The sequence below is a fragment of the Ascidiella aspersa genome, chromosome 8, assembly GCF_963924565.1.
Source record: "Ascidiella aspersa chromosome 8, kaAscAspe10.2, whole genome shotgun sequence".
In the NCBI taxonomy this organism is placed as follows: domain Eukaryota; kingdom Metazoa; phylum Chordata; class Ascidiacea; order Phlebobranchia; family Ascidiidae; genus Ascidiella; species Ascidiella aspersa.
This window is the reverse complement of record NC_139454.1, coordinates 500,589-786,706: the sequence shown is the minus strand read 5'-3', so window position 1 is coordinate 786,706 and position 286,118 is coordinate 500,589. Positions and strand designations below refer to the sequence as shown.

The window sequence follows — 286,118 nt, the reverse complement described above, 5'->3', positions numbered from 1 at the left end:
AGTTGGACAACTGACTGATGGTCGCTTTATGATAGAAACAACAGAATCGATATTGTTCCTCGATAATTTTGGTGGAGCCTGGTTTTACTAAGAATCGTGTTTCGCCACTAGGAGTCATCCGTGAGCGTTCGTACATCTGGAAAAATGAGTGAAACTAAAATGTACTTCGGATTCGATTTTGAGAAACACAACGATTTTTACATTAACATTAACCAACGAACGATTTCATAAGTTCCTGCGAAACACATGGTTTTAAATGACGCGATTTGTTTGAAAAACGTTTCCGAACAGTTTTAACCGTCTTTAAGTCCAGAAGGAAACATTTTAAATCACCTACACAGGAATAATAGGTAATAGTAATTGGCAATAACAATTTAGTGCTTCATGTTTTTAATATTTTGTTTACAGGTAAAACTCCCCCAAAAAAATTACACAAATACTTTTCATCGACGCGTAATACCCGAAAATTAATATTTTTTTTTCTTCTGGAAAAAGCTATCAAATTGTCACGTGATGTGAAGCAACGATGCGGGAAAAAGAAGTTTCATCGCAAAGTTGGAATTGTCCAAATTGAAGCAACTTTTTACGCAAAGTGTTTCCTCCAGATTATAATTGCTGGTGTGGAATCGTTCGGGCGTGACCTAATCACCGTCACGCTTGAATGACAACTACAGGGCCTTTGTATTCTGATCCCTGCATTTTTGGTAGAATTAACCTTTTTTCACATAAATGTTATTTAAATTATTTTACAGATTTGCACTTTTAAACGAAAGTATTTTTAAATCTTTATTTCGTTCTAAGCGTCACATTTTGTTTTAGATTTGGTTTTATTTCACAGAATTCTCCAACATTGCTTTAATCGGTTGTTTAATTACAAACTTTGCCTTTTGTTTTTATAATTTGTTCCTTTTGTTTTTTTTATATTTTCTAGTTTTAGTGAATAAATTTATTCTTGTGCGATTCACTGTGACTTTGTGTGGTTGACATTTCCACTGTATTTCTCCAGAAACAAAAACATGATTTAATTTGTAGGTAATATCGGTGCATTGTTCGTGTTTTTTAAGCTTAAACTTCTGTTAAGTGATCGAATCGTAATTATCAAATTTTTATTTCTTGGAGTTTTTCTCATACTGCTGTCAGCTTAAAACATATCTTGTTGTTGTTCTAAGTTTGTTTATTGCCTATATATTTACCCCCACTGTCGAGTTTCTCACAGCTTTGCAAGAGTCTACAGACTTCTTTGCCGAACATCCATAATTAACATTAGTTTGTAGAGACAATTAACAAATTACCAATTAAAAGTTACAAGCACCCGGCCAGTAACGATGGGTTAAGCCACAGCAGTTGGTTATTTCCCTTGATGAAATATCTATTTGCTTCGATCAGTTGTTTAATGCGAGGCTCAAACTTTCCTGTTTTCTTGCTTTTATTTGAATACATTTCTTCGTGTTTGTCTGAATGTTTATGGACGTGTATTTGTCGTAATTAATATTCCATATTGATGAAGAAATTTGCAAATGTTAGTTTTAATTTTTTAATTAGTTTTCCTCTGGCAATTAACACTTGTAGCAGCTATGTAAGACACACCAGCATCGATAAGCAAACAAACCTAATTAAATCTTGACCCGACACTTAACGGCTTGGCTTGGGACGCCCAGGCGAGTAGCAGCTCAGTATATAAACAGACCAGTGAAAGACGCTCGCCTTAATTCTCCTGCAGCGCCGTTTCTATTAAGGAAGGGTTTCCACCAAATTTAAAAGCTTAAAAGTTACACAAATAAACACCAACTATATAAGCCAAGAATACGTTGGTGTTTGTACAAGCAAGTAATTGTAAAATGTTGCCATCAAAAAAACGTATTAATAAGCAGGACGTATTGGCACACTAGTAGAGGCATCACAAACAACTACGTTCATCAGACATCGATCTAATTACGTCACAGCACTTGCTTTGCGTCGCTCAGAGGTTCTTAACCAGGTGGGGATTCACCATTAGGGGGTATTTTTAGTTTCTAGTGGTTTCATGTTTTGAAAGATCGACAATGGTGTAAGTTATCAGCATAAACTATTTTTTTTCCTACTCGGGGATGAAGTTGTAGTACGTCACGTCTGGAAAATTTGGCGCTATGCCAAAATAAAAGTTTTACCGCCAAAGAAAGATTTTTTATCAACGCTGAAAAAAAAACATTTTAGGTGCTTTGTGTTATTTATCTAAAGTTTTCGCAAAACGTTTTTAGTGTTTGACGTTACCGATTATTATTGTTCTAGCAGTTTACGTTACCGATTATGTTTGACGTTACCAACTTTACCGATTATTTGCCGGTCGACTGGACTTAGGTCGTTTGAACAAATGAATTGACATAGACTTTTTTACTTTTCTATTTTTAAATAAACAGAAACAACTTAAAATTATTACGTCTGGCTACATTAGCTGGCCGATATTATTGTTACGCCACAATGCTTTCCATATGCTATCGTTACGTTGCAACAATTTGCTTAATCCTCTATCGCTGCACAACGCAACACTAGGACGTCACAATGGCCAATTCAACTCAAGCGTACAATAACGTGAATGAACAACTAATCAGCTTGTTTGGAAAAGTAAGTTGCCTGAAAATTTTATTGCACAAAAAAACTTCTTCTTTAGTAGCGTCGTGTTGATTTTTTGTTAGTTACTTTGCGGTCCCAGAAAATTGTCTCGCGGACCCAAAAGGACCGCGAACCCACTGCTCTGACACAAATAATGTTTGTTGCTTTAATAATAAAAACGCAGCGGTGGGATTCTAGACCAGCGCTATTAGTTTTAAATAGCAGGAAAAGGTTTCAACGAATATTAAAAAGTTCACAAAACACGTTGATTGGCTTTTTATGCTTTTTCCCATTTAATTACAATGGTAGTAATTTGGCGCTAGACATCAGTTATGCTAAAAATGTTTACACTTACAACGGTTTCGAAAAGAGTATTGATTTCACGTGTTTACTTTCCAGTTATTATACACCTACCTTGGAAGAACAAAGAACATTGAAATAGGAGAGGCGTTTACCTAACTTCGCAATTGCGGCGCTGCTCTAGAATCCCACCAAAACGCTTATTAATTATGAATATTAATATTTTTTTAAATTTTTATAATTTTTTTTAATTTATAATATATAGGCAATTCTTAGTAAAAGGTTAAAAAATGTTTAAACACTTGCGTACTTGCAATAAAATGGCTGCCGGTTGACCAGAGTTTCAAAATAGCAACTTTAACAATAAAACATAACAAAATTTCTGGCGCTCGTCTAGAATCCTACCACAACGAACATTATTTGGGTTAGGGTGCCGGTTAGCGTTTGGGTTTGGGTGAGTCCAGTAATAGTGTTAAACAATATTACTTGACCTACCCACACCCAAACACTAACCGACACCCTAACCCACATATTATGCATTGCTTAATAATCATTTCAACGTTGTGGTAGGATTCTAGACCAGCGCCAAATTTCTCACCGGCAGTTTCGCTCCAAACAGTTCAGCGACGTCGTCAGTTCAAGAATTAAATAATAACTCCCAATCCATGAAAAGCATCATTCAGCAGCGTTAGTTAATTAATTACAGAGCAAAACAAACCTTATTTTTGAATATTAATTTTTTTTCAATATTTTTTGCTAAAAGTGTGATTGCTGGAAAGATGTAACCAATACAAGGACTGTGTAAAAATTTCAACTTTGTAGCGTCATTTTTAATTGCTTTATGCGAACATTAATTACGAAAGGCGTTTTTTCGAATTTGGGCAGTTATGAATTTTCAAAGAAACAGTAAACACCCAGTCCGAATGAATTTAAACATGATTTATGTCTCATTTTGAATGTGGTGACTCCTAGTTTATATCGTTAAAATTTGAACTTGTTGGCTCAACAGTTAAGGGTTAATATCGCTGAATATTAATATTCATATTTTTGAATATTAATTTTTTTTCAATATTTTACGCTAAAAGTGTGATTGCTGGAAAGATGTAAACAATACAAGGACTGTGTAAAAATTTCAACTCTGTATCGTCACAACTTTCGGAGATATTGCCCAAAACCTATTCCAGCGCGCCAAGTTCGCGCAGGTAGTTGTGACTGGGTGTACTGTATGTGTCACCAAACAAGCCGGGAAAATAGCCACTAAGCACCCCTGAGTCTAACAAAGTCATTTAAACAAATTTGGGAATGAATCATAGAATTCAATGGTAAACTGGGGAAATTAAATTTAATCATACCACCACCTGCTAAAGCCCAATGCTAATCTAAATAATGTATACAATCATCAATAGGTGTGCGACTACATTAGTAAAATAGGCAAATGGATATTTTAAAATAGAAATGAATGATTTTACTATAAGTTTATTTTTATTTTTTGAATAACTCTGTAAAATAATTCACCCTAATCAGCAAATGCATCTTGGTAAAATATAAATTTTGTTAATTTGCTATTGTTGCTACTTGCTAGGGCTACTGCAACACTACAAATAACTAACATTAAAAACAATTATTGAGCAACTACACTTTATTGCAGTTTTAAAAAAAAATTGCTTGTCATAACAACTTTAAATTATTGAAATTGAAAGAATCTTGAAGACTAAAGAAGGTAAGCTATTCGAGCATAATGGCTGGAGGTTGTAGTTATATATGTAGCATGAATATCTGAATATCAAAGCCCGAAACAGAAGTAGGTAGCATTTTGAAAAAAAACTTTTCGAATCATTTTCTTGACAAAAAGCATGAGCATTAGAGTGTAACTATATTGTTATGTTGACATTTGTTTAAATGTTGTTTTCAGAATTTACTAGCGGTTCTTCAATGTTCATAGCTCATGCTACATTAAGAAAATACACCTTTTACAAAACAAAATACAATTATAACTTTAATGTTTACTATTACTACATGTCAAGGCATATTGTAATATTATCAGTTATTTAATTGATAAGCTGAATTCGAATCGCACATGCTTACCTACATGGCTTTGAAATTTGAATAGTTTATTTCCAAATATTTAGAGTTCTTCTTAGTATTTTAAAATTTCTTTCAGGCACATTGGTGTACAGCTGTAGAAAGTCTGAGAACGATTCAGTTAGACATTTGTAAATCATTTGTGTGCTTTAATGTTGTTGTTTTGTTGCGTTTTATAATCTGCACTGGTTTCATCCCATAGATGTTGGTCACATCAAACCTCGCTAATAATGTTGAGTGGAGACCTTAACCAACTTACTATTGTCAGATGATTGGAATCGGAAGTGCTGTGCTACAATTATCGAGTTGGTTTAAACTTTGGATAAATCTGCAAAGTTGACCAACACTCAACTTACACCTAAACCAGGTGATTTGGAAATGAATAGTTTTCACAACTTTAAGTTTTTATACACACTTAGCAAACTTACAGTTTATATTTAGAAAACTGGCCAATTGTTAAAAGTTGGTTTGAGAATTTGCACAAAGCAGAGAAATGAAACCACTGCTTTTCATGTGCGAAGTTATAAGCTGCCCAAACCAGCAATGTAAAACTTGTGGAATTTATGAAATTAATACAAAACAGATAATTTTTAACAAATAAGTAAGTTTATAAAAGTATTGTATAACATAGAAGTTTGATGCTTAGAAAGACAAATATACACACAAACACTAATTTGTTTTCAGACCAAGCTGTGATGATCATTTGTGGATCCTGAAATATACCAAAGATTAGAAAAATGTTAGAACTTTTTTAACATTATTGTTTTCAAATGCATCTTGTCCAGTAATTTGTTATGCACTGATTTCTGTGTAGTTAATTTGAACAATTATTCCTTGTTGGGAGCCATTTGTTGAGCTTGTGAATTATGTAGGTCTGTTTATAACGGCAGAGAATATATTCCTACTGTTTTGTATTAACCAGCTTCTTCTTGTTTCTGATTATATTATTTGTAATTACTCCCTGAGACCGGCCTTGTCTCTCGCGGAGGCCAGAACCACTTTCTCTGATCTCCTTGCTCCCCCTCTATTCAACCTTCTGTGATGGAATAAACAATAAAAGCTAACAGCACACCTAGTAGTCGGTAATACATATTATGACACGCCCTACAAGTTTACGCTGGTAATGCACAAGTTGTGTGTGAATGTGAGTAATTAATTAACTGATGTTTATTTGTAATAATCAAAGAACAGTTCTTTTGATAATTGTAATTGGTAATCCTCTGGTAGTTGTAATACTGCTGTGTTTGAGTAAGCAGTTAAGTGATGTTTATTTGAAAAATAAAAACATTTTGTCAATATTGTTAGGCAAAAATGATAGATTTAATTTTTCACATAACGCTAAACAAATATATAAATGCTGGTTTGGGATTTTGCGCGCGCCCGCTAGTGCGAGTGCAATTAGATCCTGGCGAGATTTTATGAATTTACCAAAAAAATCCTGAAGAACGATTTAAAACTCGTCCTTGTTACAGAAAACAAATTAATCTTTATAACTTTTGTCCAGGCCAATGCTGATTGGTAGACACATACCCGACTGGCGAGTATAAATTTCAATTCAAGGACAGCCCTGAAATGTGTAGTAGCTTGGCAGGGTTGTGAGATGATTATTGTGTCATTCAGAACAACTTTCATCCAATTGCTAATCCTGCCTTGTGACTTTGAACACTTGGTGGCGGGGCTGAGCTATAAATGCGCGAAACGAAATGTAATAATACTTGCTTGTACTAACAGATTGAGCAAGCATTGGCGTATGGTTGTTTCTCGACTCTCCTTCTGAGCCTGTGTACCTCAGTTGGTAGAGCGACGGTCCCGGCTTGACCGGAGGTCGTGAGTTTGAACCTCACTGCAGGCTAGTTGTTTGTCTAGCCTGCTCTGCTTGCATCATAGATCAACAGATTCGGTGAAGATTACGTGCTTATTGAAATGCCAGGAGCAACCTACTCGCCCATCAGAACTGAATCCTTCATATATCTACAACGAAACACATGTATTGCATAAATAGTCCAAACAGAGAATATGTTGAGAATAATCATGTTTTCTACATGTTCTAAAATGTCTAATTCATGTTTGCTGCTAGCTACAACTGTCTGATTATACTTAAAACTTGCGTATTTATTATTTTCGTTGTAATCAATAAATTTGTCCCGGTTTCCGTTGCTTATGAGTTTTACGATTTGTTTATTACAAGCAGGGCTTTGTAGCAGACGTAAATGTTAAATTGGTCCGGCTCCAGCTCCGGAGCTCACTTATATCATAGGTTAGCTGCAGCCCCGGAGTTTATTGATACCACTGCTCCGGCGTCATTAAGGTTGAAGGATGAACGCTTAATTTGCAATATCTAGCGTTTTAAAATAATCACAAACAAAACACCACAATGGTTAGTTAGAAAAGGTGGCGCCAAAGAGGCAACAATTCTTCATTTTGTGAGAGTTGCGGTTTTTTTTTATATGAATTCAGCCATTAGTAGTAACATGGCATCTTATGAAATACATTGGAGCTGGATCTTTTTTTAAACAACTGCTCCAGCTCCGTTAAAATGCACGGCTCCGGGGCTCCGGCTACAAAGCCCCGATTACAAGCAGGTTGTCCGATAATATCGGATCGGAGTCTATACCCGATACAAGTCTTAGTATCGTACATCCTTAATTACAAGCAATACAGGATTTATTGTGGAGCTTTTTGTGGTTTTTTATAACAGCGTACTGCACTATGACGTAATAGTGGCAAACTTTTATTGGATTGAAGGCCGGAAGTTGATTTAATTATTATCAGTGCTTACTTGAAGCCACAAACCGTAAGTTGTTACCAAGTCCCTGTTTATTGTCGCGTACAAATTACAGAATATTCTGTAAACACGAACAGCGACATATTAATCGTAGGCAGAAATCAGTTGCCCTAATCAGGATGAAAGGGCGAGCAAGACCAGGCTGGATAAACAACTAGTGATGAAGTTTGAAATCGCGATCTTCAGTCTAGCAAGATTTACAAGGATCCCAGATTAGTCGCTTGCCGGTATAAAATAACTTGTTTAAGTTGCTTTCAGCGTTTCTCAACCGCGTCCCACTGGTGCGCCATGGAAGGCTGCTAGGTGCGCCGCGAGCGAAAGGAAAATACATGTCGAAATAAGTCCAAAGTTAATCGGATTAAGACTTTAATGGACAAAATAACGTTTTTAGTCTCAAAGGGTGGAAGCCCCTTTAAACATATGCAACCATAAAACCTATACAATAAAAAATGCAGGCAATTTAAGAGAAATATCGGTACACCTCAAAAATTTTGCGCTCGCTTCGCTTGTAAGGTGAGCCGCCACGTTTTCATACGTCTCTAGTTGCGCCCCCAAGTAAAAAAGGTTAAGAAACACTGAATTAAATGAACGAAATAATCACACAGTGTAGTTTGACGTCATACATGCGAAATAGTGCACATTCGATGCTGGCCGTATTTTTCTCTGGCACTAAACCCATCACATAACACGCGTCAACAAATTGATTAAAACTTATATGAAGTGTTCACCTTCTTGTTTGTTGACAAACAATTAATACTGTAGCGAACAAACGGCGCGAGAGTCGAGCACAAGATTGTCTGGGTGACTCGCTGCTCTGCTCCACATAATGACCTTGTGTAACCCCGAGGTCACAACATACCTTGGGCTTCTATTGCTTTTAAACGGCGTCTATGAAACCTTTTTCGGGCAACGCGCCGTTTGGCTGAAGCGAGATAGCGGCGCAGTCTTTGTGAAATTATTCAGCAAATAAACTTTGCGCAGTTGTAATACAAACCTTAATTTTACAAACCTACAATAAACACTATGGACGAGTATGTTTCAATTGCCTTTATAATGAATATCTCTACAGATAGCTTTAAAATACAGAGAGAGAAAGCGTATACCATTATTTGAGGGACGGATAAATGTGGGGCACTGGGTTATGAACCACAAAGTGTAATTTTATGACTATTTTTTTGTCTTTTAAGCCCAAAAGCGTCGTTCGTCTCACTACACACTATTGTTACGCCACTCTATTCCAGAACTTTATTTAACGGCCTGCCGAGTGCCAAGCGCTACAACGCGTGTCTTTTAATTGTATTAAAATAAGCGACAGTAAAATATTAAAACACTAAAACAACGAAAAGCGGCCAACGCCTAAAAAGGTGACATAAACGTAAATCCCCAGGGTTTCTATAATGAGCTCAAGCTAGCCCCAAAACACGACTGCCCACATTGGTTTTCGGGAACGCCATTCACAACAACGCGAGGAAAATGTGTGAGTGTCAAACGTGACTAATTATTAGGTGCCAACGGAAAATGTGATAAGATAAGAAATAAAGCGTGAAAGGTGAGGTGCAAAAGTGGTATAATTTACGTGAGTGAGAAAGAAATAGGAAAGCGAAAACACGCGTACAAACGATAAAGCTGAGAATAAAAACGCGCACACAAACGATAAAATCGGTGTAACACTATAAAATGAAAACTTGTGCAACTTAAACGATATAAAGGTGTTTTTTTTTTACCTTTACAAAGAACCTCCTGTCTGTAGTGGAAGGATTGTAAGATGCGATGTAGGCTGCTATGAGAAGGAACTTGGAGTAGAACGGGAGCTCGATGATGCTGCGAGACTTCGAAGCACGATTCGCTTCTTCATCTTCTGGGTTCTCATGCTTCCGCTGCCATTCGTCACTAAAGAAAATAAATTGCATTTCATGTTTTACAAAAAGGGGGTATTTGGTGTCAATCGAAGTTAAAATGTTGGAAATAATGTTGTAGTAGCACATAACGCAGAACTTTTACGCCAAATACGATTGAAATATTAAAAACACCTTTTAAAGTCAAACACTTAAGATGCACTAACTTATCTTGCATTAAGTGTTTGACTTTAAAAGGACGCCAATGTGTAAGTCATTGGTCGGCAAACTTTTTTGTCGCGGCCCAAGGTTCTTTCAAGAGCTATTGAAGGACCACTACGTAAAACCACTAGGACAACAGCAGGGGTGGATCAAGGGTTGTGTTTGGGGGCATGGAAACCTGTAGGATGACGTCACAAAGTTATATCAGAAAGCAATTAATCTTAAGAACACCTGTTGTTATTGAGCAAACTTGTGTGCAAATATGAAGCTAAAACCCAGTCTAATCGCGTGTACCTGTTTAAATTTGGCAAAACATTATTGAAAGGATTCGTGACACATTCACAGCATCTAACATATTAATCGAATATTGCCCAAAATAACGGCATCAATATTCTGCTTTGAGCTAACCTTATATGGTTTATGAGTCACACGGCGCAATATGCTGTAATGTTCAGCGCCCTTTGGTTAAAAATAGTCATTTTGAACGATTGAAAGTTTGCGCGAAGCGAGAATAAAAAGACTTCAAGAAAGGCCTAATCTGTGGGGCAAAAATGAACCGAATGAAAACCTTTGCCACACAAAAGTCCACACAAAAATCCAGTACAATGAATGTACGGCTATCAAGCGACCCACAACTGCATTACAAAACTAGAATACCAATAAATTGCCCAGAACTCTAGACCCATATTTTATCAACCACTAGTGTAAGTGTCAAGGACTCAGTGTGGCGCAAGTTTTGCTATTTTGTTGTTTCTGGGTCGAGTTGTTTGGTAAATTGCGCGAAGTATCAAACTAAATATATGATTCGATATATTGCTCTAATTTTATGTTACACTAATCTTGCGAATCTGATTATTACTTGTCACAAAGTCATGCAATTTGTAAATTATTGCTATTTGTTTATTTAGGCAATTTCACCTTAAAAAAAACTAATTGTCAAGTTATGATATTATTGTTTTGTGGAAAGTGTCAAGCAATTATGATTTTTTCCTCAGGCTAATTTGACAGTCAAGCCCTAAATAATACAAAAGTAACAAGAAAAACTTATTTAGTTGGCCGCATATCAACCTTGATGTCACAACTCTAACGTGTTTTAATGCGATCTGAATAAAACCTATTTCTCGCACTAAAATGTCCGCTAAGTTTAGAAGGCGATATTGCGTTGGAGCATTATTTTGGGAAACGTTCAGCGTTAAACACATTGTTGTTTGTGGAAGTCAAATTACTTGTTTTTACGCCCATCCTCTAACTCGCGACAGCCTTTGCATCGAACGATCGAATAAGTTTTTTAAAATCGGAAAATCTTTACTTAACCGGAAATCTTTACAGCAGATGCCCTTTGACTCTGCAAGATGCGGTTCCACGGAAGCACGTAGCCTTCCCCTCAAACTGTTTTAATTTGGCAATTTAACTGTTTAAATGTAACAATCGCGCATGAAGCTTTTGTATTGGAAGTAACACGTTTTTAACCTGAAACTTATTTAACAAACTCTTCTTAAGATTACTCTTCATGACGTCACGTTTAGATATAACTGTGTGACGTCTCATCATGTGACGTAACATTGTGACATCATGACGTAACTTTGTTATATTTTGTGTGTGCGGGTTCAATGCAAACCTTGTATTTCAACACAAAGAACCAGCTCACGACAGGTCACGTGACACGAGGCCAGGCAGATATAGCTGCTAGTCGATCACGTGATCACACCAAGGTTCACTTTCCTTGAACAAATCATATCAAAACGATGGTTTCGGCCCACACATTATCCTTTTAAACTCGAGTAAAAACTACGTTTTTGTGTTATATTGTTTTGTTATATGAATGAGTTTTTTGGCTCTTTTGTTTCGTAGGGTTTAAACACTTTTGCCAGACAATCTTAAACATTAACTAAAAGTTAGGCGCGAGTTTGAACATACATTGTTACGACGCACACAGCTCAACAACCCTTTTACGATTCCATGGCTGTAAACTAAGGTTGTCGATCTCTGTAAAAAGCCACGGCAGTGTTTGCGAACCTCTTTTGGAATCGAAGGAAGTTTACGACAGCATTCCAATATTAGGCAAAGGGCTTTATCTGCTGGTAAACCTCGCAGCGCTTTAAAGGTTGTATATGCAAGTGCAGCTACAAAGCAACTCACCATATAATCGTTATTTTTGTGGCGTACAGTGTTGCAGCACAAAATATAAGTTTTTAAAAATTTTGTTACTTGCACTGCAATGTCTGCAAAGTTTTAACAACAGTTTACACGGATATGGCGGCTAGTCGATTACGTAAAAAACCTCAAATGTTTTTACCAAAATAAAACCTTTATAGGTCAACATACCTTAGTATGCATAGCGTTTTTATGATGAAAACATTTCTTGAAACGGCAAAAAACATTAGGAAAACGTATTAAATTTCGCATTAAATTTAGATTTAAATAGCACCACCAGTCTAGATCACCCTTGCCTTACAGCAGGGGTCGGGAACCATGGGTCGCGAGCCAAATATGGCTCTTTTTGTGACGTCAAATTGCCCTTTTGATGAACAATCTTGCTTCCAAATAAATCTAAGTTATCAGTTCTGAGCATGATCTGAATAAATCTTCACGTGGCCACGGTCGCTTTCCTAACTTAATATTTCCTTTTTGTTGAGACTGCTATGTTTTATCCAGTTTGGGAAATCTTTTTATCTTAATATCCAAAAGGCATTCTATCAACGGAACTCCGTAATCAAAGTTGCACAAACTTAGCTAATTCATTTTAGGTGCATATTATGTTATGTCCTTTAAATGAGAACAAAATAAACCACTCTGCTCAATTTACTGTTTTTTGCCAACCTACAACTAGATGTTAAAAAGCATCATATGGCTCTCATGGAAAAACAACCAAGAATATTTGGCTTATATGACTTCTTAGATTAGATTTACATAGTAAAAGTAAGCAAAATATATTTTATATCTTTTTGGGAGGTCAAGGCCTGATGAACCACCCTTTAAACCGCCCCTTTCTTATTGCATGTTCCCAGGGAAACCCATCACACGAGAAGAAACAATTTGCAGAATAAGATTAAGATTTAAGGTGGTTCCTGTTTCAGCCTCGCAAAACAAGCATCCAAGTCACGTGGTTCAGCAAAGGCCTGTGATTGATGGATTAGATTACGCCGAATAATCAACTTGTGTTTCAATTGTAGACTTTTGCAAAACGAACATAAAATAATATTTTAAAGTTTTAAATAACATGAATTTAAAACAAACTTAAGCAGTCGAATTCTACTTAAAAAATGTATTGTAACTGAAAATGCCCTTTATACATTGTGGTTTGTGGACGTGACAATTCGGAAAGTTGCGCCACACGAGTTAAACATTGACTCGGCTGCGAAACGAACAAAGAACGCGCGCTTTGCACGAAGCGTTGGTATTTGAGCGAAGTTTAGGACAACAACGAACTGTTGGAAGGTTGGGTTTCGTTAGACAGGATTTGAGCAAAATTTTACGCAACTTTTTGCTTTTAATATTATCTGATAAAATTGAAAAAGTTTAATTTATTATGATAAAAAGTTTGTTTTTGAAATGCAAGCAACTACATGGCTATTTAGTTAACAAAAATTTTTTTTAACGAATCCTTTTTAGCTGTGAATTTTGAACGCGGCTCGCGCATTTTTATCTCCTTTTTTCTTATTGTGATTTTACTTGGCGTCTTGTTGGCTTTGTGTGTCAGTCCCTGACGAAGGCTTGCCGGATAGTAAGTCGAAACGTTGGTTGAAAGTAATATATATTGCCAGAGGAACCTGTTTTAAATATACTTCCCTGGTAGCAACAGCATATTTATTGAATCCTTTTTAGTTTTGTTAAACTAAATATTTAAGCCAAGGTTAGTTTTAAATTTAATGATTTTTATTTTTATTTTATTTTTTTTGATTTTGTTATCTTAAGGTTTGACTAAAAAACATTTTATTAAAAGATATTAGTTAAGTAAGGTCGAAAGCTCATTAAACGCTTAATACATCCATAAATAAGTTTGTTTAATGATTGTAGAATTTATGAACTGATATTTTAGATTGTAATGTTTTTATGAACCTTATTGGCTCATTTTTAGCGTGCTCGTATAGTGACGTCAATATTGAGACTGTTGCTTTCTCAGTAGCGACAGCTAGCGGGTGAGATATGTTAAGCTTTATATAAATATACTAAGTCTTGTTTGAGCAGTGTTACGACTTTACTAGTAATTCTAGAAAATTACCTAGGCCTCCTGTAAAGTCGCCGTGAGTCCTTAATTTTCGGGCAATAAATAACCTACCAAAGAGAACTTATATTAAAGACCACAAAAAGAAAACCCAATGTACAGATGTAATGGTTGCAAGAGTAGAATATTACCACACCACAAACAATAATGACACTTAGACACACACAATTACTTAAAAAGGCGACAGACAGAGCAAAATGAAACTTAAAGTTTTCTTCGCTAATTCCACAAGGCTACACCCAGACGTCTCTCTTCGCTGTAGGCGGTGAGCCGCTCGTAATATGCGCTAAAACAAAACTCCTTTTCGCGGGAACCGACGCGCTCCCGGAAACCCCAGGCCTGCCTTACAGGGCGGCCGTTTCGTGGAAAGATAACATTGGGCGGACCTTTTAGTGAGAAGTTAAACCGCGCCGAAAAACAAGCGATAAATGATTGTGAGATTTGCAGAAATGTTTGGAGACAGGAAAAAACATGTCTAAAGTCCAATTAACGGCGAACACCACAGCGCACAAGAATATTACGTTAATATACAATTATACATGTCTCGAAATGCGAAAACCTAATTCCTAGCCCTACATTTAAAAAACAAAGGCGCAAAATTAATAATGAATGTTAGAATTTACAGTCGGCATAATTAGCAACCGGTGATAATTTTGTAGTGCTAATTAAGCACGTAACAAGCAGCTTTGTGTAAAGTTAAACTTATGAATTCATTTGTCACATACCATAACGAATTACGTCATATATTGTGACGTAGTGATATATGTTAATCTTTACATGAACATACCAAGCCTTGTTTGAGCAGCTTTGTGTAAAGTTAAACTTGTGCGAGTGAAAATGGCCGAAGCAGCCGAAGCCGAAGAGGAGATTGTTGAAAATGTTCAAGATATGAACTTGGTGAGTTTTTGTTCAACTCAGAGTTGAAGGTAGAAATTTCACTTGCAATAACGCATGAAGATTTCCAAACGTGACGTCACAAAGTTACGTCATAACGAGCGTATGAAGAAGTGACCTTAGGAAAGCTGAGATCATCGTTCAGCGTAATGCAAAACTATTCAACCCATTCTTAGTTTTAAAGCTTTCAGGAACAAAAAGAAAAAAGGGGAGGGGCCTGTAACATTATTTTACTGGGACGCCGGTCCAAACCGTTCCTGTTTACTTTCACCACTGGTTAAACTTGGAACAAAATATTTCGTGGCCACTTTGTGGAAACATAGAGTGAGGTCTACAAACCAATAATATCGTGGGTTTAGGACTTATTCCGTTTTGAAACCTTTTTACGTCTATCAGCTATTAATCCTATTTCTGATCTCATTTAAAATTGTTTGTTATTTTAAAATGTGTCTAATTCTGAACTGTGTTTTATTCCAAACTGTTTCTTTTTTTAAACCGTATTTTATTCAAATGTTGATGTTGTTCTAATTTTGATATTATGGCTTTTTCATCTCAACAGAACAACGCAACTGTTTTCGCTGGTGCAGAAGTTCACGTGACAAAAGTGACGCAAAATATCAACGTCACAGATGTGACGCAAAATATAAACGTCATTGCATCAGGTGAGGGTATTTCCTTTGTTAAATATTTTTGGAAGTAACTGGTTAGATAGGTCCACATTTTAGTTTGCTACTGCTGGCTAAGGTTAAAGTGGGTTTAGCGTCAGGGGGGAAAGTGCCAATATGTGTTGAAATAATGTCGGAACTTTTCGCTTCTGCTTTGTTCATTGTTATATAATTACTGGTGCAAACCAGGGCTGCGGAGTCGGTTAAAAATAAACCGAGTCCGACTCTAAATGTTTTATTTCGTCCCCAGTCCGGCTCAGACTCATACAGCCGTTATTTCACCCATTTACCCAGTGTTTCTTAACTTTTATACATAAGGGCGCAAAGAAACTACAGCCTTTATACCAAAATAAGAACAACATTAACTTCGGAATAAAAGACAGTTAGGAATAAGGCGTAAATAGGACTAATACCTAATAGTCGTAATAATGACGAAATCGGAATCAGACCTAAATGGAAAAAATAAGGCCTATACCACCTTTTATTTAACCCCCAAGCCCCACCTATAACTATTACTAACTCCCCGAATATTTTCAACTCTAACCCAATTGCTAACACCACCAACTACCCGCACATACAGGGCAAACAGGGCGAAAAATCCGGGGTTAAAACAGCGGCGCCCAAATGTCGACAGCAAACGGCCAATGCCAAACAGATGTCATACCCTTTCCTACAGTCTTGGGCGTAATTGTACATGTTTAGGTCTTATCTATACTATTTTAGATTTTATTCTGTCGTGGTCATTAATGCGAATTTGGCGTTATCGTCGTTGGTCTTAGTTATATGGTATTATAGAATTATCTGATTTAGATATTGTTGTTTTATAGATCGTATTGTATTTTCTACTTGAAAATACTGTGGAATCAATGAGCTAAACTTAATCGGAAAGTAAAAATACATGTTCTATAATATGTTAAGTTATTTTTTCCTTTTGCTCGCGGCGCACCCTATATTGTAATGTTTTATTTGCAAGGAGAAACATAAAACCACAGCAATATCATTCAAGGGTTTTTCCTTTTGTTGACGTATTTTGATCTCTACTAATATGGCAATTATTCCGGATGAGTTCAGTGACTTCAAAACTTCACTTTCAATACTTAAAAAAGTTAAATAGTGTAGCCGCTCTTTCCCCATTGTGTTTCGCAGATAGTTTTTAATGAACTTCAATTTTGAAAATAATCTCTCTTGAGTACAGTTAGATGTTTTCCGCTTCACATTTTCGCCAAAACTTTTGACTGCAGCATAATTCGGAATAATGACGACTAAAAGCAAAGCGTTTTATAGAAAAACGTTGCGAGGTAAACACGAGTGCTTTTTGTGCGACTGGGAAACCAAGCTGGAACCGAAACTAATAAGTAACACTTCTGGGTATGCACGCTAAAAAGCGTCAAAGTATTTTCAAATTAGCGGATACATTATTGTGTCCGGACAGCAGGCAGTTGCCTCCAGCGGAAATTACTGTTTTTTAAAGTTTACAATAATTAGGACTAGTAATTTAATCTTGCAACTACAATATTCCCTGATGCTACTTCAGTTTGCAAGCCAAAAATTAAGTTGCAACTACTATTTTGCAACAAAAAAACTACGGGACCCGTAGCAGCTGCTACGTCTGCTACTATGGTAATCCGGCCCTGTCTGGCAGCCTCCCATGGCGCACCGGTGTGAATTTTCCATTTGGCGGCCATAGCAGTTTAAAAATGTGGTACTGCGCATGCGCACGTCGGACGCGGGACTCCGGTAGTTTTACGTGGTCCTACTCAAGTCCCGAGTCGTTATTACGACCGTGAGGTAGTTCTATTTTGGTCTTATTCCTAATCCGTTCTTGCTTGCCACTTTGATAAAATCTTTTCAGCCAAAGACGTCGTGCGTTCAACGCATCTTTGAAATTAAATGTTTTTTAACTTAAACGCTATAAAGCAGGAGTGGCCAACCAAACAGATACCAAGAGCCCCATTTGTTACTTGGTTAACCGCAAAGAGCCACACCTTACACATGTGAAAGTAAAAGAATAGCCTATCACTCCATTTCTTACTCACTCCCACAAAGCGATCGCAGAAAACGAAAAACGTGCCTTTGTTTTGTTAAATAGACAAAATGTTATTTAGAAGGAGACGCGACGAATTGATTAAAAAATACACATTTCTCGATATAATGTCGTACATCAATATTATTTTGGCATATTTTTTGCGTTTATCTTGCTTCAAAAGTGTTACTAATACTACAATGGCCTTAAAGCAAACAGTCTGGGTCGAAACCGACAATAATCCATAATTTAACCAAACGAAATCGAAACATTCGAAAAACTCATAAGTGTAACGTGAACGTAAGAGTCTTATATAACTGGGTGAAGAGCCACATGAGGCTTTATGACTTATTCCGATTTAGACGGTATTAATACCATTAGGTATTAGTGTTATTGTGGTCTTATTCCGAACTGTGTTTTATTTCGACGTTGACGTTGTTCTTGTTTCGGTCTCATGGCTGGAGTATTTTCGCTTTGCGAGAATCGGTAATATTTTTATAATGTAGCTTTTGTTTTAAAAGCAACACTTCTCAAAACCTAAACCTTAACAAAGTAAACAAACTGTTAATGTTTTGAAATCCATTTAATATCACACAATCACTGTTGTTTGGTTTTATTTTGTGCTTTTTTTTGCAAACGTGCAGGCTCTAACATCGCCTGGCTTGAACAACTGGTTGAAGAAAAAGGTAAGTTCAGCATCTTAGTTCTTAATAATCTTTTAGAATTAATTAGAAATAAGTTATGTTGTGTTTTACCCTGAGCCCACCAGACCTAACGTAGTGGAAGGCGGGGCAAAACGGACCCCTTAAGGCAGACCTGGGCAACATACGCCCGCCAAGCAATTTAATCCGGCCCGCGGTTAGCCTGTTTTAAATAGTGAAATAGAAATTGTTTTGGGGCTTCGCGCGAATTTCTTCTGTCTTTTTTGTATGTTTCACGCGATTTTTTTGAATTTATAAACAAAAAACGTCCTCTGCACTGCAGCATTCTCTCAAACGAAATTTGAACAAACTTCTTTATATATTTTTGCGCTTTGGTCAAATGTATTCTGTCTTTAAAATATGAACGGAACATCGACCCGTTTGCCAGATACTGATTCAAATTTTGCCAACTACTTTACTTGATGCCATGCTGTGTGTTTCTCCCGATTTATTAATCTGGGTAACTTGGAGCCTCAAAAAGTATGTTTTGTGCGAAAATGTTTACGTATTTTAACCTTAAATGTTTGCTCAATGCGCCCAACAACTTAATAATCACCAATATATAAAGCAATGTACGTTGTTTATCTGTGCTCAATACGTCACGTCCACCCCTAAATATCAATTAAAGTTTGCTTAAAAAGATATATAGATGCAAGTTTTTCGCGGTTCGCGCTACGTCTTGTCACTATTTCTTTAAATTCGACTCACATTGCACATTTGCGCACAACTCCAAACGTAATTACAAGTTCGCTTGCTTACTTGTTTTATAGCGTCAGAGTTTGACGTCATACCCCCTGTATTTAATATCTTATTTTTCCCCGGCCCGCCAGGACATTTTACGTTTCTCATGCGGCCCGCGGTAAAAAATAATTGCCCACCCCTGCCTTAAGGAATAAATGCTATATTTCGAGTTTCACAAAATATTTTTTGATGAGTAGCGTATTAACTGAAAGGTCTTACTGAAAGTTACTCCTATGCTAAAAAAACAACTGAAAGAAGCACCGTACCTTCTGAATAAATTAACTTTTGTTGTCGATTTTTAAACGGGGCAAAACGGACCCCACTTATAAAATTTAATTTAAATGATTTGTTGTGTGGAAATGCCGGATCAATGATTTGTGTTTAAGGGGTGCATAAAACGAGATATTGTCACAAGTTACGTTACAACGTGACGTCATATTTTAAGTAATGGTATACATGGCGTCTTATAGGTTGAAAATATTTTACAAAAGTAGGCCAAAACATACAAGAAAATCACAATAGCACTATAATAAGAAGCATTGTAACTATATAAAAGTTACATGGTATAAATAGGCCGTACGTAAACTGCCTTATATTTCTCTCGATGTATACGAACTTTAAACAGATAGCAATCGAGCTTTTTTACAAGAGATATTGGTAAAATGTCTGATTGTTTGGCCTTGCTACAAAACTGATCTAAACATATAAAGTAATGATATATTATTTATTTTATTCCAGTTCCAAAATGTCTTACTAAAATGCTAATCAAAAAAACAAACAGTGCAATTATAAGTTTCAGTTATACTCTCGTAATAACGGATTAACTTGGGAGGGGTCTGTTTTGCCCCAACACTATCTATCGCATGAAAACCTGATTTCTTAAAAAATTTTCAAATTAAAATGCCGACTGTTTTAGATTAATAAACACACCCTTACCTACAAATTATTTAGCAAAAAAAGTTACTCTGTCTTTACTTGAACTTTACTAATAAACGCATCATTTTACTGCGCTATACTTATATCAATATCCCCCAAACACATTTTCTCCCCTCCCTGGTTTGTGCGAAATCGAATCAGCCTAATTTTTGTCGACAAACGTTTTTTCGGCGATAGTCACTGTACAGCAAACGAATATTGACGCTGGCAATTTTCGTTAACGAGAAAAGTGAGGTTCCGTTTTGCCCCGCTTTCCCCTACATGCGCCCGTGCAGCTGTCGTGGCTAAGTTTGTGGCAGTTACTACAAAAGTAAATATAAATCAATATTATAAATATTTAAACCCTGTCCCCTTAATATAATTTGGCTTACGGAGAGCAGGTTGAATCCGTGTGAACATATTACCGCGCTATTATGACGTCATTTTTTTAATTTAAATTTAGTTTCAATTAATTCTTAGCCGGGTAAATAACAGCAGAAAGTTCCAAATGGCTATTTACCCGATTTTTTGGGTACACACACATCCATTAGTGACTTTATATCGATTTAACTACTTTATTAACTTTTGTTGTCCAGGTAAATAGACTCTTCCAAATTTAAAACTATGATAAATTTTTATGCTAATGAGCTGGATGACGTAGTTTTAAAATAGTAGTTTGTGTCATGACGTCACAAAGTGCAGCTCGCAAAAACTGAAACTTTCTTTTTTAAAAATAAATGATATTTAATGGTCATATTCCTATTATTATTGGCATTACACTGCGATGTTAGTCGGTTAAATTGTAACTTGAAAGAAAGTAATTTAACTGAATCTATTGCTTCAGAAAAAAGAAATATTTTGTGTAATTTGAAGGGCGACCACAAACGTATTTTTTCAGATTAAATCTACCCTATGTGTACAAACTCTTTTAAATTGCTTTAATTGAGATATTTTATGGTTTTTATTATTGCTGTTGAATTGCACACATTTTTTTATAAATTGTTCTATTTTGTTTTAAGTTGTACTGAAATATTTTGCTTTCCTAGTATCATTTACTTCTTGTACTAATATCATATATTTATAATGGTTTTTGCAAATTTCTTCAATTATAATGTCTTCCTTATTCTTGTTATGGCTGGTCACTGAGTAGTTTGGTGGAAAAGGTTGTTGGATGCTGTGTTTAAAAAAAAGGAACAAATACAGATGTATTTAGTTATTTTATGTAGCCATCCTAAAGGCGTATTATATGGGCCGAAAATTTATTTTCGGGACATATCTTGTTTTCCTCGCATTCTTTTTTTTTTGGTAACAATAGTGTGACGTCATCGTTTTAGTTTATAAAAGCTATCTTCTCCTATCTAGCGGCAGAAAAACTTTAACACAGAATGCTTTCATATTACTTCAAGGCGGCTGCTCGCATCCTGCTGCGCTTTATTGTCCTGCGCGTGCAACGTTCATTGTGCGAAGTTGCTTGCCTAGTTAAACTAGGGGCATTGGACTTGCCTTTTAGAAAGAGGCTTCTCTTGGTAAAAAAACTAATTGCTCTTGCAACACAACATATTTTACCACCGCAAATTTAAATGCGAATCCTTGAGGCAGTGTACACATCTCTGTTAGCACCTGTTGTAATTGTTGTACCATTCAAACATATGAACACCAGGCCTAAACAAATATAATTATACAAGGGCCGCAACAACAAAATGCTCTACTTTAATGCATTTTTAGCGACGACGTTACAAAGCTTCGTCATAGCATGGCGTCATTAAAAAATATAAATATTAAAAACACTGTGTTTATTAGATTTAAATTTGCAAAACTTTTAATATAAAAGGTGGCTTATTAGGCACATAAACCTGTTTTGTAAATTGCTCTAAACTGCAGATTTAAAGTCTGTTTTAACAGTGATTGCTCGGACCAAGGCATGGTAAAAATTTACCCAGAAAAAGTGGAAAAAGTATAGCAAACCATAGACGTTACGTCATTTAAAGAGAATAATAATATTAAATGTGGCTTTATTAAAACTCAGTTAGTCACTGAAGATGATACAAGTTCGTATCCAAACGTTTTAATCAAGATGCTGTCGATCTACTCGACCTTTTTGGCTTTGAAATTTATTATCAAGCTACATTACAGATCCTTGCATAGTGTAGGCTACCCAAATAATAATATTTGCCTAAACATGTTAGCTGGCCAAAATATAATAACATGGCCGTACGCATTATGTGCGTAAATTCTATTTATTAAATATATGTTTCGATCATTCCCCAAATACGCCATATTTGAACCCCTTTCGTATTAAAGCCATAAATTAAGTGGAGAAATTTTCGGCCCATATCTGTTTTTGCTTGTAGAAACATGTTAAGGAAAATGAAACAAACAAAATATAAAATATAAAATTTACAATACAAAATAAAAAATATTAAATATTAACAAAAAAATATAATAAAAAAAAATAAATAATTTTTTTATTTAAATACGCTAAGCCCTGAAAATATACCCCCAAAATATACAACAACCGCACCCCCTTCTAGTTAGTATCTGGTTTTATTTTGTTGGGACTGAGCACAAAAAAGCATTTTTTTGTTTTAATTTCAGCAGGAAAGCTAAAAGTCAAATTTATTTAGATTTGAAAATGCACACAATAACTATAAACACAACATTTTTCCTAATATTTGACAAAAATATTGTCGACGTTTTCCTGACAATATTCAAGTAGGTGCCCTTTGCCATTAATGTTTTCATTTTTTAATTATGTTGAACTGAGCCCCAAACTTAATATATTTTCTTGGTAATTTTTTTAGCTAAGTCACCAACAGAACAATATTTTAGCAACATTATCATCTACTTTTTTTAGGAAATTATAGGATAAATATGTACTTAAGCACCTTGAAAATAATTTTACACTTGTGTTTTAAAGATACCCTTTATAGCAGTGACTCTTAACCTCTGTTAATTGCCGAGTCCGACAAATTACCAAATCTTTCGTTGAACCCCAAATTATCGCTCAGTGACCGAAATAAATATCCACCACATTTGAAATATATTTCTGTATCAAATAGACTTCTGTTGTTGATTTGTGATAGAACAATATTTTTTTGGGAGACCAGTTGTTAGAATTGACGCTTTAATGCAGTGGGTCTATAATGTTTGTGGCACACTACAAAATCGCGACACACTTTCTATAAAAACAATTTTATAACTTGACAATTGTCCTTTATAAATGGCAAAGCAATAGGTAAATGTCTTAATGTTATCAGTTTTCTAATATATAGTGTGCCCAGCTACCAACCCCACCATGCCACTGAGCAGCAACAAGTAATATTACCAATGTTATCTTTTTATTTCTTTGTGAACACTGGCTTTAAATGAACATGTATTTTGTTAAATATTCCACAAACACTCAAATTACATGAAATATTTCATTTGGTGTTCTTGTATATTTTGACAGTGGACACCAACTTGTGTATTGTTTTACTGGTTCGTTTAGCGGACATATTAGGTTGCAACAGTTCTGACAGTTATTGTAGTGTTAAAGTGGATCTGAAGCCTACGGGCAATCTAGTCACATGATATCGATGTGTTCATTGCATTGTTGTAGTCGTCCAGAGTGGAGAAGTTATTTTGATGAATTGTTTGTAGGGTTGCATAATAGCCGTTAAATGTGATGTATGACCCTTGGCCCAGTTTTGAAAAGAGGCAGGCCGGATGATTTGCATTTGTCAGTCCACACTTTGCCGATCCCTGCTTTATAGAACTGCAGTCTCTTTTCTGTCATCTCTTAAATCCAGTTTGAAATGTGATATTAACATTGTATGTTGACTCAGATTTAAACTTTTTCTGTGTTTGTTTTATTTAAACTTTTGTTCAGCTCATCAACCCATTAAAAGGCCCAAATTTGTCGGCTAAGGTTCAAGTAGGGTTCGTTCGGATATTAAGAGCTTTTAGTATTTGAATAACGGATATATCTGGATATTTGTACTTTAACTTAACCGGTTAGTCGCATAAAAAAATTTGCAATCTAGAAATAGAAAACATTTGCCCACAGCAAATTTGGCGAAAACGAGCTGAAAGGTGTAAAAGCGAACCAAAAATGTTAATTATGTTATCAGGTTAACCGCTAAAAATGGGATAATCCACTACTGCTGTTTGTTCATGTATTTGGATAATCAAAATTTCTTTAAATGGTTTCCCCGCGGTAGTTTGTTTGTAATTTGCGTATAAGCAAGTGGAAAGGTTTGTGTCTATCGCCGTGGTAAAATTTTCTAACATCCCCAAATGTCAAATGAATTGTTCTTGTTGTTAGTTTTCAATTGTTCTATGTAGAGGTGTCTTTTAAAAGTTGTTGTAACGCAGACTTTCGGGAAAAGATGTGATTAATTAAATTATAAAGCAATGAAAGATACACACATATATGTGTTTAATAACAACTGTGATCTAGCCTCATCGGAAGAAACGATTACGGCTCTAAGCCTGCATAGCTCAGTGGGTAGAGCGACGGTCCCGGTATAACCGAGGTCGTGAGTTCGAGCCTCACTACAGGCTAGTTGTTTTCCGGCTTGCTCTGCTTGCATCATAGATCAACAGATTCGGCGAGTCTGCGATGGCTTTTGGTGTATTAAAATACAAAGCTTTAAAAGAGGTGTATTGCAAAATACCTTATTATTTCATTCATGTACTGTATACTAGACCAGTTGTTTCAAATGCTGCTTAATGTTGTTGGTAATTGTCATCATAGCTGCGTTGCTTTATTTTGTGTTGATCAGTAAAACTGTGACTTCGCAGAACTCTGTTAGTTGTGTGAGGCTTAAAGTTCCATTTGTTTGAAATATTATATGGTTTTTAAGTGCTGAGTTTCCGTTGAAGTTCTCCACTTTAGTCGAGTATTTTCAATTCTCAGATGCAGCTTTGCGAGCGAACCAGAAAAAAGTGGCCAGCATCAAAGTCAAATCTCAAGAAACAATCTTGGTTAAACTCCTGGTCATTAACAGGAAGAATGTCGAAGAAGAAGGTTTTAACGCAATGTTGGTCTATAGAGGCAATGAGAAAAATGTTACTTTTTTTGAGGTGGATGAATTTTGTCAGGCTGCAAAAGAAAATGCAATCAAAGAAGCAGAATCTAAGTTCAGCGACCAGGCAGCGAAAACTAATTTCATTGCAAAATATGGCAACTTTATCATAATTTTTGGAGGAGCTGGCTATGGCAAAACTACCTTAGGGTTACAAATTCTGCAATATGGGTGTGATACTCAACCTGCATCTGGCTACATCTTCTATGTAAACCTGCCATCGTTAGACAACAGCAAAGAAATTAGTGTTTTTGAGTTCCTCATAAAGCTATTCAACTCCAACTGGAAATATGATTTGGAAACAGATAATAAAATTCTGGAAAGAATCTCCAAATCCAATAATGTGTTGATCATCATGGATTCAATGGATGAAACAGGTTTCAATCTTTCAATGAAAGCACCAGTCATTGGTTTGTACGATAGAGCAAAACCAGAAGTCATTCTCCAAAACCTTTTGCGGTCTGACATTCTTGGCAATGCTTTCAAGTATCTTATTACACGACCGGAAGCATATCTCCAGTTGAACCCAGATTGCAAGTCACACTTCCCACTTGAGGTACTTGGTCTCGGCGAAAATTCACAGGATTTGCTTTTCAAGGAAATTTGCAAAAGTCAGGAGAAATACGAAAAAGTGAAAGAGGTTCTCAACCAAAACCCAGCAGCCAATGCATTAAGCTTCATCCCATTATTTGCCAAAGCAATTCCAAAATACATTCTAAAGTATGGATTGGATGGTGGTGCATTTACTACTACCGATGTGTTCACATCTTTTCTGAACAACTACATTCGCTCTGTTAACTTCAAGAATCACCCAAGTGTCCTCCGCAAGCTCTCTGATTTAGCTTTGTATGGAATGCTTAACAAGAAAGTCACCTTTGAAGCACAAGATTTCACCAACGTTGGTCTTGAAACAAATGGTTTGGGGGATTTTCTCAAAGTTCAAGGTCAGTCCAGTGATATCAGCCTTAAAATTCTGGAAGGAGACAGAACAGTTTTGTTCAATCACAAGCTCCTGCAAGAGTTCTTCGCAGCACTCAAGATTATGTTTGACACCCCCATGGAACGGTTTAAAGAGCTACTGGAAAACTTAAAAAGTGTCGATTGGGAAATGGTTCTTCAATTTCTCTTCGGTCTGCTCAATCCGAAACTCCAAAGCAAGCTAAACGCGCTGTTTCCAATCTCTTCAGCTGATGTTTCCACCAAGAGAAGCTTGCTCAAGGATCTGCTTGTTTCCATGACTAAAGATTTCGCCAAAACATCTGTGAATGATTTACCAGTTTCACTCGCTTTTTTTTATGAGTTTGATGTTAAGGATTTTGCAAAATACAGTGAGTTCAAGGCTCGTCCAGACGACAAGAGGTTGTTCACGCTGTGCAGTCTCGCCCACGAGTCTATGCTTGATGACATCACAAGATCAGTGGTGGAAGTTTTCCCGGACATGGTTTTGCTTTCGCGCACGATTCTTCCCAACCACGTGGCAAGTCTCTGTCACGTGCTTCGCGCCACCAACAAACCAATCACCATCAACGTTGGAGCTTACGGGGAACAAGCCAAGTTCATCGGGGATGAATTGAAGATGCTGATCGAGACCGTTGCTGAAACACAACACACGGTTGGTTATTTAATAAATATATAAAGTATAAAATATTGTATTTTGTCGGTCATATGTTAGTTACACTGCTTAAATTTTTGATGTATTTTGCTTTTCAGTGCTAGATAAAGCTACTTAAATATAATCTAATTTTAATTATTATTTAGTTTTATTCAAGTTTATCCTGGCTTGAGGCTTTATTGTAAAGGTTGGGGGTTCGGACCCCCCTTTTTTTTGTAAGTGACATTTTCGTTTTTTGTACGTTTTTGTCACTCATCGTTCTAAGCGGCAATGTTTTTAATGTAATTTGGTCACGCGTCTTAAGCTAATGCGAAATTAAAATCAAACGCAAAACGCCATTTTTCTTTTCTTGTTCGGTCAACCGTAAACGCTAGATAGTTTTTTTCGTTTGCCTTTTGTTATTCGTTCGGGTTGGCTGATTAGCAAGTGTGTGTTCGACAATCAGCAACAATAAATCAAGCTGTCTCCGCCTTTTTCTCGCTAAAAACGTCGAGTTAGCCGGTGCTGATGTTTCCTGCTGTTTGCTGTCCGCGTTAATATCAGATGTCGGTGTAAGACAGGGGTCGGCAACCTACGGCCTGGGGGCCGGATCCGCCCACCACCTCTCAATACTTTTTGGCCACTTAACTAGTAAGTGCCAAAATATTTTCTCGCTTATCGCGAATGATCTTTCTGCGTCCGGTTTGTTTGCCTTTTGACGGTGTCTTTCAAATAGATCAACGCTTCTTTACCGTTGCCATGGAAGGCATAAGACGTCATTACGATCGCTATTTTATGACGTCATATCCGTCGCTATATTATGACGTCACTAACGTCAGAGTTGAAAATTCGTAACCCCCCCATTTTGGATTTCTGGATACGCCCCTGATTTGACGATATTTTATTTCGATTGGAAAAAAAAGTGAAAATCTGTTGACCAGTGTAATAATCAAGTCATTTTGGTGCGAAATCCGGCCTGCAAACGTAAACCTTACAGTTATCCGGCCAGGGATCACAAGCTTTAACAATTATCCGTCCCCTTAACAAATTATCCGGCCCTGAAAAATCGTTTGCTAACCCCTGTCCTATACAGCTACAAAGTGTGCGTGTTTGATTGAATTGGCGAGGTGGCGGCTGTAGGTTAAATGGCGTATAATGGTGGACTATGGTGCGTTGGCAAGACAAATATTAAATCCGCGAATAGTTTGTGTTGCATTACTGAAAGGGGGGAGGGGGGTCATTAATCAGGTCCAGGGGCGTATCCAGAAATCCAAAAAGGGGGTCCCGATTTTTCAACTTAGGTAATTCCCCGTTTTTTGTCTGACGGTAATGACGTCATAAAATAGCGATTGTAATTACATCATAAGTAATATCAGAAACAGCCAATTAACGTCCAGCAAAACCAAACTTTTAGACGCAAAACGCACACGTACGTCGTCGACAAACCTGCCAGATGCCAGCTAAGAAACCGCTTAGTGTTCAGGAGAAAAACGAAAACAAGACCGTGAAATATATGTGATTGATTTTGGTAGATCCATGTACGGGACTACGATAAATTACAAGCACGTCTTTCGCCACCTGCAATACTAAACGGAGATTGTTTCTCCCCCGTGTTATTTGATTCCACTTCAATAGTTAATCTATTTGAAAGTGTTTAACCTTTTTAATTGAGGGCACACCTGGCGAGCGAAGCGACCTCGATTTTTTTGGTGGGGATAACTGCATTTCTTTTCAATTTCTTACAAGTTTTTATTACATTGCCGAAAATAAAAATAATAAAAGCTTTAAAAAATAAATGTCCAATGTTTGAACACGTTTTCCGTTTGTCCGCGACGCACTTGAAAGCCTTCCACGGAGCAACGGTGGTAAAGCGATGATGAAATTCTAAAGACAGCATTAAAACGTAAAAAAACAGACTTAGAAAGAACATTCGCGCGAAGCGCGAACATTTTTCGCACTTACGTAGTTAAAATACTCAAAAAGTATTCAAAATGGACTCGTGTATAGTTTGTCGAAGAGGCAGCGGGACCAATGAATTACAGAGACCGCTTGATTGATTGTTATTAATTGTCGGATACGCCACTGATCAGGTTGTTTAATATCTAGATGAGTTTATTGCACCTAGGAAGTCTAATCTATCAATTGACCATATTTCAGATTCGCAAGTTCCACGTAGCTGAGGCCACCACCAGCATTGCAATTCTAGCACCGATGGTTCCACAGATGCAAGAATTGGCAATCTGGGACAGCAACCTTTCTGTCGACGATATCAAACTTATCTGCGAAAACTTGCCAAGGAAAACACAACCGGTACTAATACATATATCACACATAATAATTGAATTTATAAGCTGTGTGTGTTATGACAGAGCATGAATTATTTGAGAGTAAATAATTTCTTTCTAAAGTAATAAAAAAAAACACAAAAGTAATAACATGGTAAACACCAAGCCATTCACTATTAGATTAGATGCAGGTGTCAATGTTGATATGTGAAACCTGTAATTCCAGTTACGTCACTTGCTTAATATGACGTAACATACAGTCACCCCACACAACCAACTGGTACAATTTCATCTACTTTGTTGCATGTAGATTGAGGTTCTAGATTTGAGCTACAACAATCTGGATGAAGCTGGGGTGAAGCTGCTATCCGGGTGCATCCCCTACATCAAGAGGCTTAAACTCATTGGATGCGGACTCACATCCGACCATCTCCTGGTGTTGGCGAGCAGCATCAAACAACGACAACATCCCGTGAGTTTTAACAAAGTGTAGTAATATTGTGTGATATTATCGACACCCATCTATAGAAGTGAAACCCACAATAAGACTTACTAAGCAACACTATAGAAAGAAGAATTATCTGTAACAGCATTATTTTACGACCAACGGCACAATAATACCAAATACAGTAATATCTGTTACAGAATGAGACCTGAACTTGTTGGAAAAGTCACAAATTATTCGGATTTAGATCTAAAGGCCAAAATAAAATGTCAAACTCTAGGACGAGGGTTGATCACTGTTTAGGCTCCCTCGCGTTTTGGCACCGGACTGTTTGCCTCTGTTTGGGTTTAGATGTTGGCTTAAGGTTGGAATTATTGCTGGAGTTAGTGTAGTACCACTAATACTTTTCGTACTGTGACGTAACATACAGTCTTCCCCACACAACCAACTGGTACAATTCCATCCACTTTTTTGCATGTAGATTGAGTATCTTGATTTGAGCTACAACAATCTGGATGAAGCTGGGGTGAAGCTGCTATCCGGGTGCATCCCCTACATCGAGAGGCTCGCACTGATGGGATGCGGACTCACATCCGACCATCTCCTGGTGTTGGCGAGCAGCATCAAACAACGACAACATCCCGTGAGTTAACAAAGCACCAAGGCTCGAACCTCTTGATTGCCCAACCCGACATTTTCATGCAATGGTCGTCCTCTGTCAGACCAGGGACGAATATACTGGTAAAGGTCCCTGGGGCTGAGGATAGTTAATCACCCTAATACTCAATTTACAGTTTTATATTTTTATTCCAATGTCGTTGAACGATGCGGCATCGTGTTTATTTTACACAAATCCGCATTTTGTTTACAATTCAGTATTTTTTAAATATTTTTTAATATTTGTTCTATTATTTTTTCTTGGTTAAAATGCCCTGGCCCATGTTTTGAAATGTTGCTGTTTTCAACAACACAAACCATTAACAAGGATTTGAGCAACAAATTAAAAAGTGAAAGAATACCAGAAATTAATATTGTTGCTCTTTGTTTATTTCTGTTGTTTAAACCTCCTTGTGTTTATGTAGATAAATTTGTTGCCCCTTGTTTATTTCTGTTGTCTAAACCTCCTTGTGTTTATGCACCTGGATTTGTTGCCCCTTGTTTATTTCTGTTGTCTAAACCTCCTTGTGTTTATGCACCTGGATTTGTTGCCCCTTGTTTATTTATGTTGTCTAAACCTCCTTGTGTTTATGCAGATGGATTTGTTGCCCCTTGTTTATTTATGTTGTCTAAACCTTCTTGTTTTTATGCACATGGATTTGTTGCCCCTTGTTTATTTATGTTGTCTAAACCTTCTTGTGTTTATGCAGATGGATTTGTTGATCCTTGTTTATTTCTGTTGTCTAAACCTCCTTGTGTTTATGCAGATGGATTTGTTGACCCTTGTTTATTTCTGTTGTCTAAACCTCCTTGTGTTTATGCAGTTGGATTTGTTGCCCCTTGTTTATTTCTGTTGTCTAAACCTCCTTGTGTTTATGCAGATGGATTTGTTGCCCCTTGTTTATTTCTGTTGTCTCAACCTCCGTGTGTTTATGCAGATGGATTTGTTGATCCTTGTTTATTTCTGTTGTCTAAACCTCCTTGTGTTTATGCAGATGGATTTGTTGCCCCTTGTTTATTTCTGTTGTCTCAACCTCCGTGTGTTTATGCAGATGGATTTGTTGACCCTTGTTTATTTCTGTTGTCTAAACCTCCTTGTGTTTATGTGGATGGATTTGTTGCCCCTTGTTTATTTCTGTTGTCTAAACCTCCTTGTGTTTATGCAGATGGATTTGTTGGCCCTTGTTTATTTCTGTTGTCTAAACCTCCGTGTGTTTATGCAGATGGATTTGTTGATCCTTGTTTATTTCTGTTGTCTCAACCTCCGTGTGTTTATTCAGATGGATTTCTTGGGCCTGAGTGAAAACAAGATCGGGTCACGTGGTGTTGGTTGCCTGGCAACAATTGCGCACAAAGTGAACCAGCTGTGGTTGGGAGATTGTGAAATCGATGAAGTTGGAGAACTGAGTGAAGCAATCGCACGCAGGGAGCATCCAGTAAGTTGCCTCATCTAAACTCGACCGTGGTTCCTAGGGCGCGTCCACAAGGTGTATATGTATACATATATGTTTTTTTAGATTTAATATTATTCACAGCAAAATACTCTAGCAAAGCTAGCAATTCAGGTCAGACATAATAAACAGATCTTAAAATACAAATATATTTCGCCAACCAAGGCATCGTCAGTATATCTGAATAAAAACAAACACAACATAAGAATAAGTCAGAAACATTCAAAATTAAATAAAACAAAGTAAAATAACTAAAATATAAAAGCTTTCAAATAGTAATGACATCCAATGTGTGCAACCCCTGTACAGAAACAATAAGCACGGGTCGAGAGAAACGCGGCAACGCAAAATAACGGCACAAAAACTGCAAGGCAAAAAGACAAAATGGAGTAGAGGCGTAAGGAAACGATAAGAACTAGACAAATACTACTTACTTTGGGGCAGTACCATTTTTTGAATATTAATTCTAGCTTTAATTTTTTAGCCATCTATCCTTAATTATGTCTAACACAGCGGTTCTTAACCGGGGGGGGGGGGGCGCCAAGCAATTCTTAAGGGGGCGCGAGCTCTACTTCATTATTTAGTTTTTTTTTTCAGTGATTTATTGGTTTTCTTTGGGTTGGGCACCACTCTTACAGCTGTACAAACTCTGTTTTTTTGCCAACTGTAACATTGAAACAGCAAAAAAAATTCGCGCATCGCGCCAATTTTTCGTTTAATACTATTGCTAACTTTTTTAACACAAACCCTTTTTTTGAGTGCCATTGCATGTTTTCATATTACGTATAACGGTCCTATTTAATTTCACTTTTGCTAACTTATAGATAAACGATAAAAGTTATCGCCCTTTCGAACTATCTTTTATCCATGTTTGATAAGGATAACAGACTAGCAACAGGGGGACTCGAACTTTTTTAGGCAAATCTATAATGGATTTGCAACATTGCTGTTGTATTTTTGTCGTCACATCTTTTGAAACACGATAACGCAATGTTTCATTTTTGCGTTTGACAATTTTATTTGCGCTCGACATCACAGTCTTACAACTGTGGAGCATATGTCCTATTTGTTGCAATTTGTTGATCGCGTAATGCGAAAAAGTCTCCTAAATTACAGTTTAGCTAAATCAACCAAATAAAACTCAATTGTCTTCGCGCTTCGCACGACCAATAAAAAACTTCACATATGTTCAACTTGTCTCAGTGATATTTAATTAAAAAATGCATTTTGCATTTTGCAGTGGGGCGCGAAGCATAGGAAAATTACCAAAGGGGGCGCGACTGAAAAAAGGTTAAGAACCACTGGTCTAAAATGTGGAACGGTGGCTGGGCAACAAACGGAACAAAATAACAGCTAGAAATTAACGGTCTACAATCAAGTATATCGGGGTGGGATATGGCGTAGTGATGTTGCATTGCGGTTTTGTCGCGTTCCGTAAAGAACGGTGGGTAGACCAACGGGTTGGTTTACTGTGTCTGAGCTGAATTGCTAGCTTTGCTAGATTATTTTTTTGTTACTGATCAGGAATTAAGGTCGACATTTATCTTGCAAGGGTCAAGGTGATTTCTATTATTCACATATTCAGTGCAACATTGATATTATTCATTATTGTGTGAAAATATGACGCAAAAAATTCCCGCAAAACGTGGCTAATCATCAGGGCTGGATAAAAGTTGATCGCCACCAAACCTAATTTAAACTTTATATTCATTAAATCATTCCCTGAGTAACCATAATGTTGAATCCAAAATTACAAAAATTAAAACAAATTATTAAAAATATTATTTTCACTTTTAAAAATATTATTTTGACTAAGTCCAATAAATGCCTTTTCAACAGCGTCGTTAAAATGTCTGGGCTAAGGTTGTTTAGATTTTAATCGTGGCCTGGGATTACATAAGAGAGGAAATGTATAAAGATAAATGAGTGGAATTGTGAAGAGGCTGTCGTTAGTCTTATCATTGCGATACATATTTCGTTTCTGTTGGTTTGTTTTATATATTCTTCCTCATAGAGTGGTGAACACAATTAGTGGTCAAATACACCGACATACTGTCAATTAATATAACTTAATGTGCAGGAAGTGTAAGCCGTCCTACAATTATTCCCAGTATTAAAGTCTGATAATATTGAATCCTAGCTCATGCTTATAAACCAACTTAAGGGCTAACGCAAATTTTAAACTAGAAAAACCTTTTTCAACAATTCAATTTCATCTATATATTACATCATTTGGTATACACCAGGGGTGGGCAGACTGCGGCTCCCGGCATGTTTTTGTGGCTTTTTTGTCGAATCGTAAAATTCCCAAAAAAATGTGGCTACCAAGAGTACCGTTTATAAACGTTTCTCTCTTTTTCTTTTCTTTATTTAGGTAAGCATTTCGTTTATGACGTAACACTAAACATAGGATCCGAAGAGTTAGTTAACAGAAAGTCAACGTAATTCCATTGCTAAGGTTTTAGAGTTTAGCAAATCAAACAAAAGACTGAAATTGACAAATATTGTGCGTGTTATTTTGTTATTACCGCTATTATGAGTCTATATTGGTTGTCAACATTAAGCGTAAGTTTGTTGTTTACCTCCAGTTGTAATTGTTCGCAGATGGAGGTTCTTGTTGTGAGCAACAATCCCATCGGCGACCGCGGGGCCAGTGCGTTGGCAAGATGCCGGGGAAAGATTCGATTGTTGGTCAGTGAGAACTGCAACTTCACATCAGCTGAAGAACAAGAGTTGGAATCGGCCAAACGACGCCACCAAGTGAGAATTTGTTTCAACTAATCGATGTTTGATTAATTTGCATATTGCTGATATTTGGACAACTGACTGATGGTCGCTTTATGATAGAAACAACAGAATCGAAGTTGTTCCTCGATAATTTTAGTGGAGCCTGGTTTTACTAAGAATCAAGTTTCGCCACTAGGAGTCATCCGTGAGCGTTCGTATATCTGGAAAAATGAGTGAAACTAAAATGTACTTTGGATTCGAATTTGAGAAACACAACGATTTTTACATTAACATTAACCAACGAACGATTTAATAAGTTTCTGCGAAACACATGGATTTAAATGACGCGATTTGTTTCAAAAAACGTTTCCGAACAGTTTTAACCGTCCGTAAGTCCAGAAGTAAACATTTTAAATCACCTATACAGGAATAATAGGTAATAGTATATTGCAATAATAATTTAGTGCTTCATGGCTTTTAATATTTGTTTACAGGTAAAACCCCCCCAAAAAAATTACACAAATACTTTTCATCGACGCGTAATACCCGAAAATTAATATATTTTTTCTCCTAGAAAAATTGACCAATCAAAAACGACCAAATTGTCACGTGATGTAAAGCAACGATGCGTGACCAAGAAGTTTCATCGCAAAGTTGGAATTGTTCAAATTGAAGCAACTTTTTATACAAAGTGTTTCCTCCAGATTATAATTGCTGGTGTGGAATCGTTCGGGCGTGACCTAATCACCGTCACGCTTGAATGACAACTACAGGGCCTTTGTATTCTGATCTCTGCATTTTTGGTAGAATTAACCTTTTTTTTCACATAAATATTGTTTAAATTATTTTACAGATTTGCACTTTTAAGCGCAAGTATTTTTAAATCTTAATTTCGTTCTAAGTTTCACATTTTGCATTTTGCTTTAGATTTGATTTTGTTTGACAGAATTCTCCCAGCTTGCTTTACTCGGTTGTTTAATTGCAAGCTTTGCCTTTTATTTTTATCTTTTCTTGTTTTATGAATGAATTTATTCTTGTGCGATTCACTGTGGCTTTGTGTGATTGACATTTCCACTGTATTTATCCAGAAACAAAAAACATGTTTAATTTGTAATTAATATCGGTGCATTGTTCGTGTTTTTTAAGCTTAAACTCCTGTTAAGTGATCGAATCGTAACTATCAAACATTTTTTTATTTCTTGGAGTTTTTCTCCAACTGCTGTCAGCTTATCATATTTCTTGTTGCTGTTCTAAGTTTGTTTATTGCCTATATATTAACCCAACTGTCGAGTTTCTCACAGCTTTGCAAGAGTCTACAGACTTCTTTCCCGAACATCCATAATTAACATTAGTTTGTAGAGACAATTAACAAATTACCAATTAAAAGTTACAAGCAACCGACCAGTAACGATGGGTTAAACCACAGCAGTTGGTTATTTCCCTTGTTTGATGAAATATCTATTTGCTTCGATCAGTTGTTTAATGCGAGACTCAAACTTTCCTGTTTTCTTGCTTTTATTTGAATAAATTTATTCGTGTTTTATTCTATCTGAATTTTCTGCAAGTGTATTTGTGGTAATTAATATTTCATATTGATGAAGAGATTTGCAAATGTTAGTTTTAATTTTTTAATTAGTTTTTCTCGGGCAATTAACACTTGTAACAGCTATGTAAGACACACCAGCATCGATAAGCAAACAAACCTAATTAAATCTTGACCCGACACTTAACGGCTTGGCTTGGGACGCCCAGGCGAGTAGCAGCTCAGTATATAAACAGACCAGTGAAAGACGCTCGCCTTAATTCTCCTGCAGCGCCGTTTCTATTAAGGAAGGGTTTCCACCAAATTTAAAGCCTAAAAGTTACACAAATAAACACCAACTATGATAAGCCAAGAATACGTTGGTGTTTGTACAAGCAAGTAGTTGTAAAATGTTGCCATCAAAATGACGGATAAGTAATATGCAGGGCGTACTGGCGCACTAGTAGCGGCATCAGACAAACCACTACGAGACACCGATCCAATTACGTCACAGCACTTGCTTTGCGTCGCTCAGAGGTTCTTAACCAGGTGGGGATTCACCATTAGGGGGTATTTTTAGTTTCTAGTGGTTTCATGTTTTGAAAGATCGACAATAGTGTAAGTTATCAGCATAAACTATTTTTGTTCCTACTCGGCGATGAAGTTGTAGTACGTCACGTCTGGAAAGTTTGGCGCTATGTCAAAATAAATAGCTGAATTATTAACATATTACATTGTGCACCTAAACTTCAGAAAATTTATGTTTTGTTTGTCTCAATACTCCATGACCCTTGCTCACGTTTTGGAAATGCGTCATGAAACGTCATAAGGGAGGTCTGTGAAACAATTATGGAACCCACAAATTTGACTTTAATTCTGTTATAATTGAAATATTTTATGTTGGAGGCTTGAATACTACTATGTGGCCCAAAATGGGGCGAGGGTCAAAGTTGACAAACCCCAGGTTACGTTCTCGTATCATTTGCATAGCATATGACTGAAAATTACGTTCCAACCAAAGAGTTTGAATTCAAATTCTACTTTTAAAAAATGTTGACAAAAAGCATGAGCATTGGAGTGTAACTATATTGTTATGTTGACATTTGTTTAAAGGTTGTTTTTAGAATTTACTAGCGGTTCTTCAATGTTCATAGCTCATGCTACACTAAGAAAATACATTTTTTACAAAACAAAATACAATTATAACTTTAATGTTTACTATTACTACATGTCAAGGCACACTGTAATATTATCAGTTATTTAATTGATAAGCTGAATTCGAATCGCACATGCTTACCTACATGGCTTTGAAATTTGAATAGTTTATTTCCAAATATTTAGAGTTCTTCTTAGTATTTTAAAATTTCTTTCAGGCACATTGGTGCACAGCTGTAGAGAGTCTGAGAACCATTCAGTTAGACATTTGTAAATCATTTGTGTGCTTTAATGTTGTTGTTTTGTTGCGTTTTATAACCTGCACTGGTTTCATCCAATAGATGTTGGTCACATCAAACCTCGCTAATAATGTTGAGTGGAGACCTTAACCAACTTACTATTGTCGGATGATCAGAATCTGAAGTGCTGTGCTACTATTAACGAGTTGTTTCAATCTTTGGATAAATCTGCATGAGTTGCCCAACACAACACACACCTAAACCAGGTGATTTGGAAATGAATAGTTTTCACAACTTTAAGTTTTTATACACACTTAGTAAACTTACAGTTTTAGAAAATTTGCCAATTGTTAAAAGTTGGTTTGAGAATTTGCACAAAGCAGAGAAATGAAACCACTGCTTTTCATGTGCGCAGTTGTAAGCTGCCCAAACAAGCAATGTGAAACTTGGAGAGTTTATGAAATTAATACAAAACAGACATTTTTTAACAAACAAGCAAATTTAAAAGTATAGTATAACATAAAAGTTTCATTCTTAAAAAGAAAAATATACACACAAACACTACAATTTGTTTCAGCTTGTGTATTCTGTAGGTTTGTTTATAGCGACAGAGATTACATTCCTGGTGTGTTGCACTACCCGCCTTCTTCTTGTTTCTGATGATATCATTTGTAATTACTCCCTGAGACCGGCCTTGTCTCTCGCTGAGGCCAGAACCACTTTCTCTGATCTTCTTGCTCCCCCTCTATTCAACCTTCTGTGATGGAATCAACTGTACAAGCTAACAGCACACCTAGTAGTCGGTAATACACATTATGACACGCCCTACAAGCTTATGCTGGAAATGGACAAGTTGTGTGTGAATGTGAGTAATTAATTAACTGATGTTTATTTATAATAATCAAAGAACAGTTCTTCTGATAATTGTAATTGGTAATCCTCTGGTAGTTGTAATACTGCTGTGTTTGAGTAAGCAGTTAATTGACGTTTATTTGACAAATTAAAACATTTGGTCAATATTGTTGATAAGCAAAATGAGAGATTTTATTTTTTTCCACATAACGCCAAACAAATATATAAATGCTGGCTTAGGATTTTGCTCCCGCCCGCTAATGCGAGCGCAATTCGCTCCTGGCGAGATTTTAGCAATCTACCTAACGACTCCTAAACAACAATTTAAAGCTCGTCCTTTTATGAGTGTTTATGGTTTGACGGCAGCACGAAACGTTACAGAAAAAAAATAATCTTTGTAACTTTTGTCCAGGCGAAAGCTGATTGGTAGACACATACCCGACTGGCGAGTGTAAATTTCAATTCAAGACCAGCCCTGAAATGTGTAGTAGCTTGGCAGGGTTGTGAGATGACTATTGTGTCATTCAGAACAACTTTCCTCCAATTGCTAATCCTGCCTTGTGACTTTGAACACTCGGTGGCGGGGCTGAGCTATAAATGCGCGAAACGAAATGTAATAATACTTGCTTGTACTAACAGATTGAGCAAGCATTGGCGTATGGTTGTTTCTCGACTTTCCTTCTGAGCCTGCATAGCTCAGTTGGTAGAGCGACGGTCCCGGCTTGACCGGAAGTCGTGAGTTCGAACCTCACTGCAGGCTAGTTGTTTGTCTAGCCTGCTCTGCTTGCATCATAGATCAACAGATTCGGTGAAGATCACGTGCTCATTGAAATATCAGGAGCAAGCTACTCGCCCATCAGAACTGAATCCTTCATATATCTACAACGAAACACAAGTATTGCATAAATAGTCCAAACAGAGAATATGTTGAGAATAATCATGTTTTCTACATGTTCTAAAATGTCTAATTCATGTTTGCTGCTAGCTACAACTGTCTGATTATACTTAAAACTTGCGTATTGATTATTTTCGTTGTAATCAATAAATTTGTCCCGGTTTTTGTTGCTTATGAGTTTTACGATTTGTTTATTACAAGCAGGGCTTTGGAGCAGGCGTAAATGTTAAATTGGTCCGGCTCCAGCTCCGGAGCTCACTTATATCATAGGTTAGCTCGAGCTCCGGAGCTTATTGATATCACTGCTCCGGCGCCATTACGGAAAAAACTAAAGGTTGAAGGAAGAACGCTTAATTTGCAATATCTAGCATTTCAAAATAATCACAAACAAAACACCACAATGGTTAGTTAGAAAAGGTGGCGCCAAAGAGGCAACAATTCTTCATTTTGTGAAGAGTTAAGGTTAAATTATGTGAATTCAGCCATTAGTAGCAGCATAGCATCTTATGAAATACATTGGAGCTGGATCTTTTTTTAAACAACTGCTCCAGCTCCGTTAAAATGCACGCCTCCGGGGCTCTGGCTCGAAAGCCCCGATTACAAGCAGGTTGTCCGATAATATCGGATCGGAGCCGATACCCGATACCAAGTCTTAGTATCGTACATCCTTAATTACAAGCAATACAAGATTTATTGTGGAGCTTTTTGTGTTTTGCTTCAGTTAAACTGAAAATGAAATTTCGATGTTTCCTAATATTTTTATAACAGCGTACTGCACTATGACGTAATAGTGGCAAACCTTTATTGGATTGAAGGCCGGAAGTTGATTTAATTATTATCAGTGCTTACTTGAAGCCACAAACCGTAAGTTGTTACCAAGTCTCTGTTTATTGTCGCGTACAAATTACAGAATATTCTATAAGCACGAACAGTGACATATTAATCGTAGGCAGAAATCAGTTGCCCTAATCAGGATGAAAGTGCGAGCAAGACCAGGCTGGATAAACAACTAGTGATGAGGTTTGAAATCGCGATCTTCAGTCTAGCAAGATTTACAAGGATCCCAGAGTAGTCGCTTGCCGGTATAAAATAACTTGTTTAAGTTGCTTTCAGCGTTTCTCAACCGCGTCGCACTGGTGCGCCATGGAAGGTTGCTAGGTGCGCCGCGAGCGAAAGGAAAAAACGGAAGTACCTTTAAAGATATGCAACTATAAAACTCGTGTAATAAAAAATACAGGCAATTTAAGACAAATATCGGTACACTTCCAAAATTTCGCGCTCGCTTCGCTCGTAAGGTGCGCCGCCACGTTTTCATACGTCTCTAACGTGCGCCCTTAAGTAAATAAGGTTAAGAAACACTGAATTAAATGAACGAAACAAGCACACAGTGTAGTTTGACGTCATACATGCGAAATAGTGCACATTATTTTTTTTTAGCCGTATTTTTCTCTGGCACTAAACACATCACATAACACGCGTCAACAAATTGATTAAAACTTATATGAAGTGTTCACCTTCTTGTTTGTTGACGAACAATTAATACTGTAGCGAACAAAGGGCGCTAGAGTCGAGCACAAGATTGTCTGGGTGACTCGCTGCTCTACTCCAAATAACCACCTTGTGTAACCCCGAGGCCACAACATACCTTGGGCTTCTATTGCTTTGAACGGCGTCTATGAAACCTTTTTCAGGCAACGCGCCGTTTGGTTGAACCCAGGTAGCGGCGCAGACTCTGTAAAAAAATTCATCAAATAAATTTTGCGGTTTTGAAATACAAACCTTAATTTTACAAACCTACAATATTATTGTGGACGAGGTTGACATAAATAACGTTATGTTCAAATGCCTTTACAATTGAGTAACTTCACAGTAGCTTTAAAACACAGAGAGAAACCATTATTCCAGTGACGGATAAATGTGGGGCACTGCATGAACAACAAAGTGTAATTTTTTGACTATTTTTATCTTTTATGCCCAAAAGCGTTCGTCTAACCACACACTATAAAATGAAAACTTGTGCAACTTAAACGATATAAAGGCGTTTTTCACGCTGCACGCGAGTGTTTTCAGTTTTAAAAAATACATCGCTTTCAAAAAGATTTGTGAAAAATATGTCACGATTTGGCGTAACATTGTGGAGGCTTGAAATTATTTCCCAACTCAAACAATATCCTGGATCCGCCAATGCAATGCACAACCAGAGAAACTTTCCATCGTATCCCAGTTAAAGAACGTCGGCTCCAAAGGTTGCTGGCACAATATAACATTCCGTCACTTAATACTTTTACGTTACAGCGGCCTCCCAATTCCTGATCCACAACACAATAGTCCTTTTTAAACAGCTCAAGTGTGAACAAGGCGCGATGAATTTGTCCTGATGCAAACCACACCTTGAGTTATTGTACCTTGAACTAACGTATCTCACAAACAGACCCTGTCCGATGGATTTTGTTTGGACATGACGTCACAAAGTTACGTCACACCGGATGTATACACAAGTAACCTTAGGAATGCTGAGATTATCGTTGAGCGTAACGGCCCGTTTACACTACAGCTGCACTGGGAGAGTATTTTAGTTCAACAGGCCTACAGGCGGTAGAGTCGGAGCCGGACTTAACATAATGTTTTCGGTCGGAGTCTTGCCTTTCTTTTCGTGTTTTGACTATAGTATTGGTTTAACGACTACACAACACTGCTTATCACCACCGGAACGATCAATATTTAGCGGCGCCCTCCCTTACGCTAAAGCACACTTTACCTTGGAAGCCTGGAAAAAATAACTTTTGGAAATTTTATTCATTTGTTTGTTTGGACACAGTCATCAAGTCATTTTGTATCGTATGAGGGCGCGATACTTATTATGCGAAATATCGCGTATCAAAATAAAACATCAGGTATTCCTAAATGGAAGTAACAAAATGTCCAATGGATTTATATTACCTCGCCAGTGAAGCAACTAACTGTAGAACAACACGCATTTCTATGCGACTTACTTGAAACCAGGCGCGGATCTAGGGGGGGGGGGGGAGGAGACAATTTAACGTGACGTCATATATCTAAGTCTATACGTGGCGTTATAATAACTAACCCGTTGCACACAATTTGTTTATTTTGTTAATGTTATAGATTGGAGAGTTGTTACTTTTAATACAAAAACTGTTGCGATGTTATCAATTCGCGCAAAGCGATAAACGCCTTTATATCGCTAGAGCTTTTGGTTTCCCAAAACTTTTCGATGTTGCGATAGGTCGTACGACGCCTTTGGGACAAAACAATTTGTCAAAATAAGCATTGAGCAACATATTAAGAACAATTTCCAATATACCTAGTTGAAATGGCCTATTACTGTAGTGTACACATCCAAATATAAAACACTTCCTGAAACATTTTCCCAGGGTAATTTAATCCACTCAACATAATTAGATTTTCGCGGAGGACTAAATAAAATTAAATATACTTAGTTAAAAAGGCCTAAAAATAAAGTTTGGATGATTCACGTGAAGTTAACTGTTTAACCACCTTTACAATAGCTCGCGTGATTAACAGGCGGAAATGAGTAAAGGCGTTGGGGGCCAAACTAAATGGATGGAGCCTTAACGTCATTTCCTTTAGAACAAGGAAATACCAGTTCGCCTTCAACAAAGAGCTTGCGTTTGGTTGTTGCCTGCAGCTTGGTGCAAGTGCCTTACTGCTGTACTGAGGTGAACGCGAAATGTTGTTTATTATATGAACAGAAATATCAGGTTACTTTACAACGTACAAACCTTAAATCAATAGATCTAATATCGTGCCGTAGCTATGTGACATGTTAAACTTAACATGAACATACCCAGTCTTGTTTGAACGGCTTTGTGTAAAGTTAAAGTTGTGAATTCATTTGTGATATACCATAACGAATTACGTCATATATTGTGACGTAGTGATATGTTAAGCTTTACATGAACATACCAAGTCTTATTTGAGCAGCTTTGTGTAAAGTTAAACTTGTGCGAGTGAAAATGGCCGAAGCAGCCGAAGCCGAAGAGGAGATTGCTGAAAATGTTCAAGATATGAACTTGGTGAGTTTTTGTTCAACTCAGAGTTGAAGGTAGAAATTTCACTTGCAATAACGCATGAAGATTTCCAAACGTGATGTCACAAAGTTACGTCATAACGAGCGTATGAAGAAGTGACCTTAGGAAAGCTGAGATTATCGTTTAGCGTAATGCAAAACTATTCAACCCATTCTTAGTTTTAAAGCTTTCAGGAACAAAAAGAAAAAAGGGGAGGGGCCTGTAACATTATTTTACTGGGACGCCGGTCCAAACCGTTCCTGTTTACTTTCACCACTGGTTAAACTTGGAACAAAATATTTCGTGGCCACTTTGTGGAAACATAGAGTGAGGTCTACAAACCAATAATGTCGTGGGTTTAGGACTTATTCCGTTTTGAAACCTTTTTACGTCTATCAGCTATTAATCCTATTTCTGATCTCATTTAAAATTGTTTGTTATTTTAAAATGTGTCTTATTCTAAACTGTGTTTTATTCCAAATTGTTTCTTTTTTTAAACCGTCTTTTATTCAAATGTTGATGTTGTTCTAATTTTGATATTATGGCTTTTTCATCTCAACAGAACAACGCAACTGTTTTCGCTGGTGCAGAAGTTCACCTGACAGAAGTTACGCAAAATATCAAGGTCATTGCATCATGTGAGGGTATTTCCTTTGTTAAATATTTTTTGAAGTAACTGATTAGATAGGTCCACGTTTTAGTTTATTACGGCGGTTTTAGGTTAAAGTGGGTTTAGCGTCAGGGGGGAAAGTGTCAATATGTGTTGAAATAATGTCGGAACTTTTCGCTTCTGCTTTGTTCATTGTTATATAATTATTGGTGCAAACCAGGGCTGCGGAGTCGGTTAAAAATAAACCGAGTCCGACTCTAAATGTTTTATTTCGTCCCCAGTCCGGCTCAGACTCATACAGCCTTTATTTCACCCATTTACCCAGTGTTTCTTAACTTTTTTTACTTAAGGGCGCAAAGAAACTACAGCCTTTATACCAAAATAAGAACAACATCAACTTCGGAACAAAATACAGTTAGGAATAAGGCGTAAATAGGACTAATACCTAATAGTCGTAATAATGACGAAATCGGAATCAGACCTAAATGGAAAAAATAAGGCCTATACCACCTTTTATCTAACCCCCAAGCCCCACCTATAACTATTACTAACTCCCCGAATATTTTCAACTCTAACCCAATTGCTAACACCACCAACTACCCGCACATACAGGGCAAACAGGGCGAAAAATCCGGGGTTAAAACAGCGGCGCCCAAATGTCGACAGCAAACGGCCAATGCCAAACAGATGTCGTACCCTTTCCTACAGTCTTGGGCGTAATTGTACATGTTTAGATCTTATCTAGACTATTCTTGATGTTATTCTGTCGTGGTCATCAATGCGAATTTGGCGTTATCGTCGTTGGTCTTAGTTATATGGTATTATAGAATTATCTGATTTAGATATTGTTGTTTTATAGATATTATTGTGTTTTCTACTTAAAAATACTGTGGAATCAATGAGCTAAGCTTAATCGGAAAGTAAAAATACATGTTCTATAATATGTTAAGTTATTTTTCCCTTTTGCTCGCGGCGCACCTGGCAGCAGTGCCGGATTAGTTAAGTGCGGGGCCAGTAGCAGATTGATTTTGAAATTATGACTGGGAAGTAATTAAATATTTTATAGATTTGATCTACATTCTACAACAACAAAAGTATATTGTAATGTTTTATTTGCAAGGAGAAACATAAAACCACAGCAATATCATTCAAGGGTTTTTCCTTTTGTTGACGCATTTTGATCTCTACTAATATGGCAATTATTCCGGATGAGTTCAGTGACTTCAAAACTTCACTTCAATACTTAAAAAAGTGAAATAGTGTAGCCGCTCTTTCCCCATTGTGTTTCGCAGATAGTTTTTAATGAACTTCAATTTTGAAAATAATCTCTCTTGAGTACAGTTAGATGTTTTCCGCTTCGCATTTTCGCCAAAACTTTTGACTGCAGCATAATTCGGAATAATGACGACTAAAAGCAAAGCGTTTTATAGAAAAACGTTGCGAGGTAAACACGAGTGCTTTTTGTGCGACTGAGAAACCAAGCTGGAACCGAAACTAATAAGTAACACTTCTGGGTATGCACGCTAAAAAGCGTCAAAGTATTTTCAAATTAGCGGATACATTCTTGTGTCCGGACAGCAGGCAGTTGCCTCCAGCGGAAATTACTGTTTTTTAAAGTTTACAATAATTAGGACTAGTAATTTAATCTTGCAACTACAATATTCCCTGATGCTACTTCAGTTTGCAAGCCAAAAATTAAGTTGCAACTACTATTTTGCAACAAAAAAACTACGGGACCCGTAGCAGCTGCTACGTCTGCTACTATGGTAATCCGGCCCTGTCTGGCAGCCTCCCATGGCGCACCGGTGTGAATTTTCCATTTGGCGGCCATAGCAGTTTAAAAATGTGGTACTGCGCATGCGCACGTCGGACGCGGGACTCCGGTAGTTTTACGTGGTCCTACTCAAGTCCCGAGTCGTTATTACGACCGTAAGGTAATTCTATTTTTTGGTCTTATTCCTAATTCCGTTCTTGCTTGCCGTTTTGATAAAATCTTTTCAGCCAAAGACGTTGTACGTTCAACGCATCTTTGAAATTAAATGTTTTTTAACTTAAACGCTATAAAGCAGGAGTGGCCAACCAAACAGATACCAAGAGCCCCATTTGTTACTTGGTTAACCGCAAAGAGCCACACCTTACACACGTGAAAGTAAAAGAATAGCCTATCACTCCATTTCTTACTCACTCCCACAAGGCGATCGCACGAAGCGAAAACGTGCCTTTGTTTTGTTAAATAGACAAAATGTTATTTAGAAGGAGACGCGACGAATTGATTAAAAAATACACATTTCTCGATACAATGTCGTACATCAATATTATTTTGGCATATTTTTTGCGTTTATCTTGCTTCAAAAGTGTTACTAATAATACAATGGCCTTAAAGCAAACAGTTTGGGTCGAAACCGACAATAATCCATAATTTAACCAAACGAAATCGAAACATTTGAAAAACTCATAAGTGTAACGTGAACGTAAGAATCTTATATAACTGGGTGAAGAGCCACATGAGGCTTTATGACTTATTCCGATTTAGACGGTATTAATACCATTAGGTATTAGTGTTATTGTGGTCTTATTCCGAACTGTGTTTTATTTCGACGTTGACGTTGTTCTTGTTTCGGTCTCATGGCTGGAGTATTTTCGCTTTGCGAGAATCGGTAATATTTTTATAATGTAGCTTTTGTTTAAAAGCAACACTTCTCAAAACCTAAACCTTAACGAAGTAAACAAACTGTTAATGTTTTGAAATCCATTTAATATCACACAATCACTGTTGTTTGGTTTCATTTTGTGCTTTTTTTTGCAAACGTGTAGGTTCTAACATCGCCTGGCTTGAACAACTAGTTGAAGAAAAAGGTAAGTTCAGCATATTAGTTCTTAATAATCTTTTTAATTAGAAATAAGTTATGTTGTGTTTTACCCTGAGCCCACCAGACCTAACGTAGGGGAAGGCGGGGCAAAACGGACCCCTTAAGGCAGACCTGGGCAACATACGCCCGCCAAGCAATTTAATCCGCCCCGCGGTTAGCCTGTTTTAAATATTGAAATAGAAATTGTTTTGGGGCTTCGCGCGAATTTCTTCTGTCTTTTTTGTATGTTTCACGCGATTTTTTTGAATTTATAAACAAAAATCGTCCTCTGCACTGCAGCACTCTCTCAAACGAAATTTGAACAAACTTCTTTATATATTTTTGCGCTTTGGTCAAATGTATTCTGTCTTTAAAATATGAACGGAACATCGACCCGTTTGCCAGATACTGATTCAAATTTTGTCAACTACTTTACTTGATGCCATGCTGTGTGTTTCTCCCGATTTATTAATCTGGGTAACTTAAAGCCTCAAAAAGCATGTTTTTGTGCGAAAATGTTTACGTATTTTAACCTTAAATTTTTGCTCAATGCGCCCAACAACTTAATAATCGCCAATATATATAGCAATGTACGTTGTTTATCTGTGCTCTATGCGTCACGTCCACCCCTAAATATCAATTAAAGTTTGCTTAAAAAGATATATAGATGCAAATTTTTCGCGGTTCGCGCTACGTCTTGTCACTATTTCTTTAAATTCGACTCACTTTACACATTTGCGCACAACCCCAAACGTGTGCACTGGTTTCACGTTACCGATTACTCGGTATGTGCTGCGCAAACAAATGTGCTAAGACGCACAAAATTATTCGCGATATTGGTCCACCTTTGTGTTTACTTTTTACTTGATTACAATAATTTCATGCGGGTGGTCGAACAGTTATTTTGACCATAAAAATGCCTTTGGGATATTATTTATTTGGCCCGCCAGGACATTTTACGTTTCTCATGCGGCCCGCGGTAAAAAATAATTGCCCACCCCTGCCTTAAGGAATAAATGCTATATTTCGAGTTTCACGAAATATTTTTGGATGAGTAGCGTATTAACTGAAAGGTCTTACTGAAAGTTACTCCTATGCTAAAAAACAACTGAAAGAAGCATACCTTCTGAATAAATGAACCTTTGTTGTCGATTTTTAAACGGGGCAAAACGGACCCCTGGCGGGGCAAAACAGACCCCACTTAAAAAATTTAATTTAAATGATTTGTTGTGTGGAAATGCTGGATCAATGATTTGTGTTTAAGGGGTGCATAAAACGAGATATTGTCACAAGTTACGTTACAACGTGACGTCATATTTTAAGTAATGGTATACATGGCGTCTTATAGGTTGAAAATATTTTACAAAAGTTTGCCAAAACATACAAGAAAATCACAATAGCACTATAATAAGAAGCATTGTAACTATATAAAAGTTACATGGTATAAATAGGCCGTACGTAAACTGCCTTATATTTCTCTCGATGTATACGAACTTTAAACAGATAGCAATCGAGCTTTTTTACAAGAGATATTGGTAAAACGTCTGATTGTTTGGCCTTGCTACAAAACTGATCTAAACATATAAAGTAATGATATATTATTTATTTTATTCTAGTTCCAAAATGTTTCACTGAGAGGCTAATCAAAAAACAAACAGTGCAATTATAAGTTTCAGTTATACTCTAGTAATAACGGATTAACTTGGGAGGGGTCTGTTTTGCCCCAACACTATCTATCGCATGAAAACCTGATTTCTTTAAAAATTTTCAAATTAAAATGCCGACTGTTTCGGATTAATAAACACACCCTTACCTACAAATTATTTAACAAAAAAAGTTACTCTGTCTTTACTTGAACTTTAGTTATAAATGCATCATTTTACTGCGCTATACTTATATCAATATCCCCCAAACACATTTTCTCCCCTCCTGGTTTGTGCGAAATCGAATCAGCCTAATTTTTGTCGACAAACGTTTTTTCGGCGATAGTCACTGTTCAGCAAACAAATAATGACGCTGGCTTCGTTAACGAGAAAAGTGAGGTTCCGTTTTGCCCCGCTTTCCCCTACATGCGCCCGTGCAGCTTTCGTGGCTAAGTTTGTGGCAGTTACTACAAAAGTAAATATAAATCAATATTATAAATATTTAAACCCTGTCCCCTTAATATAATTTGGCTTACGGAGAGCAGGTTGAATCCGTGTGAACATATTACCGCGCTATTATGACGTCATTTTTTTTAAATTTAAATTTAGTTGAGTTTTTGGGTACACACACATCCATTGGTGACTTTATATCGATTTAACTACTTTATTAACTTTTGTTGTCCAGGTAAATAGACTCTTCCAAATTTAAAACTATGATAAATTTTTATGCTAATGAGCTGGATGACGTAGTTTTAAAATAGTAGTTTGTGTCATGACGTCACAAAGTGCAGCTCGCAAAAACTAAAACTTTCTTTTTTTAAAATAAATGATATATAATGGTCATATTCCTATTATTATTGGCATTACACTGCGATGTTAGTCGGTTAAATTGTAACTTAAAAGAAAGTAATTTAACTGAATCTATTGCTTCAGAAAAAAGAAATATTTTGTGTAATTTGAAGGGCGACCACAAACGTGTTTTTTCAGATTAAATCTACCCTATGTGTACAAACTCTTTTAAATTGCTTTAATTGAGATATTTTATGGTTTTTATTATTGCTGTTGAATTGCACACATTTTTTTTATAAATTGTTCTATTTTGTTTTAAGTTGTACTGAAATATTTTGCTTTCCTAGTATCATTTACTTCTTGTACTAATATCATATATTTATAATGTTTTTTGCAAATTTCTTCAATTATAATGTCTTCCTTATTCTTGTTATGGCTGGTCACTGAGTAGTTTGGTGGAAAAGGTTGTTGCATGCTGTTTTTTAAAAAAAGGAACAGAATGCAGATGTATTTAGTTATTTTTTGTAGCCATCCTCAAGGCGTATTATATGGGCCGAAAATTTATTTTCGGGACATATCTTGTTTTCCTCGCATTCTTTTTTTTTGGTAACAATAGTGTGACGTCATCGTTTTAGTTTATAAAAGCTATCTTCTCCTATCTAGCGGCAGAAAAACTTTAACACAGAATGCTTTCATATTACTTCAAGGCGGCTGCTGGCATCCTGCTGCGCTTTATTGTCCTGCGCGTGCAACGTTCATTGTACGAAGTTGCTTGTCTCAGTTAAACTAGAGGCATTCAACTTGCCTTTTAGAAAGAGGCTTCTCTTGGTAAAAAAACTAATTGCTCTTACAACACAAAATATTTTACCACCGCAAATTTAAATGCGAATCCTTGAGGCAGTGTACACATCTCTGTTAGCACCTGTTGTAATTGTTGCACCATTCAAACATATCAACACCAGGCCTAAACAAATATAATTATACAAGGGCCGCAACAACAAAATGCTCTACTTTAATGCATTTTTAGCGACGACGTTACAAAGCTACGTCATTGCATGGCGTCATACAAATATAAATATTAAAAACACTGTGTTTATTGGATTTAAATTTGCAAAACTTTTAATATAAAAGGTGGCTTATTAGGCACATAAACCTGTTTTGTAAATTGCTCTAAACTGCACATATAAAGTCTGTTTCAACAGTGATTGCTCGGACCAAGGCATGGTAAAAATTTACCCAGAAAAAGTGGAAAAAGTGTAGCAAACCGTAGACGTTACGTCATTTAAAGAGAATAATAATATTAAATGTGGCTTTATTAAATGTCAGTTAGTCACTGAAGATGGTACAAGTTCGTATCGAAACGTCTTATCAAGATGATTTCGATCTACTCGACCTTTTTGGCTTTGAAATTTATTATCAAGCTACATTACAGATCCTTGCATAGTGTAGGCTACCCAAATAATAATATTTGCCTAAACATGTTAGCTGGCCAAAATATAATAACATGGCCGTACGCATTATGTGCGTAAATTCTATTTATTAAATATATGTTTCGATCATTCCCCAAATACGCCATATTTGAACCCCTTTCGTATTAAAGCCATAAAATAAGTGGAGAAATTTTCGGCCCATATCTGGTTTTGCTTGCAGAAACAAGTTAAGGAAAATAAAACAAACAAAATATAAAATATAAAATTTACAATACAAAATAAAAAATATTAAGTATTAACAAAAAAATATAATGAAAAAAATAAATAATTTTTTTATTTAAATACGCTAAGCCCTGAAAATATACCCCCAAAATATACAACAACCGCAACCCCTTCTAGTTAGTATCTGGTTTTATTTTATTGGGACTGAGCACAAAAAAGCATTTTTTTGTTTTAATTTCAGCAGGAAAGCTAAAAGTCATTTATTTAGATTTGAAAATGCACACAATAACTACAAACACAACACTTTTCGCAATAATTATCAAAAATATTGTTGACGTTTTCCTGACAATATTCAAGTAGGTGCCCTTTGCCATTAATGTTTTCATTTTTTAATTATGTTGAACTGAGCCCCAAACTTAATATATTTTCTTTGTAATTTTTTTAGCAAAGTCACCAATAGAACAATATTTTAGCAACATTATCATCTACTTTTTTTAGGAAATTATAGGATAATATGTACTTAAGCACCTTGAAAATAATTTTACACTTGTGTTTTAAAGATACCCTTTATAGCAGTGACTCTTAACCTTTGTTAACTGCCGAGTCCGACAAATTACCAAATCTTTCGTTGAACCCCAAGTTTTCGCTCAGTCACCGAAATAAATATCCGTCACATTTGAAATATATTTCTGTATCAAATAGACTTCTGTTGTTGATTTATGATAGAACAATATTTTTTTGGGTGACCAGTTGTTAGAATTGAGGCTTTAACACAGTGGGTCTATAATGTTTGTGGCACACTAAAAAAAATCGCGACACACCTTCTATAAAAACAATTTTATAACTTCACAATTGCCATTTATAAATGACAATGCAATCGGTAAACGTCTTAATGTTATCAGTTTTCTAATATATAGTGTGTCCAGCTACCAACCCCACCATGCCACTGAGCACCAACAAGTAATATTTCCAATGTTATCTTTTTATTTCTTTGTGAACATTTGCTTTAAATGAAAATGTATTTTGTTAAATATTCCACAAACACTCAAATTACATAAAATATTTCATTTGGTGTTCTTGTACATTTGGACAGTGGATACCAACTTGTGTATTGTTTCACTGGTTAGTTTAGTGGACATATTAGGTTGCAACAGTTCTGACACAGTTCTAACAGTTACTTTTTGTGTTAAAGTGGTTCTGAAGTCTCCGGGCAATCTAGTCACATGATATCGATGTGTTCATTAGATTGTTGTGGTCGTCCAGAGTGGAGAAGTTATTTTGATGAATTGTTTGTAGGATTGCATAATAGCCGTTAAATGTGATGTATGGCCCTTGGCCCAGTTTTGAAAAGAGGCAGGCCGGATGATTTGCATTTGTCAGTCCACAGTTTGCCGATCCCTGCTTTATAGAACTGCAGTCTCTTTTCTGTCATCTCTTAAATCCAGTTTGAAATGTGATATTAACATTGTATGTTGACTCAGATTTAAACTTTTTCTGTGTTTGTTTTATTTAAACTTTTGTTCAGCTCATCAACCCATTACAAGGCCTCAATTTGTCGGCTAGGGTTCAAGTAGGGTTCGTTCGGATATTAGGAGCTTTTAGTATTTGAATAACGGATATATCTGGATATTTGTACTTTAACCTACCGGTTAATCGCATAAAAAAATCTGCAATCTAAAAATAGAAAACATTTGCCCACAGCAAATTTGGCGAAAACGAGCTGAAAGGTGTAAAAGCGAACCGAAAACGTTAATTATGTTATCAGGTTAACCGGTAAAAATGGGATAATCCGCTACTGCTGTTTATTCATGTATTTGGAGAATCAAAATTTCTTTAAATGGTTTCCCCGCGGTAGTTTGTTTGTAATTTGCATATAAGCAAGTGGAAAGGTTTGTGTCTATCGCCGTGGTAAAATTTTCCAAATGTCAAATGAATTGTTCTTGTTGTTAGTTTTCAATTGTTCTATGTAGAGGTGTCTTTTAAAAGTTGTTGTAACGCAGACTTTCGGGAAAAGAAGTGATTAATTAAAATATAAAGCAATAAAAGACACACACACATATGTGTTTAATCACAACTGTGATCTAGCCTCATCGGAAGCTGCTGACCAACGATTACGGCTCTAAGCCTGTATAGCTCAGTGGGTAGAGCGACGGTCCCGGTATAACCGAGGTCGTGAGTTCGAGCCTCACTACAAGCTAGTTGTTTTCCGGCTTGCTCTGCTTGCATCATAGATCGTCAGATTCGGCGAGTCTGCGATGGCTTTTGGTGTATTAAAATACAAAGCTTTAAAAGAGGTGTATTGCAAAAGACCTTATTATTTCATTCATGTACTGTATACTAGGTTTCAAATGCTGCTTAATGTTGTTGGTAATTGTCATCATAGCTGCGTTTCTTTATTTTGTGTTAATCAGTAAAACTGTGACTTCGCAGAAATCTGTTCGTTGTGCAGGGCTTAAAGTTCAGTTTGTTTGAAATATTATCTGTTTTTTAAGTGTTGAGTTTCAGTTGAAGCTCTCCACTTTAGTCGAGTTTTTTTATTCTCAGATGCAACTTTGCGGGCGAACCAGAAAAAAGAGGCCAACATCAAAATCAAATATCAAGAAACAATCTTGGTTAAACTCCTGGTCATTAACAGGAAGAATGTCGAAGAAGAAGGTTTTAACGCAATGTTGCTCCATAGAGGCAATGAGAAAAATGTTACCTTTTTTGAGGTGGATGAATTCTGTCAGGCTGCAAAAGAAAATGCAATCAAAGAAGCCGAATCTAAGTTCAGCGACCAGGCAGCGAAAATTCATTTCATTGCCAGGTATGGCAACTTTATAGTTATTATTGGTGGAGCTGGTTATGGCAAAACCACCTTAGGGTTACAAATTCTGCTATATGGGTGTGATAATCAACCTGCATCTGGCTACATCTTCTATGTAAACCTGCCATCGTTAGACAACAGAAAAGAAATGAGTGTTTTTGAGTTCCTGATAAAGCTATTCAACTCCAACTGGAAATATGATTTGGAAACAGATAATAAAATTCTGGAAAGAATCTCCAAATCCAATAATGTGTTGATCATCATGGATTCAATGGATGAAACAGGTTTCAATCTTACGATGAAAGCACCAGTCATTGGTTTGTACGAAAGAGCAAAACCAGAAGTCATTCTCCAAAACCTTTTGCGGTCTGACATTCTTGGCAATGCTTTCAAGTATCTTATTACACGACCGGAAGCATATCTCCAGTTGAACCCAGACTGCAAGTCACACTTCCCACTTGAGGTACTTGGTCTCGGCGAAGATTCACAGGATTTGCTTTTCAAGGAAATTTGCAAAAGTCAGGAGAAATATGAAAAAGTGAAAGAGGTTCTCAACCAAAATCCAGCAGCCAATGCATTAAGCTTCATCCCATTATTTGCCAAAGCAATTCCAAAATACATTCTAAAGCATGGATTAGATGGTGGTGCATTTACTACTACTGATGTGTTCACATCGTTTCTGAACGACTACATTCGCTCTGTTAACTTCAAGAATCACCCAAGTGTCCTCCGCAAGCTCTCTGATTTAGCTTTGTATGGAATACTTAAGAAGAAAGTCACCTTTGAAGCACAAGATTTCACCAACGTTGGTCTTGAAACAAATGGTTTAGGGGATTTTCTCAAAGTTCAAGGTCAGTCCAGTGATATCAGCCTTAAAATTCTGGAAGGAGACAGAACAGTTTTGTTCAATCACAAGCTTCTGCAAGAGTTCTTTGCAGCACTCAAGATTATGTTTGACACCCCCATGGAACGGTTTAAAGAGCTACTGGAAAACTTGAAAAGTGTCGATTGGGAAATGGTTCTTCAATTCCTCTTCGGTCTGCTCAATCCAAAACTCCAAAGCAAGCTAAACGCGCTGTTTCCAATCTCTTCAGCTGATGTTTCTGCCAAGAGAGGCTTGCTCAAGGAACTGCTTGTTTCCATGGTTCAAGATTTCGCCCAAACATCTGTGAAGGATTTCCCAGTTTCAATCGCTTCATTTTATGAATTTGGTGTTGAGGCTCTTGTAAAATACAGTGATTTTGAATCACGTCCAGACGACAAGAGGTTGTTCACGCTGTGCAGTCTCGCCTACGAGTCTATGCTTGATGACATCACAAGATCAGTGGTGGAAGTTTTCCCGGACATGGTTTTGCTTTCGCGCACAATTCTTCCCAACCACGTGGCAAGTCTCTGTCATGTGCTTCGCGCCACCGACCATCCAATCACCATCAACGTTGGAGCTTTCGGGGAACGAGCCAAGTTCATCGGGGATGGATTGAAGATGCTGATCAAGACCGTTGCTGAAACACAACACACGGTTGGTTATTTAATAAATATATAAAGTATAAAATATTGTATTTTGTCGGTCATATGTTAGTTACACTGCTTAAATTTTTGATTTATTTTGCTTTTCAGTGCTAGATAAAGCTACTTAAATATAATTTAATTTTAATTATTATTTAGTTTTAAGGTTGGGGGTTCGGACCCCCCCCCCCCTTTTTTTTTGTAAGTGACATTTTCGTTTTTTGTACGTTTTTGTCACTCATCGTTCTAAGCGGCAATGTTTTTAATGTAATTTGGTCACGCGTCTTAAGCTAATGCGAAATTAAAATCAAACGCAAAACGCCGTTTTTCTTTTCTTGTTCGGTCAACCGTAAACGCTAGATAGTTTTTTTCTTTTGCCTATGTTGTTCGTTCGGGTTGGCTGATTAGCAAGTGTGTGTTCGACAATCAGCAACAATAAATCAAGCGTTCTCCGCCTTTTTCTCGCTAAGAACGTCGAGTTAGCCGGTGCTGATGTTTCTTGCTGTTTGCTGTCCGCGTTAATATCAGATGTCGGTGTAAGACAGGGGTCGGCAACCTACGGCCTGAGGGCCGGATCCGCCCACCACCTCTCAATACTTTTTGGCCACTTAACTAGTAAGTGCCAAAATATTTTCTCGCTTAGCGCGAATGATCTTTCTGCGTCCGGTTTGTTTGCCTTTTGACGGTGTCTTTCAAATAGATCAACGCTTCTTTACCGTTGCCATGGAAGGCATAAGACGTCATTACAATCGCTATTTTATGACGTCATATCCGTCGCTATATTATGACGTCACTAACGTCAGAGTTGAAAATTCGTAACCCCCCCATTTTGGATTTCTGGATACGCCCCTGATTTGACGATATTTTATTTCGATTGGAAAAAAAAGTGAAAATCTGTTGACCAGTGTAATAATCAAGTCATTTTGGTGCGAAATCCGGCCTGCAAACGTAAATCTTACAGTTATCCGGACAGGGATCACAAGCTTTAACAATTATCCGTCCCCTTAACAAATTATCCGGCCCTGAAAAATCGTTTGCTAACCCCTGTCCTATACAACTACAAAGTGTGCGTGTTTGATTGAATTGGGGAGGTGGCGGCTGTAGGTTAAATGGCGTATAATGGTGGACTATGGTGCGATGGCAACACAAATATTAAATCCGCGAATAGTTTGTGTTGCATTACTGGAAGGGGGGAGGGGGGTCATTAATCAGGTCCAGGGGCGTATCCAGAAATCCAAAAAGGGGGTCCCGATTTTTCAACTTAGGTAATTCCCCGTTTTTTGTCTGACGGTAATGACGTCATAAAATAGCGATTGTAATTACATCATAAGTAATATCAGAAACAGCCAATTAACGTCCAGCAAAACCAAACTTTTAGACGCAAAACGCACACGTGCGTCGTCGACAATCCTGCCAGATGCCAGCTAAGAAACCGCTTAGTGTTCAGGAGAAAAACGAAAACAAGACCGTGAAATATATGTGATTGATTTTGGTAGATCCATGTACGGGACTACGATAAATTACAAGCACGTCTTTCGCCACCTGCAATACTAAACGGAGATTGTTTCTCCCCCGTGTTATTTGATTCCACTTCAATAGTTAATCTATTTGAAAGTGTTTAACCTTTTTATTGAGGGCACACCTGGCGAGCGAAGCGAGCTCGATTTTTTTGGTGGGGATAACGGCATTTCTTTTCAATTTCTTACAAGTTTTTATTACATTGCCGAAAATAAAAATAATAAAAGCTTTAAAAAATAAATGTCCAATGTTTGAACACGTTTTCCGTTTGTCCGCGACGCACTTGAAAGCCTTCCACGGAGCAACGGTGGTAAAGCGATGATGAAATTCTAAAGACAGCATTAAAACGTAAAAAAACAGACGTAGAAAGAACATTCGCGCGAAGCGCGAACATTTTTCGCACTTACGTAGTTAAAATACTCAAAAAGTATTCAAAATGGACTCGTGTATAGTTTGTCGAAGAGGCAGCGGGACCAATGAATTACAGAGACCGCTTGATTGATTGTTATTAATTGTCGGATACGCCACTGATCAGGTTGTTTAATATCTAGATGAGTTTAGCACACCTAGGAAGTCTAATCTATCAATTGATCATATTTCAGATTCGCAAGTTCCACGTAGCTGAGGCCACCACCAGCATTGCAATTCTAGCACCGATGGTTCCACAGATGCAAGAATTGGCGATCATACGCAGCAAACTTTTTGTCGACGACATCAAACTTATCTGCGAAAACTTGCAAAGGAAAACACAACCGGTACTAATACATATATCACACATAATAATTGAATTTATAAGCTGTGTGTGTTATGACAGAGCATGAATTATTTGAGAGTAAATAATTTCTTTCTAAAGTAATAAAAAAAAACACAAAAGTATTAACATGGTAAACACCAAGTCATTCACTATTAGATTAGATGCAGGTCAATGTTGATATGTGAAACCTGTAATTCCAGTTACGTCACTTGCTTAATATGACGTAACATACAGTCACCCCACACAACCAACTGGTACAATTTCATCTACTTTGTTGCATGTAGATTGAGGTTCTAGATTTGAGCTACAACAATCTGGATGAAGCTGGGGTGAAGCTGCTATCCGGGTGCATCCCCTACATCGAGAGGCTTGGACTCGTGGAATGCGGACTCACATCCGACCATCTTCTGGTGTTGGCGAGCAGCATCGAACAACGACAACATACCGTGAGTTTTAACAAAGTGTAGTAATATTGTGTGATATTATCGACACTCATCCTATACAAGTGAAACCCACAATAAGACTTACTGAGCAACACTATAGAAAGCATAATTATCTGTAACAGCATTATTTTACGACCAACAACTTAATAATACCAAATACAGTAATATCTGTTACAGAATGAGACCTGAACTTGTTGGAAAAGTCACAAATTATTCGGATTTAGATCTAAAGGTCAAAATAAAATGTCAAACTCTAGGACGAGGGTTGATCACTGTTTAGGCACCCTCGCGTTTTGGCACCGGACTGTTTGCCTCTGTTTGGGTTTAGATTTTGGCTTAAGGTTGGAATTATTGCTGAAGTTGGTGTAATACCACTACGTCTTTTCGTACTGTGACGTAACATACAGTAACCCCAGACAACCAACTGGTACAACTTCATCTACTTTGTTGCATGTAGATTGAGGTTCTAGATTTGAGCTACAACAATCTGGATGAAGCTGGGGTGAAGCTGCTATCCGGGTGCATCCCCTACATCGAGAGGCTTGTACTCATGGAATGCGGACTCACATCCGACCATCTCCTGGTGTTGGCGAGCAGCATCGAACAACGACAACATCCCGTGAGTTTTAACAAAGTGTAGTAATATTGTGTGATATTATCGACACTCATCCTATAGAAGTGAAACCCACAATAAGACTTACTGAGCAACACTATAGAAAGCATAATTATCTGTAACAGCATTATTTTACGACCAACGGCATAATAATACCAAATACAGTAATATCTGTTACAGAATGAGACCTGAACTTGTTGGAAAAGTCACAAATTATTCGGATTTAGATCTAAAGGTCAAAATAAAATGTCAAACTCTAGGACGAGGGTTGATCACTGTTTTAGGCACCCTCGCGTTTTGGCACCGGAGTGTTTGCCTCTGTTTGGGTTTAGATTTTGGCTTAAGGTTGGAATTATTGCTGAAGTTAGTGTAATACCACTAATACTTTTGTACTGTGACGTAACATACAGTCACCCCAGACAACCAACTGGTATAACTTCATTTCCTTTGTTGCATGTAGATTGAGTATCTTGATTTGAGCCTCAACAATCTGGATGAAGCTGGGGTTAAGCTGCTATCCGGGTGCATCCCCTACATCGAGAGGCTTGTTCTCATGGAATGCGGACTCACATCCGACCATCTCCTGGTGTTGGCGAGCAGCATCGAACAACGACAACATCCCGTGAGTTAACAAAGCAAGGCTCGAACCTCTTGATTGCCCGACCTGACATTTTCATGCAATGGTCGTCCTCTGTCAGACCACGGACGAATAGAGTGATAAAGTTCCCTGGGGCTGCGGATAGTTAACCACCCAAACCACAATTTACAGTTTCATATTTTTAGTTAAATGTTGTTGAACGACGCAGCATCGTGTTTATTTTATACAAATGCACAATTTGTTTACAATTCAGTATTTTTTAAATATTTTTCAATATTTGTTCTATTATTTTTTTCTTGGTTAAAATGCCCTGGTCCATGTTTTGGAATGTTGCTGTTTTCAACAACACAAACCATTAACAATTTGAAACACAAACCATTAACATTTGAGCAACAAATTAAAAAGTGAAAGAATACCAGAAAGCAATATTGTTGCACCTTGTTTATTTCTGTTGTTTAAACCTCCTTGTGTTTATGCAGATAAATTTGTTGCCCCTTGTTTATTTCTGTTGTCTAAACCTCCTTGTGTTTATGCAAATAAATTTGTTGCCCCTTGTTTATTTCTGTTGTCTAAACCTCCATGTGTTTATGCAGATAAATTTGTTGCCCCTTGTTTATTTCTGTTGTCTAAACCTCCATGTGTTTATGCAGATAAATTTGTTGCCCCTTGTTTATTTCTGTTGTCTAAACCTCCTTGTGTTTATGCAGATAAATTTGTTGCCCCTTGTTTATTTCTGTTGTCTAAACCTCCTTGTGTTTATGCAGATGGATTTGTTGCCCCTTGTTTATTTCTGTTGTCTAAACCTCCTTGTGTTTATGCAGATAAATTTGTTGCCCCTTGTTTATTTCTGTTGTCTAAACCTCCTTGTGTTTATGCAGATAAATTTGTTGCCCCTTGTTTATTTCTGTTGTCTAAACCTCCTTGTGTTTATGCAGATGGATTTGTTGCCCCTTGTTTATTTCTGTTGTCTAAACCTCCTTGTGTTTATTCAGATGGATTTCTTGGACCTGAGTGAAAACAAGATCGGGTCACGTGGTGCTGGTTGCCTGGCAACAATTGCGCACAAAGTGAACAAGCTGTGGTTGAGAGATTGTGGAATCGATGAAGTTGGAGAACTGAGTGAAGCAATCGCACGCAGGGAGCATCCAGTAAGTTGCCTCATCCAATCTCCATCGAGGTTTATAGGGCGCGTCCACAAGCGGTATATGTATATATATATATTTAGTATTAATTTTATTCATTATTGTGTGTAAATATGACGCAAGGAATTCCCGCAAAACGTGGCTAATCATCAGGGCTGGATAAAAGTTGATCGCCACCAAAACTAATTTAAACTTAACTTTATATTCATTTAATCATTCCCTGAGTAACCATAATGTTGAATTCAAAACTACAAAAATTAAATCAAATTATAAAAAAATAATATTTTAGCTTTTATTGAAGTCCAATAAATGCCTTTTCAGCAGCGTTGATAAAATGTCTGGGCTAAGGTTGTTTCTATTTAATCGCGACTTGGGATTACATAAGAAAAGAAAAACAAGAAGTGTATAAAGATAAAATAGTGGAATTATGAAGAGGCTGTCGTTAGTCTTATCATTGCGATAAATATTTCGTTTCTGTTGGTTTGTTTTATATATTCTTCCTCATACAGCGGTGAACACAATTAGTGGCGAAATACACCGACATATTGTCAATTCATATAACTTAATGTGCAGGAAGTGTAAGCCGTCCTATACTATTATTCCCAGTATTAAAGTCTAAAAATTACGAATCCCAGCTCATACGTGGGTGGTATGAGTGCCTTTTTTCATATAAACCAATTTAATATTGTAATTTCAGCCATGATTCGCGGTCATCGCAGTGATTTTACCTCTAGGTTATTAACAACTGACGGTAGCTAAGCTTCTCAGGGCTAAAGCAAATTTTAACCCTGAAAAAATTATATTTTTCCATTTGTTTTGCTTGATTGACCATAGCAATGACGTCATTTGGTATATTCTTATCGGAATAAAATGTAAAGTATCTAGATTTCAAACAAGCTATTATGAGTTTATATTTGTTGTCAACATTCACAAGCGTAAGTTTGTTGTTTACCTCCAGTTGTAATTGTTCACAGATGGAGGTTCTTGATGTGAGAAACAATCCAATCGGCGACCGCGGGGCCAGTGCGTTGGCAAGATGCCGGGGAAAGATTGGATTGTTGTTCAGTGGCAACTGCAACTTCACATCAGCTGGAGAACATGAGTTGGAATCGGCCAAACGACGCCATCAAGTGAGAACTTGTTTCAACTAATCGCTGTTCGATTAATTTGCATATTGCTGATAGTTGGACAACTGACTGATGGTCGCTTTATGATAGAAACAACAGAATCGATGTTGTTCCTCGATAATTTTTGTAATGTCTTGTTTTATTAACAATCGTGTTTTGCCACTAGGAGTCATCAGTGAGCGTTCGTAGATCTGGAAAAATGAGTGAAACTAAAATGTATTTTGGATTCGAATTTGAGAAACACAACGATTTTTACATTAACATTAACCAACGAACGATTTCATAAGTTCCTGCGAAACACATGGTTTTAAATGACGCGATTTGTTTTAAAAATGTTTCCGAACAGTTTTAACCGTCCGTAAGTCCAGAAGGAAACATTTTAAATCACCTACACAGGGATAATAGGTAATAGTAATTGGCAATAATAATTAAATGCTTCATGTTTTTTAATATTTTGTTTACAGGTAAAACCCGAAATAAAAATTTTACACAAATACTTTTCATCGACGCGTAATACCCGAAAATTAATATATTTTTTCTCCTAGAAAAATCGACCAATCAAAAAAATATCACATTGTCACGTGATTTGAAGCAACGATGCGTGACCAAGAAGTTTCATCGCAAAGTTGGAATTGTCCAAATAGAAGCGACTTTTTATACAAAGTGTTTCCTCCAGATTATAATTGCTGGTGTGGAATCGTTCGGGCGTGACCTAATCACTGTCACGCTTGAATGACAACTAAAGGGCCTTTGTATTCTGATCCCTGCATTTTTGTTAGGGGATTCCACGAAAAATCGACCAATCAAAAAACGATTAAATTGTCACGTGATGTGAAGCAATGATGCGTGACCAAGGAAGTTTATTAAAAGTTGGAATTGTCCAAATTGAAGCGACTTTTACAAGTGATCTCTGCATTATTACTGGAAGTAACAATTTTTTTGCTCATAAATATTGTTTAAATTACTTTGCAGATTTGCACTTTTAAGGCGCAAGTATTTTTAAATCTTAATTTCTTTCTAAGTTTCACATTTTGTGTTTTGTTTTAGATTTGATTTTGTTTGACAGAATTCCCCCAGCTTGCTTTAATCGGTTGTTGAATTGCAAACTTTGTCTTTTGTTTTTATATTTTCTTGTTTTTTTGCAATTGAATTTATTCTTGTGCGATTCACTGTGGCTTTGTGTGATTGACATTTCCACTGTATTTATCCAGAAATAAAGAACATGATTTAATTTGTAAGTAATATCGGTGCATTGTTCGTGTTTTTTAAGCTTAAACTCCTGTTAAGTGATCAAATCGTAATTATCAAACATTTTTTTATTTCTTGGAGATCAGTTGTTTAATGCGAGGCTCAAACTTGCCTGCTGTTTTCTTGCTTTTATTTGGATGAATTTCTTCGTGCTTTGTTCTGTCTGGATTTTATGCACGTGTATTTTGTCGTAATTAAAATTCCATATTGATGAAGAGATTTGGAAATGTTAGTTTTAATTTTTTAATTAGTTTTCCTCGGGGAATTAACACTTGTTGCAGCTATGTAGACACACCAGCATCGATAAGCAAACAAACCTAATTAAATCTTGACACTTAACGTTAACGGCTTGGCTTGGGACGCCCAGGCGAGTAGCAGCTCAGTATAGAAACAGACGAGTTAAAGACGCGTTAGGGAAGTTGTCATCAAAAATGACCGGATTAATAAGCAGGGCGTATATCTAACTGCTCAATTTATTTTTTTTAATGATCTCTTTGAATGATGATTAACTTGGTAAAAAATGTCACCACATAGACCGATGTAAAACGAAAAATGCATAATATAAGCGGCTATTCAATGAAATACGCTTGCCCATGTGTGTTAACTACTGCGATCTAGCCCAGGGTGGTCCAAGGTTGACTGCATCGCGGGCCACAATATTTCTTGCCTATTCTTTGCGAGTCACATAAAGTAGGCTAAATGATCCAGGAGCGGATCAACGCGGGGCATGAAATGTTTAAGGATGACGTCACAAAGTAACATTGAAAGACATTAGCTCCAGAAACTTGCTTCTGTCGTTGAACTTGTGCGCAAATCAAATCGAATGTTATGAGACTGGGGAAAATGGTGCGAAAAAATTGCGGTTTTTAACAAAATTTCTAATTTAGAAGACTGCATTTTATAAGCGTAGAATGTTCGCGGAAACTGTGCGCGCATCTTACTAAAATTTTAAGAGAGATGTTGTATACTACACAATCGCTAAATTATAAAGACGTTATTGTTTCGCGCAAAAAGGTTTAATTAACCAGATCTATTTGGCTGAAATTGCAACTTGGAAACGCCCTAACGTCACAGTGAAAACCTCTAAAACAATACTTTCTAGCAGCGCGATATATTTTATCGTTGGCCATATTTACTTTAAAACGCAAATATAACGTACAAGTTCGCAGAACAGCATTTCAGAAAGTTCCATTTATGACGTACTGCGACGACTTTTCTCAAACCAGTCTAACACTTCCATAATTAGGCGTTCTTGCCACCCCCTGGATCCGAATTTGGTGAGCGATAGGAAACTGTTATATTTAAGGTATAACCGGGAAAGTGTGATCATAACCAAACAATTGCAGTGTACTTACTGTTCGTTGGTCACTTAGATTTCTTTGAAAAAACCCTCAAAGGTACGCTATGCAATAATTCAATGGTACTTCGCGGGCCACGAAAAATGATGTCGCGGGTCACATGTGGCTAATAATAAAGGGGGTCGCAAAGGGTTGTCTGGGGGGTCACCGTGTAGTTTTTGATAAAAAAAAATTCATAAGAAATAATCAATATGAACCAAAAGTTTAGCAGTATAGAAGGAGCAAAAGCAACCGCCAGTCTAACATCTGTCTTTGTGTGGCTTTTGCTGCAGTGAACCTGTCGCGTTTATGACATCATCATTACAAAATTCGGTCCAAAAACGATACCTAATTTAACTGCTGTGTCCGGCGGTTTTTTAATTATTAGGACAGTAAGTTTTCTGTTCTAATTTGGCCGAATTTATTTGAAACATTGTGGGATCAAGTAAAACCACGGGCTCACGAGGCTTCCAAAATTGTTTATACCAACTTTAACAACGTAACTAGCCTTTCTGAAACCTCAGCAGAATTCCGGTAATAACATTTTGGTGTTACAGTTTTGGCAAAAGGAAATAGAATTTACAGAAAGCTTTATTATTGGACTACCGTTAATGGCTAACCGTTTTGTAAATTTGTGAGGTATTTTGGCTGTTCACTAAGAAAAGCTACCTCCATTGATTTCCAATAGTCTCGCACTAGGTACATGCTAAATTATTTTTTGACTTAAAATATCTGAATTTCACACCAACAATGTCCTAATCTTTAACCCAGCATCTGACAACCATGGCTCAAACCGTAACTTTAGATTGTTGTGCAATGTGGTTTATCGGACTAACATGAAGTTCATTTTGTGTGGATGGTTCGGGACTTAAAACAAACTGCACAAAAACTGTAGGCTAAGGAGCTCCTTTGAAATGGTCGTTCAGCTAACACAGGCCTGGTTTATAGCATAAGGTTAGATTAAACTTTGTTTTTGCTTCAGAGAATTGTGTATCTCTGACTTGGACAAACGTAGCAAATAATAATTGGTGTTTTTTCAGCTGTAGTTTGCAATCATCCCATATTTTGATGATATGATAGGTCGGACGATCTATTTCATATTTATTTCAATATGGCGTCTATTGAGTAACCGTTTTCAAACAACGATAGGAAATTTGTTTTTTTGCGCTACAAATATATATTTTTTTAAATATGTGCATAAACCAAAAAAAAAAAAAATTGTTTCACCTGTTGTCCGTAAAACATTAAAACAAGTGACTGACCACGCCAAGACACTAACGCGACATTGCAAACAACAATATGGCGTTTATATCAATGTATTAAAATAGGTCAAAATTTCTCCTTTTTTATGTCAAAAAAAATCGCCTTGTTTATTAACCTAGGCAAAAAATCAACAGTTAGCGAAGCAGTTTATTCGAAAAAGACAAAATAAAACGGGGGTTGTAGATCTTCAACCGTTGTGAGCGAACTCTTTTAGATCGGAATGGTTCGGTCCGATGACTGCAGCGCAACTGTACGAAGGTTGGGCGAGATATCTGCAAAGTTATGTTGGCAGCGAGTCAATAACTTGGCGCCTTTAAGGGCTGGATATGAAATACTGGGAAAACTAATCTGAAATTGGGTAAAATATTGCGCAAATTTCATGTTAATCTTTAAAAGCCTTGAAATTTGTGCCAAAATAGTATAGTTGCCCAATATAACGACTAGATGGCAATTGTGAACACGTGTATGTTTAATGTTCATCTTTCATAAAAGAAAGTCTTCATAATATTCATCGAGTTTCCAACATCTGCTTCACGCAACTTTGTGACGAAATAATGACGCAATTGTGCAACCATGTTTGCCGCCAAAAACAAACAAAGGAATATTTAACGCTCTTCCGCTTTGTTTAACAAAAAATTTGTTTCACTTAAGGCGAATCCTTTGTTTACATTGCATACGTAACAATGATACGCCATAAAGAACCCGAAAAATCATTCAACAATCGCATAACAATGGACTAAATGACGTCACAATCTCTTCGAGCGACCTCGAAGTCACTGACCTTGAAGCGACCTCTACGAGTTGCTCTTTAGTGACATCTAGCAGTCGATCGCGGTGTTTCTGTCTAATGACGTCATTCAACCCGGTTGTGAATAGGGGAAGTCCCCTGGAAAAAGGTGAGAGAGGGGAATCGACCTGAAGAAAAAAAATAATAAATAAGTTGAATTATTTGGCTTCGGGTGAATTTTATAAAACATTACAAAGTTGTAAAACCTGCATAAGCTGAAAAAATCAAATTGCTTTTAAATATGTTTGAGTTCAATTTTAAGAGCCTTTTTACAAATTTTTACCGAGGGTTAGTAACTTACAAAGTGCAAACAATTGTGATGAGACAACTAAAAAACAAAGATTAGTTAAACAATGTGAGTAAAAAAAATCTTTATATTGAAATTTGGTTTTTCGAAAGTTGTTAACTTTAAAATGAATTGTAAAATAGCTTGAAATAAATGTCAATGCCAAAAAGGTCGAGTAGATTGAAATCATCTTAAGAAAGGCGTTCGATGCGAAATTTATCATAATAACTGATGGTGATACAAGTTCGTATCTTTATCAAGATTATGTTGTTTTACTCGATCTTTTTGGTTTCTCATTATCAAGCTACATTACATTTCTATACCCAACTATCAATGTGTTGTAAACGATGAAGTTAAACACAACTTCACCAGGGTCAGGTGGAAACAGCAATCCCCTCAACCGAGAGGCGACTTCTCGAAAACTTGGCTGCATTCCAAACAGGTATGTTCGATAATATTAAATAAGAAATATTTTTCTTCATGCAAAATTTTTTCAGCATTTCTAGTCATGATTTGCAATCTAACTTGTATTATAATGACGTTAACCGAAGATGATACAAGTTCGTATCGAAACGTCTTAATCAAGATGATGTCGATCTACTCATTATCAAGCTACATTACAGTCCCGTGCGTATCACCTCATACAAACTTTCGTCGCAAACTCACGGTTTGAAAAACTGCCAGCTTCGCTTCACTGATTTCCCGCGCGTCGAAGTTTCCTCCCCGTGCCCACTCAACCGAATCGTGGAAACGCTCTAGACTCCTGACGTTGTTGGGGTCTCGGTAGGTGAAGAAGCGGAACACCCCGTCGTCACCCTGCTTGGCCCCACCCCCGTACGCGCCCCCCATTTCCCTGGGGTGAGGGGAAAACTGGGGTTAATATTGAGACGTGGAAAAAAACGGGGCTTCAGGTGTTTAAAGAACGGGCTACATTTATATGTTCGTGCTTTTATTTACGGATCATAAGGTTTTGGTTTTAGGAAGACGAAAAGTTAATAAACAAGGTTTGGATAAAGCTGGGGAATTAAAATGGATAAAATTTGGAAACGTTTAAATGCTACTTTATTTTGTATGGGCTTAGATATTCCACCACGTGCATCCTAAAGTTGTAGATAAATGAAAACAGTTCCTTATCTTTTGTGAAGGTGTATACAAACATTAAAAAAATATACAATTTCTCCGATAAATTTTGTCGGTGTAAAGAGCTAGAAAAGATCTGTTTTTTACAGAGGTAAAAAAAATAATAAAAAAGTATAATGTTACTTGAGTTTGGAGATAATTATTTCGCCAAATCAATGCACAACAAAGCACCTTATCTCCCGGTGAAGGTATTTGGCCGACATCAACCTTGCGAGCACTCTCAGTGCAGGGGCGTCCCCGTGCGCGTATGGCGCCCCCGTGCGGATGCCCAGCGATACGAAGTTGACCGCTAGAGGGAGCGAGTGGTGGCATCTGGAAAGAAAAGGGTTTCAATATTGTTCACAAAACTAGGACTTAATGGAGGGTTTAGCGACTGGAAATACACGATGATGTTTACAACAACTTAGTTACTTAATTTCAATGAATAAATACACAAAGTTACCAACTTTAATAGTAACCAACACACAATAAATATAAAACTTAACTTACACCGCAACAAAAGTGGGTTTTTACAGAAACACGGTCACGTCTGGAATGAAGCCACTAGGAGCAATGCTTAATAAAATAAACTACCTACTCTGCGAACCTAGCTTTTCACAAATCCGTCTTATTTATTTCCTCGTATATGTCTGTAGACTCTAAACATATTTGCCTCCCCCACCCCAAAGCTAACGTTTTGGTAAAACACAAAAAAGGTCATAATTACCCGGTTAACAATTGAAAAACTGCTGCATACCACATTGATCATATTATGTTAGCCCACAATGTATTTGTTTTGTTTTTTCAACAAAATTATTTTTGACTTTTTTTTAAATCGATATGTTTTTTCTTGACACAATTTAAAAGCTGTTTCATCGAAATACAAGAAAAAAGAAATTGTTAAACCCCAAAAACAAACTCTGAAAGCAAAAAATGGTCCCAACACATTTATAGGCAAGTAAACACATCCCACTATGACGTCACTACTAACAATAAAATCCCACTCTAAGCTTAAAAAATGGGAATTTTATTTATTTCTAATAAAAATATAAACTGCTTGAAGGTTCAGTTAAAATCGGAAAGTCAAAAATTATCTGTTTATTTGTTCCTGTCTTTTTATAAAAAAACAAACGAAGCAAAAAAAATCAGTCGATAAACGAGCAGTGTTGAGAAACCCTGGCATTTCTGTCCGAATTTTTCACATTTTTCACATTTTTTCGCCAATTCAAACTTTTCTCACTTTAACTTTCCCGCCATCCTTGATTCGAATTCGTTCCACTTGACTAGCGACTGAATGCCGCCACTGGGTGCAGCACAGAGCTCTCCACTCGACATGAAGTTGTCTGGAAACATAGAAACGTTAAAACACCAAGAGTTGGCGGTTGTGGGTTCGAATCTCAGCGCTTCCAGTACGTTATTGCGGTTTTCAACACATAAGAGCGGAATGTAAGATCATTGAAGGCAAGTTGGTAATCAATTGTAAAAATATTCCTTTTCATCAAACAAATGCAATTTAATTAACTTTGCTATAAATTAATCAACTTAAATATCGTTTTTAAATAAATTTTAGTTGTTTAAACCCGCACCCAGCGATTGTCCCACAATAGTTACACAATTAGAATTGTGACGTAATCACATAATAACGTAAAAAAAATGACGCATTCACGTAACAACCTAAAATTACGTCATGGCGTAATAACTTACAAAAGTGACGTCACAACGTCATAACCTAACAAGTGACGTAATTAAGTAAAAATCTAAAAAAAGTTACGTCACGAAGTAGCAACTCACTGCAATAAGTTTCCTGTTTCTTTCCCTTCGGCAGATCTTCGATCAAACCGTTCACTGACGTCACAAATGACGTCATGGCTTCCGGTGTGGCGTGGAGCGCGAAGCGTGGAGTTTCGGTGACGTCATTGCACAGAACGTGACGTGCGATGTGACGTAATTTCTCGGCGACGTCGTTTATTTGATCTGGGGATTCGGCGATAGAGTTGATGAAGTTGACTTGAGTGAGTCCTGGAAGAAAAATAAATTTAATATTTGCTTTAAAATAAAAAACTTAAAACTCTAGTTTCTTGTGAAACTAATTACAGATTCGCTGTTAATCTAATTTGTCGAAGCTTGTGATTTAAACCGAGTTCCGATCTATTTTTGTTAAAAGCAAACTTGTTTTTTGTTGTTTCAGCATCGCACACAAGCCACTTAATTAGGCCTGGAAAAATTTACTAAATATAAAACAACTGGAAGTTCCAGGTTGGGAAACTTTTGTCGAAACGAGAAAAAAATACGAACCTGAAAACATTTCGTTGTATCCGGCAGAGGGCGCCAGGTGCTTGGCTGCACTCCGCATCGCGAACACGTGACCATTAAACGACACGCTATTGGTCAGATCCTGGGCGCTCTGGCCAATCAGAGTCTTCAATCGCTCCAAGTCGTCAAACACAACTCTGGAAAAATATACGACACAAAAGCAGGTAGAATTACGTCACAAAAGCAGGTAGAATTACGACACAAAAGCAGGTAGAATTACGTCACAAAAGCAGGTATGATTACGTCACAAAAGCAGGTAGAATTACGTCACAAAAACCCATAAACAGCGTCACAAAGCGTGGCCAACCTACGCCATAATGGCATTAGAACGAAGTGAACTCACTGGTTGATAATCTCGCGCCACAAATCCAACATTTCCACTCCGTTGCGATCCAAACAATGAGAGTGGAGGTGAATCCCCGTCTCTGACGTCATCGGGTCCTCGAGTCCACACTGTGACGTCACAGTTGCACTTAGGCCGCCGGTGAATCGTTCTTCGCGCTGCGACATTGTGACGTAATCAGTAGATCTTGTTCCCATTCTGGTGAGGTAAACAAAAAAGATGACGTCAGTGACTCACTTGGTGATGATGTCACCGATTACTTGATAATGACGTCAGTGACTTACTTGATGATGACGTCAGCGACTTACTTGGTGATGACGTCAGCGAATATGGGCAAGTAAGGCTTGAGTTCTTCACTGAGTTGGTTGGCGGGAAACATCGCGTCGAAGTAAGCCACCCCATTGGTCGGTTGGCAGCACGTGACCAGCAGTGGGGCGACATCTTGAAACAACAACGTCACAATGTCGATTTATATCGCTTTGTGACGCAACAAGGTCGTGAGTTCGATTCTCACCACAGGCTAGTTCGTAATAAGCGTAGTCGGGTGATAAATGTAAAAGGATTTTCCGTCATTCTAATCTTATGTGATCTTCTATAACCTAAATTTTTTTACAAATAAAAAACATTACACTCCGCATTTTCATTTCGCTTAATGGTCAATCTTAATGGTCAATCTTAGTCGTCAATAGAAATCTCGAACATTTCGCCGCGTATCGCAAACCTGAGTGACGTAGTGTGACGTCATAGTTCTGTTGCTGACGTGGAATATCGGTGACGCAAAGGGTCGGCAGGCAACTGACGTCATCAACTTGTTGTTGCGCAAACGACAGTTCCTCCCCCTGCAAATAATAAGTTCTATCTTTAAAAATGTTACTGCCACGGTTAACACAATAATAAATTTACAATTTGATTACTACAAAACCTTTCTAAACAGAATTTAAGCTGGGCTTAAAACACTTTATTAATCGAAGACAAGTTACAGCTTTTCCTTAAGCTCGATCTCGTCATATTTTTATGGCTTAGATACGAAATGGGTTAGTTTGCATATTTTCAGGGTTAGTATAGGTGGTTTGGAAGTGTTAGTTGGGCGTTGTGAATATTTACCAGCGTTACACTTACCTGGGTTTCTTACGTTTCGATACTAATTACATTTAGTTTTCATTTTCACGCTCAAACCAGCAAAACAGATTAAATACGTCGCATGTTCATTAATAGTTTCCTTAACTTGGTTCTGCAAACAAAAACAGATATAGGCCGAAAATGTCCAGCCTTAATTTATAACTTTAATAAATTCTCTACAACCATTATGTTCTCTCAAAAGGGAAAGCACCTTACAACGAGTACTCCATCTAGTGGTAATTGATGACGTCATACCTGTTTGAAGACTTCTTTTCTCTCGTGTGGGTCAAGGTCACTTGTTCGACCTTCAAGTTTGCGCAGTTCTTGTTCGTCCGACTTTCGCTTGAAATCTTGGTCAGGTGACATGGTGAGCTCGAGACGGTGATTGTTGTTCTGTGACGAAACAACAAAAGAATACGTCATAAGTTCATAAAGGTTTATATAAGTTTTGGACAATAATGGTTGGAGGTTGTAGTTAGACGTAGAATGTATGTCAAAGCCCATACAGAAGTAGGAAGAATTTTGTGATCGTTTTGAAATAAATCTTAAGATAATGACTGGAGGTTGTAATTTCCAATAATCTTCATTTATTTTTAACACCTGATAAAAAATGTTGCTTTTTGCGGTATAGAACACATGTGTCAAACATGAAGCTTGAATCTACACGTAAAAAGTGTTTATGAAAAGCAAATTACGTAGGTCATGTTTATTTTTTCGTTGACGCCGAAAGTAAAATACACAAAGTATGACAAGAAACAAACTGATGCGCGATACAGCCGGAGCAGCGATGGGTCCAATAGACCTTTCCAAATCACATTTATAATAACATAACTTGGTTCCAATTTAAAAAATAAAAAGGTAATTACCGTGAAATATTGCTCGCATTTTCGTTTCAGAAACTCGGGGTCGTCGTCGATCTTTTTGCGGAATTTCGCGACGATTTGATCAACTTTCAGCGACTCTGTTGGGTCGGCGCCATGTTGCCAGGTCGGCATCAGATTCTGCGGGAAATCGAAGCTCGAATCACCGCGGAATTAAAATATTTGGCTTGATATTTAAAGCAGGGCTGCGGAGTCGGTTAAACATAACCAGAGTCTGATCCCGGCGCAAAAATTGAAGCCGAGTTTGACTGCGGCCAAAAAAATGCACCCGAGGCCAAATGTGCGATTTCGTCGAGTCCCGAGTCCGGCCCTGACTCTACAGCCTGTATCCCGCCAATTTACGTAACTAAAATACGGTGGATATTTAGCAATCCACTTATAGAGGTGTCATATAACTCATCCACACACAATATGAGGTTGGAAAATATTCCACAATATGCTATTTCACCTTTACAATATCAGTTTCCAAATTAAATAGTTCGCATGCGCATGTCGGACCCGGGTAGTTTTACGAAGTCTTACTCGAGTCCCGAGTCCACAGCCCTGGTTTAAAATACGGTTTCGACGCAAAAAAATAATTACGCTGAATTAAATTAAAGGTGGTCATCTCCAGTGTTTTCTCTATAAAATTTTCATCCTAAGAAAATATTTCCCAGAACGATTCACAAACTTGGTGAATGATTAGAACGAAATAAAACGATACCAAAATAACAGATTCCACATATCTTGTTGTTGTATTTAATTTTACAAACTTTATATCAAAGTATTTTAATTTTTTTCCGGACTCACGAATCCCATCCCGAGCCCGAAGCGACTGCTCTGGTGTTTCTGCTGCAATTCAACTTGGTGGAGAATCGCGTCGACGCGATCACGTGGAAAACCGTCCCTGTGACGTCATAATAGCATCATAGTTCACAAAAGGTAGAGAGAATATTGGAGCGGTTTAGTTTATACAAGTTTAGCATATAAAAGAAAAACATTTTTTTTTGTCGTTTCTTTTTGTTTTACAAATTAAAATATTTTTTTTATAAATTTTCCAAGTGTTATTTTTTCCTTGTGGTGGTGCTGGTAAGTAGTACGTCTTAATTAATTGTTATTTATCCCCCCAAACCGGAAAAAGAGGGACTGCGTTTGAGTAAGGTTACACAGGAAAACTAATCCTACTCGAATAATTGTAATGTTTTAAAACTAGATTTATTTCTTTCTTTATAAAAGAATTTATTTTCAAAAATGGATTTTTTTTCAATTTTTTTCTTTTGTTTTAAACAGGATTTTTTTAAATGGATTCTTTTTGTCATATATGGCAGCATCTGCAAAAGTCTGATTTTATGATTAGTCACTTTACCGGGATTTTATTTTCACCGTAACTTACTTTGCAGCTTGCCGAGTTGTTTCGTCGATCAAATCCCTCACTTTCCCGACGTCAGAGGGCGCTAGAGCTTGCAAGCCGATGCTGAACACTGCTTCCCTCTGGTGGCCGTGGTAACCTGTACAACGCGAGCAAAATAAGCGGGAAATTAAAGCTGGGTCATGTTTGCAACAAGTGTTAGTATTTTTGTTTCTTATGTAATAATATATTTTTGTGAAGCAAATTGTTAAAACCTACGTTTTTAAAAAAATTTGGGGAAAACATTTAATAAAAGTGTTATGACGAAAAAGTTAATTATTTCAATACAAATATAAAGTTGAAAAAACGAAATCCTAAACTTGGTAAAACGAAAATCAGTTTGTTTAAATGTTATACCACAAATATAATTCACTCTTATCAGAATCATCAGTTTCTTATTTCAAATAAAGTTTTCTGCTTAGTTTGATCTTAATCAATTAATGTGAAAACAGAATCGTTTGTTTTTCACCATTCGCATTCAGACAGATTTAAAAAAAATCTGTATAAATTCAAACAAGCTTGCATATTGTTTTAATTGGTTTACAACAGGGGGAACTAAACTAAGGCCTGTGTGCCAGATCCACTCAAATAGTTAATTAATCGGGCCCATGGTATATTTTCTTAACAAAGGGGAGTACATCTGCAATAATGTGGATGCAATTCAAAGTAAATTTCGATAAACTTTTAAATGGCACGACAATGCAGCTTACTAAGGCTCACCGCAGTTTTTATTGCAATGTTGTTTAAATATCGTTCGTTTAACGATAACCAACTTAATAAAGTTTGACACTAAGTTTACCTCAGGCCCGCGATTCTAAACCCTAACAGTTAACCAATCCTTGTGGAAAACTTGACTGACCTATGGTTTACAGTTAACAAGAGCAGCAATATGTTACTGAGACTAAATATGTAAAAAAACGCAAAAAAAAACGCAAACAAAATTGAAAAAGAAAACGCAAAAAAAAACAAAAAAAAATTAAAAAAAAAAACGCACGAAAAAAAAAAAATTTAGTTGACATAAACCATTTGAAAATAGTAACCCAAAACGCGAATAGTGGGCCGCTATACTGTTCGGCGTTCACGGTGGGTTGTATCCGACCATCGCTGGGTGGATACAATTTGTTTTTTTGTCAAGCTTAATTATACCGCTTAACGAATGCATTATGAATAACTATGTATTAAAAACTGTAACAAGCCGGTTTAGGTGTGCACTGTAGAGTAGAGTTTAAAATTTCATTTAAATTGCACCCGACAACATTTTAACTGTACTTTATCAAGGAAATATTCCGTGGACCGAATTAATTAACCCGGTAGGTCTGGATAAGAGTTAACCCCTGCAGCGATGGGTTACCTGCCTGGGGTGAATAGTTGGAGCCGAGGCCGGATTCGATGAGTGATTTGTAGAAAGGCGATGAAGGTCCGTCCATTAGGAGAGCGCACACGATGCTCGAAGTAAACACCTCTTCTACATCCGACACCCTGGCAAGCACAATGTAGTGATTTCCATTTTAATCACGTTTTTTTAACGCGTTAAGATTTAGTACACCACTAAAATAAATATTGCTTAACAGAGATGCAAAGCGGGCAATTTTGATTAGGTATATAGACATTAAACTGTATTTAACGCAAATATTCGAGCAAAATGAATAAAATGTTTAAAAAAAATGTTTAAAACTTGCTATTTTAAAAATAATTTCAGAAAAAAAAAATAATATTTTAGAGGAAATGTAAGTAAAATTTTTTACTGCTTAAAATGCTATTTTTAGTTTTAATTATAAAATTATATATTTACATGATTATCAGGGCTTTTGTTGACACCACAAAGCTAGTTGTAAGCTACACATTATTTTTTCGGTATTGCCAGAGAGGATATATTAACTGAATTGATATAAATTGGGTAAATTATAGTGAATTATCCTGGTAAAATGCGTGATATTGACTTACAAGTTTTAAAAGACACAAACTTGAAAATCGTGAAAGCGTAAACTTTGACATTCTATTTAGTATATCCGTGACATTTTTATCTGAAAAAAATGAATTTCTTGTCTAGCAATTTATATATGCCTTGGTTATACATGCTTTAGTAACGTACATTGGCCACAGGCAAAACACAGCCCAATATGAAAAGTGGCCACGTCTTAAATGTCCTGTATAAATACCTTAGGCCAGGGGTTCTAAACTTTTTTCACCGCGGACCCCTGAATTTATTTTTGCTTCGCGTGGACCACAGTAGGCAAGGAATTGCCAGATATGACGTCATAAATTGACGTCATAATACAAATAAATTTCAGAAATACCCTAATTTTGGTCCAAAAAATGTGAAATGGAGTCTAAATTCATTCAGTGCAAATCCGTTTTATGTTTAATTAAACACTTTTCTCTGAAAAAGTGATTACTTCATAAATATACACTAACATGTCAATTAGGCCTTAATGGACCCCCTAAAACTACTTCAGGGACCCCCAAGGGGTTCATGGACCCCAGTTTAAGAACCCCTGCCTTAGGCCAACAAGACAAAACTTACTTAGACCAACCACTGTTATTATGGCTTAGAAACTTTTAAACTTTATTGCGCCGTATATGTCACCAGTTTGCAATTCTGAAGTGTGAGTGTGAGTGGATATCCGTCGTTTATATACGATTTAATTTTACAGTTTGATGTTTTTTGTAGAATAGACAGAATTTTGTTTGAGCAGAACGACCAACAACAAAACTCATTTTAACCCAAATTATTTATTTAATAAAGTATAAAATAATAACATAATAGCCTAGAATTACATACAACTTGTAACAGCACACAAACACCTCATTACCGATCACGGTGCTTGGGGTTTTATTCCGGTGCCCGATATTTTGGGAAAATATATCGCTGTGAACCGATACCATATCGAATGACGTCATTACCAAGTAACATACATAAAATTAAAACGCTAGATTTTTTCGGGTTGTCTCAGGTCCGCCCTTGATTGACAGTCGTTACAATATTAAATTCTTAAAACTACACGTTTATTAAAATTTATTGCTTTCCGCAGAGTTATTTCTAAGTTTGTGACAGACCCGCTCTGCCTGTGGGCCAAGGAAACATTTTGAGGTGGGCCACAGAGCAATTTAAAAAAGCTAGATTTATTAAGAATTTAGTTTCATTTGTGTCACTATACCTAACTTTACAGGAATAATAGCTTGAGGGGGATTTGAGAAGGAATGTAAATTTATTGTCCAGCAGCAAGTATCTCACTAATGCACGGTTCAATGAATAATCTGTTTTAATATATGTTCTGCTGTTTTTGTTCTAATCCTATTTTGTAGTTTTTTTCTTTTATCCAAAAATGTATTGAGCCACAGAATTTTTGTGGAACGAAAATGGGCCACGAAGAAAATAAGGTTAGAAAGCGCTGGTTTAACAGTTCAAAACCAAGCCCGCCTTGGTGATTAAGCCATGGTACAGCGATAAATGTTGTAAAACTCACTCTGGAAGCAGAAAGCTGACAGCGAATGATGTTTGTTTATCTGGGTTCGAAGCCAGTTCGTCGGGTGGACATCTCACTTCAACCGAGCGCTGAAACAAAATAAAAGCTGACATAAATAACACCCAAGAACTATGTCGAGTTTCTGTGGTCTTGCTATAATTAGCTCCAGTTGTTAACCTGTTAAATCTTATGGTGGAAATATGTGTGTTGGATTCCAAACCATGAGCGGAACACGCAATTTAATTCGGTATTTATGAGACTTTTTATTAATAGGCAAATCATTCAAAATCAATTAAATAATTTTCAAGGATTTAACAGATGTTGTTGTAAGCTTAAAACCAAACTCACCGGCTTGTTCCACTTTTTCTGCAGCGGAACTTTTGTTTGTGGTTCGATCGCTTCGAACCTCGACATCACTTGGGAGTCGATCTGCTCAAGATGGCCCTCCAGTGGTAGATCACCGTACGTGAAAAAACTAAAACAAAATTGGTGGCGCTTGGATCGTAAAAATAATGTAACGTTCAAAAACAACGTGAAAAATTTGTAAAATTAGTCACAAAAACACGAATTTTTTGCACATTTGTGATAGAAATATGTTCTAATATTTTGGTCAGCCATTTGCCTGTTTATTCCAAAGGGGTTTAAATTACAGAGGAAATATTTTTAAATAATATTAAAAATATTAAAATATTTTTTAAAATTAAGTGCTTATCCAGTAAATAAACGAACAATATAAAAAGTGCAATAGTGCAGTCTACATTGTAATAATAATGTCACAAAACATTATAAACTGATGTTACTGTATTTCATACTTCCGTAAATGTTTAGAGTCCGAAAACGACAAAGGAATTGTGTAAAATAGTTTATATATATAACAGCTAGCTTATAAAGATAAAGTCAATATTAATCGTGAATTTACAATCTTTTTACAAGTGTTTAATACACAACTGCAGCCCTACAGAGTCACACATGTTTTGATGAAATAAATTCTTCCAAAAAAAGACTTAAAATAAAAATGATATTTTTTATAGACTCAAAAATTTAATCACTTAAAGGTGTTTTGAAAATAATTCGAAAACAAAATACTATCAATGCCATCAACAACACAATAACAAATAGTTCTTAATTTATTTCATAACAGCCCTTTCTAAACACATAACTTAAGCTGTACATAAAATAATTCCTAAGACTTTTGGAAAAGACTAGGGTTTTGTAACAACATTTAAAGATCAAAAGACTTTGTGGCAAACTTGTAAATGACGCTTACTTTGCATTGCTAGGGTGGTAGTGTTTGGCGTGGAAGTCACGAAGATCTTCCCAGGTAAGGTCGAGTATCTTGTCGGGTTTTCCCCCACTACAAACCCCATAAGTGTGGTCGGGTAGGATGTGGTTCTGCATCGCCGTCCCGAACAAATAAGACGGATCCGACTAAAAACATTTCAAAACGATTAAAAAAACTTGCTTAAATAAAAGCTTTATACTCAGGTTTGAATCTACCAAAAAATATCTTTATTTGACAGTTACTTGTTACTACCTGGTTTGTTTAATAAAAATATAAAACTTTAAAATCAAAAAAAAAATTTTCAAAGACCATACATTTAAGTAGGTCAGTGCTCTTCAATCGGTATGCACGGTGTACCCCCCCAAGGTGCACCAAAAAATGCATGGGGTGCAACAGTACGAAAAGGTACACAAGGGTGCATCACAAAATTTTAATGAACCATTATATTTGAAATTTTTAATGACAAACCAGTCATTCAATAGTCTCTTTGCTATTTTCTCAAGTTGGTTTGAATGCGGTTTTAGCTTTTAAGTAAATGCATGAGTTCGCTACAACAACTTTAAGGGTTCTAAAAGAGGTTGAAGAGCACTGAAGTAGGTAGCATTATGAACGTTTTCAATAATTCAAGTCCAGTCATCTGTCCAAAGTCAAATCATTTAAAAACAGTGACTTAAGCGCACTTCAGTCAAGTCACTGACTTATTAAGTCAAGTCATTGCAACACAGTGACCGGCCCCTGCTTGAAACTTGTTACGATCTTCTATCTCACCAACATTCCCTTCATTTCGTTGAACACAACGCCTTTGAATACGATCGGTGATTCCACGTCTTTGTTGTTTTCATGTTCCAACCTCCAACCCTCCTTTACACACAAAAGTAATAAAATAAGCTTTAAATAAGCTTTTTGTCTCAATAAATATAACCATATAAAACTAATTTAGTAAATGTTAAAAAACAAACAGTAATTTGAATAGGAAATATAAATTTGCCAATCAAAAGCAACAAGAAAAACTCAATATGATAACGTTGACATCTTTTTTTTAATAAAAAAATAGTTGATTTAACGAGAGCCAGGTAAGGCACACTAGTTTTCAATCAAATTCAAATAATTTCTAACCTGCAAGAAATCCATCTTTCGTATTTGTGGAAAGAAAACCGAATCAAGATAAACGGACATCAAGTTTTTGAAGTCGTTCGGGTTTTGTGTTGAAAATGGATACATTGTGTAATCGGGACCTGAAAAATACAAGTGAACATTTCAACATTAGATTACATCACCAATCATAACTTCAGTTCACCAATTAAACAATAAAGGGAACAAAGTTGAACTATAACATTTAAATCCACAATGGCGCACAAATTTATAAACCGAGAGATTGGCATGACATTGATATATATTTTATACAAAAGATGGTAGAATCTTCAGCACTTAGTGCTAAATAAAATTGTTTTAAACCTCATTAAAAGTGTCACTTTTGTGTCAGACCAGGAAAACAAATTGGTCTCTCAACTAGAGACAAATACTAAAGTGTGATGGGTCTTGTAAACAGTGCCAGCAAAAATACAGCTATTGGATGCAATATTTTATATCTGGCTCAAATCTTTAGCTGCAAGTTGTAAGAGCATTTTATTGAATATAATGATTTAGCATTTTTATTGCTAGACATTGTTTCCTCAAATCTTTTGCACAGTTGCCAAAACAACTTCTAAAGGGATATGTAACAGTCATACTTTAAGAAATGTTGTTCACCTGTCATTGCATTCATGAAGGTCGACATCGATCGATCGAGCATCTTGAAGAAGGGGTCACGCACTGGGTACTTTTCGGAGCCGCACAACACAACGTGTTCAAGCACGTGTGCAACCCCCGTGCTGTTCATGGGGGTCGTCTGGAGGGAAACACTAAAAAATCAAACATTTTAAGATGAAGTAAGAATATTAAAGCCAATACAGAAGTAGTATTTTAAACAAGATATGTGTTTAAACAAGAAACGTTTAAAATGCTACCTACACCTGTATGGGCTTTGATATAGTTTTCTACAACGATCAGCCACTCCTAATCGGCTACAAAGATTATTATTCATGTTTTGGTGACCTATACAAGTTGCCTTCTTCAGTAAATAAAATCGAACGATCATATTAGAGTGTTTGATTTATATTATGCGTGGGAGCAAAGGTTATTATCTAAACAAAGTAAGTTTATGTTTTTGCCTAGAAAAAATGCTAAAAATAAGTTTTATGGGGATATCTGGGAAAAATAAAGTTAAGTCTAACGTGCGAATTACCAAACTCAAAACTGATGAGGCTGCCAACTGTAAATTGTAAACATGGAATATTATTTGTGAAATATTTTGTTATATGAATTAACCCTGGGAGAAATAATAAAAAAAGGAAATATTGCATTTTATATTTTTACTTGTACCTGGAATGAATTAAGATTTAACATTTTAAAAGCAGATCTTAAGTAATCTTTAACTAAACTAAAACCTACAAAAAAACACATGTGAGTAAAAAACTAAATAAGAGGTAAGAAAAACAATTTAAAAGTAAAATAATTTTCATTATATTTTTCCTTTTTACGTAATAATACTATAAAAGTGCTTTTTAATTTGCTACAACCTCAACAACTTACTTAAAAACATTGTTTTTATCATCTCTGATTAAATGAAAGTGTTTCGCTTTGGTTTTCAAATGTTCAAGTTCGATCGCTGTCATCGAAAACTCTGGAACATCTGTGACCTTAAAATAATTATATTTAGAATTGACCAAATATCACATACATATAACAAGTGGTAGATTAACTTGAGACAGTGATCATTTTAATCATAGCTAATGCTTATTGCTTGTCTTTGTCCGTGCTATTCTTGGATGTATTTATTTTGTATTTTTAATATATTTTTTACTATTTATTTGTACAGATAAGCTGACAATGCTATTCATTTATCTGGAAAAATGCATATTTACATTAAAAGTTTAAGACCTTGCCGACTGATTGTTGTTCGGAGCGGTTCGCTTCTCAAGCTCAAGTTTATATTATCATTGATTATTTAAAGTAATATGAGTTCCAAACTCAGTTTTGACAAAACGTCTTTCCAAGTAAAATCGCCACATTTGATCAGTAATCAAGGCTACTTAGTCAAACTAAGTGTTAGATCCAATAAAAACTCAAATATTGGACAAGTGCTTGATATTTTGACTTTATGCGTTAGTTCCGGTCCAATAATATTGAAAATCTCTAGTGGCAAATATATAATTCAAAATGAACACAATGATTTTACATGAAATTGTGTTAATCATCACCTATGCTGTTTAACATTACGAATACATTATTTACAAATGTTTTTAAATCTTTCCGTTTTAATATTTTTTAAATAAACAAACGAAGAATACTTACTCTTTTAATTTGATATCCATGAATTTTGTCTCCATTATTGTAAGTTGAGTAAGAACAAGCTGATCCATTCCGAAAAAATGATGCTTTCGGCACTTTTAGCAGCAATCTTGTTAAAAAGATAGTCACTTGTGATAATTATTGACAAACAATTTAGTATAAGTTTAAAAACTAATAGGAGTACTAGTTTAAATGCATATACAATCACTTCTGGGTCAATGCCAGTCTGCATTTAAAGTATGTGCCCACCCCAGGTTGGAAAGTAAGTCCTGTGCCCAGGCAGTTTCCCGCTCAGTTTTGCATTTCATGTAAAAATCGTATCCCCTGCACAAAACAGAGTTTCGAATCTGGTGCCCACTTAAATAACTTCATTGCTCAGCTAAAGTTTAGAATAATGGTTTAAAAGGGTTAAGTCCCTTGCACACCCGAGGGTTCGATGAAATTATTAGGAAATGCATACTGGGGTCTTCCATATCTAATAATCCAAAAAACTCGAGAAATTAAATTTATATTACCTGTGCTGGTCTATAATCCTACCACTTTTTTACAGTAACGAAACGAGTTTTTAAAATTGAAATTGCAAGAAATAATATAATAAATATTGGAGGATAAATATAATAATAATACTTGACCCACCCGAACCCAAACACTAGCTCGTAGCCTAACCCAAATAATGTTAGCGATACAAAAAGCCCAGACGAAATGGATGGGATTTAGACCAGTGCAATAATACCAAATGTAAATGCTCAATATACCAATTCACCGTGCATACAAATTTATTTGGAAAAATATTGGGTGTGCACCTGCCACAGAATGCAGACTGGGTTGTATGTGAAGTGTATCAATTCGGGTAATACTAATTTACGGAATGATGAATGGTCGGAACGCTCACTAATTAGAGTGTTACCCCGTTTAAACAATTATTAAACCAACGCACAATATTTGAGTTAGATTGGGGGTTAGCGTTTGGGTGAAGGTGGGTCAAGTGTCATCTTCTATTAAACTAAGCACATTAATTATCCTGGTCAATAAACATTGACAATCGTCAGTTAACTGTATGATTTTATCTAACTAACCTTCTTAGCGTCCCAATCTTCATTTTTACGCTTCAAAATCCACTTTGTGCAGAAGTTTTTCCGCTAAATTACAAATTTATGACGTAACCATGTTGACATTTTTATCCATGATATAACGAAAGTTCCCAAGGTGCTTGTCATGCATAACCGCCCATGTCAAATTCGCCAGTTAATTCATTTTAAAGATAGTTTGAACTTTTACTTTTGTTGAAAACTAAATAAGCGACTGCAATATTAAATAAATATAATTACGAGTTTAAAATTATTTTAGTTTACAAAAAAGAGTTTCAATCTAACAACTTTTATTCCTGCCGTAATTTACAAATTTATTTGCCATCACATGTTTTTCTCGGGATTTCCCTAAAATGATAAAAAAATTGTTCGCCATTCAAGATTCTTTCGATTTTGGCCATGTTTTGGACCGTATTTACATAAAATGTAGTGAATATGCCGACTACACTGTATTGAAACGACTAGGGGAGAAAAAACTTGCAAGAGTTTTGCTGATTTTTAGATTTGCTTCAACGATTAAATTATTTTCCATTGCTAAAGCGAGTAATCACCAAATCATGCGACTTCTATGAGAGTATTTTTAATGACTTTTAAAATAAGATTTAATAAGTCAGTGTCAGCAAATACTAAAAATTACTGAAGTTAAATCATTTGGACAAATGACCTTGAATAAGTTTGAAACAAATTTAAATCTGACCTGCTATTATAAGTCCTTTAATTTACCCGGCCTTTATGGACAAATTTTGGTGACCACCGATTCTTTCTTTTTTCGCGACCCAGAAATGCTGTAAAGAGAATCTGCTCGGTTCAGATTGGTGTTAGAAGCACGACACAGCAAGTTAAGTTAATAAACATTCAGCTTTCAATCCGCAATTTTATTTAGTATTTATATTTCTTAGCCAATTGCCAAACCCAGTTGTTTGATAACGAATTTAAATGACAGTTTATACTGTAAAGATCACACGTCGTTAGTTAACGTAAGAAAAATATGTTTTGAAAAAACGACGAAATGGCGTTGAAGTTCCGAAATGCAACTTTGTCTAAAACTTCAGCATTTCCCTAAAAAATCGAAAACACCGCTAAATTTAAAATAAATCCTTTATTTTCGAGGCTGCCACGAGAAAAACGTTGAATCCCATCACTGACTTGATTCCCTCGTTGAGAAAAACATCTGCTGCTTTGTTGGATATTGCTGTTTATTTTTATACAACAAAACAACTGGTCGTTAAAGATGAGAACTTTTACACGAGGAGGTTTACAGAGGGGGCTTTGTTTGGGGGACATGGAAATTTTTTACAGGAAAGACGTCAACAAGTTACATCAAAATTTTTGATAAAAAGACGAAAACACTCGTGCCTTTGTATATTCTAATCGGTTATACTTTTAATTTAGAGCAGGGGTTGTTAAACGTTTTTTTACCGCGGGCCCGTAGTTTTTTTCTTCGCATGGACCAAGGAAAATTTAGAGATGACGTTATAAATTTACGTCACAAACCAAATCGGCTTTATAAATATGCTGATTTCTACACAAACAATTTGAAAGTAAAATGGGGTTTAAATACCGTCAGTGCAAAACCGTTTTATTTTTAATTCAACACTTTTCTTTAAAAAAATAATTACTTTTTATAATATTCACTAATATTTCTATTAGGTCTCTATGGAGCCCCGAAAACCTTCAATGAACCTCCAGGTTCCACGGACCCCAGGTTCCACGGACCCCAGGTTCCACGGACCCCAGTTTAAGAAGCCCTGATTTATAGAGTGCGATGATACGCACCAAGGAATCCGCCATAGCCTCGTGCCCCCCAATCTATACCCCCCTGTTCCTCATCCCCGCATCTTCCTGATCTTCATCTCAGATCTTCTCCTGGAGGATCGAAGATCGCTTGGAGGAGTGATCCAGAAGTTGAAGATCTCTCCAAGAGCAGGATCCGACGAGAACCTTGTGTGCAAGTTGCAGTGATATTGAAATTGATGCATACTAAGGTTTGTTAATATTATGTTATAATCAATGTCAGTCGTTTTATGTGAATATATATAAACTGTTGCTACCAGGCAAAATAATGACAAATCAAAAACAGCTGCCTCTGGTAATTATTAACCAACGTTTTAAGAACCTATTCAAATTCAAATCGCCTTCTTTATGAAGTCGGTTAACAGTTACAATTACCAGATGAGCTGTTTTTGAATGTTTTTGTAAAAAAATAGATTTCGATTAAATCGCATCCTCAGTGGGAATATGCGATACATTTTAGTCCGAAATAACAGACGTTTCGCACAAAACTATCGCAATAGATCAATACCATATGACGTCATTATTAGGCTTAAATAATCAAGAAGAATAAAATTGAAACGTTTTTATGCCAAACTGTGCATCAGCGTTACAATTTAGTTACCTCCAATTGCTTTCCTATTATAATTTTTGATAAATTTACCTTCATAGTATTTTTTGAGGGCATTAAATAGCAAATTTAGGCTGTAATACCTGTTGTTTGGTATCGGATCGGCACCGATAGTATTAGACGATACCGATACTACCACTTGGAATCGGGTATCAGCTACGATTCAACATTCCCGGACATCCCTATTTACAACACTATAAATTACTCAGTTCAATATTATCTAAAAACTTCATATTGTTTTATATCAGGACATTAGCAACTTACCTTCCATTAAGGTTGGAGTTTCCGCAGCGACCGTACCACCAGCCCCCCTTCAACATCTCCCCGCAGTTATGTCGCGTGTCGCCTGTCATGTCGCGTGTCTCGAACCGCGCGCCGCCGCTCAGCGAGTCGCCTGTCGCGTGCGACAAAAACAGTGAAAAGGTTGAGAACAACAGCTTCAAAATGCTGATTGTTTCAAAGTAGCATTTTGGTAAAATCAAATTGGATCAGAACTAGAACATTCAAACAGGCCGCAGATTCGTTTGTAATTAGAATTATAATTTATGATCCACATTTTGTTCTAATAATTTGAACTTCGAATAATTCCGGTGTTAGGCAACCGGAATAAGTTGTTTTTAAAAGTATGCTAGGTGCGGTGTAATGTTGACAATGTACCTGCTGTTCCTCTGTACTCGCCAATTGAAAGTCGGTAATACGTCTCAGCTGAACCAACACTGAAATCCCTGCCACGATAGATCAACTAATGTTTGGTATAAAGCTATTAAAGCATTTTTTTGATTGAAAAAATTATGAATTGATTAACCATTAGCCTTAAAAGCAATATTTTTATAAATGCCGAAAATTATTAGCCGTTGGCCTTGAAAGCTTTTTTTTATAAATTTGTGAATAAGAAGTCGTAAAACAGTGCCTTTCAAAACAAGTTTTTTTATTTATATAAAAGGATTAGCGACTATTGCTGAAAACCTAATGAATCGGTCAATGGTCATTACTTAAAAGTTTAACCTGTAATATATTTAAAGTATTAAAGCTATTGGTCGGAAATTTTCACACATTACTTAAAGTAACATTCCCAGCATTTTTTTTTAATTTTAAGCTTTTGCATGCTCGATTTTTTAGATTATTTTTAAAATGGCTTAAAACGGGTGTATATGCAGAACAGAAATATATGAAAGTTACGTATTTTTTTTAATTTTTTGACGCAAATGTTTGCACTGCACTTTTGCAGCCAGACCTGTAAATTGCGAACTGCTTCTTGGCATTGTACCACTCCAAATCCACCCGCAACTCGTAGCCTCCGTTTTTCGTGATTTCATGCAGCATTTCCAAACCTTAACCAGGAAAAAGTGGTTAATTGTTCCCACGTGGCTAAAAATTCCTGTTCCCAATTTTGTTATGTAGAGATTTCGCGTGAAATCGTGTGGCTGGATACCCCTATTTGATTACCCAGAAAAAAACTTGCTGATAAAAAGACATTTATTCATACTTGATGACAATATCTATGGTATTAAAGTAAACAGATTATTTACCTTTAATGCTACACAGCAAGTGTTTTGCGATTATAATTCCAATTTTACGAGAAATAACGCAATACTCAGTGTTGTAATGACTTAAGTCAATGACTTTTTTTAAATGACTTGACTGAAGTATTTTACACCCAATGATTTAACTTGAGTAATTCGGATGAGTGACTTGGGTTAAAATAAAGCGTTTGAATTAAGCATTTGTTTTAACAAATTGGGCTATTTATTTTAATTTGTGCCCATAGGACAACTTTACTTTTGCGTTTTGTGTTATTTTTTATTGAGTTCATAATCGGACCAGTTTACCAATTCTAATAGTTAAACGTTTATTTTTGATGACAAGGACTTGATTTGTTGTATATTCGAAATGACTTGGTTTGGACTTTCCGATTTTTTTTATTTTTTTTTAAGACTTCATTTTATAAATACTTCTTTACAACACTACTAAAACTATATCATAATTCCAATGTATCGACTGTAACACCCGGCTATATAATTTCATGAATCTTTTTTAGGTAAGATTTTTTTACCCAGCCAATATTCGCCGTCCAAGTTCCCGAAGCCGTTCATATATTCTGTCCAGTTGCGATAGAAATCCGTGGAACCATCAAATCGCTTCTGAAACACCTGACAACGAAGGAATTGGCATGTTCTATACTTGGCATATTTTCCGACGCCGACATTTTGGTTAAAAACGCACACGTTGGATCCAATACAAAACAATGTCATTAACATGGGGAATAAGCAAAATTTATAAAATAATACCGTAAAAGTGGAATGTTATTGTTATCGTCCCAAATTTAGCTAAACTTCGCCGTACATTTTATAGTTAATATATTTTTTTAATAAGTATATTATGCCTTAGCCAAATAGTCTGCATTGAAATGCACACCCGCGTTTTTTTAGATAAATTTGTGTGCCTGAGTTGTTATATTGCTAACTTAAACTTATAAATAAAAGGTAAATTGTGGTAGGATTCCCAAGCTAAGGTGTGCAAAAACATAATTGCACAAGTACACTTCATAACTTGGTTCTGGACACTCCAAATCTCGGCGTGAAGTGCCATGAAATACAGACTGGCCAACTAAGGTTTCATGAAACATCTTATAACCATCATTTACCAGCCAACCACCACCATCAGTTTCCATGTCGCAAAACCCCTTGTATGGGCTCGGTGAAGCGAGACGGTATACGTCAGAGTTCGTATGACCTTTGGCCTTGACGTCATCGCAATCTTTTGTAGCATGTCCAACGTTTTCTGCCAAAAATATTAATGTCGGCCAAGTGCAAACCGATAGGCAGACATTGGTTTATTTTATTTGGAGATTGTAATGTGTTTAACGCCTTGGTAATTTTCCGTTGTAAGTTGGGTAACACGAAAATAAGTTAGAAATTAGAAGGTGAGACGCAAAAGGCATTTTGGAGCACAATGGTTGGAGGTTGAAGGTTGTATAGTAAGGCGTAAAAAAGGCATATTGTTTAATTATTTTTTTTGTCTTTGTAAGCTAAAGTCGGACTCGGGTTTATTTTTTGCCCGGAGTCGGACTCGGGTTAATTGTATCCCGCAGCCCTGATGTGAAGTGCCAGTAAAATTAGAGTCAATTTCTCACCATCAGAGTCCCAGACCAAGACCTCACCACCAGTTGTAACGTGGAGTTGTTCTTCTAATCGTCTCAGTCTGTCTTGTAGCAGTTTGGTGGTCGCAGCAAATTCTTCTGCAATCAAAGAAGAACATATCTGTCATTTCCTGATCTTTGTGTTTGTTAAGGTGTTTTGAAGAACCGAAACGACTTTTCAATTTTTTCTCTTAAAATATTGCCCACTTATGTAACTATTGTAACAAAACAGTCACTTTAAAATGAGAGAAAATCAATTCCAAGTCAAGTCCTTCTTATAAGAATCAAATGTTAAGCTTTGACAATAGGTGAAGTCGTCCTATTTGTAGTAACTTCCATTTTCTATGGATTTTGAAACATTCGACATGTCTAAATAGAATAAAAAAGCATGAAAAGTATTGCCTTTACTGAGGTGGCAGGCTGGATGATTTACATTGGCGATACAGATCCGACCCGCCGGCCGCAAGTTGCCGCACCCTGCTCTACCAAGTACACTACGTAGGCTCAGTGGCGAAGCAAGTCAGGGTACAACTATACTTTTTTCCTGCTTGTAGTCTCTTTATCAACTGAGCTACTTTACTGACTGACTATTGTGTTATTCCATTGTTACGTCACATACCAGTTGTTTGTTGAAGTCGCGATTCAAGTCTCCTGATCTTTTCTTGGTAACCTTTTGGAAATATAAAAAATATATTAGATCTGGGGCAAACTTAAAATAGCCTTTCAAATAAAAGTTGTAAGAAGATAATTATATCAAATACTACACACAAATAGTTATTATTGTTCCAACGTTCCAATGAACAACATGCATTATCACGTCATCATGGTTGAACAATATTTAGAATGTATTTTAAGTGGGCCGCGAGCTATTTTTCAACATTTAAGTTTTGTCATGTAGTTGTGGGTCGCGTGATAGCCGTACATTTATTTTACAGTATATCAAAAGTTGATAATGATAAAGTTTTTTTCTTGGGTCATTAGTGCATCACAGGGCCTCCAGGCCGGTTTGCCACTGTAAAACATAGTAACATTATTTTCGCGATGCGCGCGATAAGACTGGGTTTCCGCTGCACATTTTTGCATAAGTTCGTTTGAGAACAACAGATGTATTTTAGGATTAATTAAAAAGTTTACATTCCCCAAACCCAAACATAATCTTGGATCCTCCCCAGTTTTCTTAGATTTTACGTAGTGGGCCATCATTCCATCTGAAAACAGTATTTTAGGCCGCGACAAAAAAACGTTTTCCGACCAGACAAACCCACAAAACATACATCAAGCCTTTTCAGTTACAAGTTTTGTTCCCAACTTAGAGAGGAACATCAGTGAAAGACACAAATATTTCCTAAAAAGTTTTAAAAAGACGCCTTTCGAGATTATCGTGCCAAACAAATTGTCAACAATATTAAAATGTTTTTTCCGTCCCTGATATGTTAATTCACCCACCATTCGTTATGTTAGCTTGGTCTTTAAGGTTTTTAATCGTTCCTGTCGTTTCCTTGGATATATCTGAAAAACAAACAGTAAATGTTTCACACCGAAAGCAAATGCTTTACCAGCCAAGGTTTTTATTTTTATCATTTTTGTAGGTGTTAAATATTGCGCTGTAGGCCCCCTATGTGTTTTTTCTTCTTTTTTTTTTTTTTAAGACGTAAGTTAAATATTTTAGGTTCAACAAGAGAATACGCCGACGAACCAAAATCGAAAAAAAAAATGCTTGAAGCCGACACCGTATAGCCTACTCGGCACGGATTTGAATTTTTTTGTTGGGTCATGACTTTTCTCAGGACGACATTACCAAGTTACATCAAAGCGTGACTTCTAGGTCGGAAAGGTGTTACTTTCATTTCTAAAGCTACATTCTAAAACGAAATCGATTCGTGCAAAGAAAAAATACGCCATTATATTATTAAGTTATCAAAATTTAATTTTAGGACTGAAATGATTTTTTTTAAATTAAACATATTAAAAAAATACAGATACAAATTTTATCATCTACGTTGGTAAAATAAGAAAAAATACAGTGTTTTGGGGGGGCATAGTCACGTGCCTACCCCCCAAACATTTGCCCCTTCTTTACTCACCAGTAACGTTGAGAAGATCCTCGATTGCTTTCACTTTTAGTCTCAGTCTGGCAACCCTCCTCCACAAATACCCCCTCACCCCTCTTTTATACGTCACAACGGGCCCTTCACACGTCAGAACGACCTGGTTGGCTCGCTGGGGGGAACCAAAGTGCAGGCAACACGTAACAAGAAGAAGCCAGAAGGAAAACATTGGGAAGCTGGGTCTCACAAATTGTCAAGTGTTTTTTAAATTGGAGCCTTTGGAATACAAAACAATTTTTAGGGATGTCTATAGTACTACTATAGACAAAAATGGAATCCAGAGTCAACTTTGGAAAAAATGAAGAACGCAAAAAGCAGATGGCCGGCGGAAATATATTACTCTTACTTACAAATCATTTTGAAGTAAAATCTTGTTGATTTTGAAATTTGTGGACCATTTGAGTGATTTAATTAGAAACATTATCAAGTTACACGTACAGATGTATTTGAGCACTGTATCGTTAAGACCGAGGTCGTGAGTTCGAACCTCCCAACAGGATATACACAGCGAAAGGACCTTACGGTCATCGAATCAGGCTTAGCATTAAGACAACTCAATTTGGTGGCAATGTTGAAAGCAATGATTAGCCTATATGAAACAATCTAAGACACAACTATTATTAGTATTATCGGTATTTAATTATTTGAAGGCCTCATGACTCGCAGTCTGTAGAACACGAATAACTCGTGTCAAAAATTTTGTTTTGCTATATAAGTTGTTGTACTTAATAATCCTGCACACCTGTTACTTAGTTTTTTTATATCCTGCTTTATGACGTTGTCTTTAGGTTTCGTTAGATTTCCATTTCCATTTCTTTCGAGAGGTTTACTTACCCAGACACCCTACTTTTCTAGTGCTATTGTTTGTCAAAGTTTTTTTTTTTTTCAGTTCACGATCTTGCGATAAAGACATTTCTTGCTCTAATTTGATAAACTACTTCTTGTACACAATCACACATGCACGTATTTGTATCCTTCAGTACCGACCAACAATAAATCAGTCATTTTGTCAAGGACTTCATGCCAAAGCAGAGTTCAAATCTTTCAAAAAAGAGTTCAAATCTTAAGCAAGCAGTGTTTTCTAGCCTTTAACAGCTTACACGAAAATCCTTAGTAGGCCGAAGGTAAGACTTTCACTCAACTCCCATTAATAACCTGCTGTTTCCACATTTAATCGACTCAGATAAGTAAACAACACAAAGACGATACTAATGTCTCGTATGAGCAAGACTTATTGCTGTATCACTGAAGAGGTGAAACATTTTCCTGGTGCAATTGCTGCAACGCGACGCGACGAATATGAGCAACACACGTCAAACTTGCAAAACAAATCGTCCCAGGGGAGTTAAAAGGTGTCAATTTACACAGATTTCAAACCTCAAGTTTCACTAAAAGCTGTTTGGAGGCTTTTGGGCACTCTACGCGATTTTTATCGAAGCTTGAGGCGAGATATGAAGCGATAAACCTTCTGTCGTGAAGCGAGGTTCTTATCGGCCGCACAATCGCTTGCATTTACGCACACCTTTGAACCTGGGTCGGATTGCTGCAATGGTAAACAAGTTATATTCAAACCGGCATTTTATTGAGTGCCTTAGTTGACATACCTAGAGGTTAGCATAAAAACAGCAAGATAGTAGAACGCCAGATATTTGACAATAAACAAAATTACTTTTTCCGGTTTGAGTCTCAGGCTATAAAATCTCAGGATAAATGCGTTCCCGCCACTCGAATTGTCTGCAAAGGAGTTTTGCTGCTTCTGACGTTTACTTGTTCTGATGTAAACCAGGACCCTGTGAAGTTTTACATTGGGGGAATTAAAATCTGCCCCAAAGCATGCAATGTGTAATGCAGGTGTTCGCATAAAGCTCTACAAAACAACTATAATTGCACGGCCTCAAAAAGCTACGGTTTGTGATGAAAATACCCATTTTTAGAGAGGGGGCATAAGCACCCCTTACACCACACTACGGATGACCTTGGCAAAGAGCAAAAAACTCAAGGTGATTCTGCGTCAGCGCGGTTTATCAGCGACCTTTGCAGAATGATGTGGTCGAGATAAGACTGAGGCGATATGGAAGACATCATTGCTTACATCAGATCAGAGGTTTCATAAAAGTGATACGCCGCATTTAACTTGGAGCTGTAAAGAACGTGATGAACATCTGTTCATGCTTTTTTGCCTCGTTTTGTAAACCGTGTTCCATTGTGCTTCAATTTTAACTGCGCTTATATCTTTTACGTCCCATAAAACCAATCAAAAGAGATCACTGTTAAGCACTATAAAACTTAGACAACTCAAGTTTTTCGGCCATATAACCAGACCCTAAAAACAAGAATTCATAATTTCGTGTGGCAAAATATGTGGAAATCGTGCACCTGGACGACAAAGAAAAATGCTTATAAATCAACTGAGGGACTTTCTGAACATCAAAGCAGAGAATATTTTTGAATTAGCAAGAAATAGTAACATATGGAGAAAACAGTGTTTCATGGCAGCCGAAGCCTGGTTCAGGCATGGCACTGAATGATGATGATTTTGTTAAATTCAAAGTTCTTTGCCCTGGATAAGATTAGTTGAATTGGTTATTAAAAACGTGGCACGCATACAAAAAATTAATTATTGTCGGAAAAAAACAATTTTAATATTGAACATTGATTTTCAAAAATTAGACTGTACAAATGAAGTTCAAATAGATTTCAGTCACATTAACTGATGATGATACAATGTGCGACACATAACGAAACGTCTTATTTTAGACGATGTCGTTTTAATCGGCGTTTTTTGCTTCGACGTTTATTTTGAAGCTACATTACAGATCCGAGCATAGCGTACCAAAGCGAGCAATACAAATGAACTGCATTAAAACAAATTTAGGCCAATTATTAATTTCAGGTCGAGACTCCCACAACATTGCAGAAGGTTGTTGAAACTCCCATGTCAAAGCAAATGTACCACTTGTCACAAGAGGGATCGTAGACTTCAACCGATGTCTCGTTATGTCTGTTAAAAAAAAACAGTTCGGGTGAAAAGATGATAAAATAAAGATTTTATAGCTTTAACATTGGGAAGAGTATGAAAGGTAAATCAGTCAGCACGCCCCTGATATTAAAGATGCATTTGTCCGCTATTTTGTGCGAACAACTAATAAGTTGTGGCTTAAATTTGTTGAAATGTACTAAGTTAATGTTTAGAGTTTAGACTGTTTTAACAGCTACAATGCTTAATAGGTTACTTGAAATAATAAAAATATCAAATCCCACACAGAAGTAGAAAGCATAAATTAAGGTTTCGATTAACTCTTTGTTCATTTTAATATCATTTTTTCAACAGATGTTAAAAATTAATAAATATTAATTTGAAACGTTCAAAATGCCACCTACTTCTGTATGAGCTTTGATATTCTTAATAGGTCTTACTACAACCTCCAGCCATTATGCTCTCAAGATAAAAACATTACAGTTCTTTTCCCTCTCTATTCTTTTAGTTGGTGTTTGGATGCTTGTCTTTTGCCTTTTAGCGTTGCAGCTGTTTGTTTTAAGGACATTTTTTACTGTACTGTTTTGTCATTTCACTACATGTTGCCTCTTACATAAAAACTGATGATGCCTGTTTTAAACGGTAAAACATATAGTTTGGTGATATTTTCAATTTTTTGACGTAACAGTTTTAATATTTAACTGATTTAAAACCAAATATTTTCTGATTCCCAGTAACACGAAAGTGTTTTTCATGATGTTAGTTAGTGAATTTACTTGCCTTAAACGTATTAAGTTTTAAAATTTCACTAATGGCATAAAAGTTCAAAAAGGTGCTCACCCGCCAACAACATAAATCTTTCCTCGTGATTCGAACGCTCCGTGTGACTTCCGCGCAACATTCATTGAACTAATCTGACTCCATTGGTTAATCTTTGGATCGTAGCGTTCAACAGAAGCAACCCCGCAACCCCATATAAATGCACCGCATACTCCGCCAATAGCGTAGATGTGTCCACGACAAGCAACTGCTGCCAATTCATCCCTTGGCTCAAGCATGGACGCAATCTCCAACCAGTCCTCGCCATCAAACCTCTCGCAAACTTTGAGCCGCGAAGAGCCATCATGACCACCGATGCAGTAAAGGAAACCTGTTGGTTTGGTAACTTTAACGGTAGTTTATGTTGCAGAAGCTGTTTTTTAAACAAGGTTTCCGAGTCTAATGCCTTTAAGAAGTTTGTACACCCCAGAATTATATAAAATAGAAAAATACTGAATTATCTTAATTGTTATTTAGTAATTGCAAGCTTCCCTGGCAGCTTGCAAGTGAAAAAGGGCTTTTACTAGCTTTTTCAATACAGGTTTTTTAAGCCAAAATAAACTTTGGCAAGACTTTTTTTCTGTTTTTACAATATTGAAAACAGAAATAGTATTTGTTACTGGTAGAAGAAATTGAGATCTTAATCATTAATAAAAAAATTAGGTTATTTCTAGAAAGTTTAAATGTATGAAAACAGTATATTATGTAATATTTTTAGTTATCTCTACCAACTGGGCTACATGGGCAAGTCAAGAAACAACCATAACACCATTCCTCAATCCTATTAGTACAAACAACTCCATATAGGTGGTCCACAGTTCCGTAAATAATAGTTTTATTATTTTTCGCAAACCTTCAAGTTCCACCATTGCATGATCCCTCCTTTCGTGCAACATTTCTGGCGCTTCATTCCACGTATCAAGGTCCACATTGTACACATAACAGGATGATAAGCAACTGTTGTATCTAAAATGGACTCCACCGCTTACGTATATGAAACCTGGGGTACAAATACCTTTACTTATATTCAACCAACTTATTACCGTGTATTTTTTGAAGTAAATTAAACTTTTATAAAACTAAAGTCATGCATAATGGGGGTTGAGGGGGGGCACAAAATGCAACATATTCAAATTGTTTAAAGTGCATCATTTAGGTAAATAACCATTTTTTTATTGTAACGAATCTTAAATTGAATTGAAATTTACCATGCCATTTAATAAAACCCGACTTTATATAACTGCCTACAACGGTTAAAGTTCTGCGAAAAATCAGTTACAAATTCTTTCAAAATATTGCTTTTAAAAACTTAAGTGTTATTAAATATAGAAAATCTTTAATGTTGTGTTGCAGAGATACACACGTGTAAGATTTCAGATGTTTTGTAACTAAAAAAAAATCTTACCATAAAAGTTTTAGAAATGAAAATGTTTTTTGAGATTATCGTAGATAAACAAATTGCATTCCATTATAGTCACCATTCATAACAGCAGATGCAGCAAAGTAGCGGTCAGAAGGCAAATCAGCTTTTTGTATCCATTCGGTTCGATTGTCGAGATCAAACATTTCAACACTTTTCAGGTTTTTTCGTAACTCAGAAGTAAAACCTCCCCCGATAGAAAACACCTTATTCCCAAGCATCACTGAAGTGGATTTAGCTCTTCCATCGTGAAGTTCCTGTTTGCAAAAATCTACGTTAGATCGAGTCAAATATTTATAAACACAAGAAAGAAATTAGTCCTAGAAGACACCTCAAAGATTTGTTAGTGAAAATATTGTAGACATTACGCAAAAAAAGAATCAAACTTTTTGCTTAGAGAGTTGAAGTTGGATTTTGTTTTTTTACTTTGTGGTAAAGTCAAATTAACACAACATTAGCTAGACTCTTCCTAGTATTCTCTATTGCCATACCTTTGAAATTTCTTAAATGTAACATATTATTTTTGTAGCTGCATAAAAAAGCTAAGATAAAAAACATTATTAAAATTTAAAAAGAAACAGAAATGAAAATTTGAGGGTTCTACGATGTATACTTTTTTAAGCTTCAGACAAAAATCGATCTAAAACATGCCATAGGAAACCAAAAAAGAATAGCGGCAAAAACAAGATATGTCCCGAAAATAAATTTTCGGCCCATATAATTTGTGTTAGAGCTTCAAGAAACATAGCAGGATGAAAGTTTTGCAAACATGCTTGTTTGTGTGCAGAATTACAATTAACTAATAAGGTTTAAATTACTGGGAGAGTTTCCTCTTCAAAGTTTGTGATGTCATAAAGAATACAGTTACTTGTGGAACGTTCACCTCCAACAATCAGAAATTTGATCGCTGTGAAAATGTTGTTAAAAATGTGAAAAGTGACAAAACCAAGCATTTGCAGGTTTTAACAAATATGGTTTTCTGGTTTGACAATTTAAATAACTTAGATTCATGTTACTTTATATTTTAACTTTTATTGTTTTAAACAACAATGTAAAAAAATACTTTTTCAACAACAAAACATATCAATTGGTAAAAAAATTTAAATGTTAGTTTTTAAGTCAAAATTCTGGTTAAAACTAGCTTAAACATGTTTGATTTTTTATCGATTTATGTAGTATATGGAATTGAACAAGTAACATGTATAATGTGTGCCACTAACACTATGTCATTTATTGATAACACAAACTAATACTACACTGAATAAAAGTAAAAATATACACATCTATTTACCATGGCGCTTTTCAGCAATAGCACTCATCACCAACTTGCAGAATCCATGATTCTGTTGCACAAGATTCTAAAGAACAATGCTCCACTCAAAATTTTAAACACAAGCGTATAAAACAACATCATGATTGTTAATGATATACTGAAATACCAATTATTTTGGAAGAAATAAACAAAAAATATTATTTTGATGGAAATAATTAATATTTTTCAAGGAAATAGCCAAATAAAGATCATTTTAAAAGTGATACACAAATATCAATTATTTTTACAGTGTGTTTGCATTATGACAAAGCTTACAATTTTTTTAAATACAGAAGTGTATGTTTATGTTGGGTAAATGTATGTATGTTAATAAACCTAAGAATAAAAATGGCTCAATTAGAATGTTATCTAAACCAACCTCGGCCGTAACTGTGTCGCATAAAAAGCTTTGGGAAAAATGAGAAACATCAAGTTTGGAGAAGAGGTTTACAAACAGTTGGTTTCGAATTGTAGGTTGAAACTTTACCCACAGAATAATTGCAGTGTAAACAACCTCTTCATTAGCCTGTAATAAAATAGTGTAAAAGAAATACAAACGCCTAAAAAAAATTAAAAATATTAGGTCAATTTGACAACAAAGAATGCATATGTGATGATATAATTCCATTCCAAGTTTTGTGCAATCTTAAGCATTATAAACCAAAATTTCCACCAACATTGCTTTGTAAACAAGTCATTATTGAGACTTTGAAAAGATTCAAGTCCCAGTCATGTTTTCAAGTCCAACAAATACAAGTCAAGTCATTTGCAAAAAAGTCCAGTGCACTATCATAGAAGGCCAATTCTAAGTATAATTTGCACCGAAAATCAATTGCAATCTTTAAATAAAAGTAAGCATTTATTTCCACGTAATACTTTACTGAAAACAAAACAAAACAATAGTCTGTTAATTTCTTGAAATTAACAGTTTGACAGAAAGCTCAATTTAACTAAAATGAAAGCAATTAGTTTTGTGATTTATTTAAGCAACTAAAACCAAACCATTTGTCCAAATGACTCAAGATAGACATTTTGCCCTGAAGGCAACAATTTGAATTTGTTCTTGAATTAATTAACCACTTAAATTAATTAACCGACTTAAGTCAATTAACACTGTTTTTGCAATATAACGAAAATGACATTTTCTGACCTTGCCCCCCCTTCACTCTAGACTCAAACCAGCCTGTGTTGGTTTAACTTTACATCGAGGGATTGTGACATCACAGTGTCGGAATTATGAACAATGTACTTCCCACGTGTAGAGACCACGAAGCAGCGGTGCACGATTAATAATACGACTTTTAAATGTCCTTGGCCCAAGTCAAGTCATTTGATAAAATCATTTAAGTCAAGTCAAAGTCTAATTTGCACTTTCAGAACTTAAGTCACTGACTTAAGTCATCAAAATAAAGCTAGAACCAACTAGAACTTAACCCATATTTAAGAAAAATTATATACAACTCATTTTTTACCTTGATTCTGTTAATGTTGGTCACAACCATTAAATCTTCCACAGTCAGTTGCTTGAATGCATCTTGTTGAATAACAGTTGCCAAATTTTCTTCAATTACTTCATATGTTTTATCAACAACTTCATCAAGATTGTATTGCAAAGCATATTCCCTGGTTTTCAAGCAGTTTTCAGCATCAATATTTTTTTTCATAAATGAGCCACAAATAGCTTTGAGGTCTAAAAAAATGGGTTGCATTGGCTGGGTACTATGCTATAGCAATCTACTTTTAAAAAAATGAAACAAAATTAGTGCAAGTTTTAATCGATTTGGGTAAATAGTTTTGAGGTTGTTTTGAAGTAATTTATAATGACCAGCGTTAACTAACACCACACAAAACCAGTTCAAACTATTTTAACCAACATATGATTATCACCGACCTTGTAATTGCACGTAGTCTGAACCCTCCAATATATCTAAAACATTATCTCTAGTAATCTCCACAACACCAACGTAGCAAAACTCCAGGATATATTCCAGTTTATCATCATCCATGTCCATTGAAACCTCCGCATACTTTTCACACATCTAAGTAACATATATTAGGAAGCACAAACACATAGCAAAACCAGGATATATAAGAAAAATTGCAATAAAGAAACTACTAAAAATGATTTATTATATCTTATTAATGGTGTGATTTAGTATCTGATCAGAAGGCCATCTTTTTTGTTATTTATTAATTATATGGTCACCTCAATAATTAAATGAGTTTAAAGAAACCCCAGTTATTTAATATAATATAAAAATTATTTTTGTGATTACTTTAGGATCTATAAACAGAGATATTTTATTAACTTATAAAATATTTAACATTATCGTCATGCTCTGTTCTTTATATTTTATATCAGTGATCAAGCACACCAAAGGCTAACAAAACATAAAACATTATTATTCCAATGGCGAAGTGAATATAATTACATAGCATTAAATGTGCAATTTCATGATTTCAGCCGCTTTAAGCAGGATGGCCCAACTGATGAAACAATTTGGTAAGACTATGGTCTTCCCCACAGATGTATATATCTCATGCAAAAGGAAGTCAATATTCATCATTCATAGGCAAGCAAATGTCTTGCAGTCTTTTGACAGCATAAAATCATTTAAAGTTATTTGCTAAAAAACATATAACCATTCGGTAAAAAAGAACTGTGAGGGTTAAAGTAATGGCAAACAACAACTTGGAACAAGTCATGCAGGTTGAAAATTTAGTTTAACAATTTTATTTCCTTTAACGTCGCAAGTTAAAAAAAAACATTTCCCTTGTAAGTTGTATGCCTTTCCAAACTTCTCACAACGAAATAATTTCCAAATTGGTACCTTGCTGGCTATTTACCTCAACAGAAAACAGTTTCTTGAAGTACGGCGACCTCATTGCTAGAACAGCTTTATGTGCGACATGCCAACGTTTCTGTGCTTGTATTGTTACATCACAAAACTGCTGCTCAACTTTTCGATCTCTGAAAATCAACAAATTTTATCTCAATTGTATCGATTTTGTTTAAGATATGACACAGCTTACACAGCAGAATACTCAGATAGCAAAGCTAACAATTCAGGTCAGACACTATTAAAATATCTTGAAAGATCTATATATTTCACCAACAAAGTCAGTATATCTTTATTTGAATGAATTCATAATTTGAATGAGATTTAGCCTAAAATATATATATATATTTTAGGATCTTTCAAAAAGACCTAAAATGGATCATCAAATGTTTCCAGAATATATATAATAAAAAACTAATAAACAGTTTTAATGCTCTGGCCAACACAATAACAAATAGTTAAAAAACAGTTTTAACAACAATGTTTTTTAAACACTTAACTTTGGTTTCGCATAAAATGAATATAAACACTATTCAAAGACTTTACTTTTTTTATGTTAGGAGTTTAGCAGAAATGTATAATGGTATTCATATAATATTCAACTTAATTCAGACATATATCCCTTTAAAGTAAGTTTTACTACAAGTAAAAAATAGTTAAATAGAGGGCACATTCTGCACAACATAAAAAGTGTGAAATTTTAATTTCAACAATACTAGGCAGAATCACACAACACGAAAACAAAGATTAAAAAAATGTGTCATTACATCAGACAAGGCTTGTTATTCTGACCTATGGGGTAAATACAAACATTTAGATTAGGGTAAATTTAACATTTAACCTATAAACCAAAAAAAATGTACAATTTATTAGTAGAGAAAAAACTTGATAAAATAAACTTACTGATTTAGAAGGTCGGCGAGCTCTGCTTTGAAGTTTGTAACACTAAACCTTGCCTCATACATAATCCTGATTCAGTAGAACAAATAATTATAGTGAAATGAGAATCTGCATTTTATCTGTGGGTTTTTTAACTAGTTGATGTCATTAAGACAAATAACTTTACTTTGACATGAATGTTTTCATTTAATAATTTGTAGACAGTGTTGTAAACAAGTCATTTTGAAATGACTTAAGTCCCAGTCAAGTCGTTTGTAAAATAAACTTAAGTCCAAGTCAAGTCGTTTGTAAAATAAACTTAAGTCCAAGTCAAGTCGTTTGTAAAATAAACTTAAGTCCAAGTCAAGTCGTTTGTAAAATAAACTTAAGTCCAAGTCAAGTCGTTTGTAAAATAAACTTAAGTCCAAGTCAAGTCGTTTGTATAATAACTTAAGTCTAAGTCAAGTCTTTTGCTAAAATAACAAGCCAGGTCCCAGTCCAAGTCATCAGATACCCAAGTCAACTTCAAGGCATATCATTGACAAAATAATTTAACCGTTAAACTATTAAAATTGAAAAACTCGTTTGTTATGAGCCTCAACTCGACTAAAAATAACAAAAATGCAATATACAACTACAAAAATTGTTTTACGTGCAAAAATTAAGATAAATAAACCAATTTCATTAAATTTTTTTTAGTGAAAACACTTAATACTAACTCAAGTTATTTGTACAACGACTTAAGTCCAAGTCAAGTCATTTGTCCCAAAGACTTGAATCAAGTCAAGTTATTTTGGTCAAAAGACTTAGGTTAAGTCAAGTCATTGACTTAAGTCATTACAACACTGTTTATAAGTAAAATTGGGTTATTTACCTAAATCTTTACATTTTTTAAGATGACTTGGAATGGAATTTCATTTTGGTAACTAATGACTTAGACCTAATTATGTCACAGATAACTTGGGTTCGTCGTAATTATTTTGCACAGACTTTACTTTTACTAAACGTATTTTATAAATAAAGTGGATTAGACTTAAGTTATTTTTGCAAATGATTTTACTGAAATTATTTCACAAATAATGCAAATGACTAAATGTAGGTCATTTCCATATAAATTGTTTACAACACTGATGTCCATTAAAACTTAGGAAGTCTTAAACTTGAACGCTGAAAAAAAAAAACAATGGCGTTTTTATTCAGTGAAGCGTGACTCATAATAACAATGCACTTTAACACTATCATTGAAAAAAGAGATATTATCGTTTACCGAGGAGCGACAAAAGGGAATTCCCCCAACTGAAAATTCTTGTTGAAATAACGAAATTTTAAATTTGCTTCTTGCGCCTACAAATCACATTTTTGACGATTTACTCCACAAATGACAGAGAAAAATAGTTTTTTTGGCTTATGAGTAACGAAAACTCGTTTTAACGTTGTCAGGCTTAGTAACTTGACAATGCTAAACAAAAAAACAGGAAGGAAACATTTGAAAACTACGCTTTGGCGTCATTAGTTCCTCATTTTAAAGCAGTTAAAGGCTCTGTTAATGCTCTTCCACATTTACTTATAAGTTTTGCAGTGTTGTTGTTATCTGCAGATTTTTTAACTTGCCTTTCAAAATGCCGATCGCTGTTGGTGTAATCATGGAGACCTTGAATGTTCTAGCTACAGACGAAAACATTAAAGTGACGGTGACCCAATCTCTAAGAGGGGGAGCAATTGCTGGAACCGGGGCAGTTGTTGGGGGTTTGCTTGGAGGTCCTATTGGGATGGCTGTTGGTAGGTATCCACTGTTGTGTTATACTCTAGCAAGTTTTTTTGGAGGAGGCTAATTAACTGGACACCACAGTAGTCCAAATCAACATTTAATCACTAGTAGGTCAAAGCGTAAGAGTGATCCGGTCAAATATCCTAAACCTCAGGTGTCTTTGTGAAAAGCCTCTTCCAAATTGTATCATGCACACCGATTTTCCCATATGATAAATAAGCCTTAAAGTTGAACCCGATCATCCTTTTTTTGGCTCTGCACCTGCGAGATCTTTCATATTTTCCAGACATTATGTTGTGAAATGTGAATACTAACTATCTGCTTGAATATTTCTTTTTCCTATAGCTGTGCAAAAAGTGTGGGTCATTAAATATATATTTTCAGGCAACTCTTTTGCCTGTTTCTGAGGTGCGTCCATACACGCTTATATATTTATTAGCATTGATTTTTTCTCATCTATTTATGACTTTATGGTCTATTAGTCGCAGAATGCGCCTATTGGATATTTTATCAACTTGTGACAGTATGTAAACACCTTAGTGATTATTCATCAGTTTTTACTACTTTGTAGTCTGGGAAAATAACCCCACGGTCTACATTTTTTATGTTTGGCTTATTTTTTTTTACATTTTTTATGTTTGTCTTTGGGGGAACATTTATTTTAAAATGAAACCAATTTCTATTTTATGCTGAAATTATGAACTTGATATTAAAAGGACTAGCAAAATTAAAGTTCTCTGGTCAAATCTGTGTCATTTTTATTGCTGTTTTGTAATACAACCTACATAAATCATGGGAAAACTAGATCAGATATATATTAAGTTTCACGCTTTTGTCCAAAATATACAGCTCTCAGTACAAATAGGTATGATGAATCTATGACTGCAGATACAGAATCTTTGTCAAGTTTAAAAAGCCTATAATGAGTTATTTAAAAGCCAGTTTGTATTCTGTTCCTGGTGCACACCTTAATTGCTATTTACACACTTAAATTTTGCAAAAAGTTAAATTGTTGTAGGATTTTAAACCTCCAGTGTGCAAAAAACATGATCGCAAACCTCAAGTTTGTCGCTGACAACCCAAGAACTTGGCATAAACTCGTCATGAAATGAAGACTGGTTTCGAGGGATGCACTAAACACAATCTTACAACAATCCAAATAAATATAATTTCAGACAAAAATAAAAAACGCAGAGCACTGTTTACATTACAGGAGGCACTATTGGTTCAGTGCTAGGTGCCGGTACGGCCAAGGAGTTTAAGCCTCTACCTATCGTGCTAAAGGAACTTCCTGCACACAAACAGCAGGAGCTTGCAGACAAGATGCAAAGAATTCTAGGTTCAGTTGAGGCGCAAGATGCTTTCATGTTGATTGCCTTCATTCAAGGAAGCAGTGGTCTGCGTATGCAAGTGCTTGCGGCACTCAAGGATTATGTTACCACTAATCTTGGCATGACTGTTGACTGTTAGGTGGTTCTTTGAAATTATAACAACAAAGTTTCAATTGGTCTTCGTTTTATACATTTGTGTGCTCTCTCGACATTTTATGTCACTCTGTCATGATTTCTGTTTTTATGATAGGTTTTGTTACCAGTTCCTTGTTTCAATCTGTCTTCATTTTTGAATTTGTGTTGTCGTGTACTTTGTGTTAGCATTATATTTCACTCTCTGACCAAACTTTTAAGGAGTTTTTATCACCCAGTGACCCAGCAATAGATTTCAACCTATTTTTTTAGGCCTTTAAATATATTTAATGGTGCTTAATTTTTTCTAATTAATTAAAATATTAACACAACTAGCTTGAAAGTTTTCTAAAGAAAATTTTTTTTTTTTTTAAACAGAAATATGGGGGAAATTACTTTTTGTGCAATTTCGAGATATCTTTTCCCGGCGATCGCATTATAGCATTTGTAATTTCTTCAAAGTGTGTGTTTTGTCAAAATTTTGTAAAATGTACTTCTTAAACACACTATTTACTACTACTACTTACTACACATGCTAACAGGTGAATCAAAAATTGTGCAAACTTGATTTTTGCAAGCTAATTCTGTTATATGATAACTACCTACAACGATATTGAGTGAATTTTCGTATTGTTTGATATATCCTTTTGTAAACATTTATTCATACATCATGTTCATGCTTCTTGTTTTTGATCCTCTCATTTGTGTGCACCAAGTGCAAAATGAGCTTCTTAAAATGTAAAAGCGTTTTTTATTCAATAAATTAATCACTTTTACCACTATTATTGTTTCATCCTGAAATATAATTTCCTTGTTAATAAAATGCCTTTGAAACAAATCTTAAGATAATGGCTGGAGGTTGAAGTTCGACATTAAATGAATATCAAAGCCCATAAGTGAGTTGGATTTTGTGAAGGTTTTAAAAAACTTTTAACATTGCATTCATTTGAAATGTTGAAAATATGCCAGACAACAGACATAATAACAGCCGGGGTCAGATGAATCGATGACTTAACAATCTTTTACTAAATGCTTCTCTAATTTTAACTTCTAATAAATCCTATATTGAGATTTATTCAAAATGCTACTTACTTCTGTATTGGCTTTGAAATTCATTTTACGTCTAACTACAACCTCCAGCCATTATCTTAAAATTTATTCGAAACTTTTACAAAATGCTTTCTACTTCTGTATGGGCTTTTAGTAATATTCATTGTTGTTAAAAGTTTAGATTGTTCTACTAAACCTTAAGACACTAAGACAGTATTATTTATAAGACAACAAAGTTTAATGGAACAAGAACAGGAAGATATGAAACAAAGCAAGCACGATTTTTCATAAACATGCAGCAAAAACAAATATGTAGCATCAATTCTTTTTAGAGTTCACATTGCAAGTAAGGTATTGCATTCACACCACCGAATAATCTACAGATCAAGTGTAGGCAACATATTTAGTAGTCATGTTACACAACAACAATCTTGTACTGTCACTTAAACTTTTATTTTATATCCCTAATTATTCTTGTATATTTAAACCTTTTTAGCAAGTTGCATACTAAAAAAACATATTGCAAACCTTCTCACAATACAGTCATATTGTAATTTGACGAGGTTAACATAAATAATGTCTTAAAATTATGTTTTTTTAATGAATAGTGTACATTAAGCCTGGCATACACGACTGTTTGTGACATAAATAGAATGTCTTGATCACACTTGTGTACCATGCATGGCACACAGTTAACATCATATAGCAAGTTCAACATTACTTATACATAGGAAAGGTCCTATTGAGCTTATAGTAGTTGCATTTAGTTAAATTTTCTATTAAATCCATCGTATGACCGACATTTCCTAAGCACGTCTATCTTTGAACATTACAGAATATTTAAGTTCTAATACAAAGGAACATAAAAATGGCATATAACAGGGACAGGGGTTACTAAACTACAGTCTGCTCGTATTTTCCTTTCTAAATATTTGTTACCACTTAGTCTTTGCTTTTTGTAAAATAGTAACATTGAAATGAAATTGTTGTGCCAGCAAATTTTATGATGTGCCACTTCTACACTGTGTGCATAGGCCAGTAAACCCGTGTCTTAAAGCATGTCATCAGGTAATAAACATAGCGCACAGACAAACACACAAGTATCATGCATGTGGACCAAGGCTGCGGAGTCGGACTCGGGGAGTCGGTTTGTTTTTGCTGGATTCGGACTCGAGTAAGACCTTGTAAAATTACACAAGTCCCGAGTCCGACATGCGCATGCGCAGTACCGAACTTTAAAACTGATATGGCCGCCAAATGAAAATTGCAAAGGTGGAATATTTTCAACCATGTATTTTGAGTGAATGAATTATACGACAACCCTATAAGTGGATTGCTGAATATCCACGTTATTTTAGTTACGGAAATTGGTGAAATACAGACGGGCCGGACTCTGAACTCGACAAAATCGCACATTTGACCGGAGTCGGACTCTGGTTTATTTTTAGCCGACTCCGCAGTCCTGATGTGAACTACTCGGGAACACGCACAATACCTACAAAGTAACAATACCTAAAGCGCAATTATCTATAACACTATTGAATTAAGATCAACGCAATAACAAAGCCAAATACGCAGCACGACAGAATGAGATTTAAAATCGCCTGAATGAGACCTAAACCTCCTGGAATGAGACCTGAACCCGACGGAATTTAGCCTTGATGGCTAAAATAACGCCTGAAACTGTAGGTAGAGGGTATGGGGCTATTGGGGGCCATGGGTCTGGCATCCGCCGTTTTGATGAAGACGTTTGGGCGCTGCTGTTTCTGCACTGTATTATTTCGGTTAGTGTTATACTTATTAAGGGAGTTAGTGATTAGTTAAGAGTGGGGTTTTGGGTAAGGTAAGATTGTTCAGGTCGTATTCCAATAGGTTCAAGTCTTATTACGATTTAGACGGTTTTACGACTATTGGTTAAATTTATTCTTTTTTGGTCTTATTCCGAATCTTATTTCCTGTGTTTTATTTCAACATTGATGTTGTTTTTATTTCGGTCTTATTGCTTGATTCCGTCTATTAACTCACCAAACCTAACCGTCCCCGGCAATCTTGCCCAAATTGACGAAAACAGTTTGCTTAACCCAATCGCCCTCCTTTCGTTCCGGTGTTTCCCCCTTCAGGAGAGCGACGATAGCGGTGTTGCCGAAATGTTCGTGTTTGAAGCTGAACGTAATCCAAACGTCGTCGCCCACTTTAAGGTCGCCATCTGGTGTACAGCTCACGTAGAAACCGATTCTGTTTCCTCGACGATAAGCATAAATGCTGCGCCAATGTAGACAGTGTTAATTTTTACTTTAAAAATTGTATTTTTTTTATTAGAAATAAACAAGTAATAATATTAAAAAAATAATTCTAAAGTAAGGGATCTTCTGTAGACAATAAGATTTAGAAGAAATTTTTTTTTAAGTTTTAATTAAAACAGAAATGTTTGTTAGCCAACTTTAAATAGTTTCTTATCAACGACAAAAAATAAATTTTAAAACAAATTCCTAGTTTGAAATTGTTTTTAAAAACCTAAATTATTTTCGAAAACTTAAATTAATTATTTTGAAAACTTTAATTGTATTTTACCTCGGGTCATCTTCTTTGGCTGTGGCGCCCTCTGGTGGCGAAATAAACTCTGCAGCTTCGTCGTATTTCATGAGAATTAGATTGTCGGTGGGGAGAGACACCTGGTGGTAGAAATACTTGAAATGAAAGTTATCTAAAGACAAAAAAATATGGCTACTAATACGAAACAAGTTTCAAAACAACAAGAATATTGTTAAAGATGAAAGTATGGAAGTGAACATGTAACTATTCCAAATATTATTGTTGGTACATTGGTTGGGTTATTTACAAGCATGTATATACTTGTATAGTATATTAATGGGCCAATCTACAACATAGAAAGATAAAGATTTATTGGCCAAGTTTGCAGAAATTAAAACATATTTATGTAGTTGGATTTGAACAAAATTTGAAATAATGATGATCAATTTATTATAAGGTGCTTTGAGGGAGTAAAACGTTCTTCTGCAGTAGTTTATAAACAAGTTAAGTGTTCTTAAAGTTTCCTGGCTGTTACCAAAGTCTAACTTTATACAAAAATCCGGTGACTTTTCGTTTTATTTTAGTAATCTTAAGCTTGTTAACCTGCCAGTTTTTTGGCAAATTTGTCCAATTCGAAATATCAAAACGAATAAGTTGTCTAAATAGTTTAAATGTTTTTTGTTTTACTAGCTCTTATGTGTTATGAGTGTTTTTAATCTTGCATAATTTTTCACTTTGTGTTAGTACTTCAAGCAGTAAGGAGCTCTATTCATAACATGTAAAATAAGCAAATAGATTAATGTGATGGCAAATAACTTTATAATAAAGAAAATATATTCGTTTTTCACTAAAAACTACTGAGTATATCACAGCGTGTAAATTTTCGCCAAAACTGCTAAAAAATATGGCAATATATTTATTGTTTTTTTTTAAAAGATATACTCAATTCCAAATCTTGCACCTGGGCATTGCTTCGTTTTTTCCCATCTTCTTCGATATGAGGCAAAAGTGTGACTTGCAATTCGTGCTGAGTCGGGTTTATAAAGGTCAGGATGACTCGGCATTCCACGCCAGGTGAAAGTTGATCGACCTTGTTGATGCGGATCTCAGGGACGTGGTTTCTGATGAAAAGTAAAACTCTTTTAGGGAAAAACAAATTTCAAGGAAAAAGTTTATTAGGTAGGCTGTATACTGTAAAAGGTATTTGGCAATATCAGAAAAGGTAAATTTGCTTTTTCACAGGAGTTTTCTTACATCTTTTTGTTGATTAAAACACATTAATTAAATGATTGATTATACCTGTAAATCAGATGTTTTAAGACTTAAAATTTGAACGTTTTACACAAAATGAACGAAATTCAAGCTTTCAAATAGCAAAATACTCACACTGCCACCAAATGTATCTTAAACTTGATGGATGAAGCGTTGTATTCCGGTTTGATAATGTTGTGGTCGCAACCCTGAAATATCATAGGTTAACACTTTACATGTTTTTATAATTAATTTTATATGTGGATATAAAATTATAACATTGCAATTCCATCTCTTCAACTAAGTAGAATCTTATACAATTGGAGAAACAAAATAGCAATTACAACATTATGTGACTAATTATTTAATCAACATAGCTAGAGGAATATCTTACTGAGTTAGTGGATGGAAATGTAAATAATGCTATTAAATGACATATTGCCTTCAGCTCTTCACACAACATGTATTGCGTCTTTTTTGTGTAATTCTACATAAATTTTACACAGAGTGACACAAGTACGACCAATATTACTTCTTTTGTGACTTAGTTATGCAAATAATAAAATTAATGGAACACGATTCCAAAATAAGTTTCACATAACTTCCAACGAAAAACTGCATTAGCAGAAAATAATAATGATTTTTGTATATGGCCAGATTTCATTAATTGTACGTAAAGTAATCAGTTGGCACTGAATAAAGAACTCGCGCTTGTGCTTTAACGTTGTGCGTTTAAATTGCTTTCATTTATACTTCTGACCTGATGAAGCACGGTTGTACGAAAGTTCGTCAGGAATTAATACAATTTGTCTTTATATAGTGCCACCTGATTAACCTATTTATGAAAGATTTTGTTAGAGTAAAAAGTTAAGCATGCCAACTGATTGATTTTGCACATTTCAAACCTTGCAACGTAGTGATTGCTTGGTGAACATCATTGTCTTTTGCGGCCAGAAGTCCATCACATTTGAAGGTTGGTCCTGTGGTTGTCGGTGACGTTGTTGCACAGATGGAGCTAAGACAAAAATAATTTAATAGTTGTGACTTTACTACACTGTATGCTTTTATTTAAACCAGCACCAAGCTTGTAGGGATTGACAATCGTGGGCCGGGTAACTGTATGGGCTGAAAACTGCAATCGGATCGAAAATTCTGTCTTTACCTTTATAAATTTGTTTATCGCAGAAATTATAGAAATATAAATAAACGTTTCATCAAACTCAAGTGAGCCTTATTAAGTTGTTTACTAAATTTAGTTTAGAATGGATCTGACAAAACTGAAATATGTCGTAGACCAGTGGAATTAACTCTGCAGCCCGACATTTGGTGGCCTGAGTTTCAATTAAAAAATCAATCAGAGAGCATGAGTTCACGAGTATTGAGTAGCGCCATAGAAAGTCAATTACCTCTAAAATCATGTACATAAAAAATTTATGCAACAAATTCAATCAAATAATGCTTTTTGGCTCTAATAAAGTTTAACTTTGCTTATTAGTTTCAAGCTAAATTAGGAGAAGCAAAACATAGTAGTTTTACAACAGTAAAACAGCTTTTCACAGATTCAACATTTTTTAACCAAGGTCTTTCAAACAAAACATATACCTTTAGTAAAATCCACAGGCGTTGTGTAGAAGTCCTCTGATAATGGTTCAATATCCTCCAGACTTAGAGTCTTAGCTGGTTCAATTTTAACCTCTTTAATTTGAGGAATGTCTTTCATTCTTAGGGCCGACAAACTCGCAGATATCTGCATTGGAGTTGCTTTCTTTCCCGGCATACCGTATTTAGATGCTACTCCGTATTTCTATAGAAAAATTACAACACATTTAACATCGTTGTCAATATATATTTATTGTACTCTTTTCACCTGCGTACAAACCAATTTTTATAGGGGACATTTTGTTTTGTCATATTTAGCGCAAAATATTCGGGCTGTTAAAAACTAAGTCAGTGTCTGTGTATATGACAAATGATGTGATGCTCTTATCATGTTACAGACACTTGCTCAAAAATAAGAGGCTAAATTCATTCATTGACGCAAAATGTTTTTATCAGGTGGTTGCATGCAATTTTTAATAATCTTTTTGTTTAGTTCTTTGCATTGTATTACAACCTGCGTTACATTTCATTCACCAAAAGAAAGAAACATTGGAACACCAGATAACAAATACAGTTACCAGATGTCTGAGATGAGTTTATTTAGTAAATATACAAGTCAGGATTTTAGCACTTTTCATTAAAGTAAAAAATGAGAGATACCATGGTAAAGCATTATATGTTTCATCAAAAATGTTCAGGTTACATAAAAGAATTAGCTGAGTGAAATTATACAGTTTGATAATAAGACTTGAACCTGTAAAGTGGCGGAGTAGAATCCTCTAGTCTTGGACGATTTCTTGATATCCTCCTCAACTTTTTCAACTTGGGCCAAATACTTGTAATATTCCAGCAAATCTGTCACCTAAATAATAATACAATAAGCCACTTTAAATGATACCAAACAAACTTTTTATATATTATTATCTTACAGGGGTGGGATTTTGAAATCGTCCACTCGCGAAATGTAAATTTGCCCCATGTGAGTGTTAATTAACACTTACTTGCCCAACTGGTGAATAGAAATTTTAACTTAATAATATATCTTATAACATTTTTGTAAAAAAGGCAAAATTTCGTCACTTACCCTTTTTGCATTGGGATTAGGTTTTTCTGTCCAATCTCCATTTACTGAAATAGATAAAAAAATAAATTACGATTATATACTACATAACATTTTGTTTAATATTACATTTCATATAATTTAACCTATGACCAGGATTTTAATAAAAAATTTACCTATTGTAATCAAAAAAAATAACAAAAACATTTTCAATTGCTTCAAAAATCTATTATCTTTAAATTTAAAAATAAAACTATTCAAATAAACCTATATGTAACTTTGATGATTAACTAGATCAGACGTTATGGCAGAAACACACAATATAATAAGCCCAAAATCAGTCAGTTATTAAGTAAAATTGAAGCTGTACAACAGGGGCAGAATTTATAGCAATACAGACCATTTAAAACCAGAGTTTCAGGGGTTAAGTCTACATTGGTTTGTAACATACATTAACATTCATATAAATTTACTTTATATGCATTTTGAAAAAGTCAAGTCTAATAGAAAGCATGAATCACTATCTGTGTTGCCATTACATTTAGTGGACAAAATTGTCAGGTTTAAGGGCCTTAAAATTTTTATTAATTGACAAGACTATTCTGAGAAGCCTTGACAAATACAATCTCATACATGTTTACATGTACCTATATCCTTATCAGGCATTCCAATCCCTCGTGACGACCACCTGCAAAATGTGCACGCCTGGTAATATGCCTTCTTCGTGGCAGGCTTTGTTGGATCCTCTGTCGATTGTATGACGGTGCTCGTTGCCCTTATGGCCAGCGGGTGGCAGCAGGCTGGACACTGCCATGAGTTTGTTGATCTGTAGAGAAACGCATTTTGACAACTGGCGGATGTTGATATTTATAATTTTATTGATGATAACTGTGGAAAGAATCACAAGTTTTTTGAGAAAAAAATAATAAAAACAGTTTAATTTATTTGAAATATGACATAGATTTGAATCGAAGGTACTTTATCTGTTAAATGTTTAAATTCACCAAACATTTAACCTACTCAAAACCCATAAATAGTATTTTAGTTGTAAGTTTTACACTTTACTAACTTATTCTTTTTTAATGGTGCTTCAGCAGTTGAGAGATTATCCAAAGTTTGGGGACAAAAATGTGAATCGATCTGAAACAAATACAAATTATTTTTGAGATAATTTTGCTGTTAAGAATTTTTTTATTTAAATGATTTTAAATTCATAGAATTGAGTTAAAATTCTGCAAAAATTTAAGTTTTGTGGCTATTTGTAAAAAAAAATTTTAAAATGATTAATTAATTTTTTTAAATCATTTAATCATAGATTTAGGAAGTGTGTTATACAAAAAAGTGGTCGCTGGTCTAGAACCCTACCACAACGCACATTATCTGGGTTAGGGTGTGGGGTTAGCGTTTAGGTTAGGGTGAGTCAAGTATTATTATTAAATAATAAATATATTGATACTTGACCCACCCACACCCAAACGCTAACTCGCACCCTAACCCAAATGTTGTGCGTTGATTTAATAATTGTGGTAGGATTCTAAACCAGCGTCAAAAAATTATCTGGTCTACCGCTAAATGTTGCCAATAAATAATTTAAAAATATATATATATATATATATATATATAATTGCACACACAACAAAAAACAAAGTAAGAAATACCTCATGTTGTAAAACTTGGGCCGATCTAAGAGAGAGGCAATACATGCAAAAGTACAAGTTTGCAAGAGAATCAATTTCTTCCGAATTCTCGTCAATTAAATACTTCACTCTTGAAATGCTTAGCAACGACGCCATCGTATCTAGCTAACTCTGCAAGAATATGAAATTTCAGTGTTTTAACGCTTCTAAATTGCATGTAATTTCAAGTTTAAAAAAAGGGTTTTAACAAAATCTAAAATCGTCATTTTTTGTCAAACGCCTCATAATCAACCAAGCATGACAAAATCACTTAAGCGTTTAATTACATTAAACTCGAAACTTTGACGCTTATATTTAACTTATATATAGCATTGATTTTTATTTGTATTGTTTTAAATTCAGTCTTTCATAAACCTAAATTTTTATTTTTATTACAGTAAGAGTTATTAAAATAGCTTATTGCAAGTAATGGATCGATTTATTTAAAGTTTTTAAAACAATTTATTTCTTACTAAGCAAAGTAATCTTATTCAATATTATTTTACAGTTCGGTTAAGGGGTTATAGTAGATTTTTATAAGAGACGCCATACGAGCGTTATTGAGGTCATTGCAACAATTAAACTAAATTGTTCTTATAAAGTATTCTGAACTACAACTTATCCAAACATTTTTTCTCCTTACAGTGTGTATTTTAGAAGGTAATTCTATACTTAAAATGTCTTCCAAAAATTTTTGCACGTTGTTTTCCAAATTCAATCTTCTCCGGATTCAGCCAAATGTGAGAAACAGCATGAAATTTGCAAACCTTGCAACTTCGTCCAGGAGGTATGTAAGATAAGTTTGCTCTGAAAGTTAACAAATACTTTCCTAAACTTTACTACCATTTGTGGTGTGTTTGAACTGTACTTTATTTTAAGCCACAAAACCCAGTCTGCATTTCGTCATACTTTTTTGCTGAACTCTTGGGCGTTGAAAGCGAAACTTTTAGGTGTGCAATCAAGGTTTTATGCACACCTAGAATTCTATCTTTTTGCGCAAATTAAGTGTGCAATTTAAAAATCAGGTTGCACATATTTTTTTTCGGTAGACCTACCACAGCAACCAGACTGATTCTAATCCAGGTTTTTTAAATAAAAAAGGCATTTTGTTTCCAAAAAAATATGCCTAACAATGGTTTGATTATGTGAAATGAATTGTTAATCAGAAATGAAGCCCAAATCATCAGTGGCAAGAAGATAGCAGGAGACATTCACAAAGAGGTTAAAGCGGAAATTGCTGATTGGGTAAACAATGGGAGCAGAGCACCCCACCTGGTGGCCGTCCATGTCGGCGAAGACCCTGCTAGTGCAACGTACATTAAAAATAAAGTGAAAGCCTGCACAAAAGTTGGTGCGTATGTTTTTGGATTTCAATTTTATGGAAACTGTAAAAAATTAGAAGTTTATGTTGGTCCTAATTTCCTTTATAAGCTAAAAATTAAAAGTGTGTTTAAAGTATAAAATTCACTTGATAAAGTAGACTAAAAAAATAGATTTGAAAAAATAAAAATAAGAAATTGGCTGTAAGGATTTTTATTTTTCAAGGGTTTCTTAAACATTTAAATTCATGATAAAGTAAAAATGTAAAAACATTTTCTATTTTAAAACTAAACAATCTTTTTTATTTATATTTTTTAACTTCTTTCTTCTCTTTAAGGAATTACCAGTGAAACGATTCTTAAACCGACGAGCATTACACAGGATGAGCTACTTTCGATAGTTGATCAACTTAATTGCAACGATGATGTCGACGGAATATTGGTTCAACTGCCACTTCCTGCTCAAATAGGTTTTGATACTTTAAATAATCATAAAGTACATACATTATGGTGGTATAGACCAGTTTGAAAACTTTGGATATAGATTGCGGGGGCTAATGTTTAAGCAGTAATAACTAAAATTATGAAATAAATTCAATTCGATATCTAAAACAGAGTCTGACAAACATTAAATATTAAATTTTGCTGCTGTATTAAAGAAAACTTAACAATAGGAATAATATCAGAATCCTGATTCAAATTAAAAAAATGTTTTGTTGACCAATTCTAAAACTACCAGAAATTATTTGACAATTGTAGGTCACCGTCATTTTAGTTTCATTGCAAAATACTTGTTACAAACATGTTTTATCTACATTAACAACTTCAAAACGGGTTAATTAAGTGCTTTTTTTCACTAAAAACATGATTGGTTTAGATGAGCGGACGGCATGCAATGCCATCTCCCCCGAGAAGGATGTTGATGGGTTCCACATCGAAAACATCGGCCGTATGTGCCTCGACCAATCGTGCCTAATGCCTGCCACCCCTGCTGGTGTTTGGGAAATGCTAAAGAGAACTGGTTAAAACATTTTTTAAATAAATGCTCTGTTCAAATTTATAAGATATTTTTTTAAATTTGTCAATTGCCTGTTTAAATTATTATTCAGTTTAAAAAGTAACATTTTTAATTAAAATTAACTTTAAAAAATGTAAACATACAGATTAAAACATTTTTGTTTGAATAACTTGCTTTGTGTGAGCAATCAAATTTTGTAAAAAAGAACTAAAAAGTTTTGTTTGTGATTTAACTGCTTTATTAATTTTTTTGTCAAAAGGAACAAATTGGTGTAGATTGTTTTTTGTTTGTTTTTTTGTTTGACTCAAGTGATTCAACAACTGTTTATTGTCTTGTTTAAACGTTTAATCAGTTTACAGATAACTGGATCAGTGTATTTTTCATTAGCATATTTTCAAAAAATAATTAAATTAAATAGTTGTTTAGGGAAGTTGAGTGGAATTTATTTATTTATTTGTTAATTGTATTTGTGTAAATTTTGAGTTTTTTTTAAGTTTTTCAATTACTAATATTGTAAAATAATCTTTTCTGTGTTTTAAGTGCAATTAATCATCCATGGTGTGTTTCTTTAAAGGTATTGAAACATTTGCGAAGATTGCCCTTGTATGTGGGAGGTCTAAGAACGTTGGAATGCCAGCAGCCATGCTTCTGCACACCGACCATAGGCACAAAAGACCTGGAGGTTTGTGGCATAGTTCTCTCATATTATTTGATTGACACAATACCTAAAGCCAACTGGAATAAAACTGAATGATACCAGGGAAGTATTGGTGGTTTGGTGCCAATCTGAATCTACAATAAAAAGCTATTTTTGGGAATAGTTTGATTTCAATTACGTTTTTTGTCTTTAAAGGTAATTTTATAAAAAAATAATTTTGCATTGAAGCAACTATATATGCAGGTCTTTGTGTTTGTGTTCTTTACAGTTATATATATATTTGTTAAAACACTGGTTTGTGAAACCTATTGGCAACACTATGATCCAAGCGTAAAGCGTTTATAATGCTAAATCACCAAAATGTTTACTGGAAAATGCTGCATTTTCCAGGTGATGCGACTGTTATCCAAACGCATCGCTACACACCGAGAGACCAACTTGCAATGTTGGCAAAACAAGCCGACATCATTATTGCGGCGGCAGGTAAAAATTTTCAAGGCACATTTAAACATAAGATGTTACAAGTACATATTTAAAAGCCTGTATCAAGATGATGTCGGTTTACTAGACTTTTTGGCTTTGGCATTCATTATCAAACTACAAAAAAACTTGAAACAATAAATATAATATAGTTTTCTATTTGCAAGTGAACAATGGTTTTTTACATTCCATTTTTCCATGCATGATTACTTGCTTATGTATGTTTGTTCGTATTACCAATAGTTTTTTGCCAAAATAGCTATGGGCGGCACACTAAAGACTCTTTTGGGGCATCCAGGTTGATAATCAATACGATTAGGAAGTCTACTTCCTGTATTACAGTAAAATGAGCAGAACTTCTGTGAATTTCATGGCAGTTTTCCGGTTTTTCCTGCTGGTAATATTTCAGTCAAATCCTTCTAATTTTCTCTGTCTTTATTATTTTTTGACTAAAATGTGGCGGCACTTGTTATTCTGTGATGGTTTCAATGAAAACTGGAATATTGTCAGTTCAATTTGTTTATGGTTTAAAAGGCAGCCTTTATACCATGTGATATAAAAGGTTTTTAAAATATTAATAATAATATTCAATTCTTGCTTGAATGAAAATCCATCGGTTAATCCTTTAGTCCATTTCACAGAATCAAAAGAGCCTCTTAAAACCGACTTCTGGTAAAAGAGACATAAATGTCAGGCCCATTAAAAAGTAGGTTACATTTACAGAAGTAGGTTATGTTTTGTGAACGTTGGAGTCACTGAAAAGCAATCTTATCACTTCTGCTTGGCTTTGGTAGAATTTGAAAAGCGTGTCACACTTTTAGTTAAGCTTAAGAATTCAGTGGTAAACTTTGTAGCACTGTTGGCCCTGAAGCAATCTGAAATGAAGTAAATTTACTCAGAATAAAATAATCGCTATGACCTAACATAAACTAAAATGAAAAAACACAAGATTATATCAATTTGCCAATGACTTAAAAAAGTTAAGACAATTGAAAGCGTTAAACTCATTTTAGCTATCAAGGTGACATTTGTAGTAGATTACCCTTACAAAAACTTTTAACTGCACCTTTGGGCTAAAATATTCACAGTTTTAAGAAGCAGTGATCTATTGCCACCTACAAATCGTTTTGGGAGTATTAATTCAAATTCTTTGTTCCCACTGAGAGACTAAAAATGTGGTTGGACAAATTGGAATTTCGGTAAAACCCCAATTAGTTTAGAAGTAAAATTAGAGCGCACAAGCAATTCACAAATTACCTTACAATCCGATTTTGCCAAAACTTCTTTAATTCTTCGAATTAGCCAACTGGATTTATTTGGCTTGATAATATGAATTGCAAATCCACAAAGAGTCGATTCAATTGACATCATCTTGATTAAGACGTTTAAACACAAGCTTGTATCATCTTCAGTGTGCTATACCGTAATGGATACCGACATACTTAAGTATACTTTGCACGGAGCCCATACTGAAAATGATACAAGTTTGTATCGAAACGTCTTTATCAAAATGATGTCGATCTACTCGACTTATTTGGCTTTGAAATTCATTTTCAATTTACATTACAAAGCAGTGCATAGTGCACCCTTGTATTAATCTAAGAATGCTCTCAAAACACATTTTACTTCACACAATGAACAAAAACGTTGGGCAAATTTGTCCGGCAAAACCGAAAATTTTCAACCAGAAAACAAAAGTGCAACATTACAGCTGGACATTTGTCCAAATGACCCACTATTACACAGATTTTACACAGATTTAACGCAATTGTACCTTAGGGGTTCCTGGTCTGATCACAGCCGACATGATAAAGGAAGGCGCCTGTGTGATCGATGTTGGGATAAACCGCATCAAAGATGAAGCAACTGGGAAGTTCAAGTTGGTCGGGGATGTCGACTTCGACGGTGAGTTGAAAATAAATGTTTCTATTGTGCTTAAGCCATCAAATCTACACGGGTATGTACTGTAGGCTCGCTGAAGTTGTACAGGCCAACCATTACGGCGAACTCATAACAATAAACATCGTGTATCAAAAAGCTACATTACATTAAAATTTTGTTGATGAAAATTTTACAACTACAAAAATTAAATTGTACAGAAAAAGGATTTAATTTTGGAGCATAATGGTTAGAGGTTGTGGTAAGACGTAATAAGAATATCAAAGCCCATACAGAAGTAGGTATCATTTTGAACGTTTCGAATAACTCTAAATTTTGGTTTTATGATATTTACATTTTAAATTACAATTAAACGACTAAAAATAATTTTGTTTGGAATTTTACCGATTTGTTTAAAAACGTTATACGATGTAAATTTACCCAACTTTATTCCTTAGAAGTGAAGAAGGTGGCGGGGTACATTACCCCTGTTCCGGGGGGTGTTGGACCCATGACGGTAGCCATGCTGTGCAAGAACACACTACAGGCTGCCAAGGACCGAAGGGGGTAAAACTGGTGAAAATCGAGGTTTTGGGGGTGCATGTTAACCCCTCGCACGTTTTAACTCGCAGAACAAAATGTTTTCATTTACTCATTTTTGAACTTTTTTAGATTCTTAAGACGGCTTCTTGAGCTTTTTATTCGATACTTTACCTCATGTAGCCGAATAACATAGGTAAATGTTGAAAGCAAACAATTTGTTTTTTTAACCAAGCATTATTTCTGTATTTTTTTACTCACGTTGCTCTTGCACTGTATTCTTCTGATGTAGCCAATTCAAATCAGGAATTAGATGTACCCATTGAAAAAAGACTATTAGAAAATTGAACCAAGTTCCAACTTTTTTTCTATTATTTCTGTACTTGTAAAATTGCAAAGAGTGTATTTTTGCTGAAGCTTGTGCGCCAGTAGGGTGTCCGATAATATCGGATCGTAGCCGAGAATCGGTTCCAAGAGGCGTCTATTCGAAATTCACACCTAAAATTACGATATTAATTTGGTGCCGGATAAACACCGATCCGATATTATTGGTCCAGCCCAGTTGTAAACAAATTTGTTACTAACATATATTAGTTTGGTATTGCGGAAGCCCCATAATGTTGACCGGAGCTTTCCACTCACCTGCTTCATATTATTCAGAACATTATTTTACTCTCATGTGACCCTTTGTCTAAAACTGTTAATAATTACCCTTAACTGGGTTTACAATAAAATGCTTTACATTTTTAGTTGTTGAAAGGTGCCTGCTTAAATGTTGGTGAAAATGTTGGTTAATAATTGGAATAAAAAAGTGACTTTTATCGATCAAAACCTGTTTTACTTCATGCATGAACAACCACTGTATTCACACCGTTTTATAAGTTTTTACTTTTCTGTGTTATTAGGGAAGGCAAGGATTGTAACATTTAAATAGAATATTGATTGATTTTTCTGTATTATTATAGTGAACTTATTTTTTATATCATTTCGTGTTTAATTTGCGGAAATTATTACTAAAAATGGGGTCGCAAAAATTTGTTGCATAAAACTAATGTATAATTTTCCTAATGGCATTTTCAAAATGCTTTTCTGGCTCAAATATTTCGATTTGATATCTTTTAAAAACCTTGGCAGAAAAATTGTTTGTTATTTTATTTTACGCACACTCTGTACACATTTTAGGAAATCTTTTTTGCCATCATGCATTTATTCTGTATCGTATCATTAATGCGTTGCTATACACACCACAACTGGATCGTTTTGTTGAAATCCACACAATTCGTACTTTCGTGACACAATCGAAAAATGATTTTTTACAAAAAAGTGTTAAACCGGTTCTAAATTTTGATAAAGTTATTAAATTATTGTCACTTTCTTACAATACGCCTACTTCTGTATGGGCTTTGATATTCTTATTACGTCTTACAAAACAATTTGATGTTTTTGTGCAATTTCTTTGAAAACGGTGATAGTAAAATGACAAACAACATGTAAATTATTTTATGTTGGTTACATTGTTTAGAGTTGGACGTTTGAAATAAATCTATTTTTTCTCAACAAATGGTAAAACCAAATGAAGTTTTATAAAAAAAAACTTGCACACAATTACTCTATGGCTCTCTTTTATCTTCGTTTAAATTTATTCACAGTATTTGTTTCTGTTGGAATATTTCTTTTATGAAATGTTTGAAGTGAATTTAAGCATTTGGTTCTAATTTTTGTCACACCCTTCAAAAATGTGTACTAGTGTTTCTGTTTAATTTAACTGTGTAAAACTTTAGGCTATTTTATCTTATGATGTCATAAACGTTAGTGTGACGTCAATAATGTGTTTGTTTTTAAATCTAAACAGTGAAAAATATGGTGTGGTGGTGAAATCAGGAAATAAACTCATCTTTATACTTTTGTGTGAAAAGGAAATTCTGAAAATTACAAATTAACGAATTAGGAGCAGATTTAAACACAAAGTTGTACGAAAATTTTAACTCGACAATTGTTGCATTGCCAAGTATGATAAATCCTATTTTCCGATATTTAAGAAACTTTTGATGGGTAAACAACTAAAATGTCTCCTTGTAGGTGACGCCTGTGCTAAAAGTACAACTGAAAGAAGCAATTTTGGTTCGGCAAAATTGGGATCCGTTTTGCTAGCTTACTCTTACGCTTTTTTAAAAGCGAATGTTTTCACAAAACTTTAGTTTATGAACTAATCACGTGACAACGTGACGTAAAACGACACAAATTGCGATAAAATCTTGAAAAAGATAAAAGTACAACGACAATATAATTACAGAAAAGTAAAACGTGAAAGAAAACTAAATAAAGACGAAAGAAAAAGTTAAAACCTCCTATTCGAAATAAAGCAAAGAAAAGTGTTGTTAAGATACAAAAATAAAAACGCAGTTAAAAGGTTAAAATTGCATTATTTCAAACAAAATAAAAAAGCTACAATAATGGTAAAATAAAAATTAAAGAGTGAAAAGGTTTCCCACAAAGAAAAGGCAAAGTTACATTAAAAGTTGTGTAAGATTGTAAATGGGTAAAATACTGCATTGTTAGAAAACAGAAGTTGATTAACTGATTAAAGTCAAATGTGAGATTGTACAAAAGTTAATTTCAGTCTGTAACTGACTAAAAACGGCATTTTTTGTTTCTGATTATAATAAATGACGACGCTTTTTCCCAATTTAAGTTAATTTGATTTCTATAAAAGACAGAAATAACTCACAGATCGACATTTTCTGGGATCAAATATTCGCAATTAGTGAAAAATACAAACAAGTATATGCGAACCACTGTGTGTACCTCTGATAAAGTCAGCGGATTGTTTCACGACACAAACTATTTAGTCGGTCCGTCTCGCGATGTTCGATACCGACATTCTGGCCAAAACTACAATATTTCAATCTTATACTAATTCTTGCAAGATCAAATGAAAAGGTAAAATTTTGACATTTTTACAAAGCCATAAATTGGTTTACCACATCTAGGCCCCTTTCACTTATAAATGTTTTATGATCAAAACTGTTTTTTTATATTAATTCACAGCTGAGAATTAAATTAAAATGATGTATTGGACGATTTTCGATACAGCTTAAGTATCGGACAAGTACCGATACTACGACCCTTTAAGTATCGGACACCAAGTCCCTTGTAACACTGCAGACAATACTTGGGTTTAAAAACAGGAAGTTTCTCGTCGTAGAAATAAATAACAACAAAGTTCGCTTCACAAACGTTCTGCGGTTCCAGGCAGTTTCACCAAAATAAATAAACGACACTGACTTGAAGCAAAATCAAGTTTTCACCAAAACTTGAAAAAGACGGTCGTCCTTTGGCCGTAAGGTGGCGCCAGTCATCACTGCGCGATAAAATATTATTTTTAGGGAAAATGTTTTCTATTTGGTGTAAAAAAAATGTTTATAACATGTGTTTCCACTACAGAATCTTGCCCTCCAACATGGTTTAGTTAAATTACCAGTTATAAACAGTATTGATGGTATCAATAGCTATTAAAAGGGATTTTACGAGTTCTCAATACACGTCAAAATGTTTTTTTTAACATTTTTAGCTTTTAACAAGTAAATTTTGTTAAGTTTATGGCCTTAACTAAATCGGAAAAAATCTCATTACATCAGTGTATTACCATAAAAAACAACTAGTAGTGTATTTTGATATTAACGAATTTAATTGAGGATTTTTACTCGAGGTGTTACAAATCAAAATATAAAAAAATGTTTATTACATGTTTTTCCACATCGTCCAATAAATTAAGAAAATCGTCCAATAAATTATCGCTTTTACAACATTTTATTCAAAAGTAGGGCACCAAGAGGGTATAAAATCTTCAGGAAATGTGTAACTACAAAAGCAATAAAAAAATAAAATATGCTTTGTATTAAAAAAAATATCTTTAAAAAAAAGAAGTTAAAAAACATATACACGTACATTGAAATTACCTTTCTGGCATATGGGCCGTCTCCTACGCTGACACGGCATCAAGCTCCAGCGCTGTTTCTGGTTGACTTCGACGCAGTAGATGTTGCTGGAACACAAAACAGAAAGGTAGAAACATATCGGCCTGAATTGTAGTAACACCTAGTTTCTTATTTAACGCCCTCAAAATCCCTCAAAATCCCTGGACAATGATTGGCATGATTTGTTTTAAAATGATTTGATTAAAACCGACTTTAGAATTCATTGAATCTGCGAATATAAAATCGAGTCTGAATATGTTCAAGAAAATAAGGGCGCCAATAGGTGTTTCAATCAATCTCTATTCCTTAAAAATTATCCATTTTATGGTTTTAAAAATAACACACATATTCCAAAAAGCTTAAGATTAGAAAACAAGTATCGAACTTTGGAAGCATATACTTTGCCAAACTAAACAAAACACCAACATGCCGAACTGAAAAATCACATAAACACCGTTTTAATCCTGTAAATAAACAGTTTCAACAATTATCCTGTGGAAGTAAATGTAAACTATTAAGAACAAGAGCAAAAATGTGAAAAACTTTAAAATATGGAAATATGTATTAATAAATGAAAATAACCTCTGTATTTCCTATATTTAAATTATTTTGTTACGTTAACTGATTATTTAAAAAAAATGTACTATTGTTAATTTAACATTTTTTTAAATAAAAACAAAAAAATCGAAACAAAAGCTGGCCGTAATTTATGGAAAGCATCTGGTAAATCCCCCTAAAAAACAAAACAAAAAGCTGTACCTTCGTCTCATCCGACCCTGCTGACTTCGAGGAAACCTCTCTAGATCGGATGATTGCATGGTGGAGCCGTCTTGCCACTTGAGGGAGCCATTCCTGTACTTGACCAGCCCGATCCAAAATGGCTGCCGCTGACTGAATGCCCGGACCACGTTGTTCACATATCTGACAAATTAACGGCTTGAATTTAAAGCTTTGCTTCTAAAAACTTGTGGCAAAAACATCATTTAACACTTTTTTGAGTATAGCAAGTGGTTTATGAAATCCAAATTTTAATTTATTTAAAGGTAAACCGCGTGTTAAGAAGTTATTTTTATTCGTTTATTCAAGCAAAAAATATTTTTTGCAATTTTTTCCCTTCTTTTTTTTCCCACCATTTATTTAAAACAAAACAAGCCTTTACTATTCCCGAACAAACCTTAGTTCGCCAGCCTTCTTGAACACGGCCAGGATAGCGCCCGAGTTTGCGCAGAAAGTCTTCGCTTGCAGAAATCCCATCCTTTCTTTGCCCAACTTGTAAAGGTTTCCCGACTGATTCGACATGAACCAGCCGTTGTAGTCGCAACTCTGCTGTCCACGTTCACCTGAAGAAAAAATAAAGAAGTTTACGATATCTGCAGCAAGGTTATAAAGCGGGGAACTCCCTACCTTGTAATGTATTTCATGTTTTTTGCAACAACATTTAGCACCGCATACCACAAAACACAAAAACATGATTTTTTGTAACTTCACGCAATAGTTTACACCGCATACCACAAAAACGACAAATTCTTCGAAACACAAAATACGGGTTTTCGTAGAAATTTTTATAAATATTTAAAATCAAGAACATTCGATAAAAACTCTGGTGGTTTATATTTTTATTCATATCGTCAAAAAGTCCTATTTTTTCTGAATAACTCACCGTTTTTTCTGTGAAGCCATGAGAGTTGTCGGATGAGCTGAACGTTGTGCTCATGTTGTCGTCTCAAGGTCGCCACGTCCTTGGACATGTTGCGGTTGGCCTTAAGGAGGTGTGTTACGTCACGACGCACCGACACCACCTTGCGGTAGCATGACGTCACAGCCTCGCTCTCGTTACATCCGGGAGGTCGCCTGGTTTTCGCTGTAGCGAGATCGCGCCTCATCTGGATGCTGACGTTGCGGAGTACTGTGTTGGGGGAAGCACCCAAAAGCAAGCGTCACCAAAACGAAACACAATCCCATGCGGTAGAGTTGATTGTAATTAAAAAAATACTACTTAGCTTTTTTTTCAAGTTTAAAAATGTTTCTCATTGTGTTGCTCAAAAATATGTTTGTTTTTTTTAATATGGCGTCCTCTTTCTAAAAATACATTAGCCAAATATTTCTCGTTCATTTTTTCGGAACACAGAATGAAATGGCAGCAAATTTCAAACAACTCAAAACACCCACGACAAAAAAACACATCATTCGCACATTTCTAGGAAAAAAAACCAAAACATTTTGGAAAATCGCTTTTGATTTTGTTTCTACGCAAGCCCAAAACACTTATTTGGCTTGTCAGTTGAACAAATATCAACTTAACCTCAATGTTAAGTCAACTATTTGAAAACTACTAAATCTTTTTGGAAGAAGTGAAAACAATAGAATTTTTTTGCCGCAAAATAAAGTATTTTAAAACCATTCATAAGTTCTGCCATTTTTGTCCGAATTTTTGCATCGGCCCCAACGTGAAAAGGTTTCAAGAGCTATTGTACCCCAAGTGTTTGAACTGAGCTTTGGAATTTTATTGCTTTAAATTTGTTTTTCAAAAGTCACTTAAGTTTATGCTGCAATCCAAATTAACTAGAGTCAAGTCTTAAAAAATCGACACAAAGTGAATTCACACAATCTCAGTTCTACATTTTTAGGCAGTCCCAAAAGTAACTCAAAATTTACTCATCGCCCAAAATTCACTTAAAATCCTCCTCACCGTTCACTTGGCTCCTTAGTGAGATTGCAGCATCCTGCTTCTGTTTGGCGCAATCCACTTCCATCCTACTCATCTTTTGTTCCATCAGAAGGATGCTTTCGTTGGTGGAGGTCCTCTGCTCAGAGCAGCGCTTCAGTGATCCCGAGCACTGCAGTAGCTCCAGCTGCTGATCGTCGTTGCGAAGTTGAAGCCGCTTAATGGTCCGCGCCATTTCACTCTCTCGCGGGTTCTGCGTCGCCCTGTGGTGACACGGATAAATTGAAATACACAACAGGTTCAGATTAGTACTAGTTGTTGCTCGCATTACTTTTTTTAAAGCACTAACATTATTTATTTAAAAACCCAAATATCTCTCTTGGGGGGCTCGCAGAGCCCTGTGGTGACACGAATAATTTGAACTCTAAAACCTGTTTAATTTTCTTTAATTTTTTTTGCGAATTAAAATTCTAATTGTACTCGTACAAACCAACTCGAACTCACTGTAGCCAGGCCTTCTTTGCTTTAGCTGCGGTGAGTAGGATCCGTTTCTTGCACAGAGTGAGTTGTTGGTCGAGCGAGTTCTGCTTTCTTTTTGCGATCTCGAACTCGTCCTTCTTCGAGTTGAGTACAACGGTCAGGTTTCCGACCGTCTCGTCGAACTCTTCCCGCAAACTCCGGCACCGCTTCGAGTCTTCACGCAACTCGGCGAGTTCACCCTGACGATCGAGTTCGCGGGCGAGTAGGATTGTGACGTTGGCGCGTAACTCTGTCACCAGATCTGTGAAACGAGTTTGGTGTTTTAAACCATCAGTTAAATATTTAATATAGTTTTCAATTAACATAATATTTCTTAAGAAAAAAAAAATGTTTAATTTAAGTTTATTAAGAAACAAATTACTTTAAATAATTATAACTGATCTTAAAATTGTAATTGTTGGTTATTGTAACAACAAATGCAATACAAAAGAAAAAAATATTCACACACAATCTTATGGTAAAAAATGATATTTTGCAAGCGAGGAAAGAACTTGATTTTAAATCGTATTGTAATTTCCGCTAGATGTCAGCATAGAACCGAATTGCTGGCGCTTTAGATCAAAGCGATTGACTTGAAAAATTTGCTTCAAATAAAAGGAGGCATTTTTTCACCCTTACCCAGAACAAGGTTGTGTTACTGGGGTTTATTCTAAAATACAACTCCTTTGTTATATTATTATCTTAGCCATAATTAACTAAAACTTCAACCGTCATAATGCTATTTGTATGTTTTCAAGCAATATACGATTGACAACCATCACTTAATGACGTAACAATGTCCATTATGACGTTAATGTCCATTAAACACAACGCCGACCAATTAAGATCGTTAACGTGCTCAGAAATGAACTCATTTGACCCGCTCCGCTAATGGTGACCTTTCACCTACTTAATCGCTGCGAATGACCTCGCTATTGTTACGGGACTATGACGTAATAATACCTGGTCGCGGGTTGTCCTGAGGGGGGCACGAGAAGTCGGTCATCGCTTCTTTTTCCGCGTCACTGAAAAAACAGAAAAATTATTAATACGTCGGATTTTGAATCATTGAGTTCTGACTAAAACTGGAAATGAATTTTTTTTATGGTAAGAAACATCAGATGTTGAAAATTAATAAGGAGTTATTCGAAACGTTCACAAAATGATACCTACTTCTGTATGGGCTTTGATATTCATTCTACGTCTAACTACAACCTCCAGTCATTATGCTCCACAATTATTTGAATTGTTTTGATGCTGATAAATGCTTAAGATTTAATCCGACTTCCGAAACATGCAAAATTAGCTCAAAACCCGAGATCAGCAGATTTTGTATCGCTTGAATCTGGACGTGTTGATCGAAGCGATATAATCAGCACGTGTTTGGGAGATTAGAGGCAGACGTAAACAAATCAACGTATTCAAGGAAACCGGGCCTAACCACAAAACCACCAAATCAAAGCAAAATAAACCGAGCAGTTTGTTTAACTCTTTAAAAAGGAATAGATGCAAACCTTGTACGCAAAAGTTTGAAACTTTATATTTTGTTGGCCTAGTTGTACAAAAGTGTAGCACAATTTAAAGGTTTTTTAATTGCTCCAGGAAACCAAAAACAACGTTTGTTATGCAACCTACAGTATACTAGATATTAGAAAAAGCTATGAGAAAATAATCTTTTTTTTGGTGAGTTTTTGTTAACAGTTCACCTATATATTATTCCAAAGCGTTTAAAATTACGCAAACATATTTATTTGTATTAGCACATTTTACGCGGTTTGAAGGTAGATGACCAAGCAATTAGGGCTCTAATATGGTGAATTTTTCAACAAACGCCTCACCCTAACAACACAAGGTTTGCTTGCAAGGCTTCAGGCTGCTACAACATACACCTACAAGAATGCACCTACAACATACAAGCCTAAAGTGTGCAACCGCAAGTTAACGTGGAATGTTGGTTCTTGGAGCTTGGCACGAAAACCGAGGCTGGGCGGAGCACTGATTGTAATACTTGGCGCTTGGGGAAGTAAAATGAATGTTTCGTCGCGGTAAGATACGCACTAAACTCGTCGACAGAAAAATGAGGTACTTTCATTACTTAGGACTTATCAAGTTGCCCGCGATCGATCAATTATTGCTGACTGGTATTTCTTAGATCTTCTCACTTTTTTATTTTAACTACCAAGAGTTCAGGATACTTTCATAACTACTAAGTTTGAATTTAGGTTTCCGATAATTTTTTTCACGTATGAATCAGTCGGCAATCATATTTAATAACAGAACAGTAATGTTTTAATTTCATTCCTATTTCAGGAACTTTGTGTCATTTCACTTAAGTTAGGTTCCCAATCTAAATGTCCGTTTTATAAATCGTGGCGATTATTTTTAGGCAGGTTTTGTGTGTGACTTATATGTTAAGCAACTAAGCAGATCGAAAATCAATTGATTCTGTAAAAAATATTCAAACCTTAAGGGTAAATTAGAATATAAGAAGAAGTAAACGGCCAAAAATTCAACAACCGCAGCTTTATATTTTTTAGCAAACTGCAAAACAATGCCACAGAGCGATTATTTTTTTTTAAAGTTAATAAACAAGTTAAAACAAAACTTTTTTTAAGATTTCATTTTTTTACCGTTCAAATAACTTTGGTTTATAATTCGAAGCTTTTTTTAAAAAACTTGAATTTGTTTTTTGAACTTGTTTTTCAAAATTATTATTTTGTTATTTAAACTTAAAATTTTTCTCACCTGAGTTCGAACACCGACTTACAGCGTCCCCCAGCGGCACTCGTCCAGGCGCAAAAGGGGTCCCTGGCGCCGACGCACAGGTTGCACCCCCGGTAGAGGGAGCATTGCGCAAGCGGCACATTGATGACGCTCCTGTTCGTCATAATAACCATATTGTGACGTTGCAAAACCAGCTTAAGCACTTTGTCGTTGCGATCTTTAGGTTCGTTCTGGAGAAATATGCAAGAAATTTAATAAAATAAAAATAAATTAGTTGTTAATTTAGAATTTTCCTTTTATTATTTTTTTAATGAGCAAAAAGTTTGTTGAACCAAGAAAAAAGAGTTTAAGAAAATCTACAATGGAAAAGTTTTTATCAAACATTCGATACATAACATTTATTTAATCACGCAAATGTTATAAAACTGAAAATAGTCAAATTAATATTTTAACAAGGATTTCAACAAAAGTTTAACAAAAAACAAATAAAACAACTTTTACTTGAAATAGCAGTTAAAAACTACAAGACAGTTCATGGCTGCTTCATCAAACGTTTGATTAAATTACAACAAAATTTATTTGTGTTTTGTGTCTAACAATACCACGCTTATCGAAAAAAGAACATTTTAAAAGTAACAACAGAAGCATTAAACCAGTTGTAAGTTTCAAAATAACACAGGTTAAAAGGGGATTCCCCTCAGTGCAACCGTGATATTACCTCAAGGATGTCGAGATCTGGAAGTTCCCACTTTTCGCTTCGCGCTTGACTCAACACGACTCTTTTAAGCTTGCCCCCGTCTGCGCAAAAATACCTGGTTATTTCAAAAAAAAAAACGGATTCAGCAACAACTTTCCACAAATATCAAAAAATTTGGTTCAAAATTCCCCACAAAAATAGCGTAAATGGCGTTGGGAATTTTAGATTATCTTGTACCCTAGATTTTTATGTAAACGTGTGAGTTTAAAATGATGGGTAAGTTTTTGAAATGCTAATGGGTTGTTGATTTTTTTAACTATAGACAACAAAAAAACACAAAAAACCTAAACGCAGAAACATCATTATTATAGAAACAACCGTTTTAAAATTTTAAATTCTGTGAAATCGAATTATTCTTAAAAAACAATCTTCGTTTTTAAAAAGGATCAGTTATTCAGAGCATTCCTGTCCCACCTGTTGCCATGAACAATACAGTGACGTCATCATCAAGGCCGGACACGGAACCGGGGACGACTTGGGCCACGATGTGGTGGAACCGGGTTCCTGGGGCCTGGAACATGGGGCGGGCTGTGGAGGGGTAAATACCCCCAAACTTTAGGGGGTAGCGCTCACCGAACATCAGTCTGTGTGAAAATAACAGGGGAAACAAATTTAATATTTTGAATAAACTTATATTTAAGGGGAGACACAGACACGATAAAGTTAGACAACTGTGGGGATTAAACTTGAACCAATGACTTTTCTAACAAGTTTTTTTTAATTAAATAATAAGTGAATTGATTGACGGAAAGAAGGTAAAAAAGTGCCTTGTATATTTGATCTAAGCAAGTGCAATTAAAAATAAAACAAGTTGATGACAAATTATAAAGCAAAGAGGTTTTCGCTGCAAATTGTACCTGCCGTAGAATTTACTTCTTCCCTGTCAAAAAAAGAAAAGTTGTGGGTGTGGTTTAAAACGAGTGTTACGACTTAGGTGATGTTTAGCAATACTTCGTTGGTGTTGCGCAATATTTAGGTGGTGTTACGAAAACGAAAGAGTTTTAATTTTAACAGAGCAAAGTCGGTTTATTTTAAGCAGTTTGTACTCAAAGTAACCGTTAGTTAGATATCTAAGAAGAAAAAAGTGACGTTTGCATAAGTAAAAATCTCACTAATCAATCAGTTGTTACAAAAGCAAACATATGAAATCGATTTAATAAAGAGCATCGCCTTTTGTAAAGTAAGTATCGATATTTGAAACGCACGACGTCGCCTTTAAATCAAGGACTTCAAATGAAGCCTTTATTACGTCGGTCTGACGTAACAATGGAACGCGACCCTTTGTATTGACCGCGATATTTGTTGAAGGTTTGTTGAAGTGAAGAGAAAACATGAAGATCGTGCGAAGAGTTAAACTTAAATTGACAACAGAAAAACTAAGAAAAAACTTATTTTTTTACGTCCGTGGAACAATTTTACGGCGTTTTTATTTTTATTTTAATACTCAACTGTATTTCATGCACTCTCGTAATAATAAAACCCCAGACCCCAAAAACCTTCATATTTAAGATTATCTTTTTATATTAATGCGGTAAATCAGTGGTCATTTTTTCCGAGGACCGCGAGTTCGAATCTCACAAGCACCTTTTTATGCAATGTTTCTGCATTTTACACGATTTGTTTTTTCACAGATTTGGCGCCAGTAGTTTAAACACAAATAAAGAGCATTTGAATTTTCTATTAAACAACAAAAAATGACTTGTGTGCAATAAATAGCCATCTTACTGAATTATTTTAATTGTTGCGAGAAAATACCGTATTTTCCACCAACACAAAACGTTCTGTGATGTGACTTTGATGAACTAATAAAACCCAGGTTTGGCAAATTTAAAACTTCGTATTTACTTAAGGTTGTGTCGCTACTATTTGCGATTTGGGCAGGTTTGTTAAATCAGTCGTGGCCCAATGTACGTAAAACGATTCCCTTTATAGCTTTATCAAGGTTATTGAAATACAAGGAACCAATACCACCATTTAACAATATAAAAGAAGTGCCAGCTTAAATATTACGCGATGTGTCGCGATGTTCATTGTGATGCAATCGACGACATTTTAAAGTGGGCGGATGCTTATCAATGTCGGAACATTTCAAGGAAAGTTACACCTATTTCTTAGTAACTGGGCGGATCCAGGACTTTTGATTAAGGGGGCATAAAATTGTTTGTAGACGTGGCAAAGTTACGTAATAACGTGACGTCATATAGGAGAGATTTTATATTAATTAAAAAAGCTACATTACAAAGATGTTATCGATTCGCGCGGAAACGCTTTTATATTGCTTAAGTTGACAAAACTCGAAGAAACATAATTGATATTTCTCGGGAGCACCAATTTTTTTGTATTTACAAAGTAGGAAAAAATACAGTTTGAGGTAACGGCCTGGATTCCCACGGATAATAAAAAATAAAAAATAAACCAGCAGAGATAAAACCTGGCAACTTTGAAAGAAATTTAAAATTTTCACCCAATTAACTGGGGTATTTACTTTCACCCACCTGGTTGGTTTGAGGTCTTTTGTTTCACCCACACAGTGACCCGGGGGCGGCCCCTGTCTGGAGTCGTATCGAACCTTGGTACTTTCCCCTCTCAGGGGGCGGCCCCAGTAAAGTTCACCGTCCAAAGCTTGCAGAAGACTCGAAGTGTCGAAAGTACAAACCGCAGCACCCGCTGTAGCGCCCCTGGTGGTGAAAAGTTGGGTAAATGTTTCGTTTTAAATTTTTTTTTAATTAGTTTTTAATTTTTTCTGAAGCAACTCGCAATTTTTTTAAATTGGCAAAATTTTACAAATTTCTGTTAGCCTTCTATTCGGAATTTATATACTTCTGATATACATTACGAAAGTGTATAGTAGAAAAAAAAATCTTCCTTGCGGGTTGGTTAAAGGTTAACAACGTCTTATCTCAACAAAAGGTGAAATAAAACCACTGGTTTATAAGGTATTATTCACAAAGCACGTTTTATGGTTAGGTGTCAATGGACTCTGAATCAACAGTTAGCAAATAGCGAGAGATTTAGTCACAATTCCCATGTTCGTTTGTTTAAATATAAAACAAATTTGCGAACAGCGCATTAAATCACACAAAAACCCAGGCGGTAAATTCTCTCGTGACCATACTATTTTACGTTACTGTGATGTCACAATTACCACCATTGTGGCGAAATATCAAGCGCGAAAGCGTCGATTTGCGCGTGAATTGCAACCCCGGGGATTTGGAATCGGCGTTAATAAAAATCCGCTCGATTCTCCAAACCACATGCCGGGATTGGAATTTTCATTGTCGCGTCACTATAGCTCGGTCGATATTGTCATTGTTATATTGTTACGTCACAGTGCAAAGTGTGCGAAATACCTTGGTGATGAGAAAAGTGCGTAGATCTTGGGGTTGAAGGGGTCTGACGGGTTGTCGACTGTGTACGTTGAAACTGGGAAAGAAAAACGGGCTAATTGCAAAAAACGTTGGTATTTTAAGAAAAGTAACAACTAAAGTAGTTTTTTGGTTTTAATAGTAAAAATTAAACTGCGCCTTTTCTCTACTCAACATAAACCTTGTTTTTAAATATTTAAACAGTGCTCATAGCGTTATCGTCAATATATGCAAAGAAATATAACGCCCGAAGCACCATTTTACAACTAAAAAGTCTGTCCCTCTACTCACAAACAACTGATTCCAATCTATCCTTACCTACTTAGTGGAACAAGTTTGACGCAATAAACATGCAAAGACCAAATTTCGGTCGATTAAAATTAACTTAGCTGGGATCGCTCCAATACCTCACAAAACTGAGGCTCGGGTTACGGGAAGGGAACACAAAGCGACAACTAAATAATATGTTTGGGCATTCGAGGTCATATTTAACGAAGTGCTTAAGAATCAATGTTTTTCGACACATTTTGCACCTTACAAGCAAACAAAAAACAAATCTGACACAAAACCAAAATATCTAAGTTTTTTTTTTTTTAATTCCTGTCATCTTTGCTTTCTTAAGGACGTTTATGAAACCTGACCAAAAAATAATTTGAACCAAAGTTCATTTTCTTTTTTATGCAAGTCGTTATTATGACGTAACAAACCGAGATTGTCGTATCTGAAGTTGCTTGCCATCGCGTCACCATTGTCACTTGTGCAGGTCAAGGTCATCTTCCTGAAGGTCGCGAACTTTCGGTTCAGCACCCAGGTTGTTCCGCCGTGGTCGTTCTATGACGTAACAATAAGCATTGTGACGCAGGTAAACAGGCGGAGATTTGAAATCAACCGGTTCTCAGTTTTAACATTTCAATGCATAATTGGTGTAAAATGGATGATAATAATTTTCCAATAACTATTAATTAATGATTATTTTACCTTTAGTAATCGTGGCTATAATGTTTGGGAAAATAACTAAAGTCTCTAACAAAGCGGCTGCCGTCGTGCAGATGATTCGTATCGTAAGCTTTTTTTGTAGCACTTTTAGTCTAATTGAATGTTTGTCCTTTAAATAAAATTGTTCTTAATAAATTCAGTAAATCGTTTTCACGAACTTCCGACTACGAAATAAATCTTATAGACGCTTTACAAAGTAAACCATCTGAAGCTGCATTTTTTAAGCAGTTCTTTATGTGACGTAATACACACAATTGTCTCTCGTTTATAATTTAAAACCTTGCGAGGAAATCATGAATATTTGATCGGTGGGTTCAGGGTGAGACGGGGGTTAAATGGGGTTCATGGGCCAATATACAGCATACCACATTATAAAATTAGCACAAACAAAATACCGTCCTATTGTTCCATGCTGTAGGTTGTTGCACTGCACACTAACAATTACATAAATACAAACAAACATAGATAACTTACACACATAAAGAGACAAACAGAGAGAAATATAAAGAAGAATGGCCAACTCAAACACTAACACAAACAAACACACAGCAACAGACAGCAACAGACAGCAACACACAGCAACAGACAGCAACTTACCAGACACAAACTTGCCACTCTTGTCACTTGCAATCTCTCGCTTGGATCGCGCGACAACCCGAGGTCAAAAGGTCGAAATTCCTCCGCCAGCTCGCGGAAGAACACCAGCAGCTTGTCGTCGATCGGGTCTTCAGCGCGCGCGTGCTGCATGCTCACGAATTCCGGCTCTATGACGCAACAACAGATCTGTATTGTGCCGGTTTAAGGCGTTTTTTTTATTTCAACACTTTCTTTTGTTTATTTTTATGAATAGTGACGATTGATTTATATTGAAGTCAATTCCACAATTTTGTGAGATTTTATTAAATTACTCTTTTTCTTTTTTACTTCTGTTTGCAAACAATTTATTTTAGTAGTTTTAGGTTTACTTTTTGATGAACTAACTAAAGGCAAAGGGAGAGAACGCTTTTCTCTGTTAAAAAGCGCGGTTTTTAACGACGCGTTATTTCACGCAACTTCGCACAGCTTTTAGCAAACACGGGTTTATTGACTTTGCACGAATCGAGGCCACAGGATTAGTGACACGTCATAGGGTTTAAACTACAAGTGCATTTCCGTCGAGACAAAACACAGGATGCGTCTAGTCAGTCTAAGATGGCCGTTTTAAATAAGGGTAAACAGTAGAAAATGGGTTAAATAGGTTTATAGTCGGGAGTGTGAGATGGCATTTCCGTTAACACGAATGTAACTGATCGTGGGAAATTAAACGCTGGAATTCGGGGAGGAAACTGAAGGTTTAAATGGGATATAACAGGCAAAACAGGTTTAGGTGGGAAATTGAAATTTCAAGACTGGTATTTCCGTTTTAACTAAAGCAAGAACAAAGGTAAAGTGTCGTGAGAAAAATGTAGATTTAAATCGAGTTTAAGGTGGAAAATTAAAACTACACAACTGTTATTTAAGGCTGGTATTTCCGTTTACCAGAGTTAATTAAACTGTGGGGCGTAATTCGATTTTGAACTCTGGTTAAAAAAAAAAGAAGCCAGAACAGGTTAAAATCTTGGAATCTAAGGTGATCAACATTTACGTTTCACGAAAAGCTAAACAAACACTTTTCCTGGGGTCCATTTTTTGTGAAATACAAATGCCATGCCAAATCGCCAAGATATTCATACAGAGTTTGGTCATTTACGTACAAAAACGTACAGAACACAAATCATATCAAATAATAAAATACAAAAAGTTTACCATAGAGCCAGAACTTGTCTCCATCAGGCGTCCTTAGATCGTGCCCATTCAAAGCCTTAGAAATAATTCCGTCGTTTCCCATTAGACTGCCTCTAGTGGCCGTAAAAAGCGTTTCGTCTAAAAAATAAAAAAAGCTTGAAAATCTGTTGGGAGTGTAAATAATTTGTCCGAAAAACAATAAGGTTTTACGAAAGCAACATTAACACAGAATTTTTCTTCGACTTCTTATATTCTGGCACTTCGTCGGTTTAAAAGTAATTTATGAAACTAATTAAGTGGTGAGGTTAACATTAACTTGGGCTTAACAGTGACATTTGTAAATTACTCAAACTAATCATTACGACTACGGAGTGTTTTGGTTTGAACCCGACAATTATGACGTCACAAATACGTGTTGATTTTGACGTCATAGTGGTTGTCTGATGACGGAGAACGTGTGCAGATTAAATGATCGAATGTGTCTACTTTGGTTAAGGGCTTTTATGCGACTGTATTTGTGAACAAGTTTGTAATTGGAATCATTGTTGGGGGAGTTTCTTCTATTTTAATTGCCTGTTTTTGGGGCGTTATATTGCTGACAATTTATCGCATGATTACAAATTTGCGATGTAAAGCAGGTTTTCAATATAACCACTTCCTTATAGAGCATAATGGAGGTTTCAGTTACGCGTAGTGAGAATATGTTGAAAATGAATGAAGAGATATTCGAAACGTTCAACATACTACCAACTTTTGTATGGGCTTTAAACTAGGAGAAAACCAGATACCAGACTATTTGAAATTACATATTTCAGTTTTCGTGCAATAATATCAATATAATGAGTCAAAATAAAATATCGAAAACTCATGAACAACAAAATGTGTTATATGACGTAAAAATTTTCGCACATTCAACAAAATGTGTTACATAACGTCAACAAACTTTTGCACAATATGAAATACAACTTGTCGTTCAGCAGTGCTACCTAATTCCACAACAAACATAAAACAACAGGTATTTAAAGTTTGGAAGCTGTTTAGGCTTTCCAGACAATAGTGGAGCCAGACTGGGGCCCAGTTAGGAACCCGGGGTTCCACGGGTGTTACATGGGGCTTCTGAACCCCCTCTGGCCACCCCTGGGGTAATTAATCACCCCTCCAGGCGACAGGGAGGCTTAAATCACCGCAGACTCAAGTGCTGGCGGTGTACTGTTGTGACGCAACAAAGGGCTGGGTGTGACGCATGAAAGGACCCGAATGAGATTGTCGAATTTGGGACAAAGACACTTGAAAGTAAACAAAACGCGTCACGCTTGGCTGGCGACGAAACCAAAGAAGGAATCGACTTAAAATTTGCAAAAATAAAGATCTAAGTCAACACTGAGAAGCCGTTTATCTCTGTATTAAGTTGTCTGCAACATTCTTCCTCGTTTAATGAGAATTAATTACGTAAAAATAAGTAAAGAATAGGTCCGTCTGCAGTTTTTACTTGCTTTATCTCTCAGAGCTTAAAAGCTAATAATGCGTAAAATTTCACGATGTTCATTGAAATCCAACGACTGTAAACAGATCATTTACTTTCGGCGTGGACTACATAACCAAAAAGATTAGCTTTCACAGAACTTTGGAAGAAAATCGCCTTCTATGATCAGCAATCGTGTGTGGGCACGAGCAAGTTAATCTACCGCGACTAACGACATTTTAAAACCGCACATTTAGCTTCTGGGATTTAACCAATGTGTTGGAGAAACGAACGTAGATTTCAGGCGAGGCTATTGAAACTAAAAAATGACTTTTAGGGTGGAAGTTTTTTCACTTTTTACTTTTAGCGACTAAATATATTTTGCGATGTGATTTTTTATTTTAATTATTTAATTATTTAAATACCATTTATTTCGTGTTTTCTGTCGTTTTGAAGTGCATAATATTCTTGTAAAAATTACCAACATAGTGTAAGCTTCAAGTTTCTAATTGCAAAACAAAACAAAAGTTTTTAAGATTTGGGTCTTTTATCACAAGGGAGATGTTTAGCTGATTTTTGTTTCCTTAAAACGTTAGAGGCATTTTTCAGAAGAAGGTTTTAAAACGCTGTAAGTTAACCATATATTTAAATTTGAACTTACTTGCAATGATTGACACTGATGACGTGAAGGGGTCATGGGGCGACTTCATGTCTGTGTTGGTGATCGTCCACGGAAGTATAACCAAAATCTGGAAGAAACGCAACTATCATTAAAAAACATAACAAGGAAAACAAAAACACTCTGGCAGTTTAGGTTTATTCCGATGTTCTTATAAATATATTTTTTCCTTATTGCGAACTGTGTTTTATTCCAATGTCGGGTTTATTGGTGGAGTTCATTTTCACTTACCCTGCCACCTGGTTTTAAATTTAAATAAAAACATCTACTGTTTCGTCACAAAGCCAAGCACAATTGAAGCGTTTTGCATTATTCAAACGACAGACTATTATCTCCTCTTTGCGGATTCGTCTAATTTCCAGCAACAATTTGAGCATCAGCTTTTCTACCTTATCGCAACGACAAGCCTTTGCACGTGTAGGTCTAAGTGTTCTAAGTGTTCAAGCAACAAGGCTGACGAGCTAAACCATTGATTTCAAAACTAGGATTAAAGGGAATAAGGGCGTTTTGCACCGAGTGTTAAATCTTGATAAAATGTGTGTTTTTCTTTTTATTATTTAGTTAAAAGTTAGGGCATAATGGCTGAAGATTGTACTTAGAAAAACATTAAAAAAAAATATTTATTCGAAACGTTCACAAAATGTTACCTACTTCTGTATGGGCTTTGATATTCATTCTACGCCAAACTACAACCTCCAGCCATTATATTTTATTCAAAATGTTCACAAAATGCTACCTATACTTCTGTATGTGCTTTTATATTTATTCTTAAAATTTTATCACTTTTAAACGTGAAGATTGAAGGGCCGGAGACAGCTTTCGTATAAAAAATAGTCGTCTCAGACTGAAATGTTTGAAAATTGTTGTTTACACAAATCGTGAAAGAACTTTGCCGCATTTCCAGTAACTGTTGTTCGGGTTAACTTACATCTTTCATGATGTAGCAACATGCTGGGTTGTATGCCATCGTACCACAAGCGTACATGTGGGTAGAGTTCACAGAATGAAGGACTCTGATGCTGTTCGAGCACATTCCCTGGAACAGAAAAAAAATCAGGTTTTATTTGCATCCAAAAAATGGCGTATCTTCATGGAATCAGAAACTATTGGCAACAGGTTTCTGCTTGTCGATCACTATTACACCTATGTAAACAATAAAATCATTCATAAATATATTCCATATACCTGTATATCAACCTATTTAATATTTATATATAATATATATAATTTCTGATCCTGTGTTTTACTCTGGTTTTTAAACTCGATTTTTTGTGCGTATTTGCATCTAACACATATCCAAGGTATGTTTTGTTGGCGTAATGAAACACTGAAGGTTAATTCATTAAACGTCAGGAAATTTAAATAAATTTGAATTTAAGAAACTAAATATCAACAAACAATGTTATTTTTACAGAAATGGAGTCTAATTAATCAATGTCGTCAGGCTTTATTGTAAAACTATAGGGTAAAATTTGTCATACACTTTTTTGTGCTTCATTAAATAAAACCTCTAAAATCTCCTTAGCGAATATGTGTTTAAACAAATACTAGGGTGTCTAGTTTGAATAGGATTTAATTATGTGCAAAATATAATTTTTAGTTATTTGCAGAACAGAGGTATTCAACAGTTTATTTCAATCTAGAAAATACAAAAGTTGCATCAATGTTAAACGTCTGGCGATAAAATTTCACTCAATTCAACTTTATTTTGTCATTAAAAACCTTATAGTTCAAATCACAAGTCAACTCTTTCGTGTTCTGTTGTCAGCCAGAGTGCAAGAAGACATGGATGTGTTCGATTTATTTACGTCCTTTCGACAAACACCATTTCATGTCTGACGCTTTTTACTGCGAACCGCATTGAATTAAATGTTTCTCCCTCACAAATCAGACTGTACTGTACTGCTGGTGTCCCCACACACCAGATGGTATACTGTAAAATATCGCACTGCGCATTTTGTCCATGCTTATTATCCGAACAAAATTTCCCAACAGCCAAACGTTAAGCCCCAATTTTTTTATGTTTTGAGGGAAACAGCGCGTTTTTTAGTGAAACGAGCAGCGTGTATTCTTCGAGGAAATAGGCTGCCAGTTTAAGGTAACATTATACATCGGTGAATGATTCACCAACCCTAATGACAGCTTATCTGGTCGAATCTGGTAATCACACAAGTTACGTATTCCACATCCGCCGCAGTAAACCAAGTTGTGAGTGGCTTTCAGCAAAGAGCAGGTGTACTATGATAAGTGTTCCGTTATAGTTGGTTCAAGGGCTGCATCGTAATAGCACACATTCGCGTATACATTTTTCACAACTGCATGTATTACGATAATAATCAGTAAATATTTGAATAAACCCAAACATTTGGATTTTATGAGACATAATTTAAAATAGCTGTTGTTGTGTTAAATAAGAGTTAAAATTACGTTTAAAGTTAAAAAATCCGTCTTGTTTTATTTGTTAACTAGAATACTTTGTGCGCAAGGCAAAAGTGCATCAGCTAATCCACTTTCCATTTTAAAAAAAATACAAAAAAAGTTGTTCATTTCACAAATTAATACAAAATCATGGCTTCATTATAACTAAATAGTTCAACCGTCAAAGTGAACATAAGTACTAACTGCAAACCAATGTAAAAATATCGACTTGGCCACAAATTTTCGCGGCTCTGTTCGCCTTTAGACCAAAGTGTTTCAAGTTAGCCAGTTGTTAAACTGCGGTTTGTAGAGTGAGGTTTAATCTGATTAAGTTCGAGTTTGCGGTTAATTCTACAACTCACGTTCACTCCTTTGTAGTTGATGCACGTTTGTACAACGATTGGGTCGGGCTTCCATTCAATCTGCAAAAAAACACTCGGAATAATCCACTTTTCTTGGCAAACGAACAACGAGACGAAAAATATTTTAAAATTTCGAGAAAACTTTCGTGTGAAGTCGCCTTAAAATGATAGATTGGTCGCAAACGGACAAGTGGGATTGACATGTGGGATTGGTAGTTGCGGTAAAACGCTGCTGATTTAGCGACTTATTGGTCGTAGGTATAATCCCAGCATTCAGAGGTTCAAGTTAAAATTAAATAGAAATATGTGTAAAGTCCTTGTTTGGCTGAGAAAGCTGACCCATTGTAAGTAAACAATTATACAATAAAAATCGCATCTTTGGTACACAATGGCTGGAAGTTGTAGTTAGATGTAGAATGAATATCAAAGCCCATACATAAGTAGGTTGCATTTTGAACGTTTCAAATATCTCTTCATTCGTTTGAACATGTTTCAAAATGCTGCATATTTCTTCATGGGCTTTATCCGAAAAACGCACCTTTTTAACAATTTTGGAGTCAAATACTAATATTAAGTCACGCAATTAAGCTTTAGCTCAAAAAATGATCGTAACAGCAAAACTTTTATTGTAATTTACCTGTCTTATAACGTTGCTAACGTTGGTTGCGTCTACTTGGTAAATTGTGTTTTGCGCGCCGACGTAGATCCGCTGAGTTGGTTTGTCGTAAAATATCGAGTTGAGTTGGACGTCGGAAGTCCAGCGAGTGAGCTTCAAGGATTCTTCATCTGTGAACAAATATAAACAATTGTAAGTCTTTCAATGGTTGTAGCCGATGTTATATTTGCTTTTTTAACAAGGTATATGCAGCCGGTTGTGTTTTATTTTTATTTTAAAATTACCAAAAATCTAGAAAAATTTTGGAAAAATAGATGAAATAATTTTTGAATGATGGAATCAAAAAAAAATATTTAATTTTATTTAATTGAAAAGTGATGGAAACCTCCGTTGTTTCAAGTAAATAAACCCGTCAGAAAAAAGGTTCAGAACGACAGATTCAATCCGCTTAAGAATCACAAAGGCACCAGATCGTGAATAAAATGATTCGCATCAGTGCTGTTCATTTTCCAATGACGTAACAACCAACGCATTGTTACGCGAAAACCGACGGAGCGGAACGGGACCTGACCACAAATGGACTCAAAACCACCACCCTGCAACCCTCTCATCCGATATCATTCATCAAGCTTAAAATCTTAAAATCAGTGATTGAAAGCTTTAAGAACCGAGTGCTTCTACTTGACATTTTACTGCCACTGCGTTTTTTTCACCAGGTTTTTTGCTTGAATTTACTTTCAACTGTTTAATACAAAAAGCGTTTCGCTTTCTTAGATCTTCAATGTTTGAAATTTATTATTTTAAAGTTTACCGCCTAAAAATATGTTTTTGCCGCAATATCTTCTAAAATTTTAAACATCAAACAAGTTCTTGTTGTTAGAAATGTGAAGATTTCCTTCGCATTTTTTGATTTTTCCAAAGTTTTAAATCGCCAGGAGACAAGATATTCATAGATGTCAATTAAACTCATGAGCTTAAGATCACTGATGATGGCATGAGCATTTGCCGAAACGTTTGAAAATAAAGCATGTCGCTTTTAACGTCTATTTGGGCCATTATTTTCACCATTAAACTTATGAACAGATCCGTATATAATGTTCTTAAGAAACCTTGCTTCCAAACCACAGACAGATTTTAGAACGATGGACACAAATTTTGATAACCGGCGAAAGACTAAGAACCACTTAAATAAATGATTAATCTAGAGTCAATGATTTTTTCAATAGCTTTAGGTTCTGAAATCAAATTCTTTATAAATGTCTAATTAAACTCAAATTCAAACGGTTTTAATTTTAAAGGATTATTGACTGGAAGATTCTACCTTCATGTCATAAAGGCAACGGTAGAGAAGCTACTTTAAAACTTTTTCCATGTTTACTGTCTCTGAAACTTTTTGCTGTTAGGCGCGATAAAAACAAGATGGCGTCGGATTTGATACGTGCATCTGACAATGCGTCACTTTTTCTTTTTGGCAATTCTACTTCAATTTCCTGCCAGACAACAACTCAGTGCCAGCAATTTTGTTCACGGAAGCTTTTGGCATCGAACAACAACCGTAAGTTTATCGTTTCTCAAATGTTAAACAGGGTTGGTGCAATATCAGCAACGCTTAAGTTCCGGGTTCAATGCCGCATATTTTTGCAAAGCTCAACATTTTTTTCGGCCGCTGTAAAGCATTGGTTTCTTTGTAACCGAAAAAGTAAGATTAAGATCACTAATTTAAGTGAGGCATCTAAATTAAAATGATGTAGCCTTTATAAATAAGAATACATCTGCTTAATTACCACTGTTTACATAAATTAACTTTTCAAGTAGAATTGTTTCTTTGTAACCCGGAAAAAAAGTAACGATTTTCTACTGGTCTGCAGTGTTGTAATGACTTAAGTTAATGGTTTGACTTAAGTTAATGGTTTGACTTAAGGGCACTAAAAAAAGTGTATTAAGTTAACATAAAAAACGACATTTATTAAATCTAACATTCATTAAATTAACGCTATCTGGAAATTATTGGTTAAATTACAATTGCTTAACTTAAACTGCAATCCAATTTAAATATAAATATGCCACTGAAGTAACATATGTTATCGTTTGAGCCATTTTATGCTGAAATACTTTAAATAAACTTGCATCGTGACAAACAACGTAATACTGGACACGAAATTCATTAGAAGCAGATCTCAGAGATGCAATAAATTCCTTTTCATTTTGCAGAAACACAAAGCTAACTATTCCTGGAAGTATTCGACTTGGCGCAATAAAATAACGTTTTTAAATTTGCATAATCGTGGTAATTTTGGGCCGAAATTGCTGGGTATGGACGAAAAAATTATTGTATTAATAAATATTTGAAACGCTTCATTTTGAAAGTGCTATAATTTTGAACTGAACTGCGTTTTGCATATGCGTAAATATAGATTTGAATAACCGCTGTAAATTGGCCGTGGTTGCCACTATAAACCTAAAAAAAGCAATCTTGAGTTTACGACTCCGTTTTTTCAGGCTGAACAACATGATTTAAGATGTGTAGCGGTTTTAGGAGCTCTAACGCAAACTAGGTTGGGTGTCAAAAGACAACATCCAGTTGTTTAAAGTAGTTTATTTCCGGAACAATGTAAACAAACCACAAAGACGTTTTACATACAGGAAAAACGACTTCCTGCACGACAACTGTTCAAATGTTTGACGGTTAAGCCTGGTAAATATTACATTGCTTTTATGGACAAATGTTTTAAGAGCGGTAATGTAGGGTAAATTATCTCGCGGCTTGATCATTCAACGACATCAAACAAATCTGTGATGGACAGCTCTCGTGGACGAAGTGTGAAATTTGATTATATCAAGACACCCCTTTTAAACTGAGCAGCAACAAAATATGCTTTGATGGTGGAATATTTTCTTGTTGGTCTTGTTTATGAAACCGGCATTGCGGTTTTCATAAAATAAAATTCCTGAAAGGTTTCTATTTTCTAACACATTGATCTTTCCTATAGCTCAGTGCTTTCTAACTCATGGGGCGACGCAATGTTAGGTGATCGTTTGAATTGGTTGGTCGCCGACTGCAGCAGTTTATATGGTTAGATTTACTGAGATTAGTTCTGAGCAAAATTACTGCTACATATTTAAATAAAATTGCCGACGAAAATGAAGACAAGATTCACATTCATATAATTTGCTTATTATTGCTGGTATATTCCTTTTATTTTTTTATTTTTGAGCTTACAAAATGTTTAGTGAAGATAATTGCCAGGCCAATTATTGATTTGGGTCGTCGCAGAAAAGGTTGAGAAACACTGGAAAAAATAATGAGTCGTGACCAGTCCAATTTAAAATCAAAACGTCCCAAAAAGTATGGTGCTGTAAATGCCGGATTTCAACGTTGAAAAAAATCCCCAACTTCATACTAATGAAACCGCGCGCTAAAAATATCACATCAAATGAAACACTGAAATTGACGCGCAACTTTTGGCAAAATCAACAAAGGGCGTCACGTTTTTTATCGCTTCGCTGCTTTCGTATTATTCTGGGCACGCCCTTGTACAAATTTTAAACCATTCTAAGTCGTTGGTAAATTGAATAACCGTTTTTTTTTATTAAGTAGCACAGAAAATGGTAAAATAGTATTTTTATAAGTAACAAGTTGTTTTTGTTGTCAGAATACTCTTTAAAAATGCATTTTTTTGTACAGAAAAACTTTTGTAACTTAGTCATACATACAATGCATTTGTTACGACCGAGTGGCTGCGATTACTTGGTAATTGTCAGAAATTCGAAACAAGCATTTCATTTCTCAAAACATTTTTGATCAACAAAAAAACTTTTGAATTTCAAACATTGGTTCTACATTTTTTTGTGTTATATGTTGAAATTTGCAAAATAAAAACTGCATTTTTTTTACTTTAACGCATTCAAATTCCGTTTAAAAGTACAACCACAAAAATTTTGACTTCAAAGAGGTAATGAAGATTTGTTAATGATAGGAACGGGCTTGTAAAGTTAGTTTGGTGTAAGCCATGAAAGGTTGATACTCAGTGGTCTAAACTCTGCTTATGTAACCAAGTAAAAGGTTCAACACTTCAGCGAAACACCAAGAAGTGTTTAACCTTTAGCTCCACACTCACGATTTTATAGAGCAGGCGAGCGTCCATCAAACGAAAGCAAACTACAGCACGCAATCTGCTTACTCCGCGCACGCGAACATTGCGAAACAAGTCCCTGGAAACAATATATTTCGCGCAAAACTTTCGATTTATTGCCGCTTTTCACGAAAAATACCGGAGAAATTCGTGCAGGTTGGTCGTGCTAATTAACGCGGCCCGTGAAATAACAACAAGGCTAAATATATCAGAAGTTTCTTTCTAAAAAGAATCTGCCTGAATCCGAATAATGAAAAACAAACGATTCTAGTTGCACATCAATGATAAGATCCAACTCTGTACAACACTTAGTAAACCGAAAATCAGTTTGTTTGGTCTTTATATACTAAATGTGTCGATTAACGCGGCCAAAAAATCACAGCAACGCGGAAAAAATACGTCAGGTAATTAATCGTTTTTTTTACGTTTCCTTGTACCTAAAAATATATTTATTAAAAGATGTATAGGACAAAAATTAATTGGAAACTTTTTTAAAAAATTTATTTCTCTGTTGGATCAAGTAAAAAACGTTTGCGCAATAAATATTAGGTTTTTAATGTTTTAATTTATTCGTTTCCAAATCTTTTGCCGAGGTAATTTTACAGTTTTCAAATTTATTTAAAGCCCAACATTTACTTCATGAAAATACTTAAAAAAATGATTGCATTTTAAACTAAAGCATTTCATACAAAACAACCAATTTGTTCCTTCCTATTCTTACTTCTAGCTGTTTTTATTTACCGTCTGTTCATATTTACAGCAAATGTAAAAGTGAAGTCATCCTTAAAACCGCCAATGTCGACGAACCTTGGGCGTCGTGTGAACAAATATTGAGTTACACCGGCGAAGCAATTGGCATGAAATATTAGATTCCGGCGTCTCGGTAAATAGTACGTGGTTATCGCTGAACGCACGAGATATTGCAAAGAACCAAGCACGTTTAGTTGTTTTAGAGTTTCAAAAATGTCTATCTTTATTGAAATCCACATGATCCGTATAGGACATTTTTGCCAGGAGTTGAATTGTAGTGAAAATGTGTATAGAGCAAAATGAGAAACAATTTACATATTTTGTTAATTTTGTTCTTATTTTGTTTTATGGTCTTTAAAGAACAAGATTTGAATTTTATTGAAAATGTGTCTCGATCAAATATTGAAAAAAATACAATATAGCACATTTTGTTACGCAATTTACACTGATTGGTGTGTGTCTAATAGTAATCTTTCATTGTTCATTATTACCATTCATGTCAGTGACGTCATAAACGTTTAAGTTTGAATGTCGCGATTTCGCGGGTGCTCGGCTAATCAAGTGCTTTTCACGCGAAACTTCAAACTCAAGTTGTGCGGTTTGCCGGGAAACGAAGCTTGAAAGACCGCGGAAAGTGAACAAGATCCCGAAGTGTAAGGAACTAAATATAGCAACAACTTCAGGGAACATTTCGGTCCCAGAGGGATTTGAAAACCTTTTCCAATGCTGTTCCGGGAGTCTTTTAAAAGTTTGGCATTTAATCGTGGTTTTAGCTGATGTAGTCAGCACACAACGTCAATCTGTAATCAATTTTGCATAGAGTGTTGTTTTGTATTGATTTCGTTATACAGAAACATCACTTAAACTGCTAAGGTAGGGATTCTGTGCCCAAGAAATGACCAAAGACGTATATTTTACCATGCTAAGAAAGGTTCCAAATGGCGAATATTTAATACACGGATATAGTGGCAAACAGTGCTGGTTTAAGACTTCCTTTCTGACCACCGAAGCCCAAACAGCTTCAAATTTACGAGGTGGGAGTGAAACGAAATGCGCCCAGCTGAAGCCATGGGACGTATACTGACCTGTAGCTTCTAGCATTTGGATTCTGTTATTTTCAGCACTTCAAGCAAGCTTAGACGGGACTTTTCTCAACGTCCTGAATAACAAGCAGTGATTTCGCCAAGAAAATGCTTCCAGGGACAATTTAGCGACTTTTAAACCAGAAACCGCCGAAAATTGTTCAAATATTCGTGTCCGCGATGTTAAAAGCATATAGTCGCATGTGGCAAAAGTACTGGGCGTTTTTCTTCTTTCAATTACAGCAAAATGCGTTGCGAAATATTTCGCAGAAATAAAGTGAAATCACGTGAACAAAATGTCGCATCTCTGTGCAAATAAACTTAGTCAGCCTTGACGCGATTAACACCGTCTTAGTCAGACTCCTCCAGGGCTGCTAACCCCGGCACTACTCGAGTGCTGAGTGTTTGCATTAAGTAGGCTTGAGCGGAAACTGCCCTTTTATGTTTCCTTGTTGATTTTTCGGCCTTGGCAAATGTTTGTTGAAGAGATTGAGCGAAAGGCCTTTTCATGGCGCAGTGGTTTGGAAATCCAAGTGTTTGGAAATAGAGAGGTTTGGGAACCGTTTTCAAGTTTTGGAAATCAACATTCACAGGTTTTTTGGCTAAAACGGAGTTAATATTATGCTCGTTCCGCAACATATCAATAAACGTGCGAATAAATCAATTTACGGCAAAATATGGACAAAAGTTTGTGGTAAAACTGCTGACAAGTCTGTATTTCTACATGTCTTTTTACAGTTTGGTTCATAGAATCACTGGCAAAACGTTTAACGCAAAACATTTTAAACGCTAAACGAAGAATGCGATCACACAAACCTAAAAAAGACCACAAAAACTAAAATACGGAAATATTATTTGAACTTCTATTAATTGCACGTTTATTAAACTTTAATATTTTGGTCTCTTATTAAAAAAAAACGCTTGCTAATCTTTCTAGCAACTACTTTGCCGAGGAATTAGTTTTCGCAGAAAAGCATCAACTTTTAACACAAACCCCTAATTACTATCGGAAGAAACTTCGTGGCAGGAAATTAATCTTCTGACGCAGCAAACAACTCCAAAAAGAGACAAACGTCCTTACACAACCTTCCGGTAACCATAACTGTGCAAAAACAAGTTTCTGGAACAATTCAAGTTGCTTTAGTTTGGGTGCAATTTGGCTATTATTGGGTTACTTTACATAGCAATATAGTTTACTAATTAGAGTTTATTTTTCACTGTCCTATATTACAGTAAGAATAAACTACGTAGCAGCCAATGTAAAAGTTTAAAATTTAACCAAACTAAAATTACAGTTTTACCTTCATATTGCTGGGTCCTTCCAATGCGAATAATCCAAAATAACAAGATTGCGAGGAATAATCCGCGGTCGAATAATCTAGTCGCCATTTCGCGACAAGTAAAAAAAAACAGCCTAAAAACAACCGGTTTCCTGCAAGGGAAAAACAAACTGCCTTGAAACGGTAGCGGGGGCTAAGTCACTTCCCCACGCGCTATACCACTGAGCCTATATCGCCGCTTATCTTTCAGCTGATAAGTCGTCATAACTCTTGATACCGCCGCCTTCGCTTTCTGTCTGAGACCAGCAGCACTTTCTCCGCGTGTTTTAAACCAGCGACTTTATTACGTCATACACGCCACGAGCCAGCCAATCGGCTCGCCCGCTTTTAGCGCCAGTGAGTAAGCCGTGTAATCTTGGATAGGATGCCAACTGACTGGGACTTGACTTTTCACGGCTTTGATAGAGACGCAATCGGACAAGGTCTGATGGATTCTGACAAAAACCTTGCTGTTTGTCGTGAGTTGGTCAAGCAGAACGGAAACCCTAGCGCTGGAAAGAAATTTTTACCTACTCCTAATGATTGCTTCATTAAGTTTCTACCAACGACTGTAAAACTTACCCAAGCTGCTTGTAACTAACTAATCTTAAAAGAAGGCACTTTTTGTCAAACGCAATACAACTACAGATAAATAATTATTTATTTATTGTTTTGTAGTACATTTGTAAAATCTAGTGCAAATATGAGTCATTAAAGGGATGTTAAAACATATTTTAAAACTTTATTTTATAAATATGTTGACTTACATGGAAAAATGGCAAGTGCTTGTATCTATACTTTAATTTGACAAATCTATAATCGACTATTTCAGACACTGTTTAAATTATTGCAATAAATGTTGCTACAACGTCACGTTTTAACTAAAACCGCAAAATCTAATGCACCAGAAAAGTTAAACAATATCAAAGGAAAGTTAGAACAAATAGTTCAGTAACGGCAAAAGCTTTTTTATTTTTTAGTTCTGCAAAATTAACGGATCCAAAAATGAAGCGAATGTGTACGTTTGATATTCGCGAATTAGGCAAAACTTTTCGGTACATAAAACACTCACAAAGTTTGTAAAACTTAAACAGTTTTACCAAGTGAAATAAATTTAAACAAGCTTGCCTTTCTTATTGTTTAATGGAGCGTTCTTATTTTGTCATAATACTCGATAACAAAGCTGGTATGAGATTTCTAGTTTCCAAGAATTTGCGTTAAAGCATTCAAAACAATTCTAGCGACGACTTGGATAGTCCTTACCAAAGCAATCTTTCATTACAACGAAATTACTGTACTTTTGTGCTGGTCATCTAACAAAACAAATTATATCTTGCGCTCTTTCTTCAACCTTTAACACCCGTATAAAAAATAATACTGCAAATAACAAAGCAAACTTTCCTAAGATATCAAAACAAGTCAATGTTTCGTAAGATCTCACCTTTAAAACAAATCAATGTAAATAAGTTTATAAATAGCCTTTTCTGCATAAGATACCAGATGTTTTCAACAGGTGTTTCGATTGATTGCCTTGTTTACACCAGGGGTGGGCTTTATCGATTAAACTGGTTTGAAAATGAACTACAGTATTATATTTCAAATTCTACTCGCTAACACAAAACAACTACTGTTATTTTGCCAAGCACGTCATTTTCTGTGCATTTGGTAGATTTTCTAACCGTCTATAAAAAAGTATTACCACAAACTAAACTTCCTATATCCTTGTACTTTGTACAGTTTTCTTAGTTTTTACCACTTATTTGATCTAAGCTGAAACAACAGAATTTTAAATTAATTTAACCTCTAACAACACAATTTGTCTGCTGATTTACATGAATTTGCAGCAGACAGATTCTGCTAATAATGTAATATGGACTTTAAAACACCTATTTTAGCCATTTAGCTTGCAGATAGTTTTTATTCTTTAATGCTAGTAACAATAACTTAACCTAACCTACATCAACAGAATTAATGTGAACAACATCACATAAGTTATAGCTTTCGAGTTAAATACGGCTGGGGTTGCCTACTACCTACCCTGTTAGCCAACATACACTGACTGTCAACCTTTAATTTACAGCAAAACTTACCGATAGTGACTTTCTCATCTAAATGCATTTCACCAGCAAACCTAACCTAGGCTGGTAACAAACGTAATAATGACTCTGAAGCCCTTAATTTCCAGCAAAGTTGCCAGTTGGATTTCCATAATTGGCTAATTAAGGCGTATTTGGCAAATTGCGGCAGAAACCACGATGATTGTGCGAAAGGCAAAAGCGTGTCAGTTATAAAACCATTCAGTTAATTTTGTCGAATTAAAGCTATGAAAGCAAGTGAAAGTTAAACCAGCGAAACGGTAACTTGTTTTTTAAATGAAATCTGTTTTACCTAATTAAGAAAATCTTCAAAGTAAAGGAAGTTGTCAGTTTTGCAAAACACTAAACTTTTTATCAAACTTAAACCCAATACATTGTTGCTTATTTATTTAATAAGACAAAAATATTGCAACAAAACATAAGCAGGCCTAACCAACATAAGGTGGAATGTGAAATATATGCATCTTACAAATATCTCATAAAATGACTGACTTTGATGAATTTACAGTTCGTTTTAAAGATGTACGCTTTCAATTTGAAAACATTAAAGTAATTTATTTGCAAATGAAGATCGTTTTATTTTGATGAATTTTTTGTAAATTACAGTCGCTTTGGTTCCAATGCAGCAACAAATAAAAGCACCGGGAACTGAAAATAAATGACGAATTCCAAGCTTAATCTGCTTAATCATAAGATGCTTTATCTTCATCCATAATTTTTGTTTTTATAAAACAGTGAACCACCGAAAAAATTCTTGAATTGTTTAGGTTAAAAGTTTTACTTTTTTGGTAATGTTCCTGATACAATTGTTTGTAACGCCACAATTTCTTATAAATCAGGAATAAATATAAATCAGGAATATTTTTTTTATATGTGGGGTGGTGGAAGTCAAAAAGATTGGGAACCACTATTATAAAACATCTCTTTATGCATTTTAATTGTTTTATTGTTGTTTTTTTATTAAATTATTGATTGATTGAGTGTTAAACCAGCATAAAAGTCATTGATCTGTTAAAAAATGATAAAAGTAATAATCGTTTTTTTGTAATTGTTTTAAATAATGATGTTATAATTTACTGAATTCGATCTTACAGATAATTACGAACGACCCGCAATTGCCATAATGTTGTTTAAGAGAAAATGCCCCTGACTGAAGTAGAGTTTGGCGTTTTCAGACCAAACATTTACTTTGCAATTGGACGCACCAAACTTACCACTAAGTTGTTTATTCTGCCAAGCAAGATTTATGAAAATAAAGAAGAGAAAAGGCTAATAGCTGGATACGTCTAATTTCCAAGTTTCCAGGCTTTATGCGTCCTTATGTTTTTAATACAATTTTCTATTCCATAAACGTCACAGAATTAAGCGCACACGTCATATCAACAATGATTACAATATTAAGGCTATAAGATTTGACGAGTTTGAAAGGCTAAAAAGATGTAACACCTGGATATACAATGTTAGTGTCGTCGGAATTATAAATAAGGTTCACCGTTTGTTTAACACAGGTAATTTACCAAGTTAAATATTCAACCAAATATCAATAAAATTATTTATTACTGATATTATTAAAAACAAATTTTTAAATGAAATTAATTTGCTGTGAGCAAAAATAACTTTTGTTTCCCATTTATCATTTTCATGTTCTTTTTTTAATAAATGCACCTTTAAAGTAACAACAGTTGTATATTCTTCTATTATGGGTGGTTTCTATTATTTCTATTATGGGAATCTCGATAAAGGTTTGTATTTTCTATGTCGCCAAAAAAAGTCGAGTTAGGCATCGCCATTTATTCCCAATATTAACCAATCAAAATTGAAGGTCAAATATTTTAAGGTCACAGGATGCGTCATAGCAGCCACAAACCAGTCCATTATTACACCACAAGCCAGACACATTAACGCAACGGTGGTTAGTTCCAGACGATTTTTATTAGTGCAGTGATTTTGTTTCACGAGACAAATCACCAAAGAAATCCGCGAAATGTTTTGTAAGTTTAGAAACGAACCTTTTCGTATTAGAAATACACATGCAGGTAAGCAAGTGTGAATGGTAGATTTTTTGCACACTCTTCATTAAATTTTAAGGCAATGGCTGGATAATGAAATGCAAAGCAAAAAAGGGAGAGTTGTTCAACAATTTCGTCCCATCTTTACAACTGATGCTTTTATTTAATTATGTGACATTAAGTGAAGATGATACAAGTTCGTATCGAAACGTCTTAATCAAGATGATGTCGATCTACTCGACCTTTTTGGCTTTACAATTCATTATCAAGCTACATTACAGATCGGTGCATAGTTTACCTTATTAAGATCGAATGAAGGTTGAAAATAGTAGTTTTTAAGAAAGTGTACCGCTTCAAAAATAACTGGGATAATGCAAATAGGCTTGAATGTAGTTTGTAGACTATAGCCAGGTTGTGACATAACTTTGTGAGGTAATCTCTAAAAATGTCAAGGCCCTTCCCAAACAAAATTCTTATATCCGCGCCTGGCGTACATATTAACCTGGAATACATTATGTTTTCGAAAAAATTTCATCTATTTTTTTATTTATGACGTCATTTGGTATCGGTTCGGCTCGCGATACGTTTGTCCAAATTATCGGAAATCGGTTTTGAAATAAAATGTCAAGTATCTAACATCCCTACTTGCCATTTCCTAACACAGTTATTTTGGAGAAATTCAAAAAATCACGCGGCACACTTGAGAGTAACTTGAGGCAAACAGTTTCAATTCACTGTGTTATAAGCTGGAATGCATCATATTTCGCTAAAGCAAAAGCTTCGCACAAAAGCTGAGAAAAGCGCGATTAAATTGACATGCCGGGGGCAAATTGAGGGGAGGTCGACGCCATTCCGAGGTTGTAATTTAATAGCGTAAGTTGATAGTTTTGCGTTTCAGGTTTCAGACTGTTCTGTAGTAAAACTTACGATCGTCGTTAGAAAATGTTGGCAAAAATATATGTAAAGGTTACTCTTAATTGGGTGAAATTCTTTAGTTTTCTTTTACAAATGTTAAACACGATTTTCAAAACAAAAAAAATATTTAGTTATTGTAGCATTTTAACGTGTTTAAATTTCAAAAATAAAGCTAAGAAAATTTATAATTAAGTTTACTTTAACCTCGTCAAAGTAATACTGTACATACATACTTTACAAGACAAGCAATATAAAAAGCATCAGTACATTTTAATAAAGAACCAGCTCATGTCAAAAATTCAGCAACCCATTTTAACCAAAACAGATCATATAAAAATAAAACTACTTGTATTTTGGGCAAATTTCAACAGGGTGCTTGCGCAAAGTTCAAAATCATTCTCCCAGCAAAATTGCCAGCCATTAACTTTCGCATTTACACAGTCAAAATCGATACCCCTTCACAACCTCATGTAGGCGTCAGAGCAGGCGCCCTCCATAGAAAACGCGCTCCTTATGTCACGTGATAAGGAATAGGGAACAGACGGTATGACGTAACAAGGCCGTCCTAAATAATGCATGCCCCCCGATTCTGTCCCCTGCCCTAATTCGGCCAAACGATCGATGTAAGAGCTCGTCTGTTATATTCGATCGATTCCTAGCTTCTTCCCATTTAGCACTCCCATGCTTCGCAGTTGCTGCTGCTTTTTATTGTAAATTGGAGACCGCTAAGTCAGTAGATTTGTATTGTTTTTTTAATAGAAGGAGATAGTGAATGAAAGATGCATACAGACGTGTACAACAACTGGATCTATCCCTCATGAAGTTATATGTTATTGAAGGCTTCCGGTTTAAACGTAGAGATGTAGACAGTGTTTTTTTTTGTTTTTTTAAATGTAAACTTGACGGTATCTCAAAATTTTCTACATTATCTCTGGAAATGTTCAGGTTAATTTAACTTCAAAAAGTTCCATGAAGTGTTTGTACCGTAATAAAGTTTAGCAATTTGGTCAACCTCCAACAGGCATAGGATTCCATGGTTTACTGTTTGTAAGCTCGGCTGTGTTCAACATTGCTCTGTAATCAATAAGCCGTGTTTTAGATTAGGAAATGCAAACACAAACTACCTAAGTAGGCTACATTTCGATTGAGTAACCGCCGGGACAAATTGAAATCCGATTATTTGCATTAGCCTTGTTCAAGCGGACATGAGCTCATTACAAACCAGCAGCATTTACACAGGAAAGCACAAGATTAGAGTTGGAAAGCAGTTCAATACAGTTATATACCTATAAGGTTTTACCCTAGAAATAACGCGCAGTTTAGAATTAGAAAAATATTTATAAAAAATAACCGTTTTTGACTTAGAATCAATATCAAAGCCCATACAGAAAAAAGCATTTTACTGTTTCGAATATATCTTTACTCATTTTTAATATAGTGACTTTTATATGAATAAAGAGATATTTAAAACGTTCAAATACTTCCTACTTCTGTATGGGCTTTGATATTTTTTAACGTCTTACTACAATCTTCAGTTATTATTACCTTTACTTAAGACGTTTACAAAATTTTATTTACCTTAGTATTGACTTAGATATTTTTCATTCTAACTACAGCCTCTAACCATTATGCTACAACGTCTTTGGCGCGACTTTTAAATTATTATTTTTTTTTTTTTCTTGTTTTTAGATTTGTTCAGGACTTGGGCTCCTTTTCCGTCTGTTGATAAACTTTAAACTTTGGAAACCAGCTTGCAACGAGGAACTTAAGGAAATAGAAGAGGCCTTTCAAAGAGGAATTCGGGAAAAATAGCAAGTAAGTGTTCCACGAATAGTGAAATAATTATGTTCGCACAACTGTGATTTAGACAGTTTGTGCTGGCTGTAGAGTTGTAATCACTGGACCCGATGTTTTGAGGCAGAAGGATACCAAATGAAGGCATTATTACAATAAAACAACAATAGATTAAATTAAAACGTCCACAGATTTTTGGTTTGTTTTGGTGATAAAAGTTAAGTTGCCTACATGTGTTAACCCACTCTTTTTTTTCAATTTTGCTTTTCAAGCTAGAAATCATTGCGTTTGGAATTCCTATCTTAATCGACACCGTTACTACCACTCAGTATCGGGTGTCGGCCCCGATCCGATATTATCGGATGTTCCTTATTGCTTATTAACGATAGTGGCACGTTTTTTTCAAATTTTGTATAATTTTTTTGAGGGGCAGTGATCTGGTTACGGCAATAAACTGAGATGAGACTATTTATGTAAAGATAACTATAGCTGTTAAAGTTGCACAATAAGGAAGACTTAGAAGGAGTTAAAAAAAGGAAAAAAGAGGCTAATCGAAAATAGGTAATCGATAAAGAATCTTCGTGTTCATTGATCGACTGATTTGGGTTAGTTCCTCTGGGAACACGTGTCCAATAATTTCTCATACTTGCTTCGTCATGTCAGCAGTAACCAGCTACTGACGACAGGAATAGATTTTATTGGCTCGCTTGTAATCACGCGGGGGTAATAAATGTACAGTAGGTCAGTTGTTTATTGCAACAGGGGCCTGTAATGCCTTGTAGCTGAAATCAGCTTCGGCGTATTTGGCAATTTTACCGACTAATTCCCGAGAACTTCGCATGTTGCAAAATAAATTGCCTTCTTTGTGGAAACGTGTTGTGCGTTGTACTTAGCACACGTGCAGTGTGTTTTACGAGACCGAAATTATCTCCCAAATTGCTCGAACGGTCTCACATAAATATTCGTTTGACGTTATTACAGCTGAATTGTTATTTTCATAGTTATATAACACAAATCACTAAACCAAACCTTGAAATAAACCTACTCAATGTAGGTGATAAATTGACTTTTCTGATGCTGTTCTTCAATGGTGTAAAATAAATGCAAATTTGTTCCAAGTATTTGAAATAACTCTTATAAGCGTATTGCGACGCATGATTAAATATGTGACGATTACACTATAATTTAATTCACTTCAAATATAGTATGTGTAATTGTTTTTTTTTGAGATTTTGTTTTGGTAACCCCTAATGATAAGACCAGAGTTCTTTCATCGAAGCAATTATAACCATAATGTTGTTACAAGTGTAGTTAATTTTTGAGACTGTACGAGAAATTTAAGAGAGCCTTTTGCTATCCAAGAAATGTTTCTGTCATTTGTTCTACGTATTTCCTTGTGAGTTATTACACCGACACGGAGTTGCGATTGTGTGGTTTTTACGTTTCCTGTGGGCGTGTCTCTAAATGTGGGCGTGGTTTTGGAGATTGACACACACACACACACACACACACACACACACACACACACACACACACACACACACACAACCAACACACAAACACACACAATCACTTGCACATGCAAACGCACAGCCACCCAAAAACCGCATTTATACAGCGCTGAAAGCTCCAAAAGATTCGATATAAAATGTGTTTTCCCAACCTCCCTTTATGTGGCAAGCAGCGCGATAAACAATGCATGAAACGCGATAAACAATGCATTAGGCGCGACGTGTCATGCAAATATAGGAGCCGTGCCCTTTCCACGAGACCGCAAACTTGAGAGGTTGACATTTATCACACAATGCAGGGATAGGTCGCATATATTCCTCATGTTAACATCCATTGCAATCTACGGGTGGGAGATAAACCTGTAAAACCCACAGAACACGAGATCTTACACAGAAATCCGGCAAACACCGGTAATAACTTGTTTTTGTCTTTAGTTGAAATGCACTTATTAATAGTATTTTTGTTAGGAGTTTCCATTTGTATTACATAACTTGAATGAATTCAATGAAACATATGAACACACATATGTGCGTTAATAACTGTGATCTAGCCCTTCTGAAGCTGCTTTTTGACCAACGATTACTACTTACGTATCATTAGTACACCGAAATAACTTAATGAATGAATAAAAACCTTACATCAAAAAGCTCTTACATTTCCTTTACTAAACAAAATAAGCACTAAAATGATGTTAATTGCCCTGGATATGCGATGTTGCTAAACATAGGCTGTGAGTTATTTGAGTAGATTATGATAAAATCTTTTTTAGAAGTGCAAATTAGGTTAAAAAAGGTCTATTAAAGCCCAATGCGTTTCCAGTGTTTTACTCAAATGAAGGTAAAATTGGTTGTGCATTTTTATCAGACAAAAGAAATTGTAATATTTTTTGCAACTATAACTTTTGTAGAAAGTATTTTGTTAAATTTAATCCACAATATCCAAAAGGTTTTCACAAAAGCAGATTTGCCAACCAAACGAAATCCACAAAACACGCCTTACATAAAATAATCCGAAGAAAAACCGATAAAAACTTGTTTTTAACTTAATGCTTTGTGTAAGCTTTCCCGCTACTTAACAATAGGATTTAAGCAGCTTATTTACGCCACGAGTCCCGTACCAGGAATGCATTAGTATAATGCGATTTCGTGCATGTAATATGCATCCAAACTTGCTCGAACGACGCTCAATGATTCACCGCGCATCGATAGATTGCAATTTTGTCCGCGGGAATTTTTCTCCTAATGTTGGTCTTAGCACATTTCAATCCAGATACGTCACGTATTTGCATTGAAATTGTACGGATGACTGGCAAAAATATTAATATTTCGTTGGCACAACGTGAATATCGAGATAAATTTAACTAACATCAATTCTTTAAATAGAAAGCCCCGAAACACGTGATTATGTTGGAAGTCTTTATTAGAAAATCATCTTCAGTTAAAATGATCACATTTAGTCGCACTTCAGCTGGCATGAGCGCATGCCCGAACATTTGCAGAGAACAGACATTTCTTTTAATATTTTAGCTCTGCTTTTTTTCCACAAATCTTAAAAGGAAACCGGCCTTCCACAGTTGGGCCACATTTACTGGCCAAGTGCTTTTAGCGACAAACAACTGTAATAACTGGTGTGATTTGTTTGTGAGTGGTTAATTTTCACGCGCGATCGTTATTCGGCGGAAAGTGCTGCATACGGCGTGTCATTTTCACCTACTCCGCCCCGGGCGATTTTGGCACGCCCGAATATGTTCAGGTGGCCGAGAGGTCGGATGGGCTGCACATCGGGACACAGCATTTGCAGAAGGGGTTTAAGAGGGGTAACACTTTGTTAAATGGGGAAAACTAAGATATTTAGAGCCCCAATCATTTGGGGTTGATTATAGCGGCTAAAAGCTGTTTTTTTATGAACTTTGTGAATTACAGAACCTTAAAAACACCGCACAGTTCGTTTTTTCAGGTTGGAGAGGTTTTACTTTCAATACAAAAATTTTACTGAATAAAGATTTAATTCAAACGTTTAACACGCAGCATACTTTTGTATTAGATATTCTACAACATCCAGCCATTATCTTAAGATTTGTTAGGAACGTTCACAAAATGCTTACTACTCCTGTTAGGGGTTTGATCTTCATTCTATGTTTAACAACAACCAACCATTATGCTCCAAAGATGTTATCGATTCGCGCAAAAACGCATTTATATAATTTACCAAAACTAACATTTTCTAAAAGACAACAGACGCACGGCACTTATAGGCAAAAGCGATTCTTTTTTTAATTGTGTATTTATGTAGTTGAAATAGACAAAAATACCCACTGAATCCGCCCCTGTGTAAAACCCCCTCCTTTTGGCATTACGGACGCGCCCTGGCATCTTCGGTGGTGTGAAGTTGTAAACAAGAAGCAGGTGTTAACCGCAGCTCAGCACTCAGCAGTTGTGTGAAGTTGGATGTTCCGCCCACTAACAACCACCTTATCCTTTCACAAATTGCTGGGGCCAAGGTTAAGGTCAAGTGGGCCACCACGTTTGCACTTGGCCGGATAAATTGGCCGATTTAAAAAGAACCGGCCATCTTTCGACTGATTTGGTGCCTTGGGCCCGTTTTTGTGGCCAGGATCTAAATTTTTAGTTTAGACTTTTTGCTTTTGTTCAGTTTGACTTAATTTTCTTCCTTTGCCAATGAAGGGATCCGATTCAATTTTTTGGGATTTAACACAAGATTATTCACCACGGAAGCTCCATTAAAACTAAACAAGTCGTTATCATTATTGCGCACCGAGCACATTTGTCCGAGGGAGACGTTTCTTTTTGTTTTTTCTCGTTTTGCGGCAAACCCGTCAAACACTAAACGAGCTTTTTACCATTTTAATATTTTCGCCTATATATAGAAACATAAATACAAATAACAATACATAGCACTATCGAACCGGTCACAATCCAATCACGGTCGTCTGGATTTCAAGCGCCAGCTAAATATGTTAATACGCATCGCGTGCGCTTCTTGCTACCCTTCTAAAAGTGTTGTTTCGTGATCAATATTCGGTGATTAGGCGAACGGGCGGCTTGAATAAGATTTATTTTTCCACTCACAGCGATATCCTTGATGAGTTGCTAAATGCAGATTTACTTTTGTAAACCAAATATGCATTTAAAACCTACTTTTAAACAGTATTTAAATGCATGGAGAAATTAATTAATTTAAGTTAAAGCGCAAATTTAAAATAATTACCAAAAAATACTTAACTTTTGTAATTTTGTAAGAATGACTCGATTAAAAACAACTTGACTTTAAATTGATTTTAGGCAAATTGCTTTATTTTGACTAAATATTTTAGAAAATGACTTCGTTTAAAATTGAGTTTTTAGAAAATAAAAAAAAAATAAATTAGTTTAGACGAAAGTTGTTTAATTGAAATTATTTTAGTTTTTTATAAGTTTTTTTAAATTGATTTTATTCTTAATGTCCAAACCTTTTTTTTCGCAGGAACATCAACTTGACCCTTGACCTCACGATGGACCCACGTTATGACGTCACCTAAACCGAACCGCCCAAAGTTCGCCGGTGGCGTCATCAGTTTCGGTGACGTCATGGACGCCGCGGATGAATACGAAAACGAAGCAGAGCAGAAAAAGTGGGTTTCGTAAACAAAATGGAAAAACAAGTGACATTTCTCTTGGGCGTTAAACACAAATTACATTGGATTGTGCCAAAACATAAAACACTTTACTAAAAGGAAAATTCAATGTCGTTTGTTTTTAAAGTGTTTCTTAACCTATAAGTCGCATTTTTTTTTCGTTTAAACTTTAAAGTGTTAAAAGTATTACATTAATTAAACAACCATGTTGTCGGATGCTACGTTATAAGTAACTTTTTATTTATTCAATTTTGCCACAAAACACAGAAGTCAATTAAACGTATAACAAAAAAAAAAAAAAAAAAAAAAAAAAAATCCGATGCCTATGTTCGAATATTGCGATGTAATTAGGGTTTTCTAAGAATGTTGGTGTAATATGAAATAAATATCTTTTACATTAGGAACAACACGCGGAAACTAGATTCAAAATAAAAACTTTGTTGTTTTATATTATTTTACTGTAATAAATATTAGATTGTTTGACACTTTAAGGTAGTTTTATATTTAAAGTACAGTTTTGCTATTTACTAAAGTTTAAGGGGAAATACAGTTTGTTAGAAAAACAATTTGAGCGAAACAACAGGAATTTTCTTACTTTCATGACCAATATTTAGTTCAACTACCTCAGGTTGCATCAGATGGACACAAACTTATTGGTCGCGATAATATTTGTTTTACTGCGATGCAATTATCTTAAAATGCGAACTTTTCTTGAATTGCGCCGGATTTTTCGCCTGTTTAAACGAGAGTTATGTGAAAGAGATCTGATCTACTTTGAATTCTTTCACGAAAGGATTTGTCGTCTTTGCTTGTCACGAATTCGGGAATTCCAAGTCGCGAGCTAAACCGCGATTTGTGCGATAATCGATTCAGTGACGTCATAAAGGTCTTATTTCAAGTGAAGGAAAGTTTAAAGTCAATTGTGCTTTTTAAAATCACCTTCATTAAGCCAAAGTTTTAGTTCAAGTAAAAAATAATCCCATTTAAAAGCAAAAAGTAATCGCTTTGCCGTGATTTATTGTAATTTATGACAACTTTAAACCAATGCCCGTATATAAGATATACCTTGGTCCGAATGAAGCTTTTAATTTAATTTAAAGTTTTAATTTTATACTTTTTCCGTTGAGTTTTGTTTATTTTTAATTTTTTCTTTTAAAATTTAAAATTTAAAAAAATATCTTAAAACGCAAACTCCCTCGTACGACATCTAGTGTTTCTGTTGAATAATTAATGACGTGTATTATCGCGTCACGACACGTCATCGCCATTGTTACAGAACAAAGCTTCTGCGCGAGAACAAAGCAGCACACGGTGACGTCACAACGGAGAGCCCGAAGCGAGGGCGGAGAACCAATCAGCGATCGAAGAATGTGGGCGTGTCCCCTAAACGAAGGGGGTTTCCCCAACAACGCCACGCCCCTGCTAACTACGTCACACGCGGAAGTAAATCTTCCCACGATGCAAAGGTGAAGTTTTGTGACGTAATGTTATTACGTCAAAGTTGCTTGATTTAATAAAACTTTCTCCTTATTATAACTAGCGCCCGGTAATATCGGATCGGAGCCGATACCAAATAAATAATTTTTATTGTAATTTGTGATTTATGTCTTCAAAAAAAAGTTTTTTATTATTTTTATAACAACTTTTAGCAAATATTGACTACATAAACTGGCTTGGTATTGCTTGAAACTCACCTGGTATTTTGACAACAACTTGTCGTAAATAGTGCCGCGTTGTTGAAGGATAATGCAGTTCGTTTACGCATGATAGTATGTAGTATTGTAAAAGTCAAGTCTTTTGACCACAGTGTTTTAAGTGGCCTCGAGTCAAGTCTTTAACTTAAGTCATTATCCATTGCAACAAGAAAAAGATAAGTATATTCACAAAGTGCTTATTTATCACGCCGGGAATCCCCTAACAAGAGAGTTTACAGTACGCGAAGCTGGTGAAGATTCCTGGAAGTTTGAGTTGTTGAAAAGACACGATCGTGGCTGAAATGTCTGCACGAAAGTTCGCTGGAAGTTTAAATGATCGTGGAATGCCAGGACAATCAACAGGGCGACTTTATGGCCATGTTAAGGCTTATTTTATGGCGACTTTAGGGGTTTATGGCGATTAAAAAGGTTTATGGCCGATTTTTCTCGATCACAAAACGGTGACAAAGTATATTTTAAGCCCACGAATCTAATTAAAGATTTTAAACTTTTATATCGGGGGAATTTTGTGCAAGGATGAAAGTTTAACGATCCACGAGCGAATACGCTTAAAAAACCTTGGGCTACTTAAGTTTAGAATACACAGCAGCTATTCCGTATAAGTATTATGTAAAGTAACTTTATAGTTCGCGCTTCTTATTATGCTGACCAGTTCGGGTGATAAGCACAAAGTTTAAAAAAAAAAACAATAATCGCGCTTTTTGGTTAATTTTAAGCAACATTTTACATTGTTCAATCACAAACTCGTCGCGTTACCAAAGCTGGAATTCGAACCCTGTACGTGGAACTACTGGTTCAAGACTTAATAACGTCGCTAGTTGAAAATTAATAACGAGATACTCGAAACGTTCAAAATGCCACTTACTCCAGCATGGGCTCTGGTATTCTGATATTCTTATTTAGTTACCTTATTTAATCTTTATGTTTCCACTTAGGGATTTACTATATTTTTATTATATTGTTGCTTATTTTAGGATTTATGCCTGTTCCAAAACTGCCAGTTTTTTTTTTATCTCAATAGTAAGATACCAAAATAATGCACGGTAAAAAAATATAACAAATTTATTCAAATACAGAATACTGCGATTGGGCCAAAAATATTATCATTTGTTCTGAGTAAAAAATAATCAAATAAAATTAAAAAAAATAACTTCTAAATGGGAATTAGATTTTAAGCAGAACTGACGATGCCGTTTTTAACTACTAAGGTGTAACTCAATAAGGTTGTTTCATAACTTTTCAAACTTTGTGTTTTTTTCTAATCTATCGGAGTACCCCATGACCTTTGACCTTTTGACCCCCAGCAAGGTGTCCCCAAGGTGACCTTGACCCCTAACCTTCACGTGCTCCAGCCTCACTCCCATCGACGTCACTACCCACATCACCTGCTCGACCATTTCTCGTCCAATCAGCTGCTCACACGTCACGACCAACAACGTCATCACGGCAAGACATGGGGGGAAATCACCCCGGTCACAACCACGTGTGATTATAAGGTAGGCTGCTGTGACGTCAACGCGTAGATTGTGACGTCACTAAAAAGAACAAAAAAATTTGACCTCATTGGATAAAGGTGACATTTTGAAAATAATGTTCACTTCATTTTGGACAATGTTTTAAAAAATAGTGACGTCACAAGGAAAACAATGATCTGTCAACAAATAATTGTGAAGTCAACGAATAATGATTAAAACATTAAAAAAACACAAAAGTTTTTTTTAATTATATCGAGTTTTTAGTTTCACGCGTATTTTGAACAAATTACAAATTATTCGAGAATTTATTTTTGTGGAAAAATACAGGCGGGATTAAAAAATACATAATTTTCACCAGTGATTGTTAGGGAAATGTTTTCTCGCGCCAGCCGATCGCAATAATTGAGTAAATTTCCATAAAAATCCGATGAAGTAATTATTATCTGTTATTAATGTCCGTCATCTAGGCCTTTCAACGTATTCTCATTAAGTTCTTGCGCCAAAGTTGAAAGTTGCGGCAGTTTTCAGAAAAAGCGTGATAGTTTCACAAGGTTCATGAACGGGGTTTTGCCGTTTCTTCGAAAACCGAACATTTTGCGCGAACGTTTAAAGAAAAAGCACGTCCAATCAATCTTAACGCTTCAAAGCTGAGTTTTTATTTCGTTGTGCGATTTTTACTTATCTTGTGAAAAACTTTAAAATTTTCCACTAAAGCGTATTTCGTAGGAACTTATGACTCAGCAAGGTTTGGCCTCAAGTGTTATTTCGATGTGGCGGTATTTTCATTAACCCATACAACTTTTAAGTAATTTTTCCCTTTAATTTGGCCTAAAATGTCTTGATTTGACTTAAAATAATAAATATATATAATTTTGTTTCCCTATTTTATGCACATTACCAGTTTAATTGGTATACGTTTATTTTCTGGGGTTTGCTCTACAGAAGCATACTACGAATAACAAAATGAGTTTTCCAAATTGAACCGACTAATACAAATCACTTAAAATGTGATAAACTTTCCAATCATTTAAAATGAAATAACTTAATCCACAATTGAAACGTAACTGTAATCCTTTATAAACTGCGGCTTTTAACAAAACATGCTTAAAAGTTGACAGCAGTCTTCCTTTTATCTGCGCGCAAATCACGATTTTCAAAAAAATTCCAGGACAGTAACTTTCTTACCGGGGAAGTCCCGCAACCGATCATGGTGAAGCAAGTTCTGGAACCTTCTTTGTCGAGCGGGGACGGGAGCGAAGGGGGTTTCCCCCGGGGCCAACAGCACCCCCAAGTGACTAGGGCTGGGTGGAGAAAAACCCCACAGCCGTTCCGGGATAAAAAGTCTGGTGGAGAGAAGAGGTGAGTGGATGCGAGGAGATGTTTTTTTATCTTTGTACTTATTGCGAGCAGTTTCTATTTTTTTATTTTTTTATTCATTTATTTTTTGTTGGTATAAAGCGAAATGTATATGTTATACTGACGTTGGCCTTCACTGCTTACCGCAGTCTGCATCCTTTCTGGTAAACCCGGTGGGTTTTTGTGCTTTTGGTTTACGAGAGTTTTTTAGTTTCTATTTACAGCTGATGGCATTTACTTCCACGCTTTACCGTGCTGAGCGAAATACCGCGGGTATTCAATGCTTGGTCTCACGCAGGTTGTAAACACATTAAGTTAAGGTTGAAGGAAATCGCAAAACACAACGGAATATTGTGATTTAATTGCTTGCAATTCGATAGCTTGGGCGATTTATTTGTGTCACGCGATATTGTCTGGCAAATACGTGCAATAATGTTGTAAGGAAACTCTATTTTAGGCGAAATGACTTTTTGTCTGATACACAACAATCGGAAAAACGTGATTGGTGCAATTTTTTCATCGAATTAAATTCTGTTTTTATGTAGCTTTAACAATAAAATGTGTTTTTTATGGTATTTTCTGTGATTTAACGGACAATTAAGCCAAACAGGTCGAGTTTACATTGTGGTGTCTATTTCAACGTGATTGGTGCATTTTTGTTGCAACACCGAATTAATTTGATTTTTAGCTTTTAGTGTAGCTTCAACATTTGAACTCATCTTCGTATTTATGTTGACTTGAAACCAGAATAGTTTACATTGAAGAACATTTTAATAAATACAAGCAAGACCTAGTATAACGTCGATAATTTACATATTTTTGTTTAATTTTATGCAATTTGCTTCCATATCCGACGAGTTAGAAGAATAAATATGGAAATACAGCAGGAAAAGAAAATGTGTGACAAAAATACAACCAGTTACCTTAGCAACAAATAACTTCCTATTGATTCACTAAAATAATGGTTTAGTCTGAAAACGTTGTTGTGTTTTTCATGTGATAAATATTGGCGGCTTCAGACGCTGACAACAAACCTCAAATAAAATAATTTTTTTATAAAATCTTTCGTTCGTCTCAGAGTTCTGGAAAGATTCAAGTTCGATTGTGACGAAGACAAACCGAACAATGAGAAGCAACAAACCCGGAAGTTGGTTTCGTTCCGTGAGCATCCCGACTCCACATCTTCCCTCAGGAGCGGATTCACTCCTCGGAGCAAACTCCAAAGAGCAAGGAGCTCCTCCCACTCTCACTCCGGGAGGAGTCACCGCTCCTCGCAAACCGAACTTTCCGGGTTCGAACCCCGGCCTCGCCAGAACGTTTCATCACAGACCGATCACAGCAAAGCTCCCACCCTCGACGAGATATTCCGCTTACGGTGCGATGACGTCACTCCCGATGCGTCACAGACCACTACGTCATACGTGACGTCAGTGTCGGAGGATGATTACGTTGACGATATATCGTTGGATGGGAGCGAGGGATGTGATGGAAGATTCGAAGATCTCTCACCTAACTCCTACTTCAGGCGCCACCTAACGGACAGAAGCAAACATATCCACAACCGCTTGCGGCGCATCAGAGACCACATCACTGTGCAGCACAAGGTGTGATACTTACAGCTGTTTATGACATACATGTCACTTTTGGTTCTGTTTTATAAACTATTGCTGTGATTCGATAATTACGGAATCACTACTGGAGTCAGAAGGAGCAGAAATACAAACTATTTGCATTTTTACTCTAATTTGTAATTTCTTGTGTTTAATTGGTTTGTTTTTGACTCTTTACTACAGCCAAGCGGTTATAAATATTTTTAATTTTATGCCACTGGAAGCGCCTTAAAGTGCGCGACTGAATCCAAAAACAGCAGAAAAACACATTTGCTTTGAATCCTTTAAAGTTTTTTTAGTTTTTTAAACAGTAGTTTGTGTTTTAATTGTTCGCTTATTTTGTGAATCGCTAAATGATGGTAATTTAAACAGATAAATAATAGTTAAATACCAATCGCACTGTCACATTCATAAATTCTGTATAAACAAGACTTGCTGTGAATCTGTATCGCCTCCAAGCGGCAAATAATATCTTTATTTCTTGCCACTAGGGTCGCCTCGACGTGTCTAACGCGACGCTGACCTTGCTGAACGACCTTGAGCAGGTGGTTTTCGAGGCTTACGAGCTTTATGACGACTTCGATCCTGATCAGAAGATGGAGGCGGAGAAGATGCAGGAACTGAGGAGGGAGCTGCAATCCACCAGGAGAACTTGCCGCATCCTAGAGTATCAACTCATGAGGTAGGCGAATATTGTTTTTTTATTTTTTAAAGCTTTCTATAAAGACTACTCACCCCTAAATGTTTAGCATATGAGATTTGGAAAGCAGTTTTTTCACGGTTTTGTGGAAAATAGGCTTTATCATTTAGTTTTTAATAGTGTTGTAAACAGGTCTTTTTTTAGTAGATTAAGTCCGTTTAGGTGGGGTAATTTTCAAAAATTTCAATAAAAATTTTCGTTTTTGTATTTAAAGCCTGTTATAATGATATAATTTCAAACCACGTATTTGCACTTTAAAGTAAATATTAAACTTATAATAGACGCTAAAGTACTCATGAGGTTTGGAAATCAGTTTGTTAAATGGTTTTGAAGAAGTTTTTGTACATATAGGTTTTAGCAATTAGTGTAAGTGTTTAAGTTTTTTTTGTTTTTTTTTTCTAAACAAGTTTTTTTGAAATGTCTTACGTCAATGTCAATTCCAAGCCGCGTCATTGTCTTTTAACATAAATTTTAAACTTGAATTCCCAACTTCGATGCAAAACCTTTGTTAAACTGTATGATGTTACGCCAGATTTGAGCGGCGGTGTTAACCCCTGACGCTTATTACCAGGTCCGAGGCGGTGTCCAGCGATGCGGAACGGGTTGGCGAATTGGAAGAAGAGACGAAACTTTGTCGTCACGTGGCCGTCTCGCTTCACTGGGAACTACAGAGCGTGGACGAAAAGTTACAGAAGGTTGGTTGACATTGGAGCAGATTATAAAAAGGGTAAAGGACATTTAAAAAAAATAAAAAAAATTAGCACTTTCCATTTTCTTTTTCGCAAAATCACCCTTGAATTTAAGCCAAGTCGAAAAATATAAACATTTCAGTAATTTTTTGCGCTTTAAAAATCTTATCTAATTACGGTTGAACTATACTTAGCAAAGTGTGATTTATTTTAAGTTTTGTTGTTTTTGTGGGTTTTTGTTATTTTCTTGTGTATTTAGATCGAAGCCCAAAACAACGATCTTCGACAAAGATTGGCAACAGCTGAGATTGAGAAAACAGTTTACGAGAAGGAAGCTCTGGGATTGGGAAACATGGTTCGTGTGGAGTTTGAGCATTATTCTATTCAATATTTCGCGATGTATATAGACTGAATTTAACTTCAAAAAAATTTCTACTTAAAAGTCCAAAATTTAAATCTACTATTTTTAAGTAACAGAACTTTTTCATTAAACTAGGTAGATATATTTATATACAAATTTGCCTTTGCATCAAATCTTATAAAATAATCTAAAAATTATTTAAATAAAACTATAAATCGTTTCTCATGAAATTCAAGGCTTTGTAAAAAAAAAGTTTGATTAAATTATCGTATTCAAAGAAATCTCTTTTTTATACAAAAACCGGAGTTTTATTCCATGTGATTAATCAAAACGATTTGAACTTTTTGACAAACTTTAATTCCTTTTGTGACACCACAAGTCTCCATTTGTGAATGTGTTTTCTGTTCATCCTAATGTTTTTGGAGTATTCATTACACATATTTGCCATTTCCTTGATAAAGCGAGATACTAAATCTACCAACATGCATCAACTAATATCAGATCATAAACACACGGGTCACGTGACCTGATTCTGTCAGTAACGACTCCACTTGGTCAGGTCGACCAGATGAGTCTCCACGCCTCGTCGGTTCCGCCACAGGAGGCGCCGGTGAGGCGGCAAACGGTTCCGGAGCTTCAGCGTCAGATCAAGTTCCTCGATGAAGAATGCAAGGCGATCCTCTCAAGACTTGTAGAAGTTGAGAAGCAAAGGGTAAGGGTTTTGTAGCATAATGGCTGGAGGTTATAGTTAAAAATATGAATTTTAAAGCTTATTTAGCATTTTGAATGTTTCGAATAAGCCTTAAAATAGTGGTTGGAGGTTGTAGTTAGACGTGGTAAAAATATCAAAGCCCATACAGAAGTAGGTAGCATTTTTATGAACGTTTTGAATAAATCTTAATATAATAGTTGGAGGTTGCAGGTTGTAGCATCCATTGGAAGTCATAATCTTTCATTTTCAGGACTCCCTGGAGGACCTTACCGAGAGCTACCGGAGGACCCACGGGGAGCTTCTTCCCTCCTCTAGATCGCTTGAGAACGAAGAGTGGAGGACCAAGGATCTTAAGATCAGGATCCGGATGGCGGAGGATCAAGCTGGAGTCCTGGGGAGGAGAGTGATGCTCCTGGAGCTGGAGAACGGGAACCTCGTCAAACAAATGGAGGATATGGTGGGAACTCCTGTTTCTTAATTTCAAGTGTCAATAAATTTAAGTAAAACAAAGTTGATTTTATTTTTGTAGTTGATTTGTTTTTCTCTTCTTTATTTATTTATTTTTTTTTTAGTTAGTTTGTTGAGAAACAAAGCAAACTTGTATATCCACGGATATAATAAAAAGAAACTCGTGTGCTCCCAGACAGAAAAATTACAGAAAAATTAGCCTTTTTTGTGAAAGAAAAAAATAGTCTTTTTCTATTCCCGTCTATAGTCGCGCATTTCAAGCGAACGCCGTCGCAAACTTGTTACTTTTTTGGGGGGGAGGGTTTTTGACGTATGACGCAGTTTGAGGCCGAGATTATTTTCTTAAATATTACGCAAGTCTAAACAATTGCTATTACAAGCTAAAGTTTTGTTGGTAATTCTGGTTCGATAAATGTCGCGGGTTTTCACCATTACAGAAACATCATCTTTATTAAGACGTTTTAATACGAACTTGAATCATATTCAATTAATGTCACTGAGAAGTAAATCAAAGCATCACTTATAAAAAGAAGACGTAATTGAATCGTCTTTATTAAGATGACGTCGATCTACTCGACCTTTGCGGCTCACTTTATTATCAAGCTACATTACAGATCCGTTCATAGTGTACCAAGTGTTGTTTACAGGATAAAGATACGAACTTGTCTCACTCTCAGTTGATGTACATCGAAACGTTTTAATCCAGATGATGCCGAATGACTCGACCTTTTTTGCTTTGCAATTTATTATAAAATTGATTTGTTTGTCAGGAAAATATGGCGGCAGAGAACTCTCGCAGGGCGACCACTAGTGACGTACAATTCCTTGAAGACGAGGTGGAAGCATTACGTACAGCGCTGCAGGAGGCAGAGGACCAGAACGTCAACATCGCAGGTAGGCCATAAGTAAAAGGCTTCGCTGTTAATGAGAAAGCTGCAGCGATTTTATTGATAAACTGATTATAGTAATAACAGTTCATGTAATATGATATTTACGATTGTAACTAACCGTTATTCAGTTGCAACTCTTTCTTTTATTTGTTAAAGTCAGCCAAAACATTAAATAAACATGTCAGCCTTAAAATTCTTTTTATAACCCAGAGATGAAATCATGGTTGGTCGGTTGAACGCTAAAACTACTTACTTTGACGCTTGATTATTTGGCTACTTTTCACATACAAGGTAACACCAAGTTTTCACACAAGATATTACAAAACATTTCGCAAAGTTTGTTGGTAAGCTTTAAACTTGGTCATTACTCGTCCCTATTGCATTTTTAGATCAACTTGAAAACCTGAAAGCTGCCGCCATTTCTCGCGAAAAGACTTTGTTGGCCGAGGTAAAATACTCTAACCAAGTTTGTAATTACATTAGAACGTAAACGACGACAGCTTTGCGATAATTAGTGTTTTCATTGGAAGGAAATAGTGAGAAAATCCGACTATGAAAAATATATTTACTTAGTAATGTTGAACTCACGTTTTTGGAATCCTAATGAATAATTACCGCGTTTTCCCATGGTAGCAAGTTCAAATCCCACCCAGCACCCGTTTGTGACTGGCTGCTGATTTTAGAGTTTTCATTTTATTCGAAATAGAAACCTTATATTACATGTTAAGCATAGATACACTAAGTTTATTGAAGTTTTTAGCGCTCTGTTAAAATTTTACTATGAAGTGAATTACACTGGCTCAAATGCATAATCTTACAACATGTTTGGTGAAATATTTCAGAGACGAATAAATTTGTATAAACATTATAAAAGTTCATTTAAATACGCGTTCCTGTATAGCGTATTTGTTTCAATAAAATAACTAATTTATATAATATACTTCTTTAGAGATGTGTTATTTTAACTTATTCTAACTTACTTGTTTTTCAACATAGAAACATATAGATTTAATTTCAAAGATAGTTCGAAAATAAATATTAAGAGCCTCCTTTGGCAGGAAAGTTAAAACATTTCCCCGGTGTTTGTATTGCGTATTCGTATTTCTATTAAAAACAACTTTTGCGCATGCGTAGAGACCCGTCGTCAAGGAGCAGGTAGCAACCGGCGTTCAGACACTAGGTGGCGTGCGGACCCCCAACGAGATGACGTCACTCTCCCAAGTGACCTGGAGCCTGCACCAAGATCCGATGAGCGGAGTGAATAGGTCCGACAGTGAAATGACTATTTCGGCGATCAACTGCAGTGACCTGGATAAATTGTCGACAAAGGTTTTATGAAGTGGCTATTTGACCGGATTGCTCTTTTACACTCGCACCCATACGTGATTAATTGTTGATTTAGGTTAGAGTTGGAGTTAGCGTTTGGTTTGGGTGGTGGTAGTATTAGATTGAAGAAAAATTGTGGCTATATGTTCGTAAAATATCAGGTTCCTAAATCGGAATATAAAATCAAGTCTATGGAACTTTAGCGAGAAACTGTAACAGCACCTGACGTCACGTTCTACGTCACAGGTGGCGACGCACTACCGGACCGCGATGGACGCCGAAACACAAACGGCCGAGACAATGATGGTCAGTGACGTCATACAGAGGATGCTCGAGACGCCGGAAGTTAACAAACCACAAGGTGGCGTAATGCGATATTGCGTGTTTAAAATCATAAGACAAAAAATATCTACAAGTGTAAAACTTAACCATAAAATATTGTGTTAAGTTGTGATTTTGAATAGTGAAGAGCAAGGGTCCCGGTATGGCCGAGGTTGTGAGTTCGAACCTCACCACAGCCTAGTTGTTTTTCTAGCCTGTCTTGTTTGCATAATTGATTGACAGATTCGGTTAGTCTGTTGAGGAATTGAACGAACAAAAGAAGAAACGACTGTAACAATAAAACTAGAAGAATAACAGCAAAACTGAAACAACAATAAAAACAAAAAATAAAAAAGGCGAGTATTAAACAACAACAACAACAGCAAAATAATAACAATGAAGCTAAAAATATGAAAAACAACAACACCGAAAACAGCAGTAAAATTGACGATAATAATAATAAAGTATAGCTTTAACAGCAAAAACACAGCAACAATAAAAACGGCACAACAATAAAACAAACAACAACAACAGCAACAACAAATAAGAAGATTTGGATTGTTTCCAGGGATGTCTTCGGAACTTGTTCGTCTCCTTGCTCGCTCCCGGGATGCAGATGTGGGGTCAGTGGTGGATCAACTCCACAACCTTGCTCTTGCTACAAGGAGCCTACTCAGTGGATCAGAGAGGAGACAGGAAGAAGAAGAAGAGGAAGTAGATGAGGTGGAGGAGGAACAATTGGAGCAGGAGGAATTACCGGAAACTGCTCTTTACAGGTTCGTGGTGGACGATTTGGGATTCAATTTTAAGCGCAATTTTTTAAAGTAAGTAAGTTATGTTTATTTTCCGTTCGCGGTGAAATTAAAATACACAAAGTATAAGAAGAAACAAATTGATGCGCGATACGGCCGAAGCTGCGATGGGTCCAATAGACCTTCCAGTCAGCTGCACGTAAAAAAGCACTGTGTGGGAATGAATAAAAATAATTCCACGTGCTTTAAAAGTTGCACAAGGGTTTGAAATAATCTATTTGCAGACGCATCGGTTGAAACACCATAATTTGGTGTATCCCCTTTGAATATTGAAAACCTTCTATTAAGTCGCCATAGACTTCAATTAGGATTTACAGCTATAACGTCGGTATACAGAAAAAAACTCCGCTTGTATGGATAGATCAGGGTTGAAGTGTACGGAAACGTCAGTCGCAAGAAAAATAACTTCGTTTGAAAAGTTGACGTTATTTCATAAGACACAATTTTTTTGTTACAACGGCATAAAATGCTACATTTGGCTGCTTTGTCATTTAGTGTTGTCCGGCCATTAATTGAGTGTTTGTTTTAAGGAGGGTAGGATAATTGAAAAATATTGTTTTTTTGCGGTACTAAAATTTAAACATCACTGAACTAAAAAACTTAGAAGATTTCAAAAAATACACTTTGTGGTAGGGCTACCATATTTTCAGCACCCGACAGAACGAAAGAAGAATTGTTACGTTTGAGTTTGATGATGTTTTACATTTCCTTGGAAATTACATTATTTTTTTAGAAATAAATACAACGTCTTGCTTAAAAGTCTTGTTGAAAGTATAAGCAACTAACTCGAAATGCGAAAAAATAGGACATTTGGACATTTTTGGGCGTCCTCCGAGGACCATTCAGTTTTTTTGAGAAAAGAGGACAAATCCTGCTAAAAGAGGACATATGGTAGGCCTACATTGTGATTATTTTGATACCACTTGTTGTTGAGTATATAGAAGGGCGTATCTTTAAGGTATCCAAAACCATTGGCAGCAGTTCCTGCTTGTCGATCACTTTTCCGCTGAACACAGCTTTTTAAACATGAGTTTTATTGTTTTTTTGACTAATTACGCCATGATTGCAGGGTGGAACTAGTGGAGCGATTTAAAGAGGGTGGAACTTCGATGATGCGTGACGTCACATCGACGCTGGATCGTGACGTATCACGTGCTGATGATGACGTCATGAATGACGGTCAAGTTGAGGAGGAAACAGATTGGAGCAAACCTTTGATAGAAATCAACCTGAGTGTGAGTTGCTTGTACTTAGCAGCATTACAGGATGAAACTGGTTTGCTAGGTTGCCTGTCTGTGTTTAGACACTAACAACTAAATCAACTTACAGGAATAGCGTAAGGTCCAGAGTCTAGTATACTAGGTTATTCTAGTTTTATATTACAACGGAATGCATTCTGGTTCTAATCTGATTTGGATTTTACCAAAAATACTTTGTCCAGCGGCTTTCTTAGTGTCTCAGTCGAAAGAATTTAAATTAAAACTTTTTGATAGGAACGATTTCCTGGAAAGCACATGCTCTACAAAAAACTACCAATATTAGCAGGAACAATTTATATCCTAATTGTGAGAAAAAAAAAACAATTGGAACTGATTTAGAATTACTTAAATCTGATTTGAAAAACTCAAAAGCTCTAATTTGACTCCTATCTAATTTCAAAAGCTGAAATAAATCGAATTGACCAAGGCTGCTAGGTAACTGTTAGCAACGGAACTTGCCCGATACCTGTTTTTTATGACTTCCTGTATAGCATTGTTATGCTGGTTAGACACTATTCTCTTTATGACGTAATATTACCTTGTTATCACGTCACACGATAACGTACAATAACGACTCCATTGATCTGTAAAAAGTTTAAAAAATAAGCTTCTTTTCTTCGCAGACTTCTCAACGACTGGTGCTGCTTTTTCTGATCTACGTCATCGTGACATCACTACCGATGACGTCACTTTTCAAGCTGGTGTTTCTTTCCGTCTTATTTTTCGGGTTTTGATTTTTTACGAGAAACAAAAAAAATTTGGCCTGGTCGTCGCTTTAAAGATCACCTTAACAATGGATTCGAATTCAACAATCACTTTAACAATTGCTGACAATGAATTTAACAATGGACTTTGAATACATCATTTATCAATGGCTTCAATGATCATATCGCTTATTACCGAACAATTGCTTAACAATGAGATTTGAATGTACACAATAAAAATACAGATAATACGTGTTTACTACAGGGTGCCGCGTACAGTGTGCGTAATTTAAGCCAGGTTACTGATGCGTGACGACAAAAGTGCAGAGAAAAGAAGTTTGAACACTTAAATTATTTTCCCATAACACCCATGTATCCAGGTGAATCCCCTAACTAAACCCCAGTTGAAAACAAGGAGGTTTAACCCCTAAAGTGCAACACCGCGTCGCTACTAGAACACCGAACATACAGATTTGGAAGCAGAAGCAATCAGAATGAATAGTAGGATTGTAAGGAATTATTTAAATGACTCAAGCCAGTAGCTATCACTCGAGTCCATTAGAATTCCGACTTTGGTGTTTTTTGTGCGAAATGTTGCTTGGGATAAAACTATAGTCGTAATAGTTTGAACAAAAAGCATAAATGACAATGATTTTCTGTTGTTTTCAAATTACGTAACTGGGACTTAATAAACACCATTTACCAAAGTTAGTTTCAACTCAAAATACTTTCAGCTATGAGCAGATGGTTTCAAACGTAGTTTGTGCTATCGGTGTAAAAACCAACTGGTAAAAATGACAAAATATCAACGAAACAATTGCGGTCTACTGCAGGTAGCACAAAATTACGAGGTTATGAGAATAATAAATGAAAAAAGTTCAGTAAGGAAGACAGTTCGAAGTCAATAAATAAAGTAAAAGTTTAACAACGCTTCCACAATAAGCAAATAACAAAAAACAACTATTTAAATAAGAAAAAAACGGTACATCCGCAAAGTACGTTGACAAATGCTGCTGTTTAAGAAGTGTGGAGTTTTTCTAAAAACCTGTAAATTCCGCATTTTCGTCAAACCCAGCATAATGCCTGGTTCGTTCAATCAATTGCAAAGGGATATAAAATGTTGGCAGAAAACTAAAATGCTGTTGAAAATAAGAGCAAAATATTAAATTCGTCAAACAAACAGAAACCAAAAAGTCGCAATTTTAGATAAACTTTGAATGCCAGGAAATGTTTACACAAACAAAAAAGAATAAAATTCGCAGAAACGTTAAAAATCAATAGAACCAAAGTATTTAATAAATATCAAAGTAGAAAATAAATGTAAGCACGAATAAGTGTTCACAGGAAAAAATACTGCTTGAAAAACTAAATGGGGGCAACCCGCTGCTAAAGGAAAAGAGACAGAAATAATTCCCGGAGGTACAGAATAATATTCCCAGTGGATTTCTGTTTGTTTGATATTGCAGTATTAATTAAAAAGTGGTGTAAAAATTGTGTATGACTTCAGATTTGTGTGGTAAGGTATAAAAATACACTATATCCTGTTAAACCGCTAAATTGGTGAAACCATAAGTAATGTACTTCTTCAATGAATATACTGTTGCTGCCAGGCATTGTATTAATTATAAAGAGGGTTCTTCCGACAATTAGCCGGTTTCCACGTTTTCACGTTATTCGCGCCTTGTTTTCTTTTTCTTTTTTCTTTTTTTTTCGCCTCGTTTTGCCACATTGTTTTTTCGTCGTTTTTCTTCACTGTATATATATACCTCTGCAAGGTTACAAGTTTAAATGCCCTGATGAAGATTACTTGGATAGGTTATCGAAACGTCGATACAGAATAAATAATTGTCGGAAGAACCCTCTTTATAATTAATACTTCTTCAAGTCCATTAAGTTTTCCTAAAATATTGAAACCGAAATAATTGCTAAACTTAAAAACAGAATTATTTTGATTCACAAATGGGATAATTAAGCCTAAGTGCTAGAAATGTTTTACAAAGATGAAAAACGCCCCAAAACCAACATGGTGTATAAACCAACCCCCAAACAAACCTATTAAAATTTGCCTCAAATAATTCCGGTAAAAAGTTTCATGTAGAGATATCATTGAACAAATTAACTACCTAATGAGAAAATATTCGGTTTTATGAACAGTGACTTGATTCTACAAAACAAATCTAAATCACAATCAGGATCCTAAGGGTGGTCTAAAAGTTCCGAAGGGTTTGAATCCCACAAACGATTCTTATTACAAGCACAAAAAACATGACAGAATTGCGTTACAATCGCAAGAATCAAGCTCTAGTAACTTGTGCAGTATACAGATTGTGTCCTCAAGTTCCAAAAGTCGCGAGTTCGAATCCCACCGCAAACGCTTTTTTCCACAGCACAAAAAACATGATAAAATTGCGATAAAATCGCAAGAATCAAGCTCTGGTAGCTTTTATAGAATCCAGATTGTGGCTTAAAGTTGCAAGGTGCGTTAGTTCGAATCCCGCCTTAAACGCTTTTCTGTTAAATGCGTTACAAGGCAGCATATTGGGCTTAATGCGCGAGAACTTGTTTATTTTTTGACGGAATCGTACAGAACCATGTTGGTGCCAAACTTGGTGCGACATTCATCGACAAGGTCCAGTAACTTCGCCACGTTCCGCTCCAGCAGTTCTCCGATCTTGGGCGACCCCTGGACCAATAGGCGCGTGTGGATTTGGCGTTTCAGGTCGCATCGCTTGGCAACGGCCTGACGTAATGTGTTGATGACGTGGCGTGGGAACTGGCAGTTGTAGAGGTAGGAAATGTAATCGTTCCCGTTGTGCTCGAGAAACGCATCGTCGGTCTTAATGTGCATCAGGCGACCTGCATAGTGGACGTAACAACCCGAGTTATTTTTCCGAAATTAGTTTTTTTTTTATTCTTTTTAATTCTATTATCGTCAAGAAATAAAGGCCAAAAATGCAAATTTACATTTATTTTTTTAACCACTTATATATTTCGTATAACTCTGTTAAATTATTTTAGTAAAAAGGTGCAGAAAAATAATTACGAAAAAGGTTGGGCATTTTATTGACAAGAAGAATCAACTATTGCAATTAAGGAGTTAAAGTAGACATTTTGATTAAAGCGATTTTAATTCTAAAAAATTATACACATTTTAAAGCAAATTTCTGCCGAATTAGCGGTCTTTCATTCAAATAGGCGTAGTAAAATAAGGTTTAAATAAATTTGTGAGCATAATCATGCGCTACTTTCCATCAAGGACCAAGAACACGTCATCACCTTGTACGCTCTGGTGCCCTTTAGTGGGCACTGGTATTGCTGCGAGGAATCCGAGGAGTAGGTATTCCATGTCGTCCCACTGTCTTCTACTGAACGGGGTAACTGCGTTTGTTATTCCACTCAATCGAGGAACAGAAATGTAGTGGACAACTGTCGTACGTTCCTGGATCTGCAAACACAACAATGTAGCGAACCTACCGATGTGCATCCACGCTCATCCAAGCGTTTTTCCTATTTCGCAAGTGTACATTTATAAACGCGTGTTTGTGCTGTGCTAACCTTTGTAACTTGACTTTACCATCGTATCTACGCAATAAAGCACCAACCGTTTTAACAATATACTTACATAGAATAGTAATGATGATTTATGTCCGTTTTAACAAGTCCCGCGGTGCTTGCAAGTATATTGGGCGATGGTTAATTTAATACTTAAAACGCAAAAATCGGCGCTGGTCTAAATTCCTACCAGCATGCCAAATGTGGCCCTGTAGTCAAACTATATGTTTTGCCAACTTTAACAATATCTAAACGCAAAATTACGCGCTTTGCGAGTATATTATTCGTTTTATAGCATGGTTTACATTATGGCGTGGCAGTGTTACCATTTTTCTTGGCACTTACAATTATATAATTCATAGAAATATTAATAAAAAACGACAAGAAAGTAAAACGTAGCTTAATTGGACAAAACAAAGGGGGGGGGGCTTACAAGTGGTATAATGACGCCTCTTAGTGAGTTGTCAGCCATCTTCATCGGCCGGAACTTATCGAACTGGTTGCCACCGATGTCGACCGGGAATCCAGCTTCTGATAATTCAGCCTCGCTAAGCTCACGTTCAATGGCAGGAACCGTCTTGTACAACTACGCAAAAAAGTAGAAGAATAAAGTAAAAAATAAATCGGCCGTTACCACAACTTTCGCAAGAAAAATAAAAGTGAAAAAGATAAGCCGTTACCACAACTGGTTATTTTCACTCGCTGATTCGATCTGTTTCAGCATTTATCCTGATGAATTTTGATTAAAACAAGACTAGGGCGATTATTTTTTGATCTATACATTTTTTTACAAAATACCTAGAAGAATTACATTGGCTAAAGCAACGCATTACAGTACTGTGTTAGTGTCTTGGTGTCGCCAGTCACTTGTTTCGATGTTTGACTGACGACCGGTGGAACACAAATAACTTTTTTTTCGGGTTAATTCAAATCTCTTGACAATAATTCGTTGCTATTTTTGTCATTTCAAAATAACAACTAAAAATATGCAAAAGAAAAACAAGATTGTATTTTAGTAAATGTAGCAAGAGAAAAAGTTATCTATGCCAAAAATTATACCTAAATTAACCAACGGTGGATCTATAACCCCTAAATTGCCCCACATTAGGTAATTTACCCCTAAATTATCCATAATATTGGGTAACTTACCCCCAGCATTCGATCGAGTTGGTGAACAGCCAGTTGCGAAACTTCAAACTCCTCAGGACCGCGTTTAGATAGGAAGAGGGCCAAGCGGGGGTTCGAACCGGCAACCCTCAGATCTACGTTCATCTGCCCTCCAACAGCCAGCTTTCCACGAGCTGGTTTGAATGTGTTGGCGTTCTCAACCTTGCTCTCCTCGATCAACTTCCGCCAATCAGCGTCCTTCATTCCTGCGCCAAAACATGGGTTTGTCACGTGATCGAGTTTGCGCGCGAAATATTAGGATTAGCCCGATGATGTTTTCCAAAATATCATTATCTGTACAAATTCATCTGGTATTTCAAATAAACATAAACAACACTTATTGTGTTAATTGTTGGTAATTGTTACGTAACAACCGACCTGCCCATCCGCAGCTTTTCATCATTTGAGCTTCTCTTGCGTCACGAACCTGGCTCTGCGTCACTATGACGTCACTCAAACAGTCGTCCTTGGTTTCGGAAGCCTGTCATGAACAATGAGTGGTTTGTGACGTAATAAAAAGTGGTTTATTGTTGTACAGTAATGAGATCCTTTTCACACCGCATAACTGAAATTTTCTATTTCTCGATTTTTTTAGGTTACTACAAAAAAAACTAAAACAATAAAACCCCCCGATGCACTTCCTTCAAAATAAAGTTGTTTAAAAATCCATTTGGTAATGTGTGTGTGTTTTTATAGCCTTGTAACTTGCAAGACTTCAATTCAGTAGGTAAATTTTACCAAATTATCAATTATATAATGAACCGTTTTAATCCAGCTCTCACGTGTTTGCTTACTTATAACATTTTTTAATGCTAATACGTTGTTTTCCAAATGTAAAACGTTCCGCGGCACACAGTTTAAAAATAAGCTTCAAGTATTGCAGAAGTTTATAATTTTGGACTAGTTCCGATTTGTTCGATTCTACCACTAGGAAGTTAAGCTGTATTTTCATCCAAAATTATATTTTGTCAAACAAAAACAGTAAAGTTAGTCTTGCAATTAAGAACATTGTAGAAATAGATTCTCAATTGTTTAGAAAACTACATTCTGCGGGACATTTTTAATGTCAATTCCTACCCACATAAGTGCAACATTTCGCACACCAACAATAAACGACGTCGTACTAAAAATGCCGAGTATGTGTCAAAATCTTCTATTCCTGCTAATATAAGACTTATTTACATTTTGTCGCAGGTGCTTGTACTATTTAAATAGGATGGCCAACAAAAAGTTAAACTACATGTTTAAAGTTTAAAGATCGTTGTTTAAAACCGGTTTCTCCTCACTCACAAAACACCACAAACAAAGCCTTCTAATCATGACAATTCTAGTGCGTTTAGAAATATGCCAGGACCTTGTTGTTATATTAGAATGAAAATATTTGACATAATTCCCCCATTGGCCTCATTTTAAGCTTTGTTCTATTTTGCTTCAATTTGATTTTTATTTAGTTTTGATTAGATTTTTACTTTTATTTCGTCAACGAACTACAAAACATTTTCATATATTACCCAAACGCACTCCATATGTTTCTATTGTTTTAATTTAGCATCAAACTAAATAAATGTTTTAAGTTGTTCATTTACTAGCATGACGTCACGCTGCAAACATAGGTGCCTTATAAAATTGTACTTCATAAATTCCTTACCCAGTTTATAACCATAAAGTAATTAACAGTATGCGAAACGGCGCAACATAAATAATGCTGTGTTCGAAGTAAAATAGAAACACGCATCTGTAAGCTTCATTTTAGCCGATGTGATCCCACATTTTTATTGCTAAGTACAGCGGAAGCTAGATTGACGTGCTAAGCTTGAACAAACACATTGATATTTACACTAACGAGCCGTAACGCATATTCATATACTGCTTTATGCAGTTGTCCTATGTATTAGGCTATCTGCATTGACAAGCATTATGTGGTTTATATTAAACGCTAACGACAAGTGTGACTATAATTTCACAACGATATGTGAGAAATATCATACTTTGCGCATACTTGCAAAATTTGCGCTCCTATTAACTTTAGTGGAATTTAACAACACTGATGTATTCCATTTTAATTAATATGTCTATTGGTACTGTTTTGCATTAATAGCGCCACATATTAGAAAAAAATCATCTTGACAAAACAAAAGCAAACATAAAGGATAACTTTTCTTGATTTAAAAGACACGCTTCTTGTGTTTGCTCATTATGTTTGTGAAGAGTATATTTGCAGTTTCGCAAATAGTTAAAATAATCATCTTGGTAAAGAAGTTTTAGTAATTTTAAATCTTGCAACTTTTCGTAAAACATGCTAAATCGCAACCACAGCAAGATGTCGCATCAAACCTTTCATTAAAAAAACTTTCATCGCATGTCAGTGGCAGAAAAGACCAACTCTAAATTATCACCAACAACCACAATATTATCATGTCAGTCATGAATGCTAAATCATTTTAATTTTGCAAAGTAGCAGAAGAGGAAAACAAAATCTAGTTTCGTAATTTTGCCTTCAACATAAAAATATTCAAGCCAGGGAATAACAACCTTATAGTTCTCAAACAACGCTTTATTTCATTGGCACAGTGAAAAATCTTTAACAATATTATCTTGACAACCTAACTAAAACCTTAACAAATAACGAATTTACAAATCAGCAGCAGTAGGTAACAGAATCTAGTTGCACAAAAGTGCGTTCCCGAAATAAAAAAAACTCACCTCCACTTTTTCGTGCTCCGCGTCTTTGGGGGGAACCACCTGGGGTCCTTTGTTCTCGGAAGTGCGAACAAAGACCATTGTTCCAGCGTGATCGACCGGCTTCGAGTTGTCAGACTTCAGGATGGCGATTATCCAACCTGGTCATAAGACATTCTCGTTCAAGGGAGGAAACTTTTCAACATACATTCCCAAATTCCGAACTATGTTATAATGTTTCACCTGGTCGCAAACTAAGTGTTAGCATAGGGCGATGAATCCAGTAACTTAATTCTGATAACTACAACAAAGTTATAAGTACGCGACTCATTTGTTGACACACCATTTCGCACAAGGCTGGCGCAGTTTGCTTTAGTTATTTGTCCACGGCCAGTGTGTAAATCTAATAATTCAATCTTGATAATTGCAGTGTCTCGCGACTCAAATTGTGCAGCCGTTTGGTTTGGTCGCTGTGGTAGTTTTATGTGGTTAAATTTAAAATGATTGGTTTGGGGCCAAATTAAAGAGAAAAAGGCGGGTGCTCTACTCAAAATTAAGGTTCAACTTATTTTGCGCTGGAGAAAAGACAGTGAAACCAAATGGAAAAAAAAACCTTTCACCAAAACCCGTTTTCCATCAACGAACTGCGACCAAGTAAGTTAGTGACTTATAAACCTCATCAAGGAATCTCCTTCCCCTTAACTTTCTTTTACCACTTTTATTTCTCTTTCCAAACGTTATACCAAAAAAAATTTAAAATAACTTAAAAAGCGTCAAATTTGTTTTCCATTTTTCCCACCTTCTTTGCGTAGATGCGGAATAGTGACGAATGCCTTGCACTTGGGGTCGCTGTTGCACTTGTCCATGGCCTCCTGTGGTGACCTTAGTGACATCACACACCCCCACTCCGCCTTACTGTTCGGGCAGTAGTAGTCGTAACGACCTGGGAAGTCTGCGTTGTCGAACTTCTGGTATCCTTCCGCTGGGGATGGTTTGCTGTCCGCGTTCTGAGGGGGCTGGGGTGAAAAATTTTTTTAGGGGGTTAAAAGTGTGTTTTTCATAAATTAACTTTGTTATATTGAAATTTTTAGATGGTATAGGGGAATCAGAATGAAAATTGGGGGTGTTGGGGCTTTAATGGCTTCTTTCATAAAAAATAGATTTTTGCTGTGTTTTTTGCACTTATTGAAATTTTCACTTATAAGAAAAAATCTGTCTTTGATTAAAAATTGGAGAGGTTTTAAGAGCTTACAATTCAATTAATGTGTGCGTTTAAAGCTGAGAAATAACTTTAAGGTGCTCTTGAGGGGTTTGATTTAAAAGGTTGGTGTTAGAGGCTGAATTTGTGACTTGGGGCCGTTTAAGGGATTTAGGGGTGGGAATGAAATATGGGGTCAAAGGGTCGTGGTTTAAAATTTATGACAAGGGCTTCATTAAGTAGTTTGAAGATGGTGATAAAAAAAACTTGTTTGTTAAAAAATTAATAAAAAACAAATTCAAATAAGGGATAAAAAACGGCAAATTGAAACTGCAACTAAGTTTACCTGGTGTTAAATATTTGTTTAAAGTGTTTTGTAACACTTGTTTAACACGTCAATGCAAATATGAATAGAGTTGCAATTGCAAATAATTATTATAAACTTCAATTAAACAATTAAACATAATGTTAAGACTAGGGTTGTGAATTTGAATCCCACCGCAGGTAGTTTTACAGCCAATTTGCTGGCATAAAAATGCATGAAAAACCGACCTACCCCAAATCGTTTTTCAAAGGCATAAAATTCGTGTCCTGCAATTTACAAACTTATATGACTGATATACCCAATAACCAATAAAGTTTTATCTGCAACTCACATCTTGCTTGCGTGGAGCCTCAGGTTGAAGTGGCTCAACGATTTTGTCTTTTTCTGGTGCTTTTAGGGCTGCGCCTCGAGCGTTCACCTCGTTGATTGACACCCGGGCTTCGTGTTGTTCCCATGAGTCAACCTGTTGGATGCAAAGAATAAGTATTTGTGGGCATTTTGAATGGGCCAGAGTAGGTAGGTACTAGTTGGATGGTATAATTAACGATGAAGCAATTTATGACTTATTGTCATGGTTAGCCTAGTGTTTATACATTACTCGATACGATACTAGACTGTAGTAAAGATACTTTCACGATACCAAGTTTTACTGCATATCATATACTGCAGTGATTCCCAAACGTTTTTGATAAGTTAAGTTGCTCACATGACCTGGCTCATACAAACAAACCTGTGAACCATCTGGTAACTTTCTCATGCTTAGTATGGCAGGGTTGTTGTTATTTGCTTCTTGCTGTGCGAGGAGTTCGTTAGCTCCGTTCCTGTTCATTCCTGGGACTGTTGGAATAAATTTGCGACATTAAACTGAGATAAATAAGGATTTAATGAACAAGGTTTGAATTTACTTCAGTCACATTAACTGATGATGATACAAGTTCTTTTGGGCTTTGACATTCATTATAAAACTAAGATGTTGTTATTTTATTATTGAACAAAAGTTTACAAAAATATATGCAAAAAAGTGATAATTGAAATAAATCTATATACATTTTGAAGTAAATATTTTCAAATTAACTAGTTTTTAATGTGTTAGACAAATTTAAAACTAGGAACCCTTATTATAGTCAGACAATTTAATTTATACATAATTTGATCAACAAGCAAGCTTCCAGCATATGTTACTGAAAGCAACATAGAACATCATATGCAATAAGTAGGTAGCATTTGAAACATTTCAAACATCTATTTATTCATTTTCAACATAGTTCATGCAGTCTCGACTTTGATATTCTCACTTAATCGTGTCAACTTGTAACTTTACTTACTGTTTGGCATCAGCTTCTCCAGTCGTAAGAGCAGTTCTTTGCTGGAGAGTGAATTTACTTTCAGCTGGCCGATAATGTCCCTGGCCTGGCTGGCCACGTTGGCCGGTGGAACTCCGTACTGGAGAAGGGGGAGCAGGAAGGTTTGGCCCAAGTCTGCCAGATTTTTCAGGTCATTGTACCCCTTGCACCGTTTCTTGTAGCACAGAATGTCTGGAGAAATATTGAATTTTGTAAAGCAGGTTTAGGGTAATTTTTTGTTTTAATAGACTGAATGGGTGTTCTGTAAAAAAAACAGAAATAAATAAAAAAGTTTAACCTTGACTGTTTTAAATATTTTATTTTGTGAAATTTGTGTTAAGTTTATTTTTAACAAGAGACAATAAAGCACTAGTTCTGGTAATGTAGTAGAAAAGTTTCAAAGGCACCCGAAAGAATATGTAGAATAAATTAATTCACTGCTTTGAGCAAAAAAATCTTGTTTTATAATTTATCCTAAAACAGAAGTATCAAGGAATCAAAACTATAGTGCAGAGCTATAATAAACATTATATTTACATTGGAACACTATATACGGGTCTGTTCATAAGTTTAATGGTGAAAATAACGGCCAAAATAGAAGTAAAAAGCAACATGCTTAATTGTTCAAAAGTTTCAGCAAATGCTCATGCCATCATCAGTGATATTAAGGCCACATGTCATGAGCATTTGCCGAAATGTTTGAACAATAAACTTGTCGCTTTTTACGTCAATTTGGGCCGTTTTTTTTTCACCATTAAAATTATATTTACAGTTTTAACAGTTTTTTTGGAAAAAGTAAAACAAAAGTGTTTTTAAATCACAAAAAACTCAAATAAGCTGACTCTATTCCCTTGCACAAGACGTAATTAGTTACATTGTTTCTCAACCTTTATCACGGACATAAGTGTAACAACAAAGCTTTTGTGACCAAGTTTTATTCACATAGCTTTTTATAAGTAAAAAACAACAAGAAAACAACATGATAAACAAATTCCAAACAATATGATGATTAAATTTCAAACTAAATGACAATTTATTAAAACTCAAGTTTTTGGTGCCTTTTCTTGGATAATATATTTAAGTTAAAGAGTATGACAAAAAATTAATAACGGCCCGCAATCGTAAATGCAACAGTTGTCTGTCCCGCGATGTTTTTCTTTTATCAAAAAGTTTGATAAGCCCTGCTCTAACTAACAAACCAATGGAATTCAAACTTTAAATTTGACACAAAATGTCACATAAAATTGCCAACGTTAAGCTTAAAAGATGTTTACCTGCGTCTGTTCCGTCCACATAACAATCAGCATTGTTGACACACGATGGGTCGGACACCTGGATGTTTTGGCCGAACGTTCGGAGCCTAATCGTCCCACTTTTGGGCGAAAGAATAAAGTTTTCGACGTCCCAGCCTTGGAACAAGACGCTTCCAACCGGAGATCGCGACAAATAGTTTGCGAACGACACAAGGTCGAAGCAGATCTGCAAGGGAACATTGTTGACACTGGAGGGCACCAGGGGTAGGATTTTGTTTTTTTAAATCCTAAGGATCGCAAAGATATATGATTTAGTGTGTTTTTATAACAGTAACAAATTTAGAAACAACTTTTAATTATTTTAAAGTTAGGATTACTGGTAAAAAAATATTAAACACTATGGTAACCTTTTGCCTTTACTTCTAGAAAGTTTAAAAATCTTTAACAACAATTTGATATTTTCTTGGCAGTTTTTATTTGTTTAAATTTTGAGGTAAATTACTTGTATTTTTTGGTTCCATGTCATGAGCTTTAGTTTATCAATGTTAACCGCTGTTCCTGTTTCTTTGATGAGAACAACCCCAGATGACGATGAAATCTTGCTCTCTACAACAAAACAATTTAAACAAATGAATACAGTAGTTTTATAAGTATGGTGATATACCAATTATATGGCTGTTGAGATAAGGTAAACTTTTACAGAAAAAAATATTAAGTGGTCAATAATGAGGACAGACTAAACTAGACAAGTTAAAAGGGTATTTTTATTTTTTAGCAAAACTATCTTTTTAACTTTTTTAAACTTTGTTAATTTTTGTTTATTTTTAACAATATTTAAGACCTTGTGAATATTTTAGGCATATTTTAAAATATATTTCATTATATATTTAGCTCCCCAATATAAGTTGAATTTTCTTAAAGTTGTAGCAAAAATTGATATGCATAAAATTAAACTGATATAAACAAAAGTTTGGTTTACCATATTTAACAGCGGCATTTGGCCTTTGAACACATAATCCAACAACTTTGACAAGGTTTGGGTGAGAGAACTGCGACAATATAACCGCCTCTTCAAGAACATGCCTGAAATAAGAAAATATATATAATAATGTTGAAAATAATTAAAGAATTGTTTAAAACGTTCAAATGGACAGCAAAATAATCTAGCAAAGCTAGCAATTCAGGTCAGACACATTAACCAGATCTTAAAAAGATATATATATATTTCGCCAACTAAGGCATCGTCAGTATATCTTAATTCGAATGAATCTTCGAATTAAGATATACTGACGATGCCTTAGTTGGCGAAATATATATATATCTTTTTAAGATCTGGTTAATGTGTCTGACCTGAATTGCTAGCTTTGCTAGATTATTTTGCTGTTACTGATCAGGAATTAAGGTCGACATTTATCTTGCAAGGGTCAAGGTGATTTCTATTATTCACATATTCAGTGCAACAACGTTCAAATGGTACATACTTCTTTATGTGCATTGATATTCTACGTCTAACTACAACCTCCAGCTATTATGCTCTAAAGTTTAATATCACTATAAATATTAAAATTATGATTAAAAATTGCTCTAAAATTAAGAAAATTGTAGAAGAAATAATAAAATATGGTTCATATTAGTTAAATTCAATTTGAGTTATGTTATTTGTCTTACGTTTTGACCAATTACAAAAAGTTAAGTAATGAGAAAAAAGTTCATTAATGAAGTATAGCAATAGGTCGTCAAACACTTTGATGTTATAGTTATGCTTGCTATTTAGATCCCGTCAGAAAAAAAGGTTGACAAACATTAACTTAAAAAAAAAATTAAATTATGCCTGTATTTGATGAGGAAGCATCTGTCCAAGTTTTGTTGCGAATGATCTGAATCTGCCGATCCACATTGAGCTGAAATCAGCTCGTCAACGTCCACTGTTGCCACTTCTACAGCAACTTGGTATTCATTTTGTATAGCTCGGTAAACAGTCTTGTGCTTAGTGTCGTACAACACATCCTCAATCTGAATAAAATGGAATAAATCGTTCATCAACAGGAAAAAATATTTTAAAGAATTAAAGAAACAGCTTCAAAAAAGTGTGTGAATTTATAAATCTTTAAAAAACAAACATTTAAAGGCTGGAGAATAGAATAAGCTATTTAGGGTTGGGAGTTTCGAAAAGTTGAAAATTTGAAATATCAAACTAAAAATTAATATAAATTCACATATAAGATTATTTTTTATTATGTATGTACTTATATATAGGTATAAACTGCTGTTACTTTCATATAATAAGCATCTAATTTAAACCAAAGCAATTTAATCTTCTGTACAAACCAATTTATTATTAGATATAAATTAGATGTATTATCAAATAAGGAATAAATCTAGTACTACCAAAACTTGGTTCTGCTTTTGCCAATTAATAAAAAGTGGAGTAGAACAGCTCAAAAACAATTCTTAGATGTGTGAAACATTGCTTACTTTCATTTCTTTCAACTGCTTGCATCCCCACATGTAATAGAAGAAGTTGTAGACGTTCACCGTTGCAATGAGGTCATCAAGCAAGTAGGAAAAGTTTGTACGAGCCGAAATACCATTATCTATGACCGTCGATAAGTTGGCTTCTGGATGTAAAGCTTTCTCGGAGAAAGAAACTAGATGTGCGAGTTTCCTCGGCAAGTAGTCGTTCGAAGAAAACGGGTCTTTTCCTTCCTCAAACTTTTCGATGTCAAATCTTTCGCTGGAGAAAAATCCATGTTGTTGTGTTGGATCGGAAATGATCGCCTTCGCACTGACAGGCTTTTGTTGGCTCGAGAAAATTAAGAAACTTAAACATAGGATTCCAGCCGTGGCAAGAGAAACTAATACTCCCTTGTAAAGAGCCTTTTTACGGGCAGTGATATCCCAATACATCTAAAAAATAATTTTATAGTTAAGTAAAGTTTATCTTTTTAACACCAAAACCGTAAGCAGATATATTCCTAACCAAGTTTAAACAAAGGTAATATTCCAAATTAAAAAAGCAAGCTAAAAAACAAATATATGCCTAAATTTTCTGACATATTAAACAACTACCAACAAAATTTTTAAGCAGTTGTTATATTTTCATTTAACGATTTATAAAAACAAGAAGTTGCAATAGTTTTAAAAGCTCCTTAGATTTAACATAAATGTAAATTCTCGCAAACATTGAAAAACGTAAATCTTAAATAAACACCTAAAACATGTCAATTTAACATCACTCAGGAAAGTCATTATTGGAGCAAGTCAACTGGAAATTAAATTATTGAGATAAAAACAAAATGTTAAAATATTTAACTCAACTTAAAATAGCAACACACTGGCAAACTGTTTCAATTCCAAAAATTAAGATAAACAACCTAATTTTAGAAAACAAAGTAAAAACAATTCTATTAACTTAAGTAATTTTACACAATAACGTCCAATCAAGTAATTCTGCCCAACAGACTTTAGTCAAGTCATTACTAACAATAACTTAAGTCCACTTAATTCATTTATTTGAAGTAATTATTGTGTCGCTATCAACAAAATTATCTCCTTGACTGAAGTTGATACGTCACAGCTTGCATTGTCTCGTTTACGCATCGCTGCGCACGAAACGCAGTCATCCATAACGTCTTTTTGCCGGCGTTTTTTTCTTGTGTTTTACATTTTTAATTTTATGACAAACAAAAAGGTTCTCTAATGAAAAAAAACAACTAAAAATTAACATTGCAAAGTGAACACGAAATAAAAAACGTTTGCATTTGAAAAGATATTTATGACCGACACGGTAAATCCCCCTAATTAAAACCACATTGTTTTAAAATCTTGGCATTTTAGATTTAACAGAAAACGAAAAGCTACCAAAACATGTTTATTTTGTCGTTATACTAAGAGGCTGGAAATATTTAGATGGGTAGTCTTTATAAAAGCAACGTTGTTAACCTATTTGCATATTGACACATATAAAATAAACGAGGACAATAAAACGTTTTGTCCTGTAATAATATTAGCAGTTATGGCTACCGTTTTGACCTATAAAAAGTTCAGTTCCTCAAATTCTTTCCAAAATGGTTGATTTTGTTTTGAATAAAATGTATTTATTTAACTTTTAATTTAAAATTAAGTTTAAAAAAAAAAAAGTTGAACATGAGATTGTGGTCTTAGTTTTGTTTTTAATATTCATGTATTTTAAAGGTGTATTATGTTTACAGGTGGTTTATTTCTTTGTCATTTCTTTTTATGAATTTGGACTTTAATGGTTTTGTTGTAAATAGTTCCTAAAAATGGACACAGAAGAACAGGAAATAAGGGCTGCTTTACGAGAAAAATATTTACAAACATTGCTGTATGCAATAGGTAAGTACCCTGTCCATTTGCTTTCCTATATTTTGAAATTTGAAGTAAGAATGTTTGGCACTGATCTAGAATCCTACCATATTTTTCTCTGGGCGTTTTATATTGCTAACACTATTTGGGTTTGAGTAGGTCAAGCAGTATTATTCTATTTAATTCTTCCTTACAAATTCACCTTTCACAACTCATTTTAAAAAAGTGGTAGGCTTCTAAAAAAGCACACAAGCTTGTTTAAAAATATCCACTTTGTTTATTATATGGTGTAAAACTGGGCCAATTAATTCAGTGAATATTTGTTATGTTTTGTGAAATTAAAGAATGTACTGTTAATACAACTATAATCGTCTTTTACTCCGTTTTCAATTTTAAGCTCCTTACTTTTAAATACCTTTTCAGTTTAATTGGCATTGTTGCTTTTTATTACCACAAAAATAAATACTATGTGAGTTGGTTTTCAAGAGGCATGTCAATCAAGATTGATTGACTAATTTCAGATAAACCTGTAACATTCCTACTTCATGAAAATACAACTGTTAGTGGAATATTAACAGCAATTGACAGCGATCAACTACAAATACTGGTTTCTAATTTAAAAACTCCAAGCGGTTTGCAAAAAGAAGCAATTTTACGGACCTCCGATGTTATTTCTTTTTCATTTGATGTTGAAACTAAATCTGAAGTCTCTGAACTGAATCCTAAAGGATGAAAGTAGGTTTTATAATATTATATACTTCAACTATTAAATATATTTGACATATTTGTAATATTTGTTTATAAACTTATATGTAAGATAGGGAATGTTTAGATTTTTTCTCTATTTCAAGAAAAAAACATATACAGTTGCTGTAATTTAGGGGGTCATACCTGGACCGTCGCTCTACCAACTAAGCTAAACAATTCTCCAAAAATCTCACTTATTTTTTAAAGTGGCCTCAGCACTATCATAGATTTGACTCAACAAAATTCCCAGCAACGATAAATAATGTTTGCAAGTATTTTATTAGTTTTGCACCACAAAAGGCGGGATGTCGAATTCATGGTCAAAAGAAAGTAAGGGAAGATATTTGGATCAATATGGTGTAAGACAAGTTGCTCCTCAGACGAATGGAAAAAGAAACTTTGCAGAGCATTTAAAATAACTGAGTATACATTGAACCGTTTGTTAGTATTACATTCAACTATGTTTTACTTTTTGTACTGCTTTTTAAAGGAAATGCAATGTTTTTTTGGAAAAAGGAAAGTTTACTGTAAAGAATTAAATTTTAAAGCATTTCTACCCGTTTAAAAATATTAAATAAAAATAGCAGCATCCATTTTCCTTAAATCCTGGGATAAATTCATGTTCTTAGTGGTATGTATGCTTGCCAATCTGTGGTGAATTGCTTCCACTTTTGCTGCTCTGTGAACTGTTTGATCCCTTTGAACTCTTGCTGCTCTTCGAACTCTTGCTCTTTGAACTCTTGCTCTTTGAACTCTTGCTCTTTGAACTTTTGCTCTTTGAACTCTTGCTCTTTGAACTCTTGCTCTTTGAGCTTTTGCTGGAATCATCAGAAGAAGAATCTTTTGAGGTTTTGCTGTTCGAACTGCTGGAGCTGCCACCGTTAGAATTGCTCGAGCTGTCGCTGCTGTCATCAGAAGAACTTCCCTTGCCTGGACTTTTCGGTGATTGTACTTCGACCTCACATTCTGCAAAACGACATCACAACTTAAATGCAACAATCTACTTGGTACATTCAAAGTGTGGACCTACAAGGCAGGTCACTATTACCGTAACCTTTAAAACATTAGTAGCCGACTTTATTCTGAATATATTTGTTGAAAGAGTCAATTTTATTATTCGTAAACCCTGTATTTTGGGCTAAAAAGTCCGACCGACTACTCAAAATAAGCTTGGGTAAGAGTTTGTTTTGAAGCATAAATAGGAAGCTTTTTTACCTTCAAGTGATTCATTACTATTTTTAAATAAAATTTAACCTTTGAAGTTACGTCATAGAATCTAAACCGAAGCCATGGCCGTAACCTACATTTGCCGCTTTGCTATCGGATCGTTACAGAGTACCGATGCTACGGCCTGGTTAGGAAGTGAGACTCGATATTATCGCACCTCCTAGATGGAAATATCTACATTATATTCCGATAGTATTTTTCGGCAAAAAGTGTCGCGTTTTGATACCAAAAAAGTCATTAGTAAGCTCAAACAAGCAAAATAACTGGAATTGGAACATTTAACGTTAATTTTTGCAAAAAAGATGAAGTTGGAAAATATTATTGATAGATTTTAATTGCGTGTGTACGCAATGCACATCTTTATTGAAGCTTGATAATAAATTGAAAGGCCAAAAAGTGAGTAATTGACATTATCTTGATTAGGCGTTTCGGTACGAACTTGAATGACCATTAGTTAATGTTAATTGCTTATTATCGCAAACCATGGCTAAAATCCCTATATACGTTTGGTATCGGGCGAGTTCCGCTACAATCACCAGGTTTACGCTTTGGTCCGATATTATCGTTCATTGTCCATATATCAGTTTGCTGTTGACTTACGTCTAATGTCGACTCTGTTGCCGCACGAGTAATGCGATCCTAGGGTCGGAGTGAGGACGTTCTGCTGGCACTTGGCACCAGGGGGCGCATATGAGTCGCAGTATCTTCTTAAACATTCCGACCAATCTTGCCAGTCGTCGTACTGACAACCTGAAACACAGCACAATTCAAAACCTTGGTTTAAAAGTTATACTTAAATAGTGCAACTCAAACACAATGTATATTCTGTGGTCAGCTCAATTGGTAGAGCGACGGTCCCGGACCTCACTGCAGGCTAGTTTTACGAACAGGATGCAGCAGACAACAGTGCTATGGTTGTTTCTCGACTTGCTCCCCTCTGAGCCTGTGAAGCTCAGTTGGTAGAGCGACGGTCCCGGTATGATTGAGGTCGTGAGTTCGAACCTCACCACATGCTAGTTGTTTTTCTAGCCTGGCCTTGCACTATATTCCTAATCAGACATACTGATTTCGGTAAGCATTTACGAAATCTTGTGTTAAAAAGTGGAGATGCTAACTTTAAATCATATACCGCTTGTGGTATTAATTGCGGTGCAAGTTCCAAAGATCTCGAGTTCAGATCCGACCCGACCCAATTTGCCCCCTCACGATATATTGTCAGCATAAAGTTACATCAGGTGGAGGTGGTAAATAACTCTGCATAAAAGCAAGGCTGGCTTCATGGGCGTATCAGGATTTTGTTTTTTGGACGGGGGATGAATATTTGTGCGTCACAAGTTTTAAATTAAAGATTTGTAAGGATTCGCATTACTCGTTTAAACGGCATTTATAGTTTAATCTAATTAAATAAATAAAAAACTGCGCTTTGTAGAGATTATGAGGTTACACGAAAACATGATATAGTATGTATAGCGCCATTTGGCTTTAGACAACCCATGAAATGCTGAACCCAGACGCTAACTCGCACCCGAAGCCAAATATTCTTAGCCAAAACACCCCTGGACGTAAATGTGGTAGAATTCTAGACCAGCAGTAGAAATAAACCTTTATAACAAAAATATTTTTAAATTACTTACGAATTGCTGGCCAAGCAAGGGAATTCCCCACAAAGTAGACTACCAGGAGGGCGGCGATAGAGAGTCGAGACATCTTGTTTTTTTTAGAAACCTTGAACCTTTGCAGATGAAACTGGAAGAAAAGTGTGATTTGTTCCATCCCAGTTCCGCCTTTTTATACTTTGCGCTGTAGGTGCTGGTTGAACTTGATCCCAAATTACGACCTAATTGTCGGTTTATAATTCACAATCGTGAGCAATTAAAAGCGAATCCAAAATGTCGTGATTGGAATTGTGTAGCTAAACTGCGAATTAAGCTCGTAATTATGACGTTGTTTTCTCTATTATGACGTCGTCTCTCGTTGTTTATGTTTAAATGGTTCGGTTTCGCGAAACGCGTAAATGTTTGGCGAAGTTTGGGTTTATTGTGCGCAATTAAAGCAGCTTTGAAGTTTAATTGCCAGTAGACGTAACTGGAATGTAGCGGATAAAGTTAAAAAGTGGATGTCTGGCATGATATTCCGGGCTATAGAGTCAAGTTATACAGATATAAAAGTTATATGTTATTTGGTTTTGTGCAAATTTGCAACTCAAGTCGTATCATTTATTTTGCCGGTGATTTAATTTTTACCCTTTGATATAATAATCTAGACCCTAAACTTTCAACTTGTACATTAAATAAGCAAACTAGACGAAATCGAAGCGTTTTAAGGTATTTTTGAATATTAGGCTAAAATTTGTCTCATTAATTAAGTTAACTCTAGTTTTTAAACCTACTATTGTGGGTTATTTTTGGTAAATTTTCGCTGTAAGGTAGAATCACTACATTATACTGCAAATCATGACTGATATTCCAATACTGCCTTGGTATCAAATCGGCACCGATAGCAAGTATCGGACGAGTGCCGATATTATCAGACACTTCTACTCGGGTCCATAATATATTTAAAATAGCGGTAATATTGGAAGTAGATGACTGACATCTGCTAAAACTTACAAGCGTTTATTGTGGAGCATTTGTTTTTAATACTTCTTGTATTAAAATATTCACAACCTAACGATCTTAAAACAGGATTTGTAGCCATTGCATCTCTTCTAAATCTTTGCATCGGCGAAATGCAAATTAAAAGATGGCTTTAGTCAACAGTAATACGATGGTTTGGTGTATTTTGTGGTTTTATTTGCATAAAATTGTTTTTCTCAGGCGTAATTTTACAATACAAGTCGGAAGACCTATTGAATACGCCGATGTTATTTCCGCCTATACTTGCACAGATTGAAAGCGCATATGCCGGTTTAAATACTTTGAATTATTCGCTAGAAATGCCAGGTAGACCCAGTTTTAAACAGAGGAACAACAATTATTTAGACTTCAACGTTTTAAATCAAGTTATACCAATGAGAAAACTGTTAAAAATATGCCAGATATGATATCACTAGCTATCAACCAGAAAATCGACTATATAAACTAAAAAACAAAGCAAATTTATTTAAATAAAACGTCACTCCTGTTTATAAATTTGATGCTGTTGTAGCACATTTTGCTGATAATTCATTGATTCATCTATTTTTGGATTCGTTGTTTTTAGACAAAAATCTTGTTTTGCTTTGCTGGCCCCACATTTAAAGTCATTGTTTTGGGTCATCGATGCTTGATGGTTGCATGCGGTCAGCGTATTCTGATTAATTTTCCGTACTGTAATTCAAGTTAGGCGTGGCTTCCATATACGTAATGTATGAGGCTTTCATCTTAATTGTAAGTTGTCGCAATACACAATACGATCACGCACTGGCTTAATTATACTGCCTTGGTGGAGTTGTTACGAACTGATTTCTCCGAGATTACAAGCTTTGGCAAATTGATCTGCTTAATTAGCGACTCACTACAAGGTTGTAATCACGATCGTTTGACTTGATTTTCAATCCGTCCCACAATAACATAAGTTTTTTTTAACATTGTGAAGTCAATGCTTACGCTTAAACGTATTGATTTTTTTATGTGAAATAAACATGTTTGTTTAATTGAAACCATTGATACATAGACCTGGGCTAAATAACCGTATTTTTACTATTATTTTCTGCAATATAATATAATGCTACTGGAAATCAAATTTTAAATATTCCTTCAAAATGCAAACAAAAAGATATTTACTTTTTTCTATTTTTACATTTTCGTGCCTATATCGTAATCAGCGTTTAAAATTCCAGATAGATAGGTTAGCTGTCTACCAACATTTGTTAAGTATATCCAGCAAAAGCTAGCCTCATAATAAAACATAATTAGGTTCAAGTCGTGCACAACTTGCCAAGAACAGCTGGTTTGAGTCTCTATTTAAACTGCCGTCTATGTTGTGCTTTTATAGATACTGATCGTTTTCTCATAGAAGTAAAATAGGCTGTATTTATTGTAAAACATCCTAAAAAAATGTTTTTTTGGTTTAGTAAGTTCTCTACTTAGTTCAATCTCTATCAGTGATGTGCAACCAGAATCGTTTGTTTTTAATCATTCGGATTCAGACAGAATCTTTTATTCGAAAGAAAATTCTGATTAAGTTTAAATTTTTCATTTCTATTCACTGGAAGGTATTCCACAACAACTACTGACTGGATAAATAGTCCTGCATTTATTTTCTCTGCTTTAAAAAAATTAAATGCCGTAAATTATCTAAAAAAATGTTGTAATCACGTTTAGATTGTTGGTGAATATTTAATTTAAATTCAACTTAGAATTAGCTTTAGAACAACAAATCTACGATTGGTTTAACTGACAAATATTTCTTAATGTTTCAGTCAACGTGTTAAGCCAGACATTTGGTAAAGTTAATGTTTTATTGAACAACAGAAAATACAAGAGTTCAGTATTCACAAAGGCACAAGATATGTTCGGATAAAAGTGAGTTAAGTGCGTTAAAATGTGTTGGAAAATGACTCAAAATGAAGTTACAGCACATCTTTTGAATAACGAATTAGGCAAAACTGTTTAAAAACATCTAAAGAATAAAAAATATCGGGACCGGTAATTAAATGTTCTGGTTAAAACACATACAAAAAACTTTAACGGCAAAGGCATAAATATAAATACAATTGTAAATTTGTTTGTGTCATAAATTCATTATTCAAATTATACCACAGCCAGAGCATTTTAAACATAACCTCAGATAATAATCAATCTGATTTTTAAAATAATAGCAATAATGAAAACATTGCGCATACAAGGAAAACAAAAGAGGATGGGACGGTAATAGAAAAACAATTCCCAAGAATTACCTGCGGTTTATATCCAACAGATGCCTTTGCGAGGCGAACTAAAAAAATGTAGGCAAACGAAAATGTTCTCGTAATGATCGTCTTTAACAAGAGAGCCCAAAACATTAAAAAAAATATTGAGAGCCAAAAGTTTTTTTTTGAAAATTACCAAAAAAATATTAAGAACAAAAAATCAACAACAAAATATTAAGAGCTAAAAAAGTTGAAAAAAATTAGCAAAACTATATTGAGAGCCAAAAAAAAAATTAACGCGACAGAAGCTCACAAGCGAAGTAAATGTTATTCATTTGACCCGGTGTCTTCAGTGGTAAGCTCGAATCTCTTCACCATCTTCAGCTTGCTTCTCTCCGTCCAATGACTTTGCTTTGCTCTCTATTATTGACCCATTCTCTCGTTCATCATCGCTCTCACTAAATGCAAGGTGTATGTCAATGTGGCGCACCTAACACAGCTGCATGAGCTGTTTATATATAAATAAAAGCTACACCTAAACGTTAAATGATTTAAACCAAACACAAATAGAAGAAGTTATCATAAGGCAATGATTATACTATCCAGTAGATAACATTGTATAATCAAGATAAATTATGATTTCAAAATAAACAAAACACAGATAAGGACAAGACCTGACGCAACAAGTGGTGCACTCGAGTCAAGATAATTTATATTACAACACTACTATAGACCAAGAAGTGTAAAGTTTACCCGTTGATTACAAATTCTCTCCCCTTGGCTTAATACTATCAGAGGAAAAAACTAAACGGGTTTGCAAACAACAGGCTTAAAAGTCCTACCTCGACGATCGTGACGCAGCTGAGGTAGATTTCCACTCCTCCTCCTGGTTGCTCCTTGCTCCTCCGCTCCTCTTGGACGTAGTAGATCCCACCTCGGTGTCCTTGTCCCTGGAGCTTGCGATCGAACTCGAGTCGTCGATGCTCGTGCTGCGAGGGTGGCTGTCAACGTGTATGACGTCATTAATAAGGTGTGACGTCATTATTATGGTTGATACGTCATTTATAGGGTTGTGACGTTAGTAATAAGGTACGTGACGTCAATACTGGAAGCTGTCAAGTTCTTATTAGAAACGTCTATGACTTCATCAGTTGGGTGGGACGTCATTAATGGGGTTGTGACGTTACATCACATCGGTTTATGACGTTATTAATAAGGTGTATGACGTCAACATTAAAGCATATGAAGTTGTAATTGTTAATAGAAATATCGCTTTGCCGTTGTCCGGACAACTTCGGGCGTAACGTCATTCTTGCTGGTGTGACGCCGTTCTTATTGGCATGACGTCATTGTTCAAAGAATGACGTTGTTAGTTGGATTTGTATTTGCACAAATACTTAATTCATCACACCTGACTATGTGAACCGATTTCCTTATCAAATATATTAATTATATTATTTACGTCGTTAACTTGTGGGCATAACGCGACGTCACCAACGTGTGACGCTATTAGTTAGACTGTGACGTATAAAATGCGTTTACGATTTGTCTTGTTTTGCGGGCGAGCTTGAATAAACGAGTGTAATGGCAAACTACTGAAGGGAGGTTGTTATCCTTTCAAATTCATTAATTTGTGCCTGACATAAATAAAAGAGATCTCACTGATGTATATTGGCCCGCTCGACTCACAAGTCGATGCTGCCATATTGTAAGAAATTATTTTAACTTGTTCTATTATGTGTACTCCTACTAACATAGTTATTTAGCTTCCTAATTCGTAGAATGATCTCATAGATCGACATCTACATAATTTACAAAGCCACCTCGATAAATAGACATCCTTTATGATTGACAGCCCTACTAACATATTTCACCTGTAAATGCTCCCCTCCTGGCTTTCCAGTCTGTACTCCTTCCCTGAATCCACCGGAAGGTCACGAACAACCGGAGTCCTGAACTCACGGGGGTTGCTATAGCGACCAGACTCCGACCTTCCGACCGCGAGTGGAGGGGCGAACCTGGAACAGATCATTGTTACGTCATTACAAATTAGTTACGTTGGCCAGTACGACTCCAGAAGGGCTTGATCACAGAAAACACATTGTGTACATCAATGCTTCAGCTATTTAGCAATTTCGGATCTTTTCAATTGCTGAAAACTATTGAGTTACGCCAGAGACGTTTAGCTACGACCTATTGGGGAAAAATATGCACTCACTTGCGCTCATCATATCCCTAATACTCGCACCGAGCCTGTGTACTCGTTAACCAACACTTGCACTCACTTGCTGGGTTGCGAGTAGTCACTCATCATGTCCCTTATGTCACCCATGGCGAAGGGGTCCAAATAAGGGGGAATAACCTGAGATGGGGTGCTGCCGTTGTATAGGGAATTACCCGAAATCATACGGGGGTCCTGAAGAAAATAAAAAATAAAATAAAGTAAAATTTAAATTACCAGATTAACAATAAGCTAAACTTCAGTCAATGTGGCACATTTCTATAGATCTTAATAAACTTTCTAAATCCATATTTTTATTGTTTACCAACTGTGTAATCTTCCCCGTAAGGAAAAACAGACAGGGCTTCCATAGTTTCAACATTAAATTAAAATAATATTTTTAACCTTGAATGTCACATATTTTTTTTGTGGGGGAAAGCTAAGATCTTAGGAATAAAACTGTTTTGTAAGAGGTATCTTGTACTACCAAGGTTAACGTCTTTCAGTTGTGGGAGGCTACTCATATTAAACATACCCAGCCTCGAACGATAAGTCATTATTTTAAAGTGTTAAATCAGACGCTTAAAACAACTGCATTCTAAAGTTGCCCATTTCTTAATTATTTCAGCTCACCTGCTCCACCAAGCGTCCAGGAGCTTGTCTTGGCGGCCAGGAGAGTGGCACGTGACTTCCAGCAGCCAATCCGCTTCGAGGAGAGACTGAGTATGGGATTGTGAGGTTTGCAAGTCGCACTCCGGAAAGTTCAATGGGAAGGTTGCCTGGTAAAATAAAAAGGGCTTTGAATAATAAAGCGTTTGAAATGCTGATCCAGAAGGAAACAGTGCTGTGGTTGTTGGCCAGTTCGACCGTATAAAAGTAAAAGTAGGAATCATTTTGTTAAGGTTTCGAATATATCTTAACATAATGGATGAAGGTAGTGAGAATATCAAAGATCATACAGAAGTAGGTAGCATTTTGAACGTTTCGAATAACTTTAATATTTTTAACAAAATGTTTCTACCTACTTCTGTGTGGGATTTGATATTCTTACTACGTCTAACTTCAACCTCCAGCCATTATAAGTTAATTTAAAAGTTAATCAAAATATGAATGCCGCAGAGGAACTTTTACCTGGGCTATCCCAGCTATCCTTGGATGGGTCGTAGCATTGAATTGTTCCAAGACACTTCTGTTGAGACCAACTGTAACCTCCAACCTAAAAGAACATAAGGTTAAAAATCACACAAATGTCTTCAGATATAAAAAATGGTTATAATTTTTGAATAATGTCAACGCGTCTAAGTTTTTAGAAAAACGTTTCTATTATATGTGAAAAACATTTGCACCGTCGTATATTGAGATAATATTGGCCATAGTTTTTGAGTTGGAGGTGTTTGAAATCGTGTATTACTTTGATTAAAAACTTATTATTTTCTCGCCAAACTAATTTCTAGCACTGCGTACCATAACCAAGACTAAAAAAGCTGTACAAATTAGTTTTGGTTTTATCGTACACCTCTACTTATTCTGTGAGTCACTGATTAAACTGCTCAACCAAGCACTAAAGGAAAGGTAAAATATTGACAGTAAATGAAGCATAAAACCACTCCAGAGTCGAAACCTCACCACAAACAGTTTCCCGTCGTAATACTCGCATCCTCCCTCACTATGGGGGAGGGGCAAGGGCGCCACTAGTGTCCACTGGTCGGTCATCGCGTTGTAGATCTCAGTTTCTGAAAAGTAAAGAACAATTTCAATTCAAATTGCTGCAAAACGACAAACCTTGTGTTGCATTTCTGCGACCTCTTCAGTTTTACCTTGTTACAATCCAGTTATGCTAAACTTTGGGTAATTTTAGAGAAAAAGTTAGCCAAGGATTAGAGTTAAATTCTTGGTTAAACTTTGTAGACAATTAAAAATCAATGGGCTTACTATCTGACGAAAACCAAAAAATCGACAACAGTTCTGCTATACGAAAAAATATACAAATAAATAGGCATCTTGTATAATCTTGTAAACCAGTGGAGTGTGTACCGTGTATGTCAACCCTCTTGTTGAGCCCAGCGTTCCCTCCGGCCACGAAGATGCTGTCACCGAATGGAACCATTGCGTGCCAACCTCTGGCGAAGTGCATCGGGCTCCTTTCGTGCCAAGTATCGTGTCTGGAACAAATAATCTTGTGGAATAATAACAAGTCACTTTGAAATAACTTTAGTTTGGGTAATTTTTTGCAATTTAAGTCGTAACTTAAGTTCAAGTTTATGGTGGTTTACAAAATAACCTCGTTCAAAGTCAGGATCTTTGCGAAATAACTTAAGTCCAAGTGAAATGACGAATAACTTAAGTCTAAGTTAACCTATTTGCGAATTAACTCAACTTAAATTCAGATGCAGAACATTTTAATTACGAGTGGAGTTAAACGTAAAATATCTTGCATGAAAAAATACCTAAAAGTTAAAGTCATTTGGGATAATAACTGTAGTCAATTCATATTAAAAAAAAGTTCTAAAATACACGAAAAAGGGCAATGGAAATACTCGTCAATATGCAAATAAACTAGTCTTTCTACAGCGTTTTACTTTTATTAAACCGACACGCCGGCATAGCACGTACCTTGGGCTGTAGGCGAGCAGTTGGTTAGTGAACCTTCCTTCTTTAAATCCGCCGCTGATGTAGATGAGGTTTCCATGAACTGATTGCGCGTGATCGCACAATCCTGTCTGCACCGAAGCAACATACCTCCACCTGTCGTCCTCCAGTGAGTAACACTCCATCGAAGACATCCGGCCAGCCGCGTTAACGCCACCTGGAAGCACAAAGGGGTTAGGACCGAGTGAAGGATTGGACCTTGCTGCTTTAACCAAATGCCAAAGTTCTATATGAAACCTTATTTTTAGCGTTTTTGTTGTGCTATTAAAATCCTCCTGAAGAATTATTTGATAATATTATAAATAAATGGTTGGAGGTTGCAGTAAGACGTAATAAAAATATCAAAGCCCATACAGAAGTAGGTAACATTTTGAACGTTTCGAATAACTCTTTATACATTTTCAATCTAAAGAGAAGGCACTGATTGTAAATGTATATATACAGCTGAGGCAGACGTTTGAAAGAAGGAAACAAAGAGTTATTCGAAATGCTCAAAACGATACTACTTCTGTATGGGCTTTGATATTCCAATTATAATTAATATGTTGTTTCTCGTTTATTCGTTGTCTTGCACACGAACCACCAAATTCCTAAGGTTGTTGGTTCGAGTACCGCCTCCACCAACGGTGCAACTTTTATGACCGAATAAATTGCTTTACATTGTGTTTTTATCGATTTCCTACATTTACGCTAATGGTGTTTTTTTTAGCTTTCGGTACAATAAAATAGATAAAAAAATCCGTGGCAAACTCTCTACACAACCACAGTAATATACCTTGATAACTACTCTTAATACCGTGCTATCAGTCATTCAATGAATAGTTTGGATTACTAAATATATTATATGTTGCCTCCAGAAAGACTAATTAAAAAGCAGTTGACCTAAATCAGAAAAAAAAGCTAAAAGGCTTTGTATTGCTTGCACCACAATCCTAATTAAACCAACTGATTTCAGCAATAGCCTTACGAAAGCCTCAGATGTATAGTTTTCCTTATACTGTGGATTCGCAAACAGGTTTCTTTCAGCAAAGTACAAAGTACTGCTAGAGCGACTCACCCAAAGCATAGAGTCTGTTGTCAACCACACTTGTCGTGAATCCAGCTCTCTTGTCGTTCATCGAAGCAATTCGCATCCAAATGTTGAACCTGAACGCAACTTTCGTTATACAACAACTTCAATTCAACATAGAGGATTAATTCAGCATTACCTAACTACCGAATGTCACCATCGCAATAATACCATATTAATGTTAATCTTTGTAAATGGCCGTATTTGTCTAATTCTAAATAGGGTAATCAGGTTGCACTATATAAAGACAAATTGTATTTGATTCTTGACAAGCTTTCACACAACCGTGCTTTATCAGGTCAAAGTGAAAAAAGTAGAATTTATACTTTAACCTAATAAAGCACGGTTGTGCAAAAGTTGCAGAACCTCTGGCCTACATCATGAGAAGTAGGTGAAAGGTTAAAGGTTACCTGGGGTCGTATCTGATGACGGTATTGACAGCGGTGGTTCCCCTCTCATCGAACATGTTCTGTCCCCCCAACACGTAGAGGAAGTTGTTCAGTACGCATGCGCAGTGGCTGCGAAAAAACAACACTTGCGACTATGTTGTAAACTAAACGTTTTGTTTTTCTTCCGTATGACTTGATTTTTTTTATACAGCAAACTTGTATAGGGTCCAGGATTTAAATATCAGCATTTAATCGAGATTGTTTACTTGTGGAGACGACATCAATATAGGCACAATATTACAGTTCTAATCAAACTTGAAATTATTATCGGATTATTCGAGTTTATTATTTGATGAACTTGGCAACGTTTGATCTCCAAAATCAGTGAATTTTAACAAGAACCGTTTCTAAGGGACATTCAATTCTGTGCAATTCACCTGCAAAGTCCTTCATGCATCGGTGGAAGGAACTCGGACTTTGACATGTCGCTGTTAATGGCGAAGAGTTGGTTGGAGACGCGGTCGTGAGGGTCCACGCCCCCTATCACCACCATGCGGCGGTCGTTGGAGCGAACCTAAACACACAAGGTGGCGCTGTTGTAATAATAGAACGAGAATAAATAGCCGTCTTTCCAGCTACGAAGCAAAATGTCAGGCCGTTTCTTTTATTACCTTTCAAAGGTTTATCTTAAACGTGGTATTTAACTGCATCTTCATTAAACTATTTTTGTGAATTACCTTCGTTTGTGAATGTTTTACTTTGTGGCTTAACTATCCAGGTTCAAACCTGCGTTGGTTTGCAAATGAAAGTAAAATATTCACATATTAATTTGGTATCGGACAAATATCGATATCACTAAGTATCGGACGAGTACCGATACTTGCCACTTGACGTTGTACCTGTGTTCTTGACGACTGTAGTATGGGTTGTGAGTGCGGCAGCATGTGGTAGTTGGAAGCTTCCAGCAGGAGGTAGTTGCACTCAAGTCTCATGTACTCGACAAAGTTCACGTACCTCAACAAGTCACGTGGTGGAATCAGCGGGAAGTGGATCTTCTCCATCAATGAACGCACGTGCGCGTATCTGTGACGTCATAAAGGTGTCAGTGGGCGGAAGTTCGTTTTTTTACGAATAAAAAGGGAACTTGTGTGTTTTGATAAGAAAGTGAAACAATATACGTCGGTTCATGAAAATTAGGAATCACAGGAAAAAAAACAATTTTCGGTTAAAGTGTGAAGTAATTAAACAGTGATGACGCAAATGGATTTCTGCTTTAAATGAAGTGGATAATAACAATAAAAAAAATCATTGATTATAGCCAGGGTTACCATCTGCTAAGACCAAAAAATAAGCACGCTTATGATAACTTGGGGCGGATCCAGGATTTTGTTGGGGGCAGGCATCCAAATACTATATTATTAAAAACACTTGTTGTTCTCTGCGCCAAATGAACCTTTAAGCAGCTTAATCGCGCAAAGCTAAAAAAATAGTTTATTTGGTTGAATTGGCGAAACTTCCGTTTGGCCAGGGTACACCAAGCTTGTATAGTAAACAGTATTTGAGGCTTAATAAGTTCTAAAATAAGACAAACTAAGCACACAACTCAAAACTAAGCAAAAATCTTAGAAATAAGCACGGTTTGATAAACCTGATTATAGCTAATGTACAAAAATTGATGGGTTCGCTCATGAAACTAAAACGGGAGAAGAGAATAAGTATAGAAAACAAAATGCAAAAACGAAAGATAAGCAAAAATTTTTATTTCCGATATCATGTTCTCGCAATATTGAACTCGACAAATCTTTTTCTACTTTGGTGAGATTCGAACCCACGTCCTCTGGAATTCGCGTCCATCTTATTGAGAACCAAGTAAACCAAGAATATTTACTGGGATTAGAAGCGATATTAGTATTTTGCATCAGTAACTTTCGAAACTTTGACTGGTTTACGAACATATAAACGGGTATTTCACTGCAAATACAATTAAATCGACTAGTTTCTGGCAAATTTGTAAAAAGTAAAAAAATTGTGGCAGAAAATAAAAAGTTCCATATAGTTTGCGATTTTTAGCAAAAGAACTTTTAACTTTTTTTGCTGAATCGAAAGAAAATGTCCTGCTCTGGTTTTAGCACTTCATAAGTATTTTTGTCTGCAAATGTTTCTTAACTACGGTACATGCTTGCCGCACAACCAACCTGTCAGATTTGTAGAGCAACCATTGTCTACTCGCTTCGAAGAGTTCGAGTTCGGAAACGTTCTTCAGTGAGTAAGAGTCGAGTAGCAACGTCATGTTGTCAACTGTGAGTTTCTACAAAGAAGAAAGTGATAATTCATGTTTAATTTGAAAGTTTGATAATTCAAGTTTAATTTAAAATATTAAAGCGCAGTCAAGTCAAAAATCTTGAAATCTCAAATTAACTTTGCCAGAACAAAGGTTGCCAGAACTTGATTTAAGGTAGATCAGTCCGATAAATAAAACCTAATATGCATACACCTACTTGCACCTTCAGTATAAAAGTTTAAAACGAGAGTCAGGAGTTCAACAATTAAACCCGTGCCCCACAGCTGCTAACCTGTATCTCCTCAGTTTTGACAAGTTCGTTCAGATGTTCAGCGATGAAGCTGTACGATTTATCCTCGACCCCGTTAAGCTGGTAGCTCTCAGCGATGTGGATGATGTCCACGCAGTTGTATACAGATATCTCCGAGATAAGGAACGCCTGCAATGTATGGGCGTAAAAGTTGAGAACAAATATCGCGAATTTGTCAAGGATTTTAAGAAAACTTGAAAACAGTTTAAATAATATCAGATTATTGCAAAAGACAAGTTAAGGATTGGGTAATGTCCATGTAAAAGTTTTAAGAAATAAAAAAACGACGAATGTGAAAATTGTGATACATTTAATTTTAAGTTGAACACCCACAAACCTTGCAGAAGTTAAGTATAGGTTTGAGTTGCATGTGTCCAGCCGCAGAAAGCACACACTTCACATTCTTCATGCTCAGTTGGAGCTCCGAAGTGTAGATGAATCCCAACACGTGACGCAAGCCTTCCGCGTTCACTCCTCGGATCTCAACAACCTGAAACATAATGTTGTTATAGAATATAAACCAACAGTCAACCATTGGTTCTCAACAAGCTGAACATTAGCTGGTTGGAGGTTTGTAAAGACTAAGACTATGGTTAGGGCCGTACATCTGATGTAAGTGCAACTAATGCTAGAACAGCATTGTACGTTTCTTTGTGTCATTAGCTGGGAGAGGTGTACCTAGGTATGCCCGGTCCTTGTCATTTAAACCCGACACTAATACTTGATATTTTAAGTTAAAGTTTCGGCAACGAATCCCATACCATATGACGTCATCACTATGCCTAGTATGACGTCATCACTATGCCTAGTATGACGGCATCACTATGCTTCAAATGACGTCAATACTATGTTTGTGGGGCTAAGACTCTGTATAGGGCCGTAAGCTTAACGCGATTAAATCAATTCGTTGTGTAAAAATAATATTTGCACTTAAAATGTAAACAATCTAAAGAAAATGCAATTTTATACTTATATGTGGTCAAAGGCAGCATCTTATATCAAAATTACCCCCATAAAGTTACCAAATCACCCTGTTAAATAAAACAACCCGAAAATACCATTAAGAAACTTAAAAGAAAAAACAGTTTAGTACGAGGTGAAGAGAAAACATAGATAAATTAACATTTGAACGAACAATTTTAAAATTCACCCGAAATGTGCTAAAATGAATGTATTTCGAAAACTAAATATTTCAGGAATCTTAAAAAGCGCTTTTAATGCTAAAGTTTGAATTTACCTCATGTTCAATTTTGATTCCCTCGTCGCTGTTGAATAGATTCCTGAGGTAAGGACTGCAAGAAGCCAACACGTTCTTGTGCGCGTGGAACGGCTGCTCCTGCGCGACCAGTGTGACGTCACAGAGGATTTTGTCTTGACGTAGGTCATTGAGTCCGTTCAAGATCAAGTTGTTGTGAGTGTTGGACTTGAAGACCTGGAGAGGAATACCCGTATAATGTGTGAAAAGCTTATGAGGTCACCTGTAGCTTTTCTTGGATATATTCAAATTTCAACTTAAATCCTAGATATTTAAATCTTGAAGATTGAGTTAATTTAACAATTTAACAAGATTTTGAGTATAAGCCAAACTAACTTTTAAGTTCTTTTATTAGAACGCTACCTTTTTTAAAAATTGAAATTTTACCAATCTTCGTGAACTGTAACCCGATGAATTAAAAAAATTAAGTTAAATTAACAACGAATCTTTAAAATTAACGTTTAGGTCACATAATAATTCACACATAAATAAAAAAGTAGAAGCTATAGCCTAAGAAAATATCGATGATACCATTTAACCTATTAAGTTAATTATAGACAGTTTATAATAATTAAAAACACAAGGCAATCTATAAACCACTTATATTAAGCCCACTTTTTGTGATTTTACCTGATAGTCCGGCCTTCTGCCAAGCGATCCCGGGACTGTCCCTGAAATACTTCGTTGATGGATCAAGCCAGCCATTGTAGATTTGGATGCAAAAGTCGGCCGAGAGGTTTCTTATTGTTTTTTAATTTAAAGCCACAAATTCTGGAAGAAAATCGCAAAATGTTGTTTATTAGTTAAAACTCGCAAGATTAGTTTCAAATTTAGCCATTTTATGGTTTTCTAACATCTTCGTTTTTTCCTGAATCTATTATATTTGGTTATGAATCGGATGCTTGGTAAGAACACCTTGAATAGTGGCGTAGCATAATAGTTGTATCTCAACTTTTTAAAAGACAAAATCCACTGATGTTAAAATGAAATCTTCAAGCTGTGACAACTAAAACTTACTTTTAAAATTTTCATCACAAAGTCTATATATAGTATCGCCCTTATCCTTTGATTCAATTAAAACTAAAGTTAAATAAAATTTGTGCAACATTTAAATTTGATAACATTGCGCAAAGTGCCGCAGCAGTAGCGTTCACATATTCTTCAAAAAAAGCCAATAAAACCGCTTTCGGCTTAATTCGTTAATTCTACCAAACCTGGTATTTAAATCTTCCAAATTTTGTTAGGTTACTACAACAACACTTTGCAGGTATTTCTAAAAACAGTTAAGAAATGTTCGTTTGGCTAAACTATGTATGCCACAAATACAAAGGTTTAACAAACTTAAAAAATCCACTTATTGCTTGCAAGCAGCTAACCTTAACAAATTGCTTCCCAACCAAGTTATGACGAGTCTGTTACCACGAGAGTTGGTACAAATGGCCCGAGGGCTGCAAGCCACGTAAGTGTGACGCCTTCAGCAGTTGTACAAGTTCTACCACGATATTCGCTACAACAGGATATCACTCAATTGTTTATTACAAGCTTCTCGCTTCCCCGTAATAATTGCCGATCATTTTTATTACAAGGTGTGGCTAGATGGAAAACACCAATGTTTTGTTTTTACCAAATTATAGCATATTTTTCAACTTCAATATGAAAACCTGTAGGCTCACTATTATATTCAGCTTGAAGAGAAATATATTTGTTTATATTAATGAAATATCTTTGAAGTTATTTTAAGTTTATTTATTTCCAACTTCGCAATAAAGCAAGTGACCATTTTAACTTCGCAATAAAGCAAACTTTTTTACATTAATGAATGAAACTCTTTGTATTTTAGGCCAAATACCACAGGTGAACTAATTTCAGCTAAATTATGAACTTGAACATCAAAAAGTAATTATAACTGTTCGATATGAAGCAAAAAAGTGTGTTTTTATAGCCTAACAATGAAATCAAAAAAAACTTCGCTTTAAATTCACGCTATTATATTATAAAGTGCTAAAAAAAACATTCGGTAGCCGTAAATAACTTCTTTTGCGCAAAAATATGTTTTCCGTTAATGATTGTCACTTGGCTATCTATCTAGGTCAAACGCTAGCCACTTTAGGTCTTTTAATAAAACTAATTTTAGGTAAATTATAAACGTTCAATATTTAAATCTATTTTATATATAAAGAAGAAATAAATTAATTTACATTAATTAATATTTTCATACTTTTCTAAAATAATCTTGAGATTGATTTGACCTTAAATTGCGTCATTTCCTAAATCTTAATCTCTGCATAGATTGCTTAAATGCGAAAGTTGCTATTTTTAACACTTTCCGACTTTCCTCGTGTCCTTTACTTTCGAGCTTTACGAATCTTATAAGAGATCTTAGTTTCAATACTTTAGAAGTTGGTAATTTTTTTCTATTTTACGAATAAAATACGAGCAAATACGACAACAAAGTAAAATTTGCAAAGAATAATACATCACAACTAACATACCTAAAAGCACACCTTGGTTTTGTAATTGAAACTAACAAAGTTCGGAAAATTAAATTTGAATTTGTTTGTTTTTTAGCAGTTCATTTTATCCTAAAATTCCATGTAGAAGCCGCAAAAAAACAACTAACGCTGCAAATAACTAACTTTAAGATCGAATAAAACAAAGCTTTATAAAGCTGAAATAAAACGAGATCACTTTTGTTTTTATTTTAGACAGGACGTGGTGGTAAATCAGTTTAACTTGATGTTTTGTTCTAACTTTAAACAGGTTCAACCGATCCGGCCGACGCTATAGGACGCGTAATAACAATAAAGGCCATTTTGGAAAACGTCAGTTTGTCGCGTAAGAAACTGAATACGAAAAGCACTTCTAAATCTTTGTTTATTTATTTTTGTAAAGTTGTGGAATTTCGTTCTTTTTTCCCACGCTTTATATTTAATCGCTGGATGTCGCTGTTGCGCGGATGAATATTTCCACTCATTGTGACGTTTATTGGATTGTTGAGGCGGGAAAGAAATGGTATCCTGGCGCCTTCGCAACCGTGATCGCATTCTGCTGATAAAAAAATTGAAAACAAATTAAACAAAATAAAAAAATCCATTTTAAGTTCCTATAAAACAATACATGAATTTTTTGTTTCTTTTTTTTTATTGTTGTATGAAAGAAATCTCACTATTCCTTATTAAAGCTATGATGGAATTCGAACTTCCGCCCTGGGAATTTGCAACCGCTTCCAAAAAAATATTTTATTGTTGCGTTTTATGTTTTCGGTCGAAATGAAAATGATGTTTATTATTATTTGAGTACAGAAAAAAATAACTACAAAACAAAATTTTTACTCATAATCATTCAAATATTTTTTAGGTGAATAAAAAAACTTAAATACTTTTTCTATTTTAGCTTGAGCAAATTTTAAGCCAATCCTTTTTTTAGGAAGAAAAAAGAAGTTTTTAAATAGAAAAAACAATCCACATGTTATTGCGAGGTCCCCATACACCCCGCTCCCCACTTTTCTCACCGACGAAGCTTTCATGTTCGACAACAAGCTCTTAATATCCTCCATCAGTGGGCGCTGGTGAGCTTCTTTTGCCCAACATCGCTGAAGCATCATCCAAAACCTCTTGGTCGTGTTTCTAAAAAAATAATTATAATGTTTTTGGGGGGGGTTTGCGCTTAGGATTAGATTAAGTGACCATAATTACTTTAGTGATCCAAAGCCTCTTGGTCGTGTTTTTGTGAACATAGAAATTCACAATTTCAAAAGCGAAGCAAGTTTAAACGTCAAAGTTTCGTTTCTATGAACTTTTCTCAGGGACTAAATTGGTCAGAAATTTTTTACGTTGTGGTGTGGGTGTGTTTTTTCTGACTTTATTAAGTTTTTACTCAATCTAGTATTGTGCTACTTTATACAAAATGTGCTTCGTTTAAAGTTTAGTGATCATGATTCGTTTTTCGTGATTGTGATTAGTTTTCATGATCATGATTAAATTTCGCGATCATTATAAGGTTTAATGATCATGATAGGTTTTAAGGAGATCATAACATAATTTTAGTGATCATAATAAAGATTTTCGTGATCCCTTTCACCTGGTCACGGGCAACACCGAACTCCCGGTCTCCAGCTGCCGTTCTACATAATCGGTAACCATGGTTTCACTGACGTCATCGAAAGGTGTGCCACCTAGCGAGAGAACTTCCCAGACCAGAATTCCGTACGACCATCTGAAATATATGAAAACACGCACTTTCAAGTTATATGACTTTTATCATGAACAAAATGTAAATCATTTCTAGGTTAGTTGTGATGTTTGAAAATTAACGTTATGGGTGATTTTAAAATGACTAAAACCTACAGACAATTATTTTTTTAATTTTTAAGTTAACCCACCGATTAAGTTTAAAATTTAAAAATTATTTAAAAAAAACAATTATTAAAAATAATTCTCAAAATTCTAATAATTATTTTGTTTTATTTTTCATTTTATTTTCACACGTAAACTTACACGTCAGCCTTGTTTGAGTAAGGTTGCTTAGCGGCAACTTCAGGTGCGAGCCATCTCTTACTTTTCTGCATAAAACGTCGATTTTATTCGTAAATGCGACCAGGTCAGGAGTAAAGCCGATACAAATATTAATCCCAATCCAACAGGATTTAAAATTAAAACCCGAATATCCTTCGACAAATGTTGCTTTAAGTGAAAAAATTAAATCTTAAAGTTATCTTCGCAGAATGCTCAATGTTTTCAAAGGGTTATTTTAAGATCACCCATTCTTTTCCTTTTTTATCTTTGTAATCCATTAATTTTGGCTCCACTGGTAAAATAAGTAGACAAGGGTTTTTGTCAAAAGTCTGGACATAAATGACAATTATCTTCAGTAAAAAGACACCAGTAAAAAATAACGCAATCCACAACTCTCTGGCCCAACAAATATTTACCAGTTGCTATCAATCAATTTAATTTAAACAGACTAAAGATGGCGTCCAAAGCACCCACCAGTTTGTACCGCTGCGAGGTCTCACTGCAGCATTCGGTCAGTTTGGCGGTCAGCGAATCAGTGATGCGCACGTGACCTGCGCACAAGCATGCGTGGAGCACGTCGTTGTCATGGAGATAGGAAAGGCCCTCGGCTATGTCTACGAAAAAACGAAGTGATTCTTGCGATTTACTTTAAAAAGTGGACAGAATTTAAATAATGTTTTTCTCGAGGCTTATGAAATAGTTACGGAATTATTGCTTTTTGGTCTTTTAAAGAAAAAAGTTCACACACCATTTAGTTTTGTACAAAATTACTGAATATACTTTTTTTTATTAAATGTTTCGACATTTAGATAACCTATTAAAATCTTCATCATGGCAATATTATTGCAACTATATACATTTTTCGCCCAGTTGATCCTGATAAGGATTTCCTGTATAGGTCATCGAAACGTCGACATTTATTAATATAAATATTGGCGGAAGAACAATTTTACAATTGATGCGTAGCCTATGTGTAATACTGTGTATGCAGTTTAATTAAACACCTTTTATGTTAGAAGGTTAAAGAAGACTTACCGATAACAAAGTTGAGCAGTTGTGACCCTGATAAACTTGAAATAACCGCGGAATGTTCGAGCATTCTGCTGCTGATTAAAACCTTTCTGAGACTTCGAGATGGAACGAACTCGTTCACGATGTAAAGACATTCTGTGGTTGAAAGGAGGGTTAGCGAAATGTCGAAATTAACACCCGTAGCAAACTGAAATCGTGTTGTATTTTGCTACTGGAAAAATTGTCTAACAAAGTGGGTAAATAATATTCAAAAACAGCTCCTCTGGTAATGTTTACTGTTAACCGCCTTCATAGCTTCAGGACTTGGAAAGGTTGCCAAAACGTTGGTTAAGAATTACAATTACAAGATAAGCTACTTTTTGATTACTATTGCTATGCCCGCATTTGTATCATTTTGTCAGTTAATACGGAAAATAAACATTTACATCGGAAATATTTTTTCAACTGATGACGATACAAGTTCGTATTAAAACGTCGTTATCAAGATGAGGTCAATATACTCGACCTCTTTGGCTTTGACATTCACTATCAAGTTACATTCCGGTGCATAGTGATGTACCCAACTACATTAGATTGTATTGCTTGGAATCAATCAGCTCACCTCTGCGGACACACGATCCGTAAAACTTGACGATGTTTGGGTTCCGGCAGGTGGCGTAGTGGAGCACCTGGTTCATGGCTGAGACGTCGTCAGACATGGCCTGCTTATCAGGGTATTTACCTAAAGCAAGAATCAAGCTCAGCAAACAAGAACAATGTTGGAAGCTTTAAATCAGTGGTTCTGCGACGTTTTCAGCCAGTGGTAAACTAAAATCAACATGAATCCACGCCACACTTACTGTAAACTTTATAATTTAACAATTACCCTTACACGGAAATGTATTAAGTAAACACCATATTGGTGTCTGTTATTTAATGGAATGTATACTTCCAAGCCTCACATGAGAGCCTACATTACAGTTGTCATACTTTCAGAGTTTTCAGAACATGCCAGGAATTCTAACGTTCCATTTTGTGTCTGTTAAAAACATTTTACCTCAAGCATTCCAATTAGGTAGAAAGTTAGAATGAGACGGTTGGTGTTTATTAGATACAAGCTAAATGAACACAAATAGTACATTATTACCCAACAGGTGATTATTTAATCTGTCATGGTTGTATCTTGGATTTCGCTTTTTTAGGAAATGGAAACCCTGGCCTACATACTTATTTGTAACACTAAATATACTAAAATAAATAAACAAAAAATATATTATTTTTAAGGTCTGCCACAATTTTAAACATCATTTACCGGAATAAAATTTAAAATGTCGGGCAACTTTGTCGTTTTTACTCACCTGTAATTATTTTGACGAAGCAAGGTCGGGGGTTCCCCAGATTGACCTCCCCAACCCCACATTTTCTGAACTCGTGCTCGCTCAACCAATTCTCAACTCGGATCTGATCGAAGCTCAGTGAGTGCTGGAATATGAGTAGATTCACACTACGAGTTATTATTAAAAAAAAACTACTTTGTACTCAATTTATTATATTTTTTTAAGCAATTGGCTGAATTATCTAAAAAGGTTTTAACTTTTTTTTAAAATTACAGTTAATATAAAAAATATAATTTAAATACTTTTTTGTGTCTTCTTAATGCAATTACCTTGTTTAAAAAAACGAGTTCATTTTATTCACAAAATATTTATATCTATAAACGATTTAATTTGTTAAAACTACTATTTAACCATGAACTGCCCCTTACCTCCATGACAACGTTGTTCCATTCCTGCAGATGGGTGGGGGTGTCAGACCCATAGGGGACAATACTTGGGGGGTCTTCCTTCTTAACCTGGGTCTTTGGTTCTGGGGCAAAAAGTTGTGTAATAAAGGTATATAATATGTAAGTTTGTAAATTGCCAAGTAGTTTCTTTAAATCAACTAAAAGTAAAAACAGGATCAGGCTGGTCCTACCGAACTCTTTTGTTGAAAAGTTGTTGATTGCATTTTAGTGAAATAAAAACTTTGTTTACTGGATTAAGTAATTTGTCGTCCGTTTATACATTTGCAATAAAACTGTCTAATTAGAACCGAGTTGGCTAACTTTCTTAAAAAATGGTGTAAGACTTAGGTCTTCATAAAACAACCATTTTGACCCACAGTTACCCCACATTCATCCACTTTTGACCCAGAGTTACCCCACTTTCACCCACAGTTACCCCAGTTTTACCACTTTTGACCCACAGTTACCCCAGTTTCACCCAATTATGACCCACAGTTACCCCACTTTCACCCACTTTTGACCCACAGTTACCCCACTTTCACCCACAGTTACCTCAGTTTTACCCCCTTTTGATCCACACTTACCCCACTTTCACCCACTTTTGACCCACAGTAACTTCAGTTTACCCACTTTTGACCCACAGTAACCTCAGTTTCACCACTTATGACCCACAGTTACCCCACATTCACCCATCTTTGACCCACAGTTACCGAAGTTTCACCCACTTTTGATCCACAGTAACCCCACTTTCACCCACTTTTGACCCACAGTAACCTCAGTTTCGCCACTTTTGACCCACAGTTACCCCACATTCACCCACTTTTAACAGAGTGCAGAGGGGCGATGTGCGGGACTTCATCATCCACAGTTGGAGCTTTTATCATGTGACCGATCCTCTCTATGGAGGAGGACAGAATCTTCCCACTTCCCTCCACAGGAGTCCTCAGGGAGCTTCTAAATGACCCAGCGTCCTCCGAGAATGCCGAGTTTGCGAAGTTGAATCCATCGTACTTCTTCCCGAACGACTGGTTCATCTGCCAACATACAAGTTTGTTAACACTGGAAGTAATAGCTGGTTCGAAACTTCCCAGCTAGAATAAGACATTTACTTATCACCAGTGTTTTAAAAATGTTGAAGTAACTAAAGTCTAATTTAACTTAAGTCCAAGTCAAGCCATTTGTAAAATATCCAAGTTCAAGTGAAGTCATATATCAAGTCAATTATAAGTCAAACACACATACAAACACACAAACACACATACAAACACACAAACACACACACAAGCATACAAACACACACGCACACAAACACACACACAAACACACAAGAATACAAACACACACACACACTCACCACGTAAGGTTGCCTGTGCTGAGCGCTCATTGCTTTGTACTTCCTCAGTTGGATGGCGAGCAGAATGATGACCGGGATGCAAATGATGAAAAGAGCGCAGAAAACCCCGAAAGCTGCCACGAAGCTTCCAGCCTGTGAGGAGCAGTTCGTCGGGTCGCTGGCGTTGGCTGCGGACGAGTAACCAATCCGTTAAAGTACGTTATAAAATATTGGCGCAGTAAAATTTTTCTTAGATGGAACACTGGTTATTGGCATGGATACACATACGCGTGTAATTTACCAGAAGTCCAACTAATGCTTTTAGTGTTAACCGAAACAGTTCTTTGACGAACAGAAAGCGCCTTAGGGTCGGGGTTGTTGGTTCGAATCCCACCTCGCTTTGAATTATTGGATTTTACGTAACGCCTTGATGCCCTATCTACTTTATTATCTCAAGGGTTATGTTTTCAACAACTTCGTTATGACAGGTTTTTAACTTTAAGTTCAAAAAATATTTTGTCCACAGAATGAGAAAAGTCCGATACTTGACATTTTATTCCGATACAGATACTTAAAAAATATCGCGATCCGGTTCGATACCAAATGACGTCATTACTAAGGTCACCAAACAAAATCGACGGAATAGAAACGTTTAAATGGGAGTTTGGGTCACAGCTTGCTTCACTTATGAAGTTTAGTTTCCTTCAGCTGTTTACAAAGTGTTGCTCACAAGCAGTATTACATAAACAATCGACGTTTCGACGTGCTGTACAGAACATCTTCATCAGGATGCTACTGACGTATCGTGCAAGAAAGATTCCTTATAAAGCGACCAATTCTATTTTTTAATAAACCTACCCCTCAAGATATAAATAACTGATTGGATTGCAAAACATGGCTGAAAATCTTATATTCCAAGTACCGGACAAGTACCTATACTGCAACTTAGTATCGTTTTTTGATCCGATCCCTTACTATCGGACAAGTCATTTATATTGTTAGTTTCATCTTACCCGCCTTTCCCTCGTTCGTTGAAACTTGGACATGCAGAATCATGGGTTCGCTGTAGCGATTTGAATCGTTAGCTGCGTCATCGTTCTCAGCTATCACCTTTATGACGTAACAGTAGACAAACGCGATGCGAGTTTAATTCACTTGTGTTGTAAACGTTAAAAAACTAAAGCGTGACAGTCGAAAATATTTTCCAAATATGTTTTAACAAAAGTTTTCCAAATGCCCCATTCTCGGCAGTTTCATTAATGCTTTTACGTCACAACAGGCTAATTACGTCACTCCAGACGTATTACGTCACGACAGCCTGAAAAAGTAGTGCTAATAATACTGCCTTAAAATGTGTTAAAAAATTTTTTTCTCGCGATTCATCAGAAAACGAAAAAAAATGAAAGATACGACAACTGAAAATACGCGCGAACTTACTGTGACGTCATAATCGCTTTTCCCACTTTCCCGAAGCTTCCGCAAGTCGGCCCCAACCACGCCCCTCTTTGTCACGAAAAATTCCCCGTTATTAGGGGTGAGGGTGAACTTGAACTCGGGTTGCTTTATCCCGGGGTAATCCTCGTCGATCACTCGGAGGACGAGCGCTTTGCCTTGTGACGTCACAGTCGATATTTCGCTGCTGTAAGAATCGTCAAGGAAACTGCGAAAAAATAAAAAAAAATATAATAGTTTGCTGCTAACTACGTTTTGTTTTAATAATATAAATAAGTTTAACTTTTTGTTCACTACAGAACAGTCTGGATGAATAATAACCGATTTTCCACCAAAACAACGTTTTTCATATAATATTAGGAAGTTGTAGAACTGCAGACCAACAAAATTTCCCGTTTTTCATTTCAATTATAGAGAAAATTATTTAATTTGCAAAATGCTTCGCACAACAAAAATAAGTGTGGCTTTATTCTCTTTAAAAATCAGATTTTCTATTTTTAATCGAATGTAACATTAGCGCCCAAAAGTCACTTCATTTGACAAACTTATCTCTGATGTCTTACCATGGCAGGGGGGATTCCCCCTGTTGTGCAATCACGGGTTTTTGAAGGTCAAATGCGGCTCTGGTGACTTTGACCTCTACCTCAGCCACGTTGTTCATGTCAGGATTGTCAAGCTGACTCGCCTGCGTAAACACACAATAAATAGCTAATGCTAATTCCTTGTCACACTTAAGTGTGGTTGAATATGAAGGTGGTAATTTGAACCTACCTACAGTAGTTAGTTTTAATGTCTTTAGGAGTAAAATTTACCACAAAATTTACTAATTCGCTATATCACTAAATCAATGCTGTATTAGTCAACTGTTTTTAATGAATGAAACAAAGTCGGTAATTGACAAAAATTGAAAATAAAAATAGTTGACATTTGCTGTGTATGTAAAATTAGGTTCAGTGTAATAAACTAGTTTTTCGACCGAAACATTTGCTGTAAATACCAGTGTTTTATTAGCTTTGATCAGCTATACTTATGTGCACATAAATCTCAACAAGATTAGGTTCAGTGGAGTTTCTTGTAAAGAAAAAATAATAATCATTTTTAACAGTGATACTTAAACGTTATATATTACGTCTACAGTAGAAGTTCTCACCATAACGTGAAGTGTGTAGGTCGGACACAGGGTGGCGTTAGGGAGCGCTTGCTTAAGAAATAATTGACCGCTAGATGGCGCTATGGAAAAGTACAAGTTGTAGGTATCAGGGGAACCCCCGATTAGAGAGTATCTGATTGGTTGAGAAATTTGCGAATCAGGATCGAAGGCAAATAATTGAGCGGGCTTCAAGATAATTTCTTCACTGCTCTAGATAAAAGAATACAAGTTATAGAACGATTAGCTGTATTTTACCAACCTCAAACAGCGAAAAAATAAAGTTGTTTACAAGGCAGCACAGGAAAATTGTGAGGTAGACAAAAAGTAGATCGACCTGGTTCCGTAAGAAATTTCCAAATGAGCAGCAATACTTCGGCATTAAATTTTTGGGGGTTGTCAAATATAAAGGTTAACAAAATTGCGTTAAAGTCCATAATCTCTGCAACAGCGCGTCTACGAGCTGAGCTGGCGGCCGTGGAAGGAGAACAACATCTCTCACTACTTTACACACTTGTATACATGCTAGTGCAATGTATGGTGACGCGTGCTTTGTATTATGATGTATATGTAACGCGCACTCGAATATGTATGTAGCAACTTAAATGATTTCTAGCTTTGCGCTAATCGATAGCATACAAGTAACACCTTTTCAATCTTAAACAAAATAAACTGATTGTGTGGTGTTTTGGGGGTAAGCTATTTATGACGTCATGTTTATACGTAACTTTGTGACGTCTTTAAAAAACATGTTACGGCTTACAAATAATCCTAGTTGTTCGCCTGAGGATGGCCTATAGTCTGTTTAATAGTATTCAGTAATAATTAAACATTAAAAGAATTGATATTTAATCCAAAGACCTTGGTGTTAAAATCCAACATTTGACTATCGAGACAATGTACTAGCTATAGCACATCTAATATATCTACAAACCATGGTTCCTTGTTGTACGACCGCCTTATATCGCACATCCAAGCACGCTCCGGATACTGGGGTACAGGGTTCGAACCTCGGCGGGTGGTCGTCTCCGTCAGTAACTTGAACCTGTGGGGAAGAGTTGTGCTTTACAAAACATAGAAATTTGAAAAAAATAGCACCGTTGCCTGCTGCATCTTCTTTGCAAAACTAGCCTACAGTGAGGTTCGAATTTGGTCGTGAGTTCGAACCTCACACTCAGTGAGTTCGAACAGCATGGCCTTGCTTGCATAAAAATCCTCATTAAGGCGAGTGAGAACTTATAAATGCTTAACTTTAATAAGGACATGAAAGCCTAAAGAAGTTTTGCTCCCAAGTCATTGTCGTCATTTACGTGTAAGGGCGAGGAGAGATTTCTTATTCCACACATTCAGTTATAGTCCGACTTTCGTAAATTTTCTTCCTACCGTGATGTTCGTCTTCTTCCTCCTGACAACCACCTGGCTCCCGTTCCTCCCTCTGTTCTCAACCTCCACCTGGAAGATCACCAAGCTGCTCCCATTATTCCTAACAACCTCCTCGAAGTCCAACCTCCGCCTCAGAGTGATTCTCCCCTCCATGGCTCGAGCAATATCGAAGTAGGAAGACCACTTCTGATCGTGGGAAACATTAAACATTTTATTTATATCATTTTTTATTTTTTTTAACCTGATAATAAATTTAAAGCCAAAAATATCAAATGGCTTTGAATGTTAAAAATGAATAAAGAGTTATTCAAAACGTTCAAAATGCTTCCTACTTCTGTATGGGCTTTGATATTCTTATTACGTCTTACTACAACCTCCAGCCATTATTCTCCAAAATACAAGACGTTAACGAAAATTTGCACATCATTTCGGTTTGACATATCAAATGTAAACAACATATCAAATGTAACATTTACGTTTCGAGTAAATCTTGTTCATTTTAGCTCCAAAAATCTATAAACAAGTCGTTAAAATAATTATAGTTCAAAAAATGTAAACTCTACCAATTTTTTTCCTTATAAGTGATGAAATTGAACATTAAGTCATTAAAAATGGCACACCTATTAAGCCATTCGTTTATAACGCTATGGATTTATCAACTTTGTCTCATATATTTGCAATAAATCTTAATTAAAAACGACAGCAAAATGAAGAAATATTCTAAATATAAATCCCTTTCTAGACACACTTACCCTGTCAGGAACGATGCTATATGCCAGATGAGGCGACTGGTCACGGTCAGTTGCAGCGACGGTAAGAACAGCTGATCCAACTTGAGCGAGCTGAAACAATTAAACCCCTATTAGTGCTCCTAAAATATTTTAATCCGGCAAAATTGCACAAATTCTACAAAAGGCAGATCTAACTAAAATTTGGTAACAGAATATAGGTATAAAATGGCCAGACTATATAGACCGCCATAACATTCCTTTAACCTAACTTACACGTGTGGTTCAAAATGAAAAGAAAATCACAACGCAGGGATATAAGGTGATAAGCATACGGTTAGACATATCGATTTTTTAGATATTTTTCAATTTGAAATATTTTAATCTCCTGTAGTACCAAAGCAACTAAATAAGTAACTCACTTATCACACGACAAATATCAATTATAGATGTGCTCATTAAAATTCTAGGAAAAAATTCAGATTTTTTTCAATGGTACTTTTATATGTCTGCAAAATGTAGAAACAAAAATTAGAACGGCTGGCAAACCATAGCGTTTTGTCATTGTTGGTTAGTTTTGAGATTAAACAGACCTCATTCATTTGCACTTGGTAAGTTTAAATTAAAAATCAAAACGCAAGGATATAAGGTGATCAGTATACACTAGTAAAAGCCATACTACTTTGTCATTATTAGTTTGTCTTGAGATTACTGACCTCATTTACTTGCACGTGGTAAGGCTCCCCTACAAACTCCGGTTCGTTGTCGTTTACATCTTCAACTTTAATCGTCACCAAAACGTTGACGTCAAAAGGCTCTGATGACGTAAGCGGAGAACAAGCGATTGTGATTTCTATGGTGTCGATTCCGTCCTCGCCCTAATCAATGCTCGATTGTTATAAACAATGGCATCGCGTAATAGTATTGGTAAAATATACGGTTTGGTAATACAGCAGGTCTGGCGCTTCAGTGGGATTCGAACTTACCACCTTGGGAATACGCGACCAACAGTAAATCACATAGTGGTTTCTTTTCGTAAATAACCCCATATGGGTGTTATAGAATGCTATGATAAGCAAAAATAATTTTTAGTTCGTTTATTGTTACGTGATCCTTGTTTTATCATTATTTGATTAATCCCAGCCGGCAAAAGATCTGCAATTTTGTTCAAATCGGTTGTAATTTTAAAAATTTGCATTCAAGTTATAAGCAAAAAAATAATTCCCTAAACTTCAAACGAGTACGAAATAATGAACGCGCCCTAGTCGTCGCTCGCTCGAGTCTTTAACAATTTCTAAAAGCAAAAATTCACGACTCACGTCCCTGTCCAGATGTTGACCTTGCGGCAGTCTCAAGGTCAAAGTTTGCGTTGCAAGGTCAAAGGCGATCCAATCCTCGCAATCCGCAGCGCCACAGCGACCCCCAGTGGGCACTACACGTAGGTTTACGTTCCTCTCATCCGACGAAGCCTTTCCGATAACGTCCAATGATCCGATCACTCTGAAAACAATAGCGTGTGTATGACGTCATAAAAGACCCGGTTTAAACAATGGTTTGGCAATGGGTGAAGTTTTTTATTTCAGTATTTTATTATTACTAAATTTTTGGGGCTGTCAAATCTCTTTAAACCGAAGTTATTCACGGTTTAATTGTGGGTTTTCAATTCAGTAAAGTTTTAGGAAAAGCTTTTGTTTCTCAAATCACCGCATTTTATACTTTATGGAAATTGAAATAAACGATTAAAGTTAGACGTTTGCTGTAGTTTTGTGTTCAGTATAAAAATGACAAATACACAAAGCACAGGAAGAGAGCGAAACGAAAAAGACAATCTGTCCGGGTCGGTGCAATCATATAAAGTGTACGGCAAGGAAGATAAATAATCTGCTACACTGTAATATTAATCATTTTTCGCGTAAATCACTAAAAGTAATGAAATGGAATTTTTTTTTTAAGGAAATCATCGCATTTTTCGAACCTGATTTTGTGAGAATTTCAGTTTTTTTTTGAATATACAAATGAGTTAAATTCACCGCCTCAATAAAGAATCGAAATCATAGTGATTTAAATTACACCTATGGGTGGAAGCCTAATACCATGGTTTAAAGCAGGGGTTCCCAACCTTTTGTCTTAATTGCTAGTTCGGTGGCCGCGTGTCACATTGAACATCCAACACACTGCGCTGATTTGTCTTCAGAAGTAACATTGTTGAAAACCCACATTCACAACGATATGTTGATGGGAAAGGCAACAGCATGGCATGACCATCTCATTAGGCTTAGGATATGAATTGCTAAGTTTTGCCCAAAATGCGGTCAAACTATCTTTCCCAAAGCTCAATCGGGTTGCTATCTCTTCTTGCGGCTTTAAGAGCTCATTAAATTTTAATTTAAGTTTTTTGTTTTAGTGGAGTAGAAAATATACTGAAATAAATTTTATTTTTCAATTTTTTTCATGACCCCTTGAAAAAGGCTCATGGCCCCTTAGGTTTAAAGTGTCAAACGAATATTTTGAGTGAAAATGAGATTAATTTTATCTAAAGTTCACGTAAAATGCATTCAAATATAAATGGCTATATTATAAGCTACTCTGAATCATTTAACTCTGTTTTGTAAAGTAAAAACATATCTCAATAGCTTTAAAGTTGGAAAGAATGTACAAAAGCTAAACGTGAGAGACGTGATATTCTGAGAGGCCTTATGGTACTTGAACAAACTGGATCAATTTCAACAAGGTTTAACTACATTAGTATTGTTACAAGTGTCTCTTCTTTCAAGCCATACTCTTAATATGGCGCTGCAAAGTGAGACCCATTGAAATTAAGTAGACATGGATTTCATTAACGCAGTGGTAGCAGCATATTAAAACACACGGCTCACAACTTTCGTAACCCAAGGGATGCAATAAAAGACATTATTAAATTTAAACATTTTTTGGGCAAGCTAGCAAATTAAAACAATATAATTAGTGCGGTTTATTTTTCCATAAAAATACCGGGAACCTATTGAGATATTAGCGTTCGTTTTATCTACAGTCCTTTGTTAAAAGTGATTTTACAAAATTTTAACTAAAAGCTTATTGTTTGAAACAAGTATGGGCGAAAAAATTTTCCTGTCGACTTATTTTCTCTTCTCATGACGTTAAATATAGAAAAAAGTTACTATATAAGCAATGGAATCAAAAATCTATCTGTGTCTTTCCAGTAGGGGCCTCCACGTTTGCAAATCTGTATATTTTGATTTTTATAATTTTACCTATGTTTGGTTTAATATATTTATTTGTTTAATTTTTTTAGTGCCATAATCACGCTTTTTCTCTGAATATCCGGGTATCTTCAAAGATTAGGTTTATATAGTCTGGTCAATGGCCATAGTAACGAGTTCTACATAATCTTATAATTTAATATCCTAGATTAATTAGTTGTAAAGCTGATTAAAGTTGTACCATTTAAAGACTTTAATTACTTCTAATCCACTGCAACTCCATGTGGGTGGTTGTGATGCACGTTTGCAAAACGTAAACTATTGTGCCAAGCTTGGAATTAATAACACAAAACAAGCAACGTTATTTGGTTTAACTTTAGTACTGACATTGCACAGCGTTAGTATCTTTAAAAATTTAAGCGACACAATTTAAATAATTTCAGTTATTTGAAGTTTTAAACACGTTTCCGAGAAATTCATGTTGCTTAGATTTCTAGTTATTTTATTGTCCCTTTCTAACAAAACTTATAAACGCCGTTTATTGCTGCATTACAAAAAGTTTGTTTCCATTGTAAATGACTTAAGTCAATGACTTCACTTGACTTAAGTATTTGGACAAAATTATTTGGGTTGAAATGAAGTTAATCATCAATGAATTTTTCAATAAAATTAGGTTAGTTAATTTATTCCGAGTCATTCTTAGAGAAAGTCAACGCCATTGAGTTGAAATTGACTTGCTCCAATAATAACTTGTTTCCGACACAGGTTGCCTCATAAACATTTCAACTTACGTCCCATTTGGCGAGTTTTCAAAGATGCTGAACAACTTCTCATGTTTTCCATCTTCTGTTGCGCAAAGTCTTTCTGAAGTCGGAACTAAAAGAAAATATAAAATGTTACAACCAGGCATAATGCAATAATGTGTCGGCGATCTATACAAGGAAATATGCTCATTAAGCTTCCTTTGGTTAAGCAGGTGTAGAAGATGCCATTGCAGAAACCTTCATTGGACAAATGTTTTTATAATTAAATTTTTTAATTATACTCTCCCAAAAACCTACTCGCTTACCTAAACTTTGCTTATTTTTTACAACCATTTTTCTGGGGTTATGACGTCATCCATTACGGTTTGCGCAGATACTTTTTTCCTAAACTTGCAAATGAAATTACTAAATAGATCTTAGTTTGTGCATAGAGCACGTTAGGTGGATGTTTCTGTTTTGGGTTAAGCTTATTTCTTGCAACAAACTTATTAACGCTTAAAGTTCAAATTTTACTTCGAATTTTTAAATTTTGGTCGATAAACACACATTTGCAAATCACATCATATTTTTTATAAAAACGCTTATTTTAATGCCATTTATAAATAACAGACACAATAGTATGTATTTCGATGGCGAATTATAAACAGCAAGCACTTTTAACAATGGTTTGTAGCGAACCTGCGTTTGCGAGACAATGCGTGGTGATGATTGCGATGTAAATGGACACCAGGTAAGTGTGGATCCCTGCTGAAGGCATTCTACACTTCAGGTGGCCCTTTTAACTTGTAACACAAGAATAGCGACAACACAACAAGACACAACAGGTGTTAGTGAATAAATACAAACCTTTTCGGCAATTTTGAACCTGATTGATTATACTTCAATGAAAGATACATACACAAGTCAAACATATGTGTTTATTAACAACTGAGATCTAGCGTCTAGCCCAGGGGTTCTTAAAATGGGGTCCATGGACCCCTTGGGGGTCCGTGAACTAGTTTTAGGGGGTTCATGAAGGCGTAATTAAAGAACTAGTGTATACTTAAAAAGTCATTTTTCAAAGAAAGCAGTTTAATTAAAAACCAAACGGTTTTGCACTGACTGTATTAAAACTTCATATCACTTTCACAGTTTTTAGAACGAAATCAACAGATTTATGAAGTTTATTTGTAATGTGACGTCAATTTATGACGTCATTTTTTGAAATTTTTGCCTATCGCGGTCCACGCGAAGCCAAAAAAATGTTAGGGGACCGCGGTAAAATAAGTTCAAGAACCCCTGGTCCAGCCCTTCTGAAGCTGCTTTTCAAACAACGATCACAGCTTTACGTATTTAACCTGCTATCACAGGAAGTCGTGAGTTCGAACCTCACTCAAGGGAGAAGGCACAAAAGCGTTTTTTTCCAAATATTTATTCCACAATTTAAATAATATTTTAATACTTACAACTAGGCCTTTACGGACCGCTAAAAACTACTCCACGGACCCCAGTTAAGAACCCCATACTTTAGTAAAATATAATCGCCAAAAATTCCACTTTAAATAAGTCAACCGACCTGACAAAGAACCGGCACGTATAAAAAAATATAATAGTTTAAAGCAGTGGTTCTCAAATTTTTAGCTTACGGGCCGGTAAAATTTCAGAACAAATTTTGCGGACCGGTGGACCATCAAAAAAATCTAACCAAAATGTAATTACGACAGAAGTATTTAACTAAAGTCTCTTTAGCTTTTGTATACAACTGGACTTAAATGTTAAGACTTTAACGAGCTGCAGCCCACTTTTAAACGGTTGGGCGCAACACTGGCACTTGCAGCAAAGTCACGTTTGATAAAGTCAAAGTAGACCGGCAGGAAAGTTGATGCGGACCGGCGGCTGAGAAACACTTGTTTAAAACATTGCTATAGAAAAGCTAGTTCAATATTGAATAATCATAACAACGTCAAAACGAAACAAGGTTGTTTGCCCTCAAGATTTTTTTGCAAGTTTTTATTTCACCATTTTAATATCAAAAGCGTTATTTTATAGTTACACATTAAATCACTTTTATTTGCTTAGGGCAGGGTTTCCCAAACTTTTTTGGACCACGGACCACTATTTGTGAGTTTTTTTTTCGCGGACCGCAATGTTATTACCTACACAGTTAAATTATTCTGTAACTTCACTTCGTTTGTCAGCTCAGCCTTACAACAACTTTTTACTCACTAATTTTCGCGCAACAAGTAAGATTTACGATAGTGTATAGCAAAATATTTCGAAATCTTCGAGTTGTGAACAGGTGCGGCAATTATTGAAAGGGTACGTACTACGTAGCCCACTGTACAACGTATATGTGTGACAGTTAATTTTTTATCATATAGCCACGGACCACATGCGCAGTCGTCACCACCAATGGTCCGCGGACCACAGTTTGGGAACCCCTGGCTCAGGGCACTGCGGGTGTTGGTGGCGGTTCATAGGTTTCAATTCCTGTTATACACGAGGGTAAAAGTAAATAATCTCCCCGAACGCATGAAAATTTTCACAGATTACGTCACAAAATTACGTCATAACGACGTCTAAAAGGTGTAACCGTAGAAACCAAAGGTTACCGTTCGATAAGGTTGAAGACCGGTTCGGCTAACTTTCACCGCTACTCTCTCTGTCTTTCGACAAAAACAAAAAAAATGCACACAAATTTACTACAAAGCACTGTTTCTCATAGCCACACTTTCTTGTATTTTGCTCAACGTTTCTTAAACTACCGCTTCAAACTTTTGATTTTTCTGCATTATTAGTTTCCTACACTATGTAACGCAAAACCAGACAGACAACATTATGTGAGTCCAGGTGTTGCCAACTCACCTCACCCTCGTATATAAAGCCACAGCTACAGATATCAGTTACAATGCTGTGTATGGCAAGCGACGCGCTAAGCATTGTTCCAGCGATAATTGCGCACTCAGACCAACTCTTGTCCCTTCTTTGCGCGGCTTATCTCATTAAATCCCAGCACATTGCCGCATCGAAACCCTATACACGTCCACAAACCACAGAGCGGGTATTAAACTGTTAAATCTTAACCTTTTGGCTGGCATTTAATTTTAAAGCAGAAAACTTGAGCATTTGGTTTTACCACTGGTGAAAAAGAATATGTTCCATTCTGTTTTTCTTAATTGTTTGACTTCTTTATATATTTTTCGGCCAACATTATTGCCCTCATGAAGATGTCCTGTATAGCTTATCGAAAGTATTTAATAAAAGATATTGCCGGAATAACAACAACCTGGCAGCAACAGTAAATTCATTCAACGTGACAATTGTTGAGCGTTTTTTACTGAACCGCATTTTTTTACACAAAGGTGGTCTAGATATCGAGTATATAAGCAATGTGCGCGTTTGCAAATCATTTTGCATTTTTTTTATCAATATTCACTAAAAATGTACTGTTTTCCCTATATAATTGACTTTTTTTTTTAAATCAACTTAGGTTTATTTAAATGTGATTATCTGTAGCATATAGCCTACTTTTACGTCACTATACACGTGATCATTGTCCACTGACGTGTGACCGCCGCACCTAGCGAATTGCTTTTCCGCATTTGACAATTCATTCTACTTTATACGTCTTACTGATTAGCGGCTTGAATCACCGCTCTGTTTATCGCTGTATTTCTGAGATTTGTGAATATACTCTAAGAGCAACTATCTACTGAGTGGATTGTCTTTGCTTAGAGTACAAGAAGTTAAGGACAGGTATTCTAGCGGCCTGCTCCTTTGGAGTCGGATTAAGAACTTGTAAGAGACTTAGGCAGCCGTCGGCCCTCGTCTATAGGGTCAGCAGCCTTCTTATAGCTCCCAACTATCCCTCTACGCTTCACTGGTGACCTCCTTGTTCTTCGGAAGATATCTGAAGACAGAACATTGCAATCAAAAGCAGGCAAGTCTCAGAAAAAAACGGACTAAATATCTCGACAATTATAGAGACGACAGTCAATCGTCTCTCTCCGAAGAAGATACATCGCCCTTTCAACGGCCCCCGGGAAGATCCTCTCGTACGAACAGCCCAGAATTCCTTCACATTCCCCGCACCGGCAGCGTGCGACCTTAAAGACGACCTAGCGTCAAAGGATTATTTTGGAGGAACGGAACCGGCTTCGTGTACGATCTTGTCCCCAGGGAACTTCAGAAGGACGTGCGATTTTCTTCACGTCACAACTATAAAATTAGTAAGATAGACAAGGGATTTTCGTTCGAAAATAACTGATAGTTCGCTTGTCGAATTTTCAAATAAATATCGTCGAATTTTCCTGCAAAATAATTGTGTAAATTTATCGCATAATTTGCATTAATAAGTTGACGCCCATTGAATGTTGTGTGTTGTGCTGAATGACTGTTGGAGTGGCATTTTTATATTTCGAGTAAACTGCTTAATATAAAGCGCTTAAACCGTAACGGCAGGCACAGCGAAATTTGGCTAACACTAAAATAGCTTCCGGTTCTCACGCTCTAAACCGCGCTTAACCGAGACCGGCATAAAAGCTTGTTTACGCTATAGCTAACTGAGAAGACCTCTGTTTTCTGTCAGAAATCGAACTCGAACCAATAAACCTTACTAACCCCTCCCCCCTACTAACCACACAAACAAAATGCCAAAACAAAAGCCCTCTGATGATGTTGACCAAGAGACCTTACAGGCAAAGGTTGAATCACTTGAAAAGAAGCTTCAAGCATCAAAGGTATTTGAAGAGCAGGCACAAGATCGTCAAGCAGAAGTGGAAGCAACATTGAAAAGACAAGAGCACAAATTGGAAATGAACCAAAAGAAGCAGCAAGACGACCATCTCGAACAAACTCGCTTGCTGGAAGAAAAAATTGAACAACTCCAACAAGCTCAACTCCAAAGAGAAAAGGAAGCCGAAGAATTATCACAAAAGATGAGCAAACTGCTGCAACAACAGGAAAAGTTACAAATTCCTGAGCACAAGGCCTCACCACAAGAAGAAAGCTACGAAGATCAACCAAGCACATCTGGACTGCTTTCACTTCCAAAACCAAACTGGGAGAACCCAGGAGAAGAGCAGAAGACACCAGAGAGAACAAAGACAGCAACAGAAGAAAGCAGACAAAGAGAAGGAGGAGAAAAAGACAAAGACACTCGCTCCGGAGACAGTGACACCGCCTCATCATCCTCGTCTTCATCCTCATCATCAGAGACAAGAACGAAGTCAAGGAAGGCGAAGAAAAAGAAGAAGAAGAAATCAAAGCACAAGAAGAGGCGCAAACGCGACTACAAAGTGCCTGACATGAAAAAAGGCAAAGTAAACAATGGTTTGATATCGCAGACGACACCTTTGACCGTCACAAGGCAACGGACCAAATGCGATACGAAGACTTGTCAGATGCCATCCCTAGCTCTATGTTTTGGACACTCACCGAGCAAGTGAGGAAAGCAGGAAGACACCCAACTGACAAGTATGGAACTTTAAAAAAAGCACTTTTAAAAGCCTACGGTTTCGAAGACGAATCAGGTTGGATGGATCGACTGGAAAAGACCAGACGCAGAAAGAAGGAATGGCCTTCGCTTTTTGCTGACAGGCTGATTCGGGTGATTGGAGGTGAAGATGAATTAAACATCGACAAAGTCAAAGCTTCAGTCAACAGGAAATTCATAGACGAAATTCCCGAATGGCAGCGCGCCACAATAACTGCAATGGATCCACAAGACCTTGCCGCAAGAGCACAAAAAGCGGACCAGCTTTGCAAGGAATCTCGCATATGGAACAATCAGAGCAGCGGACAAAGCAGCGACTCTGACGACACCAATGACGATACCAGCAATGAGGCAAAACCAAAGACAAAAGAACAAAAAGGAGTACAAAAACAATTCTCCAAGATAATGTTAGAGCTCTCACGAATAAAAGAAGAGAAAACAACAACTCAAGTTCCAGAGTCCGACAAGACAAAGCATCGACAATTTTCCAGAAACTGGAACTCGAAAAGCGGCAGTTGGAACCCAAAAAGAAACAGCACTTTTCAAGACCAGCACAAGACTGCCACAATAGCGCCGGGGAGAAAACCATTCGCCTGGACAAGACTTCCACAAGGACTGAAAAACGCTGCAGGATGCTTTCAAACATTCATGAATGATGTGCTAAAAGAAATACCAAACTGCCTGGTATATCTAGACGACATCCTAGTATTTTCAACAAACGATGAACAGCACGAAACTGACTTACGTCGTGTGCTTGGCAGACTCGCCGAATACAATCTCTATGTCAACACGAAGAAATGTGAGCTCGCAAGACGAGAATTGCAATTTCTCGGACATGTGATTTCAGGCAGAGGAATTCGACCGCCAGAACGCAGAATCCAGGCACTGCAAAAAGTTCAACTCCCAAAGACCCAAAGGCAACTGCGACAGCATTTAGGGAGCTTAAACTACTTCAATCGGTTTTTACCGAAGTGCGCGGAAACCCTAGCACCCTTGTATGCAATGCTAAAACGCAAAGGGACAAGACAAGCCTTGACCTGGACCGAAGAACAGAAACAGGCCTTTCAAGCTTCAAAGGACAAATTATCAGACGCCGTTGCACTTTGTCATCCGTTGTTAGACGCACCACTGTCAATAACGAGTGACGCTTCAAACCTTGGATGCGGCGCGGTTCTACAACAACGTGTAGACCAAAAATGGGAACCTTTAGCTTTTTTCTCAAAAGCCTTCAATAAAACCCAACAAAAGTATTCCGCGTTTGGACGCGAATTACTTGGCATTTACCTTGCGGTGAAACACTTCATATATTACATTGGAGAGAGAGAAACAACGATTTTCACCGACCATCTGCCTCTCGTTCACGCTTTCACATCGAATGCGGATCGCATAATTCCGCGAGAAGCGAGACACTTGGCCTTCATCGCCGAATTCGCCACATCCATGGAGCATGTAGCAGGAAAGGATAACGTCGTAGCCGATCACTTGTCTAGAAACGCGCTCAATCACATTCAACTCAACACGGAAGCGATCGACTGGAAAGCCATCGCACAAGCGCAAGAAGAAGACCCAGAATTGAAAGCCCTATTGGACAACGGAACTGGCATGTCGCTACAAAAACTCACTCCACCAACCATGAAGACGGAATTATGGTGTGACACTTCCAGCTCTGTGCCAAGAATATACATTCCGCAAGGGTTCAGACATTACGTCTTCCGGATTCTACACTCCGTGACCCACCCAGGAATCAAACCCACCATCGAACTGATTGCAAAACGCTATGTATGGCCACATATGAAAAAGCACGTTCGCATCTGGACCAGACAATGTCACGAATGCGCGACTTGCAAAGTGACACGGCACAATTTCACTCCAATTGGACGATTCCAACCAGTTGAGAGGAGATTTGAATGTGTGCACGCCGACATAGTGGGACCGTTAAACAACAGCAACGGTTACAGGTACATTTTAACCATGACGGATCGTTTTTCTCGTTATACCGAAGTTTCGCCTCTAAAAGACATAACAACCGAAACTGTGTTAGAAGCTTTTCTATACACCTGGATTTCGAGATATGGAATATGCAACACTTTGACCACAGACCGTGGATCTCAGTTCACATCACACCAGTGGAAGGAAATGATGGAATATTTGGGGATACAACACAATACAACCACCTCGTTTCATCCACAAAGCAACGGCCAAATCGAAAGATTTCACAGACAGCTAAAATCGTGTCTAAGAGCACAGACTTCAGCAGAGGACTGGTACTACAACCTGCCGCTCATTATGCTGCAATTACGATCAACGTGGAAAGAGGATTTACAGTGCTCGCCAGCAGAACTTCTCTACGGCCAAACACTGAAATTGCCCAATGACGTTTTTGCCACTACGCCGCCAGAAAGCGAGGCAACAGCAGGAAGTATTCTTTGCAAAATTCGCTCCTACATGGACAAACAGCGATACAAGCCGACACGGCCGCGAAATAAAAGGCCCAATTACGTCGACAAGGCATTGATGACCTGCAAACACGTCTACGTGAGAAACGACGCTTCAAAACCAAGCCTGGCCCCACTCTATGACGGGCCATACAAAGTTCTTGACAGAAGCGACAAGTACTTCAAGCTCGACAAAAATGGAAAACCTGATAACGTTTCCATTGACCGCTTGAAAGCCGCCTACGCTATTCTAACTGTTCCAATACAACCGTCACCTAACGATGTTTCAACAGATGTCTCCGAAGATGAAGACACTGAAACGCCACCTGAGACGGAACGGACTACTGCAAGAGGACGAAACATCCGCCTCCCAGCCAGATACCGTGATTAACGCATCACGCAAACAGACTAATTTTTCGTTCGTACTGTTGATATTGTATATACTATTCTTGCCGTTAGCAACCCCCATACAGCTAACAAATCTACGCCTTTGCAATAAGGCTCAAATCTCACAAGATTACGTCATCAAGACGCCAGAGCAATGCGTCTATCACGAAACAGGGTCAATCAAGCATTGCTCAGCAAAAGTTTACAATCCGGACTTGCATCTTCAACAACTAACTGCATACAGCTGTCAACAAACAGAAACAACCTACTCAACTGTCTTGTATTTCTTTGGCGCCAAGACCAAAGAACAACACACCGCTTTCAAAGCAGCACCAAGCAGGAATCTTTGTCAAGAATGGTCAAGAACAAAACAGACTAAATTTGGACATCTAACGCAGAAAACGCCCAACCAGTGGTTGACAAATAACAAACCAAATTTCCGATACGTCTGGCCAATCAAATCCACCGGAACAGTACAGAACGCAATTTTGACACAAGTGACAATTTTATACGACCCAATAAAGAAAAGGATAAGCAGCACACTAACTTCACTACAAGATTGCCACGTTGCAAAAGGCAATTGCTTATCTGGAACACATCGGTTCATTTGGGAAGTTCCGCAAAACATCGGATGCCCAAAACTAACCACCATCGGAGAAGAAAAGATGCTTCTCCACTTCAATACTCAAAAGAAGCTTTTCCGTTTGGAATTCCGAAGCCTCGCCATTTCGTTACACACGTGGAACCTGTGTGATGAAAACACATTGAGATGCCTTCGAGTTCCCACAGCTTTCTGTGACCTGGGCGGACTAATTTTCGCCCCACTACGCTGCAAAATCCCAACGAAAGACTTTCAACCCCCACAAAACTTTACACTGGATCGATACTCTCCTGTGGGTCGAGCGCTCAATAACCTACAGGACAACGTCGAATCACAGCTGACACGAATAGTAAGCGAAATCAATTTGCTCGAGTGTCAGATAAAACGAAGTGCAACTATGACATTAAAGATGCTTTCACGCGTCTACCCCAGCGAGGTTCTTTCAACCATGAAGGACACGAACTCAGCGGGGCTATCAAATTCGGACACAATCAGCCAACTTTCTTGCCGAACAATAGATGGGAAACTGATCACTTCTCTGACATACAACGGCAGGTTCGCGAGGCGTCCGCTGATAAGTTATCGTCACCCCCCCGATGGTACCACTCGAACAGCACAGCTAGGTTACGATGGCTTTGCATACGACCAAGTGGAAGCCCTCGAAGATTACGTTCCGAACAGAGTACAAAAATTTGTCATACAAGGAGTTCTTTACATCTTCAAGAACTACACGTTGGAATACGAAAACGCCCCAACGACAACGCTAATAATGCATTTCGCAAAAATTGCGTTGAACTTCACAGCTCAAGACTACGTGGATACGCTCCACACTTTTGCTTCAATGTCTTCGAGTTCAACCGACCTCAGCACTCTCGTGAACTCCATAGAGGAATCACGTCATATTGCTGAAAACATGAAAGCTTACTTCACCGACCTGGCAAACACCACGTCGTCAGGCGGAACAGGCGCAAAACTCAGCTACCTTGCAAAAGTTCTAGACAACGCGCTGATCAGCATGATATCATTTATATCAAGCCCTTGGATACAGGGAATAATTTGCTTCCTTGTAATTCAAGCGTGCATTTGGGGAATGAAACTGACCATCGCAGCTCTATCAGAAAGGCTTCAACAGCGTTTCCCTAACAACCCGTTCGAACAACGAATGGCGAACATGCGGATTCGCATCTCAGAGTGGCGCAGTCGCCTACGCAATATTGCTAGGAGAGACCCGAATATGCCACCCTCACAAAACGACACAAATAACCCTACCCAAACCCCTACCCCTAACCTACAGTCGGCGGCAAGACCGTTGACAAATTCGATCTCTGACAGCGCGAACAGCGACACAGAGGCCTAAATTAACGTTTGCTAACAATAACTTTAAAGCCAAACGCTAAGCTTACCGAATTGTGCATGAAATTTATCGCCATGTATCTATTATTCGATGTATCGCATTTCATCAATGTACGCCTGAAATTTATTTGTGTCACAAAGGGTCCAAGCGACCAAGAAAAATATTCGTTCAAACTTTGTTTATAAAACAGACAGCCTTCAGCTGTTCATTTGAGTTGCCGCAGCTTGAAAGAGCCCGGCCAAACATTTATTGTTTCCTGTATTGCATTTTCAATCGTTTGTGTACATCTATATCACGGAGAAAAATCTTTTACAAAATCGCCCCCCAAAAAAATTATAAAAACACCCATAAAACGTTGCTCTCTTGAGTTGTAAATATATTGTTTTCTTATAACGCCACGCTTGTTTTTCGCTCGCCATTTTTGCATGCTATTTCTCTTCATGTCCCACAGCTTTCGGACATGCACCCAAACCAAATCCTAATATCAATCTTCCAGATCTCTTTTCCAATTAATGAACAACCCTTCCTACGTCTGGCTTGTTCATTGGAAGGGGAATTCTGTAGCATATAGCCTACTTTTACGTCACTATACACGTGATCATTGTCCACTGACGTGTGACCGCCGCACCTAGCGAATTGCTTTTCCGCATTTGACAATTCATTCTACTTTATACGTCTTACTGATTAGCGGCTTGAATCACCGCTCTGTTTATCGCTGTATTTCTGAGATTTGTGAATATACTCTAAGAGCAACTATCTACTGAGTGGATTGTCTTTGCTTAGAGTACAAGAAGTTAAGGACAGGTATTCTAGCGGCCTGCTCCTTTGGAGTCGGATTAAGAACTTGTAAGAGACTTAGGCAGCCGTCGGCCCTCGTCTATAGGGTCAGCAGCCTTCTTATAGCTCCCAACTATCCCTCTACGCTTCATTATTTGTAATTAAAGAACCAGTATAATTATTATTATTTTTTTTGAATCAGTATTTTGAAGTGACATTTTGTAATAAATGATATTCACTACTGCCATCTAGCGGTCGCAATTAATAATTTTATATCGCCGCTAGTGATTAACAAAAGTTTTGTTAACTTGCGTTGTTGTTTTTGATAATACAACTCTGTACTTCTCCTTGTTTCTCTACATTCGTTTTTAAACCAAAAAAAACGAGTAGAAGAAGTGTAACTTAAAGATTTAAAATTAATTTTATTATTAAATCATTCTCGTTTATTATAAAAAAAAACAATAAACCAGATTTATTTAATTAGTCTCACTAGAAAACAATCATTTAGCCTAAGAATGTCTGCTTTAGTTCGGTAAACATAATTTTATCACAAATTAGACCAAACTTTGTCGTTTTTTCCGCAATGAGATTCCAATTCGATGACGTAATAAACCGTTGCCACATGATGTCGGAGCGAGGCTGGTTGGAGTCTAGAGGAGACCTTTGTCGCAAAAAAACGGTTGAGATCTTGTTTGTGGAAACGAAAGGGCGTAACTTTTGTGATTCTTATTGCGCGATATCGCTGTCAATTTCACCACAAATGTTCGATTTAAAAGCAGTTTAAATAAAGATGATGTTTTGTAAGTTGTTGGCGGTTCAAACAGTTGCTTTATACCGAAATTTGTGAATTATGTAGATTTTTAACGTGGCTTTCAAAAGCTGGTTGTCTTTATGTATTTTTGTGAGGTTAACTCACCTATTTTTTTTAGAAATATATTGCGTCTCTATAGGATCAACATAATTTGACTAAAAGTTAAAAATTGCACTTTAAAGTACAGTAATTCTAAATTAATGAATTTTCGTTTAAACGATGACATATTAACTGAAATAAATGACCTTTAATTTTAGAAATATATATAAAACGATTTGGCGCTCTTTCACTTATGAACGTAAAAGTTATGCAAAAAACAAAATAATACCGCATACCGCAACGCATATTGTTTGGGTTAGCGTTTAGGTGAGGGTGGGTCAAGTAATATTATGTTTATTATTAATAATAACTTGACCCACCCTCACCCAAAAGCTAACCCGCACCTTAACCCAAACAATATGTGTTGTGGTATGCGGCATTTGAATAAAGTTTTTTTTTATAAATTTTTACGTACAATAGTGAAAGAGTGCCAACAATTTTGTAGTTTCTTCAAACTAAAAAAAAGCTTGCACAAAAAAATCCAATCAATGTTTCCTTTCTATTTTCACAGAACCAAAAAACGCGAATTTGTTTTTAATTTCTCTTTTTTACCCACCTTCGCAACAGTACTGACGGTTTCCGCCAGTGCCTTGCCATTTGACGACTCCTGTGCATGAAGTATACGGAGAACAACAACTCGAGCAGTCCGATGTTTCCCAACCAGCAAGGGCAGCAGGGCCAGCCCATGATCCCCCAGTATGGAGCCCTTGGGGGGATTCCACAGGCCCAGCCACCGGCCCAGGGCGCACCCCCTGCCGTGATGGCCACGCCCCCCCAAGTTCCGGTCATGATTCCACCGACTGGAAGGGGTAAGTGAAAAAACTAACTTTTGTCTTGTGTTCCGAAATATATTTTTAACCTGGTGTGCCTGATAAACTGAACTTTTTCTTGGAATTTAAATTTTTACTTTCTTGCGAGGAATCTGTTTATATTACTCATTAAAAAAAGTTTGGTTAAGTGTCATCTACTGGTGTATGGTTTTGTATTATTTGCAAACATGTATCTTGTGCAATTATAAAACTGTGTAAACTTTAAACTAAAAACTATTTTGTTGCAAAGCTTGTAAACAAGAAAAAGACTATTATGCAAAATCTGTAAGCAAAACTATTATTTTGTTTCATTTTAGCCATAAGGTATGTTTTTTATTGTAAACTAGGTATTTTTCGGCTGCCAAAAAAATGCATTGTAACTCTTCGTTCCTAAAAAATAAGATTTTCGGGTTAAAAATAGGTAATTCAGCCACAAATATTCATGTCTCAAAATCTTTTTTTTTCACATAAATATTCGCACATCAGTTTATTCACAAGCGAAAAAAACAATGTTTTTGCTCAACAACAATTGCTAACTAAAATTGCATTTTATTCTGCCATAATAAAGTTAGGAATTTTTTGGTTGCAAAACTGTTTTTTTTTTACATGTTATTATCACAAAAGTATTTACCATATTTTTGCATGTTCAGCGATGATGGACCCTCGGTTCCCCCTTGCTGCGCCGACCTTCGATGTTGACTTCCACGCCCCCCCTCGACCCAACCAGGGGCAGGTCGGTAAACCCATCTGGCTCAAAGCCAACTATTTTAAAGTGACGATACCGAACGGCGATATTCACCATTACGACATAGACATCAAACCAGACAAGTGTCCGCGCAGAGTCAACAGGTAATTAATTAAACTTTGTAATGGTTTATACAACTTTATATTTTGTTGTTCCGGTTTTCAGTATACATCTGTGTGGAGCCTTTATTAGGTTTTTGCAAAACACTGAAAAGATGAAAAGAGTTAATCTATCTCTATTAAAAACATATTTTTCTTTGATTTATGAATTATGTGTTGCTAATTTACAATCACACACTTAGTACAAAGGCTGTATGTATGTGATATACTTGTTGACTGCTACTTAAAGCAGCTGTCCAATTTATTAGAATCTGCTTACTACAAAACTACTGAGCATTGTGTGTTCTAGATTAAGTACTTTAAGTTTGTTGGGCATTTCTAAAAATTAATTTTTAAACCAAGTATAACCATTTTTAAATACAATTAAGCATGAAACATCAAATAAACGAAACAAATTTTTTTTTATATTGCATTCGAAACAAATTTTTTTTAAACGAAACAAATTTTTTTATATTGCATTCGAAACGAATTTTTTTTATATTGTATTCCAAAATTTAAAATGTATATATGCAAATTTAAAAGAACACCAAAATTAGGAAATTGAACGACGTCCTTGCATGCATTATGCATTTATGTTTGGCATGTGTAACCTTGTTTGAATTACTGACTATTAATGTTGTGTTACAGAGAAATCATTAATACAATGGTGGAGAATTTCCGCACTGCCATTTTTCAAGACAGAAAACCAGTGTTTGATGGAAGAAAGAATCTTTACACCGCACAACCCTTGCCAATTGATAAACAAAAGGTAATTTCTGCCTAAAAAGTGTGATAAAGTTATTTTTTTTCAATACAACAGAATTTTTTTCTGTTTTTCTTATCATATTGTCACTACAACATTTTTCAAATTAGTGGCAGTTGTTCTTTTATTTAAACCTAAAAAGTATTTCTCTATTATAAATTTTATTTATTTACATTTGATAATCACCAAAATTGATTCCAGCTGTTAGCAAATATTTTTTTTAATTTTTTTTTTTTTTATTATTATGTTACTACAACATTTTTTAAAACAGTGGTGGTTTTAATTAAAAACAGTGTTAGTTTTAATTTTTTTTTTATACATTGTAGTTTTTATAGTTGGTGAGACTATTTCACACTTACACAATTTAAAAGTATTATTCTTGCAATTTCTTACTTCAATTAATCTCGTGTTACAGTGTACAGTAATCGCCTACCAACATATAACATTGTTTAGAGTCTGTTCTTTACAAATTGCTATCCGGCTTTTGACATGCCTCAGCCTGTAACCACAAAACCATTGTTTCCAATTTGCTACTCTTTGTAATTTTATGCCTAGACATAAAACCACCAATGTATTGTAAAATTACAAATGAACACAGTTCTTACTAATCTTGAAATTTAGTATAGATTTTTTTATATATAAGTTTAGTCAAAAAGTTTAATTTATGACCATTAAAATAGGTAAAATAACAACCTAAAAATATGGCAAAGCAATGAATTTCATAAATTTCAGCAGAACTCTTGTATGTTTCTTCTAGATTTGGTTAAAACAATTTTAAATTTATTTGTTGTTTAGCTAAAGATCATAATTATTGTTTTAGCTTGAAGTTGAGGTGACCTTGCCAGGTGAAGGTCGCGACCGCACGTTCACGGTTGCGATAAAATGGGTTTCCCGAGTGTCGCTCTACTCACTCAAACTTGCACTGGAAGGAAAAATGCACGGCATTCCATTTGAAACTGTGCAAGCTCTGGATGTTGTGATGAGGCACTTGCCATCTATGAGGTGGGTCTTCTACCACCTATGTACATTGCAAATTATCTGCCATTACTGGCATAATTTAATTTAATCATAACATTTTTCGATGTTTGTAACGTAAATCCTTATCCAGAGCTTAACTGGCACTTCCGTATCCAAAGCCAGCTTATTCGTTTAGTAACTTAGGCTACATATGCATGGAGTAGCGTGAATTTATCACTTCAACAGTAAAATTTATTCAACTGGCATTTGATATTTTGTTTTTTAATTTTCTTTGTTCCTTTTTGTTATTTAATTGTTTATTTATTGATTTTAATATTTAACTTGTTAAATCTTTTTTTATTGTACCCAGATACACGCCGGTCGGTCGATCATTCTTCTCGGCTCCCGAAGGCTACACACCACCACTAGGAGGTGGCAGAGAGGTGTGGTTTGGCTTCCATCAATCGATGAGACCTTCACAGTGGAAAATGATGCTCAACATTGACGGTATGAAACTACTAAGGTGGCCAGCAGAGCACAATTAGTTCTGATGCTCAGTTAAACAGATATTTTGCGATATAATCGCTTCTCTTTGAATTAGAGTACCATAAAACTTCAGTAAAAGCTACACACTTTAATTAATACAGTAAATTCATAAGTGTATGTAGTATGTACTTAATTTATACTAATTATTGGCATTAAAGCGATGGAAATGTTTGTCAATATCACCATGGCCTATGAAATTAATTTTTAAAAACAATTTTGCCCCTCTTAAAGATTTTTTCAATTCCTTTCACTCTTCATATCAAGAGAATTTTCGAGTGTGTTTTTTGTACACTATACATTGGACAAGTGATAATATTAGGGAATTTACCTTTACCATGTAGTTAGGACAGGGGTTCTTAAACTTTTTTTACCGCGGACCCCTAACATTTTTTTGGCCTCATGTACCACGGTAGGGGTACAAAAATTCAAAAATGATGTCATAAATTGACGTCACAATACAAATAAACTTCATAAATCTAAGACCCCTTAGGGGTCCATGGACCCCAGTTTAAGAACCCTTAAGTTAGGATGATTGTTTCTTTTTTTTAATAAGTCACAGGTAGAAAAAGTTTTAGAAGCTCTATTTTATATGCTTTAAAGTTTTTTTTGTACCAAATAAAAATTACAGTTTATATTTACGCTTCCTGATTTACTTTTAGTCAAACAAATTCTTCTGCATTTAAATGTGATTTATTTTTATTTTTTTTCGATGAAATGTTTAATTCAACCTGATAACTTTACGTCAATTCATCCAACTATTTTGTTTCTAGTTTCTGCCACTGCATTCTACCGTGCCCAGTCATGCGTGCAGTTCCTGTGCGACGTATTGGAACTTCGTGTCGACGACCTCCGACTCATCCGTGGTTTAACTGACTCGCAGAGGGTAAAGTTCACGAAAGAAATCCGAGGGCTCAAGGTCAGTGTCAGACTCATTAAAAGCTAATGACTGTGGCTTGCTGTTAATTTTGTAATTGTAAGGATGCAAAATATGTGCATTGTGACAGGATACCAACATTGAAATCTAAAAAGTTATGAAAACAAATAATGAGAAATATATGATTTAATTTTTACGTTTTACATTTATATAATTTTTAATTATCCTTACCTCGCTGTTAATTGACAGTGTATCATGTTTTCACTACATTTTTAATACACTTAATATACTGCATCCTATCGTGATCTGCTAAGTAAACTCATCACTGATAACTTGCCAGGATATTTTACTAAGGATTTTTCCCTCTAAATGATTTTCTTCCCTTGTATTTCAAAAAAACGCAATAATACATATTTGCTCATTCGTTCTCTACCCAATTGCGTTTAACATTTCTCAATACGTTACTCTTGTTTATTATTAACCCTGGACCAAGCTTTGTTGTCTAATGTAAATAAAGAATGATTCTTGTGAAAATAACCCCTTTCATCTCAAGAATTTGCTCTTTATTAATTTCCACCTACCTAAAATTTTATTAAAAGCCCTACACAGATATTTTTCAACAGATAATTTATTTTCTTGTTTCCCAGGTTGAGATCACGCATTGTGGCACGATGCGACGAAAGTATCGCGTGTGCAACGTTACGAGACGTCCAGCTTCCACACAAACCTTCCCCCTGCAGCTGGAGTCGGGGCAGACCATCGAGTGTTCAGTGGCGCGGTACTTCCAGGAAAAACACAGCAAGACTTTACAGTTGAGTTGTTCGTTTGGTGAATTAACATGACTTTAACGATTCCAGACTAAGCAACTCGGTAGACGTAAAAATCACCTATCTTTTCACGTTTTGTATAATGCGTACACTATGCACGGACCTGGAATGTCCCTTATTGGTCATCAGTTGAATTTTAATTCAATCTCATCACTATGCATTAACACACGAAAAATATGAAATCAAAATGTACCAAATTTGCTTAGTGGTTGAAAAATTAACTTGATTGACAGTTTAGTTACCTCCAGTTGTTAATTTACTGTTTTTTTGATAAACGTTCTTTCAATCAGAATCACTGCATTAAAATTGCAAATCATGAATAAAATGCCCGATGTATGGGATAGTCACCAGTACACTAATACCATACATCCCTACACTACAGTACCATGTGCAATATGCTAATTTGAATTGTCTAGTGTTAACACTAACCAACTGCCCCTTTCATTAGGAACATAAAGTTAGGACAATTTTTACCCTGCAAACTAGTGTAAAGAGCCACGTATAAAACTAACCACCCGACCTCCACCTTAGGTTTCCCTTTCTTCCTTGCTTGCAAGTTGGTCAGGAACAAAAGCACACTTACCTCCCCATCGAGGTCTGCAACATCGTACAGGGACAACGATGCATCAAGAAGCTCACCGACAGCCAGACATCAACCATGATCAAGGTAAATATTGCACACATGCTCCCCTGAAATTTTTGTAATATATGTGAGAAGGCAGTTAAACCAGAAAAGGGTTTTGCTCCCAGAGTTTGATTCAATTTTTTGTTTCCAGGCGACGGCCCGATCTGCTCCGGATCGTGAGAAGGAAATTGCTCAGCTCGTCCGAAAAGCTCAGTTCAACAACGACCCTTACGTTAAGGAGTTTGGCATTCAGGTATGCACAAGATAGCTTTAGTCACACAAAACATAGACTGTAAAAAAGTGGTTAGCTTGGACTCGCATTTCAAAATCTCTTAATTATAACCTTGCACAAAACATATACTGTAAGAAAGTGGCTAGGCTACAGATAAAATATATCCTCCAAACCATGTGTAACACTTGATAAACATGCAAAGACAGCTTAAGGCTGAAACACACTACATGAGTAGGATTTTCCATATTTTTTTTCACAGAATTTTTTTTTTGCCAAATCCCAAGATATCTCTGTTAATTGACTGTTTGTGTAACCCTGTCTAGAAAACTCATAATTGTCCTCTGATTTGATCATGAGTTAGTTTTGTTAATAATTGCATTTTTGCTTGAAAATTTTTAAAGTGTAACTTAAGTAATTAATATCTTCTTAATAAATGTATTTTGTTATTCACTTGTATTATCATCAGTTAAACAAATTATCACTATCATTTATTGTGACAACTCTGAACAACATTCCTTTCTTATATTAACAGAAATAAATAAATAATATAGAAAAAATAAGAAATGATTGAAGCCACATAGAGAAAAAATGTAAGCTTTGAAACTATAACATTTTTTTAACTTGTGGCATTTATTTGTTTATGTCATCTTAACCTTGTTTCTTTACGTCAGGTGATTGACGAAATGACAGAAGTACGAGGTCGTGTGCTGCCTGCCCCAAAGATACAATATGGGGGAGATGTAAGTGAAATCTTTCAAGATTTTTAATTTAAATGTTTTCTATTTGCTATGTTTTAGCTTTTTTTCGATATTTAACACATTACTTACGAATCTCACTATTAATGTCACTTTTTTTATTTCTAAGGAAATACCTTTTACATTAATTGCGTTTATATATGTCTGTTTTTATTTGTATTTTACTTTTTCCAAATCAGTTCTTCCAAAATATACACACACACAGATTAAAATAAAGTTAACATTTGAATTTATATTTTACTCAAACTGTCAAAAAAATTATGGTAGAGCCCCTTAACCTAGTTTTTCCTCAAAATTTCTAACCTTAACACAATTTACTTTAGACTCGGATGCAAGCGACACCCAACCAGGGAGTTTGGGACATGAGGGGCAAGCAGTTCCACTCGGGGATCAGCATCGATGTGTGGGCCATCGCTTGCTTTGCTCACCAACGGATGTGCTCGGTAAATATCGCTACTACTCAAGCAACTGATATTTGTTATTACTGTGGAGTTGTCAAAATTTAATTCATCAAATAATGCTTTGGCAAAGCATTCTGTCTTAGTCGTGTAACTTGTATTTCATATGATTATGCACCTTTTGTATTTGCGGCGAGTCCTTTAACATGTTCATTAATTTTGTTATACAACCGGTATTAGATCATTAACACTTTTTAAATTTCATGTTGTGGTTTATTTTGACCTAAAAATGATGCAATTGGCATCAAACGGTTGTTTGTTTTTTTGCAAAGTTCCAGAACCAGAACAATACCAGTTTCGAATTGAATGTAAAGTGTCACACTTTTCCTGTAACTCCAATTATATGTTTCAAAAGATTTTATTTGTGTTTAGGACCAACATCTTCGAACTTTCATCAAGAACTTGCAGCGGATCTCGGAAGACGCAGGGATGCCGATCAGGGGAACCCCCGTCTTCTGTAAATACGCTCAAGGATCGGAGCATGTCGAGCCTTTATTCCGGTGCGTTGATTTAAATAGAATGTGCTTTTATGCATTTAAAAAACACTTTAAAAAATAATACAAAAAAAATTTCAGAGCTCTGTCAAAATACAGTATACATACACTAAAACATACCCACTATCTTAATTTGAAAACTTTTTTCTTCTTGTACAGGACAGTATCCTTTCCTTCTATAAACTATTGTTGTCCTGCATGTATGTTATAAATTTAACTACAACTTCCCACATTCTTTTCACAGACATTTGTGCGACGAATTCCGAGCTCTACAGCTCATTGTAGTAATCCTGCCAGGAAAAACACCAGTGTATGGTGAGTGTGAAGTACTTTTTATTGAATATATCATTTCAGTCGTATCTTGTATGCGTATACCTTGCATGCAATTTTTGCAGTAATATTTATCATTTCATTATTAAAGCATAATTATTTCTTTCTGGAACGTTTTTTATGGATTTCCAATCAAATTAGCTGAAAATAATAAAAGTTTGTCTAGTTGAAAAAATAAGTGATGTATATATTTTTTTCTTATTAAAAGTAAAGTTAACATCCACAGAATAAATGTTGGCAATGCTGCTCATTTTAACTTTTCTCCTCATTTTACAGAAGAAAGTTTAAAAAAATATTCAGATAAATTAGGCGCACAACATTTATGAATTAATGTGTAAGCCATACTTTTAGAAATACCTCGTAATCCAACTTTTTTTTGTCTCATAGCCGAAGTGAAGCGAGTTGGTGACACCCTGCTCGGTATCGCCACCCAGTGTGTGCAGGTGAAGAACGTGGTAAAAACTTCTCCGCAAACTCTCTCCAACCTCTGCCTCAAGATCAACGTCAAACTTGGAGGCGTCAACAACATCCTTGTGCCTTCCCTCAGGTAACCTCAACTCATTTTTTTACTTGCTTATGTGTTTACGATTGGGTTATTCAAGGAAAATTAGTGTTCACAAGATTTTATGTTTTTTTGCAATGTTGCTCACTCTAACCTTTTTGTCAGTTGCAATTCTAACTCTTATTTTTCTTTTGAACTTATATTTCAAATATACTGATTTTTGGCCGATGTGCCATTTTTCGAATTTGTTTACAAAATTTAGTGTTTTTATAACCCTAAAGTGGAACTTATTGGGAAATTTTAACACATCACACGCAGACTAGTTGTTTTTCTTGCCTGGCATTGCTTGCACGAAAATCCCTAATTAATCGACTGGCTTGGTTAGTTTGTTAAAGACTTAACGGAAAACTTGAAGCTTTAATAATTCTAGAAAAAGGCTAACCAGCTTGTAAGTAAATTCATTTTAAACCGTGATAACAATACAAGTTTTATTCTTATGCAGACCTAAAGTGTTCAACGACCCTGTGATATTCTTTGGTGCTGATGTGACACACCCACCAGCCGGTGATATGAGGAAACCATCCATTGCCGCCGTGAGTATAAGATAACTTTTAATAGTTAGAGAGAGACCAGTAATATCAGCCGATAGTTCGCTTCCCACCTATATATCGGCATTGGTTATTTGGTTTAATCGATAGCTGCTCTGAGTCCCTAAACATTTATAGTTGCAAAGTTTAATTTAAACTAGGAAAAAGATTATTTAATACTTAGTTTGTGTTTCCCAATAGTCTCTGAATTTGCAGCTTAAATTCTTTGTTTTCAAGAAAATTAAACGATGTGTCATGGATGGCTTATACTGTTTTAGTTTTTAGAATTCATTTAAACCTCCTGGGTTAGTCCAATTCTTAGTCCTTGAATGGCTATACATTTCTTTAACAATTTTTGGTTTCATTAATAAAAAGTGTGGCAATCCTGTTATATACTCGTTTTTGTTTACCAAGCTACCTTCACCAATTTACCTTAAATTTTTGTTTTGTAGACATCCCCAAAAAGACATCTTTCACTTGAGCTAAATTTGCTAACTTTAAACAGCCTTCGTTGTAATTTTGTTATGACGAGAAACACGTGTTTACCTGGTGACCTTGATTCCCTTCAAGGTCGTTGCAAGCATGGATGCCCATCCGTCGCGCTACAGCGCCACCGTGCGGGTGCAGGCTCACCGTGAAGAGATAATCCGTGATCTTGCCGTGATGGTTCGTGATCTCATGATCGAGTTTTACAAGTCGACTCACTACAAGCCTGTGAGGGTGATAATGTACAGGGACGGCGTATCAGAGGGACAGTTTCAACAGGTAATTAAACGCTGATGTTTTAAAATGTAGTAAGAATATCAAAGTCAATTCAGCAGTAGGAAGCATTTTGAACCTTTCGAATATATTTTTTGTTCATTTTCAACTTTATTTAAAATGTATTTGTCCAAGTTTTATGATAGGTTAGAAAAAAACAGAAAACTTTCTGTTTATAAAACGTTTTATTTACAAGCAATTCTACAACTTTGATAGTTTAAAGAAAATAAACTCTTTTCTTTGTGCTTTGTAGCCAACTAAATAAACTAGCTCTGCAACCGCTATAAGCTTGATAAAATACAACTGGGCAGTATCTTTAAAAAAAACTCTTAGTCTGTTGGGCAGTTCTGGTCTTCGAAAAGTGCTGGAATAACTCTGATTAACAAGATGACTATAACATTTTAAATAACCACCTTCTGGTAAACTCCTTTCTACAAAAGTTGAAACATATTTTGGAAGCAATTTAAGCCAATGCGGACATTTTGCAATTGTAAAATCTTGTTGCAGCAAAATATCACTGGACCCTTTTTTGCCAATTAACCACACTCCGTTAGAAAATCTAACAGTCTAATAAACTGACCACCAATAAACCATTATTATCCATTGTCCACCAATTCCGTACGTTTCATGAAGCTTTTATAGTAGACAATTTACGATTAGAAATCATGTAATTATTAAACGACAACAAAACTTTTGGCTTCCTAAATAGACTGCACTCCCTTAAAAAGGCCACCAATAAACCATTTATTTTCCACCCCAGGTCCTGTCCACTGAGTTGCGTGCGATTCGTGAAGCTTGTACGATGCTAGAGGTTGGATACCAGCCCGGTATCACGTTCATCGTGGTGCAGAAGCGACATCACACTCGGCTCTTCTGCAGGAACCAGGAGGACAGAAGTGGGAAGAGTGGAAACATCCCTGCTGGAACAACCGTGGATGTTGGAATCTGTCATCCCACCGAGTTCGACTTCTACCTCTGCAGTCACGCTGGAATCCAGGTGGGAGAAAATCAAATGTATTACATCAGTGTTTTTAACCGTTTTTTTGGAACGACATAAATATGATGCGTTGTCGACACATTTCTCTTTACTGGATGTAAGAAATTATCCTGAATCAGTGCGATTTTTAATTAATCTTAACTTACAAAGTTACGTCAAAATGTGGTGTTTAAATTAAAAAAACGAGAAAACGTGCATCACAATTGAAAGTTGATGTCGACTGAAGTCTTTATCAGTTAACAGTCATTGAACGCAATGATGATTATTAAAACTTAGTTCCTTAATTTCAATGAATAAATACACAAAGTTACCAACACTAATAGTAACCAACACAAAATAAATATAAAACTTAACTTACACCGCAACAAAAGTGGGTTTTAACAGAAACACGGTCAACGTCAATGAAGAACACGAAGGAGACGCGTTTCTGCTCGAAGCAAAGCGCGCCACTAAGAGCAATGTTTAATAAAATAAAACACTAAAAGGTTAACAGTAAAATGCCTTTGTGCAGTTTAATTTGCCTAAACTTACATTTTCGAGGTGCTGTGAGGCGCACGACGCCTTGGGGCAGAAACGAATTTTCGAAATGGGACAAGACATACTAGAAACGTAAATTATATTTTGTAGCGACCAAACAAAATTACCATTGCGTAGTTGAACTAGCCCCAAAACAGTTCGGGTGAGGGAGTCATGTTCGCATCGCACCTACCCCCCGCAGACCCGCCATGTCCCTTATGCCCGCTCCCCCAAATATACCCTACACCTCAGAGTTGCGCACAACAGCACTGCGCACATATTAACCCGGCTCTTATCCCAGGGAACTTCCCGCCCGTCCCACTACCACGTGCTTTGGGACGACAACAACTTCATGGCCGACGAACTTCAGATCCTGACGTACCAGCTGTGCCACACTTACGTCAGGTGCACAAGGTCCGTCTCCATCCCGGCCCCGGCTTATTATGCACACTTGGTGGCGTTTAGAGCACGCTACCATCTCGTCGATAAAGATCACGACAGGTAAATTAATAGGGTGGCTTTGTCTCAATATTTTGACCATTTTTGCATTTAATTAAACTGCAAACAATTTTTTTTCATTTTACTCATTGGAAATTTAGTTGTCCACAGATCAAAGTAGAATTATCTTGAAAAAAAGAACATTACTTTGTGGATTCCAATGAGAAATACAAATTGATCAAATTAATTTTTTTTTTTATGTAAATACGATTTTAAATGATTTAGTTTAGATTAAAGAAATTCCACTGAAGAGAAATTACTAAATATTAACTCATTTATCTTTATGTAAATACGGCTTTCCACTGAAGAGAAATTACAATATATTTCACTAATGTGCTGTCTAGTTTCCAAATACACATACTAACTACAAGGTTTTTGCTATTAACTCCTTATTTACTTCACAGTGGCGAGGGATCTTTGCAGAGCGGCCACACACAACACGACCAAGACGCACAACTCCAAGCGATGAGCAAAGCAGTGGTCGTTCACCAGAACACCGTCAGGAACATGTACTTCGCTTGATTGTGACGTCACAACCACGAGTGTCCGCTGCATTTTATATCGATATTTCGGGCTCCATGATCGACCGTCCGATCCGCTACCAAATGACGTCATTGTATGTGATTTCCAAGGACAAGTTACTTTCGACTTTAATGTGATATTTTCTCGTAAATTTAAAGTAGAAAGATCTGCAATGAATCGCAAATCGTGGCTGTAATCCACAAATTATCTGGTATCGGATCGGCACCGATACCGCCCAAGTATCGGACGAGTACCGATACTACAACTTGGTATCGGGTATCGGTCCGACCCGACGTTTATCGAACATCCTTACTCGTAACTGTTACGTCATAAACAGAACAAACATGCCAGCACTGTACACAATCTGCTGCGACTGCCGATCTTCATCTGCCAATCAATATGACGTCACTTCTAGCCCTCATTACGTCATCAGTTGCGTGCTTTGCGGCCATACTTGCACAAACGTCACCACCACTGCTCCCTATATGACGTCACAGCTGTTTTTGCTCGAATCAAATGTAAATCGATCGAATGTAAATAGAAAAGCGAATGCAGTGCAGAACTAAACATTTTGTATAAACGCGATTTTAGTGTAAATAGCCTCTCCAAGATGGCTTCTCGCTTGTGACCTTGACGTTGTGCGGTGAAGGTCAAATAACAGCATGTTGCAAATCGCTGTGTAGGTAATTTTGCCGACCTTACTAACTTATCACAATAAAATATTCGATTGTGTGCTCAGCTTATTCTAAACGCTTTTATCAGCCGCAACTTACTTTATTACGTCATTATTGTGTGTGATTGTTCGTTTATTGCGTCCCATTGTTGATTTTATCCCCTTGACGACCGTCGCCAGGCAAAAGATCGGTCGTCATAGCAACCATTCAAATTGACCAATGAGGTTGCTGATCTGCGTCGCACTGCTTGGCTCGCGGGCCTTTTGTCTGGCGACATTGTGACGTCATCATACCCCCTAATTTACGTCCTCTCCCCCAAGGTACTGGGGAATCCCCACGTTTGTTTTGTTACGTGTGACCTTTCGATTGTGACGTCACAAACTTATTAAACCGTCACTTTTTGTATTTTCTTTGTACGCAGTGAACAACAATGCCCTTAAGTTATTCACCCCCAACTATTAACCCCCTTTTTCGATTTCACCCCTATCCCATGTTTTTTAGTAATTCCCATCCTCTCCGTACTTGCCCCTATTTACCCACCCTTATACATACACCAAGGTTTTGTGCTATTTGTATTTATTTAGGGTCGTTTGTAGATAAAGACCAACGACAACATTAGCTGTGATGTAGATAATGGTCGCCTTATGACGTAACAACAATAACAATGGCGTATCCCGGAGTGTATAGAAGAATGTAGCATGGTATGCAGAAATCGAATGACTTTGTCCATATTATACAAAATAAAAAGACAAAATTGTGTATAAAACTGTGTGAAGAACTGTTTAAAGAGATAAAAGCTTAATAGTGATTCATTACTAGTGTAACATCCAGCAATGCATACATTGGTAAGAATAGAAATGGTATAAAAAAGTCATTTGTCCGAAAGACCAAAGTCCAGTTATTTGACCAAAAGACTTACGACTAGTCTAAGTCAATTCGGTTTGGTCAAAAGATTAAGTCAAGTCATTTGTAAGCAGTGACTTCAGTTGAGTCATTTCAATACTGCCATTTTGATTGTAACTGGGATGCGTCACCCAAAATGAAACAAACTTTTTGTTTGATAACATCAACAGTAGTAGCAAATAAGTCAAGCGTGTTAAGGCGGTGTTCAATTGCGATCATGAGTTCTGCCGCGTAAACGTGTTGACCTTTGCCATTTAAATGTAAACCCCACTGAGCAATTGCTGTGTAGACATTCTCTTTGTTTGGCCAACACTTTCATTTGCTCAGCAGACTGCTAGCTTTGTGTGCCTCGTTAAACGGCTTGTCTGCGCTGATAACCATAGCGACAGTTGGACTTGAGACTGGTTAAGTGTTCGCTCTGAAAGCAAGGAAAAAATTCGACCTACAATAGCAGCGTTTTTGTTGTTTAAAGCTTCTATACGTGAACTGAGTAAATATGGCTGACATATTGAATTTCATCCTGCTGTGAGTCACCTCATAATGCCCTTTGTTGCCTCACGATTGAGCGGCACGTATTAACTGGTTATTGTGAGTTTTGTTGATTTTATGATTCCTGAATGTTGCAAGGTAGTTTAGCTTGTAAATTGTTCGATAAATGTTCTAAGCATGTCTGCCTTGCACTGGGAGGCTCGTAGAAAGCAAGCTGTCGTCGACAGTAAGCTGGAAATGCAAAGAAAACAACTTGAAAATGAAGCTAGAGAAAGAAACAGTAAATATTTTGTTTAAATGTTGCCTAAAACTTGAATATAACGTAGAATACTACCAAACTCTATTTGAAAAGTAAATAAGGTAGCACCGTTGAAAACTATTAGAACATTTTGGCTATTGTTGTGCTTGTGACAAGCCGTCAGTTGTCTAGACATGAGCTTTTATAACCTACATGGTTGCTTAATAAGATCTCTGTAAATACTTTATGATTTTTAAGCAGGGATTTTCAAGAATTACTTAAAAATGAGTTGAATAGTCGCAAAGTTTAAGATTTATTTTCTTATATTTCGAATATGGTATCACGCTGAGTCCATGGTATGGTATTTATTATAAAACACCGGGAAATTATCTATATATGAAAGTTAATCAGTTTAAAATTTTCATAGAGCCATGTATTTATTGCAGTTAATTTCCAGCACTGCAATAGCGGCGTTTTTTCTGCTGTTAAACTGCAGATAAAATTATTAACATTTAGGACACAACCCTTGGGCCATTCCTAGCATTTTAACGGCACACTCCATAATACTTGTATCACTGTGTTCGCTTTTGTCTGCATTATCTCCAATTACAAATTTCTCAAGAGATGTCTGTCGCCGAATAATGGCCGCTGCAATCGATGCTATTGTTACGTACCGCGCGAGCCCATTGTGACGAATAGACGACTTTGTACAGCGCTTTGCGATTTCTTTGAAGTTTACAACACATGTGAAATAAAGCGTCAAAAAATATTTTTGCAATTGCATTTATTAAAACTTTGTAATTTAGTATATTGTTATGTACTGTTATTTTTAAGCAAAATTAAATATGTAAAAATAGGCTTATTAAAAAGGTATTAAATTGATTGGTCTGATACGTTTTAAATTAAAAAAGCTGTCTCCATCTGCAGAATGTAATTTTTGACAATTTTTTTTTAACTTCTTAAGCCGAGAATTTTATTCTTTATTCGTTTGTTTCTGGCTTCAATATAAATGCTTAAAGCCATAAACCTACTTTTTCTTTCCAGGTATTTACTCGAAGGAAAACATCGCCCAAGTTGCTGAGAAGATGTCGATCGACCCAGCAACGCCGATGTCGTCACTGCTGCACAGGTAACTACTGCGTCACTACTGCGTTACTATAGGTTTGTCCAAAATTTAAGAAAGTTGCAAAGACAAGTCTTACAGGTATTAAAATAAGTTTCCAATTCTATTGGCTTATTCGTGTTTTTCACTTAAAGTTTCCAAAAAGTTTGAAAATAATTTTGTCGTCCAAGCTTCGCTGTTAAGCTTAAGCTTGATATTTTGGTCGCGGCGAAAAGAAATTGAAGAAAACACTAGCCTATAGTGAGCAGTGGCCAAGGACTGTGCAGTTTTATTGACAAAGTAGCTGTTCTTAAGGCGAAAATGTTCTTGTTCCAGCATACATTTAACGAACAGCAATAGCTTTGGCCATATGATGCTTTAATGCCTATGTTTTTGAGATGTGTGACATATGAGGCAAAATTAAATGTTCCAGGATTTGAGGAAATTGCTCACATTTTAAATATTGCAATTCACAACTCCATATTTTTTTTGTCAGAAATAAATTGGAAAAACTTAAAATTGTATTTTTAGTTGCAATTTGCATGCCATTTGGTTCATCTTTTTTATTTCAAATTACGTTTTCCGAGAAGATAAACTAAGCACCCTAAACATTACCCTTAATTTAACCTCACATACATTTTGATTCAAATTCTTACGTTACATGTCCACGATATTTCGTTAACTTTCGTGTATTAAAAGTTTACTAATAGCTAATGTAAAGAAAATATAGCTCATGATTCGTGCCCGTGATTTCGTGAGTATTCACATGAAGTAAGCCTAAGTGAACAAGGTTGCGAATTCGGGACTCGACGGAGTCGGTTTATTTCTCTGGAGTCGGATTCTGCGTAAAACCGCCTGAATCCAAAGTCCGACATGCGCATGCGCAGTACCAACTTTTAAAACTGATATGGCCGCCAAATGGAAATTGCAAAGGTGAAATATGATATGGAGGAATATTTTCCAACAATGTATTATGAGTGGATGAATTATATGACGCCCCTATAAGTGGATTGCTGAACATCCACGTTATTTCGCCACGTAAATGAGTGGAATACGTGTTAAAGAGTAGGAGCCGTCTCGAAACTGGACGAAATCACACATTTAACCGAAGTAAAGTTGTTTTTAAGCTTTTGGCTTGATTTCGTGAGTATTCACATGAACTAATTGACGCAGTTTTTGTCCAAGGTCTCACGCGCAGCTCGTGAAAAGCAACCGTGAGATTCGCGACGACAAGTGTCGGAAAATGTGCGAGGCCGACAACCGCCAGATGGCGAAAGAGGGCAAGTACAGCGCCAAGATAAAGAACCGCTACACTTCGATCAACTACGTGCAACAGTACTGACGCAAATTGGACGCCATCTTTGGTCCACAGCTTACGCCTCCTGTTTGAAGTTTATGTTATTTCTGCCCAATACATACCGCGCAATATTGAACTGTGTGCTTTTTTCTTTTAACCAGTTTCTACAAAAGTGGCGGAAATCAGGTTTTGGTAACTAATTTTGGGAAAATTAACTGAAATATCTTTTTTTTTCAGCGCTGAAAATAAAAAAATTAGCCAAATGCCTAAACGAGTAATACGAATTGCCCGCTGAGAACTCGTTTAGCCATTTTTTATTCCTAATATGACGTCATTTGTTGTTAAAACAATAGAACGGCGTTGTTTCATTATTAAAGTTCAAAGGCATTTTTCCAGGACATTAACCCAAATTTTAAGTTTAGTTACCTCCAGTTGTTAAACTACTATTTGAAAAAAAAAATTACCGTTTAAGATAAAAATCGCGAATTTAGATCGAACAGCTCTATCAGTTTAGTATTTTACCAATACTACCACTTGGTATCGGTTATCGGCTCGATACGATATTATCGTACATTCCTAGAATTTGCGTTTCGGACTTTACAAGAAAGTTGAAGCAAACCAGTGCTTGCACACAGTTTAAAAAGCATGAAAATACATCAAGATACAATGTCTCTTTATACGAACTAGGTCAAGCAAGAAGTGTCTCGAAAAGCTTGATTTGTTTTCATAAACCTTCGTTTCTGAGGGAAATTTGTTCGCTATGGAAGCATCCTTGTTCAAACAAGCTCGTGTCCCGATAGCTTAACGCCGGCAAAGTACACAGATGTGATTGGAAGTGATTTGTGGCGAAGAAATCACAGAAGATCCTTGGGCAAGAAACACATTTGACACACTCGAGAAAACGCGACAACTCAAGAAACGCATTCCAACTATTGGCATTCTGTGGGCTGAACAACTTTGTATGACCACATTTAGTTCCGCTGTAACTTTTTTTCTGATTAAAAGCGTAGACGGAACTATTTACAAAATAGCTCGGTTAAAACAGAATGTTTACGGGTTTTAATCATGATTAATCTCTTTAACGATATCTTGTCAATAGTGAAAATATTGTTTTTTTATAGACTGTTGAAAAAAGTTTAGCTACTAACTGAAAGTATAACAACATTTCTTTATATGGCAACTTTCTGGTTAAGTTTAATTTACAATAAAAGTTACTTATAATTATTTATAAAGTGTAGCAAAGTTTACACAAACTTTTTGAATATGTACCATTGTGAGGAATAACACTAAATTATTGGTAATAAAAAGAGTGGAAAAACATGTTTAAACCATTCAGTCGCGAAATGTGTAACAACGCGCTACATTATAAAACATTTAATTAAGACGCCGTGATGCAAATAACTCCCATGAAAGTAGCGAAGTGGTTGGTGATTTATTAGCTTGCGTTTATTTGTACAACCTCACTGCTGAATGCACCTACAGTACACTTGTGGTGAGGTTATATTAAGATTATAATGCACTGAGCAGTAGCTGAATAATACAGGGTTCTTGTAACAGAGAGGATAAGTGAAGATAGGTTGTTTCAAACTGCTATCCGTAATTGAAGATGGGCATGTCAATGTTTCACAATCCTTATGAACAGCAACCAGAATTTTGATTCTTAAATAGCTAGATAAACTTTTTTGGTTTAAAATAGTTCGTTTGAAAACTGCTTTAAATGAGTTGTAAAGTTAAAAAAAATTCAAACTAATTGGACAAAAATAGACGCAAGCTTTCTAAGCGGCCTTGTATTCTGATGTCATTAGTGTTTAAGCAGGTGCTTCTGGCTGAAGTTTGTATCGCTAGATCTTTAACGGCATAAACAAACAGTTAATATTTGAATAATTTCGACAAAGCAGTTAGCATTTATGCAGCAGATTTAATAGCTAGTTGTGTATAACTCGTGGTAAAAATGGCGGGGAAAACACTTTTTCCTAATGACAGTGTTTTTTTACGCGACGACCCAAATATAGTTTGACGACCCAATTACATTCCCCAAACTTTTTCGCGAGAATATAACTGATGTATGACGTCACAATGAATTTGGGGAAAAGGCGCTTGCGCGGCAAGCAGGGGTTTGAACGAGTGTTGGTTGAAATGATCCCTCAGGGAATTGAATGATTACTTACAGGCCAATGACTTGTGTCAATTTGGAGAATGTGCTAGATCAGGTGGTTCTTTAAAATGAGATTCTTCCAGAATATTTTGTCCTTACAAACTATACTTTTCAAAAAAAGTGCCTAACAGTTATTATAATGTAGCACTGAATTTGCGATATTGGAAATCACCTTGACCCTTGCAAGATAAATGTCGACCTTAATTTCTGATCAGTAACAGATCCAGGTTGGACACTATTAAACAATCTTGAAAACGTCGCCAACAAGTATATCTTAATTCGAATGAATGATTCAGGTTTATAATGACCAAATTTTTAAAAATCAATAAAAAAAATAACCATTTAGCCTAGAAGCGTTATAAAAGAAATGATTGATTCTAATTGTGGTTTAACTTTGTTTACATATAAAGTCGATTTGAAGCAAAATCGCAGAAACTGGTTTTCCAGAATTTTCCTAAAGCTGTAAACGTGTTGTGAAAGTGGTTCATAACACAAGCGTAAATCTGCTGGAAATTAGTGGCTTAATGTTGCGGTAAAGTACAACCAAAAGAAATTATACTATACATATATTCAGTTGTTTTGCTGTTTTTGCAATTTTTTGTTCTTGTTTTAAAGTAAGAAAAAAATTTATTTATCGTCTGAGTGTAAATATGTCGGGCATGTTAAGTTAATTATCGGTGGCGTTGTATCTCTAACCATCATCAAATACATCAGTTTAGCAACTTGTTTGTACATTTCTATTTTACCAGCAAACGTAGGGCATTAACGGTTGAGTTGTATTTTAAACATCAAATACATCAGTTTAGTAATTTAATCCTATTTAACCAGCAAACGTAAGGAATAAGAAAAAACAAATGTCCACTAGAGGCACTATATCACCATCGGCTTCGCTCAATTCTTCATCCGGGGGAATCCCCTTTGCTGCTTCCCAGACACTCACAGTTCCAAGTGTTTTGAGTTCGAATCTCGCCAGTCGCAGAACTTCGGCTGTCACTGGTAAGTACCTGCTTTATATCCGCCCTTTTTTGGAGCAGATCTTTTTAAACTTGTTTTGTTGTCTTTAACAACTTGTATAATAACTTCGCACGTTACAAACAGCAATCTGTAAAAAATTAAACTGTTGAACAAAAAGTTATTTGATAAAGACTATAGCCACAAAAACAAAGCGATTTCACGTTGGTTAGGAATATGATACTGTGCCTTACAAAAAGCATTCACAAAATTCCTCAAATGCATGTCACAGTTGTCATACTGACCTATTTCGTATACCCTTTGAATACCTTTTGGGGGGTATTGAAGGAGGTTTGGGAAGACAAAGGATATACTTAAACGCTTTAAAATAATTCTGGTCGCTTCTAATTTAACCGAGAAGTTTAAAAAAATGTAAAAAGTCAAGTTTTTATTCAGTTAATTAACCTTCAGGTTTAATATAATACAGAAGGCTGTGAATACAACTAGTTTTTGTGATACCTCGTTACAATCATTACACACAGAAGCCCTTTTCGAAATGTTAAGCCGATGTTAAACAGCACATTACCTTAGTCTCAAAGTTTATTTAAAATAAGAGTGAAGATGTAACTATACAAATGTTGTATTTCGCATCTGCTTTTAACAATGCAAGGCATCAGATTTCGCATTAAACCGCCTTATTCACAGGTTCTCCTCACAGAAGTCGCCAGGGCGGTCTCCGTCGCTACAGATTGTCGCAATGGAAAATCAACCCGCTGAAAGACAGCTTTCTCACCGTGAGTAGCAATGTTAATGAAAAACTTAAACCTAAGGCTGAAAATCAGTGAGGAAAATAGGACGGAATGGGACAGAAGGACGTTCCGGTGAACAAATTATTGCCGGTACACCACACCCGCCAAAAAAAAGCTATTTTTTTTAAATGCCATTGAGTAATTTCCTGTCATTTAAACTAACATTTTAACATTTCACCAAATTAGTGCACGACATCGGAGGACACCTGAGGTTTCTTAAGGTGCTTAATTTTGACGTCACGTTATGACGTAACCTACTTTCAACCTTGCAAAAACACCAGAATTTTGTATTTTTTCCAGTACAGTTTTAATCCATATTTGTTTTGTAAAAATTGTTTAAGTCTTACAAGTTGCTTCTATTCATAAGACTGTAGACAACAAGCAAAAATCCCCAAAATAAAAAACTATAAAATGTAGTTAAAAAACTATAAAAAGTACATTTTGGGTACGTTGTCTATAATTCTTCCTATTATCACGTTCTTAAATATTATTAGGTGACAAAAAAATAAAATTTCAATTAAAATTTTTGCTCTATCAATAAACGTTCAATTTCTAGCAATGTTTACAGAGAAACTCAAAGTACAATAGCAACTTGTTAACTGACAGAACTAACAAGGCTTCGTTATTTACCGCCAATTGTCGTAGTTCTACATCTGATTGTTCCATTGTCAGATGATTTGTCGAGTAAACAATGGTCACTGACGCGTCATAATCAACTTATCCATCTCACCTTTCTTGTGTGTTTACTGAAATGTTGAATCAGCTTTTTAAATGAGGTTTATTGTAAAAAGTCTGCAATTTATTGTCGGTTAGTCGAAAAGGCTATTTTTAAACTAGGTTTAAGGCTGCTTTATGAATTAGTTTGCAAAGCTAAGAGTACTGAAAATGCCTATTGAGTTCAATGAGAAAGAAACTAGGAAAAGGAAAGTTTTAGATTTTATAATTATGCTGCACAGAAAAACCTGGTTCTTAAAAGATGCCAGATTAGCAGCTTTCTTAGGTTTTGGTGTCAGAAGGTTAGTTTTGCTGTAAAATCAGTATGATAGAGAAGATCTTGTGTTAAATTCTAATTTGCAACTTACACAAATATTTTGCAGATGTTTTCGCAAACTTTATTTAGAAGCTTAATGACTATTTTTTGTCCAATAACGTTTCGCAAGATGTTAGTAGTGCTACACATATATTAACTTGTATAAAAAAGAACTGTAACACATTTTCGTGAAAATTTGTTCGGATTTATTTTATTGCCTTAGTTAAGAAATTGATTCATGGTGGATTTTGTGGTTTCATTGCTACTGGATTGCTAATGGATTGACAAATCAAAATAACGGCGCTGGTCTTGAATCCTACCTCAGAGTTGAAACAATTGTGAAATAAACGCAAAATATTTGAGTTAGGGTGTCGATTAGTGTTTGGGTGAGGGTGGGTCAAGTATTACTATATTTATTATTGAATAGTATTGCTTAACCTACCCGATAATCAAACACTAACCGACACCCTAACCCAACTCATGTTCGTTGTGGTTGGATTTCAGACCAGCGCCCAAAAACTTCTACGTTCAAAGTTTCTGGTGGCTAATCATTGGTTCCTTGGCCTTAAGAAAAGAAAAACTTGTATCGTAAATGTATCGTAACTATGATTTTAAACTATAGCAAATCAAAACTCTGTTAAAGCCTTTTGATTTTTTAAAAGACGTTTTGCTTTAAAGCTGCGAAGTCTTGCTAAATATGTTTGCACAACCAGCCTTGTAAGACTTCTCAGTTCAACTGCGCAAATAAGTTAATCCCGAATCAAAACATATTTAGTCACGTTTCGAGCCTTCAACAAAAGAACAATCGCGATATAAAATACGTCACAAAGCGATATAAAATACGTCACAAACGCTATGTAGTGTCGATGTTTTTCGAAGAAATATCTTTTGTGGGAGATGTTTAACACGTTTTTTAAAATAACAACACACGTCAATTATTACAAATACTTTTAACCTTTTTGCGGCGAGCCATGGGCCAAACGTAATTTTATGACGAAGAGTTTTTCCTTAATTTCTGCAAGTTACAGGGAAAATAAACACAAATAAAAAAATCCATAAATACGAAAGTTATTACAATAATATGATTAGACTTTGTCTGGTATGAGCAATCCGCTAAATTTAAAACAGTCCTTCTTTAAGCAAATCCAGAACATTTACTTCGGTTTCAACGTTTTCAAAATCGTTGAAATGCTCCAAATTATTGCTTTTTTGAAAATAGTTTGAAAAGTTTTTTTTTGTTCGAAAATCAATCCATGATTATCACAAATAAATAAATACAGCGTTGTGATGTTCTGTCTCGATCATTTCATGGCTTATTTCACATAAACACCAAAAAACAGCGATAAGTTTGATTTTCTTCACAGCGAAAGTGTCAATAATGTATCGGCCAAGGGAAAAAAGCTGGGACCACTACATAAAGAAAAGCACGGTCTGTTCAGCTGGTTTGTTGTCTGGGTTCGGCTTAGCTCTGCCGGAGTTCACTGAAAGCTTCATATATGATGAATTCGTGACGAGAAACACAGAAGATTTGGAATTTCCGGAAATTCCGGCGCTAGATTTTGGCGAATTAGATTCTGAATCTCCAGTTGATCACGTGCTAGTTACAGAATCGATAAGAAAAGGCACGAATCGATATAAAAGCTCATGTGATTGTCAGTTGTGTTCAGAAACACACCGTTTCAAATCAGTTCTAATGACGGAATCACGACACACCTATTCGGCCCAGCTGGCCCGTGAGTTATTTTCACAAGATCAGCAATCACGCCGTGAGCAGTTTTCACACGAGAACTTGTCACATGAGCAGTTATCTCATGAGCAGCTTTCTGGTGAAGAATTATCCCGGCGTGAGCAGTTATCACGAACTGGACTTTTATCACGTGAGCACTCATCTCGTGAGCAGTTATCACGGCGTGATGAGCTGCGTTGTGGAAGTGAGAGCCGCATTCTTCAAGTTGTTTCTGCCGAGGCTGGAACTCACGACGTGAACCCGAGTTTGAAGCGCAATAAATCCACCCCTGCTTTGTCGAGCCTAGCGGCGCCAGGGGGAGCAAATCAGGGCGTTCGGGGCCACTTGGCGCCGGGTCGGGCCCGGTTCCACGGGGCCCTGAGGACCGCGAGCGCCCATGTGAGGTTTTTGAGGAAAATGCGGAAAGCGGAGAAAGCTAAGAAGTCGAAAACACAAAGTGTGAAGTTGCCTGTTGAAAAGGTGGGTGGGAGGAATATGCTGGTTTAAGGCAAAATATGCTTCTAAAGGAAGGGGAGCCACACAAATTCCCATAACCGAATTTACAATGGCGCCTTAGTGTTTAATGAAATCATTCAAGTTGGTCAGTGTGAAGTTGCCCGTTAAAAAGTGGGTGGAAGTAAACTGCATACTTTGTGCCAATGCTTCGTCTTGCTTTGAGAACATGAGCTAGATTTGTAATAAAATATGGGCTTCTGTGGCTAAGATGTTAATTTGGGAATGCTACAGTTTTAGCAGGCATTTTTTGGACAAAGGGGGTTGCTGTCAGTGATTTTTCTAGAACCTCGTCGATTTTACCGATTTTTAGCTACTACAAATTTGTCCTTACACATAACAAAACAAAAATATTTTATTAATACGCAAGGCATTAAAAAGAAGTTTAAGTTTAAAGTCTGCTCCACAATATTAGTCTTGGATTCTTTATTGGATTTCTATAGTTATTTTTTTGACAAAATTGATCATATTTTATTATTTTTAGCTGCAACAAAAACATAGTCGTATTTTCCCATTGCCAAATATATATATACATATTTCCAAATCTCGTCTGTTTGATTTCCATTGGTGTTATTCTAATGTTGTGAATTTGGGAGTTGACAAATTTACAAAGTACAGAGCGATGTCAAGAAGTTACAATCCAAACACAGGTGCCGTTCAAATGCTGGCTTTGCTCTAAGCCTTAAGCCAGTCAATGTTATTTCAGGTGGGAGTTGGTGGCGTGTGGTTGACCACCGTGGTCTGGATTTGCCAGCTCAGCTCTTAACTTAAACCGCTGGGAATTTAATCTCAAGCGAAAACTGATCCAATTCAAGGGTTTAAGAAAACTTATTAAATCGCTCTGCTCAATTGAAACGCTCTAACGAAGGAAATACTAAATAGGCTATTTGTCCGGCTCGGCCGTTCACCGAACTTCAAAATTCGCAATACTGTAACCGGATCTGCGAAATTGCAATACGATTTATTACTAAAGCCGTTTAGTACAGTACTTCGAAAACTGGATATTCGTTTACCGAACATTTTTGTACTACTGCAAATGGCTTTAACAATAAATTGTATTGTAATTTTGCAGATCCGGTTACAGTGGTGTGAATTTTGAAGTTCGGTATTCATATGTAGCCTACTAATACGTCACCTGTAACTTAACATTTACGCCGTTTTACGACTTAAACACACTTTATCCAAGATATAAATGAAGTTCCAAATGTGACTTTTGTAAATAACATAACAAAAGGACCACAGAGTTAGGAAAACGAGTCTAAATGTTAAATTATGATTTACGTCAAATCCACACTTATCTGGTTCTCAAACTACAATAAACAGGCCAAATAACAATCCAAACAACTATATAGGTGGCTATCCCAGTCTTTCTGGTACATCTGATAGGTAATTTGGGGCCGAAATTTTGCCGATATTTAAAGAAAATATATAGCATTTCCTTAAAACTAAACAAATTTCCTAATTTTAGAACTTTTTGTCTTTGTGCGTAGACAGATTTAACATTAAGTTTAGTTTACTATGTTCAGCATATTGCAAAGTTTGTATAATAACTAAGAAAGTGCTATTAAGTTGGTGCATAAACTGACTTTGTATTATTTGTTCAATTATTTAAAATTATTCTTGTTTCTCAGGAAAATAAAAAAAATCGGATACCTTTATCATTCTAGAGAAGTGATATCATTTCCACAGCACTTTATGCTTACTGGCCTCTTAAACCTGTTTCTATTGCTTTGCAGCCTTTGGAAAAACTTCGCCGAATTCTTCGAAGCATCAGAATCATCGTCGAAGTTTGTCTGGCTCTTAAGAAGTAAGTTACTTTTTAACTTTACGTTTAAAACGTTTTGTTATTTCTAGTTTTAAAAAAGAATTTCGGAATAGAACACGAACATTACCTTAAAAATTTAAGTTTTAGGGCAAATTAAACAATAAAATGAAACCAAAACGTAAAAGAATAACACGACATTTCTTACTAATAGTAGGCTGTATTAGTTTGCAGCCATATACTTTAAAAAACAGTTGTGCATAAAAATATTTACTTGTGAAAAGATAGATTGCATTTAATAAAACTAAGTTGTTTTATTCGTGGTTTCATTTAACAAAACGGGACTTAATTCCTTCCCAGGTTTAATTGACTTACTTTCCTGTGATATTACGTCAGGTATGTGAAGCAAAGCGAGACCGCCCGACAACTGACCTTGGTGGAGATGCAACTTGACCTTCAGGCTGACCTCAACAAAAAGTTGACCTTTAACCCCAACTACTATAGCGCGTCGTACGTGGTGAGTGAAATATAAAGTAGAATGGTTTGTTTTTTAATTAAAGGTTCAATTAGTTACTAATTGGTATTTTGTTATATATATTTTGTTATCCAAAAACCAAGCCATTGACAGCTAAATAACTAGCCTGTGGTGGGATTCGAACCCACGACCAATGGAAGGTTGACAACTATAATGACCTATATTGTTTTAAAAACAATTTAGTTAACTTAAGTAAATTATGCATGGATCTGTAATAGCTTGATAATGAACCCAAAAAGGTTGAGTAACATAATTTTTATAAGAAGTTTCGATACGGACTTGTATCATCATCGGTCAGTGTCTCAATTAAAATCAACTAAAAATCGTTAAAATAATATTTCACGATGCTGCTTCCAAGGCGAACAAAGGAAGCAGCAAATTGAAGAAGCTGCTCGCCATTTCTCCATCAGCCAGAAGCAAGAAGCATGTTAAGATGGTGAGGATGGGTGAATGTAGGTTCCACAGGGGAATTAAACTATTGGGTGAATATCACTTGTAGCGGCAAGTTCTGTTACAACTAAACTCCGTTTCATAAGATTTTATTTTCCGACTTTTTTATTTCCGACTTTAAATATTTTGTTGTGTTTTATTTTATTTTTTATCAAAGATGTAAGTCGGAACATTAATATTTACATATAAATGCAGGTTTTTAATGGTTGGCTTTAGCGATGAATAGTAAATTTTACGAAACCACAATTATTTCACATAATATGTTAAAATAAAATTCTCTGTTCTACCTGCACAAGTAGGCGGTATTAATCAAGAAACATGTTGGTGTATTTGTACGTTTGGCTCACATTTCACTGCAATTGTTCTTTTGTTCGAATGAGATTTATTAGTTTTTTTAATTTGAAAATCAGTTAAAGCAAGTCCAGTTAATGTTTTTTACTAAATATGTATTAATAAAAAAGTATTACTTCGTAAATTGTAAGAAAGCCTAGTTTTGTTCTTTCTTTGTAAGAAATAGCTCAGTGTGATTCAGAGCAAGTTAAAAATAACATTTATATTTTGAGATTGTTGCTCAATTAAACGTTATTGAAAAAACATATATTTTAACTTTTAGGTAAAATGATTTATCCAGATATGTCGAAATCCTGTTAGCTGCTTTTACTTTTTATATTCATGTCCTTCAATTTCATATTTAACAAGGCTTGTAACAATGTGTTTGAATTAATTCAACGTCCTACAACAACTCGAGTGCTTAACTTAACTTCTTGACTTCCCGCAGATAAACGCTTTGGTCCAGAACAAGAACGCCTTCTCCAAATATCCGCTCAACATCAGGCTCAAGATGTGCCAAGTCATGATTTACCAGAGCTACGAATCCCGCCGAGTCATCATTAAACAAGGTGGACAACATAGAATGCTTAAGTTAAAATTGAAATCAAAGTTTTTTTTCATAAATTGTTGGTAATGGATATATTTCCCAATGCAGACAGAATCTTTAATAATGCTAAAGCTATCTCGGTTTTATTTTTTTGTATTTTTTGAAGCTATTGTCATAATTTATCTGTAAAGGAAGGACTCATATGTTCGTTTACTAATAAGCTTTGTTCAAACTAATGTTTTCCAACTTAACGGTTACGGACGGTGATTCAATTTATTTTGCCTAAAACAGAAAAACACTGCTTTATGTCCAATTTTGTATTTCTGAAAATCTCTCAGAAATAATTGAAGCCAATATATAACCAGGTGCACAATCCATCTTTGCACAAAACACCTCATAGTGTGACGAAACGCTCCAAAGATCTCACAAATTCACTTTAATAACGTACTTTATGACGTCACGTAACATGTTTTCATGACGTCATTTTTTTACGTCACACCCGCACTTATATCCGTATAATGTAATTATGTGCCACCCACCCCTACAATGCAATGCTGCCGTGATAACGTAACATTGTGATGACGTAATATTGTGATGACGTAATGCTGTTATGACGTCAGGCCACCCTCCGTCAGCGTTCTACATCATTTTGTCGGGAACTTGTTTGATCAACGAGCGAGTGACGACAGAGGACGGAAACGACTTGGTTCAAACGATCAACGAAATAAAGGACGGAGATGTGTTCGGGGAGGTGAGGCTTAACCTTTGCACCTAAATCACGTTTTTAATGGGTTACAACAGAGCTCATTAAACTACGACCCGCGGGCCAGATCCGACCCACAGAGTGAATTCATCCGGCCCGCTGTATATTTTGTTAATGACTAAGTATCAAAAAAATGTTATAAAATAAAATTTAAAAAAAATGTTATCAAATGAAATATTTATGACGTTTTAGACTACGTGCATAGAGTCACCACAAACCAGGACTAAAATTAAATTTTCACTAAATCCATAAACAACAAATTCGAATATTAAAAACAGGAAGACTATTCACCCGAACACCAAATAGTTCAAATCGACATATAATCACCAACGGATGCAAGCGTAAAAAAGCGATCCGGGCAAATAGCGAATAGGCACTTCCTGAGGCTATTTACCCGGCTAACTAAGTAATTTAAATCGATCTCCGTCATTGAAACCAAAACTCGGAAAATTAAATCTAATAGCCCCACCAGCCGAACGCCCAAAAAAGGAAATAATCACGAATTGGTGCAACTGCAAAAGAGCAATCCGTACAAATAGCCGCTTCCATATTAAATATATATTCCAGGTTGCGCTTCTCAACAACACTGCCCGCACCGCATCTGTGGTTTGTAAGGACGATGTTGAACTGCTGGTGATATACAGAGAGGACTTTGACGCAATTGTGAGGAAGCCAATCTACAAACAGAGGGAAGAAGTTATTGAGTTCTGCAAAAACCTCGACTTTCTCGAGTAAGAACATGATTTAATTGATGCTTGTATTTCATAACAGGCGTGGGAAATTATATTGACAGGTGTTGCATAAGAAAAAGGTGGGACAATAATTGGATTTGAAATAAAAAAAAAGCAATAAATTTTTTTAGAATAATAAAGTAGTGTCTTGATAATTTGCTAAAAGCAGGAAAACATGATTTTGCCTCATTTTATTTTTTGCCTTTATGATTTTGCCACATTTTAAAGGCAAGATAATTTTGATTTTTCATTGCGTCGCAAACTAAAATAATCTTAAAACCACTGATCCATGTGCTCCATTAATAAAATAAAACTTGTTTATATTGCAAACATCCCAAAACAAACCAAGCAACAACAGTAAGGTGTTGAAATACACATCCGTTACATCGCCTTAAATCCACACTTTATGTTGTGCCAGCTTATGACTGTCGCCAACCAAAATGTTGTTTCAAGTTGGCAGCCAACAGCATCATATTCACAAACCAGTAACCTACTGTTAACATTGTGTTTGTGTTTAAGACTACCCGAGCTCCGTGTCCGACGTGCGCATGCGCACTACTAAATTTCGAAACTGACAAGTTCACAAACTGTAAATTGTAAAGATGGAACATTTCCAACCACGTAATGAGTTATATGACAACCCTCTGAACCTGTTGCTGCGTGTCTACAGATCAATTATTAGGGTCTCTTATAAATTTTTGACAGTTTTTTATTCTAATAGGTCATTGAACGTTGACACATTAAATTAAAAAATATTTGTCGGACGAACAAGTTTATAATAGGTATAATACAAAAATACCCTAATTGATGAAATTAAGTATGACTTCACGTTTTATGTTAAAGGCATATGTTTGAAGATGTTTAAAGCCCACTTTGATTTGGTGGAAATGATTTGCTCGATAACCATCCTTAAATGCTGCTTGTGTTCAGAGACTGGCCAGTTGATCTTTTGAACGACGCTTCCTTCGCCAACTTTCAATACCAGTATTACCGCAGTGGAAGTGTTATAGTCAAGCACAACCTGCTTTCAAACTTCCTCGTCTTCGTCAAATCAGGAGAAGTAAGTGGAATTTGAAACAAAAAAAGTTTATTAAACAATTTCAATAAAAATGTAAAATACGTTTAATAAAACCGGCATATTTTTTCTGTGTTTTACGTCTCGTAACTTAATATAACTTTAAAATAACTTAGTGTAACTTTCAAAGTGAGCCTTACTTACGTTTTTGAGCTATAAATGTTTCTTCTCGTGTAGTTTTATGATAAAACCTAACGGTACGTGGAATTTGCGATTTAAGTTATTTTTGCTAATTTTTTTATAATGCTCAAAATTATTTCCTCCGTTTGGTTTGTGATTCACGAACTTTCGAACCAAATAAAAAAATGTAAAATGTAGAACGTTAGACACAATTGAATTATTTTTCTTTGTTAAATAGCTCGACAGCAATAGCAACCAGATTTTTTCATTGTTTTTCAATTTGGTGAAAGCAGGATGCACTTTGAGTTAAAACTTCCAACAAAATATCTTTAATTATACAGAAAAACTTGCTATGATCGTTTGAAATGCTGGAAAGTATCGTTTATCACCGATACTACATCGGCATCGATTCGATGTTATCGTTCGCTTTTACGCTGACGTATTGCTCTTTGCTTCCCCCTAGTGTCGCGTGGTGTGCACTTTGGACGGTGACGATCGCCCTCTAGTGTCGACCCCGAGCAAAGGTCGAACCCAAAGTGTCGTCACAAAGACCCTGCTCCCCCTACTCGATAAAAACTCAAGAACAAGGGCCACTCAACAAAGGAGCAGTAAGTTCCGCATGGGGGCGCAACACGACGGGTTTATGGGTTAAAATTAAAAAACGAGTATTTTTTTTTATTTCAACTAATTTTTTATTTAAAAATAATTGAAAACAAATATTTATTATTATATTAAAAAAAATAATAATAAATAAATTTCTACTAACAATTTGAAAGGCAAAACGTCTAGCTTTTTAAAATTTTAGTATAATAACTCTCAATCAGGGACTTAGCATGGATTTTTATGCAAATAAAAAGAATTATTTTATTAAAGAAGTCAGTAGCGCGCTAATCGCAAATAATGCGTCGGTTAAGGAGTCGGTCAGACTATTTTATGAACATTGAAATAAGCCTGTACTGTGTTTCGTGTAGCAGAGCTTCTTATACTGTGCGTCGTTGCAATTTTCCAAGGGTGTCGCCAGGGGTTTGCTTGCTGCGTCGCAAGTTTAATAAACTTTCTAAGACGTGGTGGGGAAATAAAAATTGAGAATCACTGCTTTAGGGTCTACCGTTAGTGATGAAACAATTATTAAACACAAGCCTAGGACAGTCGTGAAAAGTGTTTCTCTTAACTTTTACCTCCAGTAACTTTAAGAGTTTTTTTTTTCAGTGTCCCTGGCTCCACACAACAAGATACAATCGCTTCCTTTGCGGAGATCACTGTTGGGCAACGTGGATCTATCAAAAACACTCGTAAATAACAAAGTTAAACCAAATATCAACAGAAAAAGAAGGGTAAGACAGACTTGGACAACTAAATAATTCGTGTTTTCTAATTCAACTAATTAGAGCAAAATGTGGCTATTTCTAATTATAATCTAATTTGGGTTTTACCAAAATTTTACTTCGCCCAGCGGTATTTTTGGTCTCTCAGTCGAAACCTAAGAATTTAACATACTCTTTAATTGGAACGACTTGTATGTAATTTTTACATTCTAAAAAGTTTGGGATATTTCTAAAACATATAAAAATTAGCACACATATTTACCATTCACATTCTTATAAGAATTCATTGAGATTTATACTAAATTAATTTCGAACTATTTAAATTCTAGTTTTGGTAATTCTAGTTCCAATCTAATTTGTAAAAAGTAAAATGATTATTTTACGTGTTGACCGATTGGCTTTTGCCAAATATTGTTCGTATCAAGTGCTCTTATTTGTTGTTGTTAAATTACTTAACTCGAATTAATTGAAATATAATTTAACAACAAGTTCATCTGTGGTGTTTTCTTCAGTTGAACCCAAGTGAGAATGAGCATCGGTTGAACTCTGGTGAAATGATGAAAGAATTCAGGGAAAGGAAACGACAAATAATGATGGTTGGAATCAAGATGCTTACATTATACTCCGAATAAAATTTAAAAATCTGAATGAAATACAGGAACTGACTTTTGGTCATTCGAGTTTTTAACTTTACACTTTACTTGTTTATTTTTATATAGACGTTAATACAAACGTGAAAATTAAACACTCGAATAAGGCATCGTCAATATTTACATTCAGAAGTTGGTCAACCCAATCGGGGAAGTCCGAAATTTTGTCTTATTCCGATTTTTTAACTAAAAAATTGAAAAAACGTTTTCGCTACAGCGAATTATCTTTCGCAGCAAACTCTCGCCATGATGGGTGATGACGTCACTCGTACGAAGCGCTCATCCGATCTACGACGTCATCAGTTCGGGGACGGTCACGTGACAAGGTCGTTGATGGTGAAGCCGGATTCGAGGTGACTGTTCATTGAAAGTGGAGATTTAACATTTTATACAAAATATCAAACTACGACATTCTGGCGGATAAACAAAAACGCGCTCGACAGGCTTTAATTTTTCACAACCTTTTTGCTTTTTACAGTTTGTTAATCGGTTAGAAAATCAATATTGTGAGAACCTTCTGTAGCAAAACTCAACTGTTGCCGCGTAACTAGTTATTTTACAAACTACTTTGCAGGATGCACTCAGTGCGTCCCTCTGTGATGGAAGACACCCCCTACACCGTCACAAAGAGGGGACACTTGCTCCCCCTCCGGTCCGTGACCCCCCACGACCCCTGGCGCCTCACCCCCGGGAATTCCCCCTCCTCCGAGCCCCCTAAAGCGTCGAAGCCGAAGTTCGCGCAAATCGCTGTGCTTAAAAGTGGATGCGTGTTTGTGAGTTGCGTCATTTAAAAGTTGTTCCATTGTTTGCAAACAAACCAGGTTTAAGGCATGGAAAATTATAGAGATTACGTCAGAAAGTTGCGTCATAACGAGACGCCTAAGCCTAGTAACTTTATAGGAAACCTGAGATTATCGTTATATGTCGTGCTCAAATATGCTACATTCAAGGAGATCGGAATACCCTGGTGGAAAAATAACATTTTAACATTTTTTTTACTCGAAACGTCGTTTCGGACCGTTGGGCTAATTTCACCACTTAACAAGCACCTTTGTTCGAATCTTTAGTCAGCGTTTTTTAAGGTTTAGCTTTGGACTGAAACTATTTTCATTTAAGTTAAAAAAATAATTTTGCCGTTGCAGAAATTAGAGAAACCTCAAAATTATATAAACGAAATGCTGTTTTCTAATTTACAAAATTGGAAATAGTGATAGGCCTACTTAGTAACTGCGTTAGTGAATCGGGAAATCAGGAGGCACTGTTTAAAGAATCGTTAAACATTACCAAACGATTTCCAGATTTAGAATTAGACAAATATGACGAACATTGGATTTAATGAGCAAAATAAACCTTGAATGGATAAGTAATATTCGGTAACTGGAGGGCAAAATAACACTTTATCTACGTAACAATCACCCTTTGTACCTCAAGGGTCTAGAGGAGCTTATGAAGAGGACTCAGCTGCAGCTCTCGTTGCTAAGCGACGGAGCAGAGTGTGTCCTCCTCTCAAAGAAACTCTTCCTTAAAAACGCTCCTCCTCGAACCCTTAGGAAGGGAAACCACCTGGTGGGGAGGTACCCGACTGAGGGGTACATCCGGGGTCAGCTGGAGGAACAATCGGACTGGAGCAGGTTCAGGAGGGAGGTTGTAAGGGACATCCTTGGGAAGAGGGAAGATGTGATGTCCTCCGTCAACTGAACAACTCAGGCTGGATAGCGGAGTCAGTTAAAAACAGCCCGAGTCCCGAGACCGACTACGACTCTACAGCCTGTATTCAAACTATTTAACTTAAATAACGTGGATATTCAGCAATCCACTTATAGGGGTGTCGTATAATTCATTCACTCACAATACACGGTTGGAAAATATTCCACCAAAAAAAAATTTGGTTCTGCGCATGTCGGACTCGGGACTCTGGTAGTTTTACGTGGTCTTACTCGAGCCCAGAGACCGACTCAAGCCAAACAAACCGACTCCGCAGCCCTGAAGGTTGCTGAAGCTTTGAAACTGCATCCCACCATAATTTCAGAAGATAAACAAAAAAACTGACAAAGTATTTTTTCGTGCTCTAAAAAAATCAGTTTAAACCAAACTTAATGTTGCAATCGAGGTAGTTTTGTCATACAGGCTAAAGTTGTTTTTGTTCAAGTGTCAAGTCTCGAAACTGTATCCCGAGAAACCTTGAGAAAAAAAACAATTCGTAAAAATTTGTATAAAATAATTGGTTTTTGATGTTATCACATTTGTTGTGACTTTTTCATATAATACATATTTCGTTCACTTCTACTTTATTTTTAAATGTTCGCAATTGTCTTTTTCTACCTTGAAAATTATAGTTATAACTATTTTTTTGTTGTGTTTATTATTGTCGGCCGTGTAGCTTCAGTACTTTTCGAAATAAATTTCCGCACTTACATTATCGATATTCTATTTTTAGTATTTTATACTAATGCATTAAAACCAAAGTTTGTATTCAAAACAAATGGAATCCAAATTAAATGCTAAAAATAGATTCAAAGACTTAGCAAGATCCCAAAGTCCTGGGTTCGAATCCCACTCAAACACTGCTTATCCATGCAGTCAATAATTTAGTCAGTTTTGGTGCTAAATAGTGTGTTAAGTGGTAAATGTGGCGCTATTTAAATTAAAATACCAGAAAATCACGGTTCAAGTCGTATCCTTCCTGTAGGCAGTCATGCGTGTTGACAGCTGATTTGTGACGTCACTGAGAGTAACAGAGGCGGTTTGTTTCCGTCACAATCGACAACAAACGAGCTTCGAGCGTTGAACGAAGGTGTCAGAAAATATTTTAAAGTTAATTTATTTTAAAGTGTTTTAATGAATTGATGTCAAGTTCGTATTATTTCAGATAAGTAACAGAACTCAAGCTTATCAAATTTAAAATTGCGCTTTCCGGTTTTGTTTCAAGATTTTACCAAATGTTTTTCGTATGATAGTTTTGCTGAAATTTAATAAAATCTATTAATTCTGTAAAAGTAAATGATGTTGAGCTTGGCCTATATGTAATTCGATCGTGGATGAGCTGTCGTAGGTAAAGTTAAAAAACGGCGCTGGTCTAGAATTCTATCACAATTTAGGGTGCGAGTTAGCGTTTGGGTGTGGGTGGGTCAAGTATTAATATATCCATTATTTCATGATAATACTTGACCCACCCTAACCCAAACATATGTGCGTTGTGGTAGGATTCTAGATGAGCGCCCAGACTGGTATTGCTACAAGCTTTTTATAGGAAATTTGACTATTTTCCAGACTTGCTTAGTGTACACACACACCCATTGGTGATTATGTATTGGTTTAGGTTCTAGGCTTTGTATAGTGATATGATTAATTTTAAATTTTCCCAGTTTTGCATTATTTTAGATATAGTCAAGTCTTGAAAGTATGGCAGAACTCGACAAGATTATTTGCACATAAACTCAAAAAAATTGAGATCAGAAAGGTCAAAAGTTCAACCGATAATGTAACTATAGGATTGCCATGCGCACATTGAATTTTTAAGGATCAGGTTGGTTTGTAAAAATAAACTGGCAGGTGCAGTTTCCATACTTTGCACGGTGGACAATAGCCCTTAAAAAAGCTGTGGCTCTTCAAACTAACCGACTTAATTTTGTTCAATTTCAGGAAACAGAATGATTCTTTTAATTAAAGTTACTCAACATTTATGAGGAAAAACTTTATCTGGATAAATGCTCTAAATCTTTCAAAAAAAGGTTTTTAAAGAAAAAGTAGGAAATAATGGAAAGTGGAGTTAGTTCCGATACCAGTATTCTCTCGTTGGAAACAAGTAAATGTCACATCGAAAATGGAGTTAATTCAAACCATATCGACCTTTATTACGTCACACAACTACAATTGGAACTGGAAAATATCAAAAAGGTTTGTTGAATAAATCAGTGATTGTTGTTAATCAAAAGTAAAATATTGATTAAAATATTCTAAAATAACAGGTTTTGATTCTGTAATGAAGAATCCAGAATATTGAATCCTAGTATATTTGTTTAATTTTCAACTTCTATTTTATTGGAGTGTTAATCAAAACACATCGTTTAGTGGAAAACCTGTAATTAATTGCAAATAAAATTACAAATGGCAAGTTTAAAGGATGGTCATTTGAAGCCATTTTGCAATAAATTGTTATGTATATATAACTTAACTACAATAAAAACAAATAGAAACATGATATGAATACCAGGTTTTTGCCCCAACTTCCTATTTTGCCCATATTGTGATTGATAAACTATTCACTAATTCAGTCCCTTTTGTAACATATTGTTGTATTTAGTTCTACTTGAATACAAACGTGATTTGTACAGTTGATTATTGTTTTTGCTTTAAAATATTTGTATTATCACTATGTACTGCCTAATGAGTAACCATGTAGTGTATTTTTAGACAAGCGCATATTGCGATTCCTGCACCTGGCATTACACCTAAACAGCAAGCTCGATAATAATTCATTGTCATTTAATAATAATAGGCAAAGGTCCCATACAATCTAATTGCTTTAAAAAGACTAAGTGTATTTTATAATAATAACTAGTAGTTCAATATTGTCAAAAGCTAAGTGTCTTATAACGTAAGCTAGCCGTAAGCAAGAAATTTAGATGTAATAGAAATTCCTTGAGAAAATCTGTAGCTACTTTGCTTTTTATTGTTTTCTTTGTTGAAGGAACTTTCTGAAAAGAATACGGAATGTCGAAAATTACAAGACGACAGTATGAAGGTTAACGCTGAGCTCGAAGATTTGACGGCAAGTTTGTTTGAAGAAGCAAATAAAATGGTTTACGATGCAAATGTTAGACGACAAAAAGCAGAAAAGAAACTCGCTGAAGCAGAAGGAAATGTAAGTTTTTGAAAGTTACCTCAAAATTTGTACTTAAATGTTTATTAAGCCCCACAATATGATTTTTTTTGGAAAAATGCTCTTTGGCATTCCATCATTTCTTTACTTAACATTCCTTTGGCAAAGAATAATTGTTTTAAAAAGAGTAGAAACTTTAAACTTATTGGTGTTTATTCTGTACAAATGTATTCCGTATATATTTAATATATATACTCTAACAACGAAAATTTCTGTTAGTGGTTGTAAATATGCTTTCCATGAAGATGTGTACCTAATTAAAAAGCAATATTTTTACAAGCACCTACATTTATTTTACGATTTTTTTTCCGTTTCTTACTTCAATCAACAAATCCAAACTATTTGTTGAATGTTTAGATCGATGCTTTACAAACTGAGGTGGTTGCATTGAAATCGCTTGTTTTAACTTCGACGCCGAGCAACCCAAACCCAAAATCACATCCGCAAATCAAGAAGAAGGAAGAAAGCAAATTACGTGAGCGAGAAATTTTTGTCGACATTTTGTGCTCGCCAATGCAAGTGCAATTTGCTCTGGGCTATTCCTGATTGACACCCATCCAACTAGCCACTTTAGGCAAACCTACTGGACTTTATTTGTTATCCTGTAAGGGTATGACAGAGTATCCTAAATTCCAAAAAACATTGTTGTGTAAAAATGCCAAAGGTTAATTATTTTGTAATTCGTAACAATACATGATTGCGTAACCACAGAACTAAACATGCATATCAAACGTCATAAAAAGCCTATGATTTAATTGTGGTTAAAGTTTGACCATGGCCATAGAAGAACTAATTAAACACACCGATTTGAAAATACCAGGTAATTGGTGATAAGAAAAAGTAGATGGCTATAAAATCGAGGACTTGCCAATTTTTGTTGAGGGATACCTCACTGATGCATCTACTTAAAACTAGTCGATTTTTATAAATAAAGTTCTTTGTAGTGTCAATTTGTGAATACAAGATGGATATGTATTCAGTATAAATGTATTGTTAATTATATGCAAGGTTAAGTATTGCTGTTTAAACTCTTATCACACTTTATTTTACCCATTATACCTAAGATTTCTAAAATATTAAAAAAGGGTGGTTTATTTCTGTAGTTTCTCAATGCTCATTTATTTATTAAACATTTATAATGAACTCATATAGGATAATACTGCTCTGTAATATGATTTTATTATCTCTGGTAATTGCTTTGTGAAATTGATCTGCCCAATTTGAGATTAAACGAAATTGAGAACTTTCAAGCAATTTATTTATTGGATTAAGGACTTCTAACGTGTAATTTAAACAGCGGATCAAATCTTGAGCATATTTTCAATGGATGTATAATAGAATATGAGGTACAACAATACACACTAAAACTCTTTATTTCCGTCAATTTGCGCTCTTTTTAAAAGCAAAGGTCCAAGTCATTAGAGCAAGTTACTACAAATCAAATTATTGACATAAAACAAAACGTTTAAACCAATATAATTAATAAAGTTGTCCGATTAGGAGCAATATCTTGACTAAAAATAACAAAACTGCAATATATAGCAAACAAAATGTATGAAGTGCATTAATTAAGATTAATAACCAAATTTTTTTTAACTTTTTAATAAAAACACTTAACTTCAAGTCAAGGTATTTTACACAATTACTTAAGTCAAAGTTAAGCCATTTGTCCAAAAGACTTAAGTCAAGTCATTTTGGTCGAAAAACTTTTAAGTCTTGTAATTTTAATCAAACAACTAAGTCAAGTCAAGTCACTTGTAAACAATGTTTTAACTGCACTTGTCATTACAACACTGATTGATAGTGTTAAAAAAGCAGTGTTGAAAAATCAGTCAATATTAATTTGAATGTTTATTTCAACATGCGATGGCTGCAAGCATCTAATTAGCAAGATATATTGCTGTTATTATTTGGGAATATTTTTGTAGTTTTCTAATTTTGTTTATTTTTAGTTTCACCGTTCCGACACAAGCGCACCAGTAGTTTAGCCGAGGCTGAAAAAGTCAAGGAACCGTCGCCATCTTCCTGCAGTCGGAGTGTGCATGAGTTCACAATATGCAACGGACACTCAACATCATTTGGAGGCGATAAGATGGAAAAAGAGGTAAAAAATCGTTCTAAAACAAAAACAAAACAAAAAAAGTAGGCAAAACGGCATCATCAGTTCTCCTTGAAAACTTATTTAAATAGAAAAAGAACTGATGTTGCATTTTGCGCAACTATAGTATTCTGCTCTTTTTGAATAGTTTTTTTTTTTTTCCCCCTTTGTGGTTTTGCTTTTACGATATTGAAAAAAAAAGATACAACAACTAGAAGTGTTGGGACAGGCTTAGATACCAATATAAACAATAAAACTTAATCATAATTCCCGAAAAATTGTTGCACTTTGCAGCCACTATACGCTCCGTCCCTTTTTAAAAATCAAATTTGCTATAAATGTTTAAATATTAACATCTTTTTCATTGCTAATTACAAATGACACAAAGGGAAACAAACAACCATTAAATTAGCTTTCACAACAGAGCTAAATAAAGACTTGTAACTAGCTCAGTGTTTAACTGAAACAACTTTGTTAATCTGGTTTAGGAATTATTTATTATTATTTTATTAGGAATTGTAATTCTTAAAGTTGAAGTTATAAAATCCACACCCAAACATAGTTATTTATAAAAAAATTTAATATTTATGTTTCCTTGGTTTACTTTTTTCTTTGTTTTTGAATATGTTTATAGTTTCAACATTATAATTGTAACTACAGGTCTAAAAATTGTGGTTTATTTGAATTTCTAAACCTCTTATAATTTTCATACTACATTCAACAAAACATGCTTGTTTGAAATTGTTGTTTTTTGTTGTCACAAATATGAATACCCAAACCGAATAAGTCAAGTAAATGGCCATCATCTGAATGACACTATTTCAATGCAAACTTATATCAACATTAGTTAGAATTGCTATCGTTGTTATTATATTGTAACGACACAGGTTGATAGTGGTTTCTACGACGAGGTCTCCAAGTGGCATCGTTCCCTCCACAACTTCCAACAAACCTCGAACGCAGGAAGCAGTTTGTGCGATTGTCGCTTTGTAGCTGACGCTAAAGACGCAGCTCCACTGCGCGATTGCCAAACAATTGTAGAGTCTCCATTTCTAAGCAGAGTGTTTTCGGAGGATATCACGCTTTGTCTGGCGTTCCAGAACAAAGAGCTCTCCGTAGAAGTTTCGAAATGCATCCACGTTAATTCACTTTCTGTTGAGCTCATCTCCAACCCTGTAGTACTCGGGTAAGTTGGGAATTGTTTTTTTAATTTTTTTTGGTTTGATGAATTTTTTTTTTTTTTTATTTAATGACAATTAGGAGGCAGTCATGCAATAGAAATGCATGAACAACTAACAAACGAAGTCATAGTTTCACCAGGCCAAGTTCTATTATAATTCAGTTGCCAAAGAAAGTCAAATTCAAGTCGCAGTATTGCATCAAAAATAACCATTCTGAGCGATTTAGCAAACGCTTATTAAAACTTAAAAAAATGGCAAGTTAATATTTATTTTAATATGCCACTTAAATGACTTACTTTTAGTGAAATATGTTCATTGGAAGCACCTTAATATAAGTTAAGTCATTTTTGTAAATGACCTTAAATCTGATCATTTGTATAAATTTTTTACCCAATAGTCGAGTCATTTGAAAAAGTGACTTCATTGCAACACTTTTGTTAACAATCTTCTATTTTATTGATTTATTAACAATTAGAAGGTAGTCCTGCAACATAAATGCCTCTAAGAACCAAAGGTTTGAAAAAACAAATGCTGACTGCAAGTGTAAGATAGAATTGTATTCTTCAGATTATAAAAATCACTGATGTTAGGAGAATGTGTGAGTGATTCCGATTGTTAAAAGTAAGATTAGAGACGCCAAAATGTGCCCACTATGCTGTGAAAGCAGGTTTAGAACCCGTATTGTATGAATTTTACTCAATTGCAAGAACAATATAGCAAATATTATTCAAATTATTGTGGTTTTGTAACTTCAAAACTTAATAATAAGGCAACTAATATAATATATTGGGCTTCTGACTCTTCAGCTAATTTGTCGTCTGTTTAGGTAAAATTTAAACAAAGTTTTATGCCTTTGTATTAAACCTACATTTCTATGTCTATATGTACAACTCCGCCACCCCTAGCAGTTGATATGGATTTTCCTACATCAAAAAATTGTACACTTATTTTAAAGTTATATTTTTACCTCATTTGGCCTTTGCAGAACAAACAGTTAGTAAAAAAGGAATAAAAATTTCTAAAGAATCGAGTAAATTAATGACATTTTAACCAACACAAGATTTTCCTACACTTTTATTGTGATGTTCATCATTTTGTAAAAACCCGAATTCTCCCAAACCACATTTTTAAGTTTCAAACAAAACCAACATTTGCATTTTGTTACAAATCATGCTCGCGTGACGTCACACGTTTCCGGTGCGCTTTGCTACGTCACAAGCGCCTGACTGATATGCGCCGTTACGTCATAAAAGCGATGACTGACATTTGTTATGCAATGAACGAAGAAAATGTGGAGCATATTTATACTTTTTGATATTTTTGTTTTAAATTGAAGGTGTTCCCCAAACTTCATTATAATAGCTTTATCACTTTTTGTGATTATTTATTTGCATGAAGGTTTGTAAGTTTTATGATGAAATGATTTAATGAAAGCATTTTTAACTTACAAATGCAATGCAATAGTACAAGGTGGTTGGTAACAATTTATACTCAAATAAAGACCTACTTCAGCTATAATATTGTTATGTATTGTTTCTGTGGTTAACAGAGGTTATGAAACACCTTAATTTACTTAAAATCCATTGTACTGTTAAAGTTTAAGGCCTAAATGTTTTATCTGCCGCGATTTAAAAAAGCTTAATGGCATTGACATGTTTAAAGTAGTTTTGTCTTAGCGAAACTGCAAATTTTTGTTTTGTCCTGTTGAAAATGATCAAAGTTTTCCAAAGCACATCAACGGTCTACAGTTTCTAACCCATTAACTCTGGAGGCGAACCAGTTTTTTTGTTTTGTTTTGTTAAACTAGTTGCGCGTCGTATCCCACGCTCAGTTCGTTGCTTGTCTCTAGCATCTACTGAGATTGTGATTTCTAAATGTTGTTGCAAGTCGTAAATCAATGTGTTTAGCTTGAATGATGAAAACGCCCTTTGTGTTGTAAAATAACAGAAAGCAGTCGCAAAGACTAAACAACTCTGGTATTTAGTTGAACATCATGAACTTTTCCAACTGCCTCATTACCTCGTGATTGTCGTGAAATGTAGCCCGGGTATTTCCGTGACGTCACATCATTAAACTCCAATTGGCACAAGAACATTGCAAGCTGAAACAACACAACGTGCAATCAGTAGTTCAACAAGCTGTTGTCCACACTGTTTCAAAACCTGGTTTCAAAACATTCCTTTTAAATCAGCCTAAATAATAGGGGTTGAGTTTTTTTAAGTGTTATTTTTCTATCTTTGCTGTTATGTTAATATATTTTTCCGACATTTTCTAAAAAAGTTAAATCCGCTTTGTCTTAATTTTGATGGTATTTAATAAAGTTTTGTCTGTCATTTTGCCTCTTTTTTTTAACTGAAACAAGAAATGTCCAAGAAATTCCAAAAAACTGTAACATTTGATAGATATAAACTCACAAAAACGCGAGTATGGTGTTCAAAACTTTATAGTTGGCCGCCATCGAAACATGGGGAAGCTAAAATCAAGAAAATACGTTGATTTCATCAAATGTTGTTGCTTTGTGTTCTTAATGATACTGGAACATGGGTGTTCAGTATTTGTTAATGTTGTTGTTTGGTTAAACGCGAGGCAGCGGTTGTTATTCATGATCGATCGTAATTACAACGAACCTTCTCACAAAGCGGAGGGATGTTGGCATTCACAAAATGTTCTTCCTCTCAGATTAACGTTTGTTCTCATATAAACGCAACACAATGTAATGTATATATAAACTGTTGCTACCAGGCATGGTAATGTACATCAAAAACAGCTCCTCTGGTAATTTTTTTAATTTTAATTCTATACCAATGTTTCGTAGTACGAGCATTCAGTGTCATTCACCCTGACGAAGGCGGCTTGCATAGATTGCCGAAACGTTGGTATACAGTGTTATGTATGTCCGCTTCGTCAACAACATGCCACGCACTGTTTCTAAACCAATGGGTCGCGACCTTTTCATTGAGTTTAAGTCGTTTTGAAATGAATGAAGCCCCAACATTCGTAAAGTAAATTAAAGTTTGAGAAAATTGCGGTAACATTTTGAAAACATTGCTCAATCAACTAATTCCATTGTATTGCTTATAAAAACTTAAAAAAAAAACAAGAGAATTGACTCGCCAAAGATTCACTTGTATACTTAACGTTTTGGGTCGCCGCGAAAAAAGGTTGAAAATATTGGTTTATTCCCACAGCAAAGCAATTCATCCCACTCGCGGAAAAACATTTGTTTGCAAAACATAACCCTCTCTCGCTTATTCCTAGTCTTATCAGGTTGTTAAAAATGACTTTCATTTGAAACGCAGCACTTTATATTGGGTGTATTTGATATCACACTTTAGTTTGACCCTCCAAGACATTTTCTCTTTCTCACACGACCCTGTGAAAAACAGTTACCAACTCATAATATAGATCCCATCAAAACTTAACAGACCATTTTGTAACTTTTCCACCGTTTGATAAAGTTGTAGTTAATTAAATTAATATAAATAGACTAAATCTTGACATAAAAATTAGGAAATTTACGTTCAAATTTTGAGTAATTACATTGGCTTTGAAGGAAAATACACTGACTTTCGCAACAATTTTAAGTATCAAGAAAAATTACATGTTAATAAACAAGCGTTTCAATTAGCAATTTTAATCTTTGTAATGATGGATCATTATTAACTGCCGAAAAAAATACAGAATTTTTTCACATTGAATGACTTCTTTCAACAAAGCCCATGAACGACCTTGGCATTGTAAGGTTGTCACGGGTTTTATATCACTATTGTCAGCTTACCAACTACAAACGACTTCTAAAGTGTGAAAGTTGTTCCACTGGTGATTGTCTACGTCACAATACGTCGGCACCTTGCTGCATAATTCAAATGCGTCAGCTTGTTTGTAATCCTTCCGTCAATTACGCTGTTAATTAGAAAGTGTTTAAACCACAGCCTGGAAACTAAAACAAGAATAACATAGTTTTCAAAAGTTTATTTATTTTAACACCAACTGTATTGATGTGGTTGAACATAATACTTTCTATTTTGCTGTTTTGTAATAAGTTTTTATATTTATCATTTGTTGATAACTGCATTAGAATGCATCAAAGTATTTTAGTTTAATATGCTTATTTTGTACTATCGTCATACCACTCAGTTTTTTGTTTTTACCAATAAACAGCTTTTGTGTAATCGGATCATGAACCAGCAGTAAATGTGGATTTTGTTCATGAAAGTTTGATAAGAAGGAGTAAACATTTAACCAATTGTCTTGTTTTAAAACAAGAAATGTCACCTAACATTTGTGCCAGTTTAATTTTCTACGTATGCCATAAGCATTATGACGTCAATACAATACATTGTCTTATAGGAACGTATACACAATGTGAACTAATTTTAACTGGGTTTGAACTGTTTACTCAATTTTCCTTGTGTTTGAATGTTAAAAGTACAAAATGTCTGGGTCATCAATTTTAAACACAACTAAATAAACGCTTAATAAAGCGCTAATAAAAGTCTTTTTTAAGGTACAAAATTCGAGTCCCGAGTCCCAAACTTTAAGTGTAACACAGAAAAGCTCTTTATATAGCGACAACAAACTCCCAAACAGCAGTTTCCAGCCTGAAAGCGCGGAAATCCCAGCAAATTCCAAAGTATTTCTTTCTCGTTCAGGAAATGCGCATTATCCGGTCACGTGACCCAGTGCCGCCACCGGATACGCTTCGGTGACTCCAGCAGCTTCCACCCGATTTCGCAATCCTGCAGAAACAGGGTAAGTGAGGTCACAATTGATCGGTGACGTAATAATTAGAGGGTGACATCATAATTGATGGGTGACGTCATATTTGATGGGTGACGTCACAAATTAATGGGTGGCGTCACAATTGATGGGTGGCGTCACAAGGAAAGATGATGTCGTCGCAGATATTAATATTTTCGAGCGTTTGTTATTACAGGCTGGAAAGTCCGATTTTATTCCCATTTTGGGTCTGAGTAAGATGGTTTATTGCATTTATATTATTTCAATGTAAATATCTTATTTTTTGACCAAATCGCTGAAATTAATTGTTAACCATGAGCTGAGATTTCTACAATGCTTTGCTATCAATTCGTCCCGATACCAATCCTATTATCGGACATAAACTAACATTACAAGGTATCGGCCAAAATTAAAACATTCTAGACTTGAATACACATTGTTATCCGTCATACGATTGATTTGTACAAACATCATTTCACTTTTTTTTTTCAGTTGACATCGGTCTGTGATTTCCTCACCTATATTCGATACGTTAAGCAGGGAATCGTAAAACACACGGGTGAGTCGATGTGAATATAAGCTGAACTGTATATTGCCAGAGGAACCTGTTTTAAATATACTATGCCTGGTAGCAACAGCATATTTATAAGCTGAACTGCTTGAGTTTTTCTAGAACTTTGAAAAACTGCACAAAAATACGTAAAAAACGTTTGTTACCGCCCCTGGCTGCATACAAGTATATTGCTCAAACCAGACTTGGACAACTAGATAATTCTAGTTTTCTAATTCTATGAATTAGAGCAAAATGCGGCTAATTCTACTTCTAATCTAATTTGTGAATTACTTGTGTGCTCTAATTCTAGTTCTAATCTAATTCGGATTTCACCAAAAATGCTACTTTGTCCAACGCCATTTTTAGTCTCTTAGTCAAAACAAGAATTTGATTTCAAACTCTTTGGTTGGATAGTAATTTTCACAGTCTGAAAAGCAAATTTTATGCTAAAAAAATCAAAATTAGCACATATATTGACCATTCACATTCTTAGTAGAATACTTCTCGATTTAAATGAAATTGACTGTAAATAATCAAATGTAATTCTAGTTCAAATTCTAGTTTAAATTCGATTTTTTTAAGAATTCGGTAATTCCAATTCTAACTTAATTCGAGAAAACTTAAAATGATCTAATTCTAATTTTAATCTAATTTGGAAAAAACTGAAATGCTCTAATTTTAATTCTAATCTAATTTTATAAAGCTAAAATAAATCTAGTTGTCCAAGTCTGGCTCAAACCCATGTTTATAGTTGCAAAGTATGAGCCGAAATTTTGTTATATTTTACTAAAATCAGTATTTATCAACTGTTTATTTTGTGTTGGACAGTCGAGCAGATTTACTGGGAAATAATCCGACTCAGGATCGAAATGACATTTGCAAGGCTTGGATACTTCAGAGAACAATCGTGAGTGGCAACTGACACCTGCCAGTGGCAACTGACACATGTTACTACGCCAGTGACAACTGACACATGCCACTACGCCAGTGACAACTGACACATGCCACTACGCCAGTGGCAACTGACACACTTTCTAGTGGCAGCAAAACCTGCTAAACTGCCAGCAACAACAGACACTTGTCAAACTGCCAGTGGCAACTAACGCCTGCCACATTTCAGTGGTAACTGGCACTTTGTCAAAGGTGCATGTCACATGAACACTGGCGACGACAGTCGGCTTCCCAGCACAGCTTAAAAGCAACTACCCCAAAACATCGCCAGTTTGAGTTGTTTAGCTCGACCGAGTATCGCGTAACTCCGCGCCCAGCATGCTATTACGAATTCTTGGGAAAACATTGATTTTTTTAAATAGTAGAAAAATTGAAAATGTCATAACTCCATACAATAATTTCTACTTTGACCTGATTAAGCTCGGTTGTGCGAAAGCTTGTCAAGATTTCAATAAAATTTGTCTTTACACAGTACGCCTGATTACCCTACATACTATAAGTTTACCCAAGGGTTTTTCCACTTGAGTCCGTCGACCCCATTGGCTTTGGACGGCTATTTTTTTAATCCATAGACCCTAAATAAAGCTTGGTATATAATTTAAAAGTGGGATAATTGGAAACACAGTTTGTCGCCTTCTCTCTAATTTATTTATTTGGACACCATTCATATTTGCGAATGTGTGATTCAAAACCAGCAGGTGTGTTGAGTTTCTTGTTTAACGACGTTAGTTACAAAATCTGAAGCCGGCACTTAAAAACACACAAAGTCGGCCTCAAAAAAGTTTAAGAACTTAAAAAAATGTCGATACTCGTGCGATTTCTATTACTCGTGTTGTCCCATGAGAATACACAAGAGATAACCGTCAACTTTAAGGTTGTCAGGGTTGGGATTTAATCCTATAACCCTAGGTTTGGGATGTCACGTTTTTTCAACCAGACCTAGCTTCAATCTACTTTGTCACTATTTTGAAAGCGTTTTTTTTGGGTCTGTGGAATTGTTACTTATGTTAAAACACTCGCACCACATTTTTTTCACTCTTTTGTATGTTTTTGTCGCAATTCGTCTTCATATACTGTTTGCGTTAGAAAAGTTTTAGGTTTTTGGGTGTTAAGAATGTACAGCAGTAAAATGTCTTGATTTTTATTACTTTAATGAAATCTAGTGTTCCTTCAAATCTTCCTAACTGTTTATGCATTTAATGTTGGTTAGAATTCTGTGACGCCTTAATTGCCGCGTTTTAGCCCGCAATCTTTGATGTGTTATTGTGTACGCTACCTCCAAAAAAGCCAGGTTTCTGTAAAACCAAACAAGTGCAAATGCAAGTCAAAGATGTCGCGCCTTTCTGAAGTTTATTAACATTTTGCGAATCCCTTTTAAGTATTCACTTTTTTTGGCATTTAGAATCGCATATTTGGGGCGAAAACCGATGCTACTATTTAACTCTGTCTCAAATGTTCCATTTGTTTTCTTTGTGACGTCAAAATTGATTCGCTGCGCGCGTCACACACGCTACTGTGACGTCAGACACGTACTATTGTACTTATTCTAGTGAAATGAGATTATTTAAGTTTTCTTCGTGTTTATTTTCCTTCTAGTCTCTCAATACACAACAAATACACAAACTGTACAACACAGATACATACCAACCCTGCTAATTTTGGTTTCTGGCAAAATCTTGCCTCCAACAAAAACTTACTGGCCACAAAATTACAACAATCTTAACATCGTTTTTTTTTTGAACAAAATTAGTAAGTTGTAAAATGTTACTTACGTTATAGATTGAAAGTATCATATGCTGCTAAATTTTCACTAATTAAAGTTTGGGATCATTCTAACTTTCGTTACTCTGGGTTGTGTTTTAAGTGTTCTTCATCAATTCCTGCTCAACTAGTACATTTACCTTGATTCTTATTCAAATTCACGTCCAACAATGGACCTTAATGTTAACAATGACCATTGTTGTATTGGAATGTTCGAACAATTAAAGTTGTCTGTTAAATGTGTGGTTTGATTTCTCGTCCAAACTTACTCTTTTTCCTTGTTTATTTATCTTTTCTTGCCAACTTTGTTTTGTTCTTCACCTGTCTATATGTACGCACATAATATATACCATTTACACAACGAAAGAAATATCACCTGTCAACATTTGGCGTGATATTCCT

At 35.8% G+C, this 286,118-nt stretch overlaps 21 protein-coding genes across 26 annotated transcripts in view; 12 read left to right on the top strand and 9 right to left on the bottom strand.

Annotated features, from left to right (window-relative positions):
- The window catches only part of LOC146134769 (NACHT, LRR and PYD domains-containing protein 3-like), a 21,944-nt gene extending 20,483 nt beyond the window's left edge, over positions 1-1,461 (top strand). For 2 of the 3 annotated variants that reach the window (XM_083395519.1, XM_083395518.1), the window contains one exon: positions 409-1,461. In XM_083395519.1, the coding sequence (XP_083251645.1) occupies positions 409-471 (63 nt within the window). In that variant the 3' untranslated portion in view covers positions 472-1,461. The remainder of the gene's footprint in view (positions 1-408) is intronic. The other variant, XM_083395520.1, reaches the window with a different exon arrangement.
- A 13,414-nt stretch (positions 1,462-14,875) lies between these two features.
- Positions 14,876-34,963, top strand: LOC146134768 (NACHT, LRR and PYD domains-containing protein 3-like). The gene is made up of 9 exons (XM_083395626.1): positions 14,876-14,935; positions 15,492-15,594; positions 24,875-26,655; positions 28,792-28,944; positions 29,230-29,391; positions 29,846-30,007; positions 31,302-31,457; positions 34,077-34,232; positions 34,904-34,963. Exons 1-9 carry the CDS (start codon positions 14,876-14,878, stop codon positions 34,961-34,963), a joined length of 2,793 nt encoding a protein of 930 aa, XP_083251752.1.
- Positions 34,964-42,860: 7,897 nt separating this feature from the next.
- LOC146134767 (NACHT, LRR and PYD domains-containing protein 12-like) lies at positions 42,861-62,404 on the top strand. Its single transcript, XM_083395625.1, has 11 exons — positions 42,861-42,920; positions 43,477-43,558; positions 46,339-46,380; positions 53,002-54,782; positions 56,890-57,042; positions 57,326-57,487; positions 57,942-58,103; positions 58,558-58,719; positions 59,688-59,843; positions 60,812-60,967; positions 61,510-62,404. The coding sequence occupies exons 1-11, from the start codon at positions 42,861-42,863 to the stop codon at positions 61,552-61,554; spliced, it is 2,961 nt and encodes a 986-aa protein (XP_083251751.1). The 3' UTR covers positions 61,555-62,404.
- A 2,460-nt stretch (positions 62,405-64,864) lies between these two features.
- On the bottom strand, positions 64,865-82,341 carry LOC146134766 (presequence protease, mitochondrial-like). Its single transcript, XM_083395106.1, has 24 exons — positions 82,263-82,341; positions 81,190-81,295; positions 80,428-80,534; positions 79,546-79,697; positions 78,913-79,031; positions 78,565-78,657; positions 77,782-77,942; positions 76,863-76,989; positions 76,515-76,603; positions 74,399-74,526; positions 73,033-73,147; positions 72,450-72,546; positions 71,646-71,780; positions 71,035-71,172; positions 70,382-70,499; positions 69,969-70,101; positions 69,661-69,858; positions 69,300-69,454; positions 68,796-69,023; positions 68,245-68,347; positions 67,197-67,337; positions 66,552-66,738; positions 65,594-65,727; positions 64,865-65,084 (listed from the first exon to the last, which is right to left on the bottom strand). The coding sequence occupies exons 1-24, from the start codon at positions 82,283-82,285 to the stop codon at positions 65,000-65,002; spliced, it is 3,072 nt and encodes a 1,023-aa protein (XP_083251232.1). The 5' UTR covers positions 82,286-82,341; the 3' UTR covers positions 64,865-64,999.
- A 1,392-nt stretch (positions 82,342-83,733) lies between these two features.
- Positions 83,734-91,161, bottom strand: LOC146134765 (microfibril-associated glycoprotein 4-like). Its single transcript, XM_083395585.1, has 10 exons — positions 89,899-91,161; positions 89,261-89,323; positions 88,434-88,484; positions 87,809-87,913; positions 87,320-87,456; positions 86,729-86,825; positions 85,910-86,006; positions 85,333-85,400; positions 84,940-85,069; positions 83,734-84,215 (listed from the first exon to the last, which is right to left on the bottom strand). The coding sequence occupies exons 1-10, from the start codon at positions 90,089-90,091 to the stop codon at positions 84,101-84,103; spliced, it is 1,056 nt and encodes a 351-aa protein (XP_083251711.1). The 5' UTR covers positions 90,092-91,161; the 3' UTR covers positions 83,734-84,100.
- Positions 91,162-91,342: 181 nt separating this feature from the next.
- On the bottom strand, positions 91,343-94,774 carry LOC146134764 (kelch-like protein 35). Its single transcript, XM_083395337.1, has 3 exons — positions 94,572-94,774; positions 93,740-94,049; positions 91,343-92,923 (listed from the first exon to the last, which is right to left on the bottom strand). Exons 1-3 carry the CDS (start codon positions 94,612-94,614, stop codon positions 92,812-92,814), a joined length of 465 nt encoding a protein of 154 aa, XP_083251463.1. The 5' UTR covers positions 94,615-94,774; the 3' UTR covers positions 91,343-92,811.
- A 6-nt stretch (positions 94,775-94,780) lies between these two features.
- Positions 94,781-101,302, bottom strand: LOC146134763 (kelch-like protein 7). Its single transcript, XM_083395624.1, has 9 exons — positions 100,653-101,302; positions 100,194-100,454; positions 99,298-99,421; positions 98,342-98,489; positions 97,923-98,140; positions 96,830-96,976; positions 96,430-96,496; positions 95,957-96,045; positions 94,781-95,395 (listed from the first exon to the last, which is right to left on the bottom strand). Exons 2-9 carry the CDS (start codon positions 100,253-100,255, stop codon positions 95,159-95,161), a joined length of 1,092 nt encoding a protein of 363 aa, XP_083251750.1. The 5' UTR covers positions 100,256-100,454; positions 100,653-101,302; the 3' UTR covers positions 94,781-95,158.
- Positions 101,303-101,695: 393 nt separating this feature from the next.
- On the top strand, positions 101,696-103,746 carry LOC146134762 (protein C19orf12 homolog). Its single transcript, XM_083395451.1, has 2 exons — positions 101,696-101,948; positions 103,151-103,746. Exons 1-2 carry the CDS (start codon positions 101,789-101,791, stop codon positions 103,405-103,407), a joined length of 417 nt encoding a protein of 138 aa, XP_083251577.1. The 5' UTR covers positions 101,696-101,788; the 3' UTR covers positions 103,408-103,746.
- A 2,500-nt stretch (positions 103,747-106,246) lies between these two features.
- On the bottom strand, positions 106,247-112,696 carry LOC146134761 (dynactin subunit 4-like). Its single transcript, XM_083395643.1, has 11 exons — positions 112,551-112,696; positions 111,962-112,032; positions 111,540-111,718; positions 110,917-110,960; positions 110,587-110,694; positions 109,836-110,037; positions 109,139-109,248; positions 108,369-108,442; positions 107,944-108,103; positions 107,022-107,122; positions 106,247-106,712 (listed from the first exon to the last, which is right to left on the bottom strand). Exons 1-11 carry the CDS (start codon positions 112,683-112,685, stop codon positions 106,481-106,483), a joined length of 1,416 nt encoding a protein of 471 aa, XP_083251769.1. The 5' UTR covers positions 112,686-112,696; the 3' UTR covers positions 106,247-106,480.
- Positions 112,697-113,219: 523 nt separating this feature from the next.
- Positions 113,220-118,545, top strand: LOC146134760 (bifunctional methylenetetrahydrofolate dehydrogenase/cyclohydrolase, mitochondrial-like). The gene is made up of 8 exons (XM_083396389.1): positions 113,220-113,355; positions 113,735-113,919; positions 114,226-114,357; positions 114,765-114,908; positions 115,480-115,587; positions 115,954-116,046; positions 117,823-117,948; positions 118,380-118,545. Exons 1-8 carry the CDS (start codon positions 113,246-113,248, stop codon positions 118,490-118,492), a joined length of 1,011 nt encoding a protein of 336 aa, XP_083252515.1. The 5' UTR covers positions 113,220-113,245; the 3' UTR covers positions 118,493-118,545.
- A 2,109-nt stretch (positions 118,546-120,654) lies between these two features.
- Positions 120,655-141,453, bottom strand: LOC146134759 (semaphorin-3E-like). Its single transcript, XM_083395623.1, has 21 exons — positions 141,447-141,453; positions 140,787-140,935; positions 140,150-140,209; positions 138,298-138,405; positions 137,352-137,439; positions 135,250-135,366; positions 134,062-134,228; positions 133,176-133,299; positions 132,454-132,526; positions 131,599-131,781; positions 129,518-129,687; positions 129,065-129,144; positions 128,368-128,576; positions 126,586-126,647; positions 125,608-125,884; positions 125,128-125,366; positions 124,099-124,344; positions 123,613-123,778; positions 123,198-123,359; positions 122,421-122,506; positions 120,655-121,822 (listed from the first exon to the last, which is right to left on the bottom strand). The coding sequence occupies exons 1-21, from the start codon at positions 141,451-141,453 to the stop codon at positions 121,758-121,760; spliced, it is 2,838 nt and encodes a 945-aa protein (XP_083251749.1). The 3' UTR covers positions 120,655-121,757.
- Positions 141,454-154,756: 13,303 nt separating this feature from the next.
- On the top strand, positions 154,757-174,656 carry LOC146134758 (uncharacterized). Its single transcript, XM_083395454.1, has 18 exons — positions 154,757-154,884; positions 159,859-160,006; positions 161,286-161,475; positions 163,029-163,220; positions 164,368-164,558; positions 165,634-166,159; positions 166,657-166,847; positions 167,437-167,560; positions 167,814-167,909; positions 168,475-168,627; positions 168,878-169,084; positions 169,866-169,989; positions 170,375-170,433; positions 171,120-171,314; positions 171,558-171,672; positions 172,201-172,408; positions 173,514-173,679; positions 174,327-174,656. The coding sequence occupies exons 2-18, from the start codon at positions 159,900-159,902 to the stop codon at positions 174,435-174,437; spliced, it is 2,955 nt and encodes a 984-aa protein (XP_083251580.1). The 5' UTR covers positions 154,757-154,884; positions 159,859-159,899; the 3' UTR covers positions 174,438-174,656.
- A 1,547-nt stretch (positions 174,657-176,203) lies between these two features.
- LOC146134757 (uncharacterized) lies at positions 176,204-188,831 on the bottom strand. Its single transcript, XM_083395621.1, has 15 exons — positions 188,400-188,831; positions 187,756-187,937; positions 186,904-187,007; positions 186,427-186,530; positions 185,946-186,150; positions 184,654-184,863; positions 184,059-184,165; positions 183,699-183,791; positions 182,605-182,821; positions 181,830-181,966; positions 179,505-179,607; positions 179,109-179,332; positions 178,393-178,545; positions 177,684-177,852; positions 176,204-177,263 (listed from the first exon to the last, which is right to left on the bottom strand). The coding sequence occupies exons 1-15, from the start codon at positions 188,829-188,831 to the stop codon at positions 176,971-176,973; spliced, it is 2,733 nt and encodes a 910-aa protein (XP_083251747.1). The 3' UTR covers positions 176,204-176,970.
- A 1,310-nt stretch (positions 188,832-190,141) lies between these two features.
- On the top strand, positions 190,142-197,943 carry LOC146134756 (gem-associated protein 7-like). 3 transcript variants are annotated; one of them, XM_083394958.1, is made up of 3 exons: positions 190,142-190,280; positions 190,829-190,985; positions 197,883-197,943. In XM_083394958.1, exons 1-2 carry the CDS (start codon positions 190,208-190,210, stop codon positions 190,981-190,983), a joined length of 228 nt encoding a protein of 75 aa, XP_083251084.1. In that variant the 5' UTR covers positions 190,142-190,207; the 3' UTR covers positions 190,984-190,985; positions 197,883-197,943. The 3 variants fall into 3 exon arrangements, with proteins under 3 accessions (XP_083251084.1, XP_083251082.1, XP_083251083.1); XM_083394956.1 differs by having other exon boundaries at positions 190,772-190,985; XM_083394957.1 differs by lacking the exon at positions 197,883-197,943 and adding an exon at positions 191,298-191,329 and having other exon boundaries at positions 190,772-190,985.
- Positions 197,116-207,996, bottom strand: LOC146134755 (kelch-like protein 9). The gene is made up of 18 exons (XM_083394955.1): positions 207,860-207,996; positions 207,212-207,406; positions 206,312-206,464; positions 205,957-206,103; positions 205,579-205,691; positions 204,283-204,466; positions 203,821-203,957; positions 203,405-203,512; positions 202,983-203,071; positions 201,890-202,082; positions 201,311-201,438; positions 200,903-201,009; positions 200,408-200,492; positions 199,910-200,055; positions 199,341-199,471; positions 198,930-199,073; positions 197,898-198,056; positions 197,116-197,513 (listed from the first exon to the last, which is right to left on the bottom strand). The coding sequence occupies exons 1-18, from the start codon at positions 207,932-207,934 to the stop codon at positions 197,405-197,407; spliced, it is 2,403 nt and encodes an 800-aa protein (XP_083251081.1). The 5' UTR covers positions 207,935-207,996; the 3' UTR covers positions 197,116-197,404.
- Positions 207,997-210,138: 2,142 nt separating this feature from the next.
- On the bottom strand, positions 210,139-225,312 carry LOC146134754 (uncharacterized). Its single transcript, XM_083395620.1, has 22 exons — positions 225,223-225,312; positions 224,572-224,656; positions 221,900-222,080; positions 221,297-221,458; positions 220,599-220,694; positions 219,853-220,035; positions 219,404-219,514; positions 218,473-218,682; positions 217,886-218,052; positions 217,308-217,530; positions 216,884-217,016; positions 215,892-216,058; positions 215,358-215,571; positions 214,520-214,620; positions 214,113-214,236; positions 213,377-213,496; positions 212,779-212,910; positions 212,218-212,357; positions 211,726-211,790; positions 211,310-211,444; positions 210,741-210,855; positions 210,139-210,277 (listed from the first exon to the last, which is right to left on the bottom strand). Exons 1-22 carry the CDS (start codon positions 225,299-225,301, stop codon positions 210,212-210,214), a joined length of 3,009 nt encoding a protein of 1,002 aa, XP_083251746.1. The 5' UTR covers positions 225,302-225,312; the 3' UTR covers positions 210,139-210,211.
- A 7,414-nt stretch (positions 225,313-232,726) lies between these two features.
- Positions 232,727-234,797, top strand: LOC146134753 (uncharacterized). The gene has a single exon (XM_083395617.1). It carries the CDS (start codon positions 232,734-232,736, stop codon positions 234,795-234,797), a length of 2,064 nt encoding a protein of 687 aa, XP_083251743.1. The 5' UTR covers positions 232,727-232,733.
- A 2,204-nt stretch (positions 234,798-237,001) lies between these two features.
- Positions 237,002-249,561, top strand: LOC146134752 (protein argonaute-2-like). Its single transcript, XM_083394951.1, has 19 exons — positions 237,002-237,290; positions 237,941-238,139; positions 238,782-238,902; positions 239,717-239,898; positions 240,224-240,360; positions 241,170-241,315; positions 241,921-242,084; positions 242,632-242,767; positions 242,877-242,978; positions 243,629-243,697; positions 244,036-244,155; positions 244,543-244,670; positions 244,909-244,979; positions 245,382-245,541; positions 245,999-246,089; positions 246,654-246,848; positions 247,603-247,839; positions 248,657-248,856; positions 249,258-249,561. Exons 1-19 carry the CDS (start codon positions 237,095-237,097, stop codon positions 249,373-249,375), a joined length of 2,772 nt encoding a protein of 923 aa, XP_083251077.1. The 5' UTR covers positions 237,002-237,094; the 3' UTR covers positions 249,376-249,561.
- Positions 249,562-251,510: 1,949 nt separating this feature from the next.
- On the top strand, positions 251,511-254,200 carry LOC146134751 (uncharacterized). Of its 2 annotated transcripts, none has more exons than XM_083395914.1 (3): positions 251,511-251,721; positions 252,724-252,808; positions 253,967-254,200. In XM_083395914.1, exons 1-3 carry the CDS (start codon positions 251,619-251,621, stop codon positions 254,121-254,123), a joined length of 345 nt encoding a protein of 114 aa, XP_083252040.1. In that variant the 5' UTR covers positions 251,511-251,618; the 3' UTR covers positions 254,124-254,200. The 2 variants fall into 2 exon arrangements, with proteins under 2 accessions (XP_083252040.1, XP_083252039.1); XM_083395913.1 differs by having other exon boundaries at positions 253,955-254,200.
- Positions 254,201-260,399: 6,199 nt separating this feature from the next.
- LOC146134750 (uncharacterized) lies at positions 260,400-271,420 on the top strand. Its single transcript, XM_083395615.1, has 14 exons — positions 260,400-261,229; positions 262,999-263,069; positions 263,421-263,541; positions 263,918-263,995; positions 264,788-264,908; positions 265,507-265,637; positions 266,217-266,380; positions 267,311-267,440; positions 268,039-268,183; positions 268,785-268,909; positions 269,413-269,496; positions 269,785-269,903; positions 270,125-270,323; positions 270,982-271,420. The coding sequence occupies exons 1-14, from the start codon at positions 260,402-260,404 to the stop codon at positions 271,246-271,248; spliced, it is 2,583 nt and encodes an 860-aa protein (XP_083251741.1). The 5' UTR covers positions 260,400-260,401; the 3' UTR covers positions 271,249-271,420.
- Positions 271,421-273,196: 1,776 nt separating this feature from the next.
- On the top strand, positions 273,197-284,811 carry LOC146134749 (guanine nucleotide exchange factor for Rab-3A-like). Its single transcript, XM_083395435.1, has 8 exons — positions 273,197-273,447; positions 274,241-274,414; positions 274,790-274,907; positions 276,385-276,536; positions 277,418-277,716; positions 282,364-282,463; positions 282,944-283,010; positions 283,833-284,811. Exons 1-8 carry the CDS (start codon positions 273,307-273,309, stop codon positions 283,913-283,915), a joined length of 1,134 nt encoding a protein of 377 aa, XP_083251561.1. The 5' UTR covers positions 273,197-273,306; the 3' UTR covers positions 283,916-284,811.
- Positions 284,812-286,118: the final 1,307 nt, after the last annotated feature.

What these genes read in the sequence shown, in the direction of transcription:
- LOC146134760 (XM_083396389.1), top strand. Translation starts at nt 113,246, where the DNA reads ATGTCTTCCAAAAATTTTTGCACGTTGTTTTCCAAATTCAATCTTCTC. An exon ending in CTTGCAACTTCGTCCAGGAG is followed by an intron (nt 113,356 to 113,734) that starts GTATGTAAGATA and finishes ATTGTTAATCAG; the next exon opens with AAATGAAGCCCAAATCATCA. An exon ending in GAAAGCCTGCACAAAAGTTG is followed by an intron (nt 113,920 to 114,225) that starts GTGCGTATGTTT and finishes CTTCTCTTTAAG; the next exon opens with GAATTACCAGTGAAACGATT.
- LOC146134753 (XM_083395617.1), top strand. Translation starts at nt 232,734, where the DNA reads ATGTTTCAACAGATGTCTCCGAAGATGAAGACACTGAAACGCCACCTG.
- LOC146134749 (XM_083395435.1), top strand. Translation starts at nt 273,307, where the DNA reads ATGGAAAGTGGAGTTAGTTCCGATACCAGTATTCTCTCGTTGGAAACA. An exon ending in GAAGGAAGAAAGCAAATTAC is followed by an intron (nt 274,908 to 276,384) that starts GTGAGCGAGAAA and finishes GTTTATTTTTAG; the next exon opens with TTTCACCGTTCCGACACAAG. An exon ending in TCCAACCCTGTAGTACTCGG is followed by an intron (nt 277,717 to 282,363) that starts GTAAGTTGGGAA and finishes TTTCTCGTTCAG; the next exon opens with GAAATGCGCATTATCCGGTC.
- LOC146134765 (XM_083395585.1), bottom strand. Translation starts at nt 90,091, where the DNA reads ATGTTTTCCTTCTGGCTTCTTCTTGTTACGTGTTGCCTGCACTTTGGT. An exon ending in CCAAGCTAACATAACGAATG is followed by an intron (nt 88,485 to 89,260) that starts GTGGGTGAATTA and finishes TATTTCCAAAAG; the next exon opens with GTTACCAAGAAAAGATCAGG. An exon ending in CTTGGTCTGGGACTCTGATG is followed by an intron (nt 87,457 to 87,808) that starts GTGAGAAATTGA and finishes TATTTTTGGCAG; the next exon opens with AAAACGTTGGACATGCTACA.
- LOC146134768 (XM_083395626.1), top strand. Translation starts at nt 14,876, where the DNA reads ATGGCCGAAGCAGCCGAAGCCGAAGAGGAGATTGTTGAAAATGTTCAA. An exon ending in TCAAACAACGACAACATCCC is followed by an intron (nt 30,008 to 31,301) that starts GTGAGTTAACAA and finishes GTGTTTATTCAG; the next exon opens with ATGGATTTCTTGGGCCTGAG. An exon ending in CGGCCAAACGACGCCACCAA is followed by an intron (nt 34,233 to 34,903) that starts GTGAGAATTTGT and finishes TGTTTCCTCCAG; the next exon opens with ATTATAATTGCTGGTGTGGA.
- LOC146134756 (XM_083394956.1), top strand. Translation starts at nt 190,208, where the DNA reads ATGGACACAGAAGAACAGGAAATAAGGGCTGCTTTACGAGAAAAATAT. An exon ending in AACATTGCTGTATGCAATAG is followed by an intron (nt 190,281 to 190,771) that starts GTAAGTACCCTG and finishes GACTAATTTCAG; the next exon opens with ATAAACCTGTAACATTCCTA.
- LOC146134757 (XM_083395621.1), bottom strand. Translation starts at nt 188,831, where the DNA reads ATGTATTGGGATATCACTGCCCGTAAAAAGGCTCTTTACAAGGGAGTA. An exon ending in TGTGGACGGAACAGACGCAG is followed by an intron (nt 184,864 to 185,945) that starts GTAAACATCTTT and finishes ATATTTCTCCAG; the next exon opens with ACATTCTGTGCTACAAGAAA. An exon ending in GAGGCGTCATTATACCACTT is followed by an intron (nt 177,853 to 178,392) that starts GTAAGCCCCCCC and finishes TTGTGTTTGCAG; the next exon opens with ATCCAGGAACGTACGACAGT.
- LOC146134750 (XM_083395615.1), top strand. Translation starts at nt 260,402, where the DNA reads ATGTATCGGCCAAGGGAAAAAAGCTGGGACCACTACATAAAGAAAAGC. An exon ending in ACGGAGATGTGTTCGGGGAG is followed by an intron (nt 265,638 to 266,216) that starts GTGAGGCTTAAC and finishes TATATATTCCAG; the next exon opens with GTTGCGCTTCTCAACAACAC. An exon ending in GGAAACGACAAATAATGATG is followed by an intron (nt 269,497 to 269,784) that starts GTTGGAATCAAG and finishes TATCTTTCGCAG; the next exon opens with CAAACTCTCGCCATGATGGG.
- LOC146134752 (XM_083394951.1), top strand. Translation starts at nt 237,095, where the DNA reads ATGAAGTATACGGAGAACAACAACTCGAGCAGTCCGATGTTTCCCAAC. An exon ending in AATGATGCTCAACATTGACG is followed by an intron (nt 240,361 to 241,169) that starts GTATGAAACTAC and finishes TTTTGTTTCTAG; the next exon opens with TTTCTGCCACTGCATTCTAC. An exon ending in TTAAGGAGTTTGGCATTCAG is followed by an intron (nt 242,979 to 243,628) that starts GTATGCACAAGA and finishes TCTTTACGTCAG; the next exon opens with GTGATTGACGAAATGACAGA.
- LOC146134759 (XM_083395623.1), bottom strand. An exon ending in TCAACTACAAAGGAGTGAAC is followed by an intron (nt 138,406 to 140,149) that starts GTGAGTTGTAGA and finishes TTTCTGTTCCAG; the next exon opens with GGAATGTGCTCGAACAGCAT. An exon ending in AGACAAGTTCTGGCTCTATG is followed by an intron (nt 134,229 to 135,249) that starts GTAAACTTTTTG and finishes GTTGCGTCATAG; the next exon opens with AGCCGGAATTCGTGAGCATG.
- LOC146134751 (XM_083395913.1), top strand. Translation starts at nt 251,619, where the DNA reads ATGTCTGCCTTGCACTGGGAGGCTCGTAGAAAGCAAGCTGTCGTCGAC. An exon ending in TGAAGCTAGAGAAAGAAACA is followed by an intron (nt 251,722 to 252,723) that starts GTAAATATTTTG and finishes TTTTCTTTCCAG; the next exon opens with GTATTTACTCGAAGGAAAAC. An exon ending in ATGTCGTCACTGCTGCACAG is followed by an intron (nt 252,809 to 253,954) that starts GTAACTACTGCG and finishes TAATTGACGCAG; the next exon opens with TTTTTGTCCAAGGTCTCACG.
- LOC146134761 (XM_083395643.1), bottom strand. Translation starts at nt 112,685, where the DNA reads ATGGCGTCGTTGCTAAGCATTTCAAGAGTGAAGTATTTAATTGACGAG. An exon ending in CTAATCCCAATGCAAAAAGG is followed by an intron (nt 110,695 to 110,916) that starts GTAAGTGACGAA and finishes ATTATTATTTAG; the next exon opens with GTGACAGATTTGCTGGAATA. An exon ending in GCCTGTGGATTTTACTAAAG is followed by an intron (nt 109,249 to 109,835) that starts GTATATGTTTTG and finishes TTTTTGTCTTAG; the next exon opens with CTCCATCTGTGCAACAACGT.
- LOC146134763 (XM_083395624.1), bottom strand. Translation starts at nt 100,255, where the DNA reads ATGTATGAGGCAAGGTTTAGTGTTACAAACTTCAAAGCAGAGCTCGCC. An exon ending in CCAACATTAACAGAATCAAG is followed by an intron (nt 96,977 to 97,922) that starts GTAAAAAATGAG and finishes ATTTTATTACAG; the next exon opens with GCTAATGAAGAGGTTGTTTA. An exon ending in TATTGCTGAAAAGCGCCATG is followed by an intron (nt 96,046 to 96,429) that starts GTAAATAGATGT and finishes ACATTTTCACAG; the next exon opens with CGATCAAATTTCTGATTGTT.
- LOC146134758 (XM_083395454.1), top strand. Translation starts at nt 159,900, where the DNA reads ATGACGTCACCTAAACCGAACCGCCCAAAGTTCGCCGGTGGCGTCATC. An exon ending in TGGATAAATTGTCGACAAAG is followed by an intron (nt 171,315 to 171,557) that starts GTTTTATGAAGT and finishes TCTACGTCACAG; the next exon opens with GTGGCGACGCACTACCGGAC. An exon ending in CCGGAAACTGCTCTTTACAG is followed by an intron (nt 172,409 to 173,513) that starts GTTCGTGGTGGA and finishes CCATGATTGCAG; the next exon opens with GGTGGAACTAGTGGAGCGAT.
- LOC146134755 (XM_083394955.1), bottom strand. Translation starts at nt 207,934, where the DNA reads ATGGCTGGCTTGATCCATCAACGAAGTATTTCAGGGACAGTCCCGGGA. An exon ending in GCAGAAGGCCGGACTATCAG is followed by an intron (nt 207,407 to 207,859) that starts GTAAAATCACAA and finishes ATTCCTCTCCAG; the next exon opens with GTCTTCAAGTCCAACACTCA. An exon ending in TACAGTCGTCAAGAACACAG is followed by an intron (nt 203,958 to 204,282) that starts GTACAACGTCAA and finishes TTGTGTGTTTAG; the next exon opens with GTTCGCTCCAACGACCGCCG.
- LOC146134767 (XM_083395625.1), top strand. Translation starts at nt 42,861, where the DNA reads ATGGCCGAAGCAGCCGAAGCCGAAGAGGAGATTGCTGAAAATGTTCAA. An exon ending in TCGAACAACGACAACATACC is followed by an intron (nt 57,488 to 57,941) that starts GTGAGTTTTAAC and finishes TGTTGCATGTAG; the next exon opens with ATTGAGGTTCTAGATTTGAG. An exon ending in CGGCCAAACGACGCCATCAA is followed by an intron (nt 60,968 to 61,509) that starts GTGAGAACTTGT and finishes TTTTTCTCCTAG; the next exon opens with AAAAATCGACCAATCAAAAA.
- LOC146134764 (XM_083395337.1), bottom strand. Translation starts at nt 94,614, where the DNA reads ATGTTGCACGAAAGGAGGGATCATGCAATGGTGGAACTTGAAG. An exon ending in TGCAATGGTGGAACTTGAAG is followed by an intron (nt 94,050 to 94,571) that starts GTTTGCGAAAAA and finishes CCAAACCAACAG; the next exon opens with GTTTCCTTTACTGCATCGGT. An exon ending in AAGATTTATGTTGTTGGCGG is followed by an intron (nt 92,924 to 93,739) that starts GTGAGCACCTTT and finishes TTTTTTTAACAG; the next exon opens with ACATAACGAGACATCGGTTG.
- LOC146134754 (XM_083395620.1), bottom strand. Translation starts at nt 225,301, where the DNA reads ATGCCTTCAGCAGGGATCCACACTTACCTGGTGTCCATTTACATCGCA. An exon ending in ACCACGTGCAAGTAAATGAG is followed by an intron (nt 220,695 to 221,296) that starts GTCAGTAATCTC and finishes TAATTGTTTCAG; the next exon opens with CTCGCTCAAGTTGGATCAGC. An exon ending in AGCACAGGCAACCTTACGTG is followed by an intron (nt 215,572 to 215,891) that starts GTGAGTGTGTGT and finishes GTATGTTGGCAG; the next exon opens with ATGAACCAGTCGTTCGGGAA.
- LOC146134766 (XM_083395106.1), bottom strand. Translation starts at nt 82,285, where the DNA reads ATGAAGATTGGGACGCTAAGAAG. An exon ending in CTTCATGAATGCAATGACAG is followed by an intron (nt 79,032 to 79,545) that starts GTGAACAACATT and finishes TGTATTTTTCAG; the next exon opens with GTCCCGATTACACAATGTAT. An exon ending in ATACAACGAAATGTTTTCAG is followed by an intron (nt 69,024 to 69,299) that starts GTTCGTATTTTT and finishes TTTTTCTTCCAG; the next exon opens with GACTCACTCAAGTCAACTTC.
- LOC146134762 (XM_083395451.1), top strand. Translation starts at nt 101,789, where the DNA reads ATGCCGATCGCTGTTGGTGTAATCATGGAGACCTTGAATGTTCTAGCT. An exon ending in TCCTATTGGGATGGCTGTTG is followed by an intron (nt 101,949 to 103,150) that starts GTAGGTATCCAC and finishes TTTACATTACAG; the next exon opens with GAGGCACTATTGGTTCAGTG.